The following is a 284,017-nucleotide window of genomic DNA, read 5'->3' as shown; positions in this document are numbered from 1 at the left end:
AGAACAGAGCTCTGGACAGATGAAATTTTCCTTCTGGGGCCTCCCCTGGTGATGCAGCGGTTGAGCTCTGGGTTGTGAAGCTGCCCGCAGCCTCTGCAGCACAGGTTCGATCCCCAGCTACCAGAGGAGGCTCCCTAAATTCACTCTCCTGCCGCCCGCTGCTCCCCTCAGCAGTGTACTTCGGTCCTTCTGCCTGCTCTGCTCCCCGCTCTGGCTCTGGTGAATTCTCTCACCCTCCCGCGCTTCTGACTGTACCCAGTGCTTGTATAAATAAATAAATAAATCTTTAAAAAAAAAAATTTCCTTCTGGCTGTTGCGGGAAAATGGCAGTGGGTGGAGCATTAGACTGACTTTGGGATGGGACAGTGACGGCTGGGGGCCTGGGTTTTCTGATCCTCAACACGACACTTAGGAAAGTCGTTGGATATTGAGAGAGGGGGCAGAGTAAGTGTGCAAATGAGGGTCTGTCTTTGACATGAGTGGTTCCAAACAGGATATGCTCTGTCCCCCCCTTTCAGACTCTGCACAGAAGCCACATCTGTTGGAGCCCAAGGAAAACCATCCTGTATCCTCTTGGTTCTTTTAGACTGGCAAATAAACAAGCATCAGACAGACTGATAGGAAAAAACACATTCAAAATGCACTTTAATAGAAGCATGTGTGCTTCCTGCCTTCAGGGTCGTTAAATAGCTTAGGAAAAACAAGGGGGGTGAGGAAGGAAGAAGGCCAGTTGGGTAACTTAGCGACAAGATGGGAACAATAAACAAAGGCATGCAAAGGGTAAGTTCCTTGACTGCTGGGAGGATGGGAAATAAAAAAATAAAATTAAAAATAAAAAGGATGCAGTTTTCAGTTCCATCTTCTCCAGGAAATGAGGTAAAATTAGGCTTTCCAATGACATGCCCTAACAGAGACATATTTGTGTATAAATATCTTTTTCAAAAGCAATTTTCAGAGTTTGCCTTCTACCTTGAAAAGACCTAAGTTTAGATCTTTAGATCCTCCTGGTACAGTGAGAGAGACATCCTTCAGGGAGAGAATTCTTTCTTTCCAGCTATAAATATCTACTTCGAGAATGGCAGCCTCCACCCAGGCCCAGAGCCCCTCCTGTGAAATAAATCTCTTGCCAAAAAGGCATGTTTTACGTGGCGTATTTGTGCTTTCCTACAAGCCGAACACCTGCCCTGGTGTGGATCATCAATCAAACACAGGTCCACAGAGGTGACCTGCCTGGGGCCACAGGGGTCAGACAATGGGCAGGGACAGGTTCCTGTCTTCACATGTGGGCCCCACTGTCACTCACTATGCTCCATGCAATGCTGTAGAGGCAGGACTGGACACGGGGCAGGTTTTCTGATCCCATGCAAACCGGGTAAAGGAGGAGTCAGAGTCCTCAGTGGTTTTGCAGGTTTTTATTGGGGTTCAATGGGTACATGGCAGGCAGGGGTGCTGGGAGGCTGGCAGTCCTCCCAGCCCCCAGCAAATCTTCACTCTATCTGGGCTCTCCGGCCTTCTCTGCTTCTGCTTCTCCTCTGCTTCTTTCTCAGCTTCTCTTTCGGCTTTTCTACTGGCGTCCCCGTGACGCCGCCCTTAAAAGCACAGTCTTGGCCCAGGTGTACCCACTTCAGGTGCCCGCCATCAGGCATGCATTCAAGATCACAGGGTTCCCTCATCTATCCTGATGGCGGGAGGGCAGAAAAGCCTGATTTTTTACCTTACCCTACAAATGCCCATGTGACACCTGTTTGACCAAGGAAGGTCAGCCTTCCTGCAGGGTGGATGGGGGGCCCCCATCTCTGCCACAACTGCTGCCCCACTGGTGGCATGTAACAGAGGGGACGCTCCATAAAACAGGTAGTTCCATGTTCCCTGCCCACCCAGAGAAGCTGGAGCTAAGCAAAACGGGGAAGCGAGAGAAGACTTGAGAGGAGACTTGGAGGAGGCAAGTGGAGCAGAGAGACGTGTGAGGAAGAAGGGCCTGCTTGCTCCCAACTTTGGACGTGCACCAGGGACTTGGGGGTCATGGAACTGTAACCTGGAGACTGGAGTTCGGGCCACCTGTCACCACCAAATGCCAAGAAGGTAGAGACAGAAATTGAATCTTTAGAGTGTGCTTTAATCAGACAGCTGGCAATCTAGAAGACAGGGGGGTGAACACCCTAAAGAAACCGCCTTCACATATCATGTCCAGCTGGCTTTTTATAGCAATCAGAAGTAAGTAGGCCTCAGTGCTTCCAGGAGATTGTGATTCCGGCCGCCGCAGTTCCTAATTGCCCCTGGACACCTGGCCTCCGGCTCGTCCCAGTGTGCTGAGGCCGGTCTGCAGATAGCACTGCTCACCGCACTCCTCCAGACATGACCTTGGGCTGGAAAATTAACTCAGAACAGACGGGCCATGAGCAACGTGTGTGCGCAGATTCCTGCTATACCAGCTTAGCGTCTCGCCCCGTCTCTGCCCCCTCCCCAGCCCTACCAGAAGGAGACTCTGGAATGGAGACATGTGGGGACACTTGGAGGAGACGTGGGTGAGACATGGAGGAGGCTGACAATAACAGCCTTATCTTGATTTGTAGTTTAATTTTGCTCTTTCCCAGACTTGCCTGGTCCCTTCTGCCCCTTTGCCAGGCCTCAGCATCCCTGCTTTGGGCCAACCCTATTTGGCTGGGCATTTACCCACGAGGGGATGGGTCGCCTAGGGTGTTTTATTGCAACATGTAGGGTAAAGAAAATGTCAGGCTTTTCTGCCCTTCCGCCATCAGGATAGATGATGGATCCTTGTCCTGAATGCATGCCTGATGGCGGGCACCTGGAGTAGGGTGTGGGCATAGGTAGATGGGATTCAGCTGAGCTAAGACTGTGCTTTTTAAGGGCGGCATCATGGGGACGCCAGAAGCAGCAGCAGCAGTAGAAGCCGAAGCCGAAGCCGAAGCCGAAGCCGAAGCCGAAGCCGAAGCCGAAGCCGAAAGAGAAGCCGAGAAGCAGCAGAACCAACGCCAGAGAGCCCAGATAGAGTAAAGACTTGCTGGGGGCTGGGAGGCCTGCCAGCCTCCCAGCCCCCCAGCCAGCACCCCTGCCTTGCACATACCTGCTGAACCCCATTAAAAGACCTGCAAAAAACCACTGAGGACTCTGACTCCTCCTTTACCCGGTCTGCATGGGATCAGAAAACCCGCACTGTGTCCTGTCCTGCCTTTACACAACACTAGTATCCTCTTCTCTCTCCTCTATGCACACTATTCCTACTGCGGTTCTGGCACACAGAGTATGCTTTGTCTTTATATGGCGGATCGCAGAATCCCTGCAGAGCATGCCTTTGGGCCTGGGGACAAAGGCACCTTCCCTTCATAGAGTACAGTGGTATGAACAGGACAGGAGGCTCTTTAGGATAGAACTCTGGGATCGGAGACCCCATAGGCTCTCAGGAGGCCCTGACGTTGAAACCGTATCCAGCGCTTCCTCTGTTTCCTCAAACTCCCAAGTCTCTGCTTTAGGGAGCAGCTGCTGCTGACCGCTGCCCAGTGGCATGAAGTCCACTGGTGGAACCATGATCTAGTAGCTGCTTCAGTCTCCACAGGCAGAACCTCAGCTTGGTTGGAGATGCTGTAAGAGTTACTTAAGTAACTCTGTTTGGGGCAGAGCCTGCCTAAATTGCACACCCCAAGCCACACTCCTGCCGCGGACCAGCGCAGCGGTAGACTGGCAAGGCCGTCCCAGGGATGTGAAACTCGTGCAGGATGGTCAAGGATTCGGCGCATAAATGACAGACAGACACACTTCAAGAGTGAAGATCTGAATGTAATTTGCTCAAATCATTACGCATATTTATACATTTTCAAAAGACATTAGGTCACACAAAATCTATTTTCCCAGCATAACAATGTTTCTTGTTACCTAGGCATAGAATACAATTTTCTAGCTAATGGTTTACAAGTTGCTAAGCATATGTGGTTACAATACATTTCCTGAAACTGATTTTTACATATATAGAAAAAGTCAGGTAGGTAAGAAAATAGTATAATTATAGACAAGTTGCTAAGTTACTACTTATTCAGAAACAATGACTAACTGGTTAATGGTTAAACTGCTTTGTAGGTAATTCCATCAGGCTTGTTTGTAGGCGAAGCTCTTAGCAGCCTTGTTTTCAAGCAAAGGAGGGGTTTTTTACTGCGGGCTTATTGCCTAGATTGGGCTTACAGCCATTTAGACATTTGCCTGAATTTAACGCCAAAGATTTTCATGATGAAGCCCCTCGGGGACTGCGCCTGTCCTAGGTCGTCAGGAGTCACAGACATGAGGCTGGCTAGTGCCTTCTGTAGTCTGCCCCCGATCTTACCCGTCATTGACTGTCCAGTCCAGCGCACAGGGGAAGGGGGTCTTACTCACTCGGATGTGTCTGAGTGAAAGCCTCCCTCTTTCCAGTATGTTCACTGGCGTTCAGCGGCAGGGGCTGCCGCACACTCCCCTCCCCCTTTTGCTTACTCTCCTCTCTCTGGTGCATACAATGTCATCCCCAGGTCATATAAATAACAATCTCTTTCCCAATGTTTTCTGATTTTTCATAAAATTTTAAATTTTAAATAAATTTTAAAAATTCAATTTTTTGGCGTGTTTCAGGAAAGGTTACTGCTGAAGGGCGTCTAGCAATCATAATAAGAACCCAAGGCTGGCCGCAATATTGGTTCATAAAACGCTGAGAACTTCACACAACAGCAGTCCAGCAATTTTCTCTGGTTCTCCTCCTTCTCCCTTTCTTCTCTCCACTCTCTGCTCTTCTTTTTCTTCGAAACTCGAAATACCATGAACATTTAACAGGTGGCAAGGATGTTCTGAATTTTTTTTTAAAGATTTATTTATTTATTTATTATTTATACAAGCACTGGGTACAGTCAGAAGCGCGGGAGGGTGAGAGAATTCACCAGAGCCAGAGCGGGGAGCAGAGCAGGCAGAAGGACCGAAGGACACTGCTGAGGGGAGCAGCGGGCGGCAGGAGAGGTCTGCGCGCCATGTGGGACCCTCCTCCGGTGGCCGGGGAGCAGCCGGGGATCGAAACGGCACTGCAGAGGCTGCGGGCAGCTTCGCAACCCAGCGCTCAACCGCTGCGCCACCGAGGAGGCCCGGATGTTCTGAATTTAACATAAGTATCCTCTCAAAGCACAAACCTGTGCATGGGCAAAATCAAGAATGAATTCTAGAGAGTGGCTACTAGTGGGGGTGGGCAGGCAGAGAGAGGTGATGAGGCGGAAATCTCAGGCTGTGTTCACTGCCTCTGTCACGCTGGAGTCCTTGAGGAAGCAGGTGTTGGCTGTCGTATTACTTCTAGAGCACCTGGAAACACTCCAGGTGGTGCACAGGGCATAGCTGAGGGGCTGTGAGCGAGAAGGAGGGAGCAGGTGTGTGTCTGGCTCTTTCAACTGTTGGCTGTCATGCAGCAGAGAAAGGTGGCATTTGGTGGGATCTTGGGGTCCAGGAAGTGATTGGAAAATGATCTCTCCCACACCTGGATTTTTCTTTGACAGAAGAAGGGTAAAGTCTGTGTTTCAGTTTCCTGAGCAAACAAAACCTATATCATTGGCTGTGGATGTCCCCGGGGGCGTGTTCTGCTCTGATGCAGGAGCTGTAAAGGAGCTCGGCAGGCCCGCTGGGCTCATCTTGCACTCAGCCCTTCCTCTTCAGTTCTACTTCTTCTTTGGTAAGATGGAGAGGGGCGGGCTGGGGCTGCTTCTACCACTGTCCCCAACTTGTGTGGGTGGCGGGCTGTGCTCAGCCAGTGCCGGGGAGGCCGGGCGTGGGGGACAGGAGGGGCCTGCCTGCAGACTGTTACTGGAGTTGTCATCAGGACACTATGTTCAGAGAAGAGGGTTTCTGGAAGGAAGGATTCAAGCCCCTGCCTGCCCCTGGGTTCTGGGATGCTGGAAATGAGGATTCTGTGCTTGTCCTGGTTTCCCTCAGGCTTGGGGGGCTGGGACAGTGAGAGAGAGGCTGAGGGAAGAGCCGACCCTCAGGAGGAGCCCAGTCAGAACCCAGACTGTTCTGGAACAGTCCCTGTTCTAGAAGCCGCTGCACTGGGTCCTGCCTCACTTTGCCTGTGACCTCCGATGAGTCACTTTCCATCATGAAGAGGGTGTTACATCATGGCACCCTCACCCCTCCGAGGGGCCCCTGGGGAGACCCCTTGTGGTCTCCTCCCCACTCCTCACCCCTGGCTAGTCCCTCCCAGGAAAGGACAGCCAGGTTCCTGGCCAGCGCCTCCCACTCAGGAGCCCAGAGTGCCTTGACCTTAGTAAAACAATTGGTTTTAAAACAATGGTCTTAAAAACAATTGGTTCTGATTTCCTGAGTTTGGTAGCTTTTAACTTGTTCCGTGGAAATTTCCGGGCATTCCAGCATATCAACTAGTCTGGCCCTGGCGTCTTCCGTTGGTAGCCTGGGCCCATCTGATAAAATGAATTCCCGCCCTTGACACCCCCCCTGCTCTCCCCTAACAAGGTCCATTGTGACCCCAACATTTATACCAGCATCCTCTCCAGGCCCACTGCCCACAGAATTACAGAAGCTTCTAGATCCCCCTGTATCTTTGGAGTTTTTCAACACAGGGGGCCTCTAACCCAGTTCTGTAGCTTCCCCTCCTACCCCGGAAAAAGTCTTCCATTTGGGCAATTTCGGCTCCAGCAGGTTTTTGTTACTCCTCCATCATGGTTTTAGCCGAGACAGGCAACTTAGCATCCCCACTGGCCTGCAAGGTCATTCCCAGAGGGATGAGGGGGGCCGGGGCAGGCGGACGCTGGGTCGGGGGGCCCTGGGGGTGGGGGGCGCTGGCCGGGAACCTGGCTGTCCTTTCCTGGGAGGGACTAGTCAGGGGTGAGGAGGGGGAGGGGACCACTGGGGGTCTCCCCGGGGTCCCCTCGGAAGGGTGAGGGTGGCATCCCCTGCAACCTCTCCTCCCCCTCCCATCCTGCCCTGGGTGTTGGCCTGGCTTTTTCTCAGAAGGACCAGAGGGAGCGAGGACCATGGCTGGGCCCAGGCCCTGGCCTCCTTCCTTCCGGGCTTGGGTCCCCTCTGGCCTGGCCTGAGAGGCGCTGTGTGGGGTCCTGCGCTCTGGCTCTTGGCTCTCCCGGCCCCACCCCTGGCGTCCACCAACTTGGCCTCTTCACAGACACGCTCGCACAGGCGTCCGCTGCGCTCTGCAGGAGCTCAGGGCTGGAGCTCAGGTGTGAGCCGAGTTCTTCACTCCAGGCTGACTCCACTCATTCCAGGGAGGCCCCTTCCCAAGTCTATTCACTTATTGTCACTGTTTCTCTTCCCTTTCCGCCAAAATTCTCCCCTCCCTGAAAGCCAAAGTTCTCTTGCATCTGTGTGTCTTTATCATAAATACTGTTGTGAAATGCCTGTTGCTTTTTGGGGGTTCTTTGGAGCTCCCTAGCCTCAGTCTGGGCAGGCGCTGAGTGCGCTGACCTGGGGCAAAAGGCTGGGATCTTCATAAGGCTGCCCCTCCCCAGGTGGGCCCTGGGCCCAAGGGACTCCCTCTTCCCCTTGGGGTAGACTGTCTTTCTCTTTGTCTTGCCCTACCCTCAGGTGGGGACCAGGTCTCTTTCCCTCCCTTCTCCTTGAATTTACCTTAGTTTTCCTGCCGCCTCTCAGCCCAGCTGCTCCAGAGGTCCCCGTCCCACATCAGAGTCTATGGAGCGTCAGGAAACGGCAAAGGACGCTGTGTGTCGGTGCCTGGAACTCCTAAACCCCGGGGGTGCTGGGCTCTCTGGCCCTGCAGCTGACCACCCGCGTGTTCCCCTCTGTTTCTTTTCCAGATGAGGACGGCCTTCCAGGGCGCCCTACGACTCACTCGAAGGCAATGGCAGGTAACTGGTTACTGGGCTTGCAAATCCACAGACATTACCCACCCCCACTGCCTGCTCAACCACCTAGGCTGATGGTATTGAAGACCCGTCCCTGTCAGAAAAGGGGTGCGTGCACCCTGGAGATGGGTGAGCAAATGAAGCTTTAGGACAGGAGGAACCGCGCTGCGGGTCCCAGGTCTGCCCCCCAACGGGCTGCCCCCCACCAGCTGCCCTCTCTGGGTCTCCCTTGCCTTGTTGATCTAAGGGCAGCAGAGGGAGGATTGGCCCACTCTGGGGGCCCAGCACCAGGGCACATCAGAATAAGTGCGCAGGCCCTTCACCACCCCGGCCTCTTCCCCAAGCCCTGCAGGCTCAGCTCCCGGTCAGGCAGGGGCACAGGCTCGGCGGGCTGGTTGCCAGTGAGAGTCCAGTGGTCACACCCTGAGCTGCTGGCTGCAGCCCGCAGGCCTGGGCAAGTTTCGATTCCCGGGTTGGGCGCCTCCCACTGCACCTGGGAGCCTCCAGGCCAGGTCTCGTCCCAGGCTCTGGGCGGGCCGTGCAGTGTCCACTCTGAAGCGGGGCTGCCTGGGCTCAGGCAACAGGGACATGCTCATTTTAATGTGGCCAAATACAAGGAACTACAGAGACCCAGAGCAGGGACTCTTGCTCTTCAGGGTGGGAAGAGGATTGGGAGGGGCTGTAGGAAGCCAGAGGCGCCAGAGGAGGCCAGAGTGCAGGGAGCTGACCACATCTCCTGGCTGCTCCCCAGCGCTCCTGCTCCTGATTGGCGGCCTTGTTGCTTGTTGCAGGGCAGGCTCAGAGCAGACAGCTTCCTGCTCTGGGTGGAGGACACGCCCTCCCGCTGGGCCTGCAGGCAAGGCAAGTGCTGCTGGGCTGGCCAGTGCGCCTGCCTGCATGAGAGCACCCTGCCCAGGCCTTCCTGCTCCAGGTCACTTGTGGTTCCCTTGGCTGGTTTCCGCTGGCTGCTAAGTGGTCAGCATCAGGGCACAGGAAATGGCTTCCACTCAGTGCCCAGGGGCCAAGCACAGCAGGGAGCTTGGGGAGGGACTCACAAGCCAGACCACTGGCCCTTTGTTAAAGCGCTTGGGCTCTGGACTGTGGGCACAGAGGGGCTGCTCCCCAGGAGGCCCCAGGGGAGAGCCTGTGCTGTGCTGTTTCTAGTTCCCGGGGGCTGCCGGCGTCCTGGCTGTTCCCTGGCTGGTGGTGACATCACTGCCCTCTGTCTTCCTTGTCTCCCGGGTGTCTTTGGGCCTCCAATCCCTTTCCCCCTTGGGAATAGGACAGCGGTCCTGTGGGGGGACTCGGGCCCCCCATGTCAGCATTGTCATCCCCACTTAATGCTAACTGCCTCTGGAAAGACGCTATTAGCCAATGAGGTCGCATTCATTGAAGCAGGCTGAGGACTGAGCGTGTCTTTGGGAGACACAAGGTCACCCACGACAGAGCGGCCTTGAGGAAGAGGAGTCACCCCCGTGTCAGGTCAGCCGAGAGCGAGTAAGGGGAAGACTGAGCGGGGTGCTCCGAAGGGCTTCGCAGGGTTGTGGGGTCTTGGTGAGCCCCTTTCATGAGGACAAGGACAGGGAGGGCGGTCGTGGTCTGCAGGGAGAAGAGGCGGTGACGGGGCCTGTGCACGTGTCCTGAGTTCTTACTCACATCCTGTTCTTCCAACAAGTCCCCTCACCTGTGAGGGGCACACTGACGTCGCCTTGCACACTGAGGGGGACCAGGGCAGGTGGATTGGTGCTCGGGGTCCCACAGCTCTGGGGTGTGGGTGCCCAACCACCCTGCTACTGCCCCTGCCTGAACTAGCGCCAGGAGCTTGGCCCCGAGGAGCAGAGAGCCGGGCGGTGGGCGGAAGGGGACGGGGTGTGGGGGGAGGCGCCTTCACTCTGGAGGCGGGTGGTGGGTCAGGTGGGAGGCAGAGTGGTCTCCAAGGACAGGGAGACGGTGGTGGGCAGAAGCCAGGGGGAGCGGGCAGGAGCCACGGTGTGAGCAGGGAGCAGCGGGGCCGAGCCGCGTGGGCAGAGCAGGCGCCTGTCAGTGCAGAAGCAGGAGGGCCAGGGAGTGAGGGGCAGGGGCAGGGGAGGATAAGCCTGGGGTGGGCTCCCCGGAAGGTCTCCCCAGGTTGCCTTCATTTCCTTAGAGAAATGGGAAGTGAGGGCAGGTGGGAGGAGGCTGAAGGGCAGAGGAAGGTGTGAGGTCCGGGTGCCCTTGGAGAGGGTGTGGTGAGAACAGAGATGGGAGGGGATGGAGGAGCCCCAGGGCGCAGCAGGAGGGGCAGGGCTGGGAGGGCACTTGTGCTCAGTGGGTGTGGAAGCTGATGGTGAGTAGGGTGGGGAGCACGTGGATGAGGGAGGGCTGTGTGGCGGGTTATAATGTGACCTCCTGGAAAGACACAACCAGACTAAAACTCAGAACCTCTTTCTGAGTCTGCAGGTGCAGGTAAACTAAAAATTGAGTTGAGGTCTCCCTGGAATAGGCTGGGCCCTTAATGCAATCTGACCAGTGTCCAAGGGAAGAAGAGACACAGACAAGTGGGGAGCACATAGGGGAGCCATGTGCTCCTGGGGAGTGATGCCACCAAAGGCCAAGGACTGCGGGCAGATGCCAGGGCCTGGAAGAGGCAGGAGGATCCTCCCCTCCAGCCTTCAGGGAGCACATGGCCCTGCCGACACCTAGATTCCAACTTCTAATCCCCAATCTGTGGGGAACAGACTCCTACCCGTGGTGGTGGTGACAGCAGCCCTGGGAACTAACATGGAGACGGAGGACCCAGCGGACGGGGTACGTGAGGCTGAGTTAGAGGCAGAATCTGTAACAGGAGGCAGCAGCGGGGGCTCTAGAGGCCTGGATGTCATCATAAGGGGAGCAGGTCTTGTTAACAACAAGATCTAGGGCAGCTCTGTCCATAGAACTTTCTGGATGATGAGCCTGTTCTCTGTGCTGTCCAATGTGGGAGCCACATGTGACTACTGAGCACTGGAGCTGGGTCCAGTCTGACTGAGAACTGAGATTAATTTTATTTCATTTTAATTAGTGTATTTCCATAGTCACATGTGGCTTGTGGCTCTCCGGGGCTGAGGGCATGAGTTCGAGAGTTTCAGAAGTGAGGAAGTGACAACAGAAAGACCAGATGGTTGACAATGTCATTTCTGCAGAGCTGAAATGAATAAGATGGGTCAGAAGGGGTGATGGGGGACAGGAATGGTGAGTCATGAACATGAATTAAAGAGATGCTGGGGAGTGAGCAGGGGGCCTGAGGCTGACATTGAACCTTTGCCCACCCTGACTACACCAAGGCCCTTTTCCTGGGGAGCCTGCTGAGCTCTCTCCCAAGGATCCTGAAATCCCAGGGGGCCTGCTGTCCACTACCCAAGCATGTTGTCCCTCCCTTTCAAATGACCCTCTCCCCTCGTAAGTAAATCTGCACTGCCCAGGCATCTGTGCCCAGTGCTGCCCGTGTGCCAGTCACAGACAGGACGCTGAGAAAAGACACGGTGATGTCAGGGGGCAGGTGGGGATGCCTCGTGCAGAAGGAGGTTGAGCTTGGAGCTTGGGGGCTTTCACTACAGCCTGTGTCCTGGGATATGGATTGGAAGAACACAAATGTTTAGGATACACTGACTTGCAGAGGAAAACAGCATGCTTTTCTTGCTTTCTCCCTTTGTTTTTGGTGTTTTGAGGGAATAAAACCCAATGTTTTGGTCAAAGGGCAGCATGGAACCTGTTCAAGGTGGGTGCCCTTCCCCATCTAGAGCATCACAGAGCTCTGGTATACTCCATCCACTCTGCATTTCCAGTAGACTTCTCTGGAAAGGGTGGAATAGGTCAGGCAAGCCCCTCTTGCAGCCACATTGGACCTCTTCTGAGATTCCATTCAGAGACCCTCCTGTAGGAGGACCTGGGATAAAGGGTTGGTGTGCTCACAGACTGTCTTTTCTCTCTAGCTATGATGATTGGTGCAGCGGTTGGAGGAGGTGAGTCTACTGGGAAGGAACTCAAACAGCATCTGCCCCTGGGCCTGGGCTACCGGGGGAAGTGACCATGGGCCACCAGCCGGAAGAGGTTGTTGAATCTGGGTGCAGTGGGCAAGGGATAAAGGTAGAAGATTCCAGAAGACAAGCCTTGGCACATAGGATCCAAAGCACAGCCGAGGGCAGTCAGGTGCAGGTGCAAAGCCTGCCCTCCTGGACAGGACATTGAGCTCTCTCAGGCCAGGAGCCAACCATGGGAGGGAGGTCAGGATTTCCTCTGGAGGTTGGAGAGAATGAGCTGCCCGTTCTCAGAACTGCTTTGCAAACCCTGGAAACTCATCCACTGAGCTCGGAGGTTCCCAGCTGGAGTGTAGACGAGGGTCCCCAATTCAGCACCCAGAATTCCAGGAGAGAACTCACTGCTGTCACCTGGCCACATGCCAAGTGCTCACAGCCCACGTGGCCGCCACGCTGGACCGTGCAGGGACGGAACCTTCCATGGCGCCCCCATGGAGCAAGACTGCCTGCTCCGGAGAGGGAGGGCGCCCTGGGGACCCCACCTGCTGCAGCAGGGCCTGGGGGCAGAGGGCGGCCCCACCCACCACCTGCACAGGGAGGCGCTCTGGGGTTCTCTGCTGTCCCGCTATGTTTGGGGCAGGACCCTTCTGTGCTTACAGGGGGTTTGGGAGGCCTCTGCTTCCTCAGCTGCATGTATTTGTCACCAGGGGCCCTGAGGCCCAGGGAGGAGAGGGGAGCTCTCCGGTGTCCCAGGAAAATAGGGGCAGGGAAGGGGCATTGGGGTCTAGCTTCTCGTGGTGCCCACCTAGTGGAGGTTCCCAGGTCCACAGCCGTCCTGTGCCCGGGCTCCGTCCTCACAGAGCCTGGAAGAACCCCACCCCGACCCCATCGGTGTCAGGCACATGAGGGGCTGTCTGTTCCACTGGGTCAACCTACAGGTTCTTTTCTCCACAGTTGCGGCGGTGGCGGCTGCACCCGTGGTGCTGGGCGCCGTGGGCTTCACGGGGACAGGAATCGCCGCCGGCTCTGTGGCGGCCAAGATGATGTCAGCCGCGGCCATCGCCAACGGGGGCGGTGTGGCGGCCGGCAGCCTGGTGGCCATTGGGCAGTCCGCAGGTCAGTGTCCTGGCAGCAGAAGGAGAGGGAGGCCCACCTGTGCCCCCCGGCCCTGTCTTCGGCGTCCCCGACCCCCCCCCCCCCCGGCCCGGCGGGGAGGTGTGGGTGTCTGGGCCCAGGTGAGCCAGGAGGTCGCCTTCTGGACAAAACCCAGAACTTCTGGGCAGGTCCCACCCTCTGGGGGCTCAGCCTCTCCAGGGAAGGCGAGGCAGCGGCCGTCTCCCGCAGGTGCGCCTGTCCCAGGGGGCTCCCCGCAGAGTGGATGCCGCTCTTTGGGGAGCTCCTGCAGCAGCCTGTCCCTTCAGCAGATACAGGGGTGCAGGGAGCAGAGCAGGGAGTCACCTGGGGGCATTTGTGGGTTCTTGGGCTTCCCAAGGCCCCGGTGTCTTGACTCCTCTCCTTGGCCAGTCACCCAGGGCCCCTGTCGCCTGTGCTCACACCTTCTCTTCCCTTCCAGGCATGGCTGGATTGTCTACAATATCCAACGTCATCCTGGGGACTGTTGGGTCCGCTGTTGGGGCGCTGTTGTTTATTTAGGAAGAATGAACACTCCTGTCTAAGCAGCAAGGCGCACGAAGCAGCGGCGGGCTCCAACATGGAGGTGTTCCCCAGGGTTCCAGGCGCAGGTCTAACGTACAGCCATGGCGACTCAAATTATTCAAAGAAGCACAAAAAATAAAGACGAGCGGCCGAGCCCCTCCACGAGCGTGGTGCTGTGTCGGCGCGTGGGCTGGGGGTGGGGGGTGCTCTGCGGGCGGTGCCAGGCAGGGCCTCGCCGGGAAGGAGCGTGGGAGCTGTGACAGCAGCCGGCTCTGTTCGCAGCCTCCCACTCCCGTCTGGCCTGGGAAGGCCCCGTCCTCCGCGCCCAGGATTCGGGGTCTGCGTCCGGACCTGGAAGTCACAGCGCTGCGTCTGCTGCCGGGGGGCCCTTCCCCCTGGGATCAGGCTGCCTCTATCCAGGGCCTCTGCCCTCCTTGGCCCAGAGCAGGACATCAGCCCCCCAACCCCCACCCGGGACTGGACAGGCCCTGCGGGAGGGACAGGCCACCTTCCGGTCACGGAGCTCCCAGAGGTGACCAATGCGGGCCCCTCACTTCCAGAGGCCCCAGTGTGCCCTTCCCTGGGCCAGCTGCCAGGTGTCCTGCCCATGTGCCACCTGCCTGGAAAGGCGTGTCAGCCACCCCAGCTCCGGGACGCCTGTTCCCCCTTCAGACCAGGCTGGGACCACGGCCAATGGGTTGCAGGCCCTCGGGCCAGGTCCCCACTCTGGCCTGTGTGTGCTTCGTGTCTGTGCTTCCTTCCTGTCCCTCCCCCAACAGCCTCTCTCCCTGGGACCCTGCCTCAGTATCCCCCGACTCCCAGCTGCCCTCAGGGCTCCCCCCAGGGCCAGTGGCCCCCGTGGACCTGACGGGTCCTCTCTGCTGGGTGGGCATTGTTGGGGCCTAGGAAGCTCACAGGTGACAGTGTTAGGATCTTGCTCAATGAGAGTAGGGAGCACATGCTCACCCTTCCGGTCCCTCATTCCCCACCCTGTGCCCCACAGCTCCTCCCCCCAAGAGTGCAGCTGGTTTCCTCCCCTGGCATCTGGCTGGGCTGCTGGATGAGAGTCGTGCAGTGGGCACCGTGTCACCCACCTGTTCCTGGGGGACCCGGACAGGCTCCAGGTGAGCTCACATCTGGGGAGCCAGCCCAGGGCTGCCTGTGGATGTGACAGGGCGCCCGCTGGGCCCAAACCTCCTCCTGAACTCCTGGCCTGTGGAACCGCGAGCTACCTCAGTGCATTTTAAGTCCCTTGTTTTGAAGGTGTCACCCCCTTCCCCCCAAGAGATACGGTCACACCCTGAGTGCAGCACTTTCACAGGGTCGGCTGCACCGCCTGCAGGACAAGAAGGAAGAGATCAGTCTAGTTGCTGCTGCTTTAACCCCAGCTGAACAGGAAGCAGGTGCCCCTGGCCCCGTCCCTATAAGGAGTGCGCACGAGTCTCGACTCAGTGGGGCTGGCCCTGAAGGAAATGGGCCCAGGGAAACGTGTGCTTGTGACCAAGTGAGCGTGTGGAACCCCTGCCTGGGACAGAGCAGTCACTTCTGAATGTTGACGCCCAGAGGTGACATGGCAGGACCCCCAGGCCCCAGACGCTGTTGTAAATAATCAGGGTCCTTGGAACAGGCTTCTTTGCCCCTCGACACATGGACAACAGCAGGTTAGCACGTTAACTCGACCCCGGCCCACTTTCTTTGCAAAACTCCTGGAACTATTTCTCCTTGCAAACTGCATAATCCTCTCAAGAAGCTCGGCTCTCAGGCTGCTTTCCCACAGCTCTCTGGAGGCTGTTTCTGTCTTGATTCTTGAATAAACACACTGTGTTGGCTTTACTTTATTTAAGCCAACACTCTGGAAGACATCCTGGAGGAGGTGTCTTTTACTTAAGTATTATGCATTTCCGAGTCCTGGAAACTTGATTATCAGTGACTCAGAAGCAAGGGTTGTCTTGGCCTACTGAACTGAAATGAGCAAAAGCAGTGAGCTCCAGGCAAGGTTGACTCAGCAGCTACACGTGGTTGGCATGGGGTTCTTTCACCTGCTGCCTCTGGACATCTTGGTCACTCCACAGAATGTTGATGCTCAGAGATGGCATTGTGCAAACCTCAGGCCTGAGGATCCATTGTTAATAGGGAAACAATCTCTTCCACACCTGGAGTTTTTTTTCTGATGAAATTGGAAAGAACAGTTTCGGTTTCCCAAGGAAATGAAACTTATCCCACTGGCTGCCTGCAGCGCTGGGGGGCGGTGCTCACTCTGCTGCAGCTACTTTAGCCTGGCTCAGCAGACAAAAGGATCAGACCACAGGCAAGACTGAGTGGTCACTTCCACACTTTCGGATTCTGCTATTCCTGGTCAGATAGGGGCAGGAGGGTGGGCATGGGCTGCTTTTTCCTGTGGCCCCAGCTGGGGAGGGGTGGGAAGCTCAGCCAGTGCAAGCCCCCAGGGGGCATCTGGTCCAGGCTTTCTCCTCAGGCTCTGCCCCAGAGCAGAGGTCTCCCTGTCCCTCTTGACCCTGTGTCCAGGGGCTCCGGGACTAGGAGTCTGTCCTTGCTGCAGGTTCCTGCAGGTGCCCTCAGGCCTGGGGGCGGGTGGGGTGAGAGAACAGAGGGTAAGATAAGCTTTCGAGGAAGAATCAGAGTCCAGAGGGCGTCTCCTGTCTGTGAGATGCTGTGTGATCGCATCTTCCTGATGTGTGTGTGTGTATGCGCGTGTATGAGGGTGTGTGAGGGTGTGTTAGTGTGTGTGTGAGTGCGTGTGTGCAGATGGAATGAGGGGGAACCAGAGCATCCTCCTCATGATTTGCACCCTCAGGATGAGTTGGTTTGAATTCCCTGAATCCTGTGCTTCCTGAGTGGCTCTTGGTGGCGGAGGGCGTCCAGCGCGTCCCCACAGCGGGCGCTGGTGCTTTCCAAGGAAGGATGCAGCCCCCGCGTGGACTAACATGCGGCCCCCCAGAGCCACCAGCCCTCCCCTAACACGGGTCCCTCTGTCACCCCAAAGCCCACACGCGCTCCTCTCCAGGCCGCTGCCCACGGGACTCACACAGCCTGTCTGTCCCTCTGAACCCCCTTTTCCAAGGCGGTGTTGGGGCTGGCCCTGACGTCCCTCTCCTGCCCACAGGTGGGCTCCGGTGAGTGCCGGTCACCTGCTGCGTCATGGCCTTCCTCCAGGCGGGCGTCCTGGCCTCCTCCCTGGCCTCCAAAGTGATGTCGGCAGCGAGTCTGGCTAAAGTGGCTGGGGCAGCCTCTGGCAGCGTCCTGGTCGGCCTTTCCTCCGTGGGTGAGTGATCCCCGGAGGGGCCTGCTGGGGTGAGGAGGTGGCAGGAGGTGGGGGGAGCCCAGGGTCTGGTATGGGAGCCCCAGGGAGGCCGAGGGTGGCCTCTCCTACAGCCTCCCTGCTCCATCCTGTCCTCCCCGGGGTCTGCCTGGCCAGAAGGAGGCAGGACTGGGGGTGCCCGGGAGGTGGCCCCCTTCCCTGTGGACCTGGTCCCCTCCGAGGGGGTCTGAGCCGGGGCCGGCGCTCTGGCTCTCGCGCCCAGCTTCACCGGCAGCTCTGAGCTGGGTGCTGCCTGCCCGCCCAGAAGCGCTCAGCCCGCGGGTCCCGCCGGAGCCCAGAGCCGCAGCTGCTGTGGCCTGACTCCTGGGTTCAGGCCCCTTGTCGTCATGAGCTCCTGGGAAGCCCCTCCGGGTTCCTGCCCTACTGTGGGGGTCTGCCTCCCACGGGCCGCTCACCCCACAGTCAGCTCCTTTCCTGTTCCCCGGGGATCCCGCTCACCCATGTCTCTCCCGGGGGGCAGGGAGCTGTGTGGGTGCTCTGGGGGGGTGCGCGGGGCGCCCTCAGCGGAGCCGAGCCTGGTCTCCGAGTCGTGTCCGGGCTGGGGAGCTGCTCGGTGCTGGGAGGGCATCGCCCTCTCCCTTCTTCTCTGGGCCGTGGGCCTGGGGCTCCTCCAGCCCCCCTAGCACCAACATCTGGTGCCTGTGGGCAGGGACCCACCCCTGCCCCCCGAGCTCAGCCTCACCCTCCCTCCTCTAGGGAGCGCCCTGCCATCCCAGGCCGCCCTGACTCAGGCCTTGTCCACCCTCGGACCCTTGCTGGGCTCCCTGAAAGCCTCCTCTGTGCTGGGATCCTCTGCCTGTGCCCTGACAGTGTCCCCTCTGGCAGGTAATGGTCCTGGGTCACTCACCCCTGGACTTAGCTCAGCCAGGGAAGGGCGCTGGGGAGGTCAGCGCTGTGCCAAGCCCAGTCCTTCGAGTCTGCCAAGATAGGATTCCTCAGCTTGCACAGCTATTGACATGAGGGACCCATCTCCTGGGCTCCTGGACACCCCCCACCCCCCATACCCCCAGGAGTGAGCTGGGGGCACTGAGACCCCCTGCTGGGACAGGAGGTAGAACACACAGCCCAAGGCTCCGCCTGGAAGAGGCTTTAGGGCCAAGCCTGTCCTGAAGAGTCCAGAAGGGCCAGGCCCCTGACAGGATGGTGGGGTCCCGCAGTCAGGCCGCCAGATGACACCCCCCTTCCGGGCCTTCTGCCTGCTCACCCAGGTAGGCCTTGAGCCGGCCAGCCCAGCCACCCCCACGCCCCGTCCACAAAGCTGAGCAGCAAACCTCTTCTACCTGCATTCTGAGCCCTGGCTCCAGCAGGCCGGGGACCCTCTGTGCTCTGGGTGGTTGATGCTCACACCGCATCCTTCCTTCCCCCGCCACCACCCCGGGGAGTGGCTGAGCGCCTCCTTCTGTGCGTGGTGGGGAATCCTGACCCACGGGCCCATCTACAGGTGGTTTTAAGATGACCAGATTGTCCCTCCCACCATCCTGCCCCAGCTCTCCCCTCCCCCAGTGTGTGGGTCTCAGGCTCATAAGCACCTTAGCGTGCTCCAGGGCTGTGTGTGGCTTCAGTCAGAGGGATAAGGACGAGTCTGATTGGGAAACTCTGGGAAGGCTTCCTGGAGGAGGGGCTAGGGATCCTGCCCTCCTGTGTTCACTCCCAAATCATAGTAGATGAGGGACTCGGAGTGGAGGGGAAGCCAGTGTGATCCATTCACAGAAGCTTCCTTTGTTTTCCAGTCAAGGCTCTTGCAGCTGCGCTTGGAGGAGGTGAGTATCTGAGGGATGGGGCTCTGAGCCCCGTTTGGGGGAGCCACGGGCCTTGTCCATGCCCATCTTTGCTCCAGGCCTCATGGAGGTGGTCAGGGGGGAAGGAGATGATGGAGACCAGCAGGTGGCCAGGAGTGGTCCCAAGGGCAGGGAGGCGAAGCCCGGAGTGCCATGGAATGTGCCGTGGAGACGGTCCTGCAGGGCCCAACTGCTCTGGCATAGCCTGTGTGACCTAGGCTGTGCCCTTGAGCTCCTCTGAGTCCTGCTTCCTCCCCTGAAACACCAACCCTATTGCCCGATCAGGGTCATGGTGAGGCTCCACGGCCAAACTGGGCACCGAGCGTGAAGGTGGTGGGCGTCAGAGAGACGCCATAGCCCGGAGACCTGGGTCCAGGGCCTCCCGAAGGTCTGTCGTGACGCCACGGACCCCGGGTTGGCTCCAGCTCCGAACCTGGTCCTCCCTGACACTAGGCCCCTGGGAAGACTTGCTGGTGGTAAAGGTTCTGTCTGTGAAGCTCGAAGCTTGCACACATGCAGGTTCCAGCAGACACGAGGCCACGAGGGCTGGCGACTTTCCCTAGGATGGTCGATCTGCAGACGGTAGCCCGCCCAGGGCCCAGGGATCCCCAGTCACCCCTCTGCTTCCCCCCTCCCCGTGGCCATGCCTGTGGCCTGAAGTCCAGTGTGCCCCTTTCCAGTCCTCCTGGGTCCTCGGGCTGGACTCCATGTGTGTATGTGTGGTGGAGATGATTTTGGGGAAGTGGTGCTTCCCCTGAGCCTCCCATGGACACAGCTCCTGTCTCCCCAGCTGTGTCTGTGACGGCTGCACCTGCGGTCCTGACCGCCCTGGGCTTCACCAGCTCCGGAATCGCTGCGTCCTCCCTGGCGGCCAAGATGATGTCATTGGTGGCCATCGCCAACGGGGGTGGAGTGCCGGCCGGCAGCCTGGTGGCCATTCTGCAGTCTGCAGGTCAGTGTCCTTGGGGGCTGGCTGTGGAGGGAGAGAGGGACTAATCTCAGTGTCCAGGCCCCACTGGAGGCCCTGACCGCAGTCTCACTCCTGTCTCACCTTCTGCCTCCCTCTCTGGGTTTTTCTATTTTTCTTTTTTTAAAAATTATGTTTTGTGGGCCTCCCCTGGTGGCACAGCGGTTGAGGCTGCAGCGCCGGTTCGTTCCCCGGCCACCGGCAAGGATCCCCCCCCCCCCACCCCACACACACACACACACAAAAATTGTGTTTTGTGTGTTTTAAAAAAAAATTTTTTTTTTAAAGATTTATTCATTTATACAAGAACTGGCGTACAGGCCAGATGCACAGGAGGGTGCGGGGATTCACCGGAGGCAGAGTGGGGAGCAGAACATGCAGACTGACGAAAAACAATGCTGAGGGGAGCAGCAGGCGAGACAGGAGAGGTCTGCAGCGCCATTGGGATTCTCGCAGGCCAGCTGGGGATGGAACTCGTGCTGCAGAGGCTGCGACAGCTTCACAGTGTGGCGCTCAACCGCCTGCGCCACCAGGGAGGCTCTCTCTGGGTTTTTCTGAGGGACATCAGAGCAGGTGGCGGAGCTCTGGCCTGGGTGTGTGCAGGTTCCGGCCTACCCGGCCCAGAGCAGAGAGGCTGGGGGCCTCTCCCCCCACCTGGAGTTCTGTCTTCCCCCGCTGGAAGCTCCAGGTGTTGCTTTCACTGGGAGACTGGTGGGTGTTTGGGCCTCAGAAGGAGGTGCTGGGTGGAGCTTCCACCTCAGGCCCTCCTGAGGGCCCTGGAGTCTGTGACCCTACGTGAGCTGCACTGACCACCTGACGCTGTTCTCCCTGTGCTTGTCCTCAGGCGCAGCTGGACTCTCCCTGTCCTCCAAACTGCTGCTGGGCTCCACTGGCTCTGCCCTTGTTGGTGGCGCTGTGATGGCCTTGTAACAGCTCCCTGGCGCCCCCTGCAGACAAGATGCTGGAGGAGACCTGAGGCCAGCCCTGCACTTATGGTCCCCAGCCCGCACAGCAAGGCCCCCCAGCTCACACAGCAAGGCTCCACAGTCCACACAGCAAGGCCCCCCAGTCTACACAGCAAGGCCCCAGCCCACAAGTCAAGGCCACAGCCACACAGCAGGGCCCTTCCTGCTCACCATGTGTCCTCTCTGGCCCCAGGAAGACCAGCAATAAAAATGGCTCTGCTACCCTCCTGGACCTTTCCTTTCTTGCTCACAGTTCAGCTGACTTTTCTTTACCAACCATGTGTCACGCGCATCAGTGAGTTGGGGGGTGAGGAACACCTGGAGCCCAACAGGAAGCCAGGAAGCTGCCCCTCCCCAGCTTCTGGCTGTCCGGTTAACCTGGCAGATCGCCTCCCTCTGGGCCTGCGTTTGATCAGGGACCCAGCCAGGTTGGGTGGCTCCGATCCTGCTGAGGGACTGGCTGCGGGCTTAGGCACCACTTGCCTCAAGGACACACATGCTCCTTAACCTGGCCCCACGCTCACCCCACGCCAGCGCCCAGCGTGGTCCCTCAGTGGCCTGGCTCAGGCTAAGAAAGCCTAGGCCTGAGCCATCACTGCCCCACCGCAAGGTGAAGTTCACTGCCCGCCCTGGCTGTTTGTCCACAAGGCCAGCAGGGAAAGTTCCTTCGACCCTGCAGTGTCTCGGACGCCGTGGGAGTGTGTGTTTAACACTCCTTTCTGGCGCCGTAAGCTGCCGCCCAGGCATTTTGTGTGTTTCATGTTCCAGTCCTGGGGTGGGGCCCGGGGTCCTTCTATGGCAGCGTGGGATTAGGCCCCGCCAGGGAGGGGTGTTGTTGTTACTGGGGTCTCCTCACCTCTGGCCCCTCTTGGGTAGAGAGCAAGGAAGCAGGTCTGTGTCCTCCCCTCGCAGGACACACTCGGCAGCAGCAGAGCCGCCTCCAGGCCGCGTGTTCTCTGTGGCGTGACCTTGGCAGTGACCTCTACTCTCCCAGAATGAAACTGGCAGATCATGTCACCCAGTTAACACAAGATACTGCCCAAACTGCACTACAAAACGGAGGTACAGGAAGTTACTTGAACATAGAATAGTGTGTATTTTGCTAAGGATGTGCCCCCGATGGTTATACCAGATTCTACCAGGAAAACCTGTGCCCGTTTGCTTTTCTCTTTGAGACAATAGTCGTTGAAAATCATCAACACTGTCACGCATTGGGTCCTTCTGGAGCAAACGCTTGTGGAGACAAAGATCTGTCTCTACCGAATGAGAGTCACAAACGCTGACTGGAGATCATGAGTGACTTGCTACTGGCGACATGATTTTGTGAAGTGGCAAATTCTGGAACAAAATACAACATGAGGGGTTTCTCCCCAGCCACCTAAGTAGTTGTGGGTCACCCATGGGTGGCCTGTAGCAGCTCAGCTCCCTCCGGACCGTCTGCCCATGAGGCAGCATGAGGTCCCCGCCCAGTGCTCAGCCCACAGCCCCATCCCTGCCTGCCCCATGGCCAGCTTCTCCCCGGGGCTGCTGCCCCACGGGCTGGGAGTCAAGGCTCTGAGACCCTCCTTGGCTAATTAATTTGCTCAAGCGGCTCACAGAGACTCCGTTTATTCTCCAGATTATCAATTTATCACAAAGGATGATGGAGGATACAAATCTGCCCCCAGCTGAAGGGGTGAAGACACACAGCGGATGAGGTTCCAGACAAAGGCGCGTCTCTCTCGGTGTTTGGGGCCCTGAAGGTGGCGCGTGGAAGCATTTGGGTCGTTGTCCCAGAAACCCTCCACATTTCATTTTGGGATTCTAGGAGGCTCCACTGCATGGGAATGATGGATGAATTCATTAACTGGTGGTGACTGACTTAACCTCGGAGCCCTGTTCTCTCCCAAGTAACCAGGGGACCCGCCTGAAAGTTCCCACCCTCTGCCATGTTTGGGGTATTTCTCCAAGGCAGGCCTCTCACTTCATCTCAGCCGTGGGTGGTTGTTGTGCAAGCACCCACCAGGCAGGTTCAGCGGATGAAGGAGAGTCCTGGAGCCCTTGGTGGATTTTCCAGGTTTTAATGCTCTCAAGGAACCAGGTACACAGGCACACCAGCCAGGGAGGTTGGCATGGAAGGAGACAGGCACAGAGGGGGGAGGGGTGGTGCTGTGGGGCACTGCAAGGCAGGTGGCAACTAAGCCTCCTAGCCCCCCATGAATCTTCACTCTTTCCCTGGGCTCTCTCTTGCATTCTATCATAGTCTCCCTTCTTCTGTAGTCATGCTGCTTGTCCTCTGGTGCCAGAATCTGAGTGCTGCCGCCCTTATATCCCAGGTATCTAGGCTCAGGTGTGCATACCCACGCCTGCCCACACCCACACACCAGGTGTCTATAATCAGGCACACTTGCCCTGAGCCCACACTCCCAAGCGCCTTCTGCATCAACAGGATCAAGGCCGCAGGTGATACCGTGGAGGCTCGTGGCGTTCAATTCACTTACCCTACCGTTATGTATGAGAAGTCACCATTTCACCTTTGTGGCTCTGAAGTGACTTCAGGAATGGAGCAGAAGAGACCAAATATAGTAAATGGGGCTCCTGTTGCTCTTACAGATTAGTAAATTCCAAGGGTTTGGGGAGCTGTGAGCCAGGAACATCGAATGAAGACCAAAATATACATTTACTGTAAGCCACAGTATCCTGAGTGGCAAGTAACTCCTGGTAACATCCAGAACAACTCAAAGAGCCATCGCTCCCTGTTTTGTCAGATAAATGCAATTACTAAAAATTCAATCTGTATTAAAAGTAGACCAAAAAAAGCAGACAGAAAAATGCATGAAAAAAGTGGTGAAATTATAGGCTCAGAAAATCATGAGTTTTGGCTGCTATGGAGGGACCTGTGGCATTTGTACAGATAAATTTTTGCTGTGTGAGACTGTCCTGCCCGCTTTAAGACATCAGGTTTCCCGGGCTTCCAGATACTAGATTCTAGTAACACCCCTTCATCTGTGATGGCTGAAAGCAGACTGTTAAGTTTCCAAAACGTCCTGTAGGGGCAGTAACATCCCTGGTAAAACAGAATGTGACTTTCAAAATCTAGGACCGCTTATAATTATGTAAAGAAAAATAAAATAAATAAAACCAAGAAATGTCTTATTTTAATAAAATGTTTAATTTGAATATTTAACTTGTGCATGAAATTATGGCATTTCGTACAGATCAGGTCGTGATTCCTATTTTAATGGTGTGCTCCAGTAAGAGATTTAATCTTGGGATAATAAGGTCGAAAAACATTCTATTTATTAAAAAAAAAACGGAAACAGTGAGAATGGCACATATTAAAAAAACTAGCAACAACAAACGCTGGCGAGGGTGTGGAGAAAAAGGAACTCTCCTGCACTGCCGGTGGGAGTGCAAACTGGTCCAACCACTATGGAGAGCTGTGTGGAGATTTATTGACCCACTAAACATAGAGCTTCCATAGGATCCAGCAATTCCACTCCTAGGTATTTACCCAAAGGACACAGAAACAGTAATTCCAAAGGGCACCTGGCACCCCTATGTTTACGCAGCTCTGTTTACAATAGCTAAGCTTTGGAAACAACCCAAATGCCCAAAAATAGATGACTGGATCAAGAAGATGTGGTACATATACACCATGGAATATTACTCAGCATTCAAAAAAGATAAGCACATGCAATTTGCAGCAACATGGATGGCGCTGGAAGGGATCATGCTCAGCGAAATAAGCCAGAAAGAAAAAGAAAAATCCCGGATGGTCTCACTCATAGCAGGAATCTAGAAAACTTAAATAAGGGACCAGGAAAATGAATAACTATAAGAAAGTGAAAATCAAAATCAACAAAAAACTATGAACCAGAGACACTCTGTGGGAGGGGAGGGATTGGGGTCAAAATAAGGGGGTTGCAATTGTATGGGGAATATAAAAATAAAATTTATTTAAAAAAAAAAGAAATGATGCAAATCCAATAAAATACCTTGCTTCTTAGGTCTGCATTGCAAGAAGGAAAAACAGGCAAACCTGCCCCTCTCCTAATGGTGTATATTACAGTTATTTGGCTGATTAAAAAAAAAATTGGAAACAAACATTGCTTATGAAAAATTAAAGTTCAAAATTGGATAAATTGATTTCATCATTTTAATAAGATTTAATAATGTGTATGGAAAGGTTTGTTAGAAGCAATGGAATGTTTAGAAAAAACTGATTACATGTGTTGAAAAATAAGACTACAGGTCTAAAATGTGTGACATATGCCAAACCCATGTTGCCAATCTGAGATTTAACTTAATACAAGTGTTGGCTCTCCCAGAAATGGAATCTTCAGCCAGGCAATCAGGAATTTCCTGAGGAGCACTCGCTAGGGAATCTGCCTGATGAAGTCCTGTCCCCTGAAGAAAAATGATCTTGCAATAACCAAGCTACTTTTTAGGGTAGTGTAACTTCCTTGTTCCTGCTTTCTTCTGCCTCTAAAACTCTTGGATTTTTGTACAGCTCTGCATTAAATTTTGAAATTTAATTTACTGTTTTTACTGTTGAGTACGATAAGTTCTCTGTTTCTGATGTTATTTGCGTTTTCTCTCTTGTTTTCTATGTGAGCTCAGCTAAAGATTTGTCTATTTTGTTTATCTTTTCAAAGAACAAGTTCTTGATTTCATTGCTCTTTTGCATTTCCCCCGTCTTTTTCTAGTTCTTTGAAATGTAACATTAGATTATTTGTGATTTTTCTTGTTTCTTGAGTTAGGTCTGTCTTGTTATAAATGTCCCTCTTGGTATCCTCCTTTGTTACATCCCATAGGTTTTGGCTGTTCGTGTTTTTGTTTTTATTTGTCTCCAGGTAGTTTTGGTTTCTCTTTTGATTTCCTTGTTGACCCAATAGTTGTTCAGTAGCGTGTTATTTAGGTTCCTCATATAGTACATTTTCTCTATTTTTTTCTCCCATCTCTCTCCTTTTTTCTTTTGGTTGATTTCTAGTTTCATGCCATTATGATTGGAAACAATGCTTGGTTTCAATATTCGTAAATTTAGAGAGATTTGTTTTGTGTCCCAACATATGGTCTGTCCTTAAGAACGTTCCATATATTATTGGGAAGAATGTGTGATCTGCTGTGTGGATTAGGTTCTGTATGTATCTATTCAACCCATCTGATGGGATGTGTCATTTAAGGCTGTTGTTTCCTTGTTGATTTTGTGTCTGGATGACCTAGCTATTGCTGGAAGTATGAAATGAAAGTTCCCCACCGTGATTGTGTTGCCGTTAGTGTCTCCCTTTAGGTTTGTTAATGTCTGCTTTATATATTTTGGTGCTCTTCGTTGGGTGCCTATATTTTCTCGTTATAGCTTCTCAATGGATTGACCCCCTCCCTAATCCCCAGATAATCTCCATCTCTGTCTCTTGTTACCTGTTTTGACCGGAAGTCCATTTCATCTGATCCAGCTATAGTGGTTCCAGCTTGTTTTAGTTCACTTGGAGAATTGCTTTCCACCTCTTTACTTTAAGCCTGTGTTTTTCTTTAGAGTTGAATTGCGTCTCTTGGAGATAACATATAGCTGGGTTTGTTTAAATCCATGCAACTGCTCTGTGCCTTTAGACTGGTGATTTCAATCCTTTTACATTTAGGGTTATTGATCTATGAGGATTTACTACTGCCATTTTATTATTTTTTCATGGTTATTCTATCTATCCTTCTTTCCCTTTCCTTGAGTTTCCACCTACCATTTGATTTTTGTGGATTTCAATATGTTTTTCTCAATATCCCCTTTATTTATAGTGTCTATGCTCCAGCTTTTTGTTTTGTTGTTATAATGAAGTTTTTACAGAATGTCTCATGCCTCAAATAGTCCTTTTTCTGCTAGTGTAGACTGATTTTCACTTGCTTATATAGGTTCTATCCTTTCCATTCTCCCTGTCAATATTTATGTTCCCACCATTTATCCCTTTTCATACTGCAAGATCACAACCAAATTAAAGTATATATAAGTACTTTAATTGCTTTTGTCATCAGACTTTAGTCTATAACTGACTGCTTAATACTCTATTCTGAGATAGAGTTGTAACTTTCTATTTATCACTTTGCTTAAATTTTTGTGTATTTTGTTTTCTCATTTCAAATAGAAGAACTCTTTCAACATTCCTTGTAATGGTGGTAAACGCCTTCAGTTTTTGTGTCTGGGAGAGTCTTTTTTCCTCCTTTATAACTGAATAATATCTTTGTTGGATGGAAAACTCTATCCAGAGTTTTGCTGGATTAAAAACTCTAGTAGTTTTTAATCTTTGAGTATTTTACATATGTTATTCTACTTTCTCCTGGCTTGCAGAATTTCTTCTGAGATGCGTGATGATAATGCAACGGGAATACCTTTACAAGTTACATTCTACCCCTGTGCCCCCATCCCAGCCAGCAGCCTTTAATGTTCTTTTCCTATCATTGACTTTTGGCAATTTTATTATTGTGAGTCTTGATATAGATCTCTTTACATTTAGATTATAGGTAAATTCCATTAGCTTCATGGACTTGTGTATTTAGTTCTGTTGCCAGTTTTGGAAAGTTGTCAGCTATTATTTCTTTAAATAAGCTTCCTTTTCTCTGTCTTTTCCTTCTGGGATGCCCATTATCCTTATATTACATTTCCTAATGAAATCGGAAAATCCTTGTAGATTTCTTCATTACTTTACATCTATCTATCTCAAGTTACCCTTGGATTTTTTCACGACTTCCATCTTTGAGCTCACAAATATACTTTCCATATCTGTTCTTTTTCCATTGCTTTCGATAGCCCTCTTCATTGCATTTACTGAGTTCTTCAAATCCTGAATCTTGTTAGGTTCTTTTTTTTTAAAAAGATTTGTTTTATAATTTATTTATGCATACAAGAACTGGGTTGTAGGCCAGAGGTGAGGGAGATGAAAGGATTCACCAGAGACAGAGTGGGGAGCAGAACCGGCAGGCCTGCTGAAATACAGTGGGCGAGACAGGAGAGGTCTGCTGCACCATGTGGGTCCTCTCCCTGGCCAGGGATTGAACTCAGGCTGCAGTGGCTGGCGATAGCTTGATAGCACTGAGATTCTACCCCTGCACCACTAGGGAGACCCTTGTTAGGTTCTTCTTTATAGCTTCAGTCTCTTTAGTCAGTCTCTTCTGCTCATTAATTTTATTCATGAACTTACTGAATTGTCTTCCCGAATTTTCTTTTATCTTTTTGAGTTTGTTATTTTGAATTCTCTCATAGTACCCATGTCTTTAAACTCTCACTTTGGTTTCTGAAGAGTTGTGATTCTCTCTCTGTGATGTCATGTTACCTTGAGGTCTTGTTGGTTGTTGTTATATACACTGCATCTGGTGTGTCTTATACCTTTTATAGTTTTGTCATTTTTCATTTGCTTGACTTCTAGATCAGCAACTTACTAATAAGATGCTTCTCTTTTCCTCCAGCAGGTGGCACTATGGCTCTAGGTTTGGTTGCTCTGCCAGTATCACAGCTGACCACCTGGGTATGGCTGAGCAACCCTCACATTTTATAACTGTGTTGATGGGGAGAGAAAGGGTGTGCAGGGTGTTAGGCATTGTTTCCTGTGAGTATAGAGATCTGGTCCAAGTGTGTGGCCCCACTGCTGCCTCTCTTTGGGGTCCTGGGTCTGAGTCCTTGTTGTCAGCACATTTTGGGGTGCTGTCACCAATGTAATGGTAGGGTAGGAGGGGGAGTTGTAGTCACATTCTCTGCTTCCCTTCTCACTGTGGTCCTGGCCTATGTAGGGTACCTTACCTGTAGCACCTTGGAATTTGCTTGGGTTAAGGTTGCGGGCCTCTATCCTCTTTCTACTTTCCCTTCATCAGAGCCTTGGAGGGACTGGTGGCCCGGCTATCTCTGCTCCTCCCTGGTTCTGCTCCTTTTATGAGTCACAGGATTATGGATCAGTGTGGGTTCTTGTCCAATGAGTAGAGGAAACCTTGAGTTTTAATTGATCTATTAGTTGTAGATTAAGGAGGAGAAGTAGAGGCTGCCTCTTACATGGCATCTTATATGATGCCAATATCACTCCCTCTAAAAACCATTAATATCTCATGATCTGTACAAAAACCGGTTGTTAGCTGCATTTGAACTGTCAGCCATAGTTGGCCAACCTCTGCTTTAAAGTCATCAAGAAAGTATGGACAAGAAATCTAGAATAACCAAACTAGAAAGAGATCAGTCCTTCTTAGACACAATGTTCAACATTCAATAAAAAAAATTTCAGGAGACCTACAAACAAATCAGGAGAATGTAATCTATAGCCAAGAAAAAAATCAGTTAATGGAACAGTTCACAGATGACTCATATGTTGGGTATGTCTTTTAATTATGAAAAATATGGTGAAGAATCTAGAAGAAAGTATAAATATGATTGAAGAGATTGGAAATTTTAGGAGAGAGATGAATGCTCTAAAAAAGGACTAAAATTAAATCATGAAAGTAAAAAATACAATCTATGAAAACATAAATGTCTTACGACTTCACACACATACCAGAATGGCTAAAGCTAAATGGGCTCACGATACTAAGTGTTGGGGAGAATCACATATTCTTGGTGGGTTCCTCTTCCTGTTGCTCTTTGGGAAATTCTATGGGGGGGTCATGAACTAATCCAACTCAAATCGACAAAATGAATTTGCATGGGACATGCCATTCTTCAAGAGACGTGGTGATGCTGGGCAGCAGGCCAAGATTTTTGGAATGGAGGGGCCCACCCCCACAGTCTCGGTCAGCCTTGCAGACTGCCTACAGCTAAGTTAGCTGAGTTATTGCAGTTCCATTCTGAGGAGAGGATTGTGAGAGAATTAGAGTCTTGCTTTTGCACGCCCTCTAGTGCTAGCATCTCAAATGCAAGCACAGTGGCAGTTGGACTGGTTAAGACACAATAGCACCCATCTTTTTGGGGGTGGAGATTTATTTTGAGGAATGTAGCAGGCTTGTCATGAGTCTCGTATTGAAAGGTCTGCAATGGTAGCCCCCTTTATAAGAGTAAACTTTGATATTGGGTAAGAGAGATCTTCCATTGGAAGAGGTTTTCCAGCACATTCTGTTGAGGCTATCTCTTGAGCTCTCACCAATGCCATTAACTTTGTTTCTTCCCATTTCACGGGCTGGACTCCAGGAAACCACATTGTTAACATGACCTCACTTTCTGGACCACATTGATAGGACCAGGCATGGGCACTTGGTAAATCAGAACCAGCTAGGTTTCTTTCTCTGGACAGTTGGAAAGAGAGAGACACAGAGATACGAACTGGATATTTGGGTCTATATTAGAGAACATGAGGCAGCTACTTTTCCATTCTTCTTTGATATCTTCATGATAACATGGGCCAAGGAAGGGAAAAAGCTGAATGCTGTTAAGGAAAAAAGGACCAAATATGAAAAAAGAAGTCAGAGCAAGAGACAGAGTTGTCTCTGTATTCTCATTTCTAGACCCCCTTGAGGTCTGGATGAACCCAGGTTGGGTTCTGAGATGCTCCTAGACTTATTATTTATGTTTCCTTATGTATTAAGCTACCTGCAGTCCCACCACACCCCATCTTGGTGCCTGCATGCATTCACTCATCTGTTTATTATTGCAGTAAGTACTGACTTTTCCTACCTATCCAGTGTTGCTATAGAACCCGGGAGAAGAACAGTGAACAAAATGAAAACTTTGCTCGTATGTAGAGGAGATGAGCAACATACAATCACATTCATAGAGAACATCCCAGATGGTGTTAATGCTCTGAAGAGGGCAGGGCGTGTTGGAGTGGGGCTGCTGCTGTAGGCATGTGGTTAAGAGAGGCTTCTCTGCTAAGGTGGGACTTGAGCGACAACCTAAAGGAACTGATGAAGCAAAGGGGGCCATGTAGCAATTTGAGGAAGAGCATGAGCTAGAGAGACCACTAAGTACAGAGGTCCTGAGGCACGAGGTGTTTGAAGAACACCAAGGAAGTGAGCGGTCAGAGGAGGGAGTGTTGACGGTAGGGTCAGCTGGGTGAAGGGAGCCGTGAGGGGGATGGGCTGTGGGTGTGGGGCAGTGATGAGAGGCACAGCCCTGGGGGGCATTCAGATGACTTTGGCTTTTGCTCTGAGTTAGGTCAGGAACGACTGGAGGGGTTTAAGTGTGTGTTATGATGCCACCACGTATCTAAAACGCAATAATGGGACATTGGCACTCATTTGGGGAGCCTGGGGAGACTTATTTGAGACTCTACAACTGCAAAACATCCACACCCCCTGGAGATTGTACATCTGGGTTCTTGGCAGCAATTGGGGTGTATTAATAGGGAGAAGGGGTGTTCTCTCCAAAACAGGCTGGGCTATGTATTGCCCAGGGTGTTGCCCATTTGATTTCTTTGAGGAGTGTCCATCTCTCTTTGCGCAGGAGTCTGAGAACTGAGAGATGGGCTTGGTCTCCCCTTGGTTGAGAGGAGAGACCTCCCCCTTCCTCAGACCCCCTCTTAGCCAAGGAGAACTGTGGATGTGTGGGGAGGGGAGACCGCTGTGGACTAGGCCTAGGGCTCACCTCCAGGCCAATCAGGGACCTGCCCAGATCTTTGCACATTAAGCAATTCAAGGGATCCGCCATGCCTTCATGTGACTCTTCTGCCTTGTGGACGCGCAGTGCCCTCCCGGCGCCTTTCACGAGCCTGCGTTTGATAAAGACAACTAATATTGAAAAATAGTTGTTTCTTTGGTTTGTTTTAATTTTTCACGATGGAGTTATTTTTTCGGCTTGTTCTTCTGTCACAAAAGCCTTGTGAAGGAAGTGAGCTATTCGCTGAACTCTGAAGAAAACTGTTGTTTTTTTTATAACTGTTGGGCAGTGACGCTCAAACTTATTTGAATAGAAGCCACACTAAGAGAAATAGTGTTTTGATATAACAAAGACTACCCTCCAATGGCATGGCATATGGTCACAGGCTGGGGGCCTGGTCCACCCACAGAACCCCCCACCTGTGCACAAATCCCAGATGCTGCCTTGAGACCCTCAACTCCATGATGGCAGCAAAGATCCTCTTACCAATAAGATCACATTCATAGATGCCAGGAGTAGGAAGTGGATTTATCTTTTGGGGGTCACCATTCAAGCCACTAGAGTGGGCCGATACCCAACGCCCCCCACCAAGGTCAGGGAATTGTCATCACGGGGTGCACTGTATGATGGCTGATTTTGTGTCAGTGTGACCGGGCTGAGAGGTGTAGGTAGTCAGGAAAACGTTATTTCTGGTTGTGTTCTTGTTAAAGGAAGAAATTGACCTTTGAATGAGACTGAGTGGAGAATGTCAGATCACCTTCTCCAGTGTGCGTGGGCACCGCCCCCTCTGCTGAGCCTTGACTGGGAGAGGAAGGTGGAGGAGAATCTGGTCTCTGCTTGGGCTGAGACATCCATCTTCTCTTGCCCCTGAGCACTGGTTTTGGTTCTCAGGCCTTTGTTTTGTTTCATTTATTTATTTATTTGTATCGTTGTTCATTTTTGTATAATGTTTGATTTCTCCTCTCAGGTATAATCCCCATAAAATTCCCACCACCAAAGACATCCGTGAACCGTCACCATGGTCTCTTTTGCTCTTCCTGCCCCTCTTTTACCTCTCTCCTTCTGCCTCCCCTGTGGTATGTCTCATTGGTTCTGTATTTTGACTCCTGGTTTTGTCTTTTTTTTTCCTGACCCCCTTATTTTGTTCCCCTATATTCCTCCTATAAGTGAAACCATCCAATATTTTTCTTTTTCCTTCTGACTTATTTCACTGAGCCTAATTCCTTCTAGCTCCATCCATGTTGCTGCGAATGGCATGAGTTTATCTTTTTGATGTCTGAATAGTACTCCATCGTGTATATATGCCACATCTTTTTGATCCAGTCATCTGATTTGGGGCATTTAGTTTGTTTCCATCTATCAGCTGTTGTAAGTTGTTATCCCTAACCCTAACACTATCAGCTCTGCTCACAGATGGCAGACCCTGGGACTTCTTAGCCTCCACAGTCATATGAGCCAATTCTTATAATAAGTGATCTGTCGATCCATCCACCCATCTGTCGATCATCTGGTTCTGTTTCTCTGGAGAGGCCTGATTAATCTACCTATCTGACACCTTCCTGCTCTCTCAAGTTCCTGTCTCTTAAAACCTGACATCTGCCTTGTCCCTGACAGCCTCCATTCATGGGAAATGGGGTGGATTTTGGCTAAGACTCACCAGCCCTGACTTTCCAAAGCTGCGCCCATGTCCGGTGCGGTCACACTTTAGGCCCCTGACCTCCTCTCGCCTCCAGTGCAGAACTTGTCCTTTTGACCCGAGGTCCTGAGTGTTCCTAGCTCTACAGCTGCTTCCCAGCGTCCCTGCAAACTCCCTTTCCTTCTTGCTGGGCCTTTAGCTGGGTTCCCAGCATGATGTGTAGATGGTATGACCAGGCCACACGTATGACCTCAGGTGTGTTTTCTCTGTGAGCCTGGCGTTGAGAACGTGCCACGTCCACGTCGGTCTTGAGTCAGGATGAGCTAACACAGCACAAGGGCCCCTTCCTCTATCTCTTTTATTTCCTTCCTCCTCATTTCTTTTCCTGCCATTTTAGTTTTTCAATTCTACCGCTGAGTGTCCTGGCTTGCTATAGCCACATTAATGCCACATAATGAACTATCCCCAAATACAGTGGTTTAAAACTACCAGTGGTTTTATTTCATGTGGTTTTATTTCTGGGACTGCTAAGCTGACCTAGGCCAGGCTGGGGGGCGGGGGGAGCATAGCAGCTCAGGCTCCTACTGGAGGATGGTGGAGGGGGAGTTTGGGGGGCAGCTCTTTCCTTGTGTGCACATTCTGGAGTCCAGCCCATGGGGCAGCAGCTACCCAGGGGAGTTTTTCTGTGGCAATGGCAGAAGCATATGAGGCTTCTTAAGGCCCAGGCCGGGAACCGCCTACTGCCATAGCCCTCCATTCCCTTGGCCAAAGCAGGTCAGGTGGCCAAGCCCCACGTCGAGGCCCATGGAATTACTCTGTCCCAAGTGAGGCCATGGGCAGAGTGTGGGTATAGGGAGGGGGGTAGAGGGGGCAGTCATTCAACCTCACACAGCTGGTCGGCACCCCGTGTGCTCCTTCCATGTACTCCACAGGCTGACATACATATTCCCTAGTCTATAAGGGGCATCCAGAGACATTCAAGACCGCTGTCTCCTAGGACTTTAACTTGATTTCCTCACGGCATCACTCACAGCTCCAGGAAGCACAGAGGCCTAGGGGGCTACCTGAAAAATAGAGATCAACTGTTTTCTGGAAAGAACTCTACTTGCTGGGGCTTTTAGGATCAGGGTCTGGAGCTCCATCATCATGGGCTTGAGATATCGATTATTAGGCTCATTAGAAGGCAGCCGCCAAGGCCGAGGCCAATGCTGAGGCTTCAGGGCCAGAGAGACTCTTTTCAATTCCTCTGCAGGATGGGGGTGGGGGAGGGTGGGGGGGCAAGACCAGCCCGGAGGCTGTGCCAGCAGTGGGCCCCGTGGAATCTCAGCTAATGCTCACCACAGCCCTGTGACGTGGGTATTTTTAAACCCACAAAATGGAGCACTTGCATCTGTGCGATTATGAGTCCTCTCCCTGGGTAATTACTCGGATGGAGTTTTGTGGAGTGTGACGCAGCCCATTTCCCAGCATTGGTGGAAAATTTGGAAACAAGTACCCTCACCTTCAAGCGATCCCGGGAGCTGGCTGACTAGGAGTCCAGCGTGACGAGACTACCACTCACCACAGAGGCAGGGCGCTGCTAGGCGGCCTGGGGACCCCACCCCGGTACCCCTTTGCACCTTGGAGGAGGAGGCTTCCCATTCCCTTGCTGACTCCAATCCTGGGTCTCCAGCACCCCCCAAGCTCTCGGGCTGGGGAAAGTGGAAACCCTCCGGCCCCCTGGAGGAAACAGGGACCCTCCTAGTCCCGGCCCCCGGCCCCTCTGCTCCTCCTGGTTGTCCCTGCCGGGCAGCTGGCAGACTGGGGGCGCTGTCCACCCTTCAGCTCTCCGTGGTCGATGCCAACTGGAGAGTCCCTGGGAAGAGGCCCTGGTGGGCGGGGAGGAGGGGCGGTGGTGACGCAGGGCAGGCAGCAGGAGGCAGGGGCTGCTTCCTGGCTTCCTCCATTTCCTGTCTGGCTACCGAGGACCTCCCTGGCCCCCGACTTTCCTTTCGCCCCCCACTCCTCCCTCCGCGTGCTGTCCCCTCGCACCCCGTGTGCTACAGGGGCGCGACACTGCCTTCCAGTGGGCAAAACGAGACTCCAGTGCCTTCCTTCACAAGACCACAGAGCCAGCTAGCGGCAGCCAAGTCCCAGAGAGTCACTCCAGGCTACCTGGCGGCACGCCCCTGCCCACGCGCTGCGTCTCCCGCACGTCACCTGGGGGGCTTGGTAAAAGCCAGCTGCTGACTCAGCAGGTGTGCAGAGGGGACCCTGCATTTCTCCAGTGCCCAGGTGACCCCGATGCTGCTGGTTGGCAGACCACACTTTGAGTACCCCGACTGTCGTGCTCTCCAGGGCACGTCTGCCTGCATCAACCCTCTCGATCCCTGCCACAGCCCGGTGCCTCCGATCTCACAGTCGAGGAGGCCAAATCTAGAGAGTGGGCATGATGTGTTTGAAGCCTCCTGGGGAGCAGGCAGCCTCAAGAAAATGGAAGCAGGTCCTGCCAGGAGCCGGAGGCCTGGATCCCTGGGCTGCTTGGCTGTGTGAGCTGTGGGCTCCGCCGCTGGGTTTGGCTCTGAGCATTTGCAAACCACCCTGCAGGTTCAATGTCACCCACACCCCTGCCTGGTGAGCAGCCTTGAAACTGTGGCGACTGTCCTATTATTCTCAAGTCCCATTGTTCCTGGCCTAGTGAGGTGTCCCAGTAAAGTGAAAGACTTCAGAAGAATCGTGCGTGGCTGTAGGTGGAGGGCACACATTCTCCCAAGGCAGAGATCGCTCTCTCCTTGCGCAGGATCAAGTATGCTTTGTGGGCCGTCCTTGGCGGTGGAAATGGGCCATATAAATTATACATTGAAATAAAAGAGGCTGCTGCAATCTGCCAGGAGGCCTGTGATGGGAGAGATGATGTGCTCCTTTGCTGGGAACTGAGGGCAGCGGCACTGAGAGACTCTTGAAGGGAGGGCAGGTGCAGGAGAGGCCTAGGCCTCAGCTTCTGGATCTCCTACCCTTAGGGACACATACTTTTTTCCTGGGGTCAAAGCTTGCTGGACTTGGGCAAAGAACCAACATACTCCGAGTTGCAGATCTTGGGCAAGAAGAGTGAAAAGGGTCCAGTCGATGAGTGATGATTTCAGCTCCAATAAATCTGAGAATGTCAGGGTGTGGGGTGATAGCTCAGCCCACCTGCTGTTCAGCTCCAATAAATCTGAGAATTTCAGGGTGCAGGGTGACATGCTGGGCAGTTGAGGGAAACAGATTCCCATGGACAATTGACCAGACCACCCAGCTTAAGTGGGCGGCATTGGGCCAGGGTGCTGCTTTCTGACTTGCAGTCTCAAATTGTCCCCCCTGTTCCTCCTCTTCACCTTTTCATGGACCAGATCATGTTTGATTTTTCTTAAGTCTAACAAGGGAGTCTGGGCTTTAAGCAGGTGGCAGTAGGGCAGCGGACTGCAGGGCCTTGGAGAGACAGACTTATACGGGGGGTGAAGATTGAAAAAGGTAAAATCTCAGACATGCAAGATGCACATTCCTACAGCTTGTCCTGGTCCCGGTGCTGGACTCTCTTGGACTGCTATTGAGTGGGCATTTCAACATGCCTTGCTTGGATGACTGCATGTGTTCTATTCCCTGCCAACAGCCACGGCACTATGAGTGGATGAGCTGTGTGTGCAAGTCATTCTTCTCTTAGGTTCTTGTTTTCTTCTGCAGCAGGTCACTTAAAGATTAATTCTGTAAGTCTCTGCCGTCAGGGGCAAATGTTATGAGCTCTTATGTAAATAACAGGAATATATTACAGCTCTGCTTTCTAGAACAGTGCAATCAAAGTATTTGCCTGCTTCTACAAGAGGAGCTTTTGATATAATAAGAATTTGCATAAGTAAATCAGCACACTGCTAACTTCACTGAGAGTCCCACTGTGAAACAGAAAAGACAGATACAGCCTATTGTGTGTGCTCAACAAAGCAGTTGATTGGCTTTCTAAGGTGAGGTCCTGTGTCATCACGGACCCCAACCATAACTGTGGTTTGCTGGTCTGCGGCCACATATTGAGGGACTTGAGCCAGAGTATTCTGTGCAGCAGGCACACAAGGAAACACTAGATACAGTATAATGCGGAAAATATGTATATACCATAAATATCTACCTGGTGGTGTACAGTTCTGTGAATGCTAACACATGTATAGGTGGGTGTAACTCCCATCATAATCACGACACAGAATAGTTTCATCACTCCAGTAGACTCCCTCCTGTCTTTTTTTCTGTACTGTCCTATAGGATAATAGGAACCAATGACCTATAGGATATAGGATAATAAGAACTCTGAATAATAGGACACAGTTAATGGGTGACAGATTTGTAGTCATCTTCATCCCTCATCTCGAACCACCAGCAGCCACTAGAATGCAGACATTAATGTCTGTCAGGGAGCGCCGGTCACCCTGCAGATGAAGGCCATAGACTAGGGACAGAAGGCGCACGGGCCCCTGAGGCTGCACAGACAGAGCCGGTACATCTCCCTTTCAATCCGTAAATTTAAATCTCCTCTTCGTGGCCGTTCCCGGAGGGCAAGCCCTGGAATTCTCACATTAACTGCAAAGGAGTCTGGGAAATAAGCATCCTTTCTGAGCCTTCCCTACGAAATGGGAGGGGTGACCGTGACTGTGCCACAACCACGAAGAAGTGTCTTGTTTCTTTATTATTATTGTTTTTGGACACAAATCAAATTTGGCCTGGAGTTGCCAGGCTGGGACAGGCTGACTGTCCGTCAGGCTGTGGGGCTTCCTCCTCATACCTGCTTCTGCGTCTGGAGCCATGAAGGGTGAGAGACGCCAGGTATTGTGTGATGTTTGTGTTAGGTACAACAGCGGGGCAGGTCCTGTATTCTCTGAGGAGCCCCGAGGTGCTAGGATGGAAAGGAAGGAAGATGGTGGTGCCACAGACGCTGCCCCTGGCCCGCCGGCCTTGGCCTGCACTGTAGGGCTGCTCAGCGTCTTCCTGCTGCCATGCTTGAGGGGTGTGTGTGGCACTCGCCAGGAGCCCTCACACCTGGTACCTCACATATTCTCTGGGAACCTTGAGTTTACAGATATAAAGTGAGTATGACTTCTTTTTCTTTTTTCTTTCTTTACTAAGAAGCGGGGTACAGGCCAGAGTCTTGGGGGGGGGGTGGTGGTGAAAAGATTCACCAGAGAGAGCAGGGAGTAGAAGAGGCAGATGTACCGAAATACACTGCTGAGGGGAGCAGGCGAGACAGGAGAGGTCTGCTGTGCCATGTGGGTTGCTCCCAGCCGGCGGGATCGATGCGCCGCAAAGGCTGCGGACAGCCTCACAGCTCTGTGCTCAACCCCCTGAGCCACTAGGGAGGCCCGAGTATGACTTCTTAAAGCCCTATTAATAATGGTCTTTAAGGGGCACATATATTTAAAATAGTCTTTAAATAAGTAAATTCAGAAGAGCCCCACAGAACCGGACCCACTGTGACTTTTGGCCAAAAAAGAACATGGTTACGGATGATATTTAGAAAGTATGTTTCTCCACCAGGGTGCTGGCAGGTAATAGATGGCATAGCCGATCTGAGTAATTTCAGGAGAATTTGGTAAAGCTACCCAAGTAGTTTGGGCTAGTAACCTCAGCGAGCTGAGGGGTTGTTACCAGAATCCAGAGAAGGAGACTAGCGCATGCGGGCCTCCTGTGGCCCTCGGCCGCCATCCCTCATTAGCAAGTTCCAGCCAAGGGCCAGGTCCTGAGGCCTCTGGGTGTCAGCTTCAGGGACAGGGACTGCGTTGGGAGAGGCACATGAACAGATGGACGGATGGTCAGACAGATGGCATCTAGCACAGTGGGTGATGGAGGACAAAGATACTCATCATAAAAGGCAACACTTCCATAGTGCTCGCTTTGCACCAGGAATTAGTCTAAGGACTTAAAAAGTTAATGCAATCCATCCTCAGGATTAAGACATGTCAAGCAAGGTGAGGATTCCAAGGTATTTCAAGCAACTTTTGATTGAAGGGCTGAGGGAGAGGTGGCTTTGAGTTGGGCTCAATGGAAAGGAGTTGCTTGATGAAGACCCTTTCTGGGAAATGCACACAAGAGGAGCAGTCAACACTCCCGTGTCAAAATGCACCATTTATCTCGGGAGCCAGCAATAGACCTTGGGGGTATTTTGTTTGTGGCAGGAAGGAGGGGAGATGGAGGGAGAAGGGTTTGCATGTTCAGACAGGATTGAGATCAGGAGGAAGTCAGCCTGACGGCCCAGCCAGCTTTCTGGATTCACGCCCTCTGAGAAGATCAGGTCCAAGCAGGTGGCCGGGGAGATGCTTAATGCTAATGGTGGCATCATTATTAAGCAACCTGTATGCCAAGTTTATTTAGGCCCATCAGCACTAGCAGTCACCATAATGCAGCAAAGTGGACATTATTTTACTTAAAAAAAAAATAGATGAGGAAGTTAAGTAACTGAGGTCCAGAGAGGCTTAGTAACTTGCCTGAAGTCACACAGCTCCATAGGTGCCAAATCTAAGCCTCAGTCCAAACCCAATGAGATTCCTATTATCCCATGTTGCTTTCCACGTCTGAAACAGACACACAAAATGCTGGTGGGTAGAACACTAGAACAGACCATGTGCCTAAGGGATGCAGGTTGTCTACACTGAGGAAGGAGGAGGGTTAAGGTGGTCTGGCATGGTTCCAGGGGGAAGGCAGAATAACTTGAACTTCGAAGGTCAAGGTGATATACTGTTAGTGGAGAAAGGGACAGGATCATTCACAGAGAGGCGATTGCGTAAGTGCATGTATGGAGGCAGGATGAACATGGTTTATGGCACCAACAGAAGTGACAGTCCAGGATAGAGCGGGGAGACTAAGAGGGAAAAGACTGCCATGAAACGCCCAGGGCCTGAGACTTTGGACTGGCTTTAGTGGGACTCAGGCATCAGCTCAAGTTCGTCTACAGAGTAGTGACATGATGAAAGCAGTGATTAAAGAAGATTAAAATCCAAGGTACACAGATTACTTCCCCCTCCAGGACTTTGAAGAATGCACTTGGTTCAGCCAGGCACATTGGGTATTAGCAGGTAACCTTTAAACTCTGACAGTGTCCAAGTTTCCCCTGCAGCCCAGGGTGTCTTTTAGAGAGGACGGTCTTTCCAGGTGTAGTTAACACTTAAAGTAGTTTTTTCCTTTTTCTGACAATAGATTTAACTGACACTTGGATTCCTTTTCTGGAAAACCACTGCCCGCAACAAAACCTCTGAGCACGTGTGTGCCCACATGTGGGGTAAATGATTGCCAGGCTTTTCTGCCCTCCCGCCATTAGGATTTATGACGGATCCCTGCGGTCCTGAATGCATGCCCGATGGCGGGCACCTGGAGTGGGGTGTGGGCATACGTAGGTGGGATTCACCTGGGCTGAGACGGGGTTTATAAGGGCAGCATCACGGAATGGAACAAGCGGAGAGTCTGGAAGAGAACCAGCAGAGAGGCAGAGGCCACAAGAGAATGCCAGAGAGCCCAGAAAGAGTGAAGACTTGCCTGCCAGCCTCCCGGCCCCCTGGCACCACTGCCTGCGGTGTACCTGGTAAACTCAATGAAAGCCTGAAAAAGCTACCGAGGCCTCCAGGACTTTCCTCCTTTACCCGTCTGCTCCAATCATAGAAAACTTGCACTGTGGCCTTCCTGCCGCTGCCACATCTGGGGACGGGAACCCTGTGGCTCTGACAGTGGACCTAATGGGGGCTGGAGTTAGAGCCTGTCTCCTGGCTCCTGTCTGGCCCCAACCCTCCGCAGATGCAGAAGAGGAGGGCTTGATCTGTGGAGCCTCAGGGGATTGATGCCTGGAATGGCCCAGGGTGCCAGGCTCTGCTTAGACCCCTGGAAGAGCTCCCCTTCCCAGGCGTGGCGAGAGCCTGGATGCTGACTTCAATTGGTTTTTCATAAAATTGTCAAATCAAAGTTAAAACAAACAAACCTGAACTTACCCTAAGGCTCAAGGGATCAAGGGATGAGCAGGTGGAGCACGAGGAAACCAATGGCTGAGGTAGGAGGGAGCACCTGAGGTGCCCGAGTGGGTGATAGCCCAGGGCCATGGTTATCACACGCCAAACAACCGTGTGGCTCTGTGCGAGGCCTAGGGAAGGTGCAAAGGTGTATCTACTTTCAAGGGGAGGAGCCACCTCTTCAAGGGCCCCCTCTCGCACACACACAGCGGTCCCATGCCGGAATAGGTGCTTTGTGTGCAACCCATAGCCCGTGCGCGTATACCGAGCCTTTGCTCCCACGCTGAATTGTCATTCGCTAACTAATCTGCCTCCCTTTCTAGTGAGTCATCCCATGGATTAGTGTTTTTAAAAACTGATCACCAGTGAAGTGGGGCAAGTGAATTTAAATCCAGTGGGGGGAGTGGATAATTTTGAGTTATCTGGTGAGCATTTGCTTTCCTACGAGAGTGATTTACCCATCGTCCTCCATATGCCCAGAAAACAAACACCTCATGTATTTCTGGGCTCCAGGGTGATTGTGGAATTCTGGGAAGCTGTAGCCACCAGCAGGCTGATGGACACCCAGCCATCTGGGGCAGACTGGCTAGTGGGACGGACTATGAGAAGGAATCACCAGTCACCTTTGCCCTGTTCACTCCTGGGTAGGAGAGTGACGCCATGTTCCCGCCAGCCTTTGTTCTCCTAGGACTGGGAGCCGGGAGGGTGTAGGGTGATGATGACCATGACCACGACCATGGAAATGTTGGCCCTTCCTCTTTCCACCTGTTTGCATCATGGCATCAGGCTCCAGGTGTGTGGACTTGACCAGTGTGACAGCGCAGGATTTGAAAGGAGAACAGGCCGGATGAATGGCTGCCACCCAGTTGGGGGGCCTTTGTGGATTGTCATGTAAAGAATCACATTTCCTTCCTCCCTCCATGTAATCTTGATTCTTCCGTGCCTTCTTCGTTCTTTTATCTGGTTCTGGAAAATATTCTTGAGGCCTCTGGACACTAATGGACTAACTGTATAGGTGATGAAAAATGCAATCCCACATTCTGTTCTCCAGTGTTAAGTTCACTCTAATTATGTTGGCATAATGAGTTGACACAAGACAGAGTGGCCACATACTCATACCAGGCAGTCGTGGTTTCTTAGCAACAAACTAAAAACTCTTAAGTAGGTCTTGTTTGTATCTGGGTTCATGTGTATCACGGGCTATAGTCACTATTGAATGTGGATGGACATTTTGTGCGTGCGTTGATTTCTTCTTCAGACTCTATTCCAATGTAGTCACTTAACAAAGAGCTTGAAAGTGCTAGTGTTCTCAAAATTGTTTCATGGGATTGGAGCTAATTTTAAGAGGAACTAATCTTGTCTGTTTATGCCTGCCAGGTAATATGTGCTATGCTTTGAGTCATAATGATTTGCTTGGAGCTGCATAGAATATCTATTCTTAAGCTCTGCCTTAAGATCTATCAATCCTCCTGTTTTCTGTTGCTTGAGTGATCTTAGAGGATGCACAGTATTTCCTTTTTACCTCCTGCAGTAGAGATCCAGAAAGGAGAAGACACATGCTTACTCAGGTAGTGAGGGGCAAGACAAGGACTCAGACCCAGATCAGCCCGTTGTATCATGTCTGTGGAATGTTTAGGGGGTTTCTGGCTTGAGTTCCTACAGTATGTCCCCTCAAAGATGGTATCTAGTATGTTCTTGGGTGTCTGTGATGTTTCTTGTCCTTCCCCAAGAGCCTAGCCTCCTGGGAAGTGGTGTCCAGGAGTTCAGGCCAGTCCATCCTGAATGTCAGTCATTGTTCTGGACCTGTGGATGAAGATGTGGGAGGTAATAAATAGGGCTAGACTCTGGTCTCCATGGTGGACCTTGCTTGCCAGTTACTGGTGTTCTGTTAATATGTGTTGAATGAATGAATGAGTGATGCTAATTCCATTTGCAGGCAAAGCTTCCGCTTACCAGATGAACTGACGCATAATGGTTTCCATTACCCAAGACTCAGGAGATTATTTTGTTGCGAAACGATAGTACTTTTGCATGTTACCAGAGAATTATAAGTTCTCATTGTTCAAATTATTGTTCTCAGTAATTACGTGGTGACACAGGAGAGAAACCAAGCTACCCCCTCTTATGAAACAGTGAGCCCTGTGAGTCAGGAAGGAGCAGGAGCGGGTGTTGCGGAAAAACAGGTGGCAAAGGGCTGCCGAGAGCACTGTGTGCCAAGACAAATGCGCTCAGGGCGCCCGGCCACAGACACCCCAACGTGGCCTCCTGGGAAGTGGTGTCCAGGAATTCAGGCCGGTCCATCCCGAATGCCAGCCATTCTGAACAGGCTGACTGTGAGGTGCTTTGGGCCTTTGGGGCCACAGCCTCTATTTACAGCTGGGTCTCCAAGTAAAGACTAATGAATGCCCCCCATCTATCCCACACCCCCTGGAAGCCCCTCTGGCATGTTCGGTGTCTGCAAGTTGTACCCAGATGTAAGGGCTGGCAAATCCCTTTGCGAGCAGACTGGTGCCCACACTCTCATTTGGCTCTATTCATTATACATTTCTTCTATTTCTTCTCTCTTATAATAAATATTCATCAATTTCTTGCCAAAAACCAGACACACTGGCAGATGTAAAATGTTTTCTTCATGGTGGAGGAGCCCCACTCAGGGGACTGGGGTCTTGTGTGTGGGGCAGATTTTATCGACGATTTACTGGCAATTTTTTCTTTACACTCAGCGATGCCAACAAGTTAATATCGTATACATGACATCACTATCTTTTAAAAGTCTTTCCATTTCTGTACCTTTGTTTGAGCCATCTTCTCTTTCCCCTGCTCCCCTCAAAGGGGGAGACTTGCATTCCCTCGCCATCTCCCCATGACTCAAGGGATACTTTTGAAGGTTAAGGAGCCATTGAGACGATCTCCTGTCCCCTCCCCCATCCCTCCCTGTTGGTCTTTTTAAGGGGAAGGAGTGAGTAGTATAACGAATTAATTCACCCATGGACGTAAGTTACATGGCACCCCTCTTCCCGGCCTGCTTCTCTTAGAAGTAACTCTGGAATAATTGTAATGAGTTGTGGGTTCCCAAACACTGATGTGGTCATTAGATGGAGGTGCATGTGGTGGAAGTTTGTGTCTCCTGTTTCCCTGCTCAGCTCAGAGGCTTGCGTGGGCAGGCATCTCATTTACACACGTGCCCGCCTTAGCTCCAAGTGTGGGGCCAGGGAAGCGGAGTGATGTTTTTATTTTATTTTTTTAAAGATTTATTTATTTATTTATACAAGCACTGGGTACAGTCAGAAGCGGGAGGGTGAGAGAATTCACCAGAGCCAGAGCGGGGAGCAGAGCAGGCAGAGGGACCGAAGTACACTGCTGAGGGGAGCAGCAGGCGGCAGGAGAGGTCTGCGCGCCATGTGGGACCCTCGCATGTGGCCGGGGATTGAACCGGTGCTGCAGAGGCTGCGGGCAGTTTTGCAGCCCAGCGCTCAACCGCTGCACCACTGGGGAGGCCCATGAAGTGATGTTTTATAAACATTTTTATTAACCTACACTATGGGATATTAATCAACCATCGGAAAGATGAAATGTTGTCATTTACAGAAAAGTAGAAGGAATTGAGGGATGACGTGCAGTAAAGAAAGTCAGAGTGACAGAGACAACTATTGGACATTTATATACATGGCAGATGAGCCATAAAGCAAAATGTTTATAAAAAATATAAAACATGGTCCTCCCTGGTGGCACAAGGGGTTAAATCTCAGCACTATGATGCTATCCGTAGCCACTACAGCACAAGTTCGATCCCTGGCCAGGGAGCTACCCACATGGTGCAGCAGACCTCTCCTGTCTCCCTGCTGCTCCAGGGCCTCCCTGGTGGTGCAAAGGGTTAAGTCTCAGCACTATGAAGCAATCCATAGCCACTTCGAGGCAGCTGTGGCTGCAGTTTGATCCCCAGCCAGGGAGCTATCCACAGGGTGCAGCAGACCTCTCCTGTCGCGCCCACTGCTCCCCTCAGCAGTATATTTCAGTCAGTCTGCCTCTTCTGTTCCCTGCTCTGTCTCTGGTGAATCCTCTCAGCGCCCCCCCTCCCCTGAACCTCTGGCCTGTACCCCAGTTCTTTCTTGTATGCATAAATAAATAAATCTTAAAAAAAATAAAACAAGTAAACAAAGTGAGGCTTCTGAGAGCAAGAGGGAGGGAGAAAGGGCCAGAGGGTTACAAGGGAATGTGGTGTTAGAATAAAAATCAACAAATATTTTTAAAAGAATAAACCAGAAAATTATGGGTTTCATAAAAATAATTCTGTTAGATTAAATATGTTCTTCACCCTGGGCTTGAAAAAGGAGTCACTTCCTCTATGGCCCAGAGGGGAGCACACAGGGCAGGAAGTCAGAGTAGCTGTCCATGCTGCTCGTTGAAGGAACTGATGAATAAACCCAGACAACTGATGAAAAACGCAGCAAGTAGCAGATGTGGGAGGTGCTCACTCTGGGGGGAGTGGTGAGGTGGTGAGGCTGGACAGGACTGGGTAGCACCGCCTCCCTTCGAAGCTTTGGAATCTGTCTCATAAAACAAAACAACATGGCAACGGCTAACACACGGAACCCCGGCCTCCGAAACTGGTGACCGAGGGAAGCTTGTCTGCACACAGCCCATGCTGTTTCCTCTGCTCTTGCACATGCTCAGCATGATGTCAGGCCACTTACAAAGCACAAGTTCAAAGATAAAGTTGGCAAGAATATCATGATGAGGGGGGAGCATTAAACCTTAAATATGGGGCCCTTTGGAGCTCCGGGCTTCCCTGTGTGAGCATCTGAGGATCCACAAAGCTGGCCCTGGCTGGCCCACAGTTAAGTATTCAATAAATATTTGGTTCACGGAGTGGACGTGTTACTTATGAAGCACAGGCCTTATCACCCAAAGCTCTGTTGTCTATAAATGGCAGACGAAATAGATATATTCATCTTAATAGATAAGCTGTAAAAAACTTTGGAGTTGAGTCAATGTAAGAATTTTTTTTTTCCACATGAGATTTGTTATTCAGCTGCGGTGTGGAGCAGATTTGAGTGTCGCGAACTTTGTCACTTCTTGAGAGAGAAAGATGGTTCAGAAGTGCTTAGATGAGCAAATTTGTTGAGGCACCACTACTTCAAAAGTTGGGGGACGTTGAGTTGTCTTGGGAGGGGTCATGTAGTGTGTTGATGCCAAGGTGAATAAATGCCATTAGAGAGGTGGGAGGCAGTCTGCCCGTCCAGGAGAGGTGGGGAAGAAATCAAATGAAGGGGCCTGGAGTCTTAACGCCATCTCTTTTGAGGGGAGGGAATAGAAATTAGGCTTTATTTGGGGGTGACTAAGGGAGAAACAGCTCCAAGACTCTCATGAGCGCAGGGCCCACTGTTGATCCAGGGGGTGGCGGTGGGGGTGTGTTTGACGTCTCATTTGGGATGAGCCACTTTTCCACCACCACGTCATCAAGTGCATCCGAATCCAGCTTGGTAAATCTCCACTTTTTGGAGATGCGGATTTTCTGGCAGCCAGAGAACTTGGGCTTGGCCCTGCCCCTGTGTTGGTACCTCAATTATATGCGCTTGTTCTGTAGCTCCGCGCTGATGGACACGATGACCTGGCAGATGCGAACCCTGCCCACTGAGCCTGCGGCTTTCCAAAGGCACCCCCACACCTGTGCGGGGCCTGTCAGCCCCGTCAGGACAAGGCCTTGTTGATAAGGATGGTGCAGAAAAGCACTGGGCAGGAAAGCCACCTTTGCCAGGTCTTCACCACATGCTAATTGGCACATATTTGGGCAGCCTCAAGGCTTTGGAGGAGAGAGCTTCTCCTGAGAGTGGAGCATGAGGGTTGGCGGGGAAGGAGAGCTGTGGCCACAACGCAGCAGCTCCCCCGCCTTTGCCTTCTTCCCCACTTGTCAAGATGTGAGAAGGGAGACTCTGGGCGCAGGTTCTTAGGATAATGGTGACGTGGGGCGGGGCAGCGGCCCTTGGCAACAGCAGGATCTTCCGTGGCCTAATTCCATCTTCCCTCTCTTCTAAATGATGAGGAGATGCAAGAGAATCAGATCGACACCACATGGATCTCTTCACGTGACCAGCATTTCTCCGGTGCGTGCTGACAGTGAGCACTGCTCTAGGTGCTGGGGTTCTGAAGTGAAATCCAAACAAGTCTCATCCCGGAACCCTCAGTTCACCTGGAAATGAAACCGTGGTGACTGGGAGGGGACATGGGTCCTGGTGCCTGGGTAAAGTGACCGACCACATCCAGAGCCCTTGGGTGCTGGAGGAAAGGTCATTTTACCCCACAGAGGTTGGGGAGCTCTGAGTTGTCATGGCAACGGATGAACCAGAGCTGGAGCCAGGGGCGAGCGTCCCAGCTGTGAGCGCTGCTGGCTTCTCTGCCTGAGTTCTAGCCCCAGGACTCCTTGCTTATCACAGTGACTGTTTTCTTGGATGTGGGATTTGGCCGGAGAAGAATCAGCAGACGGAAGGGGGTTGTTCAGAAGGGGGAGCAGGTAGGAGAGAGATTCCAAATTTATATAGAACAATCAGTAATCAGTGAAAAAGCATCGCACACACTGGATCCTCATCACGTGCCAGGCACTGCGCTGTGGACTGCAGACTCATCTCCTCTGATGCTCATCTACAGTTGAGCGGCTGGTGGCCCCCTCCACCCGATTACAGAGGTGAGGAGGCTGCGGCTATAGGTTCATTGCCCCGGGAGGCAGCAGAGCTGAGATGAGAATCTGGGTCTGTCTGATTCCTAGGCCTGGGCTCTCAATGCCAAGTTTGGTTTTGTAATGCAGGTACGGTGTACCTGGGTGTGTGTGGCAGGGTTGGGGGAGTGACTAAAATGCAGATTCCTAGGTTGGGGCCCAGGACTCAGAACACAAAAGGAGCCGGGAGGTTGCTTGGTCTGAGTAAAGCCCGGAGAGGGGAAGTGAGTGGCCCCAGATCCCAGGACTAGTGAGGACTCAGACCCAGCTTAGAGGTGAGAGTGGGACCAGGGGACCAGGGGACCAGGGGACCAGGTGAGACAGGGGACCAGGATATGTGGGCCTAGCCACTGATGCTTGCCCTTGTTCCTTATGGCAAGGATCCATCTAACTGGTGCTCCTATCATAAAAGAAAAGAGGGAGAGAGAGAAGCCCTGCACAGAGCTTTAGTTAAATCTTTTCTCCAACATTCCTGCCTGCTAGGCCAACCCACTTCCCAGCCCGGTCACCAGGGTAACCATCACCCCCACCTTGACAGTCAAGTGTGTGTGCAGCTTCTTGCACCCACATCTAGGGCCGTGGGACCCAGCCCTGTAATCGCCTCCCGCTGCCTCTGCAGATAGCAGTGACAGCCAGACAGTCAGCAACCTGCTCTCTGGTTCCATCACCCCGGCGCGGCTCTGCAGACGCCCCTCCCCGCACTCACATACCCTGTGCTGCGCCCCTTGGCCCCCGCCTTGGAGGAGACCAGCGCACAGTCTGCGCTCAGCGTGTGTGTATCATCACCTCTGCAGGGGGAATCTGCCCTGAGTGAAGGTCCAACCCAACACACAGCCCACGTGTGAGAAAAACACCCCCGCCAGAGGCGGGCAGCGATGGCAGTGAACCCCGCTCCCCCTCCAGGGAAAGCTGAGGGGGTGGCTGGAGTTTTGGAAGAGTTTGCAGAGAGACAGAAGAGGGACTGAGTCAAGTCACAGGGAGGAGGAGAGGAGGAAGCTGGATGCCCAGGGCCTGTTGGGACGAGGACGCTGAGGGCAGCACCCACCACGCACCTGGCAGGGGAGGGACCCAGGACACCCTAGAGCAGTTTCATGAGGCCAGGCTGCTGGGGCCATGGAGTCCCCAGAAGGACTTTAAAAGGACCAGCTCCTTTCAGCTCCTGCCCACACGCCTGCTAGGTCTGCTGCTAAGCTCGCTCCCCCCAGCTCCTTCCTCACCTTCCTCCTCTGCTGGGCCTGAGCTATGCTTCCAGCCATCCTGAACCTGACCTCTGGTCCCCACGCGCAGCTGTTTACCTGCTTCCTCATCCCTCCCCCGTCCCTCCTGTCTTGGACACGTCGTAGGCCACGTCAAGTCTCCCAGGCTCGGAGCCACTTGCTCTGTCCCGGGGCTCAGGGACTGCTGATTTGATCACCCTCCTTCTCAGTTCCCTGCGGACTGGGACCAACTCTAGACTCCCCCCCACCACTTCCAGACTGGGTTCTTGGGGTGAGGCGCCCCAGAGGCTACTGAAGGGTGAGACCACTGACGTACTAGGGGGTGAACTACCTGAGGAGTCAGCTTTGACCTCTAGGAGGCAGCAGACCAGAGGGAGCCTTGTGCACGTCCTTTCTGTGGACATTCAGGGGGCCTGGGGCTTCTGTCCAGCCCATCCAGATTTGTCCTGGGTGGCTGTGTCTCCTCATGAACTGGGGCCCAGCTGGGCAGCACAGGGCTGTGTATTTGCCCCTTATCCTGCCCAGCCTCTCTGCTCCCCCTTGCTCTGGCTGCCCTGGGATTACATTTTCCAAGGAAGTGTTACCACAAAGTGTTAAGCTTTGCCTCAGGCTGTTTTTTAGGGAACCTGGGCTCAGTCCCTAGTAAGTTTCAAATAGAACAGAATTCTCATTTTATAGCATATAGCTCAATTCCCTCCTTTGACATGGGGAGCTGAGATCCAGCAATGTGATTTCCCCAAGGTCACAGCTGGTTAATGGAGAAGCAGCGCCTGTTCATTGCTTTAACAAATAATTCAACAAATAATTACTGTATGTCAGGCATTGTTCTAGATCCTGGGGATGCAGTGCCGAGTTAAATGGACAAAATCCTTACCCTTCTGGAACACAATATTTGAGTGGAAGATTGAAGGAGAAAAACACTTTAAATGAACGAATAAGTTAAATACTCAGCATATTAGACTAATAAGCACCAGTGGTGGTGACGGTAGATGTTAGGAACTGAATTGTGTTCCCCCCAAATTCATCTACTGAAGCCCTCACCCCTAGTGCCTGAGAGTGTGACTGTATTTGGAGGTGGGGCAATAAAGAGGTGATTAAGTTAAAATGGGCCGTTAACGTAATGCTGCTGGTGTTCTTATGGGAAAAGCACATTTGGAGACACCAAGAGACCCAAGGGGCACTGCACACAGAAGGGACACCATGGGAAGGTGGTTGCCTCCAAGCCAAGCAGACAGGCCTCAGGGAAGCCAAACTACCTGGCACCTTGACCTTGACCTCCAACTCCAGAAGGTGAGATAACACATTTCTGTTGCTGAAATCCCCCAGTGGCGTTTTGTTATGCCGACCCTAGCATGCTAACACAGTGGGGTTTTAATGTCATAAAAGGATCCTGAGTTGGGGTCACTGAGAAGGTAAAATCCTGAAGGAGGAGATGGAGTGAATTATCTGAAACCTGGTGGAGAAGCAATCCTGGTGGGCTCCATGGCTCTGATGGGGATCTGAGCTCGAGTGCTGGAGGAAGAGCAGGGAGGCCAGTGCACATGGGGAGGCAGGACAGGTGAGGGAGGACAGAGGACAGGAGATTTGAGAGGTGAGGGGAGGTGAGGTTGTAGGATGGGGAGCAACTGCCGAGTTTAGTGGTTCTCATGGGGGATTTGCCATTAGGGGACATTTGCAATGTGTCTGAAGACATTTCCCATTGTCACAACGGGGGTGGGGGGTGGGGGGCGGGAGGGGGCGAGAAGGAGAGGTCAGGATAGGATACTGGCCTCTAGTGGGTGGAGGCCAGGGCCGCGGAGGCCAGGGGTGCAGCTGAATATCCTCCAATGCACAGGACAGCCTCTCCCACAGAGAATTACGGGGGTCCACAGAGCAATAAAGTTGAGAAGGCCTGGGTTAGAGAATAAAGTACCTGGGTCTGACTTGTGTGCGAGCAGAATTATTCTGACCATGCTAGGAACCATTTTGAAAGAGGAAGCCCGGAGGCAAAGGCTGCAGTAATCCATGCGCGGTGATGGCGGCTTAGGCCAGGCAGGAGCTGGCCTCCGCTCTGTGCATCCTTGTCTCTCCTCCTCTTCCTCCCCCCCCCCCCCCCCCCGCTTTCTCAGTGAACAGTAACAGGGCCTTTCCTAGGTGCTGGGCAGACTCCAACGGCCATGGCCCCATAGGAATCTCATCAGCTCAACTAAACCCAAGCAGAAGAGAGGGAAGCTGCAGGAGGCAGCTGCCAACTTGGGCTGCAGGTTTTGGACAGTGCTGCGGCTGCAGCAGGGCCTGCGGCTGCTGACACCACCTGTCATGTGCTCAGATGCTCAAGACAGCACAGAAGGAGCAGCAGAATTAGGGTCTGGACATTTCTCAAAATTTGAAAGATTTGCCTGTCTAATGTTTAGGTTTTTTATTCACTTAACATTGATTTTTATATATGGTTGGGGTAAAAATCTAATTTAAATCCTTTTCCCATACAGGTAATTGCATGAATTTCCCATTGTAACAATTTATCACCGATTCAAGCAGGCTTAGAATGACAAAAATGAATTGTTTTGCAGTTTTGGAAGTTAGAACTGGGTTTTGATGGCTAAAATCAAGGTGTCACTGGGCTACATCTGGAGGCTCTGGGGGAGATTTTTGGCTGTTCCCTCCCATCATCAAAGGCAGTCAGGCTTCTCTTGTGTCCCACCAATCTGACCCTGATCCTTCTGACTCTCTCTTTCACTGATAAGGAGGCTTATGATTCTATTATAATCATCTGGGATGACCCAAGATGATCTCATCTCAAATCCTGAATTAGACATATCTTCGAAGTTCACATAAGGTGACATATTCACAGCTTTAGAAGATTAGGACCTGGAGCATTTTCTGTTTCTCATGATAATCAGTGCATTTAGTGCAACGTATGAATCCTTTTTGAACCAGGGGGCAGGCCGCACTGGTCTGGTGATAACAATAGCAAACACTAAGTGATTATAATGTACAAGAATTTCTCCAAGCGTTGTTTGCATATTATCTCATTTAATTCGCACAACATTTGGCTAAGCAATACTATTATTATTATTATTCCCATTTTAGAGATGAGTAAAGTGAGGCCAGAGTGAAGTACCTGGCTCCCAGTAGGAAGCAGCAGAGCCAGGATTCAAACGCAGGCAGCTGGGCTCCACAAACCATGTGCACAAAGACCATGTTACCTTTGAATGAACAAATGAAGCGAAAACATTTAGTTTCCCTTAGAATGTGCTCATGCCTAAGTCACATAACTTTTCTGAGCTTCAGTTTCATTATCTGTAAAATTGCAACAGTGATACAGCTTTTCTGTGTTTAACAGGGTTTCCGTGAGTGTACCCTGAGACAGGTAGAAAACGTTGCCCAAGTTGTTTCCTGCGTCTCCTTCCTCCCATTGGCCCAATGTCACTGGCAGAATTGGGACTGGGGACTCAGGTTTCCTGGCAGCCAGACTGGGCTGGTAACTGTAGCAGTTAGAGAGTCCAGTTATAGGACCAAACATTTTCCCTTCTCAGCCTCCTGCCTGGAAGAGTGAACATCAAAGTCATGTCTGCACATTCAGTTGTTCATTAAAAATGCCATCGGGGCCTCCCCGGTGGCGCAGCGGTTGAGCGCTGGATTGCGAAGCTGCCCGCAGTCTCTGCAGCACCGGTTCGATCCCCGGCTGCTCCCCGGCCACCAGAGGAGGGTCCCACATGGCGCGCAGACCTCTCCTGCCGCCCGCTGCTCCCCTCAGCAGTGTACTTCGGTCCTTCTGCCTGCTCTGCTCCCCGCTCTGGCTCTGGTGAATTCTCTCACCCTCCCGCGCTTCTGACTGTACCCAGTGCTTGTGTAAATAAATAAATAAATCTTAAAAAAAAAAAAACTTAAAAAAAATGCCATCAGGTCTCAGATGATGCTGTTACAAAATCTGAATAGAAGATAGTACTTAGTGAACACAGAGTAAAGTTTACAGGTGTTATTTACTATCAGCTACAAATCAAAAAGGAAAGAAGGAAGATTTCAGGAATTGACAGAAAATGGAGCTTCAAGGTATTTGCTAAGGGAAAACACCTCCACCCCATCTTTACCTCCTCTCTTCCAGCTGCGCTTTCCTTTTCCCTTCAGTCTGCCTTTGCAGTGTGGGAATGAGAAAACTTGAATCTCAGCTGTGGGGGTAACCACTGACCAGTATTGTTTTGAACTTCAGAGGCAACAATGAAAAAAAAAAAGCATAGACTGGGAGGAGTGGCATCACTCTACCAGATATTAGGACATATAACAAGTCATACGAATAAATTCAAGGCAACCCTGGTGCAGGAGGAGATTTCGATCAATAGAACAGCAGTGCGAGCCCAGAAGCAGAGACCTGTGTCTATGGAGACTTGGCACAACAGAGACGCCACCTCGCATCGGCAGGGGGATAGATGGATTGTTTGGTGGGTACTGCTGGGAAAACCCACTCTTTGGGAACAGAAAATCATATTGTATTTCTACTTGCACTATGTTAGGGATGAACTCCAGATGAGTCAACTGTTGGTTAACTGTGATAGGGAAAAATAGGAAGCTAAATAGGAGAAAATGTAGGAGAATATTTGATGATCGAGGGTAGGAAAAGAGCCTTCAATAAAAACCATAAAGCCCACTCCACAAGGTTAATAGCATGCACAAAAGATTGGGAGAAAGATTTGCAATCGCCAAACTGACAAGGGATTAGTATTCAGAGTATATAAGAAACTCCTTTAATTCATTCAGGAAAAAAATAGGAAATTTAGCAGAATAACAGGCAAGGGAAGTAAATAAGTTCTTCATAGAAGGAAACTGATCTTCACAGTTTTGAATATGGAAAAATGATAAACCACTAATTATCAAGGACATATACAGAGAAAACCACATAACACTATTTTAATCAGTGTCAAATTGATGTGAATTAGGACATCAGATAATAGTAAATGTTAGCTGATAAAGTGGGGAGACAGGAATCTGTCTTCATGAGTGAGTGGGAAGAGGACAAACTGGCATTATTTTGGGGAGCAACTTGGCAGAATGAAAACAAGCTCTGTAGACTCCATGACCCAGCAATTCTGCTGCTTGCTGTCGGGACACAAGGCCTCACGCCGTTCCAGCACCGCCTGTGGTAGCCAGAGGCTTCTGGGACCCTAACTGTCCAGCATTCAGGGAACCGAGAAGTAAAATGTGTTTCATGCACAAATCCGAGGCCGGTAGTGGCTGGACTAACCCCCCGCCTGGTATATCCAGGCCCAGGAGTTCCAGTGCACCATGCTGAGGGAGTATCAAGACCCACGATGAGTTCTTAGCACAAAGCCTTTCAAGAATAGGAAACACAGAGACACGAACCAAACAGCATCTTGCGAGGCGAGGCGAGTCTGCAGCGGAGAAGGTGCAAATGGGCAGCGACAGGGCGTGCGGAGAGGGAACGAGAGGAAAATGACACATTAACTAAGAGGGGGCCTTGCTGACTCTCAGCAGCTGAGGAATACGGGCAACATAACTCCCGTCCCTAAGGGCCACGAGCTGGCCCCCCCCCCCCCGTCCCCACCGTGTCCAGTCTTCACAGACAAGCGCAGACCAGCCCCCCAAGGCCCCGCACCCCGAACCCCAGGCTCTCGCTGCACGCCCCCCAACACGCCCCCCAACACGCCTGGGCTTCCGGCCGAAAGGGCCTCGCAGGCCAAGCGTCCCCTCCCTGGGGGTCCTTCTCCGGCCGCTGCCCCCCACGCCGGCGCCAGCCTGCGCGTCCCCCGCCGCCAGGGCACCCCACGAGCCACGTGGCAGCTGCTCATTCTGGGGACACACGCCCCCGGGGGGGGGGGAGCTGCGCTGGAGTGGGCTCTGCGGCTGCGGCGCGCCAGCTGCGGGGGCCGGGACTACGAGGCGCCCCTGACAGAACCAGCCCCCCGCCCCCCGCTCCCCGCCCCCCGCCCCCCGCTCCCGGTTCCCAGCTCCTCGCTCCTCCTTCCAAGGCTTCAGCCTCTCCACCCGCCCCGCCCCCGCCCACTCCCCGCCCCGGCCCCGCCCACTCCCCGGCCCAACACGGTTATAGCCCCGCCTCAGGCCCCGCCCCCTGCCCGCCTCCGGCCCCACCCACGGGCCGCCTCCGCCGGCGGCAGCGGGTGGGAGACTCTGCGCACGCGCCGCGGGGCGGGGCGCACGCGCTCGGGGCGGAGCGAAGGGCCGAGGCGGGCGGACGAGGCGGCGGGGGCGGAGGAGGGCGTCGTTGCGCGGCAGTTGCGTCCCGTCCGCGCGCGCCCGGCGGCCGGGGGGCGGGGCCGAGGCGACGACGCGACCGAGGCCCCGCCCCCTCGCGGCCCCGCCCCCGGCCCCGGCCCGCCCCCTCGGGCGCGCGCTCCTCCCGCCGCCGCTCGCCGCCTCCGGCTCGGCCGCCGCGGGGACGGTCCAGCCGGGCGGCCGGGGCGGCGCGTCCGGCATCCGGGGCCGCTGCGGCCCGCGGCGAGGGCCCGGCCCATGCCTCCGCCGCCGCCCGCCGCCGCCGCGATGGACTTCGGCGCCAACAGCCTGTTCGGCTACGCGGACGACCTGCAGGAGCTCGCGGTCGTCGAGAGGCCGGAGCGCCGCAGCCTCAAGGTGCGGGGGGCCCGCCGGCCCCGCCGGCCCCGCCCCGGCCCCCCGCCCCGGCCCCCCGCCCCCGCTCCCGCCCCCGGCCCCCGCCCCCGGCCCCCGCCCCCGGCCCCCGGCCCCGGCCCCCGACCCTGGCCCCCGCCCCCGACCCCGGCCCGCCGTCCCCCGCCCCCCGCCCCCCCGACCCCCCGCCCCGCCCCGGCCCCGCAGCCCCGGGACGGCGGCGACCCCGGCCTCTCGGGCCGCCCCGTCTCCCCCCGACGGCCGGGACCCCGCGCCCCGGCCTCCCCCGACGCCGCCGCACCCGGGTCCGCGCCCCGCGCCCCGCGCCCTGGCAGAGCCGCTGCGGCCCCTGCGCCCCGGCTCGGCCCCCTCAGCCCCGACGGCCGCGCCGGGGCCCCCGCCCCGGATCTCCAGCCCCCGGGCTCGCCCCGTCCCGGGCCACCGCGCACCCCCTCCCGGGCCCCCGGCCTGACCCCCCCAAACCCTTGAGTCGGCGTCAGCCTGCGCCCCAGCCCCGCCGCCCCCCGCGGCCATCCGCCTCCCGCCGCCCCGAGGGGCCCCTCCCCGCCGGCAGGCGCCCCCTCCCGGACCCCCGCCCCCCGCCCCCCGCCCCCCGCCCCCCAGCACCCCTCGGCCTCGCTCGCTCCCGCCCGCCCTTCCTCCGGGCTCCGCTTCCCTCCGGCCGGCTCACCCCTCCCGCCCCCCCGGGGTTCGTCTTTCTCCCGCGTCCCCGCCGGGGGCGTCATCTCCTCATCTCCCCCCACAGCCCCCCCCCCCCCGTGAAGCCGAGAAGCAGCTGGGGCGGGGCGAGCGGTGCGGGCGCCCCGTCGCCCTCATGCGGACACCCCGCTGCGCCGCGAAGCTGGGCGAGCTGAACCCCAAACCCAAAGCCAGACCCTCAACTCCACCCCCGGACCCGACCCCCAGAGACGGCGGGGCCGCCGCGCCGAGGCCCCCCAGCCGGTCGGTCTCCCCCGACGGAGCCCGGCCATGGCGCCCGCTCGTGGGGGTCACTACGGGGGGCCCGGGGGGGGGCGGCGGGCGGGCGCGTGACCCCGCTTTCCCCCCCGCAGACGCCGGAGGAGATCGAGAGGCTGACGGTGGCCGAGGACCTCAGCGACACCGAGAGGGCCGTGCACCTGCTCAGGTACCTCCCGCCGCTGCCGGAGCCGCCCCGAGCCCCGAGCCCGAGCCCGAGCCCCGAGCCCCGCAGCGCCGCGCCGGGCCCGACTGTGTCGCGAGCGCAGGGCCGGGCCTGGGTCTGCGAGCTGGAGAGCGAAGTCCGGGGGATGCCCGGCCCCGGCGAGGACGGCCAGGCCCGCCGGTGGTTAGGCCGAGGCCCCCCCAGGCGCCCCGTTAGATCCAGGGAGGCTGAGGGCTCCCGGGTTAGTGTTGGTTGCGGAGGGACCCTTACCTGCTGCTCCTGGGCGGGAAAGGCAGACCCAGCCGGGCGGCCCGCGCTGCGCAGGAGGCCGGTGCGAGCGGCCCAAGTTGGCCTGAGGGATGTTTTCACTTCGAGGGAGGCTGCTCTTTTGTAAATTTCATTTTACCAGCTCTGCAGAATTACTTTTAAAGCAAATGGTTATTGCAAATATTTAAAAGATTCCTCTCAACCATCTTAAACGTTGTGTTATGGGTTTAGCTGCTGAGAAGCCAACGTGGATGAACCGACCCGGGGAAACGCTGCGGAGACAGCATCTCCCTGAGACCCCTTGTGTTGCCTGAAAATGTCCTTCGATTTGGGAAACATTTCTCCCCCTTTGGGCCAGTCGGTTTTCCTTTTTGTTTCTTCAGAGCAGATTTTGACAACTGGGGCTGCTTCTCCCCTGGCGTGTCCGGCATCCCCGGTCCCTTCGCTCAGGGTGCGTTGCCTGTTTCAGGTGCTGGCAGGTTTCTTGTTCTCTTTCTTGTTGATAAGCCGCCTTTCTAGTCCATGTTCATTCCCCAAATGATCCTGTTTAAAGGAAATCTCTTCTTCATGACTTCCATTTTCTTAATTCTTCTTTAGCCTGTTCGTGGCACCTCTTGTTCTGCAGTCAGAGTATCATCCAACTTACAGTCTAGGCCGTTCTCTGCAGTCACTGTCACTTCAGATGTCTCTGGATCTTAGACATTATGTTGATGTTATTTCCCCTCCTTTTTTGGTAGCATGCGTGCATCGTTATACTTAGTTACTAATAGAAGACAGTTTTATCTGTGTATGAATGAACGGTATATGTTTTACGCATATGCATAGAGAATAATCCAACATTTAACCTATTGTGCTTTGATATTCTTTAATAACATGTTCAGTGTGGTGAGGCATAGTTGTAAACCTCTTCCCCCATGGTTCTTAGGGAGTCAGTAGACAATTGATGAAAGTTAGTATAAGTTTCATTTAACACACAACAGATGATGATTTGAAATGGGCTCCTACTTATTCTTATTGAATTCTTTTTTTTTTTTTTTTAAGTGTAAGTGCTGGCTTACAATTAGGAATTGGAGAATCTTGCTCTACTTACTTGTGACAGCAGATCCCTTATTCTAGATATCCAGGACAAGGCTTCTTTTTTAGGATAGCTTGTTTGTTTTGTATTTTGCTTTTATCGTTTGTGAGCGAAGCAGGCTGGCTGGATTGTCTTTATTTCTCAGACACAGAACATAGTTTCATCCAGTGCTAGAACTTACAAAGCCCTTATAGAGAGAGATGGGTCTTCCTATTCTTAGACAAAAGAGTTCTAAGAGATCTGATATCTCCTTTAGTTTCTTGTGGCTCATCTACCTTGCAGGAGGCTTACAGGGTGGCTCAGAAGGGGAACACTAGTTTGGTTGTCTGTGGCTTCGCCAGCTGAGTTCTTCTCTTGTCTTCCTTCCACCTTACCACCTCCTGGGGGAAAGTGGGATTTCACCTGGACGTCAGCTTCTGAAGGCATAGCACCAAGGCTGCCTGAAAGGTCCTTTCTTCCCTGGGATTCAGGGGAGGGTTTGGGGTTATGCACCTGTTCCAAACTTTGTGTCTGTGAAAGCTTTGTCTGTGCTCATTTGTTGAACCTTTTATTTTAAATATAATTTTTCTCTTCTTTTTTTCATTTGTTCTTTCCATTGCTATAGAACCTACTACTGAATCCTGCTTTTATTTTTTTTTTCTCTGTGATTTTGAGGGTTCATTTTTGAGTGCTTCACCTTTCGTACGTATCGGATATTTAATATCCAGCCTTTTCTCTCTCCTTTTATATATCAGATGTTTCCCTAGCTCTCTGATTTCATATATGAAAACTATTTTGGAATATTATGCTACGTTAGAATTCAGAGTCAAATAAATGTGTAAGTCACTGTGGGAAATGCCTTATACGAGTGAAGGTTCTGCTAGCATTTAAAATGAATCTAATATTGAAATAAGCAATATATACAGGATATATACAATATATACATCCAATCAAAAGGAAATTACTCTGATCATTATGTTCTCCTAAAGTATAGCAGACCAAGTACTAATGCTATTTTCATAATTAAGTTGAGAACATTACGGTATTGGAAGGTTTGACAGATGAATTTGTAGTTTTGCATAAATATGATGCCGATGTACCCATCTGTGGCATTTAGCACTGAAGCAAAACAAGTCTCCTAATAGTCACAGCTTGTGGCTTAGTCAAAATCACATCATAACATCTTTTTCCTGTTCCCCCTCTTCTTTGCGATTTTGGCTTTTATTTTCAGAATGTGCTTGAAACATGTGCACGGTTTTGTTAGAGGAGAGCGCTAAGGATGCGTCCTGTGTTGCCTTAGATAAATCCTTACTCAAGCGTCTCTGATTGCTTTCCAGGTAAATTCCGGACCCTTAAAGCTTGGCATAAGTGACTCTAGCTTAGTTGTGCAGTGCCAACCTACCAGGCCCTCACTCTGTTGTAGTGGCTCTGTTGAGATGTTGTTCACATGCCATACAGTTCACCTGTTTCGTGCAGAGTCAGTAGTGGCTTGTGGTGTATTCACAGAGTTGTGTAACCATGACGAGAGTCAATTTTAGAACATTTCATCAATCCTGAAAGGAACCCTGTACCCATTAGCAGTCAGCCCTCCACCCCTTCTAAACTTTTCCAGCCTTTGGGACTTCCCAATATTTGTTTTGTCTCTGTGGATTTGCCTATTCTGGACATGTCAATTAATAAACTTACATAATTTATGGCCTCCTTTTAGCTAGCAGAGTGTTTTCAAGGTTCATCCACGTTGTAGCTTGTATCAGTACTTGCTGTTTCTCTGTGCGTGGTATTCCATGTGTGGGTCTATTCATTCATCGGTTGGTGGGCACGTGGGTTGTTTCCACTCAGTCTTTCTGTGCTGGAAACAGTCATGCTGGTGTTACTCAGTCACATCGTGTTCATCCTGAACTCTGCTTTTCCCCATCCTGGAATTCCCTTTCGTGATGCCGGCCAAGATTTTCCATCCCCAGGATCCAGCTGGAACCTTGCATCTTTCACAAGTCTTTCCTCACTGCTGAAACTACCCGGATCCCTGCCTTCTCTGAGCATCCCTATCATCGAGAGGTTGCCTCCCTCAACTAGCAATGAACCACAACTTTGCATTCCTTAACTTGTGTGTGTGTGTGTGCTTGTGTGCGTGCGCTTACACCTGCACTTGTGTTTGTGTGTAAGTGCATTTTCGTTAACAGAGTGTAAGCTTTTGGAGGACAAGCCATATTTTATGTTGTAGTTGCTTTGTTTACTCTACCATGATATAAATATTACCTCTTAATGGAAAAAAGTATATTGTTATTTTGAAGATGACCACAATGCCAGATGAATTAAGCAGCCTGTGATTTTTTAAAATTTTAATATCACAGACAGAATCAGAGAGATTTTGGTTCTATCCTGTTCTACCATTTATTGTCTGTGTGACTGATAGAAGTCACTATGGCTCTTACGTTCAAGTTTCTTATCTATAAAATGGAAATAGCAATTCTGCTTCTCAAGGGTGCTGTGGAGAACTAGGTACTATGGAGAACTAACTAGAATTAGGTGGAGAACTCCTGGCACAGAGTAGGTACCCAGTTAATGTTAATACCCTTCTTTTCCTTGCCACCTACTTCCTTGCTACAAGACGTTCCATTTCAAACTTTTACAAAAGGATAGTTGTTATCCTCTTGCATTAATTTGCCTTTCAGTGGTTTAATTAAGTAATAGGCAAATACAGTATATCAGCTGAAGTTTGTGATACCTGTTAGCTTCTTTTGCTATCAGTATTTATCAGAAACCAGAATTTTTAAAAATTATAATTAAGCATTTTAAGCTGAGTGATAAGAAAGTCAGCCTGTGACAGATCTATGTTTTCTTACCAAGTGACTTTCTCTTAAGCAATGTTTGCTATTTACCTTACGCGCTGGATGTGTTGAGTGGTTGATGTGCCTCTTCTAACTTTCCTGTTGCTTACTTTTACAGTCTCACTAGTCACTTTAAACTCACTTGTCACTTTTAAACTGTTCTTCACTTTGCACTGTGAGTTTTAAAACATTTAGCACTTTGCCTTCCAGGGATGCTCAGACATCTTTAGGATCTTCTTCCCTGGTCTTTTCCTTCGCACCCTCCACCCCCACATTTTTTTTTTTTTTTGGAGTAAGTGCTCCCTCTAGTGAAACCAGAGTGAGGATTTCTGCAGCCAAATCTGAAAATAAACCAAGGTGCTGTAAGCTCTGACTGTTGGCTCATTGCATCTGGAAACTCCTGCATTCAAGACCAGACTAGGGTGCAGTGCGGTCAGGAGGAAGAATCCCAGTGACCAGCTTTTCTACTTGACTAGCTTTTGACTGCTTTATCTTTGCAAATACCGCTCCTATTTGCTATGCAAAAGTGAACATTTGTGTGAAAACTCCTTTGTAGGTCTTTATTGCTAAGATCTTCTGTATTCCCACTTATCTTACTTTCACCATTATCTTGATTTCTTTTTTTGATGCCTTCTCACTTTTGGTACTGTTTCAGTGCAGTGGGTTTGTGGGGTCTGTGTGTGTGGGGTTGGGGGGTAGGGGAAGACAACATGGGGGAAAGGTCTGGAGGCCTTTTTAAATCCTTCACAATTGGTCTGGTTAGTTGGTTAGTTCATAAAAAAATCGGTGAAAGTGGGGAATCATAAATGCTACAGACCTTCTATGTGTCATTTTAGTGTGTATATATTTGTATATATACATACACATATATGTTTGCTTTCCAATTTTTTGATGTAGATCTTGTTTTGAGTATGAGTCTGATAATTACAGTTTAGAATCCTCTTTCCTGCATAAATCTCCCCCAGAAGACATGTAATGTAATTAAAACAATGAACTATTTAAGGTACCTATCCACTTCTGTGGTAAAACACTATAAAATAATACTAAATGAATGGTTATTTAGATTTGAATAAAATATGGGTTATGTAACTGCAATGGAGCTATATTAGAACATGGGTAGATGTAGATGATAAATGTCTGTGTGGATATTTCTGTCTACATATTTGTTTTCATGAACTGGCTAATTCGTATCAGCACTCTTGGGAGTGAGACTGAATTTTGGCACAAATCGTAACTAATTGGTTCCCAGTTCAGCTCTGGAATTTCTGGCTCCCAGTCTTGTTGATATGTGCAGTGGCGTCTTAGTATCCGCATTAAGCCTTAAAGTGTTGACTATATCAAATGGCAAAACCCATAACTCTCTTAGAATCAGGGCCACATAAAGGTAGTTAAACTACTGAGTCAGATCCAATGATCTCCAGCTCTGTACGTCTTTCAACTTGGCTCTTTTGGGTTCGATGGTGTCTTTTGTTGGCCATGTTGGCGCCCAGCTTTGGGAGGTGTGGAGAAAGTACTCAGGCTTAGTGCTTCCAGTCATTTCTTTTGGCTTTATCCTTCTTCTGGTATGTGGTAATTGCTTCAGAAACAATGGCATGTCTTACATCCTTGCGTTTATGTGCCCTCCGGTGTGATTTTCCTTCCGATTAGATATGTTAATAACAGAAAATAATTGTTACACAACCAGGAATTACTTTAGAATAAATCGTACAAGTTTAGGTTAAAACAAAGCATTTGTTGAGTAATTATTGTTAGACATCCTCCGGGGAGTGAGTGGCATTGTACCAGCAGACACTTAGGTTCAAAGAAGAAGTACTTGTCAAGAAGCAAATGTGTACTGGTCGCCCCTCGTTAACTAGCATGCGGAGCACGGCGGAGGCGGTGTGTGTGTCAGAAATACTTTATATTCTATAAACGCTGACCCAGATTTATTCTTGGAGGCCCAGGTTCGCTCACTTCCTGGGAGACCTTGGGTAAGATGCTTACCCCTCCTAGACTCAAGTGGGGATAATAGCGCCACATTGTAGGACTGTTCAGAGGGTGGAGGGAGTGTGTGTGGAAGGCAAGATACCTGGGGCAGAGTTGGGTTCAGTGAAGAATAATTATTGACCTTTTAAATCATCTGTTTGCAATTCAGAACGTATTTTGCTTGAATGTATAGAAAAATACCCGCCCAGGAACTTTGTGCAGTTACCAGGTCTTCTCTCCAGAGGGTGCCCCTTTGCAGCCAGCCCCCCTCCCTGCCCCTAGGCAACCATTAATCCCCTTTTCATCACGACAGGTTCGTTTCTCCAAGTCTAACATCTAGACATAGGTTTTCACATCTCTTGGATAAATGTCTGAGGATGGAATGCTGGGTCATAGGGTGCTGCACATATTTTAACTACGGTTGGATGAATTCTGTCATACGTATATAGTCGTGAAATCATCGCTGCAATTAAGATAATGAACCATTACCCCAAAGTTACATCTTGGCCTTTGTAATATCCTCTCCCTTTTGTCTGATCCCCCCGACTCTGACCATCACTGATTGGCTTCCTGTTACTACAGATGGTTTCCAGTTTCTAGGATTTTATAGAAATGAATCATACAGTAGTGCCCTTTTGTGAGTTTTTATTTTACTCACCGTAATTACTTTGAATTTCATGACATTGCATGTATCGATAGTTTGTTCCTTCTTGTTGACAGTGATTCCATTCCATGGATATAAAGCAGTTGTTTATTCATTCAGCAGTTGATGGGCAGTTGGGTAAATTCCAGTTTTGGGCTCTAGCCATTCCTGTACAGATTTTAGTGTGGTCATGTGCTTTCCTTCCTCTGGTAAACAGCCAGTGGGATGGCTGGGTCATATAGCAGGTGCATGTTTACATTTAAGAAACCGCTAAACTGTTTCCAAAGTGCTTGTTCGATTTTACATCTCTTCCTGTAAATGGGAGCAGTGCATGGGAGTGAATTGCTCTGTATACTGACTGACATTTGGTATGATTTTAACTTCAAGCCATTCTAGTGGGTGTGTGGTTGTTTCACTGCAATTATCATATGAATTTTCCCAAATGACCAGTGAATGTTGAGCATCTTTATGAGTTTGTGACCAGCCGTATAGCTTTGGTTTTTTTTTTTTCTTTTTCTTTTTTAGAAATGTTCAAATCTTTTGCTCTCTTCTTGGGTATATTCTTTGCAAATATTTTCTCCTAGTTTGGGGGGCTATGTCTTTTAACTTTATAAGAATTAAATCTTATAACTTTATAAGAATTAAATCTGTTGCTATTATAGAAGGAATGTACGTTGATATGGCTTAATTTTGAGGAATTTAGTTTAATACCTGTTTCGTTCCTTATAGTCAGTACTTTGTGTGGTGTTTAAGAAATCCTGGCCAAATCCTAGGTCACTAAGATTTTTCTCCCCTGTATTTTCTTTTAGAACTTTAAAGATTTTAAGCTCTTGATTCTAGATCTGTGATCCATTTCCAGTTAAATTTAGTCTGGTTTATATGGTGTAGGATAAAGGTTGAGTGTAATCTTTTAATTAATTAATTTATAGTATGCAGTAGAAAGGGCCAGTTTTGCTATTATAAAAATAGGGGGAGCTAGCTTCTGTCTATGTGATCAAATCATATAAATTTCAGGCACCATTTCCTCTTCTTTTCTCTGTTTGATATGGTGGGCTGGGCCTGATAGAATTTAAGAATTTCATCTTGCTTCAGCAAATTTTAGCAGCTTATCCTCAGGTCTACGAGAGATGGTAAGGAGATGTCGAACCCTAGTTCCTTATTTCCTCCACTAGGCGGTGCTGGTGCACATCTCTGTAGGGCAGAAACTCCCTGGGTAGGACAATTCAGGGACTTAACAGGGGTTCTTTGTTGGATACTGATAATTCAGCAGGTTCCTGTTTTTCATTAAGGATTGGATGCAGTGATATTATAATCAAAACAAAAATACTGTTTATTTTGCTGAACTAAAAAAAAAATCAGAGTTGAACAGTATTTTATTTCTTTTGATTAAAGTGTTTTGTATATTGTAGATTTGGTTTGGATGTTTGGAGTAAGTGAGATTTCTGTGGCTAGCATAAAAATATTTATGCATGCAGGTATGAAAATGAAACTTAGAAGTCTGATGGACTTAGGATTGTTATAGAAACTCTTGATAATAACTTTATAAGCTGTATTTGCTTAGAATTATCTTGGTAATAAAATTAAAAACTATATTTGCTTGACAAGTGGACAGTCCTGAAGGAAAATCACAAGAGTGCAGCCTGGGAATGTGGGGGAGTGGACACTTGTAGCTCTGGTTATGGTGGGGAAGGGGCTGGGGGATGGCTCGCACACTTGGATTGTGTGTATCTTCTCACAATTGTCCAATTATTTGAGGACTTTTTCAGTCCTATTTCCGTTAATGGTTTCTAGTTTAACTCTGTAATGGTCCCAGTTCTTTTAAATTTGCTGAGGTTTGTTTCATGACCTAGAACATGGCTCATCTTGGTGAATATTCCATGTACATGTGAAAATAATATGTACGCTGTTGCTGTTCCGTATGATGTTCTGTAAATGGTGATGAGGTCAGAGTGGTTGATGGTATTTTTCAGGTCTTCTGTACGCTTCCATAGACCGGATGTTCTTCTGTCTGCTTGTTCTGTTGACTACAGAGAATGGAGTGTTGCGCTCTTATATAAATGTGGATTTAATTTATATTAACTATAAATGTGGATTTGTCTATTCCTTCTTTGAAATCTGTCACTTTTAGCAATAGCTCATGTGTTTTGATATCTGTAGCTGGGGACCTATCCAGTTAGGGGTCTTAGATTTTCTTGGCGATTTGACTTTATCATTATGTAATGTTTTCTTAGAGATGTTTGTTTTGAAGTCTCGTTTATCTGATATTAATATACTCCTTTTGAGATGAATATGCTCACTTCTTTTGGTGAGTGTTTACATAGTATAACTTTTTCTGCCTTTTACTTTTTAAAAAAGTAGTTTTCATTGGGGTTTTAGAGTTCCAGGAAAGTGGCAGAGATAGTACAGAGAGTTCCCATATACCTTTCACCAGTTTCCCCTGAAGCTAAAATGTTGACTTAATTATGGTCTATTTGCCAAAACTAAGAAATTAACATAATGGTCTGTTTGCCAAAACTAAGAAATTACCATTAGTATGTCACTTTTAACTAAACTCCAGACTTTATTTGGATTTTACCCAATGTTTCATGAATGCCCCTTTTCAGGATCTGTTGCAAGATCTACCACATTGCATTTAGTGGTCCTATCTCCTGCGTCTCCTCTTAGCTGTGACACTTTTCAAGTCTTCCTTTGCTTTTCATGATCTTGAGAGTTTTGAAGAGTACTGGTCAGATATTTTATAGCATGTCCATCACCTTGGGTTTGTCTGATGGTTTTCTCATTATTAGATTGAAGTTATGGGTTCTGGGGAAAATACTGTAGAGGGCCTTTCTTATTCCATCATTTCAGAGTGCTATCAAGATGACTTATCCCTGATGTTAATATTGATCAAGGTCGCATCTGTCAGGCTCCTCGACTGTAGGAGTGAGAGAGGACCTCCCAGCCTTACTCCTGATCTTGGGGAGAAAGCATTCAGTCTGTCACCGTTACGTTAACTGCAGACATTTTATAGATACCATTCAGCTAAGGAAGTTTCCTGTAGTCTAATTTGGTGACCTTTTTCTTACTAATCTTGTGATTCATATTATATATTATGTATTAATTAGATACGTAGTTTATATATGGTTCCTCCTATGTTTTGTTTTAGTCTGGTGAGTGATGTTTTTCAAATCCTGAATCAGGCCTGCATTGTTGGGATGAAATCCACTTCATCGTAATGTATGGATCTTTTTATATGTTTGAGGATTTTATTTTGCATCTGTGTTGATGAGCGATACTGGTCTGCAGTTTTCTGTCTTTGCCTAGTTTTAGGGTAATGTTCATGAAGTGACTTGGGAAGTGGTTTCCTATTTTTTTGAAGCAGTTGTGTGAAATTGGCATTTCTTTCTTAAATGTTAGGTAGTTTTCACCAATGAAACTCTCTCGATCTGAAATTTTCTTTTTTGAAAGGTCTTTAAAATTGGTTCTGTTTCTTCTTGAGTGGGCTTTGGTAGCTTTTGTCTTCCAAGTACTTGGCGCTTCTTCATCTAAGTTACTGAATTTGTGGGCATAAATTATACTACACTGATGTTCCCTGTACATGTTTGTGGGACCACCAATGATTTCACTTTTTTGATTATGGATGTTGGTAATTTGCATCTTCTTGCTGTTTTCTTACTTAGCATTGCTAGAGATTTATCAACTTTATTGATCTTGTCAAAGAACCATTTTCTGCTTTCATTGTTTCTCTCTTTTTGTTTTCGACTTCATTGATTGCTGCTATGGTATTTATTATATCGTTACTTTTGCTTTTTTCGCATTTAGTTTTCCTTTCTTTCTTAGGGTGGAAGCTTTGGCTATCGATTTTAGATCTTCCTTCTATTCTAAAATATATGCACTTTAAGGCTGTAAATTTCCCCCAGGCACTGCTTTTGTCACAGCCCACACTTTTTTGATATATTGTATCTTCACTTTCATTTGGTTGAAAATAATTTAAAAAATTCTCTTGAGACTTTTTGGACTCATGAGTCATTTATAAGTCTGTTAGTCTATTTCCAAATATTTGCCAGTTTTACAGATATCTTTTTGTTGCCGATTTCTAGTTTAGTTCCATTATGGTTTGAGAATATACTTTGATTTCTGTGACCTGCTTCTTCCTTCCCCATTATAGCTCTCATTTCCCTTACTATTCCCCATTACAACTCTGATTTTTCTTTACTTACCTTCTTCATTTAGTGTGTACTTCTACCATCTTTTCTATCCATTACACATCATTTATACATCTACTTGAGTCCTTTTTGCATTTGCTGTTCCTTCTCCTTTTAATGGTTTTTAACCCCCTCAGATATCTGCATTGCTAGCTCTGTCACTTCCTTCAGATCTTTGCTCAAGTGTCGTTTGCCTTCTTATCACAGATAAATGTCATCACCAATGCCTCTGAATGTCACAGGTTAAAAACATAGAAGTGTAATCAGATTTTCCTGTTTCTCACTCCTGATATATAAGCAGATTACATCTTTCTTTTGCAAAAATAGGAGCAGTCATAAAGTTTCTATAGTTTTCTGATACACATGTTGAAAAATTTGTCTAGTAAAGATGGTTTTCAAATACTTAGAAAGAAACCTGCTGTGGGATCAGAATTCCATTGTTTTTATTTTGGAAAACATTCATCCATTTGATACCCTAGTGAATGAATAGATGTAACCACCTTTCTTTTTCTTCTTGTTCTTAATGCTCCAAACTAGCGTATTGGTTCAGTTTTAATCTCTTATCATCATATAAATCTTATGTATTACATACTGTATTGTATGTGTTGATCATATATGTTATAACAAACATTTATTTAGTTCTAGTATCTTATAATACAGGAATAAAAATATGTATGTGTACATACATATATATACATATATAAAGTCAGTCTCTAGACTAATTTTATGTTTCTTTCATTAGGCAAGCTTTATAACTTGTGTTTTTCTTTTTATCCTTGTTGCTAAGAAACATGGAGCATAGCCACTAGCCAATTGTGTGACCTTGGGAATATCATTTTGCTCCTCTGTGTTCTGCCAGTAAGGTGAGGGGCATGTACTGGTCATGCTGATAAGATTCTTGCACTGTGATTCTGTAAACTTAATTTGACACTGACCCCAGTCATCTCAGGTGACTATTCCTTTCCCTATTCCTTTGAAAATTTACTTATCTCTAATAGGAGAAAAGCTCAGTATATGCTAGTCAGTTTTGATTTTTTTTTACGAGCATTTTCTAAAATGTTTTGAAGAGTTCAGATTTTTGCACATTTAAACATGTATGTTGCTCTAAATTTTTTGTTTTGTAAATAGTGTATAAATAAGAAGGCCTGTTATTTTACCAAATCATATTTTTGTAGTAAAAATTGTTACATATTAAAAAAATCTATTACACCGCTTGATTCATGATTCCCACGTGGTAAGTCTAATTTTTAGACAACATATTATACTCATATATGAGAGGAAATTCACTCATTTACTTACATATTAATATTTACTCATTGAGTTAGATATATGGTATAATAATGATAATTATATTTCCTTAGATGATATTTTTCTTTTAAGATAACTAGGGGGCTGGTGTTTCCTGTATTGTTAAAAAACATGATAGGAAAGTGTAAAATGGTTCTTCTATTATAACGGGCATTGGAGAGAAAATTGATTTTGTTTGTTTTAAAGAAGAAAATATGTTCAGTATTAATTTGTTATTTCAGAAGCTATGCGAGATCTCACAGGATCAGTAGTTTTATTGTTTTCATTTAGATTCTTGCTCAGTGGAGATAGTATCCTTGCCCTGAAGATGGTCCCCCTGGAACCACTTCCATTATTTCTGTAGATGTCAATTTCTTCATTGTCACAATGTGAAGAGGTGACATATTTCTAAGGCCCCCTGTAGCTGCAGCATTCCATTATATCTGATCCTTTAGCATTAGAGAAAAGGAATCATCATTTCACATAGCTTTTACGGGTTGATTTTTGGTTGACTGATTATGAACTTTTAAATTTTATAACTGACTTCTTTGTGTTACATTTCTTTAAATTTCAGTGCCCCATTTGCAGTAATATCAGTCATATGAGCAGACAGGAACTACTGTGTATTATTAGGAACTCTCTTTCTGGGTCATATTATCCACTCCTGGGTTTCAGTGATTGTCTCTGTGATAAAATTTCCAAATCTGTGGCTGTAGCCTGGAGCTTTTCTCTTGAACTCTGGGCCAGGCCTGCTTGCTGGCTACCTTCACCAAGGAGTCTCTTCCAGAATGTCTTGCTGGCTTCTCAGATGTCGTTCAGATTCAGTCCAAAACTGAACTCATCACTTTTTATCTAAATTTCTTTCATTTATTATTGAAGCTTGACTATCCTTTTAAATAGTGTTGGAGGGTGACCTGGGAAACCTTTGTTTTCTTTTTTCTCTCAATGATTAGTTTTGTATTGAGTCTTATGGATTTTATTTCTGCAAGAAGCATTTCTTCTTTTCTAATCCAATGAAGATAATGTGGAGGGCCTCCCAGCTGGCGCAAGGGGTTAAGATGCAACCTATGAAACTATCTGCAGCCACTGCAGCACAAGTTCGATCCATGGTCCGAGAGCTACCCAGATGGCACAACAGACCTCTCCTGACTCGCCCGCTGGTCCCCTCAGCAGTGAATTTCACAATCTGCCTGTTCTGTTTCCCACTCTGTCTCTGGTGAATCCTCTCCCCCAACCACCTTGGGCCAGTACCCCAGTTCTTGTATGCATAAATAAATAAATCTTTAAAAAAAAAAAAGATAATGTGGAGTCAGTCCTCTGCTTTAATTTTTTTTTTTTTTTCTTCCTCCAGAGCACAGTGACTGGCAAATTGTGTTTAGGGAGTCTTTATTTAACAATTGAATCTTCCCCATCCAGCATGGGAATTCGGAACACATGGTTCCTTCTACTTTCTCTTCACACCTATTCCACTTGTTTTCCATAGTACTTTTAGTACTTTATAAATCTTTGCACACATAGGATGATTTAATTGCCTGTTGTTATCCTTGTCTTTTCTGAGTGTGAAGCTGTAGGAGGTCGGGCAGGGACCATGTCTGTCTTGTGTACCACCACACCCCTGCCAGGGCCTCATGCAGTGCCCAGTATATAGTGAGTGCTAATTTCAGCTTTGTTGCCAAGCACATTTATGTCTGACAAATTCTATGGCCAGACATACAGCATTGTTCGATTGTGTGGAGAATCCAGACCTAGTATGTAGCTCCCAGCAGGACCCTCATAACTACTCCCCGAATTGTTGAACGTATCAGCCCACCTGTCTAATGTGAGTTAAGGAATCGGATCTTTCCCCCATCCTCTGACAGGTGTTTATCACCCTCTTCCTGTAGGTGCAGGGATTTGCTCACTATTCTCTTTTCCCTCCTGGCTTCCTCTCTTGCTGCTTTGGCAGCCTTGTGAACCCAGTTTTTCAGCTACCCACTTTCCCCTGCTATATCCTACTAGATGTATATATTTTTTAAAAGTATTTTAAAGAATTTCTGTGCAGTTGATTAATGGGGAGATAGAAAATCTGCCTTAAAAAATTATGAGTGAGAATACAGTGTTTCCAGAAATGTTCCAAGTTTGTATAGTTATTCCTCTTAATATTTTTCTATTTCTCAATATTCTTGTTATAACTCATATGCTCAGGACAGACTTGGGTAGTCTCCCCTTGACTCCTTATAAATACTGTGAAGAAATTATTTCTAACTTTTTTTTCCTGTGACCTACCATACAATAACAAATGTTACGACCTGAATACACACATGTTGGTGAGTGTGTGTATATAAACATATAATAGAAGCTAAATTTTTACATTAATTATCCTTCTATGAAGAAATAAAAACATATCAAAGTTAACATCAGGTATAAGTTTGCTAACACTAAAATACTATATGAAAAATACCTAAAATAAACAGTACAAAAACACTGCATAAGGAATTGGAAAGGTTTATTGATCTCAATAAGATTATTATACTCCAGAACAAGCAAGACTAATGCTCAGCTTATGTATTCCTGTGAGACTGAATGTGGGGTGTGAAGGGAAAGGGGAAGATTAGGGTAATTCTAAAAGGTAAACCCCGGGCCTCCCCGGTGGCGCAGCGGTTGAGCGCTGGGTTGCGAAGCTGCCCGCAGCCTCTGCGGTGCCGGTTCGATCCCCGGGTGCTCCCCGGCCACCGGAGAAGGGTCCCGCATGGCGCGCAGACCTCTCCTGCCGCCCGCTGCTCCCCTCAGCAGTGTACTTCGGTCCTTCTGCCTGTTCTGTTCCCCGCTCTGGCTCTGGTGAATTCTCTCACCCTCCCGCGCTTCTGACTGTACCCAGTGCATGTATAAAGAAAACAAACAAATAAAATAAATAAATAAAAACATGCCTCTATTAAAAAAAAAAAATAAAAGGTAAACCCCAAGAATGAGAGGACTGTTTGTGCCTCTCTTGGTAAAAAGAGGGAGGGGGAAAATGGGCTCAGATTTTGATATATGAAACTGAGAAGCCATTATCAAGGAGTGTTCTCTATATAACTGGTAATGCTGCTTCAATAAAACAGTGGGTTTGTCTCTTTACAATGAACATGAAACTTCTGCATGCTATTTTGACCTGGGGCCATGGGGATAAATTTTGTGATAAAAGATATAGAGTGGATATTACTAGTAAAAATTTATTGCAGCATGAATGTTATAAGTGAATTATATGATGTTTTTTCTCTTGTAAAGTTGTCAATTTAGAGACGTTTTTAGGTTGATACTTCAGTTACTTAGGATCGGACTGTGACCCTGGATAGTACAGTTGGCCCTGCGTTATGGACATGGAAATCTTTGGCGGGAGTTCTGGCTCTAATCTTGAGTAGTTGGATGACTTTGGACAAGTCACATTTTTCCTGGGCTCCAATCTCCTCAACTGTGAAATAAGGATAGAAATTTATTGCTCATAGACTGTGCAGATTAATGTGATAATGTATGTAAAGTATCTTGTCTGGCACACAGTAGGCTCTTAGAGGTTAACTTTTCTTTTACTCTTCCTCTGGTGCTATTAATAATAGTTTGTTTCTCTGTGATTCTAAGCATAATGACTATAAACAGGATCAAATGGTTCTCTAGCTATAGAAACCTATTATGGCAGGAGTTTGAAGAGTTAATTAACATTATTAAGGATCAGTTTTATGGTTGTGACATGAAAATATGTCACTTTCGAAAATTTTCTGAGGCCATGGATTGGTATTCATTATGTGCTACTTTAGATTTGGAGTTGTCTTTGTCATAAAAGAGGGCTTTGTCTTTGGAAGTTTAATTCACTAGCATAATATGCTATGTTCATTAAATCAGGCTGTTCTAATTTACTTTGAATAAAAAAGTCATTAACTATCAACTGTGTAAAGTTTAGTTTTCATTGTGAGCTCATAATTATGTCCATGTGACATCTGCTTTATCTTTGTAAATTTGAGCACAGTATCAGCAGCCTGTGTGTTGTATTTTGGATTTTTGAAACAAGAGCTGCTAGGATGAGAATCACAAGCTCTGAATATCTAAATCATTTAATTTCCTGCACATTATTAAGCAGAAACAAAGCTAGGGTTCTTGTAATAATTTCTCCAGTAGCGATTGACTGTATACATTACCATTTTTGCATGGCATCTGCTCCCTGCTATGCTATCCAGTTGCTTTACGTTTTTTTTTTTTTTTAAAGAATTATTTATTTATGCATACAAGAGCTGGAGTACAGGCCAGAGGTACGGGGGCATGAGAGGATGTACCAGAGACAGAGCGGGAAACAGAACAGGCACATCTACTGAATCACACTGCTGAGGGGAGCAGCAGGGAGACAGGAGAGGTCCCTGTGCCATGTGTCAGCTCCCTGGCAGGCCCCGGGGATCTAACTCTTGCTGCAGAGGCTGCGGATAGCTTCACAGTGCTGTGCTTAACCCCTTGTCCCCCCAGGGAGGCCCTCCAGTTGCTTTATGAAGACATAACCTATGAGGGTTGTCTAGCTGGGCAGAGATAGGACTTTTTTCTTTACAGAGTTCTTAGTGTCTGACTGTGTCTTCCTTACTGGATTTTGAGCTCTCACAGGTTGAAGCGAGGTGTATGAATAAAGTGCTGTCATCTCTAGGTGTGTTCTAACATGCACTTTCCTCTTTGTGGATAAGTATGTGGGTTTTATAAAGGAGCACACTTTTAGAGACCCAAGAAACATTGTGTCTGAATAAATATGCTGAGTTTCTGGTCCTTTTCTTGATTTCCCACAAATTAGTTATCATTTTGTTTCTTTTGGCATCATTGAGGATCAGCTTTTTTTTTAATTGTGTTTTTTTTTTTTTTAAATGATTTATTGGGCCTCCTTGGTAGCGCAGCATTTGAGCACTGGGTTGCAAAGCTGCCCACAGCCTCTGCAGCGCCGGTTCGATCCCCGGCTGCTCCCCGGCCACCGGAGGAGGGTCCCACATGGCGCGCAGACCTCTCCTGCCGCCCGCTGCTCCCCTCAGCAGTGTACTTCGGTCCTTCTGCCTGCTCTGCTCCCCGCTCTGGCTCTGGTGAATTCTCTCACCCTCCCACGCTTCTGACTGTACCCAGTGCTTGTATAAATAAATAAATAAATCTTCAAAAAATTATTTATTTATGCATACAAGAACTGGGGTACAGGCCAGAGGTGTCGGGGGAGGAGGGTGAGAGGATTCACCAGAGACAGAGCGGGGAACAGAACAGGCAGATTGACAACATACACTGCTGAGGGGAGCAGCAGACGAGTCAGGAGAGGTCTGCTGCGCCATGTGGGTAGCTCCCTGGCCGGGGATCGAACTCGTGCTGCAGTGGCTACGGATTGCTTCATAGGTTGAGTCTTAACCCCTTGCGCCACCAGGGAGGCCCAATTGCATGCTTTTTAAAAACATTAAGCAGCATAGTTTTACAGTCCTTTTTTTTTTATAGTAGTGCTACCTAATTAGGATGGATAAAACAACCGGGGTGCTCAGGTTGACAGAGAGGCCACGCAGTGTGATAGGCAACACATGGGTGCTGGGTAACAGCGGCTGGGCAACTTTGGGAAAGTTTCTTCATCTTCCTAAGCCCTAATTTCCTCATCTATACAGTGGTGCTAATAATGGCATCTAATTTACCTCATAAGATTTCTGTGAGAATTAAATAATATGACTGTAAGATGCTTGTTAACATCACACCCAGCAAATAGTATGCTTGATATTATTTTTGTTGTTGTTTTGGAGGAACCGAATTGAAGAGGTAAGGTTGGGGACATGCATGACATTGCAGTTGAAGTAATAATTAGGGAGGTTCATGCTGCCTGGAAGAAAGTGAAAGCAGGAGGAATATTAGAAAGTAGAGAATAGAAATTGGGGGATTAGAAGTGGGAGGAGGGTAAAAAGTGAATTTAGCCACAGAAAAAGAAAGGTAAGCGTTTATGGTCAGCAAGTGACATCACAGAGTCTGAGATTCGAGAGACGGAGCATTTCCTGGTAGCTGGTGTGAAGTAGACACAAATTCAGTTTCAATCCACAAGTATTTATGGCGTTCTTATGGTGTGCCAGATGCTGTGCTGGGTATCGAAAAATGTAAAATTTGGGCAAAACATTACTGAAATGGAGGGGGTGAAAACTAGCTACTTGGCACTCACCTGCAGGAAGAAGTGGCCTGTTACTGGCAGGAGCCGGCCTGTCAGAGAAGACTGGGAAGCTTTTTATTACAGCAAGAAATGCTTGCGTGGATTGACTTGTTTTTCATTGCTTTAAGATATTACCATAAATGGCTTTTTAAAATAGGTGCATCTCCCAATGGGAATAAAATAATTAATAACATTAATTTAGAATTTAAAAGATAGCTGTCCTAAATTCACCTATTTAGCTAGTCTTCTTTTCCTTCTTTCCTTTTTAGCCACTAGATGTACAGCTTCCATGATTAACCCAGTTCTTTTTAGTTTTAAAAGAATGTTTGCTGAGGGCCTCCCCTGGTGGCGCGGCGATTGAGCACTGGGCTGCGAAGCTGCCCGCAGCCTCTGCAGCGCCGGTTCGATCCCCAGCCACTGGCGAGGGTCCCACATGGCGCGCAGACCTCTCCTGCCGCCCGCTGCTCCCCTCAGCAGTGTACTTCATCCGTCTGCCTGCTCTGCTCCCCGCTCTGGCTCTGGTGAATTCTCTCACCCTCCCATGCTTCTGACTGTACCCAGTGCTTGTATAAATAAATAAACCTTAAAAAAAAAAAATGTTTGCTGAGTGGGCCCGTGTGCTTTTTGATTCTGAGTGAGCATCATAGGAAAGGAACGTGCCCAAGGACTAGCACAGTTGGGGCCAAAGGAGCTTGTGCTGAGGCAGGATGCTTGTTCCCGGTGCCTTTCAGGTGGAAGTTGTGGGTTGTGAAGTCTAGCGCATGCGTTTTGTAGAAAAAGAAAGTATAACGTTGATTAAATATTTATTTAAAAATGATTTATGCCACACTGAATAGCAATACAATGATTTTATGCTGTTAACTTAAAGCCATGCTGGCTGTTTTGGGTGCCGTCCATTCAGTGGGGGGAGCACAGGGGAGGCACACATATTTGGTTTGTGGACAGTGACCGATGTCAGCAGGAGCTCACGTCATCCAAGACATCCCAGTGCCCACTCTAATGGGTAGCCATTAGAATCATGCTGATTCTTTTGTCCCATCCACAGACAGGCCTTTCCCAAAATCTACACTAGACGTTCCTCTAAAATGCCCTTAGGTGCCCCTCGTGTTCTTCCACCGCTGCTAACTGTTCAGAGTTCCCGTATCACTTCACGCTGTAGTTGCAGAGAGCACCCCCCTCACCAGGACTAACAGAAGTCGTGAGCACATGCTTTGAGTCAGGTGGACCACCCCTATTCGGGCAAACTATGACGGTGCACTTGGCTCACTGCACTTGAGTAGTTTTAAAAAATGTGAAGAATCTGCCAACTTCTCCTCCTCCTCCTTTCTCTCTCTCTCTCTCTCTCTCTCTCTCTCTCTATTTCCCCAGAGGCAGAGTGGGAAACAGAACAGGCAGTTTGACCGAAGTACACTGCTGAGGGGAGCAGCGGGCGAGACAGGAGAGGTCTGCTGCGCCATGCGGGTCTCCTCCCTGGCTGGGGATTGAACTTGTGCTGCAGTGGCTGCTGATAGCTTCATAGGTTGTGTCTTAACCCTTTGCACTCCCAGGGATGCCCTCACTTATGTAGTCTTAAAAAATGTGAACGATCTGAACAATCTGCTGTCTTCTAATGCCTCCCTCTCTGCCCCCCCACCCCCACTCAGATCCCAGCCTTTCTGGAAACTCACTGCTGGCAACATCATCAACTGGTTAGTAATCCAGTTCTCAAGCCTCACCAAAATCTACTGAACCTGAATCTCTGGGGCTGGGAACAAATTTTAACCAGTGCTCCAGGATGATTCTGATACATGCTAAAGTTTGAGAACCAGTGCTCTGAATGACAACCGTATACATTTCCTTGAAATCTCTGCAAATGTATTTCTGTTGAGATCAATCAAAGGAAATGGCCATTCTTGTTGGTCATAATGGTCCAATGCTGGCAGTTTCATATAGTTCAACTAATAGTTTGTGTAAACCAGTGTTTCTTGGACATTTTTTCTTGAGACATTGACATTTGTTGTGGGCAGCTGGCCTGTGTGCCGTAGGCTGTTCAGCAGCATCACTGGATTCCGCCGCCTGGATGAGAGCAGCATCCCCTAAGTTGTGACCATTAAAGTGTCTCTGGTGCTGTCATATGTGCCCTGGAGGAGGTAGGCTCCCTCCCAGCTGTGAACCACTAGCTAACTCAATTGCTTCCTTCTAAGTCATAATCCCTAGCACATTACATTTAATTTGTCTGTTTTTCTTCCTAGGTGGGAGAAGGGCCAGGCACGAATTTATTGTAGAAATTAAATCTAGATTTTATGTTTGGTAGAGATCATGGTGATTACAGTTTAGATCCACTTTTGAAAAACATTTTGTCATCATGCCCTATTTATAGTAATTTGTGTCACCTACAGACTATTACTTGCTTTTCTGATCTCTTATTGCTCTGAAAGTAAAATGATGGTCTGATTTGATTTTTTTATTATTGCTAAGTAATTTGTTCATACAAGCAAAGCTTGGAGTATCTTTGAGAAGTTTCTGGTGACTCACAGAGTCAGCCTAGAGCAACAGGCAATTCCATTGTACCAGAAGAACATTGTCCTGTGATTCTATAGTTGATCTTGTCACCTCTGTTGTTGTTAAAATTAGTAACATTTCACCATAGTGAAAGTTTACCATTTATATTTTTATTAAGTATAGCAAATTGATAGGTCCCAGGAAAGAAAGAAGGTGCAGTGTTGCAGTAAGTTTGTAATAATAGTCTTAAGACTTCTAGACTTGAGGCATGCGTATAGAGTAGTTTGTTTTAGTATGAGCATAATTGGGATCGTCAGTATTTTTGCTCTACCTTTACTTAATTATTCTGGTTCTGGTTTTATTTTTATATCCAAATGATATGCTTGAACTTTAAAATTTTGTCCTAAGTCTGTTTATCAATAAAAAGTCATTTTTTTAATTAATAACTGTAAACCAAGATTTCACATTTTATTTACAACTTGTAAATTTGTGTTTCCTTTGAAAGTGCTGGTCAAGATATCCAAGGAACAAGTGTAATTGCAAATCTTCCATTTCTGATGCGACAGAATCCTGCTGAGACACTTCGGAGAGTCTTGCCAAAAGTCAGAGTAAGTTGTTGTGAAATAAGATATGAATTTATCATTTTTCTTTTTTTCTTTTTTTTCCATTATTTTATACTTTTTTCCAATCATTTTTCATTTTTGCACAATGTATGCATTTTCATCTTGGTTATAGTCCTTGTACAATTCCCACCCCTGAATTTATCATTTTTCCTTGGTAGTGTGTTGCCATTGTCAGCCGAAAATTTTAGAGCTTTCGATGGCTGAGCTTTGACCTAATCACTGACTGGAGGCAAATGTTATGTATTTTGAATTATGATGAAAATATTTAGAGAATTTAGCTGATAGAAATGGAGACATAGAGATCTTAATTATGGAGACTTTTTAGTCATTTTTTCCATAGAGGTATTTTAATTAAGTTAGCTTTCTAGCAGCTAAAAAGTCTCAGTTATTCACATAAAATCATAGCTGTTTTATTTGGCAATTCTGTTGACCTAACGCTATATTTGTAGTACCTCTACAACACTGATAATATGTTTTAACTGATACTCCTAATGATTCCTGATAATGACTGTGGTGACTTCTGAAGAATCATCAAATAAAGATTGAATTGTGGCCATCACAATTTTAGCTTTATAAATTTTAGCTTATTTTGTGCTTTCTAAATTCTTTCAGAATTAGTTTTCCTACTAGAAGCAAATATTTGGTCTACTAGAAAATTCTTTCCTCTATTACATATATTATTAATATAAACTATTAAATATTTAATGACTTTTTTTTTACTTATTTGCAAACTAGATATGCAAAACCTGTATGTAAAATGTAGTTTCTTTTAATAACTGGCATGAATAAAATAGACAACAGTCTATGTGTCCTCAGGGAACTTACAATGGTGCCAGGGAAGTTACATCCTAGTAGGGATCATGTTTGATCATAGTGAGCTCTCCATATTTTGTTTTGGCTTTCCCTTTGGTTATAACTTTTTCATAAATTTATATGCGTTCAAAGTACTTGTGCCTCTTTGGCTATTAATTTTGGGAATATAACCCCTGGTTTCAGTTACTGTGCTTTAGATCAGAGATGTAACACGTAATCTTCACAAGATGCCCATGTTTCTGTGTAGGAAATACGAATTTTTTTTTTACAGGCTGTAATGGTATATTGAGAAGATGTTCATTTCAGCATAGTATGTGGTTCAAAAGTGCATCAGCTTTTCATACCTGTTTTCCAAAGACACATGCCATAATCCAATGACCAGGTTTAATTTCATATTCAACTTTGGTGACACCATGACCTAAGTTTGTTGGCATCACACCTGGACATATCACACCTGGACATACCAGTTAAACAATAGCAGAAGAGAACAGGTGCTTAGGTCCTGTTGACTAAAGAGTTAATGTATGTTAGTGACTTAAATTAAAAATGGAAAATATTGAGCATACTATCCATTCTGCACTGAGCAGGCTAAATCTGGTCCAGACAGCATAATGAATATTTCATATAGCAAGAGTAAAAGATGGAGAGACAATAGTGATTTCAGAGGTCTCTAAAATATTTTGAAAAAATCCTTTTCTAGTGAGTTAAGAATAAAGTCAATTAAACAACAATACTTAAAATCTTAATTTTGTGGGAATGTGTAAAGAGTAGCATACTCATCTATAGAGCATATTTATAGAAAGAATCAAATGTGTATGTTGAAACCATATAACTGATTTATAGAAGATAGGATTTTAATGAGTATTTAATTAAAATTAATCCATAAATCAAAAGATTAACTGAGTCAGTGGGTATAAAGAAAATGTACATTAAAGAATATGTACTAAAAAAAACCTTTATTGTTGCTGAGTGATCTCATACATTTCTTTAGCTAGTTAACAATCATTTTCCTTGCCAGGTCCTAAAAAAGATAGGAAACAGTAGATGATAGTCCCAGATTAGATTTTGTTATAAAGGCCTATGTCAAACTATTGAAGAAGAATCAGAGTATTCAATTATGTGATTCTGACATTATGTAATTGTTATGCTGAATAGCTAATAAGCAAAGGGAGAAGACTGTAGGGGGGCAATAATAGTGGCTTTTATCAAGGTTTAATATATAATGTAGACAGCTACACATTTAAGGAATCTTGTTTCAAATTATAAAACCTATATTTTTGTGCAAATCATTTTTAAATCATCTCACTTGGGCACTCAGATCGATTGGGGCTCATATTTGGCAGCCTCTTTAATTCTGCCTGCCTTCTGCAAGTGGTTGTTTTCGGTGATCAAACCATGACAAAAATCTCGCATAGCCACTTTATTCACTTTTGCCATGGCCATAATTTCTTAGTTAATTCTGCAGAAAAGCATCTCAAAGTGAGCATTTAATAATAATGGCATTCTCATCCATTCACGTATACTGGCTGAGTGCCTTTCTTGTGGCAGGGACTGTGTAAGCACTGAGAGAATAGAGGGGAACAAAACAGAACTTGCCCTTAAGCAGGTACAGTTCAGAGGGGGGAACTAGCAAAGGGGAGCATTGCTGTGCTTTGGGAGGTGAAGGAAAGCCTCTCTGAGAAGCTGAAAACTGCAGGGAATGGAGCAAGTACCCATTTGAAGAGTCAGGAATGAGTGGTCCAGCCAGAAGGGCTGCAGAGAGCCTCAGCTTTACCAGTGTTTGAGAGAGGTATGGGTGGAATCCAGTGGGCAGCGCAGAGTGTGACTTGGAAAAAGGTTTGAGACAGGTCAGTGTAAGAGCTTGCAAGAGCTGTTGGTCTTTCTTAGGGCACTGGAGCCCCACGCGGTCTCTAAGCAGGGCAGTGTCTTATTCCATTTACATTTCACAATGATCATTTTCAATAATTGTATGGAGAGTGGGCTGGAGTGAGACAGGTCTGCAACAGTGGGCTTTGTGATATTTGATGGTTGGCTTCGGTGAGGACAGTGGAGTCTGCGATATGTTTATTAAGGTAGAATGAACAGAATTTGGTAGCAGATTGGACCTGGGAAGCAAGGAATGACTCCTGTTTCTGGCTGTGACATCCATCTGGTTCTGCTGGGTTTGGGTATCTTAGTTGTTAGCTTATTAATCTTCTAGGAATGATATACTCTTAGAGAATTTGAAGATATGAACAATAAATATTTTGTTGTAAATATTTTGTAAGATGTTAATCATTCTCAAGAGTCTTGCTATGTATGTAACAGTAGTGGAAGCAGCATTTAGAATGTTCCCTTTATCTTTAAGAACATCAGATAAAGTGATGATGGAGGTTTTGCTTGGTCTTATGTTAAATTGTACTAATTTATATGATTATTTTGTTAATATACTTGCAATTGAAAATTTTTTTTTAATAGTCGCTATTTTCACTGTTTTAGATTTGAAGGAATTTAAGGCTAAAAATAAAGTGGCATAAACAGAGTCAGAATCAGAAGTGAGGTCATCCATAGTAGTTCCACAACTTACTAAGTTGTATCCAGAGTAGAAAAGAATGGTAATGTAAATTTAAATTTAAATAAGAATCCAGAAAGGAAATATTTTGACCTGTAATTTAAATTCCCTAGATATGGAGACATTTTTAAATATAGTTGTTATAACATATCTGGGTTATATGATCCTAGGGTAAGTTTAAAAATTTTTTTTCTGTGTTCTGTCGATTGTTTGAATTCTTTCCCGCAGTATATTAGGTTGAAATTTTAGATGTCAGATTTTAATATTTGACTTGGATATTACATAGAAGTGAAAAAAAATTGTCAAGATAAATTTCTAAAATACTGTAATCCTTATGAAATTTAAAATAGTATTGGGATATTATATATATGGCATACATATGTATATATCATTGTTATTGTGTATACAGATATACATACGTACATATAAAGACATGTATATACATCTACAGTAGCAGTGATCAGTGGTATCATTACAGCACATCACATCAATCTCTCCTTTATAATGAGGTGCAAAAGTGTCTGGTGAGTCCTTGAATCCTTTTAATTTTTTTTCACTTATTTTGGAGCAAAATATATGACATAAAATCATACAACAGAAAATGTGCAATGTCAGGAATAAGTCAAAGCAACTGCATGTCAAAGTTACTGAGATCTAGGGTGTGCCAGGCACCACCCGCTGTCAAATTCGTGACACATTTTAATCTCTACAAGGATCACTTGATAAAGAAACAGCTTAAGTTAAATTAACTTCGCCAAAATCACAGAACTAGCAAACGGTCCTGTTCGGTTTGAACAGGAAGTCTTGAGTATTAAGTCCTCCCTCTTTACTACGCAGCCTCTTCATTTATCGATCGTCAGTCAGTTCTCCGGCCTTAGTTAGTTCTCTCCCTGTGGTGACTGCAGCAGCCTCCTCACTGGTCCTGTTGCTTCCACTTTGTCCCCCAGAGCTCACTCAGCCAGAGATCTGATCTTTTATTTACTTAGGAACAATCTGCAGGTTTTTTTGACAAATAAAATGTTATGTGTTTGTATTGTACAACACGATTTGCTATGTGTATATATACATTGTGAAGGGATTACCACGGTCAAGTTAATTAATACGTTCTTCATTTTTACTGTTGCTTTTTTATTATTCAGAGAGCTCTTTTTAAAATTATCAGTCATATCTTACCATTTTCTTGCATGAAAACTACTCTAGTCAGCAGAATAATGAGCTCCAAAAGATATTATCCTTGGACCCAATCAATGTTATCTTCTTTAGAAAAAGGATTTTTATAGATGTGCTTAAGGATTTTAAGACCCAGTAGATTGTCCTCAATTACCTGGGCTGGCCTTAAATGCCATCACGTGTGTCCTTATTAGAGGAAAGCAGTGAAGGAGTTGACATATACATGAAAGAGCAGACATTGTGAAGGTGGAGGCCCAGACTGGAGTGGTGCAGCCACAAACCCATGAGTGCCAGAGCCGCTGGAAGACAAGGAACGATTCTATACCTGCATCTTGGGAGGGACTGTGGCTTTGCCAGTAATTTGATTTTTGTTAGGTGATACTGATTTAGGATTCGGCTTTCGGAACTGTGAGATAATAAATTTCTGTTGCCTTAAGTCCCTCAGTTTGTGGTGATTTTTTACAGTAGTCACAGGACACTGATGCAAATGACTTCTTTTTCAGATGGAGTGAAGCTCCTTACCACAGTTTAAATGAGCCCCTCTGGCTCTCTGACCTGCTCACTTACCACTCTTACCTCTGTGCTCTGTAAGGACAGAATCTTTGTCAGTCTAGTTTGATACTGTAGCCCCAAAACCTGGAACAGTGCTTGAAGATGATAGCCACGCCAGAATGATTTTTAGTGTGAGCGTTGACTGATATTATATTCTGAGACAGTCAGTATCCGCCTGAAAGACTTACGGCCCGTTGAGTAGACCCACTGGTGGCATTATTGAGGAAAAGTAAAACAGTGGAGCAACGTAATCCTGGTTCCTAGAGAGACCTGTGTTGGGGTGGGGAAGGGAGGTGGTTACATAATAGGGGAAGGATTTCAGTGGTCAAGGCCTTGTACATGATGCTTTAGATACATCCTTTTAGATTTCTAACAGCAACTCTCCACAAACTCATTGTACACTTGAGAAATCTAGGCCAAAAAAAATTCACTGCTTAACTGTTATTATTTTGTTGGGAGGTCTCCAGGAAGCATGTCATTTTATAATTTTCTCTTACACTTCACCAAGAAAAAAGTAATAGTTTTAATTAAGGGGATTGAAGAACATAAACAGATAATACAGATTGCCTTTTACTTTGGCTTGCAAGCTTCAAAATAAAAGGACTTGTCATACTGTAATCATGTTTTCTTAGCTAAGTTAAAAGTTCATTTCTGTGAAAAGCAAAAGAAACTTGTGAAATCAACAGTGTTATATATAATTAGCAGAACTTGATGTTCCAGATCCCCTCCAGGTTATAGAAAAACCGCATTAGCATGTAATACTCAGTTGACAGGCTGAGCATTTAGGGACACTCTGATGTGGAGAAAGGTGAAGTGAAATAATTTCTATAAAGTGAGATTAATGGAAAAAATCATCAGGGTCAGAATTGACCTTGCTGAAAGTTTTTATGGACTAGGAAGCATAAAATTATGTAACTGTTTCACCAAAGTAAATAGGAGACTATGAGCAGATGCTAGAAATAGCTGTTTTGTGATTTATAGCTCAAAAAATAAAAGTACACTGATCATAGTGCATTTAAAAAGTAGTGTCTGTGTTATGGTTTTTCTTTTTATGTCTATTTGTGTTTATGGAAAAATAGATATATATTATTATTTTAAATAATTATTAAATTTGATAGAAACATTTACTAAATTTATGTTACTTTGATTATATACAGAAAATTACATAAGCAAATATTTCTAACACGAAAATTATTGCCTTTCAGAAATTCTAGTGAAGACTAATGTTTTCACATGTGCTTCTTAGTCACCTAATTGTTTATTATTTCACCCTGCCTACAATAAAAATGAACTGGAACTTGTGAAATTCTTTAATTAGAAAACTTTTATTTCTATGAGTGATACTACTGTTATTTAAATATTGTATTTAACAAGATGTTTGAGGATTATGAAGGATCCATTTATAGGTATTTTTATTTATCATTCTTGGAAAACTATATAACAAAAAAATACTCACAATATCCCATTGTAATAAAGGTCTCTAACATTTGTTGGAAAACTTTATGAATTAACTGATTTTTGGAGTATGGTGAACTAGATATCCTTGAAAATTTTCCAAATCAGAACACCTAAAAGTGATAGATAAAATACAGAAAGTCTTCTTTAAACAGAAATTGGATGGAAATTGGACTTCTATGAAGGGGCAAAAAGCTCCAGAAATGATAAAGATTAGAATAAATGTAAATTAAATAATAGAAATTCTACACAAGTACTTTCAAAAAATAGAGGAGGAAGTAAGAACAGCATAATTCCTTTTGTGAGGCCAGTATTACCCTGATACCTGAAAAGACAAAAAGCCTCTTACAGGTGCATGTCTTGCATGAGCTTAGATTAGAAAATCTCATCCATTTTATAGTTAATGTAATTACATGTGTCATTGTACTCTTACGTTTTTTTAAAAAATATATTTTTGATTGAGGTCATGTTGATGTGCACCTCCGTATAGGATTTATTCTGTATGTCTTTCTTTTTGTCACCTGTTTGGTCTTCCTTTTTCTGTCATTTATTTCCTTTTTAAAAATTGAATGAATAGTTTCATTACTCTGCTTCTCCCCCTCCCTGCCCCCTTCTGTTAACTTGGAAGTTGTATATTCTTTTAGGGTCAAGTTGTATATTCTTTAAGTGACCTTAGCGATTATAACAGAGACTCATTATCAAAGTTGAATATTCATTTGTAGTGTTACCCTTTTTCTGGATATTAGCGTCACACTTTCAAACTCCACTGAATCTTCTTGTGATTTATATGTTGTCTGATATCTTAACTATTTATGTATTTTAAGTCTCGCACATATTGTTGTTTTATATAATTAAAATTTATTTAGATTTACCCACATATTTGTCTTTTTTGTTGTCTATAGTATTTCCATTTGGAATTATTTTTCTTTTGCCTGAACATCCTTTAGTACAAATCTGTTGGTGACAAATTTTCTCAGCTTTCATTGGCCTGAAAATGTATTTCACATTCATTTAAAGCAGACGCTTGCCAACAAGATTTTGCTGTGCCTGTAGGAAGACTTCTTTTTGGCTTATACACAGCTTCTTGAATTTGTGGCTTATTCTCTTTTCTTAGTGTTGGAATATTTTCAGACATTATCTTTTGAAATATGTTCTTCCTAGTCTTCTCTCTGCTGTTGTGGGACTCCTCTTTCACTTATGTTAGACCTTCCTAAGGTATTTTCTGTCTTTTACCTTCTTTTCCGTCCTTTTCTCTGTTACTCATCCTGATTGTTTTATCATGACCTGTATTCCCAGTCACTCATCATCTGTGTCTATCCTGATTTTGATTATGATGTTTTTTTCCAGTCTAGAGTTTCTACTTTGCTCTTTTAATAATCTGCCGCATTATTATTATTTTTTTAAATATCATGTAGTTTTCTGTTGAATCCTCACTTGTGTCTTAACCTCTTGTCAGATGGCACCAATACCTACAACTCTTTTGGTACGTTTCTATTTTCTATTGCTCCTATGGGCTCTTGTTCATATTTTCTTATCTCTTCATGTGCCTTGATGCTATTGTGTGTTTCATCTTGTACTTTAAAAAATTATTTATAGAAATAGTTGAGACTTGGGGAGATATCCTCTCTAGAAAATGTGTTTTCTTTTGGCATCCACTTTACTGCACTAGCAGTTAAGTCTCACCTAATCAATTTCAGGTAGTGGATGATTTTAAGCTAGGACTGCTGTCCCTGCAAAGGCCACTCTGCTTCAGGATTACCTTTAATCTATCCCAAGGGGGCTTACCAGGACCTCTGCAAGGCTGCCAAAAAGTCACTTAAGCTTTCAGCCTCTCAGGACCCTTTTCTAGAATCAGCACATGTTCCCAGAGGAAAAATAGGACCCAGATTAGGCTCACCTTTCTGGATTTTCATTGTCTTTTACTTGGATGGGTAAGCTTGTTAATTTCTATATGCCTTTATGCTAATGATTTTTATATTTTGATTCTTTTTTTAAAAAAAGATTTATTTATTTATGCATACAAGAGCTGGGGTACAGGCTAAAGGTGTGGGGGGTGAGAAGATTCACCAGAGACAGAGTGGGGAACAGAACAGGCAGATTGACTGAAATACATTGCTGAGGGGAGCAGCGGGCAAGTCAGGAGAGGTCTGCTGTGCCCTGTAGGTTGCTCCCTGGCTGGCCAGGGGATCGAACTCATGCTGTAGAGGCTGTGGACAGCTTCACAGCGCTATGCTCAACCCCTGCGCCACCAGGGAGGCCCTATATTTTGATTCTTTATGTTAAGATTTTTGTATTTTGTCCGACTGTTTAAACTATCCTTATCAGGAGAACTGATTAGAATTTCCTAGTCTGTCATGACTAAAGGAGAAAGTTCCCATTCTTTTTTTTTTTTAATTTAATCACACAGTGATATTAATCCAGGTGTTTTTAATTGTATATCTGCATATACCCCTCCACCATGCCCAATAATCACCCTAGCCCTGGATCAATTAATTGTTTTCTAATGATGTGTTAGGAATAACCAGAACTTAAAATTAAGTATCTTGCCAAAACACTTGTGATGGATGACTTATTTAAACTCTGAGTGCTTCAAAACTCTCATTTTGTTGGGGTGAAATTATGTTTATAGTAACAGATAATCTAACTTTCAGTCCATGTTTTCTCTGCAGGACTGCAGAGAAAATGCCATCTATAGGACTGCCTTTAAATGCCATCTATAGAAATTCTTTTTATTCTATAGAAATTCTCGGGCCTCCCTAGTGGTGCAGCGGTTGAGCGCTGGGTTACGAAGCTGCCCGCAGCCTCTGCGGCACTGGTTCAATTCCCGGCTGCTCCTCAGCCACTGGAGGAGGGTCCCACATGGCACGCAGACCTCTCCTGCCGCCCGCTGCTCCCCTCAGCAGTGTACTTCAGTCTGCCTGTTCTGTTCCCTGCTCTGGCTCTGGTGAATCCTCTCACCCTCCCGCACTTCTGACTGTACCCAGTGCTTGTATAAATAAATAAATAAATAAATCTTTTTAAAAAATAATAAATAAATACAAGGTATATTTAAAAAATAGAAATTCTCTTAGTTATAGCAGTCCTCTTCAGAGTATCAAATGTATAAATACAATTCCTTTTGTAATCTCATTCAGATGCTTCAAAGGCATGTCAAAGTTAAATCCAAAATTGAGCTCCTGGTATTTCCATCTGAACACTTGGACATTCTTCAGTGTCTCCCGTCCTAAAGGGCAACACTGTGAACCTCTGGTTTACATGCCAGGATTTGGGGAATGACCTTTGATACCATCTGTTCTTTTACTATGTTGTACAACCCGTTTTTTTTTTTTTTTTTTTTTTTTTAAGGAACATTGCTTTGCAACTCCATTTAAGCTTAAGAGTACAGTTTCACAACTTAGCAAATATATATACCATACTGTCTACCATCAAAGACCGAGTTACCATCTGCCACCAGCCAGTCAGCTCTTTGTGCCTGTACTATTCATCAACCCACCCTTTTCTCCTCTGGTGACTGCCATTCTGTCGTCAGAAACTAAGGATTTGTCCTTAGTTGACAACATCGACCTCTCTCCAACCTTAGTCCAAGCTACTGTGCTCAGCTAAGTGAAATAGCTTCCCAAGAGAGGCTCACCCACTCCCTCCCATTCCATCCTGCCTCCTTTCTGATTGTTTTCAACTTTGTAATCACCATAATATTTCAAAGTACTAAAAAAAATGCAATTAGAATATCCTCATGCATCTGAGGCCCTACGTAAGGTGGACACTGCGTGTTTCATGAGCCTCACCCTCCCTAACGCTGCGTGTTCTTCTTTAAGCTTCTTAGTGTGGAGAATGCTTGCTTCTGACTCCTCTTGCTGTGCCTACCCTGAGCCCAAATTTTGTCTAGTTTGAACTTTCTCTTCACGAAGTTCAGTTTATCACTTCTCAGTGTCTACCTACCTCCCCCGTCCCCGTGAGTACATCAGGTCACTGTTAGATGTTCTTCGGGCATCTTGTACTTCTCATCTATAGCTCTCACCACAACTTAATTACAGAATTAACAGCTACTGTGGTAGGTCTGCCCATTGCTAAGTCTCTAGCACCCAGCACAGTACCTGCATGTAACTGAAGGGTTATTTGCTGAATGTTTAAATGTACATAATGGACTGCCTTCCAGTTTCCAGAACACTTACTGTGAGACTGGTACTTAATCAGTGACTGTGACTGCAACTAAAATTATATTATTAGAATTAGCTTTTCATTGGGCTACCTTAGGGAGAGAGTAGGTAGAAGGAAACAGTATTATGAGTGATTGGAAAGAAACCCTCCCCTTCTTTATAGTAGCTTTCCCCCCATCTCCAAGAAAAGTTTGTAATTTTTTCAAAAACTATTTAACTAAATATGACTGCAATGGCTCATTTGTAATACTTAGGTATAGCCTTGGTATCTTCTGAGTATTTCCATGGTAAGCACATTCTTTCTTTGCAATGTTTTTAATTGTTTTTTAAATTTACTTTTAAAACCTAAATAATGAAATTACCTAAAATATAAATAAATTGTGATTTATTTTTTATATGCAAAATAAATTTATTGGTATGCAAAAGTGACTTGGCAGAGTAGTCCATCTGGAAGCTCAGTTTCAAAACCGTGGTTGTGAAGTGTACTTGCTTGTGGATTAGCTGAGGAGTGCGTGACTGGGTGCATCGTTGACATTAGTGGTGGTCATGGGCAGCTGCTATTGGTGTCTGGATTTCCTTTCTGGAAAGAGATCTTCAGGGTGTTTTCGTGTGTACCGCATCATGAACCTTGCTAATCCCTGAAATGCAGATTTAAAGCGAGCTAGCATTCCCGTGTAGGGCCTCCATGTGCTTCCCCTCTGCCCCTCTCTGATTCGGATTTTCAGTGCTCTCTGCTAGTTCTCCTCATTCTTGATTTTGGTGAGGTTTGGTTAAGTATTAAAAGTCTCTTAGAGTTGGCATGTTCCAATTACTCATATTAAGTTCTGTTCAAAAGCCTTTTATAAATTCAGTTTTGTTGTTAAAGGCGCTTTTCTCTGTTATTGTTAATTACTGAAAATTCCCACACTTATGGTGGCCATAAAACCCTGGATATTTTGTAAGTCCCAGGTCTTCAATATTTTAATATTTAAATCCTTATTATTTAATTTCAAGCAGCAGCCAGTTATGCTAGCTCTAAAAGCAAACAAGTAATTTGTAATTTTAGGCCTCCCTTAGCTTTTACTTGCACCAGTTGTGATAAAAATTTGTTTAACCAGGTTTATATTTTAAATTAGTTCCAAATGTGTGAATCCAAAGTATTTTCTCTTGTGGAACCAACCAGTGACTTATTTAATGTTTCTTCATGTTATCGGTAAAGAGAAATTTTTTCTCAGTGGATTTATTAGAGACAGAGCAGTTTCTTCTCTGCAAGGACCTTTTAGGTTGTTTCACAAAATGCGCTTTTATATCATTCATGCTGCCTGAAGGATGCATTTAAACATCCCTGTCTAATCCTCCTTCCTCAAATGGGAATAGTTTTTTAAATCTGGAAATGTACCATCAACACATTCATAAAATGTCTCCTTTCATTTTTGAGGGATTCAAGTTGGAATGTCAGCTATATAATAGTTTATAGGAGGAGCCATAACTGGCACCAAGGCATGCCAAGGAAGCAATAGAGGAATTTACTTTTCAGTGTCTCCCAAGGCCTATGAGGATGCACACTTATTTCCCCAGAGAGTATGGATCTCACTGTGTTTGTCCAGAGGGTGTGACTCTGTGGAGGAGAACACTGCATGGTAAGTATCAAACTCTTATTGCATTGGGTTTCAGAGAATTATGTTTAGAGGTCAGTTGATTTTTAGCAGTGATACACTCTTTTAGTCTCTGCTGGTTTCTTAACAGTGGACAGTCCCAGATGTTGAAGTCAGCACAAGAGAAAAACCCAAATCCTGATAAGACTTGAGGATTTTTCGAAAATTATATGCAAAGTAGTTGGGGCAAATGTTACTGCGGGAGCCAAGATTAAGTAAATTGTAAGAAGATGTGACACTGGAGAGCTGCTCACGTCCTGCTTTCACATACAGTTTGCTTACGTACAAAACCAGCCTGGCAGCAGGGCCAGGATTACATCTCTTGGAACTTAAAACAGCAGACTCATGTGGACCCGAATGTACGCTGTGGCTGTCACAATTTGCCTCCATAGTTCTTGGCCAACTTCTTTCTGTTTTTAAAATAAAAACCTTCTGCAACCTGTAAGTGATATATTCTGGCCACATCAAATCTTTGAAAAGCATTTTCCAAATCCAAATTTGTTAGTGTGGATCAAATGTTTGTTTCAAGAACAGTAAAACGGGGGTGTGGGAGGGCTGATGTTAGAGACCATTTGCTGCTTCTGCTTTACACCTTATCCTTCTCTTTTTCTTTCAGTCAAGAACTTTTACGATATTTAATTGACTGTTGGTTGAAAAACTAAAATAGCATTTGTGTGTGTGAGATGAGACACATTTAAACCCAAACGAAAGCCGGCCAGTCTAGTCTGCAGTCGGTTCTCCTGGTATTAACCAAACCACGTGAGCATTCGCCACAGTAAAGCCACTGCAGATCTCCCGTGTGAAGGCTGAGGATTGGTTTATGTCTTAATAAGTGGTGAATGAAAGTGCAGAAGCTGTGAGGAGAGAATTCAGTGCTTAGCTTTGGCATCAGACAGGCGAGAGTTGCCGTTTATTGGCTGACTGGCCAGCCAAGTACTGAATGGCTCCAGGGCTGTCTGTTCTGCTCTGGAATGATATTCTCTCTGCCATGATGCCAGCAGGGCCCCACCAGGAGTCTGGACTCTGCTCATGTCAGTCACAATTACGGAGATGCTGGGGTAGGAGAGAGAAGAACATCTCTTTACTGACAGGATGGAAAGCAGGTTGAGAATGCATTTCTGTGTGATCCATTTTTGCTTTGCCTTGTGTCTAATTCTACCAATCCCTAATCTTTAGGACTGACTTCAAAGTCTCTTGAAGCCTCCTTTTAGGAGATGTGGAAAGTGTGTGTGAAGGAAGAGAGCGGCGAGAGCAGGAAGTTAGGTGACAGGGTAAGAGATACTCAGTCATCAGCAGTTCCTCACCGAATGCCCACCATGTGCTCAGAGTGGGGGGTATACTAGTGAAAACAGACCAGAGTTCTCGCAATCATGAAGCTTATGCTCCAGATCGTAAGTGAGGGAAGATGTTGGATGATGGCGACACTGGTGCTGTGAGAAGCAGTGAGAGCAGGGGCAAGGGAGTTTCTCTCAGTCTAAAATCGGGTCATCAGGGAGCTCATAAGAAGACCATACTTACATGGAGACTTGAAAGATATCGGGGAGCCACCATGTAGACTTCTGGGGAAAGGGACATTGGGAACATATCTTGTAAGGCATTGAAAGGATTGTGACTCTCTTTGAATGAGATGGAAAACCATTGGAGAATTTTGAGCAGAAAATGATATTATCTGACTTCTTTTCTAAAGACTGTCTGGCTTCTGTGCAGACAGCAGACGGTAGGCAGCCATGAAGGAATCAGGGACTAATTCACAGGTTATTGGAATAGTCCAGTGTAGAGGTGATGGCGGCTTGGACCAGGGTGGTAGTGGTATAGGTAATGTGGGGTGGGTTATTGATGAGTGTTGAGTGGTCGTTTGATTGTGGTGAGAGGCAGAGTGTAGACAAGAGTGACCTCCGAGCTCAACAGGAAGGGCAGACTTGGCATTTGCTGTTTACTGAGATAAAGAAGATTGTAGGGGGAACAGCTCTGGGAGAGATCAGTTGAGTGATTCCCTCCAGATTTGCAAGAGTTGTGTTGATTGGAGCCAGTTGGATGTATGAGGGTCGTTATTTAAATGCTCAGTTTGTGCACGTTGGTAAGTCGTGAAAGATCTAGTTAAAATGATTGAAATTTATCTCCAAAAGTGCTGTAATTTGTAATTAATTCATTTGGAAACAATGCAGAAAGATTAATTTTCTTAAATTCACCGATGGGGAAATTGATCCACATCGCAAGTTCCATGTTGTTCTGCCCATTTTATTAATTCTAAAATAGGCAATCAAGGGTAATTCCCATAATTGAGTAAGCTAAGTAATACTTTTAACTGTGTTCACACTACACGTATCTTAAAAAGTATAGGTAATATCTTTATGAAGCTTATATGAAAAGTAATTTTTTTTTTACTCTGATGGTTTGAAAACAAATATTCTAATGTAGGTTTTCACTTTAAATGGTGACTATAGATGGCTCGGACTATAATTGATTTTTAGAACTATTTTTACATTTTAAAAGTTCCTTTTTAAAACAGTTTACTCACATTAAATTATGTTGCAAGTTGTTTAAAGGGAAAAATGCATTTCAAAATCTTAGGTATTCCTTTTTATAGTAGAATGTATAGTGTTTGTTTTCTGAAGTAGAAATACAAGTAATGAAAACACGCATGACTGTGCTTTGGCATTATTGTTCTAGTAGGATGACGAACTACACTACCAAGAGCAAAATAGAAATTGAAATCTTTTGATGTTTGAAATCAGATACCTTTTTACTATTTAAAGGTTTATGTATTTTTCCTAATATTCATTCAAAAAAGCAATTGGATGTTTTTTCATAAATTCCCAAGACATTTAAACCTTATGTGGTCTGAGTTTAATGAGGAGGAATAGATTACTGTAGTTTACTTAAATGAAGTACATATCCTTAAAGGTCATATATAGTTGTCTAGTAGAATTAGGACTGTTTGGTGTCTTTGACCTGAGATGTTTAAAAAGGATCATTTCCGACCTCTCATCTCTGTAATAGCAAACTCTCTCTGATCACGCAGGAGGCGCTGCTCGTTGCGGGAGTGGAGATGCAGGTGACGGCTGCCATGTCGTTTTTGACCATCCTCCAGGAAGAGTCGGTGTCGGTCCACACCTATGCGCACTCCTTCCTCCCACTCATCTTGCTGCACCTGGAGCACAGGGACGCAGGTCAGGGCCCCGCATGTGCAGCTGGGCATGTTCTTGCTCCCTGGATGTGACAGTGACGTCACCTGGATCTGAGGGCCACCTGAGGAGGCTGCGCTGCCCAGTGGTGGTGATTGGCACAACTGAAAACAGCCATGGCAGTTTCCTGACCAGAACTGCAAAATCAGGAACCTTGAAAGCTGAACACCCATTCATTCAATCATGGCGTGATTTATAATTTCTCTGAGGTTTTTCTTCCTATACAGTCTTTATGTTGATAGTATTGTACAGCAAAAGTGCACACTTTGGATTATAGGTAGTCCCCTAGTATATTTTTGAAAGTGTAAAACTTTTCTAGGTGTTGGCCAAGAGGAAAAATAGAGAAACTTGTTGTAATAATAATGAAAGTAATTATTCCCCTGTATCATTAAGTACTATTGTAACTATTAATGACTGAGTTGAAAGTGACTTTGTTAGTGAAGCTCTTGATTTTCTATCCATCAATCAGGTGTGAGCAACGCCTGGCTGGAAACTCTTTTGTCTGTGATAGAAGTTCTGCCCAAAGAAACCCTAAGGCATGAGGTAACACCTCTTTTTTTTTTTTTTTAACATACTAATAAGTAAACTGTTTTAAACCCCCTTTAAAAAAATTAAAATGGTATTTAAAAAATTTTAAGAATAGGTTTATTTTCCACTCTGAAAGCCACACATGTTCTTTATGCAAGATTTGAGTTATAGTGGTCTCCCTGGTGGCGCAGGGGGTAAGACACAGCCTATGAAGCTATCCTCGGCCACTGAAGCACCAGTTCGACCCTTGGCCAACATGGCGCCGCAGCAGACCTCTCCTGCCTCGCCCGCTGCTCCTCTCAGCAGTGTATTTCAGTAGACCTGCCAGTTCTGCTTCCCATTCTGTCTCTGGTGAATCCTCTCACCCCACACCTCTGGCCTGTACCCCAGTTCTTGTATGCATAAATAAATAAATCTTAAAGAAAAGAAGATTTGAGTTATAAATAAAAGGCAAAATATCATGGTTCTGTACTTAGCCTCTTTGAACATTCTGATATATTTTCATTTCATATTTTTCCCTGTATAGGGTTGTTGTTTGCCACATTAATGATCATAATGAATTTGTATGTGGTTGTTATTTATCACTGGTTGTGGCTACAATTTTTTTTACTTGTTAAACATTTAGGCCTAGATTCAGTATTTTACTATCAAAACAAGGCATCAGTGAACATTTCTGTGGAGCTTTTCTTGTTTTTCAGAAAATTTCATTAGCTATAGCTTCCCCAAAAAGTGGAATTACTGGATCAGAAGGCATTCCTATTAAGGCTCTTGACAAACAATATATGAAAATGCATGCTTTCCTGGACTCTTATCAGCAATTGCATTCCAATTTAATTTGATGGGCCACTGGAATTGTATTATTTTGGAATTTTTTTATTATGTTATTGAATATTTTCTCTTATGTTGTATTTATAACATTCTATTTACCCTTTTGAATTGTCTGATTGTATCCTTTGATCTCTATTTACATGTGCTATTTATCTATAAAGGTTGCCATCCCTTTATAATATTTATTGCAAATATTGTTGCCAATTTGTTTGTTACTTTTTAATTTTCAACATTGTCCAGTATGCCCTTTTCTAAAAGTTTTAGTAAATTAAGATGAGAGAATTGGAAAACTAGAAAGGAAATTTATTCTTTCATGAAATGATTTTTTCATTCTTAAAGTACATTTCCTATATATATTTCCTTTCAAATATGTCTTGGTTGAAAAATGTTATTAATCAGTGACATGTCCACAAAGTGTCTTTGCCCTTAGGCAGGTAGTCCTATCTCGATGCCTGCATACCTGCTTGAAAATGGGAAGATTTACTCAGTTAATAAGAATGTCTCTAAACTTGATGCCAAACAGCTAGCTGATGACACATATTTAAATTATTCAGCAGTATTTAGCATAATGTCAACATGTGTTATTTATATTTTTTAAAGAGGGATATGTAGTACAGTTTTACTTCAGAATGCTGTATATTATTTAATGTGTGATTTTAAAGATTTTGAATATGTCTTTTATTTCAAAGCTTTCAAAACTTTTAAATACATTTGTCATGCATTCAGCAATTCTGGCTACTTTGTTGAGAGGAAAAAGAAAAAACAGTTGATTTTTTTTTTGTTTTACTAGAGTCCTAGAATTTTAGAACTCAGAGGGATCTTAGTAAAACATATTTTAATTTCCATCTTAAATAGATGAGAAGCCTGGGGGTAAAAAATAGAAAGGTTACATGCCCAGATTCACAGATTAAAGAACTTAGGCCAGAACCAGGGTCTGCCCATCACAGTTTTGCACAGTCTCTCATGCTGATGGGTTTCTGAGTGCCTGCCACGTGCACCATACAGGATCGCTCTGGTTATTATATTCAAATTATGGAATTACTTAATTGAATCCATTTGAAGCTATATTGTTTTCCATCCCTTTAGGAGAAATATAAAAATTTGCATGAAATAAAAATAAACTTCAGACTATCTGGTAACTAATTTGCTTTTTTTCTTTTGAAAATGTGTATTTAAAAATTATGCTTTCCATGTATTTAAATCACTGCGGAATTCACCACATGCTTTAATTCATTTGTTTGGTGTCCAGCTGTGTTTAATTGCATAATTTAGCATCATATTTACTTTAAGAAGACAAACAGAGTGATCCAGGTTCTGAACAACCGTGTACCTCAAGTTATAATTCAAATTCTTTAAAAATATTTAGCACGTTTATGTATTCTTTGAAGAAAATAGCTTATGTTAGTGGCAAGAATATATAAAATTTTGTGAATTTGTTCTCTAAATCTTTTCTCTTTAGATTTTGAATCCACTTGTTTCCAAGGCACAACTTTCACAAACAGTCCAGTCTCGTTTAGTTAGTTGTAAAATTTTAGGAAAATTGACGAACAAATTTGATGCCCATACGTGAGTATTTGTATATAATTTCTGTCTTCTTTCTTAAATTGATCTAAAAGGGCTATGACAATTATAATAGATTTGTATTATTCCATGCTCTGTATGTTTAGCTGTTGTAGCTAGAATTCTCAGAATTCTGCACTGATGCATTTCTCTTTGATCTCGTGGCTTTTCAAAATCAATGAGCTTAACTTTTCTTCTCTTTCCTTCTTAATCTTCCTTGTTTCACACACACCTTAGTGTAGTTTTGAGGATATCATAGCATTAATTGGTAAACATGGCATAGACATAGACTTTATCTTTTCTTCCAGTGTTGTGATGAAAGCATTCTTTTGATTGATGTATCTTGTTTTAAGATTTTATGGAGAATGTTTATAATTCATAAAATACTCTCTTCCTGGATGATAAATACCAATAGATTTATAGAAATAATAGAATGTGATAGAAAGAATGGCATGTTATATAGTTATGACCCAAGAGTAACTATAGAATTGAAGAATATTTTGGTTGATGTTTCTTAGAATGAGATATTCCACTTGCCTGTAGCCTTTTATCTTAGCTAAGACATTTTGCTGCGAATCCCTAATTAACTGTTATTTTAAAAAGACCCAGACATACACATAATTTGCAATTGGCTGATGATAACATCCAAATATAATAACATATATAAAATGTAAAGCAAACTTTAAAGCTTCATATTAAAGTATAATTGTTATTAAGCTAAGATTTTGATGATGATTGTTTGCAAATGTTAATTATCTGAAACACTCATCCATTTGCATATTTCTTTCCTCCCCCTCCAAGCATTAAAAGAGAAATACTTCCCTTAGTAAAATCACTCTGTCAAGATGTAGAATACGAAGTTCGGTCCTGTATGTGTCGGCAATTAGAAAATATAGCTCAGGGCATTGGGTAAGTACATGTTTAATTCTTTATGTCAGTTACATCTCCTGTCTTCACTGTCAGATCTGCATATCCCATCCCTTGTTCCATGAAAACATGCTACTGAATGACTAAACTTTATATGATCTTTGAAAGTGATCCTAAGAGTACTTTCTGAGCTAGCTATTGGGTTGTCGGAAAAGTTATGACCTACTTTTTCTATGTTTTTTCAAGCAAAAATGCATCATGACTTTTCCGAGAACCCAAAAGATTAAAAAGATAAAAGTGAGGATGCTGAGCATAGTGATGCGTGTTCACTTGATGTTAGTTTATCTCCTTTTCACTTTATCATTCCCAACACCTACATCCAGGGAGGGAAAATGTCCCAGGATGATCCATGCCTGCAATACAACTGGCCTCTGTGTTATTGTATCATTTCAGATAGCATCGCCCAGTGGAAGCCTTTCGTTTTCTGCTGTACAACTTTGCACTTCCCTGTCTACTTGCTGCTCCCCTTGCCTTCTGGGTGCCTGGAGGACAGGAAGGAGCAGCAGAGGGCAGACAGTCTCTTACCTGTTAAAACATTTCATGTGAAGCTATATGTATGATTAAAGAAATACAGGTGCTTAACAAATATATATTCAACCTGTTAGTTGTCAGCAAAATATCTTCACTTAATGAATATATGTTGAATTTTATGGAAACACCAACTTGGGAAATAATTTTTGTTTAAAAGCTGTCCTAAATTTGTCCAAAAACTATTTGACCCTCTTGTTTGTAGTAGAAGTCACACTGATTTCATCTGCTGCTTTACTGTGCAAGCAAGGACAGTCAGGTTGTTGCCATTTGTATAATGAAGTTTTTAAGGTGTGTGGGCCAATATTTAAGGCTTTAGGAAGACTTTAGATTGTCACAGAGATTCAAGGTAGAGCCATGTACATGTCCTGTGTCCACCCTTGCTGAATCGGACTTAAGTGTTGTGCTGGAAGCTTAGCATGTCAGCAGGGCGCGCAATCCCTAGGGCTGATTGCTTTCTGATGGGGCTTCTAAGGCTGGGCTGACTCTGCGTCATTGTGGACCATTATTTATTCAGTCTCACCAGATTTGTCCTCCTGAACCAGGATCAGAATCTATTAGGAGGATGTACTGGGACAAATGGACAAAGAAGAGGGACAGACACTTCATGAAGAAGAAATACAAGTGCTTAATAAACATATATTCAATCTTTTAGTTGTCAGGGAGGACCCATATGTGGCTATTTAAATTAAGTAAAATTAGCACCTACTCCTCTGCTACTCTGATCTCATCTAAGTGCTCAGGAGCACATGTGACTACTCCGTGGACTGGACAGATTATAAACATTCTCTTGTAGCACAAAGGTCCGCTTCACAGCCATGTCTTCCAGTCTTTGTGCTGTGTCCTGCATTTCATAGGTGTTCTGCAGCTCGCACTGACTTTTTCATATTCTATCAAGTTATGATTCATACCATTTTCCATCTTTTACCCAAGAAAGCCGGTTGCTTCATAAGCCAGCCTCCATCTCACAGAATGTGTGCTATTGCAGCGAGGTCTTATCATGGTGAATAAGCAGAGATAAAATAACAAATAACAGAACCATTTGTGACTGTGTTATAAACATCATTTATCCCCGACAGCGGTTTATAATGTGCTTCACTCTTTTAGAGGGAGACTCTAGTGTCATATGTCATTCTTTATAGACATCAGTTACTATAATACTCTATTTTAGGTCAATGAAAAAGTCACTTATACCCTGAAATCTTAGTTAAAAGGTTTTGTTTGCGTTTCTACAATTGCTACTGGTAAGTTTTTCTAAATGAGTCTAGATCGTTTGTTGAAGTTGCTTCAAGTGGAAAACTATATTGTAATTTATAAAGCTTAATATATATTTCTAGTTAAGGTCGCTATATTAATAATATGGGTGTGGGTACTGGAGTTTAACCACTTTGTAATGACTGTTCATGTTTGTTTTTATATCATGTTTTCCCAACCAGACTGCAGGCTTCTGGAGAGCTGGATCCCTAGCTTTGTGATTTCCCTCCTATTTTCCATAGCATAACCCACTAAGTTTTCTTGCTATGTTCTTGTCTATTGATTTGATTTATTTTCTTCTTGTGCTTCTGTTTCTTCTGTTGTTGCAGGACAGAACTTACAAAAAATGTGGTGCTCCCTGAATTAATAGAACTCTCCAGGGATGAAGGCAGCAGCGTGCGGCTAGCCGCTTTTGAGACTTTGGTTAATCTGCTTGACATCTTTGATACAGGTAAATCTTCCGTGGACACAGAGTTGCTTTTGAAAGCAGTGCTGTCCTGTGTGTTTTTGTATTACCAATAAAGAATAAAGGGCAGAATTTCTTATGTTCAGTTTGATGAGGACTGGCGAGCCCCTCCCTTCTCTTCCCTCCTTAATATTTTAAAGCTAGATATCTCTTGGCTATGGGAAGAGAAATTTGGAATGGGACATTGGGGTGAGAATGAGTAAGGACTGATTTCTTACTTTTGTGCAAATTAAATCATGAAGATAATTATTTGCTCTGCTGACTGATAAGGCTTTTGACTAATGTTGGACTTCAGTTTATCAGTAAATGTTAACCAGTTTGATAGGGTGAAATTTGCAGGGGGGGAGGCCAGATACTCTGGTGCAAAACTCTATTGTGCAATTGTCGGGTTGTGTTACTTGGAGTAATGACATTTTAAGTGAACTCTGTTAAGGATGATTGCACCATGAACAGTCATTATGCATAGATGTTGCAGAGTGATTGTGGCCTGTATAATGAGCCTGAGGAGTAAAAACTGTAACCTGACGAATTGATGATTCAATCTCCTTGTTCTAATAACGGGGCACCTGGCAACCCCTGCCATCATCTTTGACTCCTCCCTCTTCTCTGGCCCACACATGGTTCTCACAGATCCCGGCCTGCCCTGTATTCATGGCTTCATCCCTGCCAATCTCGCCCACTCCCTGCCGGTTGATGCGCCAGCTCTGTTAGCCATCACCTTGGCATACCAAACCCTTTCACACCTCTGGCCTGTCCACATTTTCTCCTCTCTTCCTATTTTCCTCCCTTCCCTTAATTTTTCTCCTGGTCAACATGTTTTCCTTCTTCAGTGCCCATTTTAAATCATTTCTCCTCTGACATCAGATTTCTTATAGTAGCAGTTGGCGAGCTATGGCCTGTAGGTCAATTCCTGCTCCCCTTGGAACATAGCCATACCCCCTCGTTTACGGGTTTATTGGCTGTAATTGGTTAGATGTTAATAGTGATAGGGCTGAGGAGTGTAATGGACAGACTGCAAAGCCTAGAACACTTGCAAAGAAAATTTGCAGACTCCTGACTTACAGGAATCCTCAACCTGGTGTGCAGTATATGCCAGCTATTAAACTAGTAGTCACCTGTTCTTGTGAGGTATTTTTTTTCCATCTTATTTTTTAATTGCAATAACATTACGTTGTAACATTATGTAAGTGACTTGTGCTATGTTTTTGTCTGGCTTCTCTGTTGGGCTGAGTTTCTCAAGTCCAGAGACCACTTAATATTCATCTTTCTGTTTAACATAAAGCTTGCTCGGTATGAAATTCAGTGCATGTTTGTTGAATGAATGTCTTGGTAAAAACAGTAGATCTGGTTCTGAAGTGTGATGACAACGACAGTAATAACAGTGATACTAATAAGCCTGTTGTAACATTTTAGTTAGTTTTATCAGATTCCTAATAATATGTGATTTATTTATGTAAGTTTAAGGGAACTGTGAGACATTTACAGTATTTAGAATTAAGATTTAAACAATGCTAACATATCAGAAACTTCTAACCTAAGTAGGCACACTCAAAAAATCAATTAACTTTTTAAAGAATTTGACGGGGGCCTCCCTGGTGGCACAGGCGGTTGAGCGCCGCACTGTGAAGCTGCCTGCAGCCTCTGCAGTGCGGGTTAGATCCCGGCCGGCCAGGGAGAATCCCTCATGGCGCGGCAGACCTCTCCTGTCTCACCCGCTGTTCCACTCAGCAGTGTATTTCAGTCAGTCTGCCTGTTCTGCTCCCCACTCTGTCCCTGGTGAATCCTCTCACCCTCCCGCACATCTGGCCTGTACCCTGGTTCTTGTATAAATAAATAAATCTTTAAAAAAAAAAAAAAGAATTTGACGGGGACTACACCTGAGAGAAGAAGGCATACATTGTATAAAAATGAAGAATGATATAAAAAAAGTATAAAATGAAAAAAAAAAAGAATTGTCATCCAAGAAGTACAAGTGAAGAAATTCAATATACAGAACATATTATAAATGAACTGAATTTGAGTAAAGTGAAATGATGTCAGGAGCAGTGGGAGGAGGGGTGCATTGGGTTGGGGTGGAGGGTTAATAAAACTTCAGTGGTGGGCATGCTGTGGTGACATACCTTTGAGGAGTACATTTGAAGAGTCATAGAGCTGTCCTCCTAAAACATACAGTGTTTGCTGTAAACCAACACTACCTCAGTGGAAAACAATGATGAAATGGACAGAAACCTCAGCCTGGTGTGCAGTGTGCGCCAAGAGAAGAAGGAAGGTTTCCTGTCTACTCACCTGTTTGCATGAGCGGTGTCAATTCTTTTAGCTATTCGGACTCACAACCTGAAACACCGGAGCCTCTGCATTCTGCTCTCAGTGGCCTGCGGCACTGAGAGTTCAAACTCCTCAGCCAGACAGTCAGGTTTGGGAGAATCTCAACTCTCCTCGCACCTCTCTCTGTCATACCTGCAGTATTTTTTTCAGACACTTGCAATTACTATGAGGTTAACATAGTAATTTTTCTTCTGGAATTTAGGTACATTTATTAGTTCCCATCTGTGTAGTATGGGAAACTGGATCTAGACTATGTCTCTCTTGTTTTGTTTTGCAGATGACAGAAGTCAAACTATACTTCCCTTAGTGAAAACATTTTGTGAAAAATCTTTCAAAGCGGATGAGTCAATTCTTATTTCGTTGTCTTTCCACTTGGGAAAACTATGCCATGGACTGTACGGTAGGGTGTACGCTAAGAATTTGAAGGTCATAGAAAACGTGTCCCTTTTTCTTCTGTCTTAGTCACTAAAGTGTGTAAAATCTTAAGAGATCTTCAAATTTTGGAATGACCTTTTCACTAGTAGGACCTATCTGAAAGAATGACAGAAGGCAGGAGTCATAGCCCTCTCGATTTCTGAGTGTTTTGCATTTATGCATTAGTTGGTATGTGATAATAGAGATTTAGGATTAGTCACTGTTGTCATATAGTCAGTATATTCTTATTAATCATTAATGGAATAATTAATATATCGTATGAGCAGTTCAGCTTCGAATATAGAATTATACCCACAACCGTGGGCATTTGAACATATTACTCATTTCTTGGCTTACTATAATAATGTTAGCGTTAGTTAAGGTATAACCATCTGGCATGATAAAACCTTTTTTAATGTGGGTTGCAGGCATTTAATAAGCTGTTGAAAAAATGTGTTGCAACATATAAGAGTTCCTATTCCTGCAAGATAGTTAATGAATGTGGAGAACCAGTGCGTGGATCAGAAGCGCTTTGCATTGACTTTGGTGTCTTTCAAATTCAGTTTTTAAGCAGACACATCTGCATGTCACTTCTCAAGCAATTCTAGAGTATTTGCCATGCCTCAGTCGCAGGAAGGGCTGTGATCTTGTGATATAGTGGCTTGTTGGTGACCTGTGGTAGGACACACGTTGTGGAGGCGCGTGAGGGCCCTCCTCCTGCACTGCATAGTTTATATTACCGACATTAAAATGAAAATATTACTAAAATTAACAGAACTGATGTGGGTTGACCTGTTAGATTTCTTCATAATACTTATTCTTTCCTCAGTGTTAATTTTATTCATGGCCTCCAAGCATTTTTAAATTTTTTTTTTCTAATTATGCTTTTATTGTATTTTGCTTTTCTCTTTTTAGTTTTTGTTTCCAGTTAAAATGTTAAGCAAAAGTTTTACATTTGTTTTAGGAATTTTTACTCCAGATCAGCACTTGAGGTTTTTGGAGTTTTATAAGAAACTTTGTACCTTGGGTTTGCAACAAGAAAATGGACACAATGAAAACCAGGTTCCACCCCAAATCCTAGAGCAAGAGAAGAAATATATTTCAGTGCGAAAGAACTGTGCCTATAACTTCCCGGTAATGAATTATATATTCATACAGACTAAACATTTTGACATGTTTTAAAACTATGTGAATAGATAGCATTAAAAGATATTGCTATGTTGACAGTTGTTGCTTAGCGTCACGTTTGGTATATGGAGTTAGGTACCAAGTAAATGTCGGTGTGATTTGTGTTTATTGCTGTAAATCTGTATTACTTGTATACATTGGCCTTTTCAAATATCATTTATAAGTAAATTATGATTTGGAGAACATGATTTCTATGTCCGTGAAATGGGTTAACATCAAGTATTGATGCATCTTTTCCCCTGCTTTCCTCTGATTCTCTCCCATCCACTCCCCCAGGCCATGATTGTTTTTGTTGATCCGAAAAACTTCCACATGGAGCTCTATTCTACATTCTTCTGCCTTTGCCATGACCCTGAAGTACCTGTCAGATACACTATTGCTATTTGCTTTTATGAAGTAAGTCTGAAGAAGTGATACCGTTTTACTTTTGTTGCTGATTTACCTGTGGGTACTACAAGATTTGTCCATATTTTGTATTAGTCGTTTCCTAAACCTTATTTTAAAATTCCAGCAATTCTCTTTTGAATATATTTACAGAATTCATTTACACAAATGCATCATTTTCACTTATCATTTATTAATCCCCTTATTGAATATATCTGTACTAAATACTTTACACCAGACATTATGGTGTAGATGTGGTGTGTTGCAGATTTGGAAGTAGAATCAGTTTTCATGTGCTTTGTAATATTTATATTTAACTTTGCACCTAAACTTGGCAACTGCTGGAAAATTATTTAAATTTACTGTTTTTACTGCAAATAGATTATTTCATGGATATGGCTTTTAGTTTCCACTGTTTCAACAGCTCCCCATTATGTAAGAGCAAACGTGAATTTCAACTTTTATATAATGAATGCAGTTGACTTAAAAAAAATTTTTTTTTGAAACATTTTTGAAATTTGGGCAGATTTCTTGAATACATTCTAAGCATATTTATGCTATAGTTATAGTAAATACACATAAAAACTGTAGTTTTTCAACTTTGAAAATGCCACATAAAAATCTTTCTGAGTGGCATAATAAGATGGTATAATAAACATTCATAGATGGTATAATAAACATTCTTATTACCAATGATAATATTTCCTTCCCTTTCTTGAACTGTGTTCCTACATCAGAATATTGTTAGATCAGCTAAAATTGTGCAAGACATTCATACCTTCATCATAAATGTCAACTTAAGATTTTTTTGGCTGTTGGGGGACTGTCTTTGCTTCTTTTGAATAACCTTTTTTTCTGGTGTGAATGAAATCTTCATTGTGCAAAATCTAGGACATATTCCCTTAAGATGCTATAATCAATTAAAGTAATTTTAGTGTTGCACAATCAAATCACCTTTGTAACTATGCTTTAGAAATGCGATTTTGCAGTCGGGAAGAGGATTAAGGGCCCCGGATGCTGAGGGAAATAATTGTCTCCAATATCCATTCAACAGGCGGTTAGCCTTGGTCTCCACACCTGCTTTCTCTGTCCAGCTTGGTGATTTCCAGAGGTGTTTGCACGAGACTATAGTCTGAGAATGTAAAACTATATAATGTTGGAGTCTCTGTTTCTGTTTATTTTGAATCTCAACTAGTTAATATTACGTTTTTACTTATGTTCTACAGTGGACATAACATGTTCACACCAACTAAACATTGACCTGTTATACAGACACATTTCACTGGTGGGAGTGGATTTGGGAATTGTTGATATAGCTATTTTCTGGATGGCTGCTTTCCATATTCTCAAAATCATGCCTGTCGGAAGGGTAATAATGATATTCTACTCTAAACTGAGTGGCTAGTCCAGTTTTGTCCTTTTAAATTATGAAAATCCACCGGTGCATTTCTGTCTTTCTACAGAGCTGCTGCTAGATTTTGATAGTTACCTTTCTAGTGCTAACTTTATTCTTGTTTTACAGAATAATAATATTCTGAATATATTTCAACAAGTCAAAAACAACCCTGTAGAACTCAGGTTTCTTAAAACACTTTCTTTATCCAGAAATTTCTTTTTTACCCATATAAAACCTTACTCAGAAGCCCAAAAGTGAAAATAAAGGTGAAGTTAGAAACTGGTGGATTTACCTTTGTGGGCTCCAAGTATGAAGGAAGGAAAACTTTGCTCATGAAGGAACTGGGTTAGCCCAGACCCCCCACCCCCACCCCCCATACCCCGCTCCTTTCATGCTGAGGAAAGTCTCTGAGGGGAGGCCTCACCGGTCTGCTTGCGTAGGCCTTCTCCACCGCTTGCGTAGGCCTTCTCCACCCCAGTCAGCCGGGCGGGCCTTCGTTAAACCTGCCCTTGTTGTGAAGCTCTGGACCTGGATGAATGTTCCTATGCCTGGAATATTATGTCAGACCCTGTTGGCTGCTCTCAGTGTCTGCAGATGTCATTGGGGGACATCCTTGGGTTAGCATTGCTTGTGCTAATGAAAGCCATTCTTCTGTGCTTCCCACCGCCTGATGTCCATGCGCTCCAGCGTGTCACAGAACAAACTGAAGAGCTGGTTATGTATGCCATTAAATTTTCTAGAAATACAATTTTAGATTGTTGTAACCTAGTCTCATTTTAGAAGAAGTATCTTAACAGGGATGTATTTAAAAAAAAATTATTATTATGACCTTTCTATGTCCAGTAGTCTCAAATCTGAGAGACTTTATTGCTACATTTTAGGTGTCTAAACTTCTGAATTCTGGAGTATATTTAATTCATAAAGAACTAATAACATTATTACAAGACGAATCACTGGAGGTAATATCTTCTTACTCTTTGGTTTTTACTTCTTTTATGCTAAGTCCAAATATCAGTGCATTTCCTCCCTACTTCTTAGGAATTATATGAACTCTTTCAGCTGACTAGGCCCAGAAGTTTTAAGTCAGTGTACCACTGTATATCATAGACTGGGAATTGGGAACCTCTTTTAAAAATATTAGATTACCATCTATATTTATTTAAAATATATGTGTATGTTTGTTAAGGGACATTTAGGAAACGCCAAAGTATAGACAGATAAAAGAATATCTTTATTCTTCTAATCACTTTTACTATTTTGTTATATTTTTCATTTTCTATTTTTTTCTATGTAAAGGTTTTTAGAATATATTTTTATGTAGTAAGGTTTTTATTTTGCACCACTTTAATCATATGTTACATTACATTTCATGCCTTTTTTTCCCTCCACATAGTTTGGGGGTATACATGTGAAGACTTTGAAAATATCTTTGTTTTGGTGCTTCATTTAGTATATCCTGTTCACCTTGACGATGTGCAGCTGGTCAACACTCAATTTATCAACATTTAGAAATCACTGAGTGTGTTACATGACTTAAATCACTTTTCAAAAGTTGGGAAGCAGTTTTTGAATGTGTTGGTGTGTGGAAGTTGCTGCTCAGATTTACACCTTTTGAACAATATCAAGAGGGAGATGGATTAATCTCTCTTCTAAAGTAGTTTGCTCAAGGAAGGTGATTATGCTGCTAAGATATTCCAGCAAAAAAGATGTCAGAGTAAGAAAATAGAACCCCCCCCAAATGTTGTTTGGTAAATTATACTACTTCTGTGTAGAAATTGACAGATGAAGTTAACTAATATAAGATTAGAAAAACATAGTTATCACTCTAAGAGTTATCAATATCTCTATTAAAAGGTACTAGATGCTCTTATAGATCATCTTCCAGAAATCCTGGAACTTATGTCTACTGGCGGAGAAAGCAGTATTCAAGAAAATAAGGCAAGTCCCATGTATCAACACAGTTTCTGAATGTTTTAAGTATTGCCTTACTCTACAGGGCTGTTGTGAGGAATCAAGGAAAGAGCGTATGAAGAACATTTAAAATGGTGCTTGCCACATAGTAGGTGCTCAGGAAATACCTGTTGGAATTGGAATGGCTTGAATTTCTTCTTTAATTCTTACATTACCATAACTTTGATTTCTTCTCCTTGGAGTTTACATTCTCATTCAGTTTTTATTAGCAATAATGATTATCCCAAGAGTAGCAACTGGTGAGGACAATAGCGTGGGATTTAGAGGGCCCAAGTTTGCTGATAGTGAACTATGTTGTTACAGTTTTCTTTAGGCAGAAGAGTTGCTATTGTGTGATCAATCAGCCAGGAAAGATAGTCCTCATCTCTATGTCAAAATTAGGTTTCCAGTAACTGTACATTTTACTTATGGATTCTTGAAAAAATATTTGTTGTCACCCAATAATTAACAAAGATGGCTCCCAAGTTCTGAAATGAGCAAGCGTGTCCTCCGCCCCAGTGCATTGTAAGGCGAAATCATTTGAGCAGATGCCATGGTGGGTTTATGTAGTTTTCATGGGTGCTTCTGATGTGTCTCTTTCAGTTGTCATCTCTGCCTGACTTGATTCCCGCCCTTACGGCCGCTGAGCAGCGAGCTGCAGCCTCTTTAAAATGGAGAACTCACGAGAAGCTCCTACAGAAGTATGCCTGCCTGCCGCAGGTCATATCAAGCGATCAGATTTATTATCGTTTCTTACAGAGAATGTTCACAATCATGATGACAAATGTGAGCCCATCACTTTTAGATCCATACATTGGCTTGGGTTGTTACATGTCTTAATTCTCTTTTAACCCAGAACAGATTTTCTGACTGATATGATATACCTTGGAATTTAAGATTTATCTGTTTTGTGGACCAGGGATCTCAATAGGTGACATTGGGGTTGAAGAGGGAGAATTAAACCAGAAGGATCAAAAAGTATACCTGATCATGGGATCTATAAATCTATATATTAAAAGTGGCACAATTTTGGTGATATACCTGACACTGGGTATATTCTTGTAAATATTTGTCAAATATGTGAGTTAACAAGTTCCAAGGAATGGCTGAGAGGAATTGGTGACTGTCACTTAACGACAAAGTGGCAAGGTGATGAGAGTCAAATATATAAATCAAATCTGATGATTTGAAAAGGACCGTGCTGAAGTCAGCTAACTCTGTAATGTGATGTATTAGTTGATGTGTCTGTGTGATATTAACATTAAATTCTGAAGACACTTCAACAGCGGTTTGAGAGGCAAGCATCACTGCTTGCTCTTTCAGCCAATAACTTCAAATTGATTTATGCAGCCAAATTATACTGTATATACTATTAGAGCATATACTATTAGTCTAGTTTAATTGTCTTTCTTATTTCTTTAAGAATGTCTTACCTGTCCAAAAGGCAGCTTCACGAACTCTATGCATTTTTTTACGCTATAATCGTAAACAAGACCAGAGGCTTGAGGTCATTCAAAAATTAATTGAACGTAAGTAAACTTCGCCTTTCATTTTGGGAAAAAAAAAAAAAAAGAATGTAAACAAATTGGTTTAACCTGATTTACTTTCTGTATCATTTTATCACGGATAATTAGGCTGATGTTGATACAAATCTAAAGTATTTTTTGCATTTGATTTTTGTTGGTTAATTTTCCGATTTATGACAGGATCAGATATCCCATCTGTTGTGCATTTCTAGACTTGAGAAATTAAAATACGTATACTTCTATTGAAAACCTAGTTCTGGTCTGATAAAATTGAATTTTGAACTAAAATATAAATATAATAGAAATATAAAAGAAATATAAATAGAATACCCATGAATCTAATAATTTATGTTTCTATTTTAATTATTAACAGAATAGGGGCTTTATTGTTTTCATGAATAGAGTTGCTAGTATAAATATGTGAACTTAGTGAGCCTCACTGGTTTCTAATGTCTTTTAAAAATCAAACCAATTACAAGTGCAAATTTAATTTAAATATAATTTATTTTCAGTATGTAAAATCAAGGCAGAGACCTTTAGTGTAAGTATTAATTCTAGATATAGTGACATACACCTATGTATACTTAGTGATTCTGTTAATTATTGTATACTTGCTTTGACTATAATGTCTTAATACTTTTATTAAATTATATGATAAAGCACAGAAGGGAATGGAATTGGAGTTTACCATATTAAGTAGGGATTGCCACTTTTAAAACAAATTTAAAGTACATAAAGATTAGCTTAGGAAAAATTATCCTTAGTATAGTTTAATATTACTTTTTTAAAGTCTGTTTTAATTCAATTTTTATTAGTGGTAGGACCTCATATTTAGGATGTCAGTTTGAAACAAGATTCTATATGGTTTAAAGAATTACTTTTGCCTTTGAACATCAAATAATAAAGGAGATAATTATCCTTTGAAGAATGATCTGAATTATTGTCTGTAATACTGTGTTTATGTGTGACTTTATCCAATGAGAGGAAAACAGTTAATTTGTTAAACACTTTTCATGTATGCAGAGCTGCATTTGAACTTCTGCTCTTCCTTGCTCTGTGACTCTAACTTCTCTTAATCTTAGTATCTGTTTATTTTAGGAGGGTTAAATTTATGCTTATCTCACTGGGTTGCTTTTCCAAGATTAAATAAGGTAATATGTGAAGTACTTATGTAGTGAATGATCAGAAAATAGTACATATATTGAATTCAATATTTAATAAATGTTTCTGGAACAGAATGCATTATTTAATTAACTTTTTTCTGGTTTTGAGGTATCAGTAATTTGGAGTCTACAAATTTAGAGCATATAAAATATGGTTATTAAAAATCTCTTGTAGCTGCTTGAAAAATTGTGGATATAAGGAACTTTGTCATGAACTTTGTATACTCTTGTCACTTGTAATTTCATGTCAGAAAAATTAAACTTACTATTTTTTGTTTCTAGAACTGGGCCAAGGAAAAAGTTATTGGAGTAGACTTCGATTTTTGGATACCTGTGAATTTATTATAGATATCTTTTCCAAATCATTTTTCTGTAAATATTTCTTTCTACCTGCTATTGAACTGACACATGATCCAGTGGCAAATGTGAGGTATGGTGCCAAGCCAAGAAAATACATTTTTAATGTATCTACTATAATGGGTGTATGCAAAATCTTTTTCTAGGTCAATTAAAAACATCAAGTGAAGAATTTATTTTTGTTTTCAAGTCTTTGTAGTTTTAGTTGAGGAGCATTAATAGAACCTGGAGGCAAAATCACCGACCTCTGTCTGTGTCCTTTTGCCTGTTGGGTTGACAGCGCTACTCAGAGCCAAGCCAGCAGGCTTTTCTGGCTTGCTTAGAAATTGAAAAAAGAAAATAAGTCTGCCTTTTTATATCTTCCCCTAAATAAGCATATTATCTTTATTTTATTGTGGTAAAATATGCATAAGTTCACCATATTAACTATTTTCGAGTGTACAGTTCAGTGATACTGAGTGTACATATACTACTTCTTGAAAGAAAGTGGTTGAAGACAATTGTAAACCCTCAACTGTTTAATTTCTGTGTTCTCTGCTCTGTGTCTCTGTCCTGAACTCAGACCCCTAGGAGAGATTTCCAGCTCTACTTCAGCTGCGTCTCTTTGGGCAAGTTATAAAACCTCTCTGTGCATCAATTTCCTTAGTATCTGATTCCTAAGGTGTTCTGAGGAATAAGTACCTGAGATAATGTAAATAAGCAGTTAATTTACCAGAAAGGTGCCGTCCCTAATCTCAAAATCTTTATAATCTCTTGGGACCAGGATTCTCATTCTCATAAATCACTACTATAGTTTGTGTAACTTCTGCTGAATATTTATTTTCTAGACCTGCCTTGGGTTATAAAGAATGAAGTGTGCATAGGCTGTGAATTGGGTTTTTTTCTTTCCTTAAGTAAATGTTTAAACTTTAACTTCACTGAATCTAGATAGTATGGAGGCCGAAAATAGACTTGGTATTCCAAGGAACCTTCTCCTCTGCTGACAGAAATGAAAAACATCTCATCGGGGGAATTGGGACCTGTTAATTAGAGAAAGCCTCACCAGTCTTAGTAGTATCTTTGGTAAACTCTGAATGAGACCATTAGGCCTGTGACCAGAGCTGGAAACCCCGGAGAAGAAGTTGCTTTCTCTTTGCCTGTTGAATCAAAAGCACATTTTATTGTCTACCAAGTCTCCTTAACTGAAGGCTTGGCCGAGAAACCGTTCTGGAAAGTCTAGGAGTGGAACTTAGCTAGTTCAAGTTTTGGTGTAGAAATAAATTGCTCATGATCGGGGAGCTCTCAGACGGAGGAGTGAATACAGCAGCCGTGGGTGTCCATGCGGCCGGCACCTCTGAAACCAGCGCTGCAATTTACCGTGTCCGCAAGGAGAACATTTCCTGTGACTGCCTCCTCCTGATGGGGGGTTTTCTCTCACCTCTGGGGTTCTCCAGTCTGCTCTGCCCCATCTACACTGGGGGCACTGCAGATTCTTGCTCTCTTTCCTGTCTTACCTGCCTGCCCTTCTGCCTTGCTGACTCTTGCTGGCCCCTCGAGTCTCGTGATTTACTTCACCTGAACATTCCTGTCTTCTCCAGCACAGACACTTGCCCTGGACAATGGCTCATCAAACCGACTGCCCACTTAGCCTTTCCAGTGACTATCTACCTCCGAGGCAGTCCCGATGTAATTTCCCTCAAGTCAAACCCCATCTTCCTCCTCTGCGCACCCTCCTTCTGCCGTCTCTTCCATGTCAGTAAATAACCGCTTCATCTCGCCTCTCGCTCAAGTCCACACCTGGGCTCCTTCCTATTGCCCCCGCCCTCAGCCCATCTCACAGCTTGCAGAGCACATGGGGTCCAACTCCTCGCCCCCCACGCCGCCCCCAGTGCGGGCGCCCGTTCAAGCTGCCGACCTCTTGCCTGAATCATTGCAGGGCCCTCCCTGGTTACGTCCCTCCTTCTGTCCTTCACCATCTAAGGTCTTATCCTCACATTGGCCAGATGACACCCTTCAGACGTTAAGTCAGTTCTCTGTGCCAAGCCCTCCTACGGCTTCTCACTGCACCAAAAGAAAAGCCGGTCCCCAGTCGGTGGCTGCGGGCCCTGGAGGTGCGGGCCCTGGAGGTGCGGCCCCTGGGCCGTGGCCTCTGCTCATCTCGCTTTGCTCTGTCTACCCACTGCTGCCAGCTGGCTGGTTTGGGCAAATTTGCTGTTTTGAAGCAACACCCCAGCAGGGCCCACCTCAGAGGGCATTTGTGCTTACTGCAGTCACTGCCTGGAATGTTCTCCAGACCCTTGCCTGGTTTACTCCCTGATTACCCTTCGGTCTCTGCCTCAATGTCATCATTTGAGGGAGACTGTCACTGAACCCTCTCTGCTTGCATAAAAATGGTAATGCCCCTCTTCTGTGCTCCCGCAGCTCCTTCCCACTTTATTTTTCTCTACAGCACTTGCCACTGTCTGACATTTAACTTCTCTTTCCTCTACCCCCATCCTAGCATAATAAGTGCCACAAGAATGAAGAATTTTATTTGTTTTATTTACTGTTGGACCTCAGCACCCAGAATAGCTAATGCATAAATGAATTCTGGACTATTTAAAATTTGAATTTTCTTTATTTCATGTGACTTTTATCCTTAGTTATTAAATTCACTCAAGAGTAAATACCATTTAATTTGTTATAGAATGAAACTTTGCTGCTTGTTGCCCAAAGTGAAGTCCACCCTGAAGATTCCTGCAGATAAGCATTTACTGCAGCAGTTAGAGATGTGTGTGAGAAAACTCCTGTGTCAAGAAAAAGATAAAGATGTCCTGGCCATTGTAAAAAGAGTAAGTGTCACTGTCACCACCGCCTTTGCATTCCTTGCATCAAGGTAGTGCTAATCCTCTGCTTATTTTACCTTTACCTGTAGGATAACAGTACATTCAAATTTACCTGTAGGATAGCAGTACATTCAAATATATCTTTGCTAAACTGGCATGAGTTAATACTTACGTTTTTTTTTTTTTTTTCCCCCAGTATTTATTGGTTTATTTTTCTTTCATCTACTGGGATAACCAGAAATACCCAGAGTCTGGACATGAAATGTAAAAACACACCACTTATATAGTACATTACATATAACATACTATATACATATGTTTGTTTCTACCAGATATTTAACACTTAACTACAGGAGTTTGGACAACGGAGTTGACTTGTCAGAACAAACACAAGAGGGTTACTTTTATGAAGGAATTTATTAGCTCACAATAATGGAAGCTAATCCAAGAAACAGGTTATAAAAATGATGTACTTAAAGACTTATTAATCTACATTGGATAATTCTGGAGTACAGCTCTTACTTTGAGTATGAAGTCAATGTGTCCCATGAAAATTCTGTGGTATAATGTATATCAAGCTAAGGTGCTGATAGGGGAACTTCTGAGAAATCTATTCAAAGCTTCTGGGTAAAAATGGAATAGTTTACCCAAGTCAGTTTTTTAAGATGGGAAGTAATTTTATTTGAAAGGGATGTTTCATGGCATAAGTATAAAGTTTTCATAAATTTCAGCACAAAAATAAAGCTTCAAATAAATGTACTGTTTACAGTATATAGCTTTGGGATATGAATGTGTGATTCTACTTTCTATTTAATGAGAGTGACTCATGGAAAGTCACCATCCTCTGTCAGAGAGAGAACCCTGGATTATGTGGACCATTCTTTGATTGAAATAATTTATTTCAAAGTATTGTAAAAGACAAATATTAAAATCGAGAGAATACTTTCAGAGTAGTCTTTTCTCTGGGCTGATTTTTAGCCAAATGAAAGTTTGCTTCATGTATGTTTAGCTAACAGATTATTTTTTAATGCAAAAATATTATTCTATTTCTGAAAATTCAGAAGAGTGGCAGTTATTAGAAATTAAATTGAATGTATTTAGTATTTAAAGTATTCCTCTAGACTTGTTCCTTTTAAGGTTAAAGACTTTGTCAGAAGTGTGAATAAGTCCTGGTGTTCCTATAGAGATGTTGATTAAAAATACAGGATACGATTAGAAGGAATCTTAGAGGTTTTCTGATGCAGTCTTCTACGTAGTGTAGAAGTCTCCTCTTTGAACCTCTCTGGAAATCAGGCGTCTCTGAGAAATGACTGGCTGGTTTAATTTACCTTGGGTTGAGCAATGATGTCTCATAATTTTCTTTGTAGACTGTACTAGAATTGGACAGGATGGAAATGTCTATGGATGCTGTGAGTATTCTCCTTACCTTAATTAAGAGGAATATTTAAAACTTGGTAGAAACTCATGATTAATGTTGCACCATTTTTATTTTAAACTAATAGTTTCAGAAAAAGTTTTATGAAAAAGATTTGTTGGATCAAGAGAAAGAAAGAGAAGAACTACTTCTTTTGGAAATGGTATGTTATTTTCGCACATACACACACACACACTCTCACACACATTCTCTCTCTCTCTCTCTCTCTCTCTCTCTCCCTCTCCTGATCATTATAACTACTTTATTATTTTATTAAAAATTTCTTACCACTTTTTTCTTCCTGAATGACTGAATAAGTATCCTGATGTTTTGAAATCTGTTCTTTTATGAACTAGAAGGGAAACAGCCTTTGGGAACCATTAAAACAAAACCAGCACACAATTTTATTGAAGTATAATTGACATACAATTAACTGTATGTATTTAAAGTGTACGGTTTGATGAACTTTGACATCCATGAAGCCATCACCACAATCAAAATACCAAATACTGCTTTTCCCTCAAAAGTTTACCCATGCCTCTATGTGGTCCATAGCTTTTTTTTTTAATTAATTAATTTTTAAAAAAGATTTATTTATGCATACAAGAACTGGGGTACAGGTCAAAAGTGTGGGGATGGGTGAGAGATTCACCAGAGACAGAGTGGGGAACAGAACAGGCAGACTGACTGAAATCCACTGCTCAGGGGAGTACCGGACAAGATAGGAGAGGTCTGCTGCGCCATGTGGGTAGCTCCCTGGCCGGAAAACGAACTCATGCTGCAGTGGCTACAGATAACTTTATAGTGCTGTGACTTAACTGTTTGTGCCACCAGGGAAGCCTCTATTAATTAATTTTTTAATTGTGGTAATCAGGATTAATCTCTAGACCAATTTGGAGAATTGCCATTTTAACAATAAGAGTCTTCTCATCTACGAATGTTATCTGTTATACCATTAATTTAGTCTTCTTCACTTTTTTCTTAGTAATTTTGGTTGTAGAATTCAAGGAAATTTTTTGTTAGGCTTATTCTTAGGTACTTTGTGTTATTTGGCATTATTGTAAATAGAACTGTAATTTTTATTTTGCTTTCTAGTTTTTTTGTTGCTAGAGTATAAGAATATAAATTCTTGTATCTTGCAAACCTGCTAAGTTACTTACTCATCCAGAAGGTGTTACTTAAGTTTACCCAGGGTTTTCTCTGTAAGCCATTATATTGTCTTCAAGTGCAGAAGATTACTTCTTCTGATTCAATATTTATGTATTTTTATATCTTTTGCAAGATACAAATTTATTTTATTTTTTTAATAAATTTTATTTTTATATTCCCCATACAATTGCAACACCCTTATTTTGACCCCAATCCCTCCCCTCCCCGCCCCCCACCCTCCATAGAGTTTCTCTGGTTCATAGTTTTTTGTTGATTTTGATTTTCACTTTCTTATAGTTATTCATTTTCCTGGTCCCTTATTTAAGTTTTCTAGATTCCTGCTATGAGTGAGACCATGCGGTATTTTTCTTTTTCTTTCTGGCTTATTTCGCTGAGCATGATCCCTTCCAGCGCCATCCATGTTGCTGCAAATTGCATATGTTTATCTTTTTTGAATGCTGAGTAATATTCCATGTTGTATATGTGTAACTAGCAATAAAATATAATTGCTAGCCCTGTGCACAGGTGTTTGAGGGAGGCTCGATTCTGTGGGATTCAATGACCATACCGTATTAAAAGGAAAAAGGATTTATTGTGAGCAACACAGGCGATGCACAAGCAAAATTATAAACAGTGCCCCAAACCCGACCAAACTAATAATCATGCATACATACTGTACAGTTTCCTCAGAAATCAGCATCACGGAGGCAAAGAGTCAGCACTCCGGAAAACAGCATCATGGAGGCAAAAAGGCAGCACTCCGGAGAACAGCATGGGAGACATATCCACGTCCAGCAGCTGCAAGCAGCAGCAGCTAGGCGACCACTGTGTTTTTATCTCCCAAGGTTGGATATGGCTAGTATCCAAACCCAGGGATTCATGGTGAGCTGGTCACGTTTCTGTGCACGACGCCCCGGAGTTTCATAACCAACCCATTTCTTGGTGGTCCCGGACATCGCGAACAGTTACATAAGCCCTATCTTTTGGCTCCTGGTCCTGGCGCTGGCCAGGCTCCCGGATCAGGGGGCCAAAAGGTGCTCGCACATCTTCCAATGTCCCCGGCAAAACGACATTAACACTTTATTTTCCTACAATATGTACCACATCTTGGAACAAGAACAGACACACAGACCAATGCAATCAAATAGAAAATCCAGAAATAAACCCACAGATTTATGGTCAACTAATCTTTGACAAAGGAGCAAAGAATATGCATTGGAGCAAAGAAAGTTTGTTCGATAAATCGTGCTGGGAAAACTGGGTTGCTACATGCAAAAGAATGAAGCTTGACCACTACCTCACACCATGCACAAAAACCAACTCAAAATGGATTAAAGAACTAGACATAAGACCTGAAACCATAAAATACATAGAAGGAAATATAGGCGAAACACTACGTGATTTGCACATCAAAGACATCTTTACAGACACATCACCCAAAGCAGTGATAGTGAAGGCAAAGATCAACAGCTGGGAGTACATCAAATTAAAGAGCTTCTGCACAGCAAAAGAGACAGTAACAAAAACAAAGAGAAACCCCACCGACTGGGAGAACATTTTTGCACCGAACACTAATGATAAAGGACTGATCACAAAAATCTGCAAAGAGCTGATGAGACTCAACAACAACAAAGAAAATAATCCTGTCAAAAAATGGGCAGAAGAGCTAAAAAGAAACTTCTCTGAAGAGGAAATGCAAATGGCCAACAGGCATATGAAAAAATGTTCAACATCCCTTGTCATCAGGGAAATGCAAATCAAAACCACCATGAGATACCATCTTACACCAGTGAGAATGGCACATATTAAAAAAAAACTAGCAACAACAAATGTTGGCGAGGGTGTGGAGAAAAAGGAACTCTCCTGCACTGCTGGTGGGAGTGCAAACTGGTCCAACCACTATGGAGAGCTGTGTGGAGATTTCTGGACCTACTAAACACAGAGCTTCCATATGATCCAGCAATTCCACTCCTAGGTATTTACCCAAAGGACACAGAAACATCAACTCCAAAGAGCACCTGCACCCCTATGTTTATAGCAGCACTGTTTACAATAGCTAAGCTTTGGAAACAACCCAAATGCTCAAAAAAAGATACGTATTTTAAAGGCTATTGCAAGGACCAAGACTTCCATATAATAAAAGGCCTCTAGTTGAATAAAAGTGAGCCAGGCAGGTGTTCTTCTTTTTGCTGCCCAGAGGAAAATCCAGTCCACTCTTTCAACATTAGGTATGATGATGCCAACAGATTTATGTAAATGCCCTTTACCAGACTGAAGAAATTCCCTCTTACTCCTAGTCTGCTGGGAGGTTTATAGGAATGATGGTTAGATTTTGTTAGATGCTTTTTCTGTGTGTCTAGAAATACTTGGTTTTTCTCCTTGTATTGATTTCCTCAATTATGATGGTTTTCCAAATAGTAAATCAATCTTGTATTTCAGGGTAAACTACTTGGTGATGATATTGTCCTTCCTCTGTTATTGAATTTTTGGCTAATTTTTAAAGGGATTTTTGTGTCTATATCCATAGATTTATGATGAAATTATTCCATGATGTCCTTTTTATCATTTTTTTTGTAAGTTAAATTTAGTACTACAGTTACTCTAGCCTCATAAAACAAGATGGATAATATTACCACTTCCTTTATTTTCTAGATTGTATAAAATTGGTGTTTTTTTTTTCCCCTTAAGTGTTTTATAGAATTTATTAATGAAAATGCCAAGGCTTACCATTTTCATTTTGGGATTTTGATAATTGATTCATTTTCTTTAATAGACATAAAACAATTCAGATTTTCTTTTGTCAATTTTATAAGTTTTTTTTAAAAAACAAATTATCCTTATTGAAATCAAATATGTTGCATTAAGTTGTTTATAATACTCTTATATAATCTTAATATATGTAGGATCTATGGTAATAATCCATTTCATTCTTTTTTTTTAAGATTTATTTATTTTTGTATTTTTATGTACCCATTTCATTGTTAATGACTGATGTTCTCCTTCTCTCTTGCTTTCTTTAATTTGTAATTTTTTTTATTTTGTAGTTTCTTTAGAGAAATACATATCCATCTTTACAGTTTACTTATTGTTAATATTGTACCACTTCATTTAGCAGTGATAGAGACCCCTTTACTATTCCATGCCATTCTTTATAGCTCCTGTGTGAAGGACATCCACCTTGAAAACCCCATCGGACAATGTTACTGTTTTTGCTTTAAGTCATATATATTGAGGACCAGAGAGCAAACTGTTGGCTCAGATGTTTACCATATCCAGTGCTGTTACGTCATTGGCTCGGATTAAAATTTCCCTCTTATTTTTTCCCCTTCAGCCTGAAGAATTTTTCTTTAGCAGTTCTTAGAGTGCAGGAATTCTCCTCATTTCCTTTCTGAAATGTCTCATTTTACCTTCAATCCTGAAGGCCATTTTGGAATTTTGGGTTGACAGCCTAATTCTTTCAGTATGTGTTTCTGTCTGTCTCCCGATCTCCATAGCATCTGGTAAAATACCTTTCATTGGAATTGTTCTTCTGCTTGTGGTGTTGCTTTTCTCTGGCACTTTCAATATTTTTCCCTTTATCTCTTGTTTTTAGCAGTTTGCTTTTGGTGTGTGCAGGCATGATTACTTCAAGTTTATCCTGTTTGGGAACGGCTGTGCTTCCACAATCTGTAAACGTGTATCATTCCACGTATTTGGGAAGGGTTGAGTCATTGCTTCAATACATAGTCTAGCCCATTCTTCTATTTCTGGGTCTTCACTTACACATATGTTAGACCTTTTGATACTGTCCCACAGATCCTTGATTTTTTGTCTTTTATTCTTTAAACTATGCCCAGAGTGAGTGGATAATTTCTGTTCAATGTTACCAGCTCTTTCCCTTTTCTTTGTGCTCAGTGTATTTCCTGTCCTTTCCAGTATATTTTTTACTTTCAATTGTATTTTTCAGTTTTAAAATTCCATTATTTCATTTTTATATTTTCTCTTTCACTGCAGAGAATTCTTATCCTGTGAGATTAAAACGTAAGTGGATATGCTCTGAAAAGCAAAGTGCATTATTTCAGCAGTTTTCCAAAACAAAGATTAGAATTCATAATTTCCAGGGAAGAAGCTTCAGAGAACAAGCAGGCCCTCAAAGGTTTTTAGAACTAAGTGACCTAAACTCAAGACAAAAGTCAGACAGTGGAAAGAGACCCAGAGATGATCCCGATGTCGGCGTTCACAGACAAGGACGTTCAGATAACTGTGATTAAAATAACCGAGATAATAGAGGGAAGTCTAGAGAAAACAGATAACTCTGCTGTAAAGTGCACATAATGATTTTTTATATTTTATGTGCTTTATTTTTAGTTTCAGAATTTCCATTTCCATTTCCATTCAGTCCAATTCTGTATGAAAATTTGTCACCTTATTTATTTCCTCCATCTTTTTCTTTTCATACGTGCCCTTGAAAAGAATGCTTGTTCTCCAGTTGTTGAGTGCAGTGTTCTTCACATGCCTGTTATGCTGAGTTTGTTTAAACTTGGTAATTATTGAACTTCTTCTGTACTTATTATATTGGGATAAGAGAATCCCGAGCTTTGCTAGCACTTTTGTTTCTTGATCTGGGGACTGGTTTACAGATGTGTTCGCTTTGGGAATATTCATTGACCTCTACACTTAAAATTTGTGTACTTTCTCTACATATATTATATTTCAATAAAACATTTAAAAAATATCTACAAGACCATTTCCTTTTTAGAAAAACTATCTTGCCTTTCACCAATCAGAAATGGAAATGACCAGTAATAAATATTTTGCTGACAAGAATCTGTAACTATCTTCTAGAAAATAACTTTGGTACCAAATTCACTGAGACAATAATACTGACGCCAAATCCTCAAGGGCGTAATTCTGTTGATGTTAAAATAACACCAATCTGGGGTCTCCCCTAGTGGTGCAAGGGGTTAAGCACTGCCCTGTGAAGCACTCCACAGCCTCTGCAGCACGAGTTTGATCCCCAGCTGGCCAGGGAGCTACCCACATGGTGCAGCAGACCCCTCCTGCTTCTCCCACTGCTCCCCTCAGCAGTGGATTTCAGTCTGCCTGATCTGCTCCCCACTCTGTCTCTGGTGAGTCCTCTCACCCCCGACATCTCTGGCCTGTACCCCAGCTGTTGTGTGCATAAATAAATAAATCTTTAAAAAAAATGACACCAATCTGAAAGGACCTTGACTTCTTTAGATACTAACTTGTAAAAAAAAAATAGTTTTTATGCATTTTTATGTACTATATTTATTCAGGGTATCCTAATAATTTTCTAAATCTATTCATGATTACCTTTAATGCTAAGATCCTATTTTAATAATAGGAGCAGTTAGAGAAAGAGAAGCAACAGAATGATGGAAGGCCCATGAGTGAGAAAACCTTTGAAAAGAAACGTAAGTAGTTTGCCTGCATCTGCATGTTCAGTAACACAGTTGATGTTGCATCCTGGCATTCTGAAAGACCATGCTGAGTTTTTAATTTGATATGGAAAATTCTTTCAATTTGAAAAATTTTTAAAAAATGGGTTAATGTGGTACAGATTTAGAAATACATGAGCAAATGGTGGGGATCAGTGTGGAGCCATCAAAGGAAAGCCTAAATTTGATCATAGCAATAAGGTTGTAAAATTGATCACAAGTAGCTAGGTTTGAAATAGGTAAATATACAAAAAAAGAATAGTTGGGAAAGACTGCTGCTTAGCTGGGGATACTAATTCATACTCTCTTGTATAATGTATAGAGATTGAAAAGCATTTAGAGGACATTATAGAACTTAATGCAGAGTCTATTTTATTTAGGTAGAGACATGAAGGCACCGACAACTCTGCCCAAGAACACGCCTGTTTCGGTTTCTGGACCCGCTTCTGGGACCCCATCCACAAGTAGGAAACAGCATCTTGTGTCTCCCTTTTTCCTTTCATAAAACTTGATGACGGGAAAGTCACTCAGTTTGACAATATATATTATTCTAAAGCACCTTTTGGCCTCCGTTGTTGGTTGGTGCGGTGGTTCTTATGGGCAGTAGGGGTGACTAAGGAAGGAAATCTAGACCCTCCAAGTGTTACTGACAGGTGGTAGTTGGCGAGGGATTGGGGGTTGGGCAGCTAAGAATGAACTGAAAATTATATTTTCCTTCTGCTTACCACTCTAGGCAAAGAGATCAAGAAATCCAAATTGATTCGAAGCCAGTCTTTCAACAATCAAGCTTTTCATGCAAAATATGGCACCTTAGACAAGTGTGCTAGGTATGATCTGTCAGCGATTTACATTTTAACTTAATTCTTACTTTATAGTCACAGAGCTTTATTTATGTGAAATGTTTACATTCTGATGACAGTTGGGATTACTCTTGAATTTTTTTATAGATCAATAATTTGTCAGTTTTCTAAAGATTGTTACATTAGGAAAAAACCCAGCAGTGTGCATGAGAACATCTCTGTAACCTGGCACCCTGGGAGGACTGCTCACAACACCGTGTGACAGCAGCATGGAATCCAGGGCTGAGGAGGGTGGGTGGTGTCGTGCTCTTCTGGATGCGGGTGAACATGCCCCATTTGCTAATTGGCCGTGGACTTCCAATTACTATTGTTTCTTCTATAAAGAAACCACTGGCATGTTTCAGTGGTAAAATTATCATAACAGAGTTCTTTTGACAAAGGGTAAATATCTATTTCCCCCCTTGGTTCAGCAGACAAATTTTAAGCAGTTAGGAGAGAATAACATAAATTAAATGCTCATGATCTTTTTTATTTCTTGTATGCATATAGTTTATATAGTCATATTGCATAGAACAGCTGCATATCAATTAGCAAGCAAAGTAATTTTTGGGAAACAAAAATTTCCGTTTATGTATCAAGAAAAACATATTATTAAAAAAAATGTTTTTCTTTTACAGATTGCTCGTTTCAAATTTTTAGCTATATTTCAGATATGACCATGGATCTGTCTACCGAGAGTTCCTAGCCAGTAGGGTGGTGTCGAGAAGGATAAAAGACATTAGAACTAAAGATAGGTTACTTCCAGGAAAGTGTCATCCATGTTACTTATCTTCACTGAACATAAAAAGAAAAACTGTTATTCTGATACAGCAGAAGTTTCAGAAATGCTTTTAATTATGGGCCACATAATTGTTGTGAGGTATAAAATGTAAAACAAAAAAGAGAAATAACAGTATCAAGCATGTTTCACAAGAATTAGAGGAAAGCATTAAAAAAAATTAACAAAGTCCAAATGCTCACTGACTCGGATTGAAATAAGAATGTTTTATTTTAAACTAAATCATGTTCTTTTCTAGTAAAAGCTCTGCTGCGGCATATACTCCTTCTGTCTCAGGGTTAGCAAAGACTTCTATGATTTCTCTAACTGGTGAGTAGAAATCTGAGCTCTTCAAAAAATTGCTAAAATTACTAAAATGATTTTACTAAATGACCTGTTTACTTTTAGATACAGTATTTTTCCTAAATGTATACTGTGGTCAAATGCCCAAGAAGTTGAGCTTTTCTCTAGTATTGAGAAAATAGTTGACTAGACTCTTTTGTTTTCACTTAGTCAAGACCCAGAATTCAATAATTTACAAGAAAAAGGACAAAACAATTGGATAGTTTTTACCGCAGTCTGAGGACCAGCCTAGGCATAGACTAAAAGTGTTTAAGCAGCTGAAAGCAGTAGGACTTCACTGTGGCTCATTTATAGCCAAACATCTGTGAGATATATATATATATATATATATACACACGAGAGTTTATACCAAGGGTCAGCAAACTTTTTCTGCAAAGGGTCTGTTATTTTAGACCTTGTTGACCAAATTAGTTTCTGTCACAATTACTCAAGTCTGCCATTGAGTAAAAGTGTTTGGCTGTGTTCCACTGAAACTTTATGTACAAAAACAGGTAGTGGGCAAGATTTGGCCCAGAGGCTGTTGTTTGCTGACCTCTTACTTATATCATAGAACATAGGGTTATACTATGAATATGGGGGAAATACTGCTAAAAATTGCTAGTGGCTATAAGTATATTTTTAACTTTTTGCCTGGAAAATATTGGTAGAACATTGCAATATTAACCTACAATGATTTTTTAGTATAAATAATGGCAAATTTACTTGAAGTTCTGAATTTTTTTAAAAACTTAGTTGCATTTCCTTTTGAGGTTAAATTTTGAGTATTTTGTCTTCCCCTTATTCCTTATTGTGTTCTTTTAATTCTCATCAAGAACATATATGCACTCACTGACTGTTCTGTACACAGTATGCTTTTATTTGCCAGGACAGACAATCTTTGTAATATTTAAACTCTGACATTCACACACTGTAGAGAGCATGGTGTGCACAGCCGACTCTGAGGACCCTAAGGATCTGAAAGGATTTGGTGTTAGTTGTTGAACTAGGGAGACCAGCATTTCTTGAAGTTCCCTAAGAAAACCCCCCCAAAAAAAAGAAAAAAGAGAAAAGTTAATCTATGGCTTTAAATGTACCTCATCTTTAAAATGTTTAAAAAATTGTAGCTGTGTCCATAGAAGTCAGTTTGAACAGCTCACCTTGCAGTGAATGTGCAGTGATTGTAAACGTCAGCGAGGGCTTCTTCAAACGTGGATGAGTCCTCTCTGGCCTGTTAGAGATGACTTCCACAAAAGCAGATATTTATTCATAAACTTGTAAGAGTTCTTGCTAAGAAATCTCTTTGTCTAAATCATTAATAATATCACTAAATTCAGAACTGGTTTTTAAAAGCTTTAATTATGTGCATCAATTTCTGTGTTTTGACTTTGCTGATTCTTAAATGACCTTGAGAACAAAGGCACGTATATGGCCTACAAACCATAGAAACATCCAGTCTAAGATAAAAGTGTGTACTTTATAAAATTAACTTGTTTATTTAGAACTGTTACCTTTACTTGAAAAGTAGTCCATCTTCAGTGTTCAGTCTTGTTTTGGGGGAGAAGGAATATGGTTGAATGGATTAGCTCCAAGATTCTTGGCTAGAAAACCGTGCTGATTATTACTATTTCTTACATAATAACAGCCCAGGGAAAGAGTGAATATATACTTGCCTGATTTATGATAAATGGAAGCAAATAGTCTTTTAACAAATGTATTAAGTGTTCACATAGAGAAGAGATTTCCTTCATCTGTGGGGCAGAAGATGGGCTTTAAGATAACTTACGTTTGCGATGAACCTGGAGGTGAGCTAGGATGTTGACAACCGCAGATGCGTGTGGAATAACGCCCCATGCAGAGGACCTGTCCTAAACAAAAGCTGAGAGGTGGTGTCTTCAAGGGGTATCAGCAGCTCAGTTTGGCTGGGGCCCTGCAGCGTGGAGTGGTGTAAGGGAGTCATGTTAAGTAAAACGGGAAGGTCAAATTCATGGGTAGGATGGTCAGATTGAATACCTTTTACTTAATATGAACCTGTCGGTAACATCTGCCAACATGTGCCTGCCGTCAACTATGGCATTCAGCCCAGGCTGTGTGGTCACAGCAGACAGGGTGACTACGAAGAGGATGCCAGGAAGGACTCAGGGAAACAAATCGCAATGTCTCCATTGTTAGTGGGAATAAAAACCAATGGGATGATTCTAGAAAGTAATTTTGTGACGCCCATCAAGAATCCTCGCTTTTTAAAATACTCTTTCGCTCAAATCCCGCTTTCAGTGACGTGTTAGGACACATTAAAATGCACAAAACACACTATGTTATAGTAGGTACCCTTGATGTGATAGTTGAAACTCTAGTCTGTTCGTGAGAAATGTTTCAGGCAAATCCCAGCGGAAGAGCATCCTCAAGATATCTGACCAGTCCCCTCAGAGTGCTGAGGTCATGACAAACAGGGGAGCCTAAGGGACTTTTGGAACCCAGAAGCCTGGGCTCCTGACAAGTGAATGCATGTGGTGTGTTATGTGGGATCCAGACAGGGGAAGGCCAAGGAAACCTGCCAGGGCCGTGGCTTTTACTTATGATAATGTGCCGGTGCTGGTTCATTAACTGCAGCAAGTGCTAGTGTGAGGGCTTAATGGGGGAATGGGCCGGGGAGAGGAAGACGGTAGAAAATCTTTGTATTATCTGCTCAGATATTTTGTATAGCTAAGACTATTTTAAAACATAAAGTCTAGAATAAAAAAAAAAAGTAAGTGCTTATTAGGGATAAATCTGACAAATATGTTAGAAGTACACTAAAAACTTTAAACGATTGTTGAAGCCATTAAGGAAGACCCACACAAGTGGAGCAATCTACCATGTAATAGACTGGTAAACACTGTTGTTACGATGCCAGTCCTTTTTCTTTTTATTCTGTTAGGGAAATAATGAAATCTCTTTCTCTTGCTTCACTTTAATTCACCTGAGAGGTCACGTCACATGCTCATTTAGACCCTTCGGTTAACCCACGTTGGCCTTTATTTTCCACACTGATTAAGAGTCTCCACCTTGTTTCACCATCCTCCTACAATTCTAGGTTCTGGAAGTTTTGAAAAGCAGTTTCAATCTAGCTTATGTCAGGACCGAAAATTTGTTCTGAGGAAGACAGAGCCACTAATGATGCTATTCAGCTTGCACATTCACGCTGCTTTCAGAAGCCAGCTGATGCCACTTCTTTGAAAATTTCTTGGGTGATTCAATGCAATCCTAATCAAAGTTCTAACAGTCTTTTTATAGAAATTTATAAGTGGAGTCTAAAATCTATATTGAAATGCGCAGAACGGAGCATAGCCAAAATCATCTTGCAAAAGAAAGGCAGATTTAGAGAACACAAACTACCTGATTTCAACACTCACTCCAAAGAGCCTGTAATCACGACCGCAAGGCCCACATGGACATATACAGTGAGCTGATTTCCAACAAAAGCTCCAAGATAAATCAGTGTGATGGGAGAGTATTTTCAAAAATTGTGCTGGAACAATCGGTTATCTATATTAAAATAACTGCACCTGAATTCTCATCTCATACTAGACATAAGATTAACTAAAAATATACTGTAAACTTAAGCATAAAAGCAAAACCTCTGAAATCTCAGAAGAAAATTTAGAGGGAATTATTTATGATTTTAGAATAGGCTGAGATTTCTCCAAACCATAAATGATATTGACGTATTGGACTTTATCAAAATTTAAAACTTCTGCATTTTGAATTAGAGCATTAAAAAATGAAAAGGCAGGGTCCTAATTAGGAGAATGTTCACATTACACAGGCCTTGTATCTATCATCTGTAGAACTCTGAGAAATCTTTAAAATCTTTAAACTTATAGAAAGCCTTAAAACTAATAGGCAGCTCATTTAAAAGTGAGAAACCTGTTTGAACATCTACTTCACAGAAGATATACACATAAGTACATGAAACTTACATTAGGGAAATGCAGATGGAAATGCATTGGAAATGCATGGAAATGCACTTCACGTCCACTAGGATGTCTAAGCCTGAGAAAGCTCACCACAGGGAGCGCCCTCTAGACTCTCAGATGTGCTGGTGGAAATGCAAAGTGGCATAAGCACTTTGGCCAATGTGGCAGCTCCTTATGAAGTGAAATATGGTCCGGCAGGTCCACTCTTATGCTTTTACTGGAGAGAAGTTAAAACGTATGTCTACACACAGAATTGTACATGATTATTTCATAATAGTCAAAACTGGAAAAAACCCAAATGTCTGTCAACAGGGGGTGGACAGGCCTGTTTGGCTGTCCACACCGTGGGATGCCTGCCAGCAGGAAAGAGGCTGAAGTGTGGCCCGCACAGCGGCAGGCATGAATCCTGGCATGACCCTGCTGAGTAAGAGAAGCCAGACAAGAGTGCTTACTGTGTGCTTCCATTTATGTAGAATTCTAGAAAGTGCCAGCTAATCTACAGTGACATGAGGCAGAGCAGAGGTGGTCTGGCATGTGGGGCGGGGGGTGGGGGAGTGCGTAGCGGAAGGAGGAACTACAAAAGGACTGAAGTTCACTTGCTTGTGGTGATGGCTGCCTGTGATTTTGACAGGAGAGATGTCAAAGTCTCAAATTTATGCAGTTTATTGTATGCAAGTTACACCAACAAAATTGATTTTACAAGGAGAAAAGTGAGCTGTGATGAATCCTTCCTCTCTTATGTTAACATCTTTCTCCGTATATTCAGTATGTCTGACTACACCCGGTTTACTTCCAGATGATTCCTTCCGGGCTCGTAATGCCAGCAATGCGCCTTCTTCCTTTTCTTCTAACGCTTCCCTCCCAAGCACCTCCCGAGGCTCAGGGAGCTCTGTCGATCCAAAGGGCAGCGGAAGTAAAGACACACAGCCTCGGAAGGCTGCCTTGTAAGTACTCAGCAGTGGATGCTAAGTGTTACCCCACACGTTCCTTCCCACTTAAATACTTGCCAAGAATGGAAAATGTCACGGGGAGATGCGATAAGTTAACAGGGATCCCTCCCCCACGTCTCTCCGTGAGACGCTTCATACAGGCCCGTCTATATATGGCACAGACCCTGTGATCGTAGGGAGTCAGTTAGAAGCTTTAACAGCCTTCACTGATATCTCAGACCTGTTCTTTTGCTGTGCAATGTTTGCAATTCAGGGTCTCCAGCTCTGAGAAGACACTGGCTAGAATTGCATCCCTTCAGCAACTGTATGTGTGTGTCTATGTGTTGGTGTGCATCTACACATATATAATTATATTATCAATTATATATAATTGTTGTTTTTAAAAGGTGACTCTAGAAATAGCCCATGTACTGACAAATTCATGTGGCGTTTGTGTCCTCCCCTGACTAATCTGGAGGAGGAGGAGGATCCTGCACCATAGCTACTGTTCAGCCTGGGTGGGCTGGCCCGTGTCTGCATTGTCTTGTGTCTGTGACGCGCTGTCTACAGCTCAGGGCCACACCAGATCCGACTCATGTCCTTTACTTATAAAATAAGCCCATGAAATGATTTCGGCAAGTATTAATTATCTCAGTTTTGGCTTCTCAAAAAATTCCATTTTCCAGCTTGTCAGTGTCATGGAGATGACAGGTCTGGTATTCAGGAATTTCATTGCTTTCTTTATTTTTCTTTTTTCTTTAAAAGATTTTATTTATTTTTGTAGAGAAAACTGGGGTGCAGGCCAGAGGTGCAGGGACAGGGTGAGAAGATTCACCAGAGACAGAGTGGGGAGCAGAACAGGCAGACAGACTGAAATACACTGCTGAGGGGAGCAGCAGGCGAGACAGGAGAGGTCTGCTGGGCCATGGTGGGCCTTTGAGGTGGAAGTGCTGAGACTTAACCCCTCGGCCACCAGGGATTTCCGGATTGTCGTTGCTTAAACAAACATGTTGTCTCTTATGTCTTCTGAGGCCAGACAATTGGTGTATTTACGCCTGTGTTAGCTTCCACTATAGTTATTAAAAAAATAGGGAAAATTGTACCATTGAACCAAATGCTATGTTAGATGCACGTAAGATTTGGTAATTAAAGTGAGCTCCAAGTAATCTTTAATGTGTAAAACATTTTTCACTTAATTAGAATATTCAAATACTACGTTTATTCCAAGTAGATTATTCCTATATTTATTTACTTTGTAAGCATTATATGGATTAAATTTTTCATGTTTTGTTTTTCTTACTTTCTCCCTCCTTCTGTCCTCTACCCTGCCCCCATCCCTCTCTTTCTCTTTCTCTCTTCGTTTTTCACAAAGAAAATCCAGAAAATCCAATCCTTAAATCGTCTGCTTGGTAAAGGAGGCAAAACAAAGACCACTGGAGATAATGGGATTGATGACAAGCTCTAAGGCTTGGCTGCGGCTTTGTTTTTCTTTTCACAAATGGAAAAGAGAGTCATAATGGCAGCTGGTGTTAAACTTCACATATTTGAAATTAGATTCCCTAGGAGGTATAATATATATTTCTTGAAAAATAATGTGGTTACAGAATTCCAATGTCATAGTGAAATGTAATGAAAAACAACTTTAGGTATGTGCTTTAACTACTGCTGCAAAAGACACAAGTCTGCATTTATTTAAAGCAGGAATTTCCAATAAGTCTGCATTTATTTGTGCAGGAAACCATCTATTTAATTGTTCTAGAGTTTTAGCCTTTAACAATTACATGAAAGTCCAAATCAGCTGAATTGCTCTACTAGCTAATCGCTTGGACTGGGGCTTGGGGTAAGAAAGGCATCGCATTTTCTCACGTATCTCCAAGCCCAGTCGAGAAGTCACACTGAAGACGGTCCAAGTAGTTATATACAGTCTCGGTCCTGTGATTGTGGTGACAGTATGTTGTACCTGGACACTCCAAAGCTTAAATTTGGCAATGAAAATTCTACAAAGACTTCTGAGAACGTTTCGCTGCAACTACCTTAAAAATAATAGATTGATGATTTCCTTTATTTCCTAGAATTTATTTTATAAATACTTTGTTTACATTTTAGATTGTATTCGTCCTTACTTGATTTGAAATGATGAATCTAGTGTGAATCAGCTGTTATTTCAAGCTATCATGCTTAAGCTATCAACAGCATTTATTGGTACTAATGCAGTATTTTCATCCAAATTTGCCTGTGGAACATATACAGCTCTTAATTTGACAATGTCAGTTCTTGAGATATACCGTATGAAGCTATTGTCAGCTTCTCTATTTCAAAATGCAATCAGCATATTAACTATATTGATACTAGAAAATATTTGGTTTTTTTAAAGTATATTGATGTATGATAAAGATGATCTAATTTGTGGATGCAAATGCGTGTGTGGTTACTTTTTATAATGTGAAATGATGAATAATGAATTTACTCAAAATAAAACATAGGTTAATGAGACACCTGTGTTTGTGAGAACAGTTTTAAATACTTTCCTGAAGTTTTTATTCTATAATTAAGAGTACGACAGTTCATTTTTAAGTAACAAGGAAGGGAAGCATCCTGACATCAACTCTGTTACCCCCAGGCGTCTATTTGCCGTCTATTTGCCTTTTTCTTTTCATATGGCCTCTTTGGCTATTTTTAGTGATTCTCTCAATATCTTTCATTTAAAGGCAGGTAAACGGAATTACTTATTTTGTCGGTAGTTTAAACGAAAGTTGTAAGTCGGCAGGAGAATTCAGTGCACGCTCCTGGGCCTTGTGTGCCAGTTCCGACGCGTGCCCCCAGGGCCTCACCAGCAGAGGCTGAGCTGTGCTGATCAGGAGCCCCCGCCGAGGGGACCTGCTTGCCTCTCCGCGGCACTTTGACTCCCGGCCCGCATTGACTGTTGCTGCAGATAAATGGGAGAATATCCCCTTATTTGTCCCATGAGAAATGTAGCAGAGTTAGGAGCTTTTATTTTCCGTCCTGCAGGTAGAGAAGAGGAAAGCAATCTGGCAGAGAAATGAGCCCACTCCTGAGCTCAGGCGGTCAGAAGTCACCTGCAGCCTTGCCCTTGGCGCTAAACTGATCATCCAAGCTGGCCCATCAGAGTGATTTTTTGGAAGTTGCCTTTATTCCCGACAGCACTTGAAAATTTTCTAAAATTGTAATATTTATTAAAATTAACTCTCAAGGACAGATACATGAAAACAGTATCAAAAATTGGTGACACCTGTGACTACCCATACGTCCCTCGCTCCATTTATACTGGAATCAAGACCCATACTCTTGTAGAGTTTGCAGTTGAATAATTTATCCAACAGGTGCTCTAGGCTAGACGCATGGCAAAGAAAGCGTTCCCTTGTGTGTCCTTGCGGGGGAAGAGGGGCATTTCCTTCATCTTCATCTGTTTGTCAGCTGTGGAAACTTCCCTCTTTAAGGATCGGTTCTAGAGTTTTACTAGTCAGTATTGTAAGCGAAAATAACCAGACTGAGAGCTCAGGTTTCCTGACAGGTGGAGACAGGGCTGAGAAGGGTGCCACTAAATAGAGGCGAGATAAGGAACATGTCGGACTTTTTGTCCCATAACCTCCCGCACAGCACCTGACTTCCTGAGCTCAGCCTCTTCCTCTGGAAGGGGTCCGTCTCGCCTTGAGTCTGCGGGCGTAGAGGGAATGTTTGCATCGAAATGGAAAGGCCCTTCAGCTTGAGCAGGAGTTTTACGGTGAAGATAAAATGAGTTCGATTAAGTCAATAATCTAGTCTCAGCTCTCAGTTGTAGCATGTGGGTGTGACTGTGTATGAGTGTGTGACTGTGTGTCTGCTTAGGGACAGTTTATAAAACCTGATGCTTAAATACTGTGAAGCCTTCTTATGACATCAAATTCTCCACACACACCCCCCGCCCCCCCCCACCGTTAAAACTTGGTAAGATAGATGACATTTTTCATCGAGGTGCATTTTTTAACCATGCACATATACCTGGGAAATCTGAAACCTGGTGTTTTGGGAGCTTCTTTAAGCATATGTGGGGGAATATTTTTAAACATTTTAAATAGCGAATAGGGCCATTTTTTTTTTTGGCTTAGAGAGTGATGTGTTCGAGATCAGGGTGACGTTGTGCTTCACAGTGCCTGTGGCGGCCGACGGGAAGCCTTGAGCCTTTTCACCTCTGGGTTTGACTTGTTTCCTTAAGCGGGCGTTGTTCCCACAGACTTTCTTTTCTAAGTTTCATTTTTTAAAGGTGGGCGATTTGATTGAACCCTCTTTTATTTGTCTTTCTACTATTTTTCCACAAACAAATCTAACTCATTGAATACTAACGGGTCACTTAAGAATAATAGAGTTAGCCCTCTATTTTTTTTTTCTTTTTATGTCCTGGAAATTCCTGCCCTTACTAGTGCCAACTAGTGCCGTTGGAGGGCATACTGGCATGAATTCCTGTCCTGATAGTAGAATGCTGAAAAATTATTCTTCAGATGGCTGCGGCTTATTATATCCTGTTCACATTACTCTGGTTTATATTAGTAATCAAGGTGACTAATCAATAAATTACTTTTAAGTATATTTAAACTGACACAAACAGATGGAAATCCAGTGAGGCATTTGTTCACCACAGGTGACACGCCAACCCCAGTTAGCTCTGTGCACGAGGCGCTGAATTTCTCGCTCAAGTGTTTTCCTGTCATCGTGACAGACAGTGACGGCCTCACAGTGTTTCAGGGGTACTGGTTAATTTCCTGTTCACCTTAGGACAAAGCCCGTGCCTGCATTTTGTTAAGCCAAAGAGGGAAACTGAGAGTTGAGTTCACGCTGCTTGTTTAGCTGGACCCGGTCAGTTGTCAGTTGTTTTAGACAGAAACAAGGACGAGCGAAGTGGACGTGGGGACCGGATTCAGGCGAGTTGGCTGGGTGACCCCTGGCGAGGCTTCCCTCTCTCTCAGGTGCGGGGTGATTTGCACAGCACTGGGGTCCACGGTACTTTCAGGGCCATGATGGTGTCTTCCTCCCTACAGCAACAGGTGGTGGCCTGTGGCTGCACTGGCGCAAAGACAAACATCACCCAGAACTTACCGTTCTTTACACCGATAAAATTGTTAAAAAATAACTGGAGATGTCGGCATATAATGAAGCCTGGCGCCCACAAAGGCGTTATGTGGCCCTGTCCAGTTCCCCACTTCTGTCCTTGTAAAATGAAGGTGTTAACTGAAGCTGCGCTCAGTGGGTGATCTGTCAGGCCACGCAGTGGACGGGCAGCGCCAGGGCGGGGACGGCGAGCAGGGCTGACTAGGGCTATTTTTTTCTAATTGAAGCCAGCAAGAAATGAGCCAGTAAGAAGGTAAAGTGCTCATTTTCACCAGAGGGAAGGGAAGAGAGTGAAGCGCAGGCCTCATGGGGAACGCACGGGTCTTCCTCCCAGGGGTTTTATTTCGAAAAGTGTCCTGATCGCCAGTTTTTCAAGTCCAGATGTGTGAGTAACAGAGCGATGTAAAGATACGCTGCCACGCTGGTCTTCAGCCAAATAACACACTCCTCGAAACAGGCTTAACACACCAAACGGATGATGCAAGCATCTCCTAAACAAGTTTGCATTTAATGCTTGGCTTGCTAGTGGAGGGCACGGGGGACGCCTTCTTCCACCTCTGCCTGGGCTGGCGCCCCGGCTCAGCACCAAGGGTCACACCGTGAGTCACAGCAGAGCGGGGTTCACCACTCTGCCCAGAAACAGAAGCATTCTGGACGTTTCATCATAGATCATGAAATGGAAGGGCCGGTCCACCTTGATGACGGGAGGCATGGAGTAAGCAATCATTTCTGACAGGGTCCCCACAGCTGCCTCCGTCCCTCTTTCATCCACCTCAATCACAGCTCGTTGTAGAATCTGGAAAAGAAGACAGCGTGGATAGCCACGGTCTCTGTGAAGCGCCTGCTCCCTGGGCCGAGGCGCAGGGCTCGCCAGCTGAGAGGAGTGGTCTGAGGTTGCTCTGGGCACCGCCCAGCGTGTAAAGCACATTCTGGACTCAGACCCAGGACTGCGCCTGGCCCGTCGGTGCCGCGTGGTGGAGCCGCAGACACTCCCGCGCGTGCGTGTGGCCCCGGTTCTCGAGCTGAGCTGGTTCTCCTCGAAGAAGCTTTTCAAGCTGCCCTGGAGCCCTGAGGCTGACCATCCTGCTGCCAGGAGGGGCCAGGGGTGCGGTTGTCCCCTGCAGCTTCTGGCACCTGGTCCTGCTCTGAGGGAGTCCCTGGGGCCGTCCCCACTCCGGCTGCCTGTGCTCAGGCTACCTGTTGTGTCTAGGAGGCTCTTTGTCAAGAATCTCATGTGACATGCCTACCCCCCCCCCCATTAGGCCTGGTTATTGTGAGAGGAGCTGTGGACATGGCCAGCAGCACCTGGGACTCAGGTTGCCTGGAGTGAAGGGAGGAGCAGCACACGGAGGGTCACAGCTTGTGGGAAGGCAGCGGTTGCCTCGACGTTTCACGTGTTTTCAGCCAAACTTCTCTCAGGTTGAGAGACGGCGGGGCTGTTAAGTGTCTTGTCTGGGATGACAAGGTCTGAGAGCAGGCTCAGATCGCCCCGCCGGGCCCCTCCTCGGTGGATGCCACTTTCTTAGAATTGAAAAATGCAACCATAATAAAAAAATTAAAGAAAAATGCAACCAGACAGGACAATATCGGCCAGACGCGCAGCTAAGCAAGACTGGCGTGAGTGTCAGCTGCCGTTTTCATGGGTGTAAGGGGGCCGCTCCTGGCCTTTGTGACTGGGTGGGACGGCAAAGGCTCCTCCAGGAACCGAGAATACCTCCACTGAGAACATGGAGCGGCCGAGGGGACGCCTGCTAGGAGGCGACTCAGGTGGCTCTGAGAGGCAGCACGAAGGCCAGAGGGTAGGGTTTGGGTAGGAGGGACGGACCTGGGTGTGTCCTTGCAACAATTCAACCATTTGTGGATGAGGCTGCTTTCTAGGAGGTAGTGAGTTCCCGGTCACTGGAAGCATTAAAAATTTTTTTTAAAAAGTCTAGAGGGCTGTTCTGTAGGGAAGTTGGGCCCGATGACCTGTGGGGGTTTCTTTCATCTCAAAAGTGGTGGAGTTTTAAATGAAGCTGTGACCCAAACCTGCTTCAGTGGAAAATGGTTCCTTGAGCCGTGGAGGAGGGAGGGACTCTACGGGAAAGAAATTAAGTTGTTGAACAAATGTTTTAGTAACGTAACTCAAAATCTTTAAAACACCCCACACGGGGGCTGTTTGAAGTCTTTGGGAATTTCAGCTCAGTTTCCACTTGACCCCGGCAGGCCCCGCGTGTCCGACGGCCCCTCGCCCGCACGCCCGCACGCCCGCACGCCGCCTCTCTTACCGTGGATACTTTGAGGTCCCCGGCGGTAGCTGAGAGCTCGCTCAGCTCAGCCCAGGGCGAGAAGATTTTTCTGATTCCCATCTGCTTAAGCAGTTCGTGCATCTCATACTTCTGATCTAACTTGAACTTTGGCAAGAAGACTTCTATTCTCCTGCGGTGCAAGCACACATCATGGGGAAACGCAGACAAAAGCAGAGACTCCACACCGAAAAGCTCATTTCCTGTTTTCCTTTGTTCCCCCCAAGGGATCTCCCTTGTTGATGGCACATTTTTCTGGGTAGCAGCAAATGTCAAACTTTGTGTCCATTCCCCTCTGGTTTAAAAACAACCCAGCTCACCACCTGCAAGTGGTGGCTCGCAGCAATCCTGCAGGGCCCCGGCTCATGGCAGCTTCCGTCCCCCAGACTCTCCAGGGTGCCTGGAGACGAGTTACCTCCTACCCGTCTGTAGGCAGAGATGCTACCTGCTTTATATATTGGAATTCTCCAGAAAGACGTGGTTGTGAAGGTGAGTTGCTGGATTCAACAATAAGGTAGATGAAAACTACTAATTGGTGCTAAATTAGTCTTGAGGAAGTCCCAATTTCTTAACGTGTGAAGTGCAACCAGAAATACCGGTACCAGCTTCACAGGATTGTTCCGTACGTGTTCATTAAGTGTCCAGAACAGCATCTGGGGTGCACTGGGGACTTAATACAGGTGACTCCCTTTGTGGCTCCCTCTACCCCCCGCATTCTCATCCACCCCTTCTCCCTCCCCCGTGACACCCCTTTCTGTGGGCCAGGCTGTCAGACTGGAGTAGAGCTGAGGACATGGCACGTCTCGAAGATCGATGAACAAACCTACTCAGACGCTTTCTGAGGGGTGGCTGTGTTTGAGGCCCTTGGCTAACACAAGGACTCAAAGAGAAAGACCAGTGAAGAGAAAGCAACACTGGAGGCCTTGGCTGACTCATCCGCGCCAGCTCTGGAGGGTCAGGATGTGGAAGGCGAGGCCCTGGGTTCTTACGCTGCTGCAACCCCAGTGGGTGGATTAATTAGACAAACAACTGCGCGCCTGCTCTGTGCCTCCTCTCTGCGTCACCCCCGCCCCGGTGTCATCTCGTCCAGGGTCCTGGGTCTTTAATTCCACTTACAGGCGGGGGGCTCCCCAGTTCGCACCTCCAGCCTGGCCCTCGCCCTGGACGCCAGATCTGCCTGCCTTCTGGACGTCTCCCCGCATGTCTGAGGGAGAGTTCTGGTGCGCCCCTTCGGGCTGGCCGCCTAAAGGTGCCCGACTTCTTCCTCCCATGTCAGTAAAAGGCACGTGCTTCCCGCAGGTTGCCAAGGCCAAAAACTTGGCAGCCATCGCTGCCACTCCTCTGTCTCGCTCCCACGTGGTCCGCGAGCAAGCCTGTCCCCTCGAGCTTCCTGCAGACCAAGCCCCGTCGTCATCCTTCTGCCACCCCTGCTGCCCATCTGGATCCTTACAGTGACCTCTTGACCAGCTCCTGCTTCCTCCCTCACCACCCTCAGGTCTACTCTCAGCTTGTCACCCTTTCAAGCACCGATCGGACCATATTCTCTCCTTGCAGACTCCTCCACTGGCCACGCTTCTCTCGGGCTCACATGCTCCCCAGCGCTCACTCTTTTGCTTGTACCCCTTCACCCCTGAGACACCCCCCAGGTCACCATCTTCCCTGTCTGCTTACTGTGGCACTCTGCTCGAGGCCTTCCCTGGCATCCTGCCTTGCCAGCACGCCCTCGCCCTTCCCCACACACGTGCCAGAACATGAGCACGTGAGGGCTGGCCTTGTGCCTGGGCCCCTGGGCCCGGCGTGGGGGAGCTGCGGGGAGCGCTGCCGAGTGTGAATGAGGTGGATGGGGATGGAGGGAGAGCAGGACCGGGGCGCCTGGCCTCACCCAGCTCTCCAGGGAAGGGCGCTGCTGCGAGCGCGCAGGGCAGGGGAGGACATACCTGGTGTCCATGTTGCTGAGCCACGTGTCCAGCAGGTCTGAGCTCAGGTAATCTTCCAGGGCCAGGTGGTCGCCCGTCCTCTCTGTGAGGACCACCAGCATGGTGGCGTGGCCTCGGTAGGGCAGCTTGAGCACGTGGCAACGGAAATTGTCATCGAAGGTGGAGGCAAACTTGCCTGCCCTGTACATCATGGGCACCTTAACACCCTCGTACTTGTCCAGGTAGAAAGTGTCCTCTTCAGTGAAGGTGGGGTCAAAAGGGGTCAGCCACTTCCCTGAAGAGGTAAGGAAAGAAGTCCCTGCAGAGGCCGCCCTCCGCAAAGGCGCGGTGCTGATGGAGGCCACAGGCATTCCCTCTGCAGGGGCTTTTGACCACCGCCGAGGCCGGCACCCCCGAAATCCACCTGTCCTGGTCCTTGTGCCCAGCCGGTGGAGCAGCGGGCTGCCGTAGGCCCCGTGGGAACCGCACATCCGAGCACGGCCCGTCTCCTGACAGTGCTCACCGCTCAGACGCCTGCAGCAGCCCCTGCACCCGGCTCTGCTCTGAGCGCCCACTGCCCTCCAACCGGCCCTGGTGTTGGTCCAGCCTGGGGGCCGGGCCTTCCTGCCCCATCTGCCTGGGGCCCTGTGCCTGCCACTTTGCCGGGCACACGCCCAGGTGCCAGCAGAGCCAAGGGGAAACATGGTGACCTTCCCCCGCCCGCTGCTGAGGGTTGAGCAGAGGCCGGGGCCCTTCGCTGACAGTCAGCCACACAGCCCGGCGGAGGCCCCCAGGCAGGCCGCCTTCCTGAGTGTGCGGCCAGGCTGCCAGGACGCTCTTCCTCCTCCCAGACCGTGGGCCCAGTGCCCAGTGTCCGCCGCCTGCCACAGGGCGGCCACACCACGCTCATCTTTCCAGATGGAAAGAACGTGGGCGAGTTCGGGAGCCCCCATGTGAGCTCGGCCTCTGCGTCTATTACGTGGCCTTGATCAAGCCCTGGGCGTAGGACGTGAGAGTCGCGCCACCTCCCCACCACCACCCCCATTTTCTACATTAAGAATCCGAGGACAAGAGACTGGTCACTTGGCCCCAGGTCACAAAAGTAGAGAGTGAAGTAGTAAGGATGAACCCCCAAATCTCTCAGAACTGCTGAGTCAGGACCTCAGGGGAGATCTGTGCTTGGAAAACCAGGCGCGTGGGGCCTCTGGCGGGGCAGCAGGGGAGATGCCCCGCTGCTGCCTGGGCCCACCGCCTTTTTCAGCCTGGGCCCGGGAGCACGTAGGAAACCGCTTGGCATGAGTCCCGTGCCTGCCAAACCCAGGGATGGGGAGACGAGGTCGACCCACGGCTTTGGGAGGGCGGAGCGTCGTATCCAAATACCTTGGAACAAGATGTAATCCACGAGCATTAATTTGGTGTCAGGGTTAATCTCATCAAAGAGCTTGGGGATCTTCCCCTGCGTCTCTTTGTTAATGTAACGATTCATGAGCCCTTTGGCCAGGGAGGCATTGCGAAAATTCATGGGCACACACTGTGTATCGAAATACCTCTTGGAGACATTGAGGAAGGTCTCTTTGACATCAAAATCCTTGTGGATGAAGGCAAAGCTCCCCTGGGCGAGGCCCAGCTCCCGGTTGTGGGAGAGGGTGTCTCTGAGCCTCTTGAAGAGGGCAGGCAGGCTCCCCCCGTGCTGGTGGAGGGCCTCCAGGCCCAGCCCGCTCTCCAGCTGGGTTCTGGTCTGTCCTTCGGCTCCCAGTGTCAAGGTCGCCAAGGCCAAGGCCAGGCCCAGCGGGGAGAAGACCACGTTGTTGTCATGCCTCATGGAGATCTGGCGCAGCAGGTTGAACCCCAAATCGGCGGTGCTGGCAGAGAGCTCCCTGCTGGCCGCCAGCCAGGACTCCTCTTCCTCGTCCCGGGAAGCCTGTGCCCCCTGGCCGGTCTGGTTCCAGGAAGCTGGTACCCCTTGGCTCGTCTGGTTCCAGGACGCCTGCGCGCCACGGCCGGTCTGGTTCCAGGAAGCCCGCACGCCCTCACCGGTCCGGTTCTGAGCGGCGTGGGTCTGCAGCGCCTCCAGCCCTGCCTGGGCCTCTGGGGGCTGGGGGCCCACAGCCGAGCCGAGCACCCGCCACAACCCTGCCAGGAGACAGGGGAGCAGGAGGCTCAGCACCACCTTCATGGGGTCAGCGGGGAGGCCACGGGCGCACTGACCCTCAGCAGCAAGATGTCCTCGGGAGAAAAGCAGCAGAGATTGTTCTTAATGCCCGGTACAGTTCGTCCCCTGTGTACAACGTCAAGGGACAGTTCCTTTGGGGAGCCCACTTCCTTCCCATGCTGGGGTCCAGATCTTATCCCTGGCTTCCTGCAGCTGAGCACTGCCTCCGGGAGACCCTCAGCAAGTGTGGGTCCTGAGGACCCTCATTCCACAGACAAAACCTCAGGCTCCCACCCCTGGCCAGATCCGCTGGCAGCTCCTGCTTGCTCCTGGCTTTTCCCAGAAGAGCAGGGAGCCAAACTGGGGGACTCAAGCCAGGGGGTCTCCACTAACTCTTACTGATCTGCTTCATTCATTACCCTTGAGCGCTGGGCCTTATGTGGCTCCAACAACCGCCGCAGGGGCCTGGGTCTGAGGATTTGCTTGGCTGGGGATTTGGGAGGTCTGGTTGGTGCTCAGTTTGCCCGATTTTGTCATCTCTCCCTCTCTCTCTCTCTTTCTCTCTCTCTCACACACACACCCGTGCACACCCCCGCCCCCACAGCCTGCCCGGGAGTAGACACTCCACGCCTGGACCACCTCATCTAGCCCCCACCCTCTCTGCCCCGGGGCACAGGCTAGCGGACCTGGCCTTCCAGAGGGGCTCCTGTCGCCTACCTCCCCACCCAGCCCCCTCTCCAGCTCCCACACCTATGGCCCCAAGCCTGCTCCTGGGCTCCTGTGCGTTTTCTGTCTGAATAAACCTGTGGGCTGGGCCACCCCACTGTCTCCATCCTCAGTCCCCGGTGCTCAGCACCTCTAGCCTGTGTCCCAGGGAGGGGGGCCCTGAGATGCAACCACTGCTCTGGGTGGGGCAGGATGGCCCTGCAATGGGTGCTTGTGGCGGGGAGAGCTGCAGTGCCCATCAGCAGACACCTCATTTTGACCACCTGAAGCAACGTGTGGCCACGTGAAGTTCCCAGGGTTCCTCCCACCGATGCAGGGGCTGTGGCCTGGTCTGTGCCTGGAACAAAGCAACACGGCCCAGGACTCAGGACATTGGCCCTGGCTTGTGCCAAATGGGGTATGTGGAATTCGAGGCTTCCCTCGTGGCACAGCCTGAGGGGTGCTACCTTGCTCAGTGAACTCTGTCTCCTAAATGTCACTTTTTAGGGAATCTTGTCCCATTTTATGTGACAAGCCTGTTTGATAGGTTTCCCCAACACCGAGCGTGCTGGTAAGTAACACCTGTACCAGGCTGGTGCCAGGTCTGGGCCTCCATCACAAACAGTATTTAGCATGACTTAGTAAATGAAGTCACCCCCTGGCAGGACATGCCCGAATAGTCTGGCGACAGGAGCCGGTCCTGGCACACAAGTCCGCGCCAGCCCTTCCGACGGCCAAGTTACCCTGAAGCTGCGCCCCAGTCTGAAGGGGCAGCCCGGCACTACCCAGGTGCCCCTGGCTGACTGGACAGTCCAAGGTATGTTAGTCTTTGTTTCTTCTAGTGAAAGAGACAGAATCGTAGTGGGGACACCCCTGAAGCACTAGGGTGCCACCAAGTGCACACAGGAGGCGTTGGCCTGGAGAGAACCTGAAATCAACTGCTCACCTACCACTACTCAGCCAGGAAAGTGCCAGAGAACCACTCCCCGCCACCCCGCCCCAGCCCTGGAAGAGGGAGGCCGCTGCCTGGGCAGGGGTCCCCAGGGGAAAGCCAGCTTGTCCAGCACGGCTGGCACAGGGCATGTTGTGGGCTCAGACTCAAGCCTGCTGAGCCTCTTCCAGAGGAAGGCCCCCCAGGGTTTGCCCCCTCCCTGCCCTATCCAGTCTGGGTGTGAGGGCTAGGGGCCTCCCAGATGCCCGCCCCCCACCTTGGAACGGCCAGAGGGCATCAGTACCCCGCCCCCTCCCTCCAGTGAGACACCTGGAAGGTCTCCTTGGAAGCGCTGCTCTTACCAGCCTGTGGCCCTGGTGCCGGGAGGGTCCCGCATTCAGAGCAAAGACAGCTCAGGGTTGCAGCTGAAAACCTGCAGCAAATATTTGCTGTTCCAAAGTATGACGGCCCCACTGGGACTGTTACTCATTAACGTCCTGCTCAGAGGTGTGGAGCTTCCAGAAAAGCCAAGATGGAGGGGCAAAGGCTTCCCGCACCCCCGAGCAGCCCAGAGATGGAAATTCCACCTTGAGAGCCGCTGCTTCTCAGCCCCTGTGGTGTCCTGGCAAGACCAGATCGGGGGCGCGGCTTGCTCCAGGCGTGAGCTGCTCCCGCGAAGGAAGGAAGGAAGGAAGGAAGGGTGGGGTCCTGGGCTGGGCGGCCCACCCTCGGCCTCCCCAGGGACATCTTCGGCCAAGGGTGGTGACAGCCCGCATCTCACCTGTCAGCCTCCACCTGCTCACGCCAGGTGCCTCCCCAGGAAGGTGTCACGTGAGCTCGAGGCCAGTTCTTGTGCGGTGATGTCACCAGGCCCCTCTCTGGCTCACCACCCCTGCCCACTTCCAGTCAGGTCTCCAGTGGTTTGGGGGACCCCGCTAGCTATCACAGCACTTCACAGCTGCTGTGCTGTCCCAGGGGCGAGGCTACTGGTGCCCCCCAGAGCTGCTGGGCCCACATTCCATGTGTGGCTGGGGCTCTGGAGTCCCGCTGCGGGGACAGGGCACCTTTTCCCTCTCTGTGCCCTTGTCACATGGCCTCAACCTCCTCCTTCACCAGGCGCTGAGGAGCCCAGCTCCAGCCCCAAGTGCCCACGTCTGTCTCTTTCCTGTGCCAGGAAGGCAGGCACCCCATGGCGCCCACACTCCTTCAGGCTCCCTCTGCTCACGCCTTTCCCCAGCTCAGCAGGACAGTGGGCTCCAGGTGGGTCTGCCCTGCCCCTGGTGCCTACCACCCTAGCCGAGCACCCTGCTGAGCACCCAGCTGGGAGGAAGGCTGAGGGCTTGCCCAGGACTAACTCTCCAGAAATAGAGTCCAATGGCATCGCTGAGAACAGAGACTTGGGAGTCAAGCAGGAGTCAAGCACAGGATCTGACCAGCTGTGCAAACTTGGGCAAATCCTTTGACCTCCCAGTGTCTCTAAGACAGTAAAATTAAAATGGAGACAATAAATAGGGGTGACCTCACAGTCAGGGGGTCCTCAGAGGGAAGGCACATCTGTGACAAGCTCTCCACCCAGAGCCTGGCCGGGGAGTTACTTACGGCTCCCCGCTCAGGCAGAGGGATGGCCAGATGGACTGTCCGCTGCCCGATGGCAGCGCGTGGTTGCTTAGTTACGGAAGGATTTGGAGGGAGTTCCCTGGCAGAAAGGCAGGCTCAGGAGCTTCCAGGCAACCTCCCGAGGGCAACCGAAGTTCCCCAACAGCCACGTGACTTCTAGTCCAGGGACACAGGGACACAGGGACACAGGGCTGGACCCTGGGTGAGGGGAAGGAGGACCTTTGGGTCAGTCCGTGAGCAGCGAATTGCGGGCACTGTTGTACGGAGGGCACTGGGGCCATCCTGCTGCACGCACGGTGCCTGCACACACCCATGCCGCACGCACCCTTGACCATAAGCTGTCTGCGTACGTCCTTCCCCTGGTCTTCTGTGTTCCTCGTCAATATTTATTTAAATTGTTACTTGAAAAATATTTAAATAATTTCAAACGATTTAATGTAATTTAAAATAATTTCAAATAAAACGTATTTTAAATAAGTTCAAATAATGTCAGCATTAATAGTCAGAAGCCCCCGTCAGTCAGGTCACCTGCTAGAGGACGGTGCAACCACAACCTCACGCAGAAACTACACAACCCACAACGCTTTGCTGTCTCCCGTGGTGTCCTCCTCCTGTGGAGCTGAGGGTGTCCTCTGAGGTCATATAGGGCGGGGGCCCAAGGAGGAAAGTCAGATGTGCAGCTGGCTATGGCCGTTAACTCACTCTACTGCCCACTTTTTGGTTTCTGGAAATCCCCCAGCTGTGGCTTTGCTAGCTGACTGGCCTTCTGAGGTCAACAACAGCAAGACTGCAAGAATGGCCCCCAAGAATCCTACAACCCTTCGCCCAGATGCTCTCATTTTATTTTTATTTATGTATTTATTTTAGATGATGAACAATTGATTCTTTTTTTTAAAGATTTATTTATTTATTTACACAAGCACTGGGTACAGTCAGAAGCGCGGGAGGGTGAGAGGATTCACCAGAGCCAGAGCGGGGAGCAGAGCAGGCAGAAGGACCGAAGTACACTGCTGAGGGGAGCAGCGGGCGGCAGGAGAGGTCTGCGCGCCATGCGGGACCCTCACCTGTGGCCGGGGATGGAACCTGCGCTGCAGAGGCTGCGGGCAGCTTCTCAACCCAGCGCTCAACCTCTGCGCCACCCCGGAGCCCCCATCCCCAGCACTTTAAAGATGCCTTCCTGTTGTGTTTTGGCATGCACGATTTCTCGTTGTTTTAGTTTTCACTTAGAAATAATTTCAAACTTTACAAAAAATTATAAAAACAACAGTGCTGCTTCCACACACCTTCCCCCAGGCTCCACATGGCAGGTGACACAGCAGAACGAGCAGAACCAGCGGAACCAGGAATCCCAGGGATACCGGATAACAGCCGCGTCATCAGGCCTCCCGCGCCCGCCCCTCCCCTCGGGCACGCCGTGCTCAGGTGTGACCAGGTGTGCCCAGGGGCGCGCGCCGCAGGAGAGCCCGGAGCAGCCTGGGGGACCCTCCCGCGCCCAGGACGGTCGGCGGGGCCCTGGTGCCCAAAGTCAGGGGCGCAGTGGGCTCTGGGCGGGCACCCTCAGCTGGGGTTCACCACCTTGCCCAGGAACAGGCTGCTCCAGGTGAAGTTGTCGAAGACCATGACGACGAAGGGCCGGTCGAAGCGGAGGGTGCGAGGCTCGGCGCCCTCGTCCTGGCGCACCCGAGGGGCGCCCGCGGCCTTCACGCCCTTCTCCTGCAGCTGCAGCCCCGCCTCATGGACCACCTGTGGGGGCGGCAGGTGAGCGCCTGCGGGGCCGCGCACCTGGGCCAGCGGGTGGCAGAGCCGAGGCTCCGAGCAGGCCACTTGCTGGCCCTGAGGCAAGTGGCCTGGAGCCAAGGTCTGCCCCCTCCGGACCCGGCTCCTTCCAGATTTCTCCTCGGAAGGGGGCGCGGGGGAGTCCCGGCTGGAGAGAGTGGGGCTCCTGGCTGGACTATTGGACGTTGGAAAAACTGCCCTGAAGAAGCCCAGGGGCTCCCCAGGCACAGGCCCGCCCTGGGCCCGCCCCACTCGGGGCGCGTAATCGGCGCGATTTCCCCAGGTGCTTGCACCTGCCAGGGCGGGCGAGGGCGCCTCCGAGAGGGCGAGGCCCTGCCGTGCTCCAGCTGAGGGGTGAGCGAGAACCCTGGGAGCAGCGAAAGGCTCGCGCAGCTCGTGTGAAAAGCCGTCGGGGGCCCCGCAAGAGCGGTGTCCTGGGGCGCGCGGCCAGCACCCCCCGGGGCCCTGGGGAAGGAGGTTTGCGTGAAACAGACGCTCGGTCTGCGTCTGTCTGATGCCTGCTGGCTCTGTGGGTACGGTGCGCTGTTGACCCTCCTGGGCAGGCCCTGCCAGGCCAGGGGGTGGCTGTGTGGGTGTGGGCATTCACACAGAGGGCGCTTTATTGGGCACCTACTGTGTACCAGGTACCACGTGGCCAAAGGCCATGTGTTTGGGGGTGCGGGTTGCTGCCCTCAGGCTGTCCCTTGTTCTCTCTCTTGCTTTGTCCTCCACAGGACTCTTAGACCCTGAGGGTGGGGCTGCCTGAGTGAGGGGGGCTTGGAGAGACCTGGGCCGCTTGCCCTGGGACCTCGTCCTTTGTTCCTTGTTCCTGATTATTATTTTTTTAAGATTTATTTATTTATGCAGATAAGAGCTGGGGTACAGGCCAGAGGTGTGGGGGTGTGTGTGAGAGGATTCACCAGAGACAGAGTGGGGAGCAGAACAGGCAGACTGACTGAAATACACTGCTGAGGGGAGCTGCTGGCAAGGCAGAAGAGGTCTGCTGCGCCATGTGGGTAGCTACCTGGCTGGCTGGGGATCAAACTCGTGCTGCAGTAGCTGCGGATTGCTTCATAGTGCTGTGCTTAACCCCTTGCGCCACCAGGGAGGCCCCTTATTATTATTTTTATTGTGAATTTTGGTGAGGAAAAAAGACATGGACTCTAGAGACACTTACCTTTGACACCTCCAGCCGGGCCTCTTGAGTGATGCCTGAGAAGTCTGTCTGGTTGTTGAGCAGGTCAGCAATGTCCATGTCAGCCATGATGCCCCTGAGGTCATGGGCTCCGGAGAGGGACACCTTTGGGACATACAGGTCTACCCAACTGCTCGGGAGAAGAGGTGGGGGTTAGACCTTCTGGGTCTGGGCCTGGCAGACTCCCGTGTCCCCTGCTCTCTAGCCACGCCTGCTGCTGGGGTCAGGAGAAGGGACAGAGCAAGATGTCTCTACCTCTCCCTGTCACACCCAGCTGGACTATTGGACATTGGAAAAACTGCCCTGAAGAAGCCCAGGGGCTCCCCAGGCAGCCCCTGGTAGGTGTGGAGGGAGCAGCCCCCGCTGTGCCACTAAAGCAGCGTGTAGATGTTAGCTTGGTCCCAGCCCTTTCTGTGAGGGTGTCCCGTCTACACAGCAGGGCAGCCTGGGGCAACACCGGCACGGGGACGAGCAAGCAAATGGGCCCCTACATTGTGTAAACATAGGCTCCCTGGCACCCATACCACACCCTGCACCCGCACACTCAGGGTAGGCATGGATGGTCCAGGGAGTCTAGGAATGCCCTCTGAGTGCCTCATGTAGCCTGGGGACCTCTCTGAATCATAGGACCGTAGGAGCGAGGTCCACCTGCCTGCCCCTTCCTGGCTGTGCCTGCAGCTGGCTAATCCTCCACACACAGCAGCACGGCGTAGGTCTCTGAGGGTACAATTCAAAATACAAAGAACTCGACCCATAAACTGTAAAACCTGCATAGATAATAAGGCAAAGGAGCTTTTTTGTGGATTTTCTGCCCACAAAATTCTTGGATTACCAAGCTCAGCCAAGGAGAATTGGTCTGGTTCTCTTGCTGCTGGTGCCCTGGTTCTGCTGGTGCCCTGGGCACAGCCTGTCTGACTTGTGCCAGGCCTCCCTCCAGCTGTGCTCTTGGGGCTGCTTCCTGCAGGTTGAAGTTGCAGGCTTAACATATAGTTCATAGCCAAATCAGTCTGCTCGGCAGCCCCCTCCGGCGCAGCAGACCTCTCCTGTCTCACCCGCTGCGCCCCTCAGCAGTGTATTTCAGTCAGTCTGCCTGCTGTGCTCCCCACTCTGTCTCTGGTGATCCTCTCCCCCACAAACTCCCTGCCTCTGAGGACCCCCTGTCAACCATCCTGCACCTCTGGCCTACACTCCAGTTCTTGTACACAAAATTAATTAATTAAAAGTGTCATCATAAGCTGGTCTGTGTGCAGTTCCGAGTCAGCCCCAGCGAGGTGCATGATCGGGCCCCCTATGGGCCCCCCCAGTCCCGGGAAGATGGTTTGACCCGAGATCTTTCCTTTCGCTGATAGCAATATCTCACCCTCGTTCTGTCCATACAACTCTCCATTTTGTGGGAGCCCTGAGCGCCTAGATAGGGTGCTGTCCAGTTCATGAATCATTTAATAGTCAATTACATCTCTACATTTGTGAATTTTGTTTTTCAACAGTGGTTATCAACCTCCCAGGGAGGTGGGACCTTGCTTTAGGGAACGCTCCCCTAAAATCTCAGTGTCTGTAGACAACAGATAAGTAAGTGTGGCCTCCAGGGCAGAGATCCTCATGCCCTCGCGGCCCCAGCAGACAGGGTGCCAGGAGCCTTGGCGGGTGGGGGGCGGAGGAGGGCGAGGCTCACCTGCTGTTCAGGGACGTGGACCACCTCTGAATGGTGTCACGGCTCAGCGCGGTGATGACCGTGTCTATCTCTCCCTCATCCGGAAGGATGAGGAAGGCGGTCCCGTTGCCCGTGTAGTCCAGCTGCACCAGCTGGCAGGGCAGCTCCGGGTCGTCCAGGTACTTGATGGTGCTCGACTGGAACATCATGGGCACCGTCACTACGCGATCCGCGTTCACGTGGAAGTCCCCTTCCCTGGTGCTCTCCGGGTCAAAGGGCTGTGCCCATGTGCCTGGGGAGAAGGGGGGAGGCAGCTTTCAAGGAGAGGCCTCTGCAGGGGCACCAGGTATGTGCCGGAGAATGGACAGGGAAAGACCCAGGGACAGCAGGAGGAGGCTCGAAAGATGCTAGATCCATCCAGCGGAGGCCGCGGGTGGGAGGCTCCGTGTAGAGCTGCCTTGCACGAGGAGCCTCTGCTGGGGATTATGATCTGGAGTTTCCTTGATGTTGCCGAGGGGTAGGTGTCAGATACTGCACCCGCTTCCCCTCCCCTCCCATTTCACCTGCCCTTCTCTGAATGTAACTGATTAACTGAAATTGAACCAAGTGGATCGCACGTCTAACAAGATGATTGCTAAAATGAGGCGTGGGAAAATCGCAGAGGATGCATATAAGGAGCAAGGATTTACTACAAGGAATCGGGGGAGGCTTCACAGAGGAGGTGACTTTTGAGCCAAGATTTGAAAGGTGAGAAGAAGTTTTAGGCAGTAGATAAGTTGAGGGGGGCCCAGGGGACAAAAGGGGCTTGGATGCTGTAGCAGGCAGAGTGGTCCCCCAAAGACGTCTGTGTCTTCATTCCTGGAACCTGCTAATATGTTACATGGGAAGAGGGAATTAACTGTCTGAGAGATGAGGAGATTATTCTAGGTTACCTGGGAGGCCCAATCTAATCACAAGGTTCTTAAATTTGGAAGGGGAGGGCAGGAGAGGTGATGAGAGCAGCAGAGGCTGGGGTGATGTGATGGGCAGGGCTGGGGCAACCCTGGATTTAGAACCACTGCTGCAGTAAGGAGTTTAGATTTTATTTTCAAGGTAATGTCTCTCCCAGTTGTCTGTTGATTGGGGCCTGGGGATTTTGTTAAACATGCCAATGCTAGAATTTTCCTAAGGTGATTTTGCTTTAGTAGGTCTGGTATGAACTCTGGAATTTGCAATATTAGCAAATTATTTTTAGGAACTCCAGAAAGCTCATACACCTGCAAATTTGGAAAATCCTGCCTCAGCCTGAGGAAGAGGGACTGACTGGAGCCCACTGAGCAGTCGGGGATGTGTGCAGGGTAGTCTGGGTCCTGCTGGCCTTCCTGAGGGTGGGGATCTGGCTGGCTCTAGGCTGTGTTTACAGACCCTGGGCTAGTGCCTGACTCACAGCCAGGGTTCGGCCAGTGTTTATAGACTGTGAGGCTGCCAGACTATTCTTGCGCAGGTGTTTGGCCTAAAATCTACCTGCGTGAACTTGGGACAGTCACTCAATTCTTCTAGATCTCATTTTGACCTTCTACAAGCCAGTATAATTCCAATGTCCAAGTAGGATTATTATGAGCGGAGTGCTTAGTAAAATTAAAGTCTTTGCCCAAGTGTGTGCTTGGGTTTTGATGGCTATTACTATTCCTGGCAGTGCCCTTGGAAGAATCGGGAGTACCTGTGAAGAAGATGTAGTTGACCAGGATGAGGCTGGCTGGGCCATCCAGTTCCATGAACAAGTCTGAGATTTTCCCCTGGGTCTTATTCTTGATATGCTCTTTGATTTGTCTGTCAGTTCTGGCCCAGTCCTGGAAATCTGTCTTTAAGGCCTCCAGCTCATAGTAGCGCCTGGTATCTGCCAAGAACAACTCCGGAAGCTCCAGGCTGTGGTCCAGGAACAAGGCGCTGCCCATGGTCATTTCCAAGCTAGTGTCTGACTCCCCAAGGAGGCGGTGGAGGTGTCGGAAGCTCTGATGGATTTCAGCCTCGGATATCTCACTGAGGTTGAAACCCAGACCCTGGAGGATCTGGGCCCGCGTGTCGCCCCTGGCGCCCAGAGACAGCATAGCCAAAACCATCGAGATGCTGACAGGCGAGATGAAGACATTCTTGCCAGGAGTGGAGGCCACGAGATACTTATACAGGCTGAAGGCAAAGTCCACATTGTTAGGAGCCAGGTTCCGGTGAGGGCCCCTGGGGCTCACGTCAGCATTGGCATCCTTGGTGTGGACAGTCCAGAGGCCCGTGATCGACAGCCAGAGGAGACAGGTGTACGGAAGGAGCAGCATTTTCCGGTGTTGCCAGGCCCTGCCGAATCAGGAGTGCTTGTTAGCTGATGTGGCCGTGTGAATGGCGGGGGCTGAAAAAGATGTTCCATACAGAGTGTGGGTGTGGCTCATGGGCAGTTGTGTGGCAAAGAGTGTGACAGTTAAGTACAGAATCACTATTTGATCTCAGAATTCCACTTCTGAGTGCATGCACAAACGAATTCGTGAGGGGCTCAAGCAGATGTACCTTGATGTTCGTACCTATATGATTCACAATGGCCAAAAGAAATGGAAACAGTCCAAATGTCCACCAGAGGGTGGACAGGAGAAATGAGGTTGTGAAAGGAGAACATGCCTTTGTTTCTCCTTTACTCGCACCTCGCTGCCACGCTTTGACACTGGACGTGTGGATTTTCTACACAGCCAACAATTTTCTGGCACCTGCTGGGCATCCTACGCTGAACTCAGTTCCGACATCTTCGTCCGGAGAGGGCATTATGCCCCATGAGCCAAGCGCTCTGTCCCACTGCTCTCTCCACTTCACCCACCAATTGCAAGTCCCCCGGTGTCACCCGTACTTCCCATGGGCTAGAAATCAAGGTCCCTGCAACCCTCTCCCTGGGTTTGGAATTTGCTAGAATGGTTCACAGAACTCAGGGAACACTGAGCTTACCAGCTTACTCGAAAGGAGATGACTAACGATTTGAACGAGCAGTCACATGCAGAGACTCACGGGGTGAGGACCAGAGGGGTCCCCAGGGCAGGAGCTTCTGTCCTGTGTGGTTGATGTGCACCCCTTCTTGCCGGGGGATGTGTGGACTAACACGGCAGCTCCTTGAACCCCTGTGCTTTGGGGACTTTTATACCTTCATCCCATTTCACCTGAGCATGATTGATGATTAACTCAGTCTCCAGGCCTCTCCCCTACCCCGGCACAGGGAATGGGGCCCAGAGGGGCAGCTTCTGTTCTTTCTGGTGACCTGCCCCTGCCTGAAGTGATCCAGGAGATACCCAGGGGCTCTTCCTGAGAACAAGAGACATTATTATCACCCGTAAATCTCAAGGGACTTAGGGATTCTGTCAGGAACTGGGGTCAAAGACCAAACATTGGCACAAAAGATGCTGCCAGGGCTTTGCCACTTAGGGAATCGCAAGGATTTCAGGCTCTCTGTGTCGGAAACCAGGGCAGAGACCAATACGCCCCTTCCATGGTGCCCCAGGGTGCCAGGCGCCCGGTGGGACACTGCCGAGCCTGAGGGCTGTCACAGGGCTGCAGCCTGAGCACACCCTCTCCGGGAAGACAGAAGAAGACAGAGCGTGAGTGGTTCCGTGCGTGGGGGACCTCGCGGGCCAGACTCCAGTCCCGCTAAGTGGGATGGAGCAGACGGGGCCTCCGTGCCTCCTGGGCAGCGTTGCAGCCAAGAAAGTTGGAAAAGCTGTGGGCGTGGTGACAGCTCCACGGCGAGGGGGTGGGGTGGGCTCGGCGCCACGCCCCGCACACACTCGAGGGGTTCGCTTGGGTCTGAAGCCACAATAAAAAATGAACGCGAAAATTAAATATAACTTACTAAGAATGTTTCGTGGCAGCAATTAGAAACCCACCTCCAGGCAGGCTCAAATCAGCATGTGGACCTTCTGCTCGCAAGGAGGGGTCCCCAGATTTCCGGTGAAGAAGGGGGCCTTACAGGACAGGTGAGCTCCCCGCAACTCCCCACCTAGGGAACCAGCCACCGTGTGTGTGTCGGGGGGACCTATGGTGAAAGCAGTACCCCCAAGACTGCATCCCACTTTGTGGCACTGCCTGTCTCTTTCCCAGGGAGGGGGTGTGCTGCACACCCAGAACCTCATGAGAGACAGGTGCCAGCAGCCCTCATCCGGGGCCTCTTGTAGCCCTCCCTCTGTCCCTGGAGCCGGGAAACAGCTCTGCAGTGGCTTGGCCCACCCCCTTCTCTGCTGTGGTAGCAGCCCCGCTGCCCTGTGGCCCTCCCCGGCCGTCCAGCTCTACAGACGCGTCGCTCCTTCTCTTGCATCTTCCCCAGATGAATGGGGAGCCCAGCTCTGCCATTCTGAACTGCGCGACTCGGGGAGACCACTTAGACCACCCCGGCTTCCATGATGCCCACCCCCGGCTTTGCCCATTTACCTTCTCTTTGGGGGAGTTTTCTCCTCTCAGCACACAACCCAAGTTCAGGGCTCACCATTTAGCAGTCACCCCCTTCCCGGACTCCCTGCTTCCTGCTCGGCTCCCTCCAACCCCAACTCCCTTCTGAAGCCATCCCCTGAAACTCCAGCTGGTTACCCTGCTCCCACCGAAAGCTGCCCCGCCCCAGCCCCCAAGACTCACAGACAGGCTGATCCTCAGGGACGTGGCTCAGGGGGTCCTCAGGACCCCATCCCTGGAGACAACCCTGTCCTCAGCCTCAATCTGGTCCTGTGAAATCTCAGCCACCGCAGTGCTGGGTGTCTGGGGGTTCTTTCCCCCACCACATGTCATCCCCCTGTCGGGGGCAGGGCAGGTTGGGCCACTTCAGGTCTCTGATGTTTGTGGAGCCTGGATCTAGCCTGGGAGCTGTAGACACCCCTGCCTTGCTGACTCGCGGCCTCACGTTCCTTGCCACTCATGTGCCAGGGCACCTCCTCCAGGAAGGTGCTCTCTCGGCCCCTGTCATCTCTCCCCTGGTCTTCTGATCCCTCTGGGGCGAGGCCCCGGAGCTGTGGGCAGCTCACTGGAGCTCTCACTTCCCCCACTTTCCCTGCTGTGTCTGTGGGGATTTGGAAGCTCATCCCCTGCTGTGCTAACCCTCCAAAGAGGAGGTTCAAACTCTGCCCCCTGCCCCCGAACGGGTGGCTGTGCACATCAGTCACAGCTGCCTTCAAGGCTTGCCCGTGTGGCCTCTCTTAAGGGCATTCTGGGCCCACATCCTGGGCCCACTGTACAGATTTGAACACTAAGGGCCAGGGAGGCAACAGCTCAGAGCAGGGGCTGGACCCTGCACGGCCTCAGAGCCTGTGGCTCCGCCTTCTGCGTCTCCATATAAAGCCAAATGGCAAATAACGCAGCTCCCTGCAAAGCCTCCAGCAGAGTAAAAGTGCCGTGTCCGTGCTGTGCCTGTGTTGCAGTCCATGTGCCTCTCTTAGCTCCTCATTTCTCAAAGGAGTCCCCCAACCTGCAGCCACGGCCCGGGGCAGGTGTGGTCCTGCCTTTTGACCTCACAACTCCTGGGGTAATGGAGACAGTTCCCTTCTATCTGCCATGCCAGGGCCCAGGTCACTGATGAGGGGGTATGACTGTTGAATGAATGCACAGTCAGCCCTGGACCACCGGCACCCCTCCCCAGCCTGGTCCCCGAGATGGGGCACTGCCTCGTGCAGCTCCACCCCAGCCCTCCAGCCCCGTTTGGTGCAGCATGTAATGGTGGTGAGCTGAGCAGCACTGGCGACGAAGACGGTGGGGATGACTCTTAGCTCAATGTCAACTGCTGCCAGGCAGGAGGCCAGGGGACATCTGAGCCCGGTGGGTGACCTCTTGACTCTGGGAAGCCCTCCCAAGGGTTGCCTCATATCCCTCCAGGCTGCCCTTGTGTTCAATACCCCGTAAAAAAAAAAAAAAAAAATCAGCGGCTGCATCATCGCTTTGCTCAGGAGGCAGCTGGAGCAGGAGGGATGGGGCGGCCTGGGCGCTACTCACGGCCTGCAGGGACAGGGACTCGCTGGACAGCGGCTGGGTCCTGCTGGATGCTTCTAGCTCGCCGACAGTTAGCCGCCAGGGCTGCCACTGGCTAAATCCTGTTGGCTGGGTTCCCTGCTGGTTAATGGTTAGAGGGGGGCCAGTGGCTTTCACCTTTTGGTGGTCCCCTCCCCCCAGTCACGAACCAATGGGAGACTTCTCCAAGAAATTTGAATAAATGTAGCAATGCTGCAAATTAACTTTCCTCTCCGTACATTCCCTGGAGTATCGTTTTTTAATATTAAAACGTGGCTGGAGTTGCATCAGTGTGTGTGGTTGCCAGGTGGCAGCTGGCATAGGAGGCACAGGTAATTAGCATGATTACACAACCCCCCTGAAGAACCAGTTGCTAAGCTGGAGTGAGTCCAGCAAGGTCTGGCTTTCAAGGGGACCTCAATCTGGAGGGAGAAACAGACAAGGAATGAAACCGATTAAGTTTTCCCAAAGGATTACCTCATTTGATCTTCACAATGACCCTTTAAAGAAGATAGTGTTATCACTCTTTATTAGATGAAGAAACTGAGGCATAAGACCATAAATGAGCTACTCTTGAGATTCAAATCCAAGACCATTCAACTCTAAAGTCTGTGGGCCCCACATTTTTCTTCATCAGTTCTCTGGATTATAGGCTTTTGCTTTAAAGCAAAAGAAAAGGTATTGGGTCTCATGATGGAGAGTTCAAAAGGGTGGAGAGGCCTTCAGGCATGGCTGGATCCAGATCTCTCTGGCTCTTGTATAGACTCTTTCTCGGCTCCTTCTTCCGCTTCAATGTTTCCATGGTGGGGCCAAAAGTAGCCACTGAAGCTCCAGGTTATTTGGTTCTAGGTGGTTATTTGATATCAAGAACAAGTTTCTCTCTCTCTCTCTCTCTCTCTCTCTCTGTGTGTGTGTGTGTGAGAGAGAGAGTGTGTTCATGTCAGTCCCCCAAGGACTCTGGACATGATTGTCCATCCTGGGACTGATCACAGTACAGAAAGGGTATGACGTTGTGAAAGCCCAGCAGGGTCCTGAACTTTCTGCTGTGTTGCCAGCACCTTTACTTCCCTTTGCGAACAAGGGGAGCTGTTTCCATTAGGAGAGAGGAAAGTAGGGTCTATAACTGGGTCTCGAGTTCTGGGCACACTTCAGTTTTATTAGTGCTTATTGGTCTTAGCAGGTTTTAATCCCTAGGTGAGTTTTGGAATTTGTATTTAGGAATTTATCTACTTCATCTAGGTTTTCAAGTTAATTATCCATAATGTCCTTTTATAATTATTTTAAAAATCTGTTATATTAATATGATATGTAATTATTTCAAACTCTTTTGGGCCCTATTTTTTTTAAAGATTTATTTATTTACACAAGAGCTGGGGTACAGGTCAGAAGCGCAGGAGGGTGAGAGGATTCACCAAAGCCAGAGCAGGGAGCAGAACAGGCAGACGGACCAAAGACACTGCTGAGGGGAGCAGCAGGCGAGACAGAAGAGGTCTGCCGCACCATGTGGGGTTCTCCCTGGCTGGCGGGGAATCGAACCGGCGCTGTAGAGGCTTCAGACAGCTTCGCAGCGCATTGCTCAACTGCTGCACCACTGGGGAGGCCCTTGGGCCCTATTTTTATTTACATCTTTTTCTTCTTCCCCATTGAGAAACTTTGTTTTTTTTTTTTAATATTTATTTATTTATGCATACAAGAACTGGAGTACAGGCCAGAGGTGTGGGGGTTGAGAAGATTCACTAGAGACAGAGCAGGGAACAGAACAGCAGACTGACCGAAGTACACTGCTGAGGGGAGCAGGCGGTGAGTCAGGAGAGGTCTGCCGCGCCATGTGGGTTGCTCCCTGGCTGGCCAGGGATCTAACTCATGCTGCAGAGGCTGCGGATTGCTTCGTAGTGCTGTGCTTTAACCCCTTGCGCCACCAGGGAGGCCAGAGAAGTCTTGTTAAAGAGAGCTGTTTAGCTAATTAATCTTTTCAAAGGACTGTTTTTAAAAACTTTTATTTTGTTGGTTTCTGCCTTTATCTTTATTTCTTTCCATCCTTTCAAATTCTCTAGGTTTTCTATTTGCTCTTTTTCTGTTTTCTTGAGTTAAATGTTTAGCTTTCTTATTTTTTTAATCATTCCAGTATCCATAGAAGTGTATTGAGAAAAGTTTGCAACGTTGTACTTTACTATTCCCAGTATTTTCTAAGAATTGACATATTTAATTTCCTTCATGGTTTCATTTTTGGCCCAAGGCTAATTTCATAGTATGACATTCATTTTATTTAGAATCTTAGACTACTTTTACTGTGTTATTAACTTTCACTTTTTGTTATTAACTTTTACTTTTTACATTAAAGAATGTCATCTCTGATATTGAACATTTGGAACTTATTGAGCTTCTTTTTACAATCATATATGTTTGTTTTTGTACATGTTCCTTGTTTTCTTAAAAAAACAATGGGCATTACCTCTGCAATCTGTTTGCTATGCATGTCTGTATATGTGTGTATGTATAATACAAAATAATAAGCTCAAGTTGCTATAGCATTGTTTAAATTTTTATTATTTTATTCAGCTATTTAATCTGTGTTGTTACTTGAGTTTTTAGTTTCTCAATGGGAAATGTCAAAATCTTTCATCGCAATTGTTCATTCATTTCTCTCTCTTGTCAGTGATGACTTGATCTTTTTTTTATTTTTATAATCCCCATACAATTGCAACCCCCTTATTTTGACCCCAATCCCTCCTTTCCCCACCCTCCACCCCTCCATAGTGTGTCTCTGGTTCATAGTTGTTGATTTTGATTTTTTCTTTCTTATAGTTATTCTTTTTCCTGGTCCCTTATTTAAGTTTTCTAGATTCCTGCTATGAGTGAGACCATCTGGGATTTTTCTTTTTCTTTCTGGCTTATTTCGCTGAGCATGATCCCTTCCAGCTCCATCCATGTTGCTGCAAACGGCATGAGTTTATCTTTTTTGAATGCTGAGTAATATTCCATGGTGTCTATGGACCACATCTTCTTGATCCAGTCATCTATGTTTGGGCATTTGGGTTGCTTCCATAGCTTAGCTATTGTAAATGTGCTGCTATAAACATAGGGGTGCAGGTGCTCTTTGGAATTACTATTTCTGTGGATGACTTGATATATTTTGAGCTTATTAAAGCACACGTACTTCTGGTAATTATATCCTCTTTATTGCTTATTTTCCTTTTATCTCTGTGCTATTGCATGCATTTTTGTCTTAAATTCTGCTTAATCTAAGAGGTTGCTCTCCTAGCTTTTCTCTGGTTCACCCTTGCCTGATGTATTCCACCCTTTTACTTCCAGACTTCTCCTGCCTTCTCGTTGTAAGAGTGTCTCATGTACACATTTTGTTGGATTGATTTTTATTATTCAAAAATGAGGATTTCTGTCTTTTAATTGGCAAAACTAGCCAGTTTACATTCATCTTAATTATTGTTGTGTCAGGATTGATCCATCATTTTATTTCCTACTTTTTATTTACTATATGTTCTTTTTCTTTCTGTCTTTTACTTTGCATTGAAAAGAGAGTTTTTCTCCCATTGGTTCAAAAGATACTCATTCTATTTGTGGTCCTGTGGAGGTCACCATTTACTAAAAATGCTAAAAGCCACCAGCTGAGGGCCCAGTCTTCATGGAATAGAGACAAGCTGTCCCCTGTGCCTGGTCTGAATTCCTGTTTGCAGAACCCAGAAACATAATGAATGGCTGTTTTAAGCTACTTGATTTCAGATAGTTCTTTTGGCTTTGGTGCCTATAGCAGATTGAAGTATCTGGAAGCTATTTCTAGAAAACAAAATCCTAAATGTGCCACAGTGGTCTAGGGTGAGTTGGCAAAGACAAGGCCTTCAAAAGACTGAGTAGACGCCTGGGGGAGCTGGAGGAGGCTGCTGATGAGAACGTCAAGGAAAGTGGGGACCAAGGGGCTAGGCAGCTGGGGAGGGACATCCTAGTTAGACAGTGGAGCCAAGTTGAGCGGCCCCGTCACTGACATGATATGAAAATTGGAAACACCAAATAAACTGGTAGCTGATGGATTTCCAGGCTGTCTGCTGAAGTATGGTCAGCTTCTTGATACTTTGAACGTGAGCGGAGATAAATGTAAATATTTTTGTTAATTATAACAGAGCCAGGACATTCTGGGTTCAAAAAAATAATACAGTTTCTCTTTAACCTTCCCACATTTCTCAAATTAAGAAAGGATTTTATTTTTTATTTTTTTAAAGATTTATTTATTTTTATTTATACAAGCACTGGGTACAGTCAGAAGCATGGGAGGGTGAGAGAATTCACCAGAACCAGAGCAGGGAACAGAACAGGCAGACTGACAAAGTACACTGCTGAGGGGAGCAGAGGGTGGCAGGAGAGGTCTGTGCACCATGTGGGACCCTCGCCGGCGGCCGGGGAGCAGCCGGGGATCGAACCGGCGCTGTAGAGGCTGCGGGCAGCTTTGCAACCCAGCGCTCCACCGCTGTGCCACCAGGGAGGCCCTTAAGAAAGGATTTTAAAGCGAAGATAAACTGGGGGTGGGGGGAGATGAGGAGGGTGATGATGAAGGCCTTGATGAAGACTTCATAAAGCTCTAAATGTTACCTTGGGGGGGTCTCTAGCTCTGAGGGTTTAAGCTCATCATACCCTCCCACACGCCTCCCGGGGAGAACATGCGTCCTATCTGCAGCAGACAGCCCGCCTCGTGCTGACGACAGTCGGCTCTGCCCTGGGAGGGGTGCGATGTGGCCGGCCGCCTCGGAGGGTGGGGTCCCTCTCCTCCATCTTGCACCTCAGGATGGCACCTCAAACACATCAGTGATGCTGACTCATGACTGACGTGGGCTGGAGCGACCGGTCCGGTAGAGACCTGGAGCGAGCTCCATGACCTTGTGCCTCTGTCAGGGGAGGTTTCCGGAGGGAGAGCGTCCTGCGCGGGTGGGGGAGCAAGCACCTGCATCCTCTCCACCTGGAGTTGTGCAGCAGCTTCTCATCAAGGGGCTCCTGTGGAGCCTGCCGGCTCCATCTGAGCCCCAGCTGGTTCCGCGTGAGCCTCTGGGCCTGAGGGATGCCAGCAGGGCGATGGTGGGACCACCCCAGCCTCCCAGGGCACTCTGGCTCCCCAAGTCCTAGCCCCGCTCAGGGTGTCAATTGCTGCTGCATTGAGAGGACTCCCCAGAGGACTGCGCTCAGCAGGGGGCGAGGGTGTGGGAAAACGAAGCCCAGGGCGGGAAGTTGGCGGGAGGTGGTGGCAGGACACGGGCCACACGCCCTGCCGGGAAGGCCTGCGGTGGCAAGCTTGCTGAGGCCGTCCTCCCTCCTGGCCTGGCTCGCTCATCTGTGCGGCAGGGACTCGGCTCAGGAGGACGAGCCCGGAGTGGCCACAGCTGCTGGGGCGCTGGTGGGGGCAGGCGTGTCCTCTAGAAATCTGGCTGTAGTTTTGTCGTAGGATTCATCACTTTCCCCGTGAAGAGCAGGCTTTGAGTTTTATCACGCAAAATTAAGAGCAGGAAGGCTTGTTCACAGGAAAGTGGGGCACGAGGGCTACGGGGTATCTCTAGATGAGGACGTTGTCCTCATTTTCTGCTCCTGTCTCATCCACAGTGATCACCGCCCCTTGCACCGCCTGGAAGGGGTGGGTGACGGGGCTGACCTGAGCAGGGACAGCCCTGCTCCAGGAGGCACTCCGGGGCCCTCGTCTGAGCCCAGACCCTCTGGACGCTGGTGAGTTGGGGGTGGAGATGCCCGTGTGTGGCCGCGCGAGCCCAGGCTGGCACCCCGCCCACCCGGAATCCAGCCCTGTTCCAGCCTGCTTCGACATGGGGCCTGGCATCCCGGCCCTGGTGGAGACTCAGTTTCTTCATCTACGAGGGATCCAGGATGCTGCTCTCCCCAGGGGGCTCTGCAGCTGGTCTCCCCTCGCCCCACAAGAGAAAGGCACCCACCTCACCCTCCTATTTGTCAGGCCCCCTCTGCTCCTGAGACTGTTGTGCTCCTGAGACCCCGTGGGGGCTGCCATGACCGTCCCCTTCCGCCCAGAGGGTTGACCTCCTGTCTTCCTTCCCCAGGCCCAAGCCAGCAGGCAGGCGGGGCGCTCGCCGTAGTGGGGAGCTGGGGGAAGAGGTGCACAGGATCTCGTGCCTCCACGCAGCCTGTCTTCGAGTCACGACCATTTCAACTTTGACTTTTGCACCCGCTAGGGAGCCTTTTGAGGCCGGGGCCCAGCACACCCCAGGACCCAGCACAGGGTGCACTTTGGTGAGAAAGAAAGAAGAGACAACACTTGTCAGTGGCCCAGGCCGGGGTTTCCACTTACCGTGGAGAGCCTCCTCTCCCTGGTCTCGGGGAGATCCCCAGGATGCTGGACCAGAGGCCAGGCCTGGGCAGGAGCTCGTCCAGGTGAGCGCGCCAGGGTAAGGAGAATCCGGGCAAGAGCAACCTCATCCTGCTACTTGGAGAAGAGAAAACAGCCGAATGGACACAGCCTGGCCCCGGCCCGGCCCGGCCCCTCTGCGCGGGAACTTGATGGGATGGAGCCAGTGCCGGCGGCGTCCCTGGCGCCTTCGACAAACAGACCCGGGCCGGGGGCTTGCACGGCGTGTTCACTCTGTCCTCGCTGTGATCTGGGCGTGAGCGTGGAGCACACCCGCTTTACACGCGAGAAAATGGGGAGTCAGAGAAGGTAAGTCGATTCGCCCAAAGTCACACAGTTCTCAAGAGCGAGACTGAAGCCCCCGCGGAAGCCCTTCCTGAGGCTGGGCCTCCCAGGCTGCCCCCGGGCCCAGCGCAAGCGGAGCTCTGTCCATCCCTCTGTCTGTTGGTCTGTCTTGCCTGGATTGCTTCCCCGCGTGCAGGCTGCAGGCAGGGCCGAGGGCCAGTGCCTCGGCTTCCCTGGCTCTCCTTCCCACGTCCCCAGCTCCAAAGCCCGCGGGGGTAGGGGGTGCTCACTGCGGGGCAGCCAGCTCTTGGGTCGCTGGAGTCACAGCTGAGAAGACCCAGTATTGAGACGAGTCTTTCCCACTTTGACTTCCCTGCTTCCACCATGAGCCCAGGGATCTTCTAGTCCTTTCTAGAGGCAAGGCACTGGGAGGGAGAAATTCTGTGGGGGTGGAAACCCCCGCTCTTAACTCAGGGTATGTTGGGAGGCCTGGGGCAAAGTGCGAGAGCCCACAGCCTCACCTGGACTCACGGTCTAGAACAAGGGGGACAGTCCCTCAGGGGCAGATGCAATGTCTAGGGACTTTTTTGACAGTCATGACTGGAAGGAGGCGGGTATGCTACTGGGGGGCTGCTGAATACCCTATAATGCACAGGACAGCCTCCCCCAACCTGACACCTCTGTCCCCAATGTGCTGAGGTTAAGGGGTGCAGGGAAGGTATCTGGGAGACAACACACGGTTGCCACTTGGGAATCTGTCATGTTGGGGGAATGCGGCAGTTCTGCCAGGGACCCAGGTCGTGGCTTCCCCGTGGTCGGTCAGCGTGCGAACCCCCCGGGTCTTGCTAGATTAGAGATTCTGAGTCCGGAGGTGCAGCATGAGGCCTGAGAGTCTGCACTGCTGACAAACGCCCGGGTGAAGCCCATGATGCTGATCCACAGGCCGTAGCAGAGCTGCGGGCGCCTCACATACTTGGGGAGAGCAAGCACGGGGGAGAGGGGCGGGGGATACCGCTAGCCGGGGGGCCGAGACCCGGTGCGAGGGGTCCGGTCGCCTTCTGGTCACAACAAAGCATCAGTGTCTGCGCAGAGGGAAACCCGTCGTTGGTCACCACCCAACCAGCGCTTCCGGGCTCGCTACCTCGCGTCCATGCCTGATGTTCCAATGCATGCCACGCTCAAGTCCAAAGCCAAGTTAACGTTGCTCCCTCCTTTAGAGCTGCCTCAGGCTCTGGAGTCCTTGGATGAAGGGAAATCTCTCGAGGAGCAAGTGAGGAATGATTTGATGGGTTGATGGGGATGCAGGTTTCATATGCAGCGACACCTGCTACCATCTCTTGTGGGGCGGGCGGAGGTAGCTGAATCTTGCCTGTTAATTGGGGTGTGGTCTAGCCCCAGCCTCTTGTGTCCTGGGCCCCAAGACCAGAAGGGTCTGTCTCCCCACTGCCGAGGCTGAGACGGTGGCTGTGGGAATGAGGAAGCTGGGCTGTACCTTAGTGAGACGTTCTTAGTCCACGTACTGCTATCCTCCATCATCAGGTGGTTTGGGTCTCGGGTAAACACGCCGCCAGAGGCATCAGAAAGACAGCAGTGAGGTCGCAGCTGAGGGGCGGGCGGAGCACCTCGGGACGAAAGTACCTTATGCGCCTGGCCTGGGGGTAGCCCGGCCGATAGATACATCATGGGCACGCGCCCCACAGTCCTTTCATCTACATGGACGAATCCCCAGCGGGTGAGCTTTGGGTCAAAGCGGTATTTCCATTCCACTGAGAAGAGAGATGGCAGGCGTTGGGAGAGATCCCTGGCACCCGTGGCAGAAAGCACTGATGTTTGGGAGATACTGCATGCCAGGCGACACAGTCGTGCAGGCCAGAGGTGAACAACCCTGTCTGCAGGGAGCTTACATGCCAGGGGAAGCAAGGAACAAGATACCCTGGGGGGAAAGCTAAGAGGGTGGAAAATGCTGTGCAGAGGAATGATGCAAAGGGAGGAAAGAAACGTCAGCGAAGGAGAGCTGTGATTCCGCATGAAGCCTCCCTGAGAAGGTGACATGGAATAAAGACCTCGCAGGGCAGGGAGTGAGCCATGGAGTGTCAGGAAGTATGTCCCAGAGGGAGCGTTCTGTGCAAAGGTCGTGTGGCAGGAGTGGCTTGGCATGTTCCCGTGACACACCAGGAAGCCTCAGGGGCTAGAGGGAGAAACCAGAGCTGCTGGGAGGTGAGGCCAGAGAGAATGAGGACCGTCGACTTCCTCGGTGGAGCTGGAGGTAACGGCACCTACCTTACTCGATGCCTGTGGGCATTCAACAAGAGCCCCAGTCACAGTGCCTGGCACATGATAGTTGCTCAGTAGTGGTTGGCGACAAATGCCGTGATTACGGTGCTCGCTGCGGCTCTACAAAATAGAAGATATACCTTCCCGGGTAGCTGTCGGGCAAGCATGAGCCACACCGTATGCCAACCGAGATGCTCTGGAAGGGCCGGGCAGCCCATCTGCTGCCTTCGGCACTGGCTTCTTGCCTTCTCTCCCGGCAGCTGCGGCTGCTGGCCAGGAGTTGAGGGGACCATCCCAAGGGGCCCTTTGGTGAATCTCGTAGTACAGAGGGTGCCGAGAAGCAGGAGGCTGAATTTCTGCGCGCTGCAGTCTTGACAGTGTCTGCATCCGGATACAAACCTTTAAACGGCCCCGACGAGGAAGCCCACGGTCTTACGGGGAGAGGACATCACAACACTGTGTGTTGAGTCTTCGGACTCAAGAGAGGAAGTGCTGCCACCACGACAGAGAAGAGGGGGCTCGGCCCCTTCGGCCCCTCTGGGAGCCCTCTGATTGTGAAGATCCCCAACCTCCGTGTCCAGCCCCCACCTCTCAGGAGCTCCAGACACATACCCCACTGGCCATCTGGTCACCCCCATTCAGATGTCCAAGAGGCACCTCAAACTCAGCACATTCAGAATGAAAGACATTTCTTCCCTCCACCTCAGAGGTGGTGGTGAGGGTTGCCACATAAAACACAGGGCTCCCCGTTAAATTTAAATTCACATGGATGGCACTGGAAGGGATCATGCTCAGCAAAATAAGCCAGAAAGAAAAAGAAAAATACCGGATAGTCTCACTCATAGCAGGAATCTAGAAAACTTAAATAAGGGACCAGGAAAATGAATAACTATAAGAAAGTGAAAATCAAAATCAACAAAAAACTATGAACCAGAGACACTCTATGGGGGGTGGGGGACGGGAGGGGAGGGATTGGGGTCAAAATAGGGGTGTTGCAATTGTATGGGGAATATAAAAATAAAATTTATTTAAAAAAATAAATTTCACAGAAATAAGCATGCTATTTTAATGTAGGTAAATTTCATGCTTTGTTTTCCTAAATCTGGTACCCCAGTGGGGGATCATCTTCCTGGGGGGGAGCCTTCCTGGGGGTGGCGACATCTGAGCTGAACCCTGAAGACTAGGGAAACTAATGGACTTGGGAGGTGAAGGGGAGCTCAAGACCCCCAGGCAGGAGGGACCTCACATTGCAGGGCTGGGGCGCTGCTTCATGTGCTAAGCTGTGGCACTCCTGGAAGAGGCTGAGGGAGGGTGATGGGGGCTGTGTCTGAAGACGTCAGCTGGGAACAGGTGGTTAAGGGCCTGGAGGTCTGTCCTAAAGGGTGGGTTGGGCTACTTCAAGTCTTCAAAAGGTGGATTTACAAGGTCAAATCTGGCTTATGAAAGTTCGCCCGACCTGCAGTGTGAAAAGTGGATTAGGGTGGGATGGGGGAGCAAGCCATGGACAGGGCTGGCTTCCAGGGGGTGTGACCTGAGCTGTCAGTGCTGGGGGTCAATGCCCTGCTGTCACCATGTTGAGATGTAAATTTTGGGTTTTTTTGTGTGTGGTTTTTTTTTTTTACTTTTTTTTTTTTTAAAGATTTATTTATTTATACATGCACTGGGTACAGTCAGAAGCGCGGGAGGGTGAGAGAACTCACCAGAGCCAGAGCGGGGAGCAGAGCAGGCAGAAGGACCGAAGGACACTGCTGAGGGGAGCAGCGGGCGGCAGGAGAGGTCTGTGTGCCTTGTGGGACCCTCCTCCGGTGGCCGGGGAGCAGCCGGGGATCGAACCGGCGCCGCAGAGACTGCAGGCAGCTTCGCAACCCAGAGCTCAACCGCTGCGCCACCGGGGAGGCCTGAGATGTAAATTTTGAACAGGGCCCTACGTGTTCATTTTGTGCCAGGCCCCACCAATGTATCACTGGTCTGCGTGTGGAGGGCCCTCCTCTTAAAATTTTAGTTGTGATGGGAAGCAGGGAGCCTGGCAGGAAGCTAGAGTCTGAATATTCAGGTGAAGGTAGCAGAGGGAAGCTTGAAGGAATGGGTGAGAGGAGTTCATTGCTGGAACGAGGTCTTGGAGAGGCAGATGGGGGGCGCGGTCCCGCAAGCCAGGTGCGGGTGAGCTTTGTCATGCACTGCTAAGCTGTCTAAATAATCAGTACAGGACGACCTACCTTTAATCACTGCATAATTGACCAGAACCAAGACAGTATCTTGATTGATCTGCAGGCCCAGCTTATGGAGGTGGTTTTCGGTCTTCTTTCTTATGTAGTTGTCTGTTACCTTCTTGGATGCCGCGTGGTTGTGCAAGGGGATGCGGGTGACTCCTGTGTTGAACAGACGCCAGGCCTTGTTAACAAACTCATCTGCTGGTATTACGCCCTCGTCCACGCACAGCATGCTGCCCGTGTCTCCCCAGCACTTCCCACCGGGCGGCCTGGGGGAGAGGAGGTGCTGACTGGAGTATTCATCGAGCCTGTCCTCGGGGATCTGGGCTGTCTCTGGAGGATAGCCCAATACCTCGAAGATCTCGGCGTGTATTTCTGGCCTGGACTGTAAAGCCAGCAGGGTGAAGGGGGTGGAGAGGCCCAGGAAGGATGACAGGATGTTACAATACGGCCTTTCGGACTTCATCTGCTCATACAGTTTGACGGTCAAGTTCCAACTGTTCAGGAAGGTTGAAGGGGCTGATGGGGTCGCTGGGGTTCGTTGATTTTCCTGGGCAGGAGTCTCTTGGTCACAGGCACGAGGACCCAGCCTGGCTACCAGCAGCCAGAAGAGCAGAGTTGAGTGCTCCATCCTGGAAAGTCAGGGACAGAACACTGTCACCAGCAGGCAAAGCTTTCCACATCTTTCTACATTGTTTCTTCATAAAAGTCTCATCCTTTGACTCACTGAAGGGAATCTGAGTCACACTCCATTTAGTGCTCACAACCAGCCTTGCAGAAATTTGAGTCTCAAGGAGCTGAAGTGGCTATCTCAAGGCTCACAGTCAGTCAGTGACTGAAGCAGGATTTGAGTCCAGGTCGGCTGCCTCCAGAGACTTCATTTGTCCTTCACCGACTCCCTACCTCAGAGGAAGGTGACTCTACAATGAGAATCACCCACATATGGGCCTGCAGATCCTGTGATGCTGCTGTGCAGGCCCAGAGAAGCTCTGAGCTCTTTTCCCTCCTTTACTGCCCAGCCCACAGACAGAGACCTCGCTCCCCAGGTACTACCAAGAGCCATGGGGACCGGACCCAAGGCTGGGGAAGGTAATGTTTACTCACGGGCCAGGTAGTAGGCTTCCGATGCATCCATAGCACCCTCAAGACTGGCCTCTGTGAGCAGCTGTGCCGGGCTGAAGAGTAGAGATAGCCAGCGTCATCTGCTGGTTCCGGTGGTCAGGGAGACAGAAACACAAGAAGATCTGCTTGTACCTGCCTCAGGCGAATGTTCCGGATCTCAGCCCACTCCATCTACATCTCTTAGGTACATAGCATAATGTACTCACTGGTGCTTGGGGGACTAGAGGAACATGAACGGCTGAACTGACCTGGAAATAGAGGGTGGCTTAGCTACACTGCCAGAGAGTCAGGGGAGGACTTGATGCCACATTCCTGGGGAAAGAATATTTCCTTCCTCCCATCCATCTACCTATTCTTCTGTCCATCCATCCATCCATCCATCCATCCATCCATCCATCCATCCATCCATCCATCCACTCATCCACCCATCCATCCATCCATCCACTCATCCACCCATCCATCCATCCTGCCTTCCATCCAGCCACCATCTTCCATATTCCCAGCTACTTCTAAAGCATTTGCCACCTGCTTATACAGGAGTGGTCATTGATGGGAGATTTAGAGTAATCTTGACACTTTCAAGAGACATGTATCACTGAGATCATGGACGCTCATTGCCTCCAAACTCAAATGCTCCAATAGGTAGTGGGGTGTAGGAAGTTCTGGACTGGAAATTGACAGAAAGAACCAGGAGTTGATAAAGTTTATGTTGAACTACTGTTCCAGATCTTCCAGAATTGAACCTATAGTTAACTAATATCTCACTAGATAGAGTACAGGCTTGAGTACTCAGGGGTGGCTCCTAGAAGACTGAGCTGGATCCTGAAGGATGGGGAGTATCTAGGTAGTCACAAATGGGGAGCAGGGACACTGGCTAAGGAGCTTCTGAGTGGTGTCCAGGTGTTGGGGTCCATTGTGGTCACGTAGGATTCCTCCAGTTGGTTCTTCTAACTTTGCTCCCTTCTCTACTTCTCCAGGGCCTGTGTAGTATCTTATTTTTCTATGCAGAACCCCAAGGACAGACACAGCAATATAGAAATATACTAAGAATGATGCAGTGCATTCAAGGATAGCAGCACATCTATTTATTTGCTGAATATCTTCTAGATGGTGGAATATATGCTATGTACTAAAATGACCCATGAGAAGGTATTCATCTTATTTTGCAGATGAGGCCAGGAAAACTCGAGTAAGTTATTAAAAAATATGCTGGTTATAGAGATTGAGGCAGATTTGACATGCAAAGCTATCAACACCCAGACCTTTATTCTCCTACAGGGCACTTCTTCAGAACAGGCACATTGCTGCAGAGGTAAGTGGAGAATCTGAGGGCCAGTTTGAACGCTGAAAAGAAAGCCATTCGTATGCTGTTGGTTTGAGAGTCTGATACCCATAAACCCACAGAGAGCTATTTTTTTTCTTGTTTTAATATTTTGCTCTAGCATTTCTTTGAACATGATTTCTTGAAATGAAATGTTCAGTAGTCTGTCTGACACATCAAGCAATTGGTAGGGACTGCTTGGGAGACTGAGTAGAGAAGGTATTTGAAACTGTCTATGTGAGCATGCCTTAATCTGTTAACTATGACTGTTTGGTACATAGGCAAAGAAAGTAGTGAAATAATTTGTCATGAATTAATCCTGTTTTAGAGTCTAGGAGTTCTAAAAGTGTGGAGAGAATGAGAGAATGAGAGAGGTATGAACAGGAACCAGGTTATTTAAATAAAGGGGTTAGCAAAATCTAGAACCATGATGAGGACTTTGCACATCTGGTCTGGGAGAAAGAGATGTGGAGCAGTAGGACAGCTCAAGATATGAGATCCCAGACAGCGAAATATCCCCAGTAATTACCCCTGAAGCATGTGCCATGAAGTCATATCAGGGTGAGAAAAGAATTGGGTTTAGAAAACAGAGTAACTGACAAGCGTTTTAGAGATCGTTGAGGACAGGGTAGTAAATGATTTCCCCTAAACTGCCATCTTGACTCTATCGAGGTTGTTCCTCTAGTGTATTGGTTCCTGGAGTATTATCTTTGAGTGATTCTGAGGCTGTGTCTTAATGGAGGTGAGAATAGGGTAGTGGTTGATTGGTAATGTCTGTCGTGGATGTGTGACAGGCGCAGGGAGTTGCACGTGGACATTTTTAGTTTTGTCCCGTGCTCTCATTTTATGGGTGAGGAAATAGAGTTTGGAAGAGATAACAGACTTACCAGGGTTATTACACAGCCTGGGGCTAAGTGAGAACTAGAACCCTGTCTTGCCTCATGAACTAGTATTCTCTTTACTCAACATTCTCTCAGATTGGACAAGAAATCAGCCAATTCTCAGTGTCTGAGGGGGGTAAACACCTGATATCATCAGGCATTGATCTTGGTCATCCAAAGTCCTAGTGACCTTCACCTGTGGCCATCTGTTTATTGAACAAACAAGCCTTTGAGCCTGTTTATTAGTTCTCATGAAGTCAGTTCAATCCTGTATTTGGCTTTTGGCCCTCATTCCTTTTTTATTTTTCATGATTTCAGTATTTATAATGATATATATATATATATATATTACACCATTGTTCATTTTTGTACAATGTTTGATTTCTCCTCTCAGGTGTAATTCCTGTAAAATTCCCACCACCATATCACCAGTGAACCATCTCCATAGTTTCTTGTGTTCTTCCCACCCCTGTTTTAATCCCTCTTCCTCTGCTGAATGTCTCTGATTTATAATTGCCTGCTAGTTTTGTCTTATTTTCCTGATCCCTTATTTGGTTTTCCTACATTCCTCCTATAGGTGAAACCATCTGATAGTTTTCTTTTTTCTTCTGACATTTCACTGAGCAAAATCCCTTCCAGCTCTATCCATGTTGCTGCAAATGGCATGAGTTTATCTTTTTTGATTGCTGAATAGTATTCCATTGTGTGTCTATACCACATCTTCTTGATCTAGTCATCTGTTTGTGGGCATTTAAGTTGTTTCCATATCTTGGCTCTTGTAAATAGTGCTGCAGTAAACATAGGGGTGCAGGTTTCCTTTTGCATTAATGTTTTCGTGTCCTTTGGGTAGATTTCTAGGAGTGGAGTTGCTAGGTCATATGGTAGCTCCATTTTTAGTAATTTGAGCAACCTCTACACAGTTTTCCATAGTGATTGGACCAGTTTGCACTCCCACCAGCAGTGTAGGAGTGTTGCTTTTTCTCTATATCCATGCCAGCATTTGTTGTTGCCAGTTTTTTTAATATGTGCCATTCTCACTGGTGTGAGGTGGTATGTCATTATGGCTTTGATATGCATTTCCCTGATTATAAGTGATATTGAACATTTTTTCATCTACCTGTTGGCCATTTGTATTTCTTCTTTGGAGCAGTGTCTTCTGACCATTTTTTGGCTGGATTGTTAACTTTGTTTCTGTGGAGTCGTGTGAGCTCTTTGTAGATCTTTGAAATCAGTCCCTTATCAGTTGAATGGAGTGCAAATATTTTCTTCCAGTAAGTAAGGTATTTCTTTGTTTTGGTTATTGTCTCTTTTGCTGTATAGAAGCTTTTTAGCTTGTTGTAATCCCCGCTGTTTATCTTTTCCTCACTTTCTTTGCTTCAGGGCATGAGTCTTTAAAGATGTTTCTGAGATGTAGGTCATGGAGTATTTTGCTTTTATTTTCTTCTACATATTTTATGGTTTCAAGTCTTATCCATTTTTAGTTGGTTTTTGTGCATGATGTGAGGTAGTAGGCTAGTTTCATTCTTTTGCATGTGGTGATCCAGTTTTCCCAGCACCATTTATTGAACAGATTATCCTTGTTCCATTGCATATTCTTTGCTCCTTTGTCATAGATTAGTTGTCCATATATTGTGTGGCTTTATTTCTGGGTTTTCAATTTGATTGAAATTTCCATTGGTCTGTGTGTCTGTTTTTGTTCCAGCACCATACTGTTTTAATTAGTATGGCTTTGTAGTATAATTTGAAGTCTGGGAGTGTGATACCTCCATTCTTCTTTTTAGTCAGAGAGCTTTGGTTATTTGAGGGTTTTTGTGATTCCATATGAATTTCATCAATATTTGTTCTATTTTTTTGAAGAATGCCGCTGAAACTTTTTTTTAATATTTTTTTTAAGATTTATTTATTTATACAAGCACTGGGTACAGTCAGAAGCATGGGAGGGTGAGAGAAATCACCAGAGCCAGAGCAGAGAGCAGAACAGGTAGACTGATGAAGTACACTGCTGAGGGGAGCAGTGGGCGGCAGGAGAGGTCTGCGCGCCATGTGGGACCCTCCCAGTGGTCGGGGATTGAACCGGCGCTGCAGAGGCTGCAGGCAGCCTCGCAACCCAGTGCTCAACCGCTGCACCACCAGGGAGGCCTGCCACTGAAACTTTTATTGGAATTGTGTTGAATCTGTAAATTGTTTTTGGTAGGATGGCCATTTTGATACTGTTAATTCTTCCAATCCAAGAGCAGGAATGTCTTTCCATTCTTTGTGTCTTCTTCTATTTCTTTTAACAATGTTTTATAATTTTCTTTGCATAGGTCTTTCTCCTCCTTTATTATGTTTATTCTAAGATATTTGATTTTTTTGAGCACAATTGTAAATGGGATTTTTTTTTTAAATTTCTTCTTCAGACTGATAGTTTGCATATAGGAAGGCTACTGATTTTTGCATGTTGATTTTTTATTTCACTATATACTAAACTGGTTTATTATTTTCATTAGTTTTTCTGGAGAGTTTTTCGGGTTCTCTTGTATATTATCATATCATCTGCAAATAGTGATAATTTTGCAAATTCCCTAATTGGATTCCTTGTATCTTTCTTTTTGCCTTATTGCTCTGAGTAGGACTTCCAGTATTATCTTGAAAAGAAGTGGTGAGAGTGGACATCCTTGTCTTGTTCTAGATCTTAAAGGGACGACTTTCAGCTTTTCATCATCGAGAATATTCGGCCATCCTTTCTTGAACATCTACTGTGTGCTTAGAACTTTACATGTAACACCTTGTTTAATCATCTCAACCATCTGTGTCTTTGTGAATGAGAAAATTAAATTCAAGTGACTTGAATTTATCCTGTTTTATTCCAGGTGATGTGGCTTGTGGGTAGTTAGTGCCAGGATGGAAGCCAGACTCCAGAGTTGTCTGTTCTTATTCTCATTATTATCATTCACTTTTCAAGGCAAAATAAGGCCTTAAGTAGTCAATTCCCAGATCCCTAAACCCTGTGGTAGGCAGTATCTCTCCAAAAACACTCAGAGGTCTGGGAGTTCAAGGAGGCGATGGGGCAGACTAGGAAAGGTTATCTGTAATAGTTTGCTAGAGTGGCTATAACTAAATACTACAAACTGTGTGCCTTAACTGAAATTTATTGTCTCAAGTTATGGAAGCTGGAAATCTGAAATCAAGCTATTGTAGACTTCCCTGTGAGGAAAGGATCCAGGCCCTCTCTTTTGCACATGGGTTGACTATCCTCGTGCCCCCCAGATGTTCCTGCTCTTTCTTCACCCTGTCTTCCCTTGATGCTCATGACTTCGTCTCCACCTTTCTCCTTCTTATAACAACACCATTCCTATTACACTGGGACTGACCATAGTGCCTTAACGATCCTATCTTCAACTACGGTCACAATCTGAGGTACTGAGAGTCAGACTTTCCACATATAAATGGGGGGGGGTGTACAATTTAACCCATAATGCCATCTCTCTAACCAATGCATAAATTGATGGGATGGCTTTCCATCCCCTCCCATATATTGTTATGTCAATTTTAAAGCATTGATCAAAGTAAGAAGGGTTTTACAGTGGACACCTGCAATCTGCTGTCCAGCCACAAGTTTCATCTTTTACTACGCTTCTTTTTGAATAATAGCATCCTGTGTAAATGAAAAAAAATGCCTCTTTCCAGGTATGTGTCATTACATCGCGGGCTGCACCAGCTGGTGAGTGGTGCGTGGGCAGGATTTCAGACACCATGCTCCCTCCACCAGGCATCCATGTGCATAACCTGCCCCTCTGTCCTCACAGACCCTGAAGATAACCCTCTGAAGTGGCTACAAGGTCCTCAATGCTTTTCACAAGGAAGTGTGTGATTCAGCCTCATTTACTGCACTGACCGGGACTCCACCCGACTCAGAACTGGTGTGCAGTGGTGGCCAGTACAAGATGGTTGAGTGAATGCACGATTCACTCGATGTAAGACGGTTGAATGAAAGAATGATCGCTGACTAAACCTTCTTCATAAGCTTAGGTTTTGTGAGAAGTGACAAGGAATCAAAAGTGTGCAGACACCCAAGACAGGGAAAGCCCACCCGGAAGCGCGAGAATCTTCTTAGAAGAAGCTCTGAGGTCACACTCAATCAAGTGGCTCAAGATGACAGTTGTGCTGAGGCCGTTCTATTCCTTCTGCGCACATTCCATCCTCCCGCAGGTTCTGCCCTGTCCCATGGGAGAAATGGTCCCCAACATGTAGCCACGGGGGACAAAAAGCTGCGTATTAATGGGGGCTCAGCAGGTCACAGTCTAAGGCCAAGTGAGTATCAGGAAGATCTGGCCAACGACATGAGCCAACTGATGTAATCAGGGCAGTGACTTGGGATTCTGCTCCCCCAGATTGGAGACGAGTTAATATTAACAGGTCCAAGGTGAGGTGGGTTGTGCAATCATGGTCTGGCGACCTCCCCCCCAGTTGACAGTCCTGTTTGTCCACTCTGTTCTCCTGCACCTCAGCTGCCCTCCAGTTAATGTTTTCGTTCTTACGTTTATGTTTTTGATATTTTTTGAGTAGATTTTTAGATAGGGTGAAAGGTAAGGCTCCAGCTTCATCTTTTCACATGTGTATAGGGTAGCTGTGAATGCACCGGTTATTAAGACTGTCCTCCCCATGAAGCAGTCTTCCGTTGAGTTTTCTACCAACTATTGAAAGTGAGGTATTGATTCTTCTGCTATTATTGCGCTGCCGTCTGTTTTCTCTTCAATTTCGTCCATGTCTGCTCATATAGCAGACTCTGGTGGTTGAGGCATTTGTGTTTATAATTGCTTTATCCTTTCGGTGAACCGAATGCATCTTTTTCTTGCCATATAGTGTGTATTTCATAAAGTTAGATTCCTAAATCTTTACTTTTATGACAGATGTGTTTTTCTATCTTATTGAGAAAAGTTTTACCACCTTCAACAGCAAGAAAATTACCAAGTGCTACTTGCCAGATCATTTCTGGTTTTTATGTTTTCATGTTTGATCTACTCAGAGACCCGAACACCCTGTGTAATGTGACTTGAGTCTTTGACAATCTGAACGGATTGTGGTTCCCACCTAAGTGCAGACCCTCTAGCTCTCCCTGTGGGGGTGGTGGGGGGCTGCCCGGCTTAGCCTGCCCTGCCCTAGCCCTCTCTGCCAGCTGCTCGGATGTTAAAATCTAAGCAATTACTTAGTTGTCTCCAACACCCCCAGAAAGGTCCATCCCCTGACATTGCTGGCTTTCCTTACCTGCAAAGAAAATTGCGTGTTTCAGTCAACATTTCATATTTGCTTAGCACAGCGCTGGGCAGCATAAATACAAGAAAACAAGAAAAGAAAAGATGAAAGGATCCCACACATATTCTGGGGACGTAAAGGAACATTCAGAGACAAGAACTTGGTCAGATCAAAAATGCTTTAATGCCGGGGCCTCCCCGGTGGCGCAGCGGTTGAGCGCTGGGTTGCGAAGCTGCCCGCGGCCTCTGTGGTGCCGGTTCGATCCCCGGCTGCTCCCCGGCCACCGGAGGAGGGTCCCACATGGTGCGCAGACCTCTCCTGCTGCCCGCTGCTCCCCTCAGCAGTGTACTTCAGTCCTTCTGCCTGTTCTGCTCCCCGCTCTGGCTCTGGTGGACTCTCTCACCCTCCCGCGCTTCTGACTGTACCCAGTGCTTGTATAAACAAAACAAACAAATAAATAAATAAACATGCCTCTATTAAAAAAAAAAATAAAGTGGTTCTGCCACATTTTAAAAAAAAAATGCTTTAATGCCTTCGAGGAAGGGGCTCTGCCTTGGAAAGTGAGTTGTTGACCCAGAGTGGCAGTTACTTTGCCGTGGGATTCACTATCTTTCCCGTGAAGAGGGTGACGCTGGTGCTTTCATCCTTGGTGATGACCAAGAAGGGCCGGTTGAATGTGATTCTCACATCTCTGAACTGGGGCTCTCTTCCGAGAAGGGGGCCCCGAAAGGCTGTGTCCCGTCCTCGTCGATGGTCAGCACAGCCTTGTGCACTGCCTGGTGGAGAGAGCAGAGCGTGTTGGAGGCTGAGGGAGGCCGTACCCCATCCCAGCTCCTCTCCCCCCCAACCCCAGGCCTCAGCTGAGCAATGAGCTGAGGGCACTGGGAGGGACCCTCCCCAGTGAGGGCTGGGTCTTCTAGCATTTCCCTGGTTTGATGGCAGAAAAATGACAGACGAGCAAGCTTGCCAGTGCCCGCCTACCCTTTGAGTGTTTTATTAAAGAGCCGCTGATTCGCAACTGAATCATCAGGGTATAGTGGGGCGAACACGGCTTTAAATCACAAGAATCTGTGTTCAAGTCCTGTTTATTCCACTACCCAGCTGTGTCAGCTCAAAGAGAGGCCTACCCTTCTTAAAATGGATTTCTTAAATAAGAAAATCAGAGCTTGTGATGTGACCATCCAGGCTGCTTCACGTGAACCTGAACAGTGCAGGTGTCCAATAAATGTGTGCAGGGGTGTGTGTGTGTGTGTGTGTGTGTGTGTGTGTGTGTGAGTGAGGACAACAAAACTGAGATCTTTATCTGATACCCATGGGGATCCATCTACTGCACTGCTCAAGTCTACCAGAGTTCCCTTCCCTTGCCTTCCCTGGCCTCTGGACACCAGGCTGGCCCTCCCCTTCCTGCAGGAGATCTAGGGCCTTCCTCCACCCTCTCAAAGCCTCACACCACCTCCCTCCTCCCTCCTGCCTCCTGATCACATTCTCACCTCCTGGGCCAGAGCCCCCTCAACCCCCGCCCCGCCCCAGGAGCAGGAAGGGCTTCCTGCCCACGCCTTCCCTCACACCTCTATGCCTAGAGCAGGTGGAAGCCCCTTGGGGAGCAGGGCTCTGAGGGGGACTTGCACCGCCTCGGCCACAACCAGGCACAGCTTGCAGCCAGCAACTGCACAGCAGTGCTTTCTCCAGACACCTTTCACTTCCTGGACAAATGGCGTCTTAGCCCAAATCCCCTGTGAACTCGGGCTCCCTGATTCCCAGGAGCTCCCCGTGGCGAGGGGTGCAGGGGCCAGAAGTCCTCACGTGCCAGGGCCCAAGCTTCCCTTAGGATTTGGGTCCTTTGAGACCCCAAGAAGGGAGGCCTCGGCTGTGGGTGGGACAGAGGGTCTGTGATGCCCCCTCAGAGGGGGTCCTGGCACGCCAGGCGCCTCCTGAGCCATCACCCGGCCACGTTCCCCTCCCAGGGCTCCCCCGGCCGCCTGTGAGGACCTCGCTGTGCTGGCTCATCTGTGTCCCTTTGTCCCCCTCAGCCTCCTCCTGAGCCGCGGCCTGGGCTGCTGGTGCAACTCACCTTGTTCAGCTTGAGGGGCGCCTGCTCAGTAATCCCTGAGAGGTCGGCCTCGTTGCTGAAGACCTTGGTGATGCCCATTTTAGCCATGAGAGTTTTCAGATCATACTTTCCAGAAATGGACAGTTTGGGCAGTTTTAAACTGGCGGATCTGTACCATGGAAAGAAAAGGAATGAGTCTCTCTGCATTGAAAGTGTCTCCGTTCTGGTTTCTCCCACGTGGCACCTGAATCCCTGCCCACATGAGGAACAAGCTCAGCCTGGCTTTCTTCTTTGGGGTAACGATCTAGAGACTGTTGGAGTGATCCATTTCCTCCTCCAGCAAAGCCTCCCAAAGGTCATCTCCTCCGAGGAGCCCTCCTGGTAGACCCCGGTGTCCTCTGGGGTTTGGTCACCCAGGCTGGGACTGCAATCCCGGGGGGGTGGGCGGTGGTGGTGGTGCTGAGACACGTTTGTCCAGTGAGTGGTCAGTGACTGTGTGGTCTGATGACCGCCTCATTTTCCACTGGGACAAAGTGTGACCCCTGAGAGGCGGGAGTGGGCCTGACAGCCCTCGGGCTCCACCTGTCCCGGTTCTGGCTCAGTCCTCCCTGGCTCTGCACTGTCCACCTGGTGCAGGACCCAGGGAGTGGCCGGGGTGGGGAATGAGAAGGAAAAGGGCTGTTCATTCTTTTAATTTACACTTTGATTTTCTTTTTTTGTTTTCCAGTGTGTAGGGTGAAACGGCGTGTGCGGGCTCGGGCATATGTATGAACCTAGACACGTGCACTAGTTTGGGGCACAGGCTCAGGGTCATTCCTGCGGGGACCCTGTCCAGCCACAGGGACAGCGGGAGGAGGCACCGGCCATCCTCACACGTGTGCTCAGAGCCCCTGGGCTGTGCTTCCCGGCCTCTCCACGTGGATTCTTCCCTGGGCAGCACGGACCATCCACCCTTTAACTGCACGCTTGGCCTCAGCCTCGAGCTCCTACTTCTCCCATGGCGGGTGTCAGGAAGCTCTCTCAGCACCAGGCATGGGTGACCAGAAGGGGCAGTGTCCATGCAGGAGGGGGTCTCCAAGGACAGGGCCTTAGCTCCTCCCCTTGGGAGCTGGCTGGTGCTCCCTGGTGGGACCCTGGCCTTCGTCACAGCCACAGAGTCGGGCACAGTGGCCGTGGAGTGTGGGCCACCCTTGCCCCGCCAGGCCTGTGGGGCAGCTCGGGTCAGCCCCATGCCAGGAACCACCGCGTGCGGATGACTCTGAGGATGGTGGAGAGGTGCTTTTCCGTGAGCCGCTCCTCCAAGTGCTACATCTTCCCCTCATCTGGCAGGGTCAGGAAGGTGACGGCCGAGCCCTTGTAGTGCTGCAGAAGCACCCAGCTGGCCAGCTCCTCCTCCCGGTGCAGGTGGAAACTGCCCAGGCGGTTGATCATGGGCACCCAGATGGTGGGCTCCTCATCCACTTGGAAGGCTGCTTCCACGGTGCGCTGAGCTTTGAATTGGTTCTCCCATATTCCTGGAGAGAGAAGATACAGGTCAGCCGGGCGGAGCGGGCCCGATCAGGGTCTAGATGAGTGTGCGCCCGCTGGAGCTGCTTCTCACCGGGTCTTCGCTTGGCTGCAGAGGCTGTGAAACCATCAGGACTCTGAAGAACAATCGGTCCTCATGTGAGGGTCGTCTGACAGCATGGGAGATCCTGTGTCACAAGGTGAGGTGGTCCATGCTGGGTGTGCACAGCGGGTGTTTTATTTGCGGTTGATCTTGACTTAGGGGTGACCTGAGGCTGAGCAATGAAAATTATTGGGAGTAGTTGGAAGCTCACCAAGTTGTCTGTGGACTGAGACTTGCCTGAGACACGCTGCCCTTACTTCTGGGCAGCTGTTATCATTCAGGGAACCCCTCTTGTTCCTGCACTGATGCCCTTTTCCTGAGAAATCAGGTGAAATGCAGATGTCCAGGCAACTCCCGTCTGCCAGGCCAAAAGAACACCATGGAGGGATGTCAGGTGCCTCAGGAACCCCTGACTCCATGCTCCCATCAGATGAGGGGAGGACACTGAGGCCAGAGAGGGGCCACAGCACCTCGAGTGGCACCGCTGGCTGACTCCAGCCCGGGTACTCCCTGCTGCACTGTCTGCTTCCAGGGAGAAGAGGCAGCTGCCTGACACTCTGACCCTGGCCCAGGCTCCTGCCACGGGCTGTTTGAACTGCCTCTGCACACCCTTCGGGCCCACAGGTGCTGGCACTGGCATCACTCAAGGGAGCAAGACAGGCAGAGATTCAAGTTTAGTTGAGCACCTACTACGTGCACTTGTGTTCTTTCTAACTTGTTTTTCAAATTATAGAAACCTGGTAAGAAGGGCATTTTTATAGCTTTGCTGTATGTGGGAGACAGAATTCACATGTTAAATGGCTGGCTAGTCATTTTACTGGGATTGAGTAGAGGAGACAGGATTTGAACCCGGTTCTTTCTGGCTCTAAAGCTGTCACTCTTGCCACAACTCCAGAGTTGCCTGCAGGCCCTTCTTGCAAAACCTGCTTCCTTCATTCACTCTACTAAAAATTGGTTTTCTGGCTGTCTGTTTTGGGAGACATGGCATGGGTTACCTCGCTCCCTGAGGGGTTCCCAAGCACAGGAGGACATGAAAGGCTCTGAAAAGGCCTGCAGAGAAGATGGTGACTGACTGCTGGCCTCGTTCCCCACCCTCATCAGTCCTGGAAAGCCTTTTAGTGGTTGTGTGTGGAAACTGAGTGACTCCTGCTGGGACGCGCTGCCTGGGGAGATGTCAGGACTGGGCGTTTGAGGACACCATGGGGTTTTCCCTTTTGAGGACCATAGCTCAGGCTGGTGGTGCACCTTACCTTTAAAGAAAATGTAGTTCACCAGAGCAAAAACTGTGTCTTTGTCAAGGTCTTTGATCAAGGTCACAATTTGTCCGTGGGTTCCCTTCTCTATGTAATCGTTGATCTGTTTCTTAGCCTCTTTGGGGTTCTGGAAATTGGCAGAGAAAGCTTTGGAGTGGTAAGCCTTCGAGTCCTCCTTTACCCATGTCAGCATGTGTTTCAGGCTGTTCGAGGAACAGCATGCTGCCGGTGATCAGCTGTAGCCATTTGTCCGGCTGGTTGAAGGGGTCCAGGTACAGCTGTAAGGCTTTGAGGATGTCTCGTTGGGACTCGTTGGCCAGTTCGTAGTACAAGCTGAAGGACAAGTTGGCCAGTTTCAGGGCCATGTCAGAGAAGGGCAGGTCTGGGTGGAGCTGGGGATCCTGCAGGGAGCTGGGGAGCAGGCAGCACAGGCCTGCCAGCAGGAGGAGGCCCCACGTGCTGGAGGAGGGCATCGTCCTGCAAGACAGAAGGGGCGCCACGCCCGAGTCATGCACGGACACCAGGTAAAGCAGCGCGGTTGGCTAAACGTCCACGAGCACCTGCCTGGCGCTTTCCTACATCCTCGCTGTCCAGTCACAGCACCAGCAACGCCTCTGACGTGCTTCCCACCCACTCCCGCTCGGCTCTCTGCCTCCCGGCACTGTCCTCCGGGCGCCTTCCCGGCAGGCGGTAGGTGACAGCCCCTGTGCACAGGCAGGGAGACCAGAGCGCCAAGAGGGGAGCCCTTGTCCAAGGCCACGGAGCAAAGGAAGCAGCAGCCCAGGATCACATGCCTGGGGATCCCAGGCCCCGCTAACACCTGCCCTGACCCTGAGGTGCAGGTGCACAGCCCCTTTGCCAGAAGAGGAAACCGAGGCTCGGGAGGCACAGGGGCATGCACCTGGCCACTCGGGAAGAGGCGGGCCGTCGCTGGGATGCTGGGATCAGGGACAGCTCTGAGTGGGCTGCACTGGACCCCGTTATTTGATGGGGGACAGGCTGAGCCCAGGGGGGAAGGACCTGGCTCAGTGACCCATGCCAGACGGGACAGGGCTGCCTGATTCCAACTCCAACCACCCCCCCAAACCCCCAACTCTGGCTCCTCTTCCTGTGTGGCTGCGGCCTGCTTTATAGTCGCCTAAGTCTGCGGCGGTGGCCGCCCGCCCTGCAAGACGCCGGGCCTGGGGCGCTGTGCTGAAGGAAGTGCAGGAGAGCCTCAGGCTCCAGGCTCGCACGGACATGGGCTTTCGCCTCCAGAAGCTTCTTGCTGACTTCATGTGTGGGACGTGCAAACTGAGGCTCAGAGAGGTTCAGTGACTTTCTCAAGGCCGCAAAGCAGTTCCAGCATAACTGGGACAAGGCAGGCCTCTGGCCTTGGGGCTCAGAGCTTGTATACAGGAGGGTCTTCACTGGGAATGGCCTCCCTCATGGGCAAATGCACCTGCTTCTAAGGGCCCAGCACGCAGGCAGCCAGGGTCTCGAGCTTAGTACTGTTGTCAACTGGGCTGAAAATTCTACACTGCGGTGAGGGACTGTCTTGGGCATTATAGGAGGGTTCGTATCATTCTAGATAGAACTAGAAGCTAGTAGCAACACCCACCTTCAGGAGAGACAAGCAAAATTTCAACAGACCTTGCCCATCGTCCGCCGGGGACATAGTGGGGGGTCTCTTGTTGGGGGGTGGGGGCGTCTCACAGCCAGGACTGACCGGCAGGGCTGCCTCCACCCCAGTTAGAGACTTTTCTTACTTTGGAGTGGGTCTGGGCCCAGTGAGTCTCAACAGCATGCGCCAAGGGTTCAGTAACCCCCGTCAGTTTGGGGTGCACAGTTGCCTTAGGTGGGGTTCTGTGGCAGGGAGGTCCCGACATGCTGCTGTGATGGGCTGGGGAGATTTTCAGGAGACCACACTAAGTGCTTTACCTTCAGCTGGGGAGCTCAGGCTTCTCTGTGGTCCTTCCCCACCACCCCAGGAGGACAGCCCCCTGCTGTGAGTCCGGGCTGCCCCTGGGCACACCTGCTTCCCAGCTCAGGTGGCAGGGCCTCAGGGAACAGGGGTGCCAGAGGGCTGGAGAATAGGGGGCATGGAAAGCATCTCAGCTTCAGACAGTCCTGGCTTGACGCTGTCTTGCCGGTCGGATCCCAGACCAGATGGTCACTTCTCAGGGGCTTCTGTTTAAAACATCACAACATGGAGGGTGGGGATCTGTCTAGTCACCCACTCGCTGCCCGACGCCAGCAGAGAGGTCAGGTCTGTGGGGGAAGACGGAGGTGGGTTTTGCAAAACCTCCAGGACCAGAGAAGGGTGAGAGATGAAAGAAGGGCCGTGAACCCAGATAAGACGGAGCCGCAGGTGACACGGAGGGTTATCGGGGGAGTTAATGAACACACCTCAGCCTTTCAGGCCTGGCCTGCAACACCCAGGTCAATGCCAGGGGTCCCTAGAGCAGAAGGGGTCAGAGGGGAGCGGGGAGACCTCGGACCTTTCTCCAAAAACCTGGGGAACACGCCGCAACAGGCAAAAACCAAGAAGCTAGGAAGGCGTCGGCTTTCTCCGGGGAAAGTTGAGTGGCGTGCTCGCGTCTCAGGCCAGGGCGCAGGACCTGCTCGAAGTGCAGTTGAAAGGGACCAGAGAAGAATTTGGCTCCTGGATGAGAAGCAAGTCAGAGAACAAGGGGCCTGATGGGGGGGCTCTCCCCTGCCCTCCGCAGAGGGGGGATGCGGGAGTAGAGCACCCAGCCACAGGGTCCTGACGGATCCCAGGAGCACGGGAGACAGAGAAAAGCAATGCAGGAGAGCCCTCCTCCTGCCCGCCGCTCCCCTGGGATGAGACTGGGCCCACTAGGCGCCAGGACTGTGTGAAAGTGTGACTGCACGTCCAAACTGACCGTTCAGGCGGGACATGAAGGGTCAGCTGCCTGACTCAGCCCTGACCCTGGCGCAGGGGAGGCAAACCTCACTGGGCCTCGGTTTCTCCTGTCAGTGGAGGTAACCACCAGCACGGGCCCAGCCTCTGCAGAGTCAGCTCAGGAAGGGGTGAGGGAGAACTACTTACTCAGCACACTCTCCTGGCCTGACGGGCCTGCAGGCTGTGCCTCCTCCCCGCAGGCTGTGCTACTTGTAAGGCCATCTCAGGGGGGCTGGGACGCACCATCCAGGTGACCAGTGATGCCACCTCCCTGTGCAGGTAATCAGCTTGGGAGCCTCAGAGCTCCGCCCACGGGCCCACTATCACCTAAGGGCCTGGCTGTCCTTCCCTGAAGGGGCCCAGTCTAGGGGAACCAGCAGGTGCAGGCACCCCGGAGGCAGGGTGGGGCCATGGCTGTGCCAGGCCAGGGGTCCTCTCCCCACCTCCTGTCGAGTGCCTGGAACCTGGCCCAAGATGACCATTGGTGTCAGCAGCCTGGGTCATGGGCTCGTTCTTGCCAAAGTCAGAAGCAAATCCAGCTGGACGTCTCGAGGGTCCAGGAAAGGCCAGGAAGCCTGAAGAGCCCCATGCACCTCAAGTCCCAGCACCCCACCTGGAGAAGGCCTTTCAGCAGTGGTTGGACCCTGGGGGGACCCACTCAGAGGAGCTTGAAGCCCCAGAGGGGGTCATTGGCTCATGGGAACCACAGGACCCAGGGGTGGGCATTGCCCAGGCATCAGGGAGACCTTGTGAGAAGGAGGACAGAGTGTCTACCAGCCAGGCAGGCCCTGTTGGGCACATGTAGCCAACTCTTTAGAGTTTTAAGGGTTTTTCCTGCCTGTTCTGACCTGTGAACCATCCTTGAGGGACATCGGTAGGACACATCCCCATATGCAGCTGGGGAGATGGGGGTGCAGGACAGAAGACCTGCTTGATCGGCTCCCCCTTCTGAGGCCCGGGCACTAACTTCCTTTCCATGAGACCAATGAGAGGGGCCACCTCCCGGCCCACGTGGGGCCCTCGCTGCCCCAGGCCAGCAGAGGCACCACGGGAGTTGGGGCTGTTCCAGGCAGTTTCCGCTTCCGGGCAGGACCCAGCTCAGCTCTGAGACAGAGGAGGGGACACTCACAGCCGCTGCATGACCCGGGCTCACGGCCCTCACTGGGTCACCTGGGAACAAAGTGACAACTTGTCCTGAAAACTCAGACACAAGATTTTCACACCAGGTGTTGCTTTCACAAGACAAGCAAAGCACATCTGAACTGGGTATTAAGTAGAAAAAGGAGGTATTTCCCTCTATTTGGCTTGTATTGGCAACCTGTAACACATTCTAAGTATTGTCAGGGAAGGTTCCTTTGTTCTGAGGGAACTTCAGGATTGCAATGTTAAGATGAAAATGCTGAAAGCAGAGTCACAAGGTAGAAAGGATTCAGGATTCCAGGTCGGCCTTGTGACTCATGTGAACATTCATGCTGGTGCCTCAGTTCCTGTAAGTTGGCCCTACAAGTAGCACAGCCTGCGGGGAGGAGGCACAGCCTGCAGGCCCGTCAGGCCAGGAGAGTGTGCTGAGTAAGTAGTTCTCCCTCGCCCCCTCCTGAGCTGACTCTGCAGAGGCTGGGCCCGCGCTGGTGGTTACCTCCACTGACAGGAGAAACCGAGGCCCAGTGAGGTTTGCCTCCCCTGCGCCAGGGTCAGGGCTGAGTCAGGCAGCTGACCCTTCATGTCCCGCCTGAACGGTCAGTTTGGACGTGCAGTCACACTTTCACACAGTCCTGGCGCCTAGTGGGCCCAGTCTCTTCCCAGGGGAGCGGCGGGCAGGAGGAGGGCTCTCCTGCATTGCTTTTCTCTATCTCCCGTGCTCCTGGGATCCGTCAGGACCCTGTGGCTGGGTGCTCTACTCCCGCCTCCCCCCTCTGCGGAGGGCAGGGGAGAGCCCCCCCATCAGGCCCCTTGTTCTCTGACTTGCTTCTCATCCAGGCGCCGAATTCTTCTCTGGTCCCTTTCAACTGCACTTCGAGCAGGTCCTGCGCCCTGGCCTGAGACGCGAGCACGCCACTCAACTTTCCCCGGAGAAAGCCGACGCCTTCCTAGCTTCTTGGTTTTTGCCTGTTGCGGCGTGTTCCCCAGGTTTTTGGAGAAAGGTCCGAGGTCTCCCCGCTCCCCTCTGACCCCTCCTGCTCTAGGGACCCCTGGCCTTGACCTGGGTGTTGCAGGCCAGGCCTGAAAGGCTGAGGTGTGTTCATTAACTCCCCCGATAACCCTCCGTGTCACCTGCGGCTCTGTCTTATCTGGGTTCACGGCCCTTCTTTCATCTCTCACCCTTCTCTGGTCCTGGAGGTTTTGCAAAACCCACCTCGGTCTTCCCCCACAGACCTGACCTCTCTGCTCCCCACTGCCTGTGATTGTGGCGACTGGATCCACTTGACTTCCATTTCCCAACAGTGCCATTCTACAGAGGAGCCTCTGCTGCGTGTTCAGCTGGTTTGGGAGCTGGTACGTGACAACCAGCTGCCTCCAACTGCAGGGACACACCTCTCCCCATCCCCAGTCACCCACCCGCCCCCTTGGCTGAACCTCCTCCAGGTTCTTGCCCCAGGACACTCCCTGTGGTTTTGGGAGGGAAACCCCAGTCCCAGGCCACAGCTAGAGCTCGTCCCCGCTTCTGTCCCTGTTCACATATGGGTCCTTCGGGCTTCAAGCAGGAATTGGGCACCGCATCGGCACAGACTGGACCGCTCTGGAGGTATGGGTGAGGTAGGAGGGCGGCAGAACCCGAAGGCAGAGTCACTGCTTACTGACTGTGGCCTGGAGCAAGGCACCTGGCTCCCTGAGCCCCAGTTTGCTCATCTGGCTTGTGGGGTGAGAGCAGGGCAGCTGCACTCACACATGCCAGTGCTGCTGGGAGCTCAGGGAGCAGAGCTGGCTGGGCCTGCAGGCCCAGGCTTCTAGCAGGAGCACATAGATGCACTAATGTCACCCTTCCATTGGCATTTTGCTCTGGGATCCAATAAAAGTTGTTTTTGCCCTGTCTCTGACTCTCACGCCAACTCAGGGGAGGCTTTATAACCATGATGAAGAGACTGAGGCTCAGAGTGTTTGGGTGACTTTCTGAACCCACACAGCTGTTAATTAAGTGCAGACTCTGAGCTTGGCCCAGGTGTGTAGCCTCAGGTCTGGGTCACCTAGACCCAGGCAGTGCTGGCATCACCAATGAAACAGTGCAGGTGAGTGTCTGGGTAGAGAAAACTCAAGAGAAGAGACCCTCTGGGGAAGGTGGAGTCTTTCTGCGTTGTGTTCCATTAAGTGAATTTGCACCCCGGGGGCCATGTTGACGTAAAAGGTGTCAGTTTCACAGGACAAAGTCCCGCTTTAGGTTACAGTGTCCCCCGCAGAGAGTGGCTTAAGCCAGATTTGGGCAGAAGAGCGGTCCTTTCCGGACAAGCATGTTCCTGGGAGGATCCAGGGGGAGCTGAGTCCTCCAGGCTGGGGCATCAGGGCTTCCAGAACTGTGACCCCCGGGCAGGGCATTGGAGGGCCAGAGGGACCCATGTGTGAACAGGGACGGAAGTGGGCACAAGCTCTAGCTGAGGCCTGGGACTGGGGTTTCCCTCCCAAGACCACAGGGAGTGTCCCTGGGCAAGAACCTGGAAGGAGTTTCAGCCGAGGGTGAGGGTAGGTGAGTGGGGGGAGGGGGGTGTCACTCTACTTCTTCTGTCAAGGGGATGTTGTGATTTTTTTTGCTATCCAGGGTGCCTGTGTCACATGACTGAGGAGGAGAAAGGTCTTAGGCAAGTGCCTGATTGAACTGGAGTAGGCGAAACGGATGGAGACACCATCGCTTCTGCTCACCTGGGGAGAGGAGACCTGCTTCTAGAAGGAAGGTCCTGCAGAAGAGTTGGAATGACAAGGACAGAAAATATGTTCCCAGAGGCCCAACTGGAAGCAACTCCAGGAAAAAAATCAACCAGAGTCACTTGCAGGAAGGAGCTGTGTGCTGTGGGGTCTGGTCTCACCCAGGTGACCCTGGGGAGAAGCAGAGACCCAGCCAGGGCTCCTTTCAGAGGCTGGAGACCTCGGGGTGCATTGCCCCCGGGGAGCTGACAGCCCTGGGATAACTGGGAAGCAGCCTGGTGATCTAGCCTTCACCCTGCAGGCGGGGGGAACCTGGGGCCTCCATGAGCCCTGCAGGGGCAGGCCCTTACCAGGCCCATCTGGTGGATGCTTGATGGAGGTGGGGACCTGAGGCCCTATCTGAGCCCAGGTGATTGCGCCTCAGGATTCCCAGAGAGACTGGAAAACCTAGAGCTTTCCATAGCAGAACTGGGAAGAGTCAGGAAGCTGCTGATTGCAACCTGCACCTGGCCATGTCAATACTGAATATTTGTCAACACATGGACACATGGAAGGCAGCTGTGACCTGGAGTCCCCCCGCATCCTAACGTAAAGGGAGACTCAGAAGCAAGAGTCACAAAGGTGAGTCACACTCGAACTCGGGCCTGGTTGACCATTCTTTAATTTCAGGGAGGAGGGGAAGGGGCTGACCCCTCCTGAGAGAGGGGGGTTAGCCCTGCTTGGGATTCACCACCTTTCCCATGAAGAGGATCGAGTGGGTGTTCTTATCATAGAGGATTACGAGGAAGGGCCTGTTGAAGTGGACCTCTGGGGGAACAGACATGGGGATGGCCTCCATAAACGTGGCCCCAGTGGCTTCCGTCCCTTTCTCATCGATGTTCAGCACGGCTTTGTGCAGGGCCTGGAGGGGAGAGAGCACAGAGGACCATTGAGAGCAGAGTCAAGCTTCCTGAATCCCACGCAGGCCTGTGAGGAAGGCTGGGAACGGAGGGGGTTTCCCTGGGCCTCTCTCAACACTGGGCTGGCTCCCTGCAGGAGGCCCAGGGCCTTCCTCCACCTCCTCAAGGCCTCACACCTTCCCGCACACCTCTATGCCTAGAGCAGGTGGAAGCCCCTTGGGGAGCAGGGCTCTAAGGGGGACTTGCACGGCCTCGGCCACAACCAGGCTCAGCTTGCAGCCAGCAACTGCACGGCAGTGCTTTCTCCGGCCACCTTTCACTTCCTGGATAAATGGCGTCTTAGCCCAAATCCCCTGTGAACTCTGGGCCCTGATTCCCAGGAGCTCCCTGTGGCACGGGGCGCAGGGGTCAGAAGTCCTCACGTGCCAGGGCCCAAGCTTCCCTTAGGATTTGGGTCCTTCAAGACCCCAAGAAGGGAGGCCTCGGCTGTGGGTGGGACAGAGGGTCTGTGATGCCCCCTCAGAGGTGGACCCGACACGCCAGGCACCTCCTGAGCCATCACCCGGCCACGTTCCCCTCCCAGGGCTCCCCCGGCCGCCTGTGAGGACCTCGCTGTGCTGGCTCATCTGTGTCCCTTTGTCCCCCTCAGCCTCCTCCTGAGCCGCGGCCTGGGCTGCTGGTGCAACTCACCTTGTTCAGCTTGAGGGGCGCCTGCTCAGTAATCCCTGAGAGGTCGGCCTCGTTGCTGAAGACCTTGGTGATGCCCATTTTAGCCATGAGAGTTTTCAGATCATACTTTCCAGAAATGGACAGTTTGGGCAGTTTTAAACTGGCGGATCTGTACCATGGAAAGAAAAGGAATGAGATTCTCTGCATTGAAAGTGTCTCCGTTCTGGTTTCTCCCACGGGGCACCTGAATCCCTGCCCACATGAGGAACAAGCTCAGGCTGGCTTTCTTCTTTTGGGTAACGATCTAGAGACTGTTGGAGTGATCCGTTTCCTCCTCCAGCAAAGCCTCCCAAAGGCCATCTCCTCCGAGGAGCCCTCCTGGTAGACCCCGGTGTCCTCTGGGGTTTGGTCACCCAGGCTGGGACTGCAATCCCGGGGGGGTGGGCGGTGGTGGTGGTGCTGAGACACGTTTGTCCAGTGAGTGGCCAGTGACTGTGTGGGCTGATGACCGCCTCATTTTCCACGGGGACAAAGTGTGACCCCTGAGAGGCGGGAGTGGGCCTGACAGCCCTCGGGCTCCACCTGCCCTGGTTCTGGCTCAGTCCTCCCTGGCTCTGCACTGTCCACCCGGGAATACTGCACCAGGTGCCTCCTACTACACTGTGTAGTTGTGGAGTGGCCAGTTGAACCAAGGCTAAGAAAGGTGCTATTTTAATTTTAGCCTTTTGTATTTTTATATATACATAATTTTATTAATGTTGCCAACATTTAATATGAACTGATAGTAGTGCATACATGGAGAATAAAATAATGTGGATGTGCATGATCAAAAAGCTCTAATTGATATGGGTGAGAAGTAAAGGAAGGATGATGCAATAAATATATTTTAAAAGTAAAGAAGAATAATAATGGAAGTCACCGGGCCGGGGCCCCCTCAGGGTGCTTCCTGTGATCATTTCTAGTCATTTATTTTTAATTGCTGTCGCGATGGTTTAGGACACAGTATGTGATTTAGGAGTGCAGGGTCACAGCTCATCAGATGTTCCCTTTTGCATTTTTATATTTATATTTATTTGCTAGGTATTCTTTTACGTATGATTTCTTTCACCTCTTCTATTTTAAATGTTGAGTGATTGATTTATAATGCTGCCTATATTTTTATATTTATAGAGGATTAAAACAGCGTGTGCGGGCTCGTGCGTGTTTATGGACCTAGACATGTGTGCTAGGTTGGGGCGCAGGCTCAGGATTATTCCCGGGGGGACCCTGTCCAACCACAGGGACAGCGGGAGGAGGCACCGGCCATTCTCACGTGCTCTGCAATGCCCTGGCCCTTTGCTTCCCGGCCCCTCCAAGTGGGTTCCTCCTCCGGGCAGCGTGGACTGTCCACACTTTAACTGCATGCTTGGCCTTGGCCTCGAACTCCTACTTTCCTGATGGTGGGTGACGGGAAGCTCTCCCAGCACCAGGCCCGTGCGAGCAGACAGGGCAGTGCCCATGGCGGGTGGGGGTCCCCAAGGACAGGACTTCAGCTCCTCACCTGCCGGGCACTGTCCCCTTGGGAGCCGGCTGGTGCTCCCTGGTGGGACCCTGGCCTTTGTCACAGTCACAGGGTCAGGCACAGTGGCCGTGGAGTGTGGGCCAGCCCCGGCCCTCCAGGCCTGTGGGGCAGCTCGGGTCAGCCCCGTGCCCGGAAGTTACCTTCCGTATCGCTTTTCCAGGAACCTGCCGAGGAATTCCTGGTTCATTGTGTCCTCCACATGCTGCATTTTCCCCTGGTCGGGCAGGAGGAAGAGGGCGGTGGCGTTGCCCTCGTAGTCCATCCGGAGCACCCAGCTGTGCAGCTTGCTGCAGTGCTGGATGGCAAACATGCCCAGGCGGCTCATCATGGGCACCTTGACGGTGGTCTCGTCGTCCACATGGAAGTCCTCTTCGGTGGTTTGCGCAGCATCGAAAGGCTTCACCCACTTGCCTGGAGAGAAGGGAAGGGGTCGTCAACCAGGGTAGGAAAAGGGTTAGCTCAGCAGAGGACCAGGGGTCTTGAGCCTCCCGCGGAGAGTCCCCTCTGGACTGGCCTCGGCTTCGGCACCTGCAAAATGGGACTAAAAGGAGCAAACAGGTTACTGCCAGGACAGGGTGAGGGGAGTGCGAGCCGAGAGGCACACCTGGCATTTGTATGTTACTGGAGCTCTGGAGCGCCGGCCTGGCTGCTCAGAAAAAGCATTTTTACCCGCACTTGTTTTTCTGGCTGTCTGTCTTGGGAGACGGCCTCGCTCCCTGAGGGGTTCCCAAGCACAGGAGGACATGAAAGGCTCTGAAAAGGCCTGCAGAGAAGATGGTGACTGACTGCTGGCCTCGTTCCCCGCCCTCATCAGTCCTGGAAAGCCTTTTAGTGGTTGTGTGTGGAAACTGAGTGACTCCTGCTGAGACGCGCTGCCTGGGGAGATGTCAGGACTGGGCGTTTGAGGACACCGTGGGGTGTTCCCTTTGGCCATAGCTCAGGCTGGTGGTGCACCTTACCTTTAAAGAAAATGTAGTTCACCAGAGCAAAAACTGTGTCTTTGTCAAGGTCTTGGACCAAATCCACAATCTTTCCTTGGGTTCCCTTCTCTACATAATCGTTGATCTGTTTCTTGGCCTCTTCGGGGTTCTGGAAGTTGGTAGAGAAGGCCTCGGAGCGGTAGATTTTCTTGACATCCTCAGAAAACTTGTCCACCAGCTTCAAGCCCTCGCTGATGAATAGACCGTTGCCGGTGGTCAGCTGCAGCTGGCTGTCTGGCTGGTTGAGGGTGTAGAGAAGGTGCTGGAAGCCGTCTTGAATGTCAGCCTCTGCTCTCTCAGTGAGGTTGAAATGTAGACCCTCCAGCATCTGGGTGTGAGTTTCACCCTTGCTCCCGAGGGAGAGGAGGGCGAAGGCTGTAGCGATGCTCACAGGGGAGAAGAAGATGTTCGTGGTGTTAGACTCATGAGCCACCTGCCGGTACAGGTGGAAGGTGAAGTCGAGCAGGTTGGGGGCGATCTTCTGGCAGGCTGGGTGCTGCTTGGCTGGATCTGTCTCCTGGACGGCTTCTCCCTGGAGACCATCATCAGCCAGGTTGCTGGGGAGCAGGCAGCACAGGCCTGCCAGCAGGAGGAGGCCCCACGTGCTGGAGGAGGGCATCGTCCTGCAAGACAGAAGGGGCGCCACGCCCGAGTCATGCACGGACACCAGGTAAAGCAGCACGGTTGGCTAAACGTCCACGAGCACCAGCCTGGCACATTCCTACATCCTCGCTGTCCAGTCACAGCACCAGCAACGCCTCTGACGCGCTTCCCACCCACTCCCTCTCGGCTCTCTGCCTCCCGGCACTGTCCTCTGGGCGCCTTTCCCGCAGGCGGTAGGTGACAGCCCCTGTGCACAGGCAGGGAGACCAGAGCGCCAAGAGGGGAGCCCTTGTCCAAGGCCACGGAGCAAAGGAAGCAGCAGCCCAGGATCACATGCCTGGGGATCCCAGGCCCCGCTAACACCTGCCCTGACCCTGAGGTGCAGGTGCACAGCCCCTTTGCCAGAAGAGGAAACCGAGGCTCGGGAGGCACAGGGGCATGCACCTGGCCACTCGGGAAGAGGCGGGCTGTCGCTGGGATGCTGGGATCAGGGACAGCTCTGAGTGGGCTGCACTGGACCCCGTTATTTGATGGGGGACAGGCTGAGCCCAGGGGGGAAGGACCTGGCTCAGTGACCCACGCCGGATGGGACAGGGCTGCCTGATTCCAACTCCAACCACCCCCCCAAACCCCCAACTCTGGCTCCTCTTCCTGTGTGGCTGCGGCCTGCTTTATAGTCGCCTAAGTCTGCGGCGGTGGCCGCCCGCCCTGCAAGACGCCGGGCCTGGGGCGCTGTGCTGAAGGAAGCGCAGGAGAGCCTCAGGCTCCAGGCTCGCACGGACATGGGCTTTCACTTCCAGAAGCTTCTTGCTGACTTCATGTGTGGGACGTGCAAACTGAGGCTCAGAAGCCAGTGACAAAACGGCCATTGTCCCCACAGTTGGATCAGCTGCTCATCCTGTCTCCCCAGAGGCCCCACCCTGAGTCCAGCATCTAATGAGCATTAGTGATGCTGGACTCTTCAGTAAAATGGGGGCTTATGTGTGTGTTTAGGGGCAGCATGGGAAGGAGCTGAAAAATGTCTCTTTTCAGACAGACCTGTCTGCTAACTGGCTCTTTACTTACCAGCTCTGTGATCTAGGACAAGCCATTTAGTCTTCCTCACCTTATTTTGCCTCATATAGAAAGTAAGGTTGCTAGGAGAATTTAGTGAAATAAGTCTGGATGACAAACCTGACATTGAAGGGGGCTGAGAGCATAGTTCTTTGAGGGAGGAGCTAGTAGGGGCTGGAAGCTCAAAGCCTTTAGAGGACAGGAAAGAGAAGAGAGGTATTGTGGCTGGGGGAGGCAATAGGGAAAGGTGAGGCCTGTGGCTGAACTAGTGAAAATAGTCAGTTCCACTGGACCACAAAGCCCTCCCTGCCCTGCAGAGCCCTCTCCACTCTGGATTTGCCTCAGCCTCTTTTTTTTTTTTTTTTTAAGATTTATTTATTTTGCACACAAGATCAGGGGTACAGGCCAGAGGTGCAGGGTGTGAGAGGATTCACCAGAGAATGAGTGGAGAGCAGAACAGGAGGATCTACTGAAACACACTGCTGAGGGGAGCAAGTCAGGAGAGGGCTGCTGTGCCGTGTGGGTCAGCTCCCTGGCCTGGGATCGAACTCAGGCCATAGCTATGATAGTGCTGAAATTTAACCCCTAGGCCACCAGGGAGGCCCTGCCTCAGCCTCTTAAGTGTTATTTGCTCTCTTCACAGATGGGGAAACTGAGATCTGAGCATGGGAGAATTGCCAACAGCACATAGTTAATAATTACTCACCTAACGAAGGTAGTTATTTAATGCAGGCAAATGAGCTTGTCCATTTATAATTCAAAAACCAGAGAGGAAAACACTGGGAGATGAAGTGCTGGGTTCCAGCTACCCTCTCAGACTTTCAACACTTTCTCTCGAATAAAATGACAAAAGAAGCCCAGGACTGGGTTCTTGACACCACCGTTCCCCCTGACCTTCGTGCCTCTAAATAATCCAAATAGAACAGACCACCAAGACCCAATGTATCTTTCTTCACTAGCTGGTAGGTGGTGCTAAAATTAGTTCTGGAGGTTTCCATCTCTCTCCACTGGGTTTTGGTCCTTCATAGGTTATGGACCAGTTCTGCTGACCTCGGAGATCAGGAGGGATTTGGGCCCACGCAGACTGAGGACATGAAATCTGCCCTGCACACTGGCCCTGGCTAAGCATCTTCTTCGCCTGGGGCTTCTCTCCCCAGCTGTGTGAAACCAGGTGGGGGCAGATCTAAATGAGGTCCCTCTGTGCTGACACTGGATCTGTAGCTAAGGGATATTTGGGTTGGGTGGTATTAAATGGAATGAGATTCCCATTCTCAGTGGCTGCTACCCCCGAGAAACTGGGGGGCTGAGGTGGGGAGGGCCACAGCTGGGGTGAGAATGTCCCCCTACTCCTGCCCCCAGGATATCTCCCAAGGTGTTACATCACCCGCTCAGACTTCCTCCTTTTATAGGAATGGGTCTGAGGCCCAGAGTGGGTGAGGGCCTCGCCAAGGTCACACAGCAGGTCAGTGACAACGCTGAAACAATCCTTGGTTTTCGTTTTCCCACCACCCAAACCACAGACAAGACAGTCAAATGTCTCAGACTCTGTGAACTTCAGAACTGGGCCCTGAGGGACCGGACTGCACTGCAGGCCTCCTGCAGTTTTGTCCAACTTCAGGGAAGCAGCCTTTGGCTCTCTCCTCGGCCATCTATCAAAAGCAATGCCCAACACCCCAAGACCTCGTGCTGGGGAAGCCAATCAGAGATGAGAAAGCTGATGAGACACGTCCAGAAGAACAGGTTAAGGTTTGTCGCTGTGGCGTCTATGGGGCCTGGGGCTGAGGTTTGCAGCCTGCATGGGGAGTGGGAAGTGAACAGGCCTGTGTCCGGTCTCACACCATGTCCACTCAAGAGCCTGAGTGGTCAAGAGTGACCTGGGGACCAGGCAAGAGACTGCAGCATCAGCTCACAGCCTGCTGAACCCTGCCACGAAATCAACCAGGTGACCAGCCCTGCCACCTATGGGTAGGTGACCTTGGGCCTGGGAGCCTGGGCTTCCTGTCCATAAGATGAGCAAAGATTCCCTGCCAAGCCAGATACAGAACTAACAAGGTGGGTGGACTCCTCCCAGGTGCCAGGTGAGGGGGCCCTTGCACACCTGCACATAGGTCAGTTCCTATTGGAGAACTGGCCGACTTCCCCTGGCAGCGACTGCAGTGCCCGGGACCAGAGAAAAGGGCCTTTCTCAGCACAGCTGGACTCTGAGTTGAAAATTTTGAGCAAAACTCCCCAAGTCTATCTACTACTGCCTTACTTTGTTTAGCTGCCTAACCCCTAACCCTTTGACCAGCAAATAACAGTGTCGGCATCACCATGATCCCTGTCACACTTGGTAAACATCAGGTATTTTATAGGTCCCTCAGTGCTGACCTATAAGATGGGAATTATAATTAGCCCATTTTATAGAGGGAGACCTCAAGGCCTAAGAGGCTAAGAAACTTGCTGAATACTACAGAGCTGTTTGCACATGGAACTGGTTTAGTCCTAGGCATGTTGATTCCAGAACCTGATAGTCAGCCCTTTTCTTTGTAAAAAGCTGAAGCCACAGGCCTTGAATTGGTAAACCTCAGAGCGGCCTGGCTACGTGAAGAGGGGAACACCTCTGTGTGGCTAAGCTCAGAGGCACAAGGCCGCAATGCCCGAGTTCAACTTGCTATTCGCTGTGTGACCTTGGACAAGTTACTCGACCTCTCTGAACCTCCGTTTCCTGGAGACCATCATGGTGCATTGCCTCATAGAGCTGTGATGCAAATCCAACAGACACAGCGTCAGTAGACACAGCGCTGAGGAGAGCCTGGGGCACAGTCAGCTCAGGAAGCACCACTGTTGGAGGTTCCGGAGCGGGAGTGGGCCTGCTAGTCTGGTGGGTCTGTCAGCCCTCTGCGTGGAGTCTGGTTGCCTTGCCCCTCTTCAAAACCACATACAGAAAAATAAAAATTCCCTCCACTCCAGAGGTCAAGGCTGGTGGGTGGGGCAAGGAGGAAGAGGGCGAAGGTTATCTAGGTTCTGCCCAAGAAGACAAAGCCATCGAGCAGCCATGTGGCCCAGCCTCAGAGCAGCCGCACGCCCTGGCTTCCCGCGCTCCAGCTGCGCCTGACACTAGATGAAATACGTGGGTGGGAGGCGGCCATCAGGAGCATTGCTCCAGAGCTAGGCGGCCCGAGTTCAAAAGGTCCGTAATTGGTGGCAAATTCTTAACCTCTCTGCCCCCAATTTCCTCATTTGTAAAACAGGAATAACCACAGTAACCGCTCCAGGAGCTTGCTGGAAGGGAGGCTTAACAGGGCATCAGCATCTGAGGAGCTGCCTGGCCAGCGAGCGTGCTCAGGAACATCAGCCTGTCCTCAAAGGAGCCCTTCTGGGGCTTCCCACCTCCCACTGCCCATGAGGCCCACAAGGCCCACTTTGATACCTCCTGGCTGAGGCCTGGCTCAGTTCTATTCTGGGCACAGCAGCAAAGTGTGGAGGCTGGACCTCTGGCTTCCTGCCCACTCGCTGCCCCTCCAGGTGCTGGTGAGCCTGGGCTGGGCACTGTCTCTCTCTGGGCCTTAACATCCCCATCTGGAGAGAAGGGAGGAGAGCTATACACCCGCGCAGGAAGGAGGTGGTGACGCTTGCGGAGGCAGATAGGGAAGACACAGGAGCTGTGCCAACAGGAACAGGCTCCATCCCAGGATGCCAGAGTCACTGCTGCCTACCAACGCCAGTTTATTCAAGGAGGTGGGGAGGCCCTGGGCAGGTTGGGGGATCATGAAAGCACCTCCAGGTCTGCTGTTACTATGACAACAAGAGGCGCCGTCCCAGCCCGCTCCATGCTCCCTGCATGCCTGGGATGGCCTCTGCCTCCAGGCCCAGGCCCGCTGCCTGCCCAGGCACAGGCCCCCTGGAGCCGCCACAGACGCCCTCCCTGGTGGAAGGCATACTTACGGTTCACTGTCCCAGGCTGGCTGGCAACCAAAGCTGAGGAGACAGAGCCCCGTCCTGTCCTGTATTTAAGCGGTGGACGCAGAGGGGGCTGGGGAGCCTGCTGGTAAATATTAACCAAGGTCACTTCAGTTATCTGAGGAGCAAACAGGGACTAAGTCCGTTGGCCGGACACTGGGCCTCCCACCCACGCTGCCTACGTCTCTCCGTGGGCAGCACACAGCCCTCTGTCCATGCACCAAAGGGAGTCCTGGCACCCAGCTCATAAACCTTGCGTCCCGCGTCCGAGGTGGGGTGCCATGACTCAGGCCTCTCTGGGACAGCTGTCTTGCTGGCCCCGCTCCTGTGGGGGATTCTCATGGCCGCCATACTGGTGGGAAGGACTGCTCTTTATGGGGCTGCCTTGAGATGCCTGCTCCTAAGAAGCTCTGGCCGTGGGGGGCCAGAGTGGGTTACAAGTCCATTTGACAGACTGGGAAACTGAGGCCCAGAGCAGAGAGGCGGCTCATTCAAAGTCACCAAGCCAGCCTGAAATACAAAAATCCCTCTGTTCTTTCCTGAGGAGACAGCGGCACCAGTGAGGCTCTTCCACAAGCATGGCGGCCGCAGCACAGGCTGGGGTGAGAGAACAAATCTGGAGGAGCTGTACCCCACCTCTCCCACGAGGGAAGCACTTCATCCACCTTGGAGGGGGCGGACGGCCCACTTCCCGGCGTGTCGGAAATGCAGAGTAACTTACAGAACACCCTGGGCATACATGTTGCTCCACGCCCCCCTGGAGCTAGTGCAGGCCCTTGGGGTGCAATAGTTGAGGGTGGCAGTGTGGGGTCCCTTTAAAACCCAAGGCAGGCATCAGCCTGTGCCGCCCCCAGGCCTGCTGGGCCCGAACATGTCCTCCCCGGGCATCTGCAGGCTGAGCGAGCCTGTCCCGCTCTCCTTCCCTGAGTCCCAGTCCTGGGCTCTGGCTGCTGGGTCTCTCCAGACACAGCTTCAGGCCAGGGAACCCCCTCAGGGCTGTGAGACCTTGGGCGAGCTGAGCAACCCCGTGCCTCAGTTTCTCCATTTGTAAAATGGGGACCTTAGAGCACATACCTCATTGGACTGCTGCCAGCAGTTGGAGGGGCTCAGCTTAGCGCGGAGTGCACACAGTGAGCCCTCTGTGGCCCTGCCCTCCCTGAGACCCCACCCCCTCCTGCTTCTGGAGGGGAGGGGGAACATTCCAGAAGGTTTCCTCCGGGTGTCTCTGTCGTGCGTGCGCGCTGTAACCCAGTGAGGGAAGCATGACACCCCCAGACAGGGGCAGAGACAGCGCAAGCACAAGACATCCCTCTCTTCTCCCTCCCCACCCGCAACTTCGACTGCCCATTTTCCGAGGGGCGCTTTCCCTTGAGCTGGCTGAGAACGGGCATCTCTTTACCCACCCACAGGCGGGGGAGCTAGGCTCTGAGGGGAACCCTGCACTCCACATATGCAGGACACTTCCTCCCCTCCCAGTGCCTCAGTTTCCCCATTTGTACAATGGTTTCCCTCCAAGCCCAGCTGCCCCGTCCAGCTCTCACAGCTGATACCCCACTGTCCAGCTCCACACTCTGGCCAAACTTGGCACCTCAGAGATTGCTTGGGGGTTGGTGGGAGGTACCACCTGCCCCCCCTTACCTCCAATTCCGTGGATGTGAAGGTGGTGGCCACGCCCCCTGCAGAGACCCTACCTCCTTCACTTCCTCCTCGGGGTTCAAGGTTGCAGCTCCAGGGAGAGGGCACAGTGCCCAGTCTCTGTCTCCGGGAGGAAGGAGGCTCCGGTGGCCAGTGGTGGGTGGGGTGGAGGTGACCGAGGCAGCAGGCCCGGGAGGGGCGGGAGCTGGGGCAGGAAGTCGCTTTGCACAAAGCTGCGGGCGGACTCCAGAGGTCCTGCCCTTCCAAGGTGTCACCTGCTGTCCCAGGACGAGTCACCCACTTCCTCTGAGCCTCTGGAAGAGGGGCAGAGGCGTCATGGAGAGGACAGGCATTGCCCTCCTGGCCCAGGGCCTGCACCAGCCTCTGGGCAGCTTTCCAGGGCCAGTTGTAGAGGGAAGACTGAGTCACCCTGAAATGAGCAAAGGGAATCTGGGAGGCTGCTCAAGACGTGGGGGGAGGTATTTGTCACAGGCCCTGGCTGATGGGGGGGATCTGGGCACCAGGAAAGATGGGGTGTTTGGAGGAGGTGTGAAGAAAGAATGCAGGGAAGAGAGGGGGGGTCTTAGAGTTGAGGCCCTTTTGGATCAAGGGCTCTGCCCTCTGTCATCCTTATCACCCCACTGGGGCACTTCCTCTCCCCCAGCACCAAGTAGCTGATGCTGCAGAGCTCCTCTGGACACCAGTGCTGGGGAGGAGGGAGGCAATCTGGGAAAACGAGCAAGGGGCGGGGGGTTCCCAGTGGTCAATTTGGGGGGAACTGTGTCCCATGAACCACAATTGGAGAAAGTCCGGTCCACACAGTTACTTCTGGAATGGTCTAGGGCAGCATCTGCCTGACTCTCTGGTAGCAAGTGACTCCTAGAACGGCTCCATGGGCTGTTTGTCAGATAAGGGGCAGCTGGGGAGAGTTGTGCCTCCACAGGCCCTGCCCAGAGGTGGGAGTCCCGTGGTTGGGGTGGAGTGAGGCTTGAGAGCCAAGACTTGGGGTTTGCAATGGGAGGGTGGTGAAGGGGAGCAGCTGAAGTAGATCAAGGGCCAGAGCCCCCGACAGGCCGGGGAGGCTTCTAGGCCTCAGGGAGCAGCTCTTTTGGGGAATCCCTGGGAGAGCGTGAGCAGGAGACCAACCATCTACTGTACACCCCCCCAAATGCACCCCACTCTCAGATTTCCCCTCACTCGCTGTTGGGGCCCCTGCCAGACATGGGCGCCTCTCTGGAGAGGCAACGTGGGTCAGTGTTTAGGGCATGGGCGTGGGTGCTCATTTCTGGGGTCCAGCTGGAGCTCCACCCCTCTTTCTGTGATCTCTTCAGCAGCCTGAGCCTCAGATTCCTCCTCAGTGAGGTGAGGATCAGGGAACATCAACGAGATGACAACAGGCAAGACGTAGTTAGGTGGGCCCTGGGACCACAGCCTTGGCTGACGCCAACCGCGGCGTGATCTTGGGCAGGTGTCCCTGGCCGGGGAAACCTTCCAGATAGGGGCTTGGGGAGCAGTGCTGCTGTCAAGCTCCCGCTGCTCCCCGTGGGGCACAGCCAGCCAGCTCCCTGCAGGTGCGGGGCCGGGTGCAGTTCGTGCCTTCCTGGGCACCTGTGAGGTTCGCCTTGGTTGTGCCAAGTTGGGTGCAGGTGAGAACCTCCTCTCGCCTCTCGGGGGTTCAGTTCTCTCATCTATAAAATGGGGGTTGTTTGGGGGCTTGAAGGAGGAGGTGCTGGTGGGGTGTGGGAAGCCAGGCCCGCTGTGTGAGCACTATGGGCTGGTCCCAGAACTCGCTCACAGCAGCTGGCAGTTGTGCTCCAGGCCTTCTCCAGGATGAACCAAGCTGGCACCTTGAGTTCCCTTCTCTCAGCCTCTCGAGAAGCCACCAGTTAGACCCCCTAGACCCCCGGGACCCTCTTCCTCCTGCGAGTAGCCTCCAGTCAGCGCAGGTGGTAACCTTCCCGAGTCACTGGGCTGACCGGTTGGAATGGTCTGGCCTTTTCTATTTGCCTTATTCACAGCTTCTGGTTTTCACTCATTCTTACAGAGAGAGAAAAATAAGGCAATCCCATGCTTCGTAAGTGACAGAACTAGTCAAGGAGGGACCTGTCTTGTTCCCTCCCTGCAGTAACCCATGCAACAGATTCTTCTCACCTGACTGGGCTGCCTCACCAACTTTAACATTTTTTTTTTTAAGATTTATTTATTTATTTATTATACAAGCACTGGGTACAGTCAGAAGCGCGGGAGGGTGAGAGAATTCACCAGAGCCAGAGCAGGAAGCAGAGCAGGCAGACGGACGAAGTACACTGCTGAGGGGAGCAGCAGGCGGCAGGAGAGGTCTGCGCGCCATGTGGGACCCTCGCCTGCGGCCGGGGATTGAACCGGCGCTGCAGAGGCTGCGGGCAGCTTCCCAGCCCAGTGCTCAACCGCTGCGCCACCGCGGAGGCCCCTTAACTTTAACTTTGCCTTTTTCCCTGGACCTCCAGCTCTTAGGAGATGCAGGTGGTCCTCCTTAACTGTTAGAATGTAGCGTTTTCTCTTAGGTGGGCCAGGGCCTGGGCTTTCAGGGAGCACAGCCTTCCTAGCCAGCGAAGTCCTCACGGCCAGGGCCCCCTTCCTGTCTCCTGCGCCGAGCCCCACCACCCTGTAGGGGCGAGGGCATGAGCCAGCGTGTGGCCACCGTCCTTCTGGGCAGCGTGAGGACGGATGTGCAGGGCCGGCCCCCGCACAGGGCCAAGGAGACCCCGAAGGACACTGGGACTTGTTTTTCCAGAGCCCAAGGCCTGCGTGGGTGGTTCAGATAACGAGCGCAATAGGGCTCTGTCGACTTGCCCAATGGGGACGGGTGATGAAATGGTTCGATCCACCTTGTTGTCTTCACTGTGTTGACTTTCAGTGATTCTGTTTGACTTTAACGAACCTCTTGCTGGTTTCGTTTGATAAGATAAATGTCCAAACGGACCCTAATGGGGGGGCTTGGGTCACCTGCATTAGAGCTGATACTTTTCAGAGAATTTGCTCCCTGCCGAGCTCTGTTTCCATCCAGCACTGTGGGTGCCCACGAGGAAGCTGGGGCACGAGAGTCACTGGCATGCAGTCTGCTGCCTCTTAGTCTTCCCCTCCCGCTCCCTTTCCTGTCTCCCTTCTTTGGGGTCCCTCCTTAGGCCTGTGAGGTCATTTTCTTAACTCCCCCATCTACCAGGTCACTGTTCACATGTTTTTTTCACCCATTGGACATGGGACACCTACTGGCTCAGAGTGTGCAAAGGCAAGCAGATGTGGTCCCACCATCCCTTCACAGCCTGGTGGGGGCCAGGCTGGGGCCACAGAAGCCCTTCCAGATGTCCGGTGAGGGAGGGTGGGCTGAGGACTGGAGTGGAGTGTGGACTGACAAGAGGAGCCCCGGGCAGGAGCAGCAGGGCACAAGTGAGTGGGGGAAAGTGCCAGAAAGAGGGGGCCTGACCCTAGGACTCCAGAAGTTGTGCTAGAATCACACCATGATGTTCTGTTCATGGTCTTGCCAACCTTCCTGCCTCCCCCTAGATAGGGTCTCCCCTGCCCCCCTAAGACAGGAGGGAGCAAAGACTCGGTAGGCTGCACAGCCAGCAGGGCCCCGCAGACAGGACTTTGTTGTACATCTTTCCTGTCTGCCTGGACCTTCCACCCCATCTCAGCTCTGGGGTTCAGGTCCCCTTAACCCACAGCCCCCCTCCTTCATACTAATCTAGTAGCTGAGACACAACTTCTCCAGAGAGAGTCCCCCACATGGGGTCTGTTTATTCTCCAACATCCCTGACCTGGCCAGGATGGGGACTGATCCTCCTGGCCCACTGCTGCCTCCAAACCTCTTTTCCAGCAGCGCTTCCCTGCATGGTTCTACCTTCTCCCAGACTCATCCTGATGCCCGCAGGCCCATGGACCAAGCCCATGTCACAGGAGAGGGATCTCTGGGTCCAGCCTGGTCTTCTGTGCCACTCAGCACCTTGTGATGGCTTTACAGCGGCCCTGCCTGCTCTCATCTCCAGCCCCCGTGCAGCCGCTTGTGACCCAAGGCCACGGTCTGCACCTTGATGGCAGGGCTGAGCTCTGAAGTCGACTCTTCAGCAACCGTCCTCTTCTCGACTGCCCTCCCCGCCTGTCCTGCCCTGTAGGACTGCCAGTGTAGACAGGCGGAGGAGGTGGCATAACCGACTTAGATGACAGCTAGTATCTGTCCTACCCTTGTGGCAGCCGGGATCATGTCCCCTGAGATGTCCATCCTCATCCTCAGGACCAGAGGGACACAATGGGGAGCCTCCAAAAGGGGGACGAGAGGGTCAGATGCGACGATGGAAGCAGAGGTAGGTGATGGGAGGAAGGCATGCAGGGACCTCTGGAAGCTGGAGAAAGCAGGGCAAAGGATTTTTCCCACAAGCTTCCAGAAGGAAGTCAGCCCTGCTTCCACCCTGAGTTCAGATGCCCAACCTCCAGTCTGTAAGACGAGACGCCTGCATCATTGTTCCAGTAGCCATGTAGCCCCCTTTGATTTTCCTTGTGCCCACGCAGCCCGCTCTGGTATTGGGGGCGGCCACCGGAGACACGCTGGCTTCTCGTTGTTCTCACAATAAAGCCCCAGTTCCGTGGCCCATCTCCCTGGTCTGGCTTGTCCGGGCTTCCCTTCCACACTCCTGCAACGTGTGGTTAGGGGCGGGGTGTCAGCTGTGGCCCTCTGCCCCCCCCCCACCTGTGTCTGGATGACCAGCCAGCTGAGACTGGTTTCAATTTTTTTAAAATACTTGAGATAAAATAAAATCCAAAAAAAGCATCGCACTCTGTAGCACAAGAAAATTCTATAAAATCCGAATGTCAGTGTGAGAATCTGGTGGTTTGTCAGAACAAGCCGCGTTGGTCCAACTGCTGTGTGTGTGTTTCGGGCCGCGAGGGCAGGGCCGAGGACCGCGAGGGCAGCGCCGAGGACCGCGAGGGCAGCCAAGCGGCCCGCAAAGCCTCACCCAGGAGGCCCTGGCCTGTCCCGCACGCCTTTCTGACCCTTGCTCCGGGCTCCCTCCCATTCCAGCCTCGACTTGTGGTTTGAGTCTTCGCCTCCCAGGCTGCAGGCTTTGGGGAGGCTGCTCCGGGCCGGGAGGGAGGCATCCCTCCCTCCTCTTCCCACCCCGACGCAGGGCAACCCCCACCACGAGGTCCGGGACAGATGCACGGATGAGCCTCCCCACACCCTGGCGAGTGGGTGTGCCCCTCCTGGCTGCCCCTCGGCATCCTGTACCCCGAAGGAGCTCCTGGTAACCGCCGCCGTGACTGAGCGGCTGGGATGGAGAGATGGGCGCGTCTGAGCCTCACCAGGGGCCGGCAGGCGGGTCCCTTTGGGCAGCGAGTTATGGAGAAGCCGAGCACCCGCCTGGCCAGAGCTGGAGAGCGGGCTGGGCTCTGGCGCCGGCGCGGCCCCCTCGGCCAGGGCTGTGCCCCTTCCTCTCGCCTGCGCCCAGCACCCGGCAGGTGGCAGGTGTGCAGCGGGGGCTCCATGCGCTGAGCCCAAAGGATGAAGGGAGAAGACAGGGCATTTCTTGGAGCAGGTGAGACAGCCTCTGGCCGGGTAGGAACGGGAAAACCTTCGGTGTTAGGGAAGCTCGTTGCTGGCCAGGTTGGGGAACCAAAATGATGTCGTGTGAAACCTAGGGGTGCCCAGGGACCCCCAAACTATTCAAGGGAAAAGTCCACTTTGCCTGTTGTGAGGATCTGGCCATCCACGCGCACACAGGAAAGTAATCACTTTGGTGAGCGCAGAGAGTTTTAATAGGTGAGAACAGAGAGAAGAGGAACAGGGAAGAGACTCCCCCTGTGGGCAAACGCGCAGCCAAACAGGCTGGGCCCAGAGGAGGGTGACGGGGGCCTGAAAGCTTCCAGAAGAGCAGGGCACCCCCAGCAGGAGCCACAGCCAGGACTTAGGCCAGTCCCGAGAGCTGGGACAGAGGAGAGCCCCCAAATTCACAACACCATCGAGCTGAGTAATCCAGCGTGAGGTCAAGAAGCCGCCTGCCCAGGCCCCTCCGCGTCCACCTCAGCCTGCATCCCCTTCTCGCTCCTTCCTCCGCCCCAGCAGCCCCAGGCAGGGGTCTGGGTCAGAGCACACCGGGAGCTGCCGTCTAAGGCGGCTGAAATGCGGGTGGCCTGGAAGGGGGGCTGGGAAACGTGTCCGTGACCCCCGCAACACTCCTCCCCTGACACAAGAGAGCAAGCGATTCTGCATCATGAGACGTGCAACCTTCTAGGCTAAAAAGCAAGCCATCGTGTCTGCTCTGTGCTTTCTGCTCGCCGTACCCTCCACGGCGAGGCTGAGGGGAGCGGGCGGCAGGTGGCTCCTGCTGGCCCAGCCTGGGCACCCACCACCCAGGCCGCGTCCCGCTTCTGCTGCTTCTCTGAGCCCCATGAGAAAAGGGGAACTGTTCACGGAACACCCAGAGCCAGGGCTGGGCGGCGATGGTGAAATCCTACCGAGAGGGGAGGTTGCCTCACCTCACAGCCGCTGTGACCCAGGGCCTCTCTCCTTGGCCTCCCTGCCCGGGCTGACCTGCTGCGTCCCCACCCCCCGCAGATGCTCGCAGCCGCGTCCCTGGAGGACCTGGCCCGGTGCACAGCGTTTCTCTTAAAATCATGGTTTCCAAGAAGCAGCGATGACACTGAGGACTTTCTTTTTTTTTTTTTTTCCCAGTATTTTTAAAAATAATTTATTGATTTATATATAATTTTACATTATTCATTTTCCCCCACAACATTTGCTTTCTTTTCTCAGGTGAAGTCCCCTGGAATTCCAAAAATAGACGACTGGATCAAGAAAATGTGGTCTCTCCACACAGCGGAATGCTAGTCAGCCATGAAAAGAGAGAAACTCATGCCACTTGCAGCAACACGCCGGAGCTGGAGGGGCCGATGCTCCGTGAAATAAGTCAGGAGGAAAAAAGGAAAAATATCGCAGGGTTTCACTGATAGGAGGAACAGAGAGGTACCGAATAAGGGACCAGGAAAAAAATAATAACAATAAAAAACGCAACACAACACAACAACAATAAACAGACAACTATAAATCAGAGACATTCTGCAGGGGAGGGGAGGGAGAGGTTGAGGACTGTGCAAGCGCCATCCGCCCGCCCCTGCCGTCGTCTTTTGGTGTCTATTTTTACTGAGGCGGCGTCTCCGCACGGTCTAGCTGTGAGCCCGACACACACAGCTCAACCCCCTCTGCGCTGACAGACAGGGAACAAGTCTGTCCCCCAGGAAGCTCCTTCCCGTCAGTGTCCCGTCTCTGCCTGAAGGCAGCGTCTGCTCCCGTCCCCACTCATCAGCCTCACCTCTTCCAGGGGGCAGTGAACGGGAGTGGCCCTTGGCTCTTTCTTGTGTGTGTGATGTCTTTGCTCAGCAGCCTGTGTTGGAAACTCATCTAAATTGTCGCAAGCAACAGCAATTTTTTCCTGTTTCTTGCACCGCGTGGATGGACGATCAGTTACCCTGTTGCTAGACGGCCGGGGTGTCCCACTCCCTCGGGCAAGTGCTGGCCAGCTCACACAGAGGCCCCGACGGGAACCTTGTAGACACCTTATTCATCATCATCTGGGAACACCCCAGTCACCTAGCAACAGACTCCTCGATTGTGCCCCGTCCTGGAGGTGCGGTTGTCCCCAGCAAGAAACAGCCAGACGGTGATGAATAAGGCGTCCGTGAGGTTCCGTGTCAGCCTCTGCCTGAGCTGGTGGGCGCTTCTCCCCGGGGAATGGCTGGGCCCAGTGCAGCTTTCTAAGGCGAGTCCCTCTGCTCTCACCGCCCCTTCCTGTTGTCTCTGCAGGCTCCCGGGGCTGGGGTGCGAAGCAGTTCGCCTCCCAGGTCTGCCATGAAGGGCTGAGAATCGGGGAGCCGGTCACTTGGTGACCTTGTGGATGGCAGAGGAGGATGTTGTCATGGAGGGAGGTGTGGGGGGCCCGGTGAGGTCAACGAGATACTGAACCTGAAATGCTGACTCAGTTGACATCAGAAAACAAAATTGCTTCAGGAATTTAGTGAGAAATCAATGATTTCCATTCTACTTAAACAGGTTCTCAGATCCTACATTCAGCTTCCACCTCGCATTGGGCAAGTTAAACAAACATAGTAAGGTCAACATCACCTCGAAGAAGATCTGTGCAGAGCAAACAACCCGGCCATGTGCTTTGAGGCCCTTCTCCTGCCCCTGCCCCCCCCCCCAACTCCCTCAACCCCCTCCCCTGTCTCTGGCCTCCAAGAGATTAAACGGGCAGCAGGCCGAGAAGGAAGTTGTGGGGATGGGGTCGCATTTCAGCAGGGGTAGGGGTTGGGGGGCAGGGAAGATTGGGGGGTTGGAGGGGGCATCCGAGGGCTTGAAGGCAAACGTTTTGCACACCCAAGCACAGGCCACAATGAGACGCAGATTATCAGCTCCCGATGGGACTCTGGGCTTTCTTGCATGCAGGCTCTGGAACATTGCTGGTGTGCCTCTGCCCCCGCGGTGTGGACTTTGGCCAGGACACAGGACTTGGGGACAATCAGAGTGTGGGCAAGTTACTTAACTCCTCGTGGTTTCACTGTCCTTATCTGCAAAGGGAGATTATCGTCCCAAAGACTTGGGGTGGACCCACATGCAGCAGACAAAGTCTTCCTCCCCCTTCCTCTTTCACTGTTCTCTCTGGGCCTCTTAGTTTGAACATGAAGAAGCGAGAGACCTGTGCCTTCCTCAGCACACCGTGTGGGGAAACATCTGTCTATCTAGAAATGAAAGCATCTGCATAGAAGGTTCTGGAAGGAGACAAACCAGTGATTATCCCGGAATGCACACCTACCGGTTGGAGTGATTTTACTTCCTTCTTTCTATCCTTGGGTGTTTATGTTTTTACCGTAAGAATGGGTTCCTTTTATGAAAAGCTCCATCCTTAGTTCCTTTTAGCTTAACAACAACACAGAAAGATCCAGGGTCTTAAAAAGGCGTCTTGCCTGAGATTTCCCTTTTACCTCTCTGGCTTTTTCCCCACAGCGCTGGCCCTTGGGAGTCAGGCTGATGAGGTGGAAATGCTTCCCTGGTGAAGTCAGACAGCACGGGATTCACACACTGGGCACCTGTTTACTAGCTGTGCTTAGAGCTGGTATCGACTCCACAGTGTTTGGGGCAAGGTGAATGAGGTGGCACCGTGTGGCCAGAGCATCTAGAACCTTCAGATAAATCGCACTGTCCCTTGCCTGCCACGTGTCAGACCACAGGCTCTGTGGGGGTCGCCTCTGGCAGCCTCATGACCACCGTGCCAGGGAATGACTGACATGGGCACCCTCCTCTGCCGAGAGTGGCCACCACCAGAGCATCCACATGACTGGCGTCTGCCCTGGACAATCGGTCGTATCCCCTCTTCTCTGTCTGGCCCTGGCAGTCTTTTCATTATGGCCTGGTGGCCTGTCCTGCATGGGCTTGGATTGCAGGGGCTGTGGTTGGATTCACTCATCCTCTTGCAGTTTGTACCATGAGTGTCCTGTAGACAGAGATTGGTCATCCTGGGGCTGAATTTCAAGATGATCCTTGTTAGCCTCATTAAGAAGAAAAGACTTAGGGAAATCCAACACTTCTGCATCGACAAAACATGTTCCAGATGCAACATCAGCCCTCGCCACTGTCCTTGTTCGGATCTTTTGTCTTAATATTTACCTGTGTGTGTCATCTAGTCCCCGAGGACAGGTGGGTGCAACTCTCCGGCCCAGCTCAGGCAGCTGGGATCACAGTGAGGACTCGTGTGACTAAAGGCTTAGTGGCAAGTGCATCTCCATTAGTAAGATAAAAAAAATCGTGCCTTCAATATATGTCTCTTATTTATAATTATATGTATGCACACATATATAAAAATACACACTGCTATTATTAGCTTTAATAAAACACAGAACAGATACTTTAAAAGAGATTAAAAATATTAACACATTTTATGGTACCTTCTCTGGGCTGCACTAGATCTATTGGCTCTTGCCTTTGTCTTCTCCATTCCTGATATTGGTCAGTCACTGGCTCCTCAGCGCATGTATTCGTCACCGGCCCCAGCTGATTCCTAAGTATCCCTGTAACACAGACAGCAGCTCTTTCTCCATCAGTTTTCCCAATGACTTGACAAGCACAGGCCAGGGGCTGCACACCCCTACGCCTGACTGGACGGACACCTGGACGGACACCTGTTTGTGAGCAGGCTCCGGCCGCCACGCCCCTGGGCTGAATCTTCCCACGGGAATCGGCCACGCAGTCTGCACAACCAAGTGACTCGACCTTAGACAGGCGTGGAAACTCCTCATGGCCGGGACTGATGACACTGATCCAGAAATGATCAAGACAGATGTGTCTTTGTCCGTCAGCAAAATCTAAGTCTCATTTGAAACTTGCAGGGTCAGCAACGCTTAGATTCCACCCCTGGCCACAGACACTAACTCTGGGCGGTGATGTAAATTGCAGGGAAGCAAATGTGAATAGTGTTTGATTCCAATTCCTGCCTGGTGAAATGGCTGGAACGCCAAGAGACTCAACTCAATGGCTGACTTGGGCTCCTACTGACCCCCGCAGCCTTCTAGGGGGACATTGTTCCAGGAAGTCACCCATCTTGGTGACAATCAATGCGTCTCCTTGCTGCTTTAACCCCCAGCGATGCCTCTTTGGCATTCCCCTGGACCTGGGTCAAATGCAAAACCCGTCTCTGAAATTCCAGAGTAATTTCATTCCATGTCGTTTAATGCATGATCTGAGTTCAGGGGCGAGACGTGCTCTCAGCCCCCTGGCAGATCACCACCCTCAGCCTCCCCTCTCCCAGCTGCCTTGGAGCCCTGTGGGGTGTTTGTCCTCAGGGCCCCCATTGAGTTGGTCAGGCTCCCTTCCTTATGAGAAGCCTCCAGTGGCCGAGGGAACAGTGGCCAGGAGAGGCCGGCAATCGAAACTGCTCAAAACTTCTCAGCTGTCTTCTCTGCCCAGATGTGAGACTCTGCAGTGAGCGCTCAGCTCTACCTCCCATCACCTCACAGAGAGCACAGCGGTCCCCTTCTCTCTTATCACATATTACACCACCAGTGCATGTGGGAGAAGGTGACTTCTGGAACTTGCTTATTCATCTTTGTGCTGCCCAGGGCCCCTGGGACTGGGTGTGCTGGAAATACAGTTTGTTAGCAGAGGGGAAGATCAAATAGAGAGGAGAGCACTGGGTGTGCAGGAGTGAGAGGGGAGAACCCCTGGGACATTGTCCCTGAGTTGGTGAAGGGGCTTGATCTGGACAAGTGGAGGTGTTGGCCTTGGCTGGGAGCAAGGGCGCTTCATCGGCGGTGCAGAAGGGGAGGGAGAGCAGAGCAGCGTATCTGCAGGAAAGGAGAATGAGGATGAGCTGGAATCTTGTGGAAGTTCTCCTGATTGCTTCAATTGTCTCAGTGCATCGAGCAATAAGGTCATCAACTGAGTAAGAGTGGAGAGGAGATTTTGGAAGTCTGAGGAGAGTAGAAAGAATGAAATGGTCATAGGGAGAGGGGAGACTGAGTTCGGGTAATTCACTACGGTTGATGGATACCATTAAGGGTCCCTGGTGATGCTGGCGCTTGCAAGGCTGAGGTCTGATCGGCCACTAGGGTCTGATCAGCCACTATGGCCCTTTCCATTGAACAGGGGCACACGTGGGAGAGAGGGAGGGCGGAACTGAATCAGGGTATGGCTTTGCCAATGTGACAAAGGAGTAAGGAGCATGCTGGTCGTGTGATCATGAGGGACCACGTGATGGTCACACAGGTTATTACAAGATGAAGGCTGTCACCATCTTCATCTTGTCTTAGGCAGAGTGGACGGAAATGTCATTGGAGGAGCAGAAGAGGAGGTCCAGGGACCAGAAGTTTCTACTTCTTCAGATATCAAAATTGCCACAAATTAAGAAAGAGTGTTGGTGAGAGTGACAATGAACCAGTAGTCCAAAATCTTCAAGAAAGACAAATAAGATAATTGTTGAGCTGTGTTACAAAGGAAACTAATGAAGGGCCAATATAGAAACTAAGGGTGTGTCTAGGAACCCACGTCAGGTAGGATGGGCGGGGAACTCACCTATGGAATGAAAGTCAAGTCAACACCTACAGGATAAAGTGAGGATGAAATAGCAAAGGAAATATTAGCACGTGTAAAGGCCCTGGGGCAGGAAAGTGTTTATTCCAGTATCTGTAGGAAAACTTGTGTGACTGGAACATAATAGCATGTGGGAAAATGTGTTAGAATAAAAGACAAAACCAGTACATATTGTGAACCACAAATTTCAATATGAGTTTCCTCTAACTCACCAAAAAAAGCATGGAGCCTTTCTTTTCATGGTAGGGGGTTCAGGTCCAGCAACTTGTCTTTCAGCTTGGAGAGGACATCTTGACATGGCCCAGACCCCTGAATCCCAGAATCCCTGGGGGGGGGGGGGTTGGCCTCTGAATACCTCTCGCATGCATGTGTGTTATAAAGGCAGCTTGCATGCTTGCTAGTTCTTGCTCATCAGATGTAAACAGCATGTCACTAATGTCGTATTCCAGTGTGACTGTGTTGAAGATAATCCAGAGTCATTCTCCACCATCCACCTGACTTCTGCACATGCGGAGCCAGGGAGGGGGGCCAGGGTCAGAAAACAAGAACCCCCATGTGCGGTCATGCAGTGCAGTGACATGTCAGTCACTGATGGACCACACGCGTTGGTGGTGCCCACATCGATACTGCCTAGTGATGCCACACCTCAAGTTTATCATGTTTCTGATGAACCTCGCTTCCTTCCCCTGGTTCCTGGTTTAATCTCACTTTGTCTTGTTCATGACCTATAAATGTTACAAAACCACTGCCCGTGTTGTGTGCACACAGCGAGGAAGTGGCCTCACCACGCATTTCTCAGCATGTGTCCCTGCTGCGAAGCGATGCGTGACTGTAGTTCCGGGGGCGCAGGACAGCAGGCTGCTTCCCCACACTGGCCGTCAGAGTAGGAGTAGGTGTGTTTGTCATGAGTGCCACCCACTTCACTTCGCGGACGATTGCCCTCTGCTGGAGGCATGGGGGAGGCAGCACACAGCCTTTGCGAGAAGCTGGCTGGGCACAGACCCATTGTTTCAATAAGACAGAAAAGGGCCTGGGAGACCCCCACGTGCTTTCCTGGCCTTCCTCTCCTGAATTCGGTCATTTCATGAGTTGTGTTCCCATTTCCAGGCCCATCCCTTTCCCTCAATTCCCCTGCAAGGATTTCCTGGCTTCTCATATCATGGCCTGTTCTCTGGAGAAGACCTGACCGGGCCTCACACAGTGGAAAGGGAGCTGGGGCTGGGGTTCCCGGCACCCAGGGGGTGCGGTTGGCTGACTCCTTGGAACTCACTCCTCTTAACTCTGTGTATAGGGGGTGGTCAGAGACCCCCAAGAAAATCTAAAGAGCAATCTGGCCCCTCTGTCCTGAGAAATCCAAGGGCATAAGTGAACGCGAGGACTCCAGGTGACGCTGGGGAGGCTTCTGCCCCCGAAGAACTAGGACAACTGTCAGAACGAAGCTTCCAGCTTGTGAGGTTAGCTTTCACCCTGGCTTATTCCTCTGGGGCCTTAGTTTCTTATCATTTTGTCCTAGTAATTCATTTTCTTTATTATCTCTTCGGTACTTTTAAGGATTTTGTTTTAACCCGGGTGTCCTCATCTTTATCAGCAATGGGTGGGCCCCAATGAACACACCAGCCAGCACCTAGAAACAGCATTTATTTTATTAGTTGCCTTCTTGTCAATGCATGGCCATGGTTCCCCTTAGCTGTCAGCTATGGTGGGGGGCAGGGGGCGGCGCAGAAACCTTGTTCTTGTATCTCTCAGTTTCGTCAAAGCAACCAACAAAGGGCCCTTTGACCTAAACTCTCTCTGGTAGTGTTGAAGCAAAACCTGACCCACAAATGTGTGTGTGTGTGTGTGGGGGGGGGTGTTTCTCCCTGCAGTTGTTTAATAAACTTAATTTTTGAATAATTTTACACTTACAAAAAATTACAAGATTCAGTTCCATACACCCAGTTTCCCCTGTTGTTCAATTCTGACATCACCACGGTGCATTTGTCAAACCAAGAAACCAACTCTGTGAGAGTACCAGTAATTAAACTCCAGACTTCATTCGAATTTCCACAGGTTTTTCAAAGGAATTCATTGCCACTATGCAAAAAGATATTTTTCCTGTTGGCTTAGAAGATTAGAAGATCTGTCAACACTCATATATTCCAATCAACAAGCAACAGTGCACGGAAGTTAAATAATAATAACAATGCAAACACTATGAATATAACCGACATTTATTAAGTTACAGTTATTATAACTAAGCACTTTGCATGTATTGACACCGTTCATGCTTATGACAAGTCCTTGGGAGATTACTAGGGCCAGAGAAACACAGGCGCTGAGACTGGGCAGCCCCTCCAAGGTTGTCCAGCTGGGGTGTGGATGAGCTGGAGCCCAAGGCAAGAGTCCTGAGCCCCCGCCCACCACAGGGACTGACTTTGTTTTACTCATTATAAAAAGGCCAGTCGAGATGAGAGGGTGGAACAGATTCTTCAGGGTGCCATGCCCACGTTTCTCTCCGACCACTGGCCATCTTAGTGTTCCAATTCCTGCCTCTGCTCATTGGCATCTGCACTGACAGGCAGCAGACTCTGGTCATTTCGGGCGACATGTGGAGATTCACATCACTGGGATGTAGCATTTTGTTAATGACCGTTTTCCAGGCTTTCTTTCTAACAGGTTTTCTCCAGTTGGGCTGTCATGTAATGAGGAATGATTTTCTTTTTGTTCTGACTTATCCAACTTGAAGGTCACTGAGCTTCTTGAATTTGTAAATTATCTTTAACCAAATTTGGGGAGCTTAAGTCATTATGAATTTCCTGTTCTTTTTTTTTTCTTTATTCTGGCATTCCACTTGTCAATACCTTAGACCTTTTGATATTGTAATGAAGGGTCCCAAGATTCTGTTTATTTTTCAACCTCTTTATCTTTATCTCATTGGATAATTTCTGTTGATGAGTCTTTAAGTTCATGAGCTTTTTCCTCTTTCATTTCCTGTCTGCTATTAAGAACATTTGGTGAATTTGTATTTATTTTAGATAGTGATTTTTTCAGTGATTCCCATTTAGTTGTTTCTTATATTCTCTTTCACTTTCTCCAGAAATTTCCTATTTTTCCCTCATTATGGGCCAAGCACATTTTCACTTTCCTCAGCGGCGTCATTGGGATGGCTGCTCTAAATCATTTTCTCGTTGTGAGCTGAGTAATTTTGGATTGCAACCTGGAAAGGGTGGATGTTATGGTATAAAGAAGTTGGATTTTGTTATCTTTCTCTGAGAAATATTGATGGTTTTGTTTCAGCAGGCAGTTAACCTGGTCAGATGTAACAACATGAATGGACCTTGAACATATATAGTATTGAGTGGAAGAAACTCGACACTCAAGATTATATATTATGTCATTCAATTTATGTAAAATTCAAAACCGGCCTGACCATTCTATGCTGTTAGAAGTCAGGATGTTTGTTACCTTTGAAGATAAATTTTTGTTATTGAAATGCAGTAGGACTGGGTGGGGAGGGGGTTTCTGGAGTCCTGGTCACACTTGGTTTCTTTTAAAACCATTTTATTTACAAACAACTGCCATATAATAACTGTGCACCTTTAAAGCGTACAATCTGATAAGTTTTGAAATATGTGTGCACCCTCAAAATCATAACTACCAATATAATGAATTTAAAAGGAACTCACATGGGGCCTCCCTGGTGGCCTAGGGGTTAAGTAAGCATTATCAGCTGTGGCCAGAGTTTGACCCCCAGCCAGGGAGCTGACCCACCTATGCAGACCTCTCCTGTCTCATTCTTTCTATTCTGCTCCTTTTAGCTCTCCTGTCTCCCCTCAGCTGTGGGTTTCAGTAAATTTGCCTGTTGTGCTCCCCACTCTGTCTCTAGTGAATCCTCTTACCACCCCGCCCCACCCCCCCGCACATCTGGCCTATACCCCAGTTCTTCTATGCAAAAATAAAAAAATAGAATAAAAGGAACTCCCTTCCCCAAGGGTCTGATCCATTCTTATCCACACGCCCAGGCACTCACTCACTGTTCTCTGTCCCAAAAGACTGGTTTGCATCTTCTGGCATTTTTATGAGTAAATTGTACAGGATGTTCTTTTTGATCTGGTTTGTTTCACTTAGCATCTGTGCCTCTTCTTTGGTTGTATCCGTTCAAAATTTTTTGCCCATTTTTTAAAATTGGGATATTTTGTTTTCTCAATGCTCACAGTTGAGAGCGCAGATACACCCAGGAGGCAGGCTCTTTATTAAGCATGTGATGTGGAAATATTTTCTCCCAAATGGGGTCTTGTCTTTCCATTCTGTTAACAATATTTTTCAGAGAGAGAGAGTTCCTAATTTTGATGAATTTCAATTGCATTCACTTATTTTTGTATGGATTATACTTTTAATGTTCTATCTAAGAAACTTTTGCTTAATGCAAGCTTACAAAGATTTTATACTGTGGGATTTTTCCTTAGAAATTTGGAAGTTTAATAATTCTGGTTTACTTCCATGATACATTTCGAGTTTATTTTTGTATACAGTGTAAGATGCAGATCAAAGGGTTTTTTTTTTTTTTGCTATCAAATTGTTTCAGCACCATTACTTGAAAAGAAAATCCTTTTGTTCACTAAATTGCCTTTTCAACTGTGTCAAAATTCAATTGAGCACATATTTGTGAGTCTTTTTCCATTCTTTCTATTCTGCTCCTTTTATCTATTTTTTTACATTTGTGTTCCCTCCACACTGATCACATAACTACAAGCTGTAGCTTTATTCTGTAGCTTTGTAATAAGTCCTGAAGTCAGCTGGTAGGAATCCTCCTACTTTGTTCTTGTTTTTTCAAATTTGCTTTATCTGTGCATTTCCATATGGGTTTTAGAATCAGATTTTTTAATGTAGTCATTAAAGCGGGGTGGGCGTTGGATTGCAACTGCATTGAATCTGTGGGTCAGTTCGGGGAAACTAGCATCCTATTATCGAGTCTTCAAATACCTACGGTCCCTGCTGTGTGAAAAGGAAACTGAACAACCTATACAAACACCTGAAGCCAGAGTCTGAGCTTCCTGAGTCCTTGGAGTGCGTCTCTTCCTACTCTGTTCCTCCGTTTCCTCTTCTGAAATTGAGGGGAGAAAAATGCTCTGTGTGACCAAGCCAGGTAATGATAGAGCCACCAGCAGTTTATTCTGAAAATAACAAAACACTTCTGTATACGGAACATTATTACACACTTGCTGGATTTGTCAATACAAACGCCCGCGGTCACGGACATGCTGCTTTTAGGAGGTTAAACAGGTTTATCCTCTGCCTTCTTGCCATCACGGTGACCACCCTGCTCATCCAGCACTCAGCCTTCCAGACGAAGCTCCATTCACTCACGAAGTCAGCCGTTAGCCTCCTTCTATGACTGCCCCAATTTCATATCCATTCAATGAGATCCACACGTCTTGTCTCTCTGAGAAATGCTCACAGGCCTTTTCAAGTCTAAGCCCAGGTCTGCCGATGTCCCTCTCCATCCTGCCTGCTTCCCTGGCTGGTTCTGTGGACTCTGGTTTCCCTCTTTCTCCCTCTTTCCTGGTCATCTTGCTTTTACCAGCCTGATGTTTTCTTTTCAGCTGCCGGTTTGGCTGGTCCCCACACTCGTTCTGTCTTCACCACCTGGCTTCTGTGCAACCCAGTGGCTGCTGGACCAGCGGTTCCTGGAACTACTGGCCACCACCTGTGATCAAGCCCTGGCCCAGTCCTAGCACCTGTCTCCAGGGCCCTGGGTTCTCTCTCCTTGCACTCCTCCACTGGGACCTGCTGCTACTGTGAAAACAGCCTGCTCCAGGCAGTGATTCTGGAAGACTTAGAAGAAAATGCTCATTTCTCTCTCCATCACTGCCTGGGTTTAAATCTCAGATTCCAGAACTGCTAAGATCCTGTGTATTCTACTTACATTTAATGTAATAACTGCTATTAAATTTACCATTTTCTGTATATTTTCTAATGTTTCTGTTTATTTAGTGTTTCCCCCCCCCACCCTTATTTCTTGTCCTATTTAGGAGTGTTCTTTTTCTTATTATTTCAGTTCTCCCTGATAGTTTGCAAGACCTGATTTTACTATTCTATGAGTGCCTACCTTAAAAATTGCAGTATGCAGGGCCTCCCCTGGTGGTGCAGCCTTTGAGCACTGGGCTGCGAGGCTGCCCCCAGCCTCGGCAGCGCTGGTTCGTTCCCCGGCCGCCGGCGAGGGTCCCACAAAAATAAATAAATAAATAAATAATAATAAAAAATTGCAGTATACATTCTTTGATTTATCAAGGTACAATAATATTAATTAGCACTTTGACCATGCAAGGAATTGAGAACACCTTTAATTTCATGTACCTCTCTCCTAACATATAAGCTGTTGCTGTGGTGTATTTCAGACTCCACACAGATAGGGAATTATTGTCACTGCATAAGGCCAATATTTAATTTTTTTAGTATTTTTTATGACTTTTTATTTTTTTATTATTTTTAATGTTTTTTTTTTAACATCATTTTTCATTTTTGCACAACGTATGCATTTTCATTCTTGGTTATCGTCCCCATAAAATTCCCACCCCCCCTTGTTTTGATCCTACTCCCTCCTCCCCTCCTGTAGGGTGTCTCTGGTTTATAGTTGCTTGTTGATTTTGATGTTTATTTTGTTATAATTAGTCTTTTTCCTGGTCCCTTATTTAGGTTTTCTAAATTCCTGCTATGAGTGAGACCAACTGGTATTTTTCTTTCTGGCTTATTTTGCTGACCATGATCCCTTCCAACTCCATCCATGTTGCTGCAAATTGCATGAGTTTATCTTTTTGATTGCTGAGTAATATTCCATCGTGTATATGTCCCACATTTTCTTGGTCCAGTTATCTACTTTTGAACATTTGGGTTGTTTCCATAGCTTAGCTATTGTAAATAGTGCTGCTATAAACATAGGGGTGCAGGTGCTCTTTGGAATTAATGTTTCTGTGTCCTTTGGGTAAATACCTAGGAGTGGAATTGCTGGATCATATGGTAGCTCCATCTTTAGTAGGCTGAGGAGTCTCCACACAGCTCTCTGTAGTGGTTGGACCAGTTTGCACTCCCAGCAGCAGTGCAGGAGAGTTCCTTTTGCTCCACATCCTCTCCAACATTTGTTGTTGCTAGTTTTTTTAATATGTGAGGCCAATATTTATTTAGGGACACTTTCACACTAACCACTTTGAAGTGTTCACTCTTTCCTGAGACTTCCACCTGCCTTCTTCCTTTAATCTGTCCTCAGTGAAGTCTGCTTGTTGGCAAAGCGCCTCAGCTTTTCCTCATTGGGAAGCATTTGATTTCCTCTCCACCCTAGAAGGAGATTTTACTGCCTGTGGAAGTTGACTTTTTCATTAGCAGCTATTTTCATTTTACTCTTGATGTATTCCCATCGCCCCTTGCCTCGCCGTGCTGTCCTGAAACCCCAGTGGTCAGTGCTCTGTTCTAGGATAACCCATCTTCACCATCTGGGCTGCTTGCAAATGGAATTTTGTCTTTGATTTTCTGCAGTTAAACACTCTGTTGTGCCTCTGTTTGAATTTCTTTTCTTTTTAAAAATTTAACCCCCCTAGGATTTATTAGGGATTTTGAATTTTGACGGTAACATCTTTCATCAGTTCTGGAGAATTATGAGCCATGATTGAGCTTGATGCTGCCCATTCTCTCTTTTCTGTCTCTTTGGACTTCAGCTGTGTGTCTCCCAGACCCTCTCTTCATGCTGTGCCTCTTTGTACGGCTCGGCTTATCCTTCTAGTTTTCTGGCTGTTCTCGGTCAGTTTCTTCCTCTGTCATCCAGGTCACTTAGTTCTTTTTTTTTTCAAATTGATTTCAGTCCTAGAATCTACTTCTCCCCAGATTTGCAATTTTGCTTTTCTTATTTTCTAATACCTTGCTGATGCTTAGAAGGGTTATTTTTATCTTCAAAAACATGGTTGGTTTGTAGTTTTTATTTGGTAATTCCAGACATTTCTTCTGGCCTGTTATTTATGCTTATTTTTTGTTGGTGTTATTTTGTCTCTTTCTATTTTAGGTTAGTTATCTTTACGTGCTAGACATTGTATTAGGAAATGTATTTGCAGGACTGCTTTCACGTCAAAGGTAATGGCATCATCCACCAAATGAAAGACTCCAGAAGTCTCGGGCCTCCTGTCCACACCGGTGCCCCAGCCCCAGCTCTGTGCACTTACCCCTTTGGTATTTTGTCTCCTGTGGCTGGAGGCTGGGGCCCTCCTAACAGAAGGCACAGGTCCTGCTGTCTACCGCCCCAATGCACTCCCCTCTCCTGTGTGTCTACACAAACCGTGGCCACCTGCTCTAGGCTGGCCTCCTGTTCAGCTGCCCAGAGGCTGCAGACCAGCCCTGGCCTGGGGATCCCAGGGACTTCTCTGACACCTGAAGGCTACAGCTTCCACAATGAGCTCTGAACCCCTGGGGGACCTTCCCTTCCAAGTTCGTCCTCCCTTGCACAACTCTGTCAGCCTCCCATGCCTAAGTGCCAGAGTCCACCTGCCTTTGCAGTTTCTCTTTTATCATTGTTCAATACTTCTTTATATTGAACTTGATTTAAGTCACAGTGTGGTTTCTGTTTCCTGGTTCAACCTAGACTGATACAAACATCAACATTCAATTAGCAGTCACTTTATTCTGTGAGGTTTAGAGGCCCGATTCCACTCACCGCAAGGATGTGGCATAGGCTGGGTCAAGCCAGGTGGTGTGACAGTTCTGGCTCCTGTCTCACCTCCCTGTGACTTCTGGGCAGCGGCAGAGGCTGTGGCCCAAGGCTTGACCCTCCACCCCCCGGGAATGGGGCTCCCATTCACTCAGTTGCTGACAGTTCTTGTTACTGACAGCTCAAAGCTTTGTTTTTCTCTAAAAACTGTTTTCTGCAAAAGGAAGCAGCCATGTCCAAAACTACAACACCTGCAGGAGGAATCCACACCAATGAAGTGTTGATGTGGGGGTGCAAACATCTGCCCCCCCACCCTCATCTGGCACATGTCCATTTCTGAGAACCCTGAGCATTTGAGGTCGCCCTGGCAGGTCCTTCTGCCCAAACCAGCTTTTCGTGCTTCTTCTTGGAGATCATTCCCCACACATTCCCCACCAAGCATGCAGGAATCTCCCCCAAATCCTGCCTGCCAGAGACAGTCTCTGAGAGTGTTTTCCCAGGAATCAGCATCACAACCATGGGTTACTGAGCCCTGTGAGCATCTGTTGTTTTACCTGTAAAGGGAGATGATAATTACAGTATGTCAGGAGGTACTGTGGGGTTGAATGAGATAATGCACGAGAGCGAGCCTGGCACAGCCCATGGAGAGCTCGTTACCACGCCCAGTCATGGGATGGAGTCAGTGTTGTCCCTGTGTACACACATCAGACAATTAAATTTTCCCAAAATCACATGAAAAGATGGAACTGGGATTTTAGAATATGTGTGTGTGTATTATATACATGTGATAGTGTACACACACACACACACACACACACACAAATTGTTTTCTGCAGAAGGAAGCAGCCATGTCCAAAGCTACACCACCTGAGGGAGGAATACATACGTCTACATCTCTCTCTCTATATATATATATTTCCCTGCTATCACTTTGTGTTGCCTCTTGTACTTTGAAGTTAACATATAAGTTTTATAAAAATTTTGTTCAGAATAAGAATAAAAAGTTCGTGGAGGAAGTTGGGCATGGAGGATGGAAACCTGCTTCTGAGGGTTATGGGAAACGTGTAACAAGCAGCCTCAAAGGGGTGGGGAGGGACCTGGGGGGCAGCATCTCTGTGGCAAAGACCTCTGTGGGGATGGAATAAAGGATGGGGAAGCACTGGAGTTTCAGGCTTCTCTGAGAGCCCGGGAACAACGGTGAAGGGCGGCCATTATGACACAGAGTGGAAAATGGAAGCATTGTACTTCTCAGAAAGTTTAATGGTTTTCAGAGTTATTTTTAACTATTTGTCAAATTCTTCGAGCTGTGGGAAAAAGCCACTGAGTTTTTGCTCTTTACACAATTTGCACGATCCACAGGCAGTTTTTCAAATTCTTTTTCCACCCAAGATAATGGAAATAATAATTCTCTTTGTACAGGACTCTCCTGAGCATCCCTGGTTGAGAGCAGAAGGAGCACAGAGTGCTAAGCAAGATGAAGAAGAAGCCGTTTAACCAGAACTGGCGAGCGGCGGGGAACAGGGGAGGGACGAGCAGAAATTTTTAGACATCATTAGTCCAGCTCACAGCAGCCACCTGGGGCACTATTGTCCCTTGGGCATGTGGTGTGGGCTGAGGTCGCTCCACTGCTCGGGACAGAGCAAGATCCCACAGGGAATCAGTGGACGCTTCCTGGCGTTTTACCTCTGCTGACCCCAAGGGCCATTAGGGAAAAGAAAGTGTCATGCGATGGAGCGTCCCCAGGCAAGGGTCAAAGGCCTGTTACCAGGTCAGAACCTCTCTTACTGGTTCTGGGTGCCACCACCTGCCACCACAGATGCAACAGAAGGGCGTTTGGTGTAGGAAAATAAAGTTATTTTAACCAGTGGGGGTCGTGGGGGGAGAGGGTGGGAGAGAGCATCCAGTTACCTCAGTGGGGCAGCGTGGAGCTGCGCTGACAGGCTCAGCCAGGAGCAGAGAGGCCTGCGTGTGCAGCCCGGACTGGGCGTCCTGGGATGGTCTCACCAAGGTCGGCCTCTGTGGGTGCTGGCAGGGGCCACCGAGGGCTGCCCTGCTGACGCCAGGACCCTCCCCATCCTGCTGGGGTGAAGGCCCGATAACCACCCTACAAGCGAGCAAGAGTGCCTATTCATGGCTCCCTCTAGAGTCTTCCCAAATGGCTGCTCAACTGTGCCCCCTTCCAGCTGCCCCCGTGCTCAGGATAGTGTGGGTGGGGTTCAGGCAAGACCCCGTGCTGGCTCCTTCTCTTCAGTTTGGGCAGTGTCTGGGTGTCAGAGGGTGACATCCTTCTGGAGAAAAATGGTGTGGTCTGTGCCCAGCCTGGGAAGCTGCACCGGCCACCCTGAGGGCCCAGGGATGGGGGGCTCAGCCAGAGGAAGATGCGCAACGAAGCACACAGCTGCCCTAAAGCACAGCCTGGGGACAGGAGAGGCTGGGGGTGCAGTGGGCACTCATGGGCAGGTCCCCCTGGAAGAGAAGGTGGCTCTCCCAGCTGAGTCATGGGGGCTCAGAGGTCACCAAATGACCTTGAGAGGAACTGGATCAAGTCGGCCAGTTCCTTTCGGCCTTCAAGCTGATTATGCATGGAGAGTGTCTAAGAGGGAGTATCTAAAGCTGTGCCCCCGAGTTATTAAAGTTTTTCACAGAGCCCTTTAAGGAGCGAGGCCGCAGGTCACTCTGGGAGTGGCGCTCTTGTCTCCTTCTTGCGCCCTGCAGCCCTTGCGCCTCCAACGCAAGGAGCCATGTTGGGATGAAAGCGTGAATGAACACGCCCGAGCTAGTGACTGAAAACCGTGACTTGTGCCCGCCGGGAGCTCAAAACGTATTTTCTACGTCGAGTTTCACTGATCTGCTGAGGTCCTTCCAAACGCGCGCTTCTGTCAGTAGGGACTTTCCACGGCTCCGCTTGGCTAGAGCCAGGCCACGCACGCGAATTCCCCATAAGGCAGAGGCAGGGACCTAGTCCTCGCCAGTAGGTGTCCCCCTGGGAAAGCGGGGTTACTGCAGCCTGTGAGTCAACCAGTGCAGGCGGAACAGCTGGGAGGACGCCTGGATGGGAGAATGAGCTCAAGCTGGAGGGAGGGTGGGGAGGGGTGGTAGGGGGAGGAGAAGAGAAGGGGGGAGCCGGGGAGGGGGGTACCCTGCTAGTGACTTGTAGCCCCCACTTTGCATACCTGCTTCCAGGGCTTGCGGTGGCTCTGGAGATTGCCCTCCTTCCTCACACTAGGTGCCCTTCTTGTACCAGCCCGAGGGGTCTTCCGGCTCTTCCAGCCAGAGAACCAGCAAGTCCTTGCGCTGCGTTGACACCGAGGGGCGCTGCTCCCCCCACGATAGGCCCTGCCCTTCTGCTCCCCCTACTTCTAAGCAGCCTCCTCTGCTTCTCCACCTCACACGTGGCCTTTAATGACTGCCCTGCCCCTTCTGGCGCTGACCCCACAATGCTCTCACAACAGCCGCGACCCCCACCCCACAGCGCAGAGAGGGCCTGGGTTGGCAGCATCTCTTCTGACTCAGGCCACACGAGGTGGACCGCCGGCCAATGAGTGGATGGTCACCCTTGAGTCACGCCAGCCCTTGCTCACCTGGCCTGGCCAAGGGCCTCCAGGGCTGGGGCTGAGTCCCTGAGATGGGGGATAGGGCAGGTACCCCAAAATCTGCTGCTTCAATCCTAGGCAAGAAGACTTTGGGGACTTAAAATAACTTGGTTACTCTGTGTAATGAAATGGTGAGAAGATGGAGTATTTCACAGAGAACTGGAATCCAGCAGAAGAGTCCAATTAAAATTCTAATACTCAATATTAAAGTAGCTGATATTAAGAATACGACAGATTTGTGTCACAACAGGCCACGCACAGTAAAAGAGAATCAAAGTGTGAGAGGAAGTGGAAAATATAATATTTACTTGCTTTGTTAACTGTCTGTCTCCCCCACTAGAATGTCGGCCCATCGAGGAAAGGGCTTTTGTTCACTGCTCTAGTCCCAGTGCCCCAACAGTGCCCGGCACATAGTAGGTATGCAGAAAACCTGTGTTGAAGCCATGACTGTGTGCGCCCACTAGCCCCGTGTAGGCCCTGGTGGTGGCCATGCGCGCCTGGCTGTATTCATTCAGGACTCATTTCCCTGCAAGTCTGAGCCCCAAGAGAATGAGACCCATGTCTGCCAGGTTCCCACTTCCCTCTCAGAACCTTCCAGAAAGGCTGACCCATTGTAAGATGTCCTGTTCGTGAACCTCTTCCTTTAAGATCCCCTACTTGAATGGCCCCAGGAAAATCAGTCCCTTGTTTCTGCAGGAGCCAGCTGCCCTGTGGGAGCCAGCTGGCAGAGCTTCAAGCTTTTGACTAGTCAGCTCTTAGTTTTTTTTGCTATTAGTCAGCTCTTAGTTCAAATTTGCATGGGAAGCTACTGTTAGCAGGTTGCCCAGCATGGGGCGACCTCCTGGGGTTCCATCCCTTCCAATAAGAGAGGTGGTGTCCACTGCAGCAACAGGCAGCAGGCAGAGGCAGGCAGAGTGCACTGGCCCATCCTCATGCCCTCTATGCATGGAGCGTGCCCCCTCTTCGCAAGGAGACCTAGCCCTGATGTCTGGGCAGCGACGCTTCTGCAACCTCACCAGGCTCTCTGCCCAGATGTCCACAGAGAAGGGGAGACTCCTGTTCCTCCTGATGACCCTTGTGCCTTTTATTGTGACTCACACCCAAGGGACACTCCGGAGAGACCCTCAGTGGTGGCAGCTGTCCCCATGAGGCCCTGATGTGGGGCTGCCCTCACACCCACCTCTCCAGCCACAGTTGGCACCAGAATCAAGGGTAGCAGGAAGCACATGGCCAGAGCTGCTGCGGAGACAGCCCTTCCTCGCAAGCATCACTCCTCGTGGTCACCAACCCAGGGTCGACTTTATTAGGCTTTGCACAATGCCTCATGGGCTTTACACTACAGCAGCCTCACCAGTGGGCTGGTGCTGGCCTTTCTGGTGGAGCCAGGGAGAACAGACAACCCCGGCAGGGTTGACATCTCCATCACCCTGCGGCAGGGTTGACCACTTTTCCCATGAAGAGTAGGCTCTGGGTGGTCGCCTCCCAAAGGAGCACCAGGAAAGGCCTGTTGAAATGGGCCTGCGGGGCCGACATTGTGTTCAGAGACCCAGGCTGGGAAAGGAGGCCGGAGGCAGCCCCTGCCTCGGTTCCCCGCTCACTCATGTCCACCGTGGCCTTGTGGGTCACCTGGGTGGAGAGAAGAAGGGGCAGAGACAGCATCAGTTCTGGCAGCTTCCGCAGCGCGGTCCCCTCCCGAGCTCTGGGGCAATAGAAGGGAGGCGCTGCTCAGGCCCCGCTGCGCCTGCCTCCCAAGACACGACTGCAGACTCGACTTCATTTCCTGGCCTCCCCCATCCTCGCCTGCCCTGCCACATCCCGGGTGTCCACCCTGGAGCTTTCTGTTTGAGTTCGACGACATCCGGGAGCGCTCGCCGAGCGCCCTGAGCGCGTGAACCAGGCCCGAGGGCCATTTTCTGTTACAAGCTGCACGTGTCCTTTCTCAGTCTTGGTTTCCTCGTCTTTAAAACAGCTTGTGAGCCTCAGTCCACAGTTTCCAGAAGAGCTCGGCAGAGCCAGGGTGTCCGCTGTGCCAGCCCCGCCCAGCCCAGGAGAATTCGTTATATTAAAACCTCATTTCCTGCAACTTCTTAGGAAGAAAAGACTCAGAGCCTTCAAAAATAAGATGGAAAACACCGGCCTTGGGGAATCCCTTTTGCTTCTAGAAAGCACCGTGAAAAGGTAAATCTACCATCTATGGCTACTGTGAAAGGAACACTTTAAAAGGCTTAATTATTTATTTTCCTTCTTCTTTCTCCTTTCCAGCGAGGGCGCGCACACGTGTACACACTCCACTCACGTACACACGTGTCCCTATCACCGCGTCCCTATTCCCTCGGCTGGTCTCCCCCAAATCAGACAGAAGACCTTCCTTAGGGAAGGGCCCGGCGTGGCAGTGGCTGCGCCCCAACAGGGCAGGCAGCGTCTTAGCTCGTCTCCCTCCTGTGCAAAATTGCATTATCACTCCCAAAGGTAAGTCTCCCTGTCTGGCAGAGGGTTTGCCACCCTCACCCAGGCCCCCTGACTTACAGGGCCCCCCTCGGAGAGAACACAGCCCCACCCCCCCCGCTGGTCCTGGATGTGGGGTTCTCATTAGCCACGGGCTTGTGAGCACGTGAGGGAGGGTGCAATGTCCCTGCGCGTTCCTCTTGCTCTAGTCTCACAGCTACGAGAGTGGAATGTTCCCAAAGGGGCTTCTCCTTCACCCACGTCCTGGAGGAAGAAGACACCGAGCAGATCTGTAGCCAGACTGCAGAGACACCCCTGGCGTGAAACTCAACAGGAAGAAACCTTGGCTCTGCTGAGCACTGAGATCGGGGCGCTGTGTTATTCCAGCAGCTGGGGGGCACACAGCGCCTTCCTGCCCCACTGGCCTCCACTCCACAGCAGAGGTGGCGGCGCGGCTCTGCCTGCCCCGGAAAGAGGCATAAGGGGTGAGAGCAAAGCTAGCCCCACGTCCCAGAAACCTGGCCCCCCATCTGCTCCTGCTTTCTTCGGAGCTCTGTTCCTGCCCCGCAGGACTTATCAGGGAGGTGGGAGGGGAGCTGCCCATGAAAAGAAGCCTTGAAGGTTGAGGAGACAGCAAGGAAGACTGTGGCAAAAGAGAAACCCCCGACACACCCACATTCAGCACCCTCGCCCCTCCCCCACACCCACATTTACCCTCTTACCCTGGAGACGGTTTGGTTGAGCTGCCCAGTGATTCCCCACCAGCCAGCGTCTAAGGTGAACGTGCTGGTGAGGCCGATGTGGGGAAGGAGCTCTTCCAGGTTATATGTTCCGGAAATGGAAAACCTCGGCAGGTGCAAATCCAGCAGGCTGGAGAGAGTCAGACAGGGGATGGCGCTGTCACACGCTGGCCCAGCCCCTCCTCTGCTGGCAGCCTGAGCTTTGGGAGGAGAAGCGTTTCCCAGAGTGAGGACCGACCTGCCATGCTGGAATATTACATGCCCCAGAGCCGCCTCCTCACACCTCACAGGGTGTCTAGTGCCTGGATCTGACCCTTTCTGGCCTCATTTATGGAGGGCTCTCCAGCTGCCTCTCACTGGGCTGGGTTTTCCCAAGGTCGAGTCCACATGCTGACCGCGTCAGGTAACCGTGGTGACCCGTTCCCGACTCGTATTCCACCCAGAAGCAAGTTCTATGGACTCACCTTCTGCTGAATCGCACACGCATCGACCAGCAGCCCCCATCCACACCAGCAGCGCCCCTCACCTGGCTGAGCTCCAGGGGCCACTGTGAGGACCAGGGTGATGGTGCGGATAAGGCTTGGGGCAAAAATTCAACCAGTAACTCTCCCTCCCACCCACGGTGAGCTCCACGGTTAAGCCACCACTTTCCCTAGGCTAAGTTAACAGGGTTCTTTCGGCCCAGAGTAAATCTGGTCTTTTCTTCCTGAGCTGCTTTTTCTTAATTATTGTTTGGCGATTGCCAGGGCACCTGCAAACGTGGCTACTGAACAGCCGGCTTGGAAGTTTCTGTACCAAGTGAATTCCCCCTAGAGACCGTATTGGGAGCCGCACTACTCATGTCGTCTGACAAAAGTCCGGGCATGGGGCAGATTTCTGAAAAATCAGGAATCTCGTCAGCTGACTCCAAGATTCTCCTCTTCTGTTTATGGCTAGTTTCTACCATTGCTAAAATACGCATTTAAAAGTAAAACTGCAAATACTGATCAATCACTGAATAACCAATTTGATGACAAATGGCACTGCATGATACAAATATTACATTTTTCATAAAATTAGTGGTCCTCTGCCAAAAAGGCAGCAATTCAACATTTGGCTTTACATTAACCAGTGAAAAAACTTCTGGAAACAAAAGGTTGTAAACATCTATCGGCCAAGTCTTTGATATAGAGATGTGGTCTCTTGAGCAAGAGCTCATTGGAGAAAGAAATTCCTTGACTTTAAAGTTAAAGATAACAGTTGGGTGGCAGAGGCCAAGCCGGGCTCCAAGTATAAGAAAATTCCTGATAAACCAGGAGACGCCATAGTTGACTCCTGCTAAATTCTTCCTGTTTGTTTAGGGCTAATTCCCTAGGATGTGACAATTGGTATGGTAGCTGTTAGAGTGTGCATTCAAGACTAAGTCAACAGCAGTTTTGTGAATGGTTGAGCTAGTAACCACGGCAGCACAAATAACGCACTCGGAAATGGTCAATGTTACAACTACTGATATGTCACATATGGACCATTTGTGAGAATCAAAGGCTATAACCATCTCCGCCCCTGCCCCTGATAAAATATTTGTAGTCCTTTAGAACAACAACCAGCAGCCTTATGGAAGAGGAAATTGCCCCTTGATCTTATAGTTAAATGCGGAATCTAGGCTGACTAGATAAAGTAGAGGAGTAAATAGGTAGAAAACTCTTTGTTTAGATCAGGAGACTTCCTCCCTTCATTGAGAGTTGGGGGCCAGGGAAGAGTCAGTGCGGCTTGCCTGGCATGAACGCCCTCCAGGCCCTTGGTTCCTTAATATCAAATCAATATTAAAACAATATACTCTAGATGATGATTTCTATATAAAAGCCTTCTGTTTTTTACTTTAATCAATTAGTTATATGTTAGTCTAAACTTTATAGGTTAGTTAGAAATCATCTCTTTGTCTCCCTTCCCCCAGGTAACTTCCTGCCCTTTGTTTCCCTCAGCCCTTAGTTAACTGTTCACCATGGCAAGCTTAGAAATGTTAGCTGCAGACACATAGGCTTTTTTGCTAGTGATACAATAACTGTTGGATTGTTTAAAGTAAATAACTATTTTAAAAACATTTGTTTAGCAACTGTGCCTTCTTTAAGACCAAGAATAATAAATGTTACACCTCTGCCTGAAGGCCAACAGACCCTTGGCTGCTCCTGAAAAAGAACATGTGATTATTATCTTCCTACCTTAAGCTTGTGCACTCACAGTTTGCTTAGTATAAATAAAGGGCTGCTGAGACCCTCAGCAGGATGATGTCAGCACCTGATCAAGTGTCTGCGTCTCCTCATTCCCCTTCCCCCTCCCTTACTATTTCTCTACAATTGCTCCGACGCCTTCCCATCCTTCAGGAACCCCTGACACCCAGACTGCTGCGGCTGGCTCACAACAAGACCGAATTCAGGCTGTGGCATCACTGCCAGTTTAACTCCTGGGGTACCTGAGGGTCCAGATGGCCCACCCACCAAGTTCCCCACGGCAGTGGAGGCCAGGAGGGGAGTTTGAGTAGAGGCTAGTTGAGGGGTATCTGGTAGGGAACCCAGTAGATGTTCCACCAGTGCCCATGAGGACATAGATGATGGCCAGGAGACACGGTTCCCCAGGAAGCCACAGCTGAACGGAGGGAGCCTGACATTCCCCGTCAGGCCCATGAAAATGCCGTCACGTCATGTGGCCCCTGAAACTACACCTCAGGCAAATAAAAAGATCAAACAGATGCTGCTATGATGTGAGATTAAATACAGTAACATAAGATATTAGATTATATTTCTCTGGTATGAGAAATAGCCAAAAGGAGCATAGGAATTTAGAAAAGTAACTTGGGGATGGTTTTGCTCTTAGAAGGTCAAAATGAGAAGTCAAACAAGATCCTTCTTTTGGGAAAATCTCCTGGTCTAGAAAATTCTATGGTACTTCCTCCCGTGATGGGGGACGGACAGGCTCACCCCAAGGGAGCCTGAGACTGTGGACCAGCAATGGGTAGGGCTGTGCAGGTTCATTGACCCCAGGGATATGCTTGTAAATCCTGGCCTCCAACCTTGACCTGCCTCTCTTTTATTTGGCGCTTGAATCTCTGCCCAAACACTCAACACCCTTCTCCACTCTGGCAGCTCAGCGCGGCTGGGGTGCTGACAGAAGACGCCACGGCATGGTGTTGGGTGAAAGGTGGTCATCAAGAGGTTTTCCTACATCCCCTTCCTGCAAGTTTGCCTGGGGTCTGTGACGCTCTGGCTAATAAAATATGGCCGGAGTGACATGTGCTAGTTTCTGAGCCTGTGGCTTCAGAGAGCAGGAGCTTTCCCTTCCTGTCTTTGGAAACACTCTTCCCTGCAGGCTTGGCCTGTGTGAAAATATCGATGATGCGGAGTTGCTGAGTAAAAGCCCGAGCTAGCCTCGTGCAGAAGCTGCGTGGAGAGATGCCTGTTTAGCCTTTGTCTGAGCCAGCCGCCCGGCCTAAAAGCCAGAGCTGCAAGCAGAGGTGCCTTCGATACCCCAGCACCATCTGACTCAGGAACACCCCAAGTGAAAACCGCCCAGCCGAGCCCAGTCCACCCATAGAACCAAGAGAGATAATAATAAATGAGTTTTTCAAGGCATTCCATTAGGGGGTGGTCTGTTACCCAGCAAGAGGTACTTTGCATGCAGATTTCATTCCAGAGAACCCCATAAAGAAAGATACATCCCAGGACAGATTAAATTGTGAAGGAGCTATATAGGCTACCAGAAAAGGTTTAAAGGACTCCAGGAAAATCACAAACCAAAAAACAAGTGCGATGAAAAGGGGGTAGGACAGAAATCACATGAAACCAACATCTTCATTTCCAGAAGGTTCTTTGTGGTACTCAATTTGAGAAATGTTTTAATTAAAAAAGAGGTACTTTTTAAAAATATGCACTATTTTGTGCAAGTCATACTTATTATTCATTGTCCTTGATCTGATTTTTTGCTTACACTTAACTACCATTGGTAGCAAATTAGCATTTGGAGAAAGGGAGACAGGAGGTTGGGACAGAAGACGTGCAGGAAGGGGTGGAGGATTCGTGCCCTTTAGCTGAGTGGTGTGAATGAGCTCCATGAATCCCCCAAGTAACCCAACATGGAAGTTATTCAGGCCTCCTTTGACATTTGAAGAAATCCAAGGTCAAGAAGTCAAGAAAATTGTCCAGGACCACATCTTTAGAAGACAGTGTGACGCGCCAAGCCTGCGGGGTGGGCTCTTGCAGTGAGAATTGGCCAAGACCTGCTCGGGTTCTTGAACAAGGTCTGCTGGAATCCTTCCCCCGACACGTACCTGGGCAGGAGCAACGGGCCCCATTTTCTCAGGGTCTCGGGCTGCAGAGCCGCCTCCACTTGCTCCATTTTACCCGGGTCGGGGAGTATCAGCAGGGCCAGGGCGTTTCCGCTGTATTCGATCTGGAGGACGGTGCAAGCCACCTCGGGGTCATAGAGGAACCTGTGCATTTCCTTCTGGTGCATCATGGGGAAGCGGAAAGAGGTTCTCTCGTCCACAAAGAAGTTCCCTTGCTTCTGGGTCTGGTAGCGATTGAAAGGATGCTTCCACTTGGCTTAGGACACAAACCCCACGAAACCATGAGAACACACCCCAGGAGAGAACTCTGGGCAGATGCGCGAAAGGCCACGCTGGCTTGGTGCTTCGTGGGCAGATGAGGTAAAGAAATGGCCTGGCTATGGACTCAGGGGGCCAGGATGTGGGCCTGGCTCAGCCACTGGAGCAAGTGGCCCCGAAGGGTCTATGACTTTGTTCCACTTCAGAGCAACTGAGTTTTCGATGGGCTAAAAGGTGTTTCATCTACTAAGCGCCTTATTTTAAATCGTCACAAAAATTGATACCAAAAAAGTATTCTGCTTTCCATATCAGAGATGAGGAACTGAGTCTCCCCGATATTATGGGTACTTTTCCAATTTGGAAAGCCAATGATTGGGGCCTCCTCAGGCCCCAATCCAAGCTCAGGCACTTGGAAAATACTGAGTGGACTCCCTTGGGCAAGCTGCCTCTTGACAACAGCCAACTTCTACAGAAAAGCTCCAGAGCCCCTCCACCTCCCACCTCCTCATATTCTAACTGGACAGGGAGAATGGATTCAGGGAATGAAATATAACATATAACGCAAAAGTCCAGTAAGAAATAGCTAGAAATGCAGAATGCAGTGGCCACAGTCTTGTCTGCTTGTTAGTATCTTCTCTCTCCCTGCGTGTAATCTCTGCTCACCCCTACCTCCTGGTCTGGCCTGCCAGAGGCATCAGCCTTGGTGATGGGGTCACCGGCTCATCCTCCCCTGTGCTCACGCCTGGTCAGTAACGGAGCACTGCTGATCCTGTCCCCAAAGCCGATCCCCACAGTCCCCTAGACAAAGGCACGCCAAGAGCCTCCTCCTTTGTTTCTCCTCTCCCCGACCTGTAGAAGGGGTGGCAAGAATTCTGCCTGAGCTGGCCTCACCTTTGAAGAAGATGTAGTTCAAGAGAACCAGGAGCGTGTCGGGGGTGACGCCCCGGAGGCAGTCCACCACGCGCCCGTAGGTCTGCTTCCGCACGTAGTCGCTCATCTGCCTGCCCGTGGAGGCCGCGTCCGTGAAGTTGGCCGAGAAGGCCAAAGCCCCGTACAGGTCCCTGATGGCGTCCAGGAAGCGCCGCCGCGGCTGCAGCTGCTTGTCCAGGAACAGGGAGGTGCCCACCTTCAGCTCAAGTTTGGGGCTGGGCAGGTCCAGGGTATGGATGAGGCTCTGGAAGCCCCTGTGGATGTCGGCCTCTGGGGTCTCCGTGAGGTTGAAGCCGAGGCCTTCCAGGATCTGGGTCTGGGTGTCGGCTTGGGCCCCCAGGGAGAGCAGGGCCAGGGAGGTTGAGATGCTCACAGGGGAGAAGAAGATGTTGCCTGTGGTGGCCGCTGCCAGCTGCTTGTACAAACGCAGGGCGAAGTTAGTAATGACGGGTGTGATTTTGTGGTAGGCAGGGGCTGGATCTGAGAGCCGAACACTGGGCGCTTGAGGCACCCCTAGACTCTTGTCCTCTAGGGCAGAAAAGGGTTGACAATGAACAGTGGCCAGGAGCCCCGCTCCCAGCAGCCACAGCCACGCCAGCTCCATGCTCTGAAAACAAGATGTTGAACACGTCACCTTCTTCGTCAACAATGTCATGGCTCCCCAGCTGGACCCGGCGAGCCCCCCATCCAAACTGCACCCTCCTGAAATGTCAAAGCATTTTCCTGCTTTGCATGTTTATAAGCCTATCAGGGTCTGTTGGGTAAAGGACTCTGTATTCAAGGGCTGTAAAGGCCTCTGGGGTCTATTGTCCCTTACTTTCTAGAAGCATGGACTGCAGCTCCCCCCAGGTGAGCACCCCCCACCCCTTGAGCCCCGGGTGTGGGGTCTCTCTGGCCTGGCCAGTGCCCTCCTCTCCTCCTCTACTTTTTAGGGACCCACACACGCATCCTGATGCCTTTGTAGAGCAAACACCCCCACATTGCCACTCAAACCCTTCAGCTTGATGTCCTGCTCCCTTCAAAACTGACCCTTCCATGGTGCTTTCAATCTCTCTTGTTCACCTGTCCTGACGCTGTTATATGTCAATCAGTACCTTTATTTTTTTATTTTTTATTTATTAATTTTTTTTGTGGGACCCTCACCGGTGGCCGGGGAACGAACCAGCGCTGCAGAGGCTGCGGGCAGCCTCGCAGCCCAGCGCTCAACCGCTGCGCCACTGGGGAGGCCCTAATCAGTACCTTTATCACGTTTGTCCAAGCCAATGGCTTGGATCAATTTTAGTGTCAAAGTCGGGAGGGAGAGGTCATATTTTTGTAAAGGGCTTATAGTGCCTGGCGCCCTAAATACCCCGCCAAGCCCCAAAGGGCAGTCGTAGGGAGGGAGGAATGTAGCCTTATTATCAATTATGTTGAAACTCGTTTGCTGAGCAAAGTACTGCAGGGCAGTTTCCCAAGGTCGTTCAATGAGTTCTAAACTGTCAGTTTCTTTTTTTTTTTTTTTAAAGATTTATTTTTATACAAGAACTGGGGTACAGGCCAGAGATGTGGGGGGTGAGAGGATTCACCAGAGACAGAGCAGGGAACCGAACAGGCAGCCGGACCGAAGTACACTGCTGAGGGGAGCAGCCGGCGTGTCAGAGTTTCTTTTGACGGAGATTTAGAAGCAGCAGAGCAATTTAAAAATTGGTCTGCCCCGGGCAGGGTGGTGGGGCGGGGAGAGGGGAAATAAGAACTGCACTGATGACAAAGCTAATTCCTGCTCTTTATTCTTTATATCCTATCGGGCTCTTCACCAGAGAAACCCCAGACCTCCAGAAGGATCTATTCCCAAAGGGGACTGAATTGCAAGTCGGAAGCTGCTTTGGAGTCAAGACTCTGCAGGAATCACGGGGTTAAGGTGAGCAAAAGAGCCCCTCTGAACTGCAGAGGCCCCATTTGCAAAATAAAGGTGATAACACCCCTAGGCCTGGGGGATGGGTTGCTTAGGGATTACAAGACCGTGCAAGGTTCAAAGCAGCTACACCTGGAGTGAGGTTTACTTTCACCCCTCCCACCCAGGTTCGCAGCAACTACACCTGATTCACTTCTTTATTCCTTTTCCAGAAAAAAACTTTAAAAGTCCATTAATTAACTATACTCTTCCCATTTATTAAGTACTTATTGTGTGTGTGTGTGGGGGGGGGGTGGCTATTGGCAGCATTGTCCGGCTACTTCCCAGCCAGAGGTGCTCACAATGCAGGGGAAGGACCCGGTGGGCAAGGATGGTATTTGGGATCATCTCCCAGACTGGAGGAGGGGAGGGGGCGCTACTGGAGGTCAGTGGGTGAGCTCTGGCCCCAAATCCTGTCTCCAAAAGCTCGCATAGTCAGGGTGGCTCAGTCTGCCCTGTCCCAAGTCCAGTGGTGTGCCCGGTGGGAAGCACAGAAACTTCAGCCACAGGTACGCCCCTGCACGCATCTGGGGAAACTGAGGCTCAGGGTTAGGACACACAGCTGCTAGGTGATGGGCAAGATTCCGTTCCAGACCAGGCTCTGAAACACTGTCTTCTAAGGGGAAGCCTTGTCCCCTTGCTGCAAAGATGCCGCCCTGTGCTTGGGGTCCTGTTGCTTTGTTTTCTTGTCTCGACAGACAGGAATTTTGGCAGCTCCTCTGTCAATTTTTGAAGCCCAAGTTTCCCATAAAAGATTGTTTAATACCTGAAGTTCCTGCTTTCAGAGCTGGAAACAGTTTGTCATTGTGTTTCCTTCTCCCAGGAGGAGATTCCCTCCCATCTCCTCTGCTAAGAGGAGAGAAGGGGTGGGGGGTGGGGGAGCAGAGGTAGAGAAGGGAAGGGAACAGAGGCGCAGCAGGCCTGCGCCTGCACTTACAGCGAGCGAGGGAGGTCCGGGCGAGGGAGGTCCGGGCTGGGGTCCTGGTCTTCAGCAAGGCATCATCTCTACCCACCGGGAGTGGGGCCTGCAGCTCGCGGCAGCCTAGTCAATATTTGTCGGATCAATTCCTGGAAGTGGTATGAAGGGAATAAGCAGCAAATAGGGAGGGGCCATTTTTTTAAAGCATCTGTCCCGGCTGCCGGTCCTGTAACAAATGAGCAAATCATGATTTTGGACCCAGCTCAGTTCTCGGCTATTCTGAACCAGTGATGGGGGGTATCGCTGTTGATCCTCCGTGTCTGTGGCTTCCACACAGATCACCCTCACAGTAAGTGAGGCTTGAGCAGCCCTCCCTCAAGATAGAAAAAGGGGTGGGGGGCTCTGTGAGGGTCATAACTGCTCGCCGAGTGGCTGAGGTCCCACTTAGGAGATGAGGTCATTGCCAGGCCCCCTACCGCACCCCCATTCCAGGAGTTTACTGGTGCTTGAAATAAATACAGTCCTTGCACAGAAACAAAGGAAACAACTGGAAGGATATTCAGAAATTCGAACAAAATCTCTCCTGCTTTACTGAAAGCCCTTCGAGTGGGGTTACTCATGCTCATTTGCCCACATGTCACCCACATACCTAGAATGAGGTCTGGACCTGAATGAATATTCGTCTGTGGGCAGCACTCTTGGTGATGGAATTGAGGGGAATTTTACACTGTTCTGTAGATTTTGGTTTCTCCTAATATTCACAAAGAACATGTATTTTATTTATGACCAAAAAAAACAACAAAAAAAGTAGAATTATCTCATCACTCATGTAAGCAGAATAGAAGCCCCTGAGCTTGGCACAAAGCTTCCATGGAGAGGCACTTTTATTTTTTTTTAAGATATATTTATTTATGCATACAAACTCTGGGGTACAGGTCAGAGGTGCAGGGGATGGTGAGAGGATTCACCAGAGACAGAGCGGGGAGCAGAACAGGCAGACTGACTGAGATCCACTGCTGAGGGGAGCAGCGGGCAGGTCAGGAGAGGTCTGCTGTGCCATGTGGGTAGCTCCCTGGCCAGGGATTGAACTCGTGCCCCAGTGGCTGCAGATAGCTCCATAGTTCTGCGTCTTAACCCCTTGCGCCACAGGAAGGCCACCTCCCGACCCCGAGGCTCTTTTAAGACATATTAACTCCTCAAGACTGCATCCAATCCTGCATCAGGGCAGGCTGAGCCAGCCCTGCCTTCTGGTACGCGAGGGGAGAAAGCCCCGTGGTGTTTGTGGGTCTCACGGTGGGAACAGCCTGTGTGAGCAGATGGAGAAAGGCAAGGATGTTTGGGCAGGTACCCCACCCATCACATTTGAGATCCTACCCCTGGATCCAGAACAGCGCCGAGAACCTTCTGGGTGCTTTAGAAAGACACATTTGCCTTTTGAGTAAACACGAGAATTGAAGTGAATGGCCCGAGTTCCTTTTCCGCTAAGAGGCCTCCACTCCACTCTTGGTGCACACATCACATGTTTGACTCTATAAGCAACTCTATAAGCAAATGACTCTGGAAGACACGAATGTTGTGTTCTCCACCAGACTCTGACCCAGCGGAGACCACCTTACAGAACTGGGGTGGGAACGGAAGATTTTCCGTGGGTGCTGTCGAGGCAGGGCCTGGCCTGAGCCAGCCCCCCAAATGGAAGCCATTGACACAACATTACTGTTGCACGTCATCTGCCTTCCATCACCCTCACTTTGTCAGAGGAGCAAAAGAGGGAGCTGTAGATAATGAGGTGCGAGTTCCACACAAGCCCAGGCCCACCCTTGGGACATCAGCAACTTGTATTGTTGAGCGGCTGGTAGTTCTCCAGAGAAAGGCACCCAGTAGCGTGAGCAATATGGAGAGGGGCTCCGCCATGTATGTTCTGGAAAGCGAGGGGGTGGTGTCAGCAGCACAACCAGACGGAGGGAGCCTGGACTGTATCCCCGCACACGCGTGGCAGGAGCAGGAGGGAAAGCACTCACAGAGGAGGGTGACCTAGTGTCCAAGTAGGAAGGGTGTCCTTGGAGGATGATGGCATCCGGAGCGCCCTGTGGTCGGGGGTGTGCATTCTCCGTGAACGCGTCACCATGGACGGAAGAGAGGGGAGCCACTCACAGAGGATGGTGAACTCAGCGCCCACGTGGGGGCGGGTGTTCATGGAGGATGGAGGGATGGGGCCCGGCCCTTCCCCACCACTACAGGACACGTAAGATGGCGCATGTAATTCACCAGCCTCGCTGGCCCTGGCGCCCAGGTATATGGTCAAACATTATTCTAGATATTTCTGTGAAGTTTTTCTTTATAATATCAGCATGACATTGGTGGGCTTTGGGGAAAGTATGTTGCCTTCTACAGTGTGGGTGTGGGTAGGCCTCAGCACCTCAGCGGACGGTCTGACAACCAAGACTCTGCTCTCCTCCCCGCCCAAGAAGAGGGAATTCTGCAAGATCCACTCATCCTGGTCTCTGGCCTGGTGACCCACTCAGCAAAAGTGGGGCCCACCAGCCTCTACAACCCCCAATTGTTTGAATGAGTCAACTCTTTAAAACCCCAGTGTATCTCATTTACATGTAGCAAGAGATGGATTGTTGCCATCAGACACAAGGCAAGTCACGGCCAGCCAGGTAGTACCCAAGGTTCAGTCCTATACACACACACACACACACACACACACATGCACACGCATGCACACACACATGCACACTCACACTCACACCCCTTTGTGCACATGACCATTCTGTCTCTCCCTCCTCATCAGTTTTACCTCCTGACAGTCTCCTAGAGCTACTAATAGTCCTTACATAGGGGCTGTATGAAAAAGAGAGATCAGGGTGTGGGATAGAGAAAGTTCTGGCAACACTTTGCCTCCCTATTTCCCCCTGGAGCTTGGTGAACACAAGGAAACCCTGTAGGTGTTGGTGGGTACTGACACTTCCTTCTTCCACCCTCCCACCCTCCTCTCTGAGGGGACCCTGCTCCTGCCCAGCAAGGCCCCTGCTGGCTGGGGGCACTTAGAATGACTCTGGGGTACAGATGAGGAAAGGGCGCTGCTGTAGTGAGGCTGTGCAGACGCACCCTGCCAGCTGCACCCTGCATCTGCCAAAGCATCCCGGGTCAGAAGACAGCGGGGAGGGCCCCAGCAGACGCCCCAGCCCCCTCCCATCCCCCCTGCTCCGGAAGAAGACACGCATCCCAGCCTGGGCTTTTCCTGCTACACTCCAGTGAATTTTATTCACCTCACTCCAGGGCAGTTGGGGGCCAACCCCCGACCTCTACTCAACACGGGGGTTTACGACCCGGGCCACAAGGAGCTCTGTTTGAGTCTTGTTGTCCACCACAAAGGCGAGGAAGGGTTTGTTGAACTTGAGGCGCAGGGGCTCCCGCGGCTGGTGCAGAAGTTCGTCCTCCTGTGCGTCCCCGGTGCCCTTGGCCATTCTCACGCCTTTCTCAGTCACTTCCATCCAGGCTTCATGCATGGCCTGGGGACACAAGACCCTGTCTCAGATCTGGGCGTGAACGCAGCTGGCTGCCCCAGAGCAAGCCGGGGTGGTGTGCGGCCAAGGTCAGGGAGGCAGCGCCCTCCACAGCTGGTGGCGGGTGGGGGAACGCTGGCTCCCACTGCAGCAGCCCCGCAGCCCCCTCCAGCTTCTACTCTGTTCTATCTCCAGAGAGACCCTCCGTGCAAGGACAGAGGGGAGTTGACCTTTGAGGAGCTGACGACCCAGCACCGGGCAGGCAGCTCAAGGAGTTGGGGTGCTTGATAGAGAGGAAAGGGGCCTAGAACACAGGGGAGTGCTGAGTGGTTGAAAAGCTTGAGAAAGTCCCCTAGGATTACTGGGGGGCAGTCCTTTCCCCTGCAGGAAGATGTGCTGAAAGGAGAAGGAGGGAGGGGTTCATTTTAGAATGTCCACTCTGCCCCTTGGCTCTGTGGGACACATGGCAGTGGGGCTGGGATTCTGGGGGGCTGGGAGAGGCTCAGAATCTCCCAAGCCCAGCACCCAGCACTGGATATGCCCTCGCTGGGTTCTGCTGGGTGGGAACACACCCAGGGGCGCTCACACTCCTGGGTCACTGGAAGCGCCTTATCCCAGGGCATCCCAGCCTTGGGAACCCAGCTGTGTCCTTGGCCGATGGCTGTGTCACCCCTCAGTGAGCGAGCAGACCCCACCCCAGGTCACCAGGAGAGGCAGGGGAGAGAAACCCTGACAGGTGCTTTGTAACCTGCCACCTGCTGCGCACGGCATGGGATGAGATGGCTCCTTGTGCCTGGCCAGAGTGTTAGGGGTGGCCAGAGGCCTCTCAGTGACCTGCGGGGAGTCACTGTGCCTGCGGAGACAGGACAATCACCCCTCAATGTGCCGCAGCATCTGGGTGTCTGAGAGGTGTGTGGGGCTCAGCAGAGCGAGGCCCTGACTTGTTCCTGCAAACCCGAGGCTCTGGTGGCTCCCCCGCCTCCTCGCCCTCCCAGCACCCCCCCACCCCGCCTCCCCTCACCGCACTGGCTCCCCATCTCCCACACTCAGGACTTGAGCCACATGGGTCCTCTTGGGATTGCTCAAACACATCAGGCTCACAGGCTCACAGAGGCACTTGTCCGCGTCCCCTGGAACGTGCGTCCCACGGCAGGCTCCCCGGACCTCACCTTCCTTTCACTCCTCTGCGAGACGGAGCAGCCCCAGACTTCCTGCCAGTGACCTCAAGTCCCCCGCACCGCCCAGGTGATCTCCCAGTCCCCCCCCCCTTCCTTTCTTCCCCACATCTCAGGTTGACAGGATCCCTACGTGTGCGCATGCTCGTTGTGTGCCCTCCTCAAGGCTGTGAGCGTCTGGAGATGGAGACTTAGGCTCATTCACAACCGTGTCCCCAGCGCCTCCGAGAGTGCTGCAAACTACTACTTTTGAATGAATGAATGAATGAATGAGTGAGTGAGTGAGCGAGTGAATGAATGGCTACAGAATCTCAAAAGCCAATGGGCCAGGGGAGATAAGCGTTGTAACTGCTGCTTTTGGTTTAAATGGATTGTTCTTCCCTCAGGACTGGTGTGGATAAAACAGACCCAGAAATTGCCCCACTCACCTCAACAATAGCTGGGAAAACCTCTTCTGTGATGCCCGAGAAGTTCGCTTCTGTAGTAACTATGTCTGTGAGGCCCAGTTTGGGAAGCACTCTTTTAAGATCTATCTTGCAGAAGATCTTGAACTTGGGCAAAACTAACTCTACCAATCTGTTAAGAATGAAAACCAAGAGGAAGCTGAAATACATCCCTTTCCCACGGTCTGAAGGACTGCTCTCCGCGCTGCGTGCTTGCTTGAGCAGAGATTAAAAGTGTTGGAAATTGAGCTGCAATTTTGAATTTGCAAATAAACTATTTGCTCGAACTCTGCCTTCCTAACCCAAGTATTCCCTTCGCAGACTCTCTATCCAAGGCAAGAAGAGGAGGGTCAGGCCAAGGAATCCAGCCCTGAGTTTCATCAACCCCCTGTCTAGCAGCAGGGGTTACGCTGGGCAGGGACTGAACAAGGTGAAGGACCTCTAGGGGAGGTGAGGTCATCTTGCCTGAGGGAGTTTTCACAGGGGAGGAAAGCACTGAGTGGGAAGAAAAGTTTTCAGAGAGAGAAGAGCGAGGAGGTCTCCTCCTTCAGATCAGCAGCTCTGTACCACTGCCATAGATACATAGATGGGTGGATAGATAGATAGATAGATAGATAGATAGATAGATAGATAGATAGATAGTAGATAGATAGATAGTAGATAGATGGATAGTAGATAGATAGATAGATAGATAGATAGATAGTAGATAGATAAATAGAAGATAGATAGATAGATAGTAGATAGATAGATAGTAGATAGATAGATAGAAGATAGATAGATAGATAGATAGATAGATAGATAGATAGATAGAAGATAGATAGATGATAGATAGATAGATAGATAGATAGTAGATAGATAGTAGATAGATAGATAGATAGATAGATAGATAGATAGATAGATAGTAGATAGATAGATGGATAGTAGATAGATGGATAGTAGATAGATAGATAGATAGATAGATAGATAGATAGATAGATAGATAGATAGATAGATAGATAGATAGATAGTAGATAGATGGATAGTAGATAGTAGATAGATAGATAGATAGATAGATAGATAGATAGATAGATAGATAGATAGATAGATAGATAAGACAGGTAGATAAGATGGGTGGGTGGGTGTGTAGTTAGAAGAGAGATGATGAGAAAAATATATGATGGGTGTGTAGGCGGATGGATGATGGCTGGCTGGCTGGCTGGATAAGTAGGGATAGATGGCAGGTAGATAGACAGACAGGTAGATGGCAGATCCTCTCTGCTGTGACCTCATCCCTAGAGGATGTCTGTGCTGCAACAAGACATGTAGTAAACACCATTTGGTGATTTCTTCCCAATCTGCATATTTATTGCCTGAAATCTCCCACCCTCACCCTCCAGCCCCGCCCAAAGTTCAGCTTACTGTTGGAAATCATGCTGTGACTTATCCACATTTGATTGGAACTTGGTGGCTGACAGACAGAGAATCAGTTAAACTCTCTCTTCCAAGAACATGTGGCTGGAACTCTGACTATGTTAGACTCAGTCTGGAGGGGCACACTGACTGGAGGGAAGAGCCATACCTGTGCACGGTGGTCTCTGCTTGAATTCACCTGCTTAGGATCCTCCCTGACCCTCATACCTATTTAATATTCTTCTAATTAAGATCCCTAATTAATATCCTACCACAGAATTCTCTATTATCTAACCCTACTCGTTTTCTCCATAGGCTTTTATGGCAATTTGAAATTATGTGCTTGTTTTTTGACTTTCTGCCTCTCCCACCACACTGAATATTCCACATTAACAGAGACATGTTTTCCTGACCATTATTTCTGCAGCCCCTAGCAGTGCCTGGCATAGAACAGGTGAGTGACTCAGGTGTGAAAGTGGTGAAAGCCGATTTACTGAGTTGGTGAGGTTAGGAACAAAGAGAAGTGACAGGAAGAAAGGTCACTCCTCATGACACTGCTGCCCCTGGTGCCAATCCCTGGTGAGAACTTGCTGGGCTCATCCTCTTAGGTTCCTAAAATACCCATGTGTCTTTCCAATACCTGTCTTTCTTTACTCCCTAGAGCTTACATGAAGTGGGTTTCTGGTACTGTACATGTAACCAAAAGAAGTGTAATTAAGGCAATCCAAGGCATTTCTGGCTGTTAATGGATTCCAGGCCACCATCTTCCTGTTCCATTTCTACAATTTTTCTACAAACATCCTAGGAAATAACCAGATGTTCAATTCCCCCCAAATAAGACTCTTGCATAGAGAAAATGAGGTCTGAACAAAATTTCAGTGGGAATCTAGAATGTCCCTCCATGACGTACCTCATGTCCTTGGCATAATAAGTCCTGTCTCTTCTAAAATCCATCCTTCTTAGGACAGAGTGGAAATGCCCTTCATCTGGGAGCACAAGCACTATGGACAGGTCCTGGGTGTAAGGCAGTTCAACCATCGTGGCGTGCAGATCATCCCATCGGCTGTACATCATTCGTTCTGTCTTCCTCATCATGTCCACCTGCACTTTTTTGTGCTTGTCCACGAAGAAGGTCTCCTCGTGAGTGAGTTTGGTGTCAAAAGCTACTTGCCAAATGCCTGGGGCAATCAGGAAGGAAAAAGTCAAAGAGTGACTTGTGAGGGCCTCCCTGGTGGCACAAGGTGTCAAGCACCGCACTATGAAGCTGTCCACAGCCTCTGCAGCACGAGTTCAATCCCCGGCCGGCCAGGGAGCAACCCCCATGGCGCAGCAGACCTCTCCTGTCTCACCCGCTGCTCCCCTTAGCAGTGTATTTCAGTCAGTCTGCCTGTTCTGTTCCCCACTCTGTTTCTGGTGAATCCTCTCACCCCCCACATCTCTGGACTGTACCCTAGCTCCTATATGCATAAATAAATAAATCTTTAAAAATAAATAAATAAATAAATAAATAAATAAATAAATAGATTTTTTAAGAGTGACATGTGAGAAATAAACCACTACCCACGTGTTCTGGGGCCCCCGAGGCCAACAGCTCAAGGCAGAAGAGTCACCTTACATTGGAACTTGGAGCCCACGAAGAAACAGACAATGTCAAGGCCAGGAATTGAGTGTGATCTTTGTGCCCCTGGTGTGTGACCCTGAACCCATTCTAGCCTCATGGCACATCACTCTGACCTTACAAAACCAGTGGATTTTCTGATGCTCATGCCACTGCAGAAGGGTTTCTTTTTTTCTTTTTAACTGCAAGTATTATGCATTTTTCTTCAAAATGGCATAGGTATAGGGAACAGTCTAGTTGCAAAAATTGGGAGAATAATTTTTAAATGCTAGGACAAGGGAATGAAATCACAGTAAATTTACTAAGGGTGGATCCTGGTCATTAGGAAAATGGATATTTACAAATACATATGTATCCTTCTTTTTAGGGAACACCAGGGCAAAGAACACCTGCAATGGGAATTCAAGCCCTTAGCAAGGCTTACCTCTGATGGAAATGTAGTTTATTAGCAACAGGAATGTCTGAGGATCCAGCATGGTAATCAGCTCATAGCATCTGTCCAGGACTTTTTGAACCACAGCATGGTCCATTTCCTTCCTGGCTCTTTCTTTATCTCTAAAGTCTATCATCTTTACTTGCACATCATAGATCTTCTGAATCTCCTCCAGGAACCTCTGGTTAACCCTCCTGTGGTGGTTGATAAAGAGAAAGTCCTTGTGCCTCAGAATATCCTCCCTTTCCAGCTGCTGCAGCCTCTGGACGAAGACCAGGAAGAAGTGGTGCACGTCCCTCACTTCATGCTCCTTGAAGTCAAAGCCTAGCACGTGCAGCAGGTTGACGAGTGTCCAGGATCTGGCCCCCTCAGAGATCATGGCCAAGGAGGTGGAGATGCTCATGGGGGAGAAGATGATATTCTCTTTGGGATTCTCAACTAACAGAGTCTTCAGTAATTTTTGGGTAAACACCTCATGGTTGACTTTCATGTCCTGATTGGGAGGTGGCAGTTCCCATGGGTGGTGGGGCTCATCCCATGTGACTCTTTGCCACTCACAGGAAATCCTACTAATAAGGCCACAAAGGATGAGGACCAGAGAGAGAGCCAGCTGCATCTTCCTGGGAGACAGTTCCACAACAAACAGCTGTTATTAGAAGGAGGAGGTATGGGGGTAAACTTCCCATGGAGCATGTTCTCGAGGTTGAGGGGTTGAAAAGGGGCCCTTTAAAACCTGGGTACTATCCACCTGGGTCCTGGATTGGAGGGTGCTAGCTAAGTCTAGTGAGGAAAGACTAAGGACTTTGGGTCATGATGTCAGATGAAAGGACCGATAATGACGGATCCAATTCTGCCTTTTGCTACAGGTCACTTCCCCATCCTGGCCATAGAATTCATTGTCACTACGATACTGTCACTAGTGACTTTGACCACCACTTGGAGAGATGTGCCCAGGCCCAAGCGGGACAGGTCCTACTCAGATCCAGCCACCATGACCACGTGGGCGTGTTGGGTCAATGATGCCAGTTTTTAACGTTTCTGAAGAAGTTAGAAACCCAGACTTTTAATATGGAAAAATTCAGCCTTATCAAAAGCACTCATTCACACCAGAAGGCCCAGATGCAGGCCTGACCTGAGTCTGAGCTGTGATTTCTGAAATAAAGCCCACAGTGGTGCTCAGGTGACTTGGACACAAGCTGTATCAAAGGCCTGGTAAAGGTCACCTCAGGGAACACTGGTCGCCTCACTTCGGCTCTCCAAGTCCTCCCAGCTACTGCCCTTCTCTGTTGTCAAGGGCAAAAGCGCTCTGTCTCCAGACGTGCCCAGTGTGATTGGCTGAGGCTGAAAGTCAGGCCTTGAATCTGCAGAGGGCGCTAATGGCAGGGACTGAGTGACTGAGTCAGCTGTGACCTGAGTGGATGTTCCAGGTCAGGCCCCTGCCTTGTCTTCCCACAGGACCTGGCGTAGCTCTGGGCATGGGGCTACTGCTCTGCACCCCCATCGCCACCCCTCATGTCTTGGCATGGGGATTGCAGTGGCAGGTGCTGGGGACTGAAGGTTTATGTCTCTCACAAACCCCATTGAAACCCCAACCCAGAATGTATTCAGAGGAAGAACCTGGGGGAGGTGATTAGGGTTGGCTGAGGTCATGACGCTCCCCTTATGACACGATAGCGCCCAACCAAGGGCTTGAGCGAGTCCCTGCTTCCCCTCCCTGAGCTCCTGCAAACAAGAGATGACTGTCTGGAAGCCATCTCTCATCAGCTTGGGCCCTCATCAGAACCAAGCATGCTGGCACCCTGATTTTGAACTTGGAGCCCCCAGAGCTATGAGAAAATCAATGTCTGCTGTTCGAGCCTCCCGTCCATAGTCTTTTGTCCTGGTGGCCGTGACAGCCCGCTCAGCTGTCGAGACTCTCCCCACCAACCTCCAGCTACCCTGAAGGTAGAAGCAGCTAGAGGGAGCTTCCAGAGCAAAAGTCATCATCTTCCTTTCTCAGCCTCCCCTAAGCTTCAAGGGGATGGAGTTCGAATTCTTCGGCTTAACCCTTTCTGAGAAACCCCATTAACCTTGGTTCTTCCCAACCAGACTCTCGGTCCTGACCAGCCCATCCCGCTTCTTCAATGTACCCCACCCCCTGCCATGCTCCTACCTCCCGCTGTCCCACCCACACTGTTCCCCGCCAGCCCCCCACCCTGCATGGCCTTTGGTCCACCTCGCTGAGTCAGGAGCGAGGCAAGAGGGTCTTTGTGGCTGAAGGGCTGCTAGAGGGCAGGGGCTGCCGGGTGGAGAGAACAGCGGATGGGGGAGGTTCCAGAAAGCACTGCATCTCCCATCACCTTCCCTAAGGCACCTGCCACCTGGAACAGGGCCAGAAGGCAGTGAAACACCCCCTCCTGAGAGCCTCCTTGTCCCCAAGAGGAGAAAGGTGACTTACCTTCCCCAGGAGCTTGCTGCTGCCATGGGCTCTTGGCCCCAGTTGGGGTCTGATTTATAGTGCCCCCGTGCCATGGGTGGGAGAAACCCCAGTTAATATTAAGTTGGTCAGCAGATCGTGTTCAAATATTGTCCCGAGCCAACAACAACTGAATCATTTCTTAAAGGTATTTTTTTTTGCTTGTGCATCAGTTCTCCGTGAAACAATGAGCCAGTTCATGCAGTTAATGCATCTGTGCACCTTCATTAATGTTTCCACACATTCAACAAACACCTAGGCCCTCTGACAGCCGTGCTCTGGGCTGTATGTTGGGGACAAGATGGCAAGGCCTGACCTCTACTCTGAGGGGAACCGCTGGCCCCAAAGGATTCTGAGTTTGAACAGACCCCGGGGCAAGTTTTGATCAGCGGGGATGTGCAGGCAGAGAGGAGCGCCCCTGGAGATCTGGGGCCCTCTCACCAAAGTCTGAAAAAGTAGGCAGGAGTCCATGCAGCCTCGGGGAGGCCTGGGGAGGGTGCTCTGGCTCCTGGGCTGAGGGGGGACAGTGGGGTTCTGGGGAGGGTCACAGCTATGTGTGTGGAGTTATTCCAAGTCTAGGGAGGATCCACTTTTGCCACAATGGAGAGAAGTGTTGGCAAGTCTTCTCCACGTGGCGACTAAAGAGGTGGGCAAACTGTTGAAAACAATCATTCGGACCCGAGAAATACACCCAGGGCCCATGGAAAACAGGTGCATTCGCCCATGAGGCGCCCTGAACGCTGGGTAGGAATAGAGTGTGTCCCTGGCTGCTTACCTGGGCGTCCACCCCACTCAGCAGTGCCCGAGGTGGTCTCACGGGCGTGGGGAGCTGCCACGAGGGCAGACTCACTTGAATTGGGGTGTTCCCTGTTAAAGTGATGATCTCAGCTGTGGGCATGAATGAAGAAGTCACTAGAAAGTGGCTCTGCGTCCCCACATGTTAGATTTAGCAGCAAAGCTCCAAAGCAGCTGCCTTGTATGTGTTTAAAGAAACATGGAAACCAGGTTTGAAGAATGAGGGGAAAACAGGCCTCCCTGCTGGTCTAGGGGTTAAGACTCAGTGCCATCACCTCTGTAGCCTGAGTTCCATCCCGGCCAGGGAACTGACCAACGTTAAGGCACAGCAGACCTCTCCTGTCCCGCCCGCTGCTCCCCTCAGCCTCGGATTTCAGTCCATCTGCCTGTTCTGCTCCCCACTCTGTCTCTGGTGAGTCCTCTCACCTCCCACGCCTCTGGGCTGTACCCCAACTCTTGTATGCATAAATAAATAAATCTTTTAAAAAAAAAAAAACAACCACAAAATACATACAATGGTATCACAAGGTGGGGGGCGGGAGGAAGAAAGGGAACTATATTGAATTCAAACACAAATTGTGTTTTACTGAAATTAAGTTTGCATCAATTCGAAGCAGATTGTGTTAAGTTAAAATGTATGCCGCAGGGCCTCCCCGGTGGCGCAGCGGTTGAGCGCTGGGCTGCGAAGCTGCCCGCAGCCTCTGCGGCGCTGGTTCGATCCCCGGCTGCTCCCCGGCCACCGGAGGAGGGTCCCACATGGTGCGCAGACCTCTCCTGCCACCCGCTGCTCCCCTCAGCAGTGTACTTCGGTCCTTCTGCCTGCTCTGCTCCCCGCTCTGGCTCTGGTGAATCCTCTCACCCTCCCGTGCTTCTGACTGTACCCAGTGCTTGTATAAATAAATAAAAATAAATCTTTAAAAAAAATAAATAAAATGTATGCTGCAACCTCTAGAGAAAACAAAAAGAATTTTTTTCAAAGAAGAAATAAAGCAATACACTAAATGATTTTTTAATCTAATCCAGAAGAAGGCAGTGGAGGAGGGACACGGGAGCAAGAAAGCGATGAGGCTGGGGATGGGGAGACAAACCCACGCTCGTCAACAGATACTGCACTTCAGGGGAAGAGTCATCAGGCTGAGGGAAAAAGCGGGATCTACCTCCGAGCTGCCTATAAGAGAAAGTTTATAGCCCAAGTCACACGTGGGTTAAGAGTAAAATGGTGGGAAAAGATTTCCATGCCACACTGCAGCAGGCCCTGCTTATCATATTAGACAAAATAGATTTTAGACAATGATGTCATTGGAGACGATTTTAGACAATGATGTCATCATTTTATCATGACGACAGGATCAAAACCTCAGGAGGACATAACATTCCAACTTTATTATCCTTAGCAACTGTCGCCTCGCGGGGAGGCCGTGCTGGGAGCGGTCGGAGGAAAGATAACTCAAAGTGCAAGTAGCGAGAGAGGGAGACCTAGAGGGGCTACGTCTCAGAAATGCAGCAGCTCCCCCCGCCCAGCCAGTCTCATGTTTATCGGGGATCACAATCAGGGCAGGTGGGCAATCTGTGGAGGAAGGTGTGGAGGAATGTGTGTGGAGTCTGCCTTGCTGAGCAGATTGCTCTCAGAGCTGGATGAGCTCGCGATGCCCCCCAGGATGGTGTCTGCTGGTCTGTGGGGTTCGGAGCCCCCAGCGGCCCATCAGATTGGAGAACCTGCGATGCCTGATCATCCGTTTCGCTTTTTGTTCTAGAATTCCCCCAATTTCCATAACCGGGAGTCAGCTTTGACTTCCACTTCCCGTGGGCCAGGAAGGCGCGGCCACACCTGCCTGGGCAGGAGAACCCCCTCCCTGGCCCTGGCTTCCCAGCGCCCTTGTCTCTCCGTCACCTGCCTCGTGGCTTGCGTCAGCAGCCTCTTCGCTGCCCCCGCCTCTCACAGGCCAGGTGCCAGTCGTCCAGTCTCCAATCCCCTGCCCAACTCTGAGCTTTCGGAGGCCCTGCTCCTAGGACTTTCGTGAGGAGCCTCTGTTCACCTGCCAACCTCACATCCCTCCACCCATCTTCAGGCCTCCACCTTCAAGCCAGATGGATAAATGAGGACATGTTTTTCCTCTGCCTGAACCCTGTGCTCACTCCTTCTCAGGGGGACCCAGCTCCTATCCACTCTCCAGACTTCCCCTTGAGAAAGCCTTTCCTGACAGCCAGATTTGTCTCCTCCCACGTAGGCTGGGTCAGGTTCAGAAGCGCCCTGTGTTCTCCTCTCTCTTATCAGGCTTACAAAATACCTTGCTTCATTTCCTCCTGGTCTGTGCAAACTTCTGGGAACAATCTGTGATAATTCATGATTACCCCTGTGTGCGGGCACACAGTAGGTGTACAGGCATTCAGTAAATGAACAATTGCTTACATTATATTCCCTTGAGGGACTCATCTGCTTTACTCTCTCCCCTCCAGGGCTGTCCCTCTGCCACTTAAGGCTTTTGTTTGCTTGGGGAGCAGTGGCTGAGGGAGAGGAGCGAGGGGTGCTCTTCCAGTCCTTGCTCTGCCCACCCCCTTTGGTGTTTTGACAGCTGCAGTGGCTGCTGTGTTGAATGGCACCGTGCGTGGGGTGCGTGTACCACACACTTACTCCCAGCATCTCAACAGGCCCTTACAATTGTGCAAGTATTATTTAGAGATGTAGGTCCAGCCCAGAGAGGCTCAGTAACTTTAGCACAGTCACACAGCTCCTGGGGGTAGAGATGGGATTCATACCCATGTCAGCCTGACACCTCAGCTGAGCTCCCAACCCAGAGTTGCTCTCTTTGCTTAAATATCCTGAATAAACAGTGAGCAAACTTTCATGGATTGGGGTCTTTAAAAATTCTTCAAATGCTTCCTCTGTCTTCAGTAATTATGTGATTGTTGGGAATGGCCACATCGGCGTTTTTCCTTCAGCTGCTTTTATTTTTAACTTTCCCGGCATGGAGGGACTTTACTTGCAGGCTTTGACTAATGAATACGACCTGCCTGCTCCTTCTAGACCTGGGCCCTGAGCACATTTCATGTGTGTTCTGGTTGGTGGGTGAGGGGGTATTAGGCCCTGGAGATCAGTCACACACCAGAGAACAGAAAGAGACCCTCCTTCAGATGGTTCTGAGCTCTGAGAGGGACAGTGGAGTTGGCCACACAGTGTGGGGGGGGGCACTTGGAAGGGACAGAGAGCGGAGGGGGCCACATTTGTCATGAGTGGACAGAAAGACCTGCCGTCTTCTCAGCTCCCAGCTGGGAAATGAACTAGGGAAAAACATCCTTGTTTGCAAAGGCTCCTGTTATGGCTGTAACAATAACAGCCACGACCAGGCACCCACTGCTCGCCAGGCATTGTCCTCAGCACTTGGCGCGTGCCCCCCGTGACAGCCAGTGACGCAGGAGCTGTGCGTCTGCAGAGGAGAGTGATGCCGGAGATTCCCGCACGCGCCGCCGTGGGGCACATCCCCTGGAGCGCCTTCTGCCTGGGTCTTGGCACCGAGATGGCCGCCTTCCCCGGGGGCAGGGGCACCAGTTAGGGTGGCTGCACTGACAGGGGAGGGGGGCTCCTTCGCACTTGTGCCCAGGGGAGGGCATTTGAGTCACATCAATGGCTACAGGCTCCTGTCTTGAAATTGAGGGCAGGTCCACACTGAACTGCACCTGGAGTGGCCCTCGCACCTTGGGGCCACTCACCTGGCAGTCCCCTGAACCCCTAACCTCAGCGCCGACTCTGCTCCACAGTGTGTATGAGCTGTTCCCCTCAATGCCCGCACATGGGGAGCATCCCTGGTGGCGCAGGGGTTAAAGACACAGCGCTATCAAGCTATCTCTGGCCACTGCAACACGAGCTCAATCCCCGGCCAGGGAGCGGACACACACGGCTCAGCAGACCTCTCCTGTCCCGCCCGCTGCTCCCCTCAGCGGTGGTTTTCAGTAGATCCGCCTGTTCTGCTCCCAACTCTGTCTCTGGTGAATCCTCTCACCGCCCCCCCCCCCGCCAGCCTGTACCCCAGTTTCTGTATGCATAAGTAAATAAATCTTTAAAAAAATGCCCACACATGGATTCACTGGGCAGGTGATCAGCAGGTAGAGGATCAACGACCGCCTGGACAGCCGAGAGCCGGTGGTCTGCTGATGGGTGTCTGCCGTGCACTTGGAAGTGCTCCAGCACAGAAGCAAAGGAGGTGGCGATTGCTCCGTTCATATCCTCCAGGCACCTGAAGAACTTGACTGGCAGCAGATACGCGGGGCCAGTGACAGTGGGGAGGGCACTGAGCAGAAGCCTGTTTCTCCAGGGGTGGCTACTTCAAGCTCCGGCTAACCTGAATCAACTCTAGGCTGATCCAGGACTGTAGGTTGAAAGTCAGATTTCACTCACAGGTGGAATCTAAAAAACGAGACAATCAACCAAACAAAATAAACCATTCTTATAGGAGGACAGACTGGTACTCGTCAAAGGTGAGCAAGTGGGGTCGGGGGGTGGATGGAAGGGTGAAGGGGATCAAGAGGCCGATTTCTAGTTATGAAACAGACAAGTCCCGGGACATGGTGCTCTGCCGCCCACACAGCAATCAGCTAGTTCTGCGCCTTGGAAAGATCTCAGGAAATGGGCTGATGGTGGGGACCGTCTCACATAGCATGCGGATGTCAGATTGTGATGTATACATGAAGCCAATAAAAAGGCCTCTGTCCATCACACTTCGACAAGAAAAAGAAAACCAGATGGATCGACACTTACAAGGCTGATGGGGTGGGTTTTATTATTTATTTATTTATTTATTTATTTATTTATTTAAAGATTTATTTATTTATACAAGAACCGGGGTACAGGCCAGATGTGCAGAGAGGGTGAGAGGATTCACCAGAGACAGAGCAGGGAACAGAACAGGCAGACTGACGAAACACACCGCTGAGGGGAGCAGCGAGCGAGACAGGAGAGGTCTGCGGTGCCATGTGGGTATCTCACTGGCGGGCTGGGATCGAACCGGCACTGCAGAGGCTGTGGACAGCTTTACAGGCTGCGCTCAACTGCCTGCGTCACAAGGGGTGACCCTGATGGGTGGGTTTTAAAGTGATTTTCCAGTGACAAGGTGACCAGTAGGTAAGACACGTGGGCTGGCTGGGGATCCTGCACTGGGGGTGCCCCTGCCATGTGGGCAGCTGTGCGGGACACCCTGACCCTGGCTTCTCAACCTGTATTCTCTTTGCTAGTTTATATGTTTTGAGGAGATCTTGTCACATCATAGTGATTAGAAAATGGGGGTATAAAGTCAGATCCCCCCAAGAGTCAGGACTGGTCTCCAGGTCCCTGCTCTGGCCTGCAGAGGCTGAAGCTCAGAGCAATGCAATCGCTCAAGACTGTGGAGAAGCTTCTGTCCCGCCCACGTCCTTCACTCTTTCCTGATCAAGAAGAGATTGTCACATCATGAGCTGCTGCCCTCTTCCCAATGGGAAAAGCAATCACTGCTTGCCCTTCTGTGACCTAGAGAATGTGGTTTGGGGGAGCGGACTTTGTCCAATTGTAGTTGTTAATCAATGTCAGGGTGGGGTCTCCCCTTCTGGTCTGTCATGTGAAGTCAACCCCCTTTTGGGCCGCCCAGGTGCCCACAAAACAAGATAAATATCCCAAATCCATTGTGTTATTCTAGAGCTTTCACAACCATGTGCACTCTCCACATGTATGTTGTTACATGTTGGCCTTCCCTCCTGCGAGCTACTCTGTTGTTCATTTCTCCATCCGCTCAGCCTTAGAAGAACCCAGATGGGGTGGGAAAATTTTCCCATGTGCCTTGACAAGTTAGCTGACCTTACTTTCAGAATATTGTCAGGTATGCCTGAGAAGTGACAAAATTCATGCAATTTTGCAATAATAATTCTCAATGATTGATGATGTGGCATCTTAAAATCATGAGCCAAAGCTAAAGACCAAAGTGGTTTCCACGGACGCCGTCGCAGACCGTCCAAGCACAAGCCTCCACATCTGCACTTCTCCCCCTGCCCGGGAGGGGGCGCCCCACACAACTGCCCTGCACCTCCGTAGTGATAACGGTCCTCTCCAAACGCTGCTGCTGCTCCTTCTGCCTTCTGACCAGCCTGGGGGCTTCTTTTTGGGTCCCCTTGTGTGGACTGGGATGGCCTCTCTTCCTGGGACCTCAAAGTAATGCAGTTCTTTCCAAGGCCGTGGTCTCCGCCCGTCATCCTGCTGTGCCTGATTACAACACACCTGGACACGGTTAAAAATGAATGCAGGGGACGGACATCGGCAAGAACAGCGTGTTGAGAGCTCACCAGGGCACAGAGGGGGTTCTGTGCCTGCTCTTGTGCCTTCTGGGATACGTCTGCGTGGGCGCCAGAAGGCCCCCTGAGGCCGCCTCTCATTGTACTGCGCCCCTCCAGAGCCAGATGGTGGGAAGGAGACTGACAGCCCCCACCCGGCCCTGACACCTACGAGAGCCGCGAGAAATTGCTGGGAGCTGTGGCCACAAGTGCACCCTTAGCCGATCCTCCTCGCTGGCCATCCCTGCTGCTGTCCACCCTGGGCAGCTGGTGTTCCTGGAGCCGGCGCGCAGCCTTGCTTCCGCGCGGGCCAGGCCAGAGTGCTGTGATAAGGCCGAGTCTGGGACAGGCAGTGTTTCAGAGGGTGGGGTTGGGGTCTCCTGTGTCGGAGCTTTGGCCCTGACGCTCATTCTGTCCAGGGGATCTTTGCTCTTTGGTTCTTGGTTCCCCAACTTGTAAGATAAGGTGGGCTTATAGGAGGCAGGGGCCTCCGTTGAAGCCTCTGCGTTACTTTAGCATGATTTTTCCTGTTTCCTGTCTGTGGACAAGAGCTTGGAAAAGCCAACATGAGGGTCCCCACACATCTGAGCTAGTTGGAGCACCAGTGCCCCCAAAAGTGTCTGGTGTCTTGGGAGTGTGGGCTCCAGTAGAGGCTGCAGCAGATGCCCTCAGTAATGCAGATGGAAAGGGCCAGAATGGCGTCTGGCAGAGGTGGAGGGGAGGGAGGTGGCATCGCCTTTGCCTGGTGTGTGTGTGTGTGTGTGCGCGCGCGCGCACGCGCACACAACAACATCAGAACCAGGAGGGCAGGCGGCCCTGGAGAAGCTGGGGTGGACAAAGGGCAGAGAGCCCTACCCAAGCTGTGGCCTGCCCTTTGTCTCCTGCCTGGAACTCCCCTGGCTCAGTGGTGCTCCCGCCCCAGACGTCTGTCCTTGGCCAGTAATGCTCTCCATGATCTGACCCGCTTGTCCCTGTCCATTCTTCCAGTCTAGCCACAAGGCCCTTCTGTGGCCCCAACAGACATGCTCCTTCCTGGCTGGCCTCTGTGCACACAGGAGCACCCCACCGCCACCCTCCCTTCACCCATTTTCAGATTGTCTCTTCAGTGTCCTCGCAGTGTTGTTGCTTCCTGAGACAACCCCGTCTATTGTAGGTCGTGTTTTACTCTGGTGGTGGGTGGTCTGCACCCCATCTAGGCCCACTAGGCTGGGGACCTGGTCTGTCTGATTCGCTCCCAGTGCAGAGTAGGTGATGACTAAATTTTCATTGAATGGATAAATGAATAAACAAACCGACTCAGACAGCCACTGAAATGTCACACAGTGACAAGCAGTCACGAGAGCTGCCGATGAGCCACTTCAGACCAGGGGCCTGTTCACGGTACACGCGGGCACTGCTTGCGTTCATGGTGTAGGTTTATTGAATTATTCACTGCCAGGCCCCATTCCTATTCCCGGGGGCCCAGGTCATGCCTGCAGGGCTCAGGAAAGACCACGGCTGTTGATTTGTGACAAGAGCTCTGCTGACTTTAGGTGACCGAGCCTCAAAAGCAGCACCCTGGGTGGGCATACAGCACTGCGGGGGTGAGGCACCCTTGGAACAAGAGGACCCTGAGCTTACATCACCCCAGGAGCACAGGCCACAGGTTTGTGGTTTTTCAAGCATGGTTGCTGTGGATTCAGTCAGCCAGCTTTTTGCCACCTAGAATGTTGTGGGATCTTGCATTTTCCCCAGGAAGAGAAGAGAGCCTGTGGCATCGTGCGTGATCTGCAGGAGGAAGGGCTTGTCGAAGGTGATGGTGGGGTAAGCGGGCCTGTCCTTTGACCGGAGCTCGAGGTTGGTGGCACTGGCGGCTGCGGCCTCTGTGCCCTCCTCATCAATGTCCAGCACAGCCTTGTGGGCAACCTGCCAAGGAAAAAGCAAACATCAGCTGTGCCCGTGATGACACCTATGCTTAACTGGGGTCTGGCGCTTTGCCCAGGAGTGGGGGTGCCCCCTTCAGAAGCTTCGAGGTGAGAGACACCAAAGGCCCGCACTATGCTCTCTCCATCCATGCAGCCATGTGGCCACTGGCCTCTGGGGCGCCATCCAGGTACAGGTGGTGTTCAGGTGCTGTGGGCTGCGCTTCCCAAATCCAGGAAAGGCTGATGACAGCCACACACGCAGGAGGGGTGTTTGATGAGCTCAGGTGCACGTGCTAACGCCGCGGCCTGTGACAGTGGCCGTGTGCTGCCGTGGGGGGACATAGGCTAGGGCTCACTCAGCATAGATCCCTTCTGGGTCTTCCAGGGAAGAGATTCCTAACCTAAGGTTCAGGTACCCCTAAGAGTCAGAGGGAGTGAGAGCTGCTGACAGTTAGTCGTATTTCGTAGGGCCACAGAAGCACTTTGTGGGAAAAGGTCCTTTATGCTCACAGAGTGAGGCCTCTGCGCGCCTCCCCTGGATGCTGGTGGGGGGCAGGGCCTTCCGTGGCCAGGGTCATTCCTGACGCTTCGAATCTGTTGTCAAAACATTTAGGTCAGGGACCAGAAAGGCACCGGCAGGCGGCCCTAGATGAGGACATTTCTTGTAAGAGCCTGAGACGCATGGGGGGACCTGTATGGTGCACCCTGGCTCAAAGGGGTGCTCTTAGCTCGGTGCTGGTCAATCCCCGCTGAGTAGCGGTTTGGGCTCCCTGATGCCAGATGGGAATCGGGCTCAGTGATTTGCTGCAAGAGAATCAGAAATCTAGATTTTTAGGTCAATGCCCAGTCACTGGCTGAATACCACCCAGCTACAGGGCACTAGTGACCCAGGTCAGCAAGTTATGACCTTGGTGTGGCCTAAGCTTCAGGGGGGAACTGGAGGCCAGGTAAGCACTGCTCGTTGGCAGCAGGCGCCGGAGCAACAGCACCACCAGCCAAGGAGAGGCCGGCACGTAAAGAAGTGTAGTTAGCGCTTAGGAACTTGGGCCGAAGCCGCCGTGTGGGAACTGTGGGGCCACCGCACAGGCCCGGCACTCCCGAGATTCCATCCTACTCTGGCCACAGTGAAGTCCCTTTGCCTCCCGGGCACCGTTTCCTTGCCCATGCTCGGTGAGCCAGTCTCTACAGCCCTGACAACATGGGCTTCTGCAGAAATATCCTATTGACCAACTCACTTTGGAAACCTGCAGGGAGCCTCTTTTCGTGATCCCAGAAAAATCAGCGTTTTTGCCAAAGGCGTCTCGGATGCCCATCTTCGGGAGGATGGTCTCCAGGTCATAGGAGGCGGAAATGGAAAATTTTGGCATGAACACCTCTACCCACCTGCAGAGAAGGGGAAAGGAAAAGGTGAGATCACAGCTGCTGCACCTCCCCCTGCAGTGATCCTTAGGGCTAATGGCTTGCGCCACGGTCCCTAGGTCCGGCTGGGCAACCAGCGCGCAGGGGGAGAACAGCAAAACCCCCTGACTTGCTGCACCTCCTCCTGCAGTGACCTCTAGGAATCCCTAGGTCCGGCTGGGCAACCAGCGCGCAGGGGGAGAACAGCAAAACCCCCTGACTTGCTGCACCTCCTCCTGCAGTGACCTCTAGGAATCCCTAGGTCCGGCTGGGCAACCAGCGCGCAGGAGGAGAACAGCAAAAAACCGCCTGAAGACATAGATAAGACGGAAGCCTGTTGAAAGATAACGACCACCAGGAGCCACTACAGGAATGCTGTCCGCTCGGAAACTTATCTCACCTTCTTTAGACCCACAAACTTTATTCTAATACAACTGTCTCTCTAAAATCTTTTCTCTTTCTCTGTTTAAAAGGTCATTGGTTTGCCGATTAAAAAAGAACATACGAAATCTAATAACTAGGCTGATTCAAATGAAACGTTACTAAACTCTGTGTATTAATAGAACTGCTAGCTTAATAATTTCTCTGTTGTATACTTAGCCTAGTTTGTATTAATTTAAATGATAAAAATATTACATTGTGAAAAGTAAAATTCACCCGTGTTAATTAATAGTAATAGTGAGTAGTTAAAACAAAAAGTAATCATATAAAACAAAAAGAAAAATGAATAGCCTAACTACTTAGGAATGCGCCTGGGTCCAGATGTAAATCACTGCCCTGTCAATGATAAGCTAAACTTATAAGCAAGCTGATTTCTTCACTGACGTTCGCCATTCCTATGCTTTTAGAAAACATATAAATACTGGTCACCAACTCAAATAAAATTACACTCAGATTTTCACTCTTGAAGTGTGTCTGTTTGTCATTTCTTTAACCGAATCCCTGACCACCCTGCACAGTCTCTCAACCCTGAGACGGCCTCATCGTTCACTGCTGTGCTGGTCCGCGGCACACAGCCCCCGGGTCGCCATCGCTCTCCTAGGTGACAGGTCAGGACACTGCGCTGCTGCAGGCTCGCTGCGTGCTGCTGGCGGGGTCAACCTCCACCTCCTAGACAAACGTCTACCTCCAGCTCGGGTTGCTCTGGAGGTCAGCCTCCTGCCAGAGCCCGGCCAGCCCCGGAGATATACAAGATGAAAAATGGGCCCCGATGTAGCAGGGGCAGCGCTGAGAAGGGGCCCCTGCCTGGAGCCTATGGCAAAAGCCGATGGAGGCACCGATGGAAACATGCCTTCCCCCTCTGGCCCCCAGAGCCCCCCACCAGCCCTTCCCGTGACAAGCCCTGCTAATCTCCTAGAGCAGCAAAACCCAGTGGAACTTTCTGAACAGTTGGGAATATTCTGTATTCATGTGGTCCATGCAGTAGCCGCGAGTCACATGTGGCTCCTGAGCAACTTAAACACAGTTGGTGCCAATGAGGAGTTACATTTGTTCGTTTTACTTAATTAAATTGAAATAACCACAGTGGCTAGTGGCTGCTCTGCTGGACGGCACAGCCCAGAGCTGGGCCCATTGTTTTTTCCCTCTGCGGAGATTTCTCTGCACCAAGCGTGAACTGTCTGTCCTTGTTCTTACTCCTTGGCTGTGTGGGCACCGTCCCAGGTTTGCCCATGAACATTTTCTCCACCTGAAGATGGTAGGGCTGAGGCTTAGTGCTCTGTTCAAGGTCCATTACTTATTGAGTCACAAAAGTGCTGGAAGGATGCGTCAGTCCTCATCAATGACCTTCTGGTGACATTGAGCACCATGGACAGTGCTCTGCCCTGTTCGGCTCGGCCTTCACCCTCTCCCCTGGGCTGCTCTGCTGCCTGGTGCTCCACCCCTCCCCCCAGCCTCCCTGCTGCCTCTGCTTCTTTTATCCCACCCCGGAGGCCGTCTGAGCAGGGGAAAACCTAGAAACACCCCACGGCATCCCTGGATCCCTGATTTTGCATTTTTGCCAGTGCTGTTTATCAGTAATGCCCCTCCCAAGCCTCTGTGTGTTCTCATCCCCGCTATACTTAGGCTCAAATGCCACCACCTCCTTGACGCCTTCCCTCAATCCCAGCTGAAAGCCTTTGCCCTTTGCTCAGAAATTCCTTTGCATTTTGCCTCTTGGTTTCCATCATCCCCCAAGGATATGCTTGATTCAGTTAACCCGGTTTCTTCTTCTAGAATATGAACATCTGGGCATGATGCCAACAATGCCAAGAAAATATGACTAAGAGATTGTACTTAGACTGACACCCCTTTTTATCTTATGGTTAACATCCTTTTGCTACTTCCCATAATAATACAGGACTAATGACCTCACCTTCAACACTGACTGAGCACTTACTATCTCCCAGGCGTTCTACCCACTACTTTATAAACAGCAACTTCTCTTTTCAAGAACATATGAGTTTGGTGCTATGATCATCCTCGTTTATTTCGTGCTTTTTTGTGGGTGTTTGTTTTTGTGGATTTATTCCTTGCTCAGATACCTACAATGACATAACACTCTCAAAGCCCCTATTTCCTTATCTGTCGGCAGATGGAGAGGTTCGAGTGAGAGCATATATGCACAGCCCTCTCGCTGTCTAGCGTGCAGTCGGTGCTCAGTTTGCAGGAGGGAGCATTCCACACCCTTCATCCCAGCCCTCCCCCATCCCTGGATGGACAGCATCACCTGCCTCAGACCCCAGCCAGGAGACACGGATGCCCACCTCTTCCTGAGTAAGTGACTCCACTTCTGCAGCCTCCTGGCTGACAAGGCCTGTTCCAGCTGCCTCATCTTGCCCTGACCTGGGAGCATGAAGAGGACCGTGGTGTCCCCCTTATAGCCCATCTGGAGCAGAGAGCAGTTCAGCTCCGGATCCACCCCGAAAGCAAACTGCTCCACCTGGTGCATCATGGGGACCCGCACGCTGGTCTTTTTGTCCACCAGGAATGGGAAGTTGTTTCGAGTGTCTGCAGGGGCAAAGGGCTTCTCCCACTTGCCTGGTGCAAAGAGAAAAGAGAGATGCTTAAGGCAAAGTGCAATTAGTGCAGGGAAGACAGGGAAAATGGTAAAGGAAGGACCTTTAAAAACTCTTTTACAGAACAACGAGAAATCTGCAAACAATGGTTAAAGTCTCTTTCTAGAACTCAAGAAGTTACCCCAAATCCTCCACCACACAGGGGAATAATATGTTAAAGAAAACCAGCTGAGTCTTAGTGAGAACAGCGGTGTTTTATTTGTTCTACTCTATGTCCCACTCTCCAGCTGGTCATTAGCCTTGAAAATAAACAACCAGCGTTTGCAGTGAAATCCAGCCACCTGGCAGCCACTGAAGGGCAAAAAAATACACTGGCCTAGACTCCTATTGTTTGATTCTATTGATATAAAATGTCTAGAATGGGTAAATCCATGGAGAAAGTTGATTATAGGCTGCCAGGAAGGAAGCTCAGGAATGAGGAGACAAGGGGTTTTCTTTGGAAAGGATGGAAATGTTCTGGAATTACATAGTGTTGACATTTTGTACAACCCTGTGACTATACAGAAAAACAAAACCCACTGAACTGTATGGTTTAAAATGGTGCATTTTGTGGTTTGTGAATTATAGTTTAATCAAAAATAAAATTAATTCAAAACTGAGACAAGATAAAGTGTTAGAAACTTAGTAGGGGCTTAAAATACATGAATTGCATTTCCTTCTCCTCCCAAGGTGCTGGATGGATGACTAGGTGGGCAGACAGGAGGCTGGTGGGTGGATGCAGAGATGGATGGATAAACAGGGGGATGGATGAATGGAGGGAGGTGGAGGGAGGTGAGGGCAGACACCACAGCATCCATGCTGACTCTGCCTGGAGAGTCCAGTCACTTCTACCCTAAGCACGTGCCTATCAAGTAGACCTTGATATTCGTCCACCCCAGCCTGGAGACTGGCACCCATTGGGCGCTCAACACATGGCAGAACTTCTAACCCAACATGACGAGGATCCCAGAGCAAGTGAAGGGCAGTGGTGGGCATCCCCCCAGGGCTGTCTGGTGGTAGCTGACGTGCTCTTCCGAGGCAGTGTCTGTAATCTGTAAAGCGCTAGACAGGTGTCCGGGGCTGTGAGTGACAGTTATATCTCTCTGCCCGCTTTCCCCCATGAAAGTGTTCACACCCTCAGCTTTCCCCCTTCCCCCGGGCCGCCGGGGAGCTCTGTGTCCTCCTGGCACTCCTCTGTGGGCAGCAGGCAGCCACTGGTGCTAAGAGATGAGCTTCCTCCCTCCCAAGGCCACTTCCGGAAGAGCTTTCCACTGAGCCCAGCGCCAGACTCTCAGAACTTAGCCGCGGGCTCTCCCAAGACGGAACTGAGCGAGCCCCAGCCTGACGGACGGCCTGGGCTCGGGGCAGAAGGGTGAGGCGGCCCAGGCCATCCACCAGGGACTGCAGAGCTACTTAGAACTCAGCGCTCCCTCTCACCCACCCCTACTAGGGTTGATCTAGCTGCTTATTTGACAGGACGGGGTGGGGGGAAATGGGAAGAAAAAAAAAACCATCAAAATCAAAGCCAACCTCTCAGAGTCTTACCTTTAAAGAAAATGTGGTTCACCAGGACCATGGCCACCATCGGCTCCAGCCCCTGGACTAAGCCCACGACCTTCCCCCGGGTCTCCTTCTCCACGTAGCGGTTGATCCTCTCCAGGGCAGCGGCGGCGTCGGAGAAATCCATGGGGAAGACTTTCGACTCGTACAGCCTCTTGACATCGTCCAGGAACTTGGCCTGCAGCCTCAGCTCCTTCCTGACGAAGAGGACACTGCCCATCTTCACGTCCAGGCTCTGGCTGGGGATGTTGATGGAGTGAACCAGACGCTGGAAGCCCCGGTGGATGGCGGCCTCTGGCGTGTGCTGGGGGTTGAAGCCCAGGCCCTGGAGGATCTGGCTCCTGGTGGCTGAGCGGGCCCCGAGGGACAGCATGGCCAGGGAGGCGGAGACGCTCAGGGGGGAGAAGAAGATGTTCTGACTCGGGGTCTTCCACACCAGCCTCTGGTACAGGTGGAAGGCAAAGTCGGTGTTGCTGGAGGACACCTGGGAGGTGGGGGTGCTCTTTGTGGAGGAGGGTTGGGGGGCTTCTTGGCTAGCAGGGCTGGGTGGACGCACAGAGTAGATGGGAGCCCAGAGGCTAACTACCAAGAGCACTCCATAAAAGGCGGGTGTCATTTTGGAAGGAAATAAGTCTGCAAGAGAGGAGAAAGACATTGGTGGGAGATGAGCCGAGCATCCTGTCCCAGAAGCAGAGACTCTCAACACCCATGTGACTGGCAACAGACAGGGGACTAATGGGACAGTTGGCCGATGTCAGGTCATCGGGCCCTCAGCGAACCCCAGATGCAGACACTATGACTGCGCTTGCCCTACTGACGGGCAAGCAGGTTCAGAGAGATGGTGGCACTGACCCCAAGGCACACAGCCGGTCTGTGCAGGACCCAGTCAGGTCTCAATCCCAAATCCCAGAACGCGTGCCCTCTGCCCTTTTTGCCTCATGGGTGCACTGTTCTTAGATGTTTCCTCACAGGAAGCAAACTGCAAAGTCAGAATGTTAGCAGCCAGAGGACTCTCTCATTCCCTGGAGGTTCTTCCAAATGCCCTGCATCCCTCTTGTGCAGACCTGATCAAGGTCCTGACGTGTGGCCCATCCCCAGACCCAGGCCTTTACTGGCTCTTTGAAACCCGAGCGGAAGGCAGGGCTGGCTCTGCGGTCGTCAGGTGCCTGGAGTGGAGGCGGCTGCTGCTGCTGAGCTGAAGCCCTCGACACGACACGCCTGCCTGTGCCAGCACACGCGCCGGCGCGCCCAGGAGGCTGGCGGAGGATGCCAGGCCGAACAGCCCGAGGCCCACGTCTGGAGCAGGACAGCGCCGGGCTCGCCTCCAACCCTGCTGCCGGTGGTGGGTTTTCAGCTTCCCGGGACTTGAGTTGTCTTTTTCTCTTCTCTGACCCAGGGATACTTATCTGAGCCCCACCGAGTCGGCCAGAATGATCAGCCACGTTCCCAGCGAGCTCTTGGTGGGAACTGAACTGATGACAGCTGAATTATGTTTTCTCATAGCAGCTACGATTGCAATTAGAAGGTATCTGTGAAGAGTCATTTTGCTGAATGAGTCGTTCTATTGGGAAACTGAATTTCTCTCTCTGTGCATTTTATTTTATTTATTTTATCTGGGCAATTTTTGTTTTCTAATTTCCTGTCTGTTTATCTGACTGAAGTTGAGTTTTCTCTCCAGGCTACATTCACAAAATCCACCCTCGGTGTGGACTCTTCAGCCACTTGTTCCAAACTGACCTCCAAGCTCTCCCCACCCAGGGCCTACCCCTCTGCTTCCCCTTCTGAGGTGACTGCCCGTCCCCGCGGCTGTGTGCTCCTGGGTCACCCCCGCTTCCCGCGTCCAGGCAGGCAGCACCGCCAGCCCCACATTCCCTCCCTGCTCTTGTTCTGCATTTGGTCCCGACGCTCCTCGCCTCCCCTGTTCACCCCCCAAGGCTCTGGACTCTTCTGCCCCCCCGACCCTGTTTCTTCCACTAACTTTTCTCCAGGTCACTAGAGTGAACCCCACCAGCATCTGACCCTGCACGGATGCCATTTCCAGGGTAGAGGTGAAGCCCTCCATACAGGCACCCGCCTTCCGCATCAGCCCTGCCTCTCTCTGCCCAGGGCCTATCTGTCGTCCTTCTGCATCTGCAGCACAGCTCACGATGCACCTCCTCCACCCCCCTGGGGGGAGAGTACCCCCCACCCGGCCCTCACACCCCCTGCTACCAACACCCCATGCCTTGCTGCGGGCTGGCTCCTCTCCCGGGATGCCCGCCCCCCTTGGAAAGCCCTTCTTTCTCACCCTCCAATACTCCACTTGGCCACTCACCCAACTCACCCCATCCCTGTTTACCTGGTCGGTCTCCCTCCCCGCTCCGCACACCTTCCTCTGAACCCTCACTTGGGTTTCTGCACAGCTCTCCCCGGCTGCAAGGTCTCCAGACAGCCACCCTTCGATCCTTGGAGGACAGGCGCCGCTTATCTACAGTTCCTGCGCTCTGCTCTTTGCGTTTGGCATGTGAATGTGCCAGACTCGCCGCGAGGTGCTGGGGCTGCAGGGGAGGACGGAAAGCAGGGCCTGCCCCTCCGAGCACCCCGGGAGGACAGCAGGGAGCAGAGGCCGCGGGGGGCACGGGCGACGTGGCATGAGGACTTGGATGAGGACTTGGGAAACAGCAGGGTGAAGGGGGCCGGAGGAGACGAGAGGTTCAGGCGCGAGAGCCGCCTGTGCTCAGGCCCAGAGGACAGGAAGGGGGGCTGGCGGGGCAGGGGTGGGGCGGCGAGGGGCGGCTGCAGCGGTGAAGCCGTGAACAGGGCGAGCGCCGGCACCGCTGGCCCCCGCGCCGAGGGAGAGGATGTGGCCGAGTCTTCCAGCCACATGGAGTGTCTAGGACGACTCTGAAGCTGTGTGCGGCTTCGGCCCAGCCACCCCAAGGCGCAACGGGAGACCGTGCTCCCTCCGGAGGTGGGAAACCCCTCACCAGTGTCAGAACTGGGGCGGGGGAGGGGACTGCAAAGGGGCCACCCGGAGGACACGGGACAAAACGCTTGAATTTCTCCTGTTTGATGAACTTGGTGACAGGCTGGGGGCTTCAAACGTTGACGGAGAATGTGGGGTCTGCTGCACACCCCGGAGGTACGGGGTCGATAGTGCACCTGGATGGACTGGTCTACCGGGCAACTTGGGGTCAGCAGCCCTGTGGCCTCAGCGATCAGGGGGCCGCCCTCGATCGTGGCCGTGAACCCGGAGCAGAGGCTCAGGAGACCACGTGCTTCCTCCCCACCTCAGAGCAGCGAGCTGTGTTGGAACAACGGCCCCTGTGCTGTGGCTTTGCCCTGAGTCTCGAGCCTCACTGTCCTCGGGGAGGAGGGTGGCTCCAAGGGGCAGAGGCAGCCCCTGAGGGCGGCTCCGAGGGGCAGGGGCAGCCTGTCTCACTCCTGGAGCCGCAGGAGACCAGTGCTGGGCCCGCGGCACTTTGCTTTCTGCCTTTGCCTGGCGAGGGTGAGGGGCAGGCTTATCCCCGGGACGTGACAGGGCGAAGCTGCTTCTCCAGGCCTCGGCAGTGGCCACAAAGGGCTGGACCCTAATCTCTAGGGGAACGGAGGGTTTTCTGGCAACGCTCATTAGAATTCAAACTCTTAAAATTCAGGATCCTCACAGGCCTGGCCTCTTCCTGTGCTAATTTCTGCCCCCCCAGCCCGTGGTCACCCCTGTGTCTCGCAGTCCTACAAAGCCCGCGAGCATCCTGGAGCAGCCTGTCCCGCCCGCAGGCCCGGCCACCTGGCTGAGAGGGGCTGTCGTCCAGGCCTGCCTCACTCCCTGCACCTTCACGCCCTTTGGCTTCTCCCAGCCTCACTCCTCAGCTCTAGTCCCACCCACACGGCAGGTGGGGTGCACTTTCCAGCCGCAGGTCTGTGTCAGTCAGGAGCATGGATTCCTAACTAACCCCCCACTGGCCTCAGGAGAAAAGCTCTGGCATCCCGTTGGCCTCAACTTACCTCCCCACCCAGCTGTTAAAGTTGGCTGGAAGTTTCCAGTTTGCTGGAAGGCGGGTGCAATCCCACCCACTCGCCCATCCTTTCTTCTAGATCCAACTTGAGTGTTTAAGGGCTTCATGTCACTCCCAAGCTCTAGACGCCCTGGGGCCTTTGTCTTTGTGACCCACACTTTGGGCAAGACCCCAAACCTGGACTAACCCTCCAGCCATTGCTCAACACTTGCAGAGAAGGTGGCTCAGCAGGGCGGCTCCGCCCTCTATGACTTCTGGGCACCCCCGCATGGGAGCACCGCACTGACCGCCCCCTCACCCTGAAGGTAGCCAGGTCTCAGCCCCTTCCATTTTCCTGAAAGGGGCTCCTCACCCCACACACGTGCACGTGTGCACGCCACTCGCGGGCACACCCGCGCACTCCCGCGCACATCAGCCAGCCTTGACTCCGACCTCACAGAAGAGGGAGACACTCAGAAAAGGAGCCACTGCAACCTCCCCAACCAATGCCCCGCAACTTTCCAGCGCTCTCCCCTCCCCCTCCCTCCCTCCCACCCCCCTCAGGTCAGTTCCCCTCCTTAAACTCATAAACACCCTTTACCTCCACCTCCACGACAGGAACTTACAACTGTCTCCTGTATTTCAGCTCTCTGTCTCATTGGACTCTTGCCCGTGACTTTTCAACACAATCGTCCCCACGATGCCCTCTTGTCCTCTCTCGCCCGCGTCTGCCCTGCAGGCCCATCACGGCCCAAACCCTCCGGAGCTCTGTGCTCCCAGCCTCCATGGCCTCACCTCTCACCCCCGGCCCACTCCGGGCTGGCTTGTGGGTTCACAAAACAGGGCCAGCCCAGGACGGTGTCTTGTTCGTCTGATCCACCTTCTCAGCTGCGCCTGGCCCTGGGGATCACTCCCAGCTTCTCCCCCGGCTCTCACCCTCCGGCCCTGGGCTCCGTGCTGTCCTGTATGTCTCTGCTCTTCCTTCTCGGTCACCTTCGTGGGATCCTCTTGTCCTGCCCAGTCCGTAGGGCTGGGGAGCCTCAGCGCCGCGCTCACATCAATCTCTCCTCTCTCCAGCCTCATCATCCCCATAACTCCATGACGAAGGACACGTGACTATTATTTTTAATCCCCAGCCCCAACCGCTCCTTGAACTCCATACCTTTAACTGCCTAATTGCTATCTCCACCTAAAGTCTTAAATGAGCCTTAAACTCAAACTGGCACAAACAAGTCAGTCTATTTCCCAAACACCAGCTCCCAACAGAAGTTACAACCGACACGTCTTTCCACATCTCCGTCTGTGGCACTGCCATTCAGCTCGTCATTCAAGCCTCGGACTCATCACTCATCCCTGACCCTCCTTCTTCCTCATTCTCCACGTTAACTCCTCACTTACCACTTAAAAGTGTTCCAGTCATTTCCCATTTGCTCGAGTGGGCGCTGAAGCCTTGAATCCCACCTTCATGGCCCAGGCCCCGCCGGCCCCTGGCTCTGGACAGTTATGTCAGCCACTCTGGCCTCCTTTATGATCCCCGCAGGTGACATTTGTTGTGCTCTGTCCCCTAAGCTCCCTCCGTTCCCCTCACCCAACACTTTCCCCAAATTCCTCTTCATTGTATCGTGCATGTCACTTCCTCTACGAAGCTCCCTTTGACCTTCCAGGTAACGAGAATTCCTCCTATTGAATGTTTGTGTCATGCCACTGACCTCTTATTGAAATACTTATCACTGTCATAATTTCATGTTTATATGTATGACTAAAAATTTAATCCATCAAGGAACTTGACGAGCTTGTTCTCGCTATACACCCATTTGACCAAGACTAAGGACTAGTGTTTGCTGAAGGAAGGAAGGAAGGAAAAAAGGACAATAAAATTAAATGAGAAATTTACCTCTGAGGGGTGACACTGGCCAAATGAGCTAAAGAGACACTTTTGGGATCCTAACAAAGCTGATAGTTACACAGTATAGACATATAAAATTTGAGCTGACTTGCTCTTCTGGCCAGGACAAAGTAACTGATGTTGAACTTGTAAATAGCTGTAAACAGAAAAGCTGGACAAAATATATAAGATAATTGGGCCGCTGAAAAAAATACCTGAAACAATTTAGACAGTGAACAATAGGCCAAGAGGGGAACAAATGAAGTAAGAAAATTGAGTGTCCTAATTTTCTGCCAAACGTCACTCTTTGGACATGGGGGGACCCATGGAGAGTGTGGAAGGCTTGCTGAGCTTAGGAGACAGAGTTGAATCTGGAAAAGCTGGGGAAGTGCTGACTTGTGCAGCAAAAATATGCAGTAGCTTAAGTCCAAGCTAAATACTAAGCTCTGCATGCAGAAAATGAAAATAGAAAAGAAAAAACTATCCCAAAACTGCCGTGAAGATGTAAGATGAACAATTCCCAGAGCGGATAGTGTGGGGAGACATTTAAGTTGACCAGACAAAGTAAAGGCACCTCACTGACAGCCCAGCTGTTCTTAGACTTGGAAGTGTCACATCTTGACATCAGGGCTGACTAACTTTGGCGTAAAAGTCCTCTTTTTTTTTTTTTTTTAATTTAAAGCTACTCTTGACACCCTGATAAAGCTTTAAAAAAACATGACTTGATGATATAAAACAGATCAGATCTACAAGTAATTTATGTGGCTGTCCCAACAGATGTCAACACACTGTGAAGGAAGACAAGACAATCCAGGCAATAAATTATAATGTCACAATGCCCAGCATCCCAGTAAAAATCGCTAGACATTCTGCGAAAGAGGAAAGCATGACCCTTGTTTAGAAGAAATGTTCAGTCGATAGACATGGGTCCAGGACCAACTGAGACGATGTCATTAACAGATAAGGACATTAAAACAGCTGCTTAAGTAAGGAAAACATTGGTATTTTATGAGGGAAAAAAATGAAACAATAAAAAAGAATCAAATGGACCCTTTAGAGATGAAAATTTCAGTATCTGAAATGAAAAATGTATTAAAATTGACTAAGCATAAGAGAAAAATTGTAGAAGAGATCAGTAAACTTGAAAACAGCAATCGCAACTATCCTAACTCCAGAGAGCAAGCTGGGAGCCCAGTGGCCTGCGGTTCAAAATCATGTGGTCTAAGATAAGCGTAGCTGGAATTCAAGGCAAAAAGAGGGTCGAGAAGAACAAAGCAATAATAGTCGGAAATATTTGTGTAATGAACTTCATGTAAACTCTATAAATAAATAGATAAATAAAACGAAAGTAAACATTAAAAATGAACACCTATCAATAAAATAGAGGAAATGAGCACAGCCCTGTCATCTCTGGCCCTACGCTGTGCGGCCCCACATAACTCTGTTGGCCTAGACGCCCTCCGCACTCTCCTCCTGGTGAACGCCTTTCCATCCTGCTAACTCCCGTTCCAAATCACCCTCTCCAGAATTTCCCTGGATCCACAGAAGTCTGCCCCTCCCTTTACAAACACCTGGAACACACCTGAGTAATTTACCTTCTTGTGTGTCTCCCTGATTGATTAGACCTTCCGCCAGCGAGTAGCTCCTCCAGGGCAGGCCCTGTGATCGGCAGGGATGGGGTGTGAGGGAGACAACAAAGGCATATAAAGATGGGTGGGAGTAGGAGGGCATTGGGGAACCCTAAGGGCTAACTCGGAGGACTTGCCCACACTCAGGGACTTTTGTAAAGGTCATTGTTGCTGCAACTTCCTTCAGATGGGCAGGTTGAGGGGGTGTGGGGTTTTCCCAGGTGTAGTATCAGCGGAACCTGTGTCCTCATTAAAATGTAGATTCCCAGGCCCCACCAGGGGAACTGCCAAGCTAGAATTAAAACATGAGAGCACTTGAAACCACACAGATTTTATAATTGTTCTATATCCTCGGAAAAAGTCATTAAAATTTTGGTAGGTGTTGTGTTGAATCTGTAAGTCGTTTTAGGTAACGTGACCATTTTTACGATGTTTATTCTTCTAGTCCACCAGCATAGGATAGCTTTCCATGTCTTTGTGCCTTCTTGATTTCCTTTAACAGAGCCTTAAAGTTTTTAATGTATAGGTCCTTCGCTTCCTTAGGTTTTGCTCACAGTTATCTCATTCTTTTTGATACAGTTGTACGTGGATTTTTTTTTTATTTTTCTTTCTTCTAATTCAGTGTTTGCATATAGAAATGCAACTGATTTATGAGCATTGATTTTTGCATCTGTACTTTACTGTAGTCATTTAATATTTCTAGTAGTTTTTCTGGCAGCATCTTTTGGATTCTCTGTGTATATGATCATGTCATCTCTCAAGAGTGATAGCTTCACTGCTTCTTTTCAAAACTGGATTCCTTTATGTCTTTTTCTTGTCTGATTGCTCTGGTTAGGACTCCGAGGCTATGATGAATCGTAGTAGTGAGAATGGACATCCTTGTCTTGTGCCTGATCTTAGCAGAAATGCTTTCAGCACTTTTTCACAATCATCAAGTCATGAAACCAACCGAAGTGCCCAACAACAGATGATTAGAAAAATAAATTGTGGAATATATACTCAATGGAATCCTATTCAGCTATTAAAAAATATGAAATATCAGCAATCAAAAAAGATAAGCTCACGCCATTCCCAGCAACATGGACGGAGCTGGAAGGGAATATGCTCAGTGAAATAAGCCAGAAGGAAAAAGAAAAATATTGGATGGTTTCATTTATAGGAGGAATATAAGGGAACCAAATAAGGGATCTGGAAAGATGTAACAATAATAATTAATAAATAAAATTAAAAGGCATCTATCAATCAGAGACATTCTGCAGGGGGAGGGAAAGGGATCAAAACAGGGAGGGAAGAGCATACAGGATGGACTATGGCGATGGTTCACAGGTGAATTCGTGGTGGGAATTGTACAGGGACGACACCTGAGAGAAAGCAAACACTGTACAAAAATGAGCAATGATGTAAAATATATATAAATAAATTAATTTTTTAAATATTTGAAATACCTTTTGGGACACGACGCATGGCTTTATTGTGTTAGGTGAACTACATCAGAAGCCGAGTGCTAGATCCAGAGTGGTTTCACTTCTATATAGAATAGAAATAACCAAAAAACCACATACTGAAAAATCTACTGGTTTAGTGAAAAATCTACTGGTTACCAGAGGGAGCAGTGGCGGGAGGCGGAGGGCTGCAGTGTGAAGCAGGGCTGCCTGCTCCAGAGGGGGTCTCCATTCTGTAGGGTCCTTCCCAGCCTAATCCGGGGGTCTGTGATTTCTTTGTCCACGTCATGCTGAGACAATAGCCTGCGTCTCCCTGCGCTGGGGCACAAGGAACCACCCCACAGACCGCCCCATCCACCCTGTGGCTTCAAAGGGCGCCGAGCGGCAGGATCGGTGCCTCAGGGTGCGAAGCAGGTTTACACACATCACACCATTTAATCCCCCTAATACCCTGCGAGGTGACAGTCCCCACCTCACAGAGAGGAACAAGTAAAGGTGGGTGCATTCAAGTGTCTCTTCTAATGTCACAAACCAAACACATGGCAGAGCGGGGACTTGAACTTCAGCCTGACTCCAGACAGACGAACTCCCGCCTCCCCCTGCCCCAGGCTCCAGCCCATTGAAGCCCCCAGCAAAGGCCGTAAAATGAAGAAAGATCATTAACCGCAGCATGGTATCCCGGAACAGGCAACGATATTACTGAAAAAGATGGTTGAAACCCAAATTCCAGTGAACAGTGATGCACCGGGGTCCCTCCAGGGGCGACCAACAGCTCCTGGTTCTGTTAGATGTTAGCACTGAGGAAACAGTAAATCCTGCGCCAACTTCACGACTTTTCCGGGACTCTCATGGAACATGGAAGCACACACGGAAGGAGGAGTGGGGAGGGGGGTGAGCTGTGGGAGGGAGGGGCAGGGGAGGGGCGGGGGAGGGAGGGAGGGCAGGAGCAGGTGTCAGGCATGGACGCGATGAACCTTCTGGTCTGAACCTGAGGCTCCGGAACCTGGTGCTTGTGCCTGTGAGCTCGGCCTGAGCGACCTCGGGGGCTTTCTGGCCAGGATTTGAAGTCAGAGAGGGGCCACGTCCCTCCTTGTCCAGTTTCCTCTGCTGATCTCTCAAGCACCAAGCCTGTCCCTGGTGCCAGCCTGTCTCCGCGATCCTCGAGTGCCTGTGAGCTCTCCTCTTCAGCGAAGCAGAGCGCGCGTGTCGGGCTCCCCAGCTGGCGCGGGCAGCAGGTCTGGAATCCCATCCCTGGGCTGGCCTCAGCCTGTGTCATTTTACAGGTGGTTTCCATTTGCTTCGAGTTTTCTGTGTGTGATGTTGCTCTTCATGCTTAAGGAAATTCCTTTTTGTTTAAGGTGACTTGATTTGAAGCTCAGTCTCTCTTTTCTTCTTCTTTTTTTTTTTTTTTTTTTTGCATAGGGTATAGGCCAGGGGTGGGGGTGGGGGGCAGTGAGAGGATTCCCCAAAGACAGAGTGGGGAACAGAACAGGCAGATTGACTGAAACGCACTGCTGAGGGGAGCAGCGGGGAGACAGGAGAGGGCTGCTGTGCCCTGTGGTCAGCACCCTGGCTGGGGATCGAACTCAAGCCCGACATGTGACAGCGCTGAGACTCAACCCCTAGGTCACCAGGGAGGCCCTAAAGCTCAATCTTGAGTAGTCAGTAGAGCAAAAGAGCAGAGGATTCAACGATAATCGTGAAATTTGGGGCCTGAGCCCAGAGAGCTTGTCCAATAAAGAAAGGCCTTCAGAGATCGCCCCCGAGAGCCCCAGGATTGCACAAAGGGGAAACGGAGGTGCAGGAAGGAGGTGTTTGCCTAGGCCACTCAGTCAACATCTGGCAGAAGCAGGGCAGAGAACTAGGGCTCCCTGTGACGAGCCTCGCCTGCATCCCAGCCGTCACCGCTGGTGTGTGTCCCCAAGATTGACCTCAGCCCGGGCAGACAAGAAGTCGGCCTCCTGGCGCCTGAGAGCGCTGGGAGAGGCTGAGCTGCTCCTCCCCAGTGGCACAAAGCCTTTGTGTGCATGACAGGGAAGGTCCAGCCAGATCAGGTGATGGGGCTCTCTGCCTGGGCCCTTGCTATTGGGCCTTCACACTCTTGGTTGGAGTGAACCCCTCTCCGATGATCATGTACCCCGCTACCTGCACATCTCCTGGGCCAGGAGGCTCCAGAGGCCGATTATGCTCCAGAGACCAGGGAGAGCAGAATCGTAAAATCTGTTGTCCCAACCATGTCACCTTCTCAAAGGGGTCAACCTGGCCACCACCTGCCCACCTGCACCCCAATACTTCCAGTCACCCTACCTGCTCCACTTAATGATCCTATTTATTCCTGACTCCATTGTTCATTGTCTGCCTCTGCCCACTGGCCTGGAACCGCCACCAGCACAAGCAGCTGTGTACGCTTTGCTCACCAAGGTGTCTCAGGCGCCCGGATGGTCCCGGGCAGGGTGGGCACTCAGCAGATGTTTCTTAAAAGAACGGGAAGCTGGTCAGACAAGTGTCCAGGAGTCCTCGCTCCCTAACTGTGGGATCTTGGGCAAGTTACGTGGCCTTCTTGAGCCTCAGTGTCCATGTCTGTAAAATAGGGTGGTCTCCTGACTTGAGGGTCGGCAGGGCAGCGAGGTGACAGCACCTATGTGGCACCAGGCCGCTTCCAGGCTTCAGTGGTTGTCGGCTGCAGCGACATCGAAATCCACAATTCCCTCCCTCATGCGGTCAGTCAGTCCACAGACATCTGGCCTGGGAAGCTTTCTCAGAAGACGCAGGAGTTGACCGCTTCTGAAAGAATGATTGACATTCCGAAAGGACAGGTGGGGTGGAGAGAAGGAGGAACCGGGGAGCCTGGGGCAGGGTGGGTGGTGGGCACAGGTGCAGGGAGGGCGTGTTCCAGGCCCATGCCAGGAAGCAGGCATGGCGCCCTCCCCCAGGGCACATGACTCCCGCCCCGTGGAGAGGGGCGCTCCAGCCGTGTCCGATCAAAGGCGACTGCCGTGGCCTCTTCCTTTACAGCAAACACACGCTGAATGCCTCCTGCAGGCCGTGCACTGGCCCGGGTTCTGGGGACACAGGGATACCCAGTCTGCGGCCAGAGGGACACCTGCAACTGACACCTTTGCCTGGTCACTTTCCATAGCTCTTCAGGCGCAGCTCGTGGCTCTCCCTGCGGCCACCTACCTCTCTAGCCCCACTCCCCACCCCTCCTCAGTGTGTGGCTCTGGCGACATTCCTGTCATTTCAGTCTCTGCCACCTTCCCATCCTGGGCTCCTGCCCTGGGGTCCCCTCTGCTCCCACCCAAGTGTCTCCCCCACTTTTTCTTCCCTAGATGGAAGGTATGTAGTAGAGAAGAATGAAAATATGGCAAGGGAGGTAGGAAATCATACAGGAAAACATTTAAAATGTGCAACAGTCACGTTTAGAAATAAGTAAAAGCGTGATGAATAAAGCAAAGGTTTATGCTCCACTTCTGCTTGACAAACCAGCCGTGTCTTATGTATGATTAACGACACCAGGAAACACACCTGTGTGCACGGGCAATTAGTAGCACAATTCAAACACAAACAAACCCGGCATTTGGGTCCCCCACCCCCTGCACCTCCTGAAGCCGTGCGTGTGCCCCTGGCCGGCTCAGGCAGCTCCAGTGTCTTGAAGTGACTGGACTCTGCAGGCAGGGTCAGCACGGATGCCGCGGTGTCCTCCCTGGCCTCCCTCCACCTCCCTGAGCTCATCCATCCCCCAGTCCCTCACCCATCTCTCCATCCATCCACCCAGTCACCCATCAAATTAACATTCATACATTTTGAGGCCCTACTAAGGTCTCAACACTTTACACAGCGTGTGATCAGAACGGATGTGTGTGGCTGTCCAGTTTGTGGCTGCTTCTCCTTCTGAATTTAACTCCAGGCAGGTGAGGCCCAGGTCTGTCTGTCTCAGCAGCTAGCCCAGGCCCTGTACCCCTTAAATGACTATTTAACACAGGGTGTGGAGGGGAACTTCAGATCCAGAGGCCGTCACAATGCGTGGAGATGAGTGCTTTATTAAAGAGCTGCTTGGCGGGAGCCCAAAAGGTAGAGAAAATTTCATAAAGAGGGCATAATGGACTGGGTGTTGAAGAGTCAGTAGGAGCTGGTTGGGCAGGAGGTAGAGGGGATGGCAGAGGCAAATCTTGGGGTATACAATTTAGAAAAGACGTCATCTTGGGGGCAGCGTGAGAGTGGCATGCTGCAACCTGCCATGTGCCAGGCGTGGCTTCTCCACAGTCTCGTGTCACCCTGACAGGTCCTCAGCCGTGTGGGGTAGATGGGATTACCCCCTCTCGGCAGGGGAGCTGCTGAGGCTCAAAGGGTTAAGTGCTGTGCTACAGGGCTGGCCTGGCCGCCCCCTCCCCAGTGACGAATGCTGCAGAGCTGGGAGATGACTCAGGGCTGCTGATTCTCTGTCTTCCCACACCCACCCCTCGGGCTGATGCAGGGGAAACGTGTGCAAGCACACTGCGGTGATGCCAACCTTTGTTCTGTGCCCCTTGAGGGGGCCTCAACCTTTGCCCCCTCCTACCCTCTCAAAGCGGGTGTCTCTGGTCTGCTGGATAGTGAAACTCAGCCCCATAAGCTAGCCCCCTCCTCTCCAGTCTGCTTTCCCCACCAGCCTGCTGTGGGCTGGGTCTCCGGAGGTGTTGGCTGGATATACAAGTGCTGAGGGCCCTGGGAGCCTCTCTCACTTTGGAAAGGTGCTGAGGAAGACTCGCTGACCCCCAGCTCCACATGGAACCCCTCTCTTCTGCCCCAAACCAGAAGACACGGTCATTTGCTTCCTGTGGCTAACCTGTGTGGCCACAGGGAAGCCACTTCATCTCTCCGAGCCTCAGTTTCCACATCTGTCATAAGGATGTCCATTCTGGGTACCCACAGGGTAACTTTGACGAGAATACAAAAGGCACAATGAGCTGTGAATCGCTAGGCACGCCCAGGGGATGACAGCTGGTGCCAGCTCAGACTTCTCAGTGCCAAGCCAGGCAGAATGCCCTGTTCCCAGAACAGCAGCAGCAGTGGGCATTCACTGCACGAAGCATCGGAATCAGCTGCTGGAATTAAGAGCATCGCAGGCTCAGAATCTAAATAGCCCAATGAGCAGCTGTGCTCCTAGTGCCCCCTAGTGCTCATGGGCAGACCCTGCAAGGCCACTGTCAGGGACAGGTGCCTGAGCCCCAGGGCCCTTCTGCTGAGCTTGCAGACAGCTCAGGCCCAAGGTCTTCTCTGCCGGCTCTGCAACAGACACACCAGGCACTGAGCGCAGCTGCCGCGACTACAGGCTGCGTCCTTCCAGTGCTGGACCAGCTCCTTCCCCGTTCTGCCACCTGCCAGGAGGCCAGGCTGAGCCTGAAGCTCCCACGTGGACCTCTCGGGGAGGTAACTTGGTAGCTCATGTGCCAAAGACCCAAAGCCACGGCTCACAAGGGGAACTAACTTTTCTAGAGCAGGGTGCTAGCTCCCCACAAGCCCCAAGGGGGGGGGGCATCCTTGTCCTTGTGTCAGAAATATGGAGACAGAGGCTCAGAGAGGGCACGGGGCTTCCCCAAGGAGACTGTTATTAGGATCTGGACTGGGTCTCTCACTCTCCACCAGATGTTTGCCTTGGCTCACAGCTTCCCCAGATTATCCACCGACAGTCAGCAGACACGCGCGGGGGTGGGGTGGGGGGGGCTAAATCACAAGACCCCTCTGCCTGCCAGGGAGAAGGTCACTGCCAGCCTGCTGGGTGGGGGTGCAGCGCCCAGTCCTGGAATGTGCTGCGCCGGGAGGGGATGGGGAGGAGGGCGTGCTGTGTGCTGGGACAAGGGTCGTGGGAGCGCGTGAGGATGTGGGATTCGATAGAGGGTCCCTGTGGTTCTCAGTCCCCGGGAGACCAAATATTCCCAGCCCCAGGCATGGCCGGGCCTGCTGCGAGCCGGCGCTCCCCCTTACTCGCCGGCGGGATCCGCGATCTTGCCCAGGAAGAGCAGGGAGGACGTGGTCTTTTCCTTGATCACCAGCAGGAAGGGCCTGTTCATCTTGACAGCCAGCGGCTTCTCCATGGGCAGCGTCTGCGCGCCGGAGCCCGCGGCCGCCTCTGTGCCCTTCTCGTCCATCCTCATGGTGGCCTTGTGCACAGCCTGCGGGGAGCAGGGCCAGGGAGAGCTGAAGCTGGGGTGCTCGTGGGACACGCCCAGGGTCACTCGGCTGGCTAGGGGCAGAGCTGCCTGGAGCCCAGCCACTGGGGTGGACCCTGGCTCCCGCGGCCTCCCCCGCCCCGGGGCTGTGTGAAGACCCCCCGGCCCTGGCCGAGGCTCCGCTGGACTGACCTCGCTCACTTTCAGGTTGTGATCCGGGGAGATCCTGGTGAGGTCCCCGTGTGCCTCGAAGACCTTGCTGACGCCCAGGTAGGACAGCATCTTCTTCAGGTCGTAGGTGCCAGTGATGGAGAACTTGGGCATGGACACGTCGGCGACCCTGGAGGGTAGAGAGTGACCCGTGAGCAGCAGGTCCCCGGACTCTCCGGGGCAGGCCCTGGGGGTTGGTGAGAAATGAGACCTCTGTCCCCCCGGGCCCCTGCCACACGTCTCCTGCCACAGAATGCAGTGGGGCTCCTCAACCCTGGGGCGTCCATCTTCTGTGAACTCTGTCCAGCTTCCCCTCACCCCGAGGAATGTCCTCACGGGCCTGCTGTCTCAGAGCCCCTCCGCTTCAGGGCCGAGGGTCCAGCCTCGCGAGCACCCTGACCCCAGCAGCAGAGCCCCGAGTCTGAGTTCACGTCCACGCGGCATCTCACGAGCTCCGCAGCTGTGCACTGATGATCTCACCTCTCTAAGCCACTGCAGCGGAACTGACGCTGAAAACCTCGCACCCGCGGACAGCGCGGCAGGAGCAATGCCCAGAGGGGCAGTGGTCGGCCCTGGTCCATCCTCTCGCCCTGGAGTTAGCAGCTATGGTTTTCTGGGGGCGGGACTGGCCTGGGCCCTGCTGGGCCTATGTCAGAGACACTTGTAGGTCCTGGACTCCTGGTCACCTGACCCCTGAGCCCCACTTCTTGCCCATTCAAGGACCCTGTCCCTCGTCTGCCCATCATAAACGGCATCTGCCTGACCGCTCCCAGGGCTGACAACAGCACCACGCCCACCCTGAAAACAGATCCAGAAGCAGCTCCCTTGGCCCTGACCACCTGTCTGGCTTCCAGGCCACTGCTTTCCCCCTCCTCACCGCAGAAGGGTCTCCCCCTCCCCCGGCTTTCCACGTCCTTCCATTGTCACCTCCACCCACTCCGAGCAGGCCTTTGTCCTTAACGTTCTCTCCAAGGTGATCTTTCCAGAGACACTGCTGACCTTGGCTTGCTGGACCCGCAGCCACCAGGCTTGCTGGAAGCAGCAGGGCCAGGGCCCTCGTCCACCCTGAAGCACTCCACCCAGGCCCACGCCTACCTCGCCAGCCACTCGTTCCTCTGACCCTCCCCTGGCCGCGCCAGCACCCGGTGCCCAAGCCCCGTGCCCGGGCCCTCTCTCTTTCCTACCTCCCCCTCCCCCAGAGATCTCAGTCTGTGTCGTGACTTCAAGTACCTGCAATGGGCAAGTGACCCCCAAACCCACCATCCCACTCAACTGTCCATGCAACAAAGACTTGCCACAGCCCTCTGTATACCAGGCCCCCTTCTAGGTGTGTAGAGACCTCCATGACCAGAACAGCAAACTCCACGTCCTGCAAGATGTGGTCTGTCCGCACGGTAGCTGCCACTTGGCCATAAGGAAGGAGGAGACGCCGCCTCTTGCAGCAACATGGAAGGCGCTTGAGGGAGTGGCAGGCAGTAAAGCAAGAGGAAGGACATATTGGATGTTTATACAGAAGACAATTCGACAAAGCAAAATCCTTATAAAAACTAGAGGACGGTGATCAAGGAGGTGAGGCTTCCGGGGTTGGAGGGTGGAGATAGCGGGTGAACGAATCAAAGGGATCTAAGGGATGGCAGGAGGTGAAAAAAAGGACTCCATTTTTTACGATAAACATGCACAGCTACTACCCCCCCAGGAAGAAGACCCTGCAGCCAGGGGCGCCGCGAATAGACTAGCTTGTCAGCCGGCCCAAGAAACTACCTTCCAAGACTAAATAACTGTCCAAATGCCACTGGTAAGCAGGAAGACTGTCCTGGCTACTGTGCCGAGCAAAGGGAAAAGGAAGACTGTGCTGGATGTCTCAGGCAGCACCGTGCGGGATTAAATGACAAAACACAGATGGGGACACTCCTGCGCCTGACATCGCCCTCTTCAGAAGAACTGGTGGATACATGGTGTGCGTGACTCAGCTCGCAGGCGGAGAAGAAGGAATCAGTCCACTCAGTTCATTTCAAACGACTCCCAACAGGAATCATTAAAAAAAAAAAAAGCCACACCCTTGAGTTTGTCTAGCCAGAAAGATGGACGAAAGCTTAGTCTAAAGATTCTGGATACAGTTGATTTACTTTTATTGACGTGACATTGCTTTATAGAATTACATAAGTTTCAGGTGCACACCAGGGAGAGTCACCATGTGGATTAACATTAAGTTAATTCCATCCTTCATGTGCAAATGTCCCGTTTACCCCAAGTACCTGTCTTCCTCTCCTCTTTCCTTCTGGCAGCCACTAACTAGATTTTTTGTCCAAAAGCTTATTTTTGCCTATTTAGTTCACTCATTTATGTGTTTTCTCTGTAAACCACATATACATATAAGTAAAACCAGCTAGTGTTTGTCTTCCTCAGTCTGACTATTAAGCACAATTCCCTCCAGGTGCCTCCATGCTGCTGCAAATGGCAGGGTCTCACCTTTTTCCTAGCTGAATAGTACTCCATTGTGGCTATACCTCCCCTTCTTTATCCATTCATCTGTCCATGGGCACTTAGATTGTTTCTGGCTCTTTGCTACTGTAAATAATGTGGCAGTAGACATGGAGCTGCATATATTTATTCAAATTAGGGCTTTTGCATCTTTCGGGTAAATACCCAGAAGTGAACTATGGAACTATGGGTCATATGGAATTGCAATTTTTAATTTTTTGAGGCGTCTCCATACTACTTTCTCTAATGGCTGCACTGGTTTCCAATCCCATCAACAGTGCACAAAGGTTTCCTTCCCTGCACACCCTCTCTGACACTTCCTTCTTGTCTCTTGAGTAATAGCCATTCTCACAGGTATGAAGTGATAACTCACTGTTGTTTTGATTTGCATTTCTCTAATAACAAGAGATGAGGAACATCTTCATGTGCCTATCGGGCATATGCGTGTCTTCTTTGGAAAAGTTTGTATTATTTTCTTCTGCCCATTTTTTTTTTTAAAGATTTATTTACTTATTCATTCATTTTTATTTATTTATACAAGCACTGGGTACAGTCAGAAGCGCGGGAGGGTGAGAGAACTCTCCAGAGCCAGAGCGGGGAGTAGAGCAGGCAGAAGGACCGAAGTACACTGCTGAGGGGAGCAGCGGGCGGCAGGAGAGGTCTGCGCACCATGTGGGACCCTCATCCGGTGGCCGGGGAGCAGCCGGGGATCGAACCGGCGCTGCAGAGACTGCGGGCAGCTTCGCAACCCAGCGCTCAACCGCTGCGCCACCGGGGAGACCCCCCATTTTTAACTGGGTTTTTTGTTGTTGCTGCTGTTGCTACAAATTCTTTATTGTGGTTTTTAACTCCTTGCTGATGTATGACTTGCAAGTATCTTCTTCCATTCAGCGGGATGTCTTTTTGTTTTAATGGACACATTTATTTCATGGTGCAGAAGCTTTTTAGTTTGATTTGTTTATTTTTTATTTTGTTTCTTTCTGCTGGAGTTGAATCCCCAGACACATCTCTATGGCCATTTTCAAGGAGCATATAACCTATGTTTTCATTTATGTATTTTATGACTTCAGATCTTAATCCATCTTGAATTAATTTTTGCGTGGGGTGTGAGATTGTTATCAGTATCATTTTTTTTTATATGTGGCCGTCCAGTTTTCCCAGCATCATTTATTAAAGAGACTTTCCTTGCTCCATTGTAAGTTCTTGGTTCTTTTATCAGAAATGAGTTGTTTATATATATGGGTGGGTTTATTTCTGAGCTTTCAATTTTATTCCATTGATCTTTTCATTTTATTGCAGCTCTTTTCATTCCAATACCATCCTGTATTAATTACTACTGTTTTGTTAGGGGGAGTGATACCTGCATTTCTGTTCCTTCCCCCACACTCCCCCAAGAATGTTTTTGCTATTTGGTGTCTTTTAATTTCAAATAAATTTCATGATTTCTTGTTCTACTTCTGTGAAAAATGCCATTACATTTGTATAAGAATTATATTGAATCTGTATATTGTGTCAGTAATATAGTCACTTTAACATAAATTCTCCCGATCCATAAAATAACCAGGTGTTCTGTTCACTTTGTGGACTTGCATATCCAATTCTTTCCCTATATTTGGGAACTTACCAACTATTATTTCTTTGAATCAGTTCTCTCTTCTCTCTCTCCCCCCCCCAAGGTACCCATTATTCTTATATTGCTTTTTTTAATGGAGTTGAATAATTATCATACTGTTTCTTCATTTTTTTTACATCTTACATCTCTGTATTTTCCACCAGATTCATTTGTATTTTACTTTCTTTGAGCTCACTGATTCATTTTTCCCCTTGGTCTATTCTGTTTCTGTAACTTTCTATAGTACTCTCGCTCTCAATTGTTGAATTTTTCATCTCCTGAATTTGTTATTTTCTTGTTTAAGGGCAATTTCTACCTTCTACTTGTTAATTTTATTAATTTGTTTTTTTGAATTTTTCTGTATCTCTGATGAGCAATTCTGAGTTCTCTTTTATTACTTTAACTTGCTTTTCTGAATTTCCTTCCACCTCTTTGAATTTCCTCACTATAGCAATTTTGAACTCTCTTCTCTACCTGATAGGAGGATGTAATATTCCATGTCACTGAGGCTTGGATTCCGGAGAGGTGTTCTCCCCATGTGATGTTCTATGTCCTTGAGGTCTCAAAGTACTCGGTATTATATTTTATCTATCCATTTTGCACCTTAAATTCCCCCGTTTTCTTTTTTAATCTTGATTGACAACTTAGAGAGTTGAACCACTTTTACTTTTCTAGCAGGTGGCACTGTGACTTTGATTGAATGGGATTTGTTGCTCTTGCTGGCTTCCACATGCAGATTTGTCTTAGCATTTCAGTGTCCGCAGGGCAGACAAGGGAATGGACAGGGGCAGCCACTGTTGCAAATCTGCTGAGGGGACAAGGATTCTGTTTGTGGAGCCCCTGATCTCTCTCCTCTCTGGGGTCCCAGATCTGGGACGCTGTGGTTTGTCCACCGTCAGTGTACTTCATGAAGTTTGTGCAAGTGCCAAGGAGGCAGACAGTCTACAGTGCCTTCTCTGTCGTTCTTATTGCTGTGGTCACAACAGGTGTGAGGAACCTCAGTTCCCCTTCTATGGGTTTTATCTGCGCAAGGATGTGTGCCTCGATAGCATTTCTGTTCTCCCTTCCCCAGGGCCCACGACGGGGTCAGCAGCCCTGGTACCCTGTCCCCCACCCTAGGCCACCACCCCACATGCTTCTTTCCATCTGCCCTCTGTCCACTGGTCTCTGAATGCCCTTGGGGTCCCCTCTAGTGTAGTCTGCATTGGACTGAAGGGCAAGGGGTGCTTCAGCCCCACCCCGAGCTGTGGATTCTCTCAGTGGTGTCTCCTGACGAATGCTCAGTCACTCCTCTTGGGAGCAAGGCAAGGAACCTTCTCTGTGGTCATCTTGGTTCAGATATAATTTAAAGCAGGGTTAATGGGATCCCTGATAGAGGGAATGAAGATCGGGAGAGAAGAGAGCGGTCAAGGATGACCCCAAGGTCTTTGGGTTGAGCAAGTGAAAGGGGAATTGCCTTTGATGGAGACCAGGAGCTTGCAGAGGCTGCACAGGGGGAAATCAGCAGAGGTCAGGACTAAAACCCCACTGGGGCTCCATGAGAACTGCCGGTCCTGAAGGCAGGGGCCCTAAGTCTAAGGGTAGAATAATGTGGACTTGTGCGAGCACAGCTGGCCCTGACAACGCGGAGCCTGTGGCCCGCACCCCAGGGTGAGTATGAACAGAAAACAGGAGGGAGCCCCACGGCACTCAGCTGCGAGGCTTGGAGAAAGGCGGGAGTGCAAAGGAAGCAGAGGGCAGCGGCGTGGCAACCAGGAGGTGGTGGGGTCCTGCAGACCCCGTGTGGAAGGCAGAGGAGCAAGGGCTTCGCCTGTGCATGGGCCCGCGCTAGGACGGTGCCGGGCTCAGGTGCACTTCATTCTCCTGTGAGGTCAGTCCTGTGAGGTCAGCGCTGTGCCGGCAGCGTCGGGGAGGAGCGCCTGGGTCTCAGCTAAGGCTGGAATGACGCAGACTTTCCCTCTGCATTGGGCATCAGAACCTGCCAGTCCTGGCAGATGCCCGACTTTCATCGGGGTGGGGGTGAGGGGCCGTGGGGCGTGGGGAGGGGGGTGCTATGCAAAGCTCAAGTGCAGCCGCCCTCTTGGGTGAGGCTGCATGTAGTCTGCCGCTCCTCCCTGCGTACCTCCCCCACATGCTGGGGCCTTATCTGGAGCAGTCAGAACCAGAATTTCCCTCTCATGCACTTTCGGCTAAATTTAGGTATCAGAGCCTCGCTCTGGAAGTCCTCCAAGGGCGTGTGCTGTGCGGAAGACTCAGCCTCTGGTTAGTCACCACCAGGGGTGGCCCAGCCCTGTCCTAGCATCGCCTGTACCCCTCTCAGGCCCTCCTGGGCTCCTGACAACACGTTGGGAATGACAGGTTGTCAGTAAAGACCCTCTGGGTGGAAGAAAGAATGCAAAGAGCAGGGAAGACGACGAGCTGCCACCGCTCCTGCCTGAACAGAAACTGCCCTCTCACCTCACGGACGCGCCACCAGTCCCGCCGCCACAGACGCCGTGTCACCTTTTAGCTTCCAGGAGCCACACACATCCACCCGACACCAAGTCTACACTGCACCAAGTTCCCAGGACTTAACTCGAACACCAGCCCTTTCCTTTCCTGCTAAAATCTACAGACAGGGAAGATCCTGAGTGGGATTTAGAGGCCTCCCCTATGTCTGTTCTGTATCTTCAAAATAATTTACTCACTTTGATTCAACTGTTATTAGCACAACGTACTTGGGACACAACTTGGGACACCCCAGCTGAAAACATTATTCCCCGTACAATGAACAACTCACAGCTCCATTTAACACCCCATGTGTTTCTTCTTGAAGTTTTCTTCTGCTAGGATTACCCTTCTCCATCCTTACAAATCACAATTGAACCTCGAAGATGCAATGGCGCCTCCTCCATGCAGCCCTCCCTGACCACTACCAAGTCACCAAGTGTTTGCTCCATCCCCTGTACCCTCAAAATTGTCACACATCTTCCTCTAACAGCAGGCATTTCACCATAGCCCTATGACTGATTCCCAGGCAGCATTCTGCCCCAATACAAGTTCAACACCGAGCCCAGAATAAGACTTGGCCATGAAGTAGGAAGTCAACACATCTGGGATAGAAGAAGTAAAATGAATGGGAGGAAGGAGAAGAAACAGGAAGATGAGGCAGACACCAGAATCCCTCTTTACCTTCGTGTGATCAAATTTTTCCATCTGGCAAAAGTGTCCCTCTTCAAGGCCTTCTCCACAGTCTGCATTTTGCCCTCGTCTGGGAGGATGAAGGTGGCCGTGACGTTGCCCTGGTAGGGCATCTCCAGGACGGTGCAGGCGAGCTCGTCATCACGGCCCACCTCGTACATGCCCCCGTGGAACATCATGGGCACCTTCGCCGTCCTGTTTCCATCCATTAGGAAATCCTCCTCTTTCGTTTCTTTTGGATCAAACTCCTGTTGCCACCTGGCTTAAGGATGAAGAAAGACAAAGTCACACGATCATCCTGAGTGAGGAAGGGGACAGGATCCAGCTGACCCCTGGCATCTGCCCACCAGGATTCAAGGAAGGGGCTGCGTACTCAGGATATCAGGGTGGGCTTCTAGACCCCCGTCCCATCCCTGGCCGGACGGCCTCTGGTGAGGTGACGGTGGGCCTGAGGATCAGCTCCCCAGGAGGCCGGGAACAGGGCTGCTCAGCGGAGAGGGGAGCTGCAGACTGCCCTAAGCCCAGCCCCAAGCCAGGGTGCCCCTGAGGCTGCCAAAGCCCAAGGATTGTGGCAGAGAAGCCTGGGCTGTCCAGAGTGGGCACTACTGAGTCTGAGGTGGGTGTACATGAAACTCTAAGTCAATCCTGAGGAACCGCTGTTGCTTGGGGCTAAGCAGACTGCCCATGGGAGCCTGCTGAAGAGCAAAGAAACCCCCAAACAGGACTTTGGACTCCCCCTTTCTGGCCCCAAGGATGCTTTGGGCATAGCTCAGACCTGGTCTTTTCACACCAACTACCCTCCAAGCCCCATTATAGGATTTAGTGGGACAATTGCTTAAGTTCAAATTCTGTTTACACTCTTCTTGAGGGCTGACCTGGGCATCAATGCCCCTGGGCCTCCATGTCTGTATCTGCAGCCTGAGGATGCTCAGGGGCGCCTCACAGGGCTGCTGTGAGATGGAGCAGGAAAGGCAGCAGTGCTCAGAGACAGCGTTCAGTGGGTTTGAGCAGATGACAGCCATCACACTTGTGATTCTTGTGGTGATCTAGGGAGTGTAGGGACTGTGGGAAATTCCAGATTCTTCTCTCTCCCTCTGCTTGGAGCAGATGACGGTCTCAGTCTACCATTACCTCTCCTTTCCCCTCCACGGCTGTCCATCTCCAGGTGGATTCTGGAAGAACTGCTCTTCCGTAGCCAGGACCACATTACCGACAGCCCGGCAGTGATCGTGCCTGATCTGAGGACTGTCAGCCACCGATTTTCATCTCTGCTGGCCAACCTTTATGCGCCTGTGTGTGTGAGCGGGTGTGTGTGGCCGGGGGAGGAATGAAACTTGGATTTGGGAACATTTCTCCGTCCTCTTTTACCCTCTCTTGCCCTCAGGTCTGGAGAATCTACAAAATGTTATAGAGATCAAGGCACGACCCCCCCCCAAAAAAAAAAAGTGATCCCCAGCACCATCACTGAGAGTATGAGATGCCAGCTGGAGAGGGAGAAAGCACACAGTCCTCGGACCAAGAGAAGTGGGTTGTAATCCTAACTCTCACTGACTGGCTTTGTAACTCAGAGCAAGTCAGTTCACCTCACTGAATTTTACTTCCCTTATCCAAGAAATGGAGAAAACAATGTCACTCCATTATCTAGATCTGGTGTTGTGGATAACCAGTAAAATGAAAATGAACATACAAGGGGCCTCCCTCGTGGTTCAAGGAGTTAAGTCGCAGCACTGTGAAGCTATCGGCGGCCTCTGCAGCACTAGTTCAATCCCTGGCCAGGGAGCTACCCACATGGCACAGCAGACCTCTCCTGTCTCCCCGCTGCTCCCCTCAGCAGTGGATTTCAGTCAGTCTGCCTGTTCTGCTCCCCACTCTGTCTCTGGTGAACCCTCTCACCTCCTGCACCTCTGGCCTGTACCCCAGTTCATGCATGCATAAAGAAATCCTTTAAAAAATGAAAAATGCACATACAGGGAATAAGTTACACCTTCGCAAATTCATTTCCATACATTTTCACTTTGAATCCAAACAGCCCCTCTCTGAGTTATGTGTCCAGAGACCAGGTACCAAGAGACTGTGCGGATAACAAGGTGGGGTTCTGAGTTACAGAGCAAGCAAGTGACCAGCCCAGGGTTTTAATCTGAGCCCGCTGTTCATCCTACCCTCCCCATGCCAACATGGCCCAAGTCTTACCTCGAAAGAAAATGCAATTTACCAGAAGCATCACAGTGCCAGGGGCTATGCTGTTGATCAGGTCCTCGATCCTCCCCTGGGTTTTCTCGCTGACGTAGTCATTGACCTGTTGTCGCGCATTTTCCAAGTTATGGAAATCAGTGGGGATGGTGTCTGCATTGTACATTTTCTTGATATTTTTCAAAAACTTCTGCTCTAGCTTCACCTTCTGGTCGATGAACAAGGCATTCTCCAGGCCCAGGTCCAGATTCTGGTTCCCCTGGTTCAGCCTGGGGATGAGGTTACGGAAACCTTCATGAAGGTCTTCCTCTGGCATAGCCCTGAAATTGAATCCTTGTTTGATCTCTCCCAGGGTGGAGTCCTGGGCACCCAGACTCAGCATGGAGAAGGCTGTAGAGATACTCAAGGGGGAGAAGAAGATGTTCTTATTGGGCTTGTCGGAGGCCAGTTTCTTGAACAGATTGAAGCCAAACTCCGTGTTCCGCTTGGCAAGCTCCTGGGACGTCCTCCTGCTCTTCCATGCTGAGAACTGGCTTACAATTCCACGATTCTTTGGAGAGAGGCTGGGATTCAGAAGACCTTCTACAGGGAGGAGGCCAGCCAGAAGCAGGCCCAGGCCCAGCATGGGGTTCATTTTCCCTGGAGAGTGTCCTGTTGAGCGACAGACTTAAGATGAGCAGAGAAAAGAATCAAAGATTCCCATTCCCTTTCATATCTACAAGCAAAACCAGATGAAAGAAGTGATTCAGTGGCTTGTGTTGTGCACAGAAGTTTGTAAGTGCTCTGATCCAGGGCTTTGGAGTCCGTGGATCCAGCTTTACTTGAAGTCCACCCAGCTCCATTTTTACAAGTTATGAGTCAATAAATTTCTCTTTTAGAGTTAGCTGCTTTGAGTTGGATTTTTTTTTTTCTTTACAAAGCATTTAACCTTTTAAGTTACCCGAGGGACTAGAAATGCTTGTCCCCATATCATGAATGAGAGTCCTGGGTATAGAGGACAGCCCTGTTTCTGTACCCATGTTCTCAGTCTTACAGTGACAGAACCTCAATTCCTATGAGAAGATGTTCCCCCCACCCCACTGGACAACAATCAGAATACCCTGCTGCGTGGGCATGTGACTCGAGGCCATCCTAATACTCCAACCTCCTGCCACACTGATTATTTAAGAAATGATAAAGGTCAAAATCATATCAATCAGTGTCTTTGTGAGAGAATACAAAGCCCTCTTAACTTGGGGGTGCCTGGTTTAATGATGCCGCCCTGGATCTGAATGTGGCCATGACTCTGTCTACAGATAGATAAAGAGACGTGGACATGGAAACAGAAATGGCAAAGTTTGCTTGGTGAGGGGCTTTGAAGTCCCTGGATCAAGCTTCACTTGACATCCACCCATCTCCATTTTTATAAGTTGTAAGAGTTACCAAATTTCCCTTTTAGAGTTAGTCACTTCGAGTTGGGTTTTTTTTTCCTTATGGAGGAATCCTGACTAATTGGCAGAAATCAAGCCCTTGGCTAAGATCACGT

At 49.1% G+C, this 284,017-nt stretch overlaps 10 protein-coding genes across 12 annotated transcripts; 3 read left to right on the top strand and 7 right to left on the bottom strand.

Annotated features, from left to right (window-relative positions):
- Positions 1–5,670: 5,670 nt before the first annotated feature.
- Positions 5,671–13,932, top strand: LOC311175070 (interferon alpha-inducible protein 27-like protein 2A). The gene is made up of 5 exons (XM_084239965.1): positions 5,671–5,689; positions 7,803–7,853; positions 11,801–11,830; positions 12,800–12,961; positions 13,419–13,932. The coding sequence occupies exons 2-5, from the start codon at positions 7,847–7,849 to the stop codon at positions 13,496–13,498; spliced, it is 279 nt and encodes a 92-aa protein (XP_084096091.1). The 5' UTR covers positions 5,671–5,689; positions 7,803–7,846; the 3' UTR covers positions 13,499–13,932.
- A 1,859-nt stretch (positions 13,933–15,791) lies between these two features.
- Positions 15,792–20,779, top strand: LOC311174960 (uncharacterized protein). The gene is made up of 6 exons (XM_084239794.1): positions 15,792–15,856; positions 16,626–16,784; positions 17,538–17,666; positions 18,572–18,601; positions 19,410–19,571; positions 20,431–20,779. Exons 2-6 carry the CDS (start codon positions 16,661–16,663, stop codon positions 20,514–20,516), a joined length of 531 nt encoding a protein of 176 aa, XP_084095920.1. The 5' UTR covers positions 15,792–15,856; positions 16,626–16,660; the 3' UTR covers positions 20,517–20,779.
- A 34,324-nt stretch (positions 20,780–55,103) lies between these two features.
- On the top strand, positions 55,104–129,195 carry PPP4R4 (protein phosphatase 4 regulatory subunit 4; the record flags this gene model as incomplete). Of its 3 annotated transcripts, XM_084241206.1 has the most annotated exons (26): positions 55,104–55,223; positions 56,294–56,367; positions 77,721–77,823; positions 90,064–90,155; positions 93,171–93,340; positions 93,825–93,898; positions 96,171–96,277; positions 97,073–97,180; positions 99,310–99,431; positions 102,049–102,171; positions 103,150–103,319; positions 103,650–103,769; positions 106,035–106,112; positions 107,008–107,091; positions 107,707–107,889; positions 108,527–108,632; positions 110,075–110,222; positions 112,815–112,959; positions 114,321–114,362; positions 114,456–114,530; positions 120,864–120,933; positions 121,338–121,421; positions 121,691–121,784; positions 122,834–122,904; positions 127,666–127,813; positions 129,171–129,195. In XM_084241206.1, the coding sequence occupies 26 exons, from the start codon at positions 55,104–55,106 to the stop codon at positions 129,193–129,195; spliced, it is 2,736 nt and encodes a 911-aa protein (XP_084097332.1). The 3 variants fall into 3 exon arrangements, with proteins under 3 accessions (XP_084097332.1, XP_084097333.1, XP_084097334.1); XM_084241207.1 differs by lacking the exon at positions 90,064–90,155 and having other exon boundaries at positions 93,193–93,340; XM_084241208.1 differs by lacking the exon at positions 90,064–90,155 and having other exon boundaries at positions 93,193–93,340; positions 120,864–120,937; positions 121,342–121,421.
- Positions 129,196–133,505: 4,310 nt separating this feature from the next.
- On the bottom strand, positions 133,506–139,301 carry SERPINA10 (serpin family A member 10; the record flags this gene model as incomplete). The annotated part of the gene is made up of 4 exons (XM_084239793.1): positions 138,483–139,301; positions 137,124–137,397; positions 135,169–135,319; positions 133,506–133,697 (listed from the first exon to the last, which is right to left on the bottom strand). Exons 1-4 carry the CDS (start codon positions 139,276–139,278, stop codon positions 133,506–133,508), a joined length of 1,413 nt encoding a protein of 470 aa, XP_084095919.1. The 5' UTR covers positions 139,279–139,301.
- Positions 139,302–144,064: 4,763 nt separating this feature from the next.
- On the bottom strand, positions 144,065–149,438 carry LOC311176037 (corticosteroid-binding globulin-like; the record flags this gene model as incomplete). The annotated part of the gene is made up of 4 exons (XM_084241336.1): positions 144,065–144,250; positions 145,461–145,608; positions 147,151–147,421; positions 148,829–149,438. The coding sequence occupies 4 exons, from the start codon at positions 149,436–149,438 to the stop codon at positions 144,065–144,067; spliced, it is 1,215 nt and encodes a 404-aa protein (XP_084097462.1).
- A 9,233-nt stretch (positions 149,439–158,671) lies between these two features.
- Positions 158,672–189,212, bottom strand: LOC311175463 (uncharacterized protein; the record flags this gene model as incomplete). The annotated part of the gene is made up of 12 exons (XM_084240334.1): positions 158,672–158,740; positions 160,679–160,744; positions 161,411–161,538; positions 164,263–164,888; positions 173,503–173,591; positions 174,887–175,034; positions 176,175–176,379; positions 177,909–178,204; positions 185,204–185,385; positions 186,074–186,221; positions 187,754–188,024; positions 188,573–189,212. The coding sequence occupies 12 exons, from the start codon at positions 189,210–189,212 to the stop codon at positions 158,672–158,674; spliced, it is 2,868 nt and encodes a 955-aa protein (XP_084096460.1).
- Positions 189,213–221,618: 32,406 nt separating this feature from the next.
- On the bottom strand, positions 221,619–229,491 carry LOC311175737 (serpin A11-like; the record flags this gene model as incomplete). The annotated part of the gene is made up of 4 exons (XM_084240817.1): positions 221,619–221,822; positions 223,364–223,511; positions 227,682–227,955; positions 228,849–229,491. 4 exons carry the CDS (start codon positions 229,489–229,491, stop codon positions 221,619–221,621), a joined length of 1,269 nt encoding a protein of 422 aa, XP_084096943.1.
- Positions 229,492–235,044: 5,553 nt separating this feature from the next.
- On the bottom strand, positions 235,045–240,793 carry LOC311175461 (uteroferrin-associated basic protein 2-like; the record flags this gene model as incomplete). Its single annotated transcript, XM_084240329.1, has 4 exons — positions 235,045–235,251; positions 236,849–236,996; positions 239,163–239,430; positions 240,295–240,793. 4 exons carry the CDS (start codon positions 240,791–240,793, stop codon positions 235,045–235,047), a joined length of 1,122 nt encoding a protein of 373 aa, XP_084096455.1.
- A 10,752-nt stretch (positions 240,794–251,545) lies between these two features.
- Positions 251,546–258,357, bottom strand: SERPINA9 (serpin family A member 9; the record flags this gene model as incomplete). Its single annotated transcript, XM_084240328.1, has 4 exons — positions 251,546–251,749; positions 252,984–253,131; positions 255,891–256,164; positions 257,727–258,357. The coding sequence occupies 4 exons, from the start codon at positions 258,355–258,357 to the stop codon at positions 251,546–251,548; spliced, it is 1,257 nt and encodes a 418-aa protein (XP_084096454.1).
- Positions 258,358–272,569: 14,212 nt separating this feature from the next.
- LOC311175628 (serpin A12-like) lies at positions 272,570–283,144 on the bottom strand. The gene is made up of 4 exons (XM_084240592.1): positions 282,493–283,144; positions 280,294–280,564; positions 273,012–273,159; positions 272,570–272,822 (listed from the first exon to the last, which is right to left on the bottom strand). The coding sequence occupies exons 1-4, from the start codon at positions 283,124–283,126 to the stop codon at positions 272,631–272,633; spliced, it is 1,245 nt and encodes a 414-aa protein (XP_084096718.1). The 5' UTR covers positions 283,127–283,144; the 3' UTR covers positions 272,570–272,630.
- Positions 283,145–284,017: the final 873 nt, after the last annotated feature.

The sequence above is a fragment of the Talpa europaea genome (assembly GCF_964194135.1).
Source record: "Talpa europaea genome assembly, chromosome: 8".
In the NCBI taxonomy this organism is placed as follows: Eukaryota; Metazoa; Chordata; class Mammalia; order Eulipotyphla; family Talpidae; genus Talpa; species Talpa europaea.
The sequence above is the reverse complement of the archived record's forward strand: the minus strand, read 5'-3'. Positions and strand labels throughout refer to the sequence as shown.

Coding starts and splice junctions, on each gene's coding strand:
- LOC311175070 (XM_084239965.1), top strand. Junction 11,831..12,799: donor TGGTGCAGCGGTTGGAGGAG/GTGAGTCTACTG, acceptor TTTTCTCCACAG/TTGCGGCGGTGGCGGCTGCA. Junction 12,962..13,418: donor GGCCATTGGGCAGTCCGCAG/GTCAGTGTCCTG, acceptor CTTCCCTTCCAG/GCATGGCTGGATTGTCTACA.
- LOC311175628 (XM_084240592.1), bottom strand. CDS start 283,126: ATGAACCCCATGCTGGGCCTGGGCCTGCTTCTGGCTGGCCTCCTCCCT. Junction 280,565..282,492: donor AAATTGCATTTTCTTTCGAG/GTAAGACTTGGG, acceptor TTCATCCTTAAG/CCAGGTGGCAACAGGAGTTT. Junction 272,823..273,011: donor ACAACCTGAAAGTGAGCGAG/GTCAGTCCAGCG, acceptor TGCTCCCCGCAG/GCTGTGCACAAGGCCACCAT.
- LOC311174960 (XM_084239794.1), top strand. CDS start 16,661: ATGGCCTTCCTCCAGGCGGGCGTCCTGGCCTCCTCCCTGGCCTCCAAA. Junction 17,667..18,571: donor GACAGTGTCCCCTCTGGCAG/GTAATGGTCCTG, acceptor TTTGTTTTCCAG/TCAAGGCTCTTGCAGCTGCG. Junction 18,602..19,409: donor TGCAGCTGCGCTTGGAGGAG/GTGAGTATCTGA, acceptor CTGTCTCCCCAG/CTGTGTCTGTGACGGCTGCA.